General features: G+C 36.1%; 2 protein-coding genes, 1 long non-coding RNA gene and 1 other non-coding gene across 7 annotated transcripts; 1 reads left to right on the forward strand and 3 right to left on the reverse strand.

Moving 5' to 3' along the window:
* Positions 1–1,106: 1,106 nt before the first annotated feature.
* Positions 1,107–185,590, reverse strand: LOC123544517 (uncharacterized). 4 transcript variants are annotated; one of them, XM_053526081.1, is made up of 7 exons: positions 63,670–63,767; positions 63,195–63,258; positions 51,436–52,248; positions 50,541–50,699; positions 33,340–34,354; positions 8,094–10,697; positions 1,107–4,280 (listed from the first exon to the last, which is right to left on the reverse strand). In XM_053526081.1, the coding sequence occupies exons 3-6, from the start codon at positions 52,006–52,008 to the stop codon at positions 8,296–8,298; spliced, it is 4,149 nt and encodes a 1,382-aa protein (XP_053382056.1). In that variant the 5' UTR covers positions 52,009–52,248; positions 63,195–63,258; positions 63,670–63,767; the 3' UTR covers positions 1,107–4,280; positions 8,094–8,295. The 4 variants fall into 4 exon arrangements, with proteins under 4 accessions (XP_053382056.1, XP_053382054.1, XP_053382055.1 ...); XM_053526082.1 differs by lacking the exons at positions 33,340–34,354; positions 50,541–50,699; positions 51,436–52,248; positions 63,195–63,258; positions 63,670–63,767 and adding exons at positions 167,884–167,938; positions 168,702–169,283; positions 170,630–170,788; positions 179,941–180,508; positions 185,450–185,590 and having other exon boundaries at positions 1,108–4,280; XM_053526079.1 differs by lacking the exon at positions 63,195–63,258 and having other exon boundaries at positions 63,670–63,804.
* On the reverse strand, positions 65,578–65,650 carry Trnat-ugu (transfer RNA threonine (anticodon UGU)). Its single transcript has one exon. It is a non-coding gene; the product is annotated as a tRNA-Thr (tRNA).
* Positions 70,991–82,324, forward strand: LOC123544071 (uncharacterized). The gene is made up of 6 exons (XR_008367630.1): positions 70,991–72,207; positions 75,110–75,377; positions 77,472–77,618; positions 80,278–80,362; positions 81,104–81,257; positions 82,178–82,324. It is a non-coding gene; the product is annotated as an uncharacterized LOC123544071 (long non-coding RNA).
* On the reverse strand, positions 142,760–147,951 carry LOC123557437 (uncharacterized). The gene is made up of 2 exons (XM_053526083.1): positions 147,736–147,951; positions 142,760–147,580 (listed from the first exon to the last, which is right to left on the reverse strand). The coding sequence occupies exons 1-2, from the start codon at positions 147,917–147,919 to the stop codon at positions 144,864–144,866; spliced, it is 2,901 nt and encodes a 966-aa protein (XP_053382058.1). The 5' UTR covers positions 147,920–147,951; the 3' UTR covers positions 142,760–144,863.
* Positions 185,591–274,644: the final 89,054 nt, after the last annotated feature.

Raw genomic sequence — 274,644 nt, forward strand, 5'->3', positions numbered from 1 at the left:
GTAGGTCACTAGGTCAAAATCAAAGTCAAATTTTAATGTGGAACAAAAAACTATGTATATGGTCCAAATTTGAAGCCTATACCTTCAAAAATGTAAAAGAAGGTCACTAGGTCAATAACAAGGTCAATTTTTTTTTTGGTACACGAACCAATGCATGTGGTCCAAATTTGAAGGCTGTAGCTACAGAAATGTGAAGGTAAGTCACTAGGTCAAGATCAAGATCAACCCATGTCAAGATTCATCTTGCCACTCAAAACTATACATGTGGTCCAAATTTGAATGATGTAAGTTATGGACATGAAGGTTCTATGTTTTTCCCTGTTTAAGTCTATATTAATCATATGACCCCTGGGGCGGGGCCATATTTGACCCTAGAGGGATAATTTGAACAAACTTGGTAGAGAAGCACTAAATGATGCTACATTACAAAATATCGAAGCCATAGTCTTTGTGGTTTGGACAAGAAGATTTTCAAAGTTTTTCCCTATATAAGTCTATGTAAACCATGTGACCCCAGGGCGGAGCCATATTTAACCCTAGGGGAATAATTTGAACAATCTTAGTAGAGGACCACTAGATGATGTCATATATAAAATATCAAAGCCCCAGGCCCTGTGGTTTTGGACAAGAGGTTTTTCAAAGTTTTTTCCTATATAAGTCTACATAAACCATGTGACCCCCCCCCCCGGGGTGTGGTCATATTTGACCCCAGGGAAATAATTTGAACAATCTTAGTAGAGGACCACTAGATTTTGCTACATACCATATTTGACCCCAGGGAAATAATCTGAACAATCTTAGTAGAGGAACAATAGATTTTGCTACATACCAAATATCAAAGCCCTAGGCCCTATGGTTTTGGACAAAAAGATCAGAAAAAGTTTTTAACTGTTCCTGGCCAACGTGACCTTGACATTTGACCTAATGACCTCGAAATCAAAAGGGCCATCTGCTCTTCATGACAACCTAACTATCAATTTTCCTGACACTAGGCCCAACCGTTCTAGAGTTATTGCCTGGAAACCATTTTACTGTTCCTGGTCACAAGGTTGACATACTGACCTCAAAATCAATAGAGATTATCTGCTGATCAAAGCCAACCTCCCTATCCACTTTCATGACCCTAGGCCTAAGCGTTCTCGAGTTATCATCCGGGAACCGTTTTACCTTTAACATACTGACCTCAAAATCAACAGGGGTCATCTTAGTTTAGTTTATACTAATTAGTTTTATTTGTGATGAAAGCTTCAAGCTTATTGGAATACTCTCGAGTCCGCTTCCTGGAAAACCAGTACTGGTGTCATATGAGAAGTCATGGTCCTGACCCCAGTGGGGCTCGAACCCACGACCCTGGGATTGAGCGGCCGACACCTTATCCACTAGACCATCGCTCCCCTTAAGCTTAAGGGGTCATCTGCTGGATATTACCAACCTCCCTATCAACTTTCATGATCCTAGGCCCAAGTGTTCTTGATTTATCACCCGGAAACCGTTTTACTATTCAGGGTCACTGTGACCTTGACCTTTGACATACAGACCTCAAAATCAATAGGGGTCATCTGCTGGTGATGACCAACCTCCCTATCAACATTCATGATCCTAGGCCCAAGCGTTCTTGAGTTATCATCCGGAAACGGATTTGTCTACATTGCGACCGACATCTGCAAAACAATATACCCCTCCATCTTCGAAGAGGGGGGAATGATTTTACAGTCTCTATGAGATACACAAGGTTTTTCTTTGATTTGACCTACTGACCTAGTTTTTTACCTCAGATTTTCGAAGTTAACCTTAATTGTATCAAGCGTATCATTCTGACAAAATTTCATGAAGATCAGTTGAAAAATACTGCCTCTATCGCATACACAATCTAAATGTTGACAGACAATAGACAGGCGCCGGATATCGAGCGATCACAATAACTCACCTGGCCATTGCTCAGGTGAGCTAAAAAGTGCATTCCATCAGAATTAAACCTATATCTAATGTATATTTCGCCATCATCATCATCGTCATCAACATCATCATCTTCATCACTATCTACATTTACAATGGATTCACACTTTAACAATTTAGGAGCCATTTTCAATTAAGCGTGTGACATGCAATTATCGAGCATACAATGATTTATCTAAATACAATAATAAAATAAAAATGTAATTAACATTTTCTATGTACAGTAACTTAAGTGTCTTTCATTGAAAGCTTCCTTGACAGTAAAACATGTTCTAAGGATAGGCTATTGAAAAAGTTTGGTTTGTGTCCAGTTATTTCTTAGATTAAAATCGTTTTTATATTACAATCTGTATGATTTCTAGATTAGAAGAGGAAGAAAAAACGTTAAAGAATTTTTAGTGTGTGTCGGAGGCGGAATAAACTGTGGCGGGGAAGGGGCGGGGCTGTAGTGTTTTGTGTGGCAGAGGTTGTAGAATATTAAGGCAAAAAATAAGCGATTTTGGGGGTTAGAATAAAGGGGATAATGTGCGTTTGAGATACGGGGAGAGTAATATGAACTTGATTTGTAACCTCGAACTTTGACCTACTGGCCCAGTCAAAAAAGTAACCTTTTAGAATTTATATTTGACTCTTCACTATGACCTTGACCTTTGATATCAGGAATTGGCTTTGCACGTGACATGCTGTTGCATAATGAGCAGCAATGAAGTCAAGTAATTTTAAAATCCCTTGATGAATGGACCGGAAACCAAATAGACCTTAACTTTGGAGCTAGGAATCTTGAAACTGATGATCTAAACCTGTGTGAACTCTAAATGTGACCTAGTCCTTTGAGATAGGGGTCTGCGTATAACCTGTCGTCTCATTATCTGGAACATTTGTGTGGAGTATTCAGAACATGCTAAATAACAGAGTTATCGACCGGACACCAAACCAATCTTTCTAACTTTTAGCCGAAGGGATCTAGGTTTTGCGCATGACACGTCGTCGCATTTTGTGAATTATTTGTGCCAAGCAAGGTCGAAATCCCTTGATGAATGGAGTTGTGAACCGGACACAAAAAAGACCTTGTTAACAGTTTAATGTGACTTTGACCTTGGAGCTATGGGACAATAAGACTCATCGTGAAAATCACCACAAAAGCCGATAAGTTTGGCCAGATAAATCGGCTGTCAAGACTGTTCGGCAAGTTTCGGTCAACTCCGTTATTTGCGGCCGGTGGTAAACAGTTATATTAATATTTTGATCATATGAACTAAACAAATATAATTAAAAAATAATTTATAGCAAAACAGTGCTTTATCACTATTTATACACGATGGGCGGTTATACGTCGGGCGTAATAATTTCACGAGGCGCAGCACTGATTTGCTATAAATTATTTCGATTCTAATATGTTCTTTACTGTAAAATTTATATCAAATATGATGGAACTGTTTCTTCGCGCAAGCATGGCGCCAATAGTAGGTATTTGTTAAAACACAGCAGGACCGGAAAAGGTAATACGTCTTGCGGCAGAATTGAGTTCGAACGAAAATTATTGCGAATTAAAGCGGATAACTAATTCAGTATGTGTATAAATTAATCAAAACAGTTGTGCAATGTGACATTTCGATAAAAACATGTTATTAAGTAAAATATTTCATAAAACTTGAGAGCGCTATTTCTTGATGCGTACATGGCGCTAAATATCACGTTGACGTGCCGTCAACATAACATCGTTGTGATGATTAAAGCATTGTTAGCCATATTAGAATAAAGTTTAATTTACAGTGCTTGCAAAGATGATTGCGACCATAAATTGGTCAAACTATCGGAAATAGATATTATTTGGTAGATTAATCTGAATGTACCTATAAAGGTATTTTCAACAAATACATTACTGCAACAACGGTATATCACTTTGCAAAAATATTTTTTACTATTTGAGGATCAGACAGAAGCTTGCTATTACAATAATTTGTTTGATAATCTCGATTGTGAAAAAAGGTTCAGTCTTTACCGCCAGGGAACTAAAATTCCGTAAGAATTGGCGGAAATATACGAACATGTTCGAGTCTTTTCGTTAACGATAAAGAGCTATACTCATATCAGGTTATCAACGTAAGGTAGTTCTGTCAATAAGTTGTGCTCAAAGGTTATCAACGGTAGGTAGTTCTGTCCTTAAGTTGTGCTCAATCGTCATCAACGGAAGGTAGTTCTGTCCTTAAGTTCAAAGGTTATCAACGGAAGGTAGTTCTGTCCTTAAGTTGTGCTCAAAGGTATTTGCGACAATCTTCAATAAATGTGGAGAGAAAAAAGCTTCTTCATCTATGAAGGTGGACCTGAAAAAGATATACATGCGTTGTTTCATGAAAGCTTATATAAGACCAGCAAATACATATTTATTGTCTAGCCAACATTCAAGTTTGTGAACACTTTTTAATGTTATTCGAGTGTTGATATTCCAAACAGCGCATATGTATTATGTCAATAAATCTTGACAATTAACAAAATACACAATTACTTGAATGTCGAATGTTGTATGCTGTGTTTGTTTGGTATTCAAAAAGGAAGTCAAATGGTGTTTGTAAAAATATTTGAATATAGAGTATGGTATCTGCCTGAGAAAAGTTTTTCGCTTTTGAAAGACTTGAATGTCTTATGATAAGCGGAATGTCAAGACAACCAACATTTTGTTATACAACAATTATGGAAGTAAAAACTTGGAAAACAAGAGCTGTCGGAGGACAGCAACGCTCGACTATTCAACAGCCTTGTCAATTGAATGAATATAAAAGTCGAAAAAGGGGCATAATTTTGTAAAAATGGGAAAAAGAGTTAAGGAACCTTCACAGTGCTTATCAGCTCATGACAGTTAACAAGTGTGAAAAGTTTCAATCCAGTCCCATCAGTGGATACTGAGATACCAGCTTACATACAAAAACTTAACCAAAAGCTGCTAAGTCAGAAAAAGGGGCATAATTTTGAAAAAATGCAAAGCAGAGTTATGGGACCTGCACATTGCATGTCAAATTATGACAGTGAACAAGTGTGTGAAGTTTCAATCCATTCCCATTTGTGTGTACTGAGATACCAGCTTACATACAAAACCTTAACCAAGAATTTCTAAGTCGAAAAAGGGGCATAATTTTGTAAAAAGGAAAAACAGAGTTATGGAACCTGTGCAATGTAGGTCAGTTTATCACAGTGAATAAGTGTGTGAAGTTTCAATCTATTCCCACAAGTGGTTACTGAGATACCAGCTTACATACAAAACCTTAACCAAGAATTTCTAAGTCGAAAAAGGGGCATAATTTTAAAAAAAAAGCAAAATAGAGTTATGGAACCTGTGCAGTGTAGGTCAGTTTATCACTGTGAATAAGTGTGTGAAGTTTCAATCCATTCCCACAAGTGGTTACTGAGATACCAGCTTACATACAAAACCTTAACCAAATCGGGACGCGGACGCCGACGCGGACGCCGACGCATGGGTGAGTCCAATAGCTCACTATTCTTTGAATAGTCGAGCTAAAAATTAAATTAACAAAATGTTCGAAAATAAACAAAATGTTTGTTTTCAAAGTACTTCATTAGTGAACACCATATCTTTGATTTTTAAACAAACAAGAGCTGTCACCATAGGATGACACATGCCCCCGATGGCACTTTGAATGAATAGTTATGGCCGATGTTAGAGTTTAGGACCTTTGACCTACGGACCTGGGTCTTGCGCGCGACACGTCGTCTTACTGTGGTACACATTCATGCCCAATAATTTTAAAATCCATGCATGAAATATGACTTTTAACGTCTAAGTGTGACCTTGACCTTTGAGCTACGGACCTGGGTCTTGCGCGCGACACGTCATCTTACTGTGGTACACATTCATGCCAAGTTATTTGAAAATCCATCCATCGATGACAAAGATATGGACCGGACACGAAAATTGCGGACAGACCGACAGACGGTTCAAAAACTATATGTCTCCCTTCGGGGGCGTAAAAAGTATCTCTGTACGGCCAATAATTCAGAAATACCAAATTTCATCAAAATCTTAACAACTTCATACAAGTATACATGTATTTCAGGCCAACACACTGACCTTCTCCAGGCAACACGCTTAAGTACGAAGGTAGTGGTTCGGTTCCCAGCCTGAACAGGAAGGTCATAGCCTAGTTTGATTAGGTACTATAGTATATTACAGCCGGTTGTAGGACACAAAATAATTTATAAGCAAAAATAGCCTAAAGTGCAATCCTAGTGCAACTTGTCCCGTATATTATCCAGATATCTGACCTAAGCATGAGACAAGACGTAAACAGGGCTGAAAATGAAAGTATCTCATAAAAGTTTACGTTCTACTCAAATTTGAACTTAGCTAGATAGGTGGATAACCGTTTGAACTGGGCCGTCTTTACATACCTTTTTTTTTATTTTCGGTTTTAAATCAAAGTTGACATTTTTATTACCAGAAATTGTGTATTAAAGACCTGATTGACGGTTACGTCGAGTACGAAATTGACATAATGTCAACATCACTTTCATGTTTAAACAACAGGGGTCATCTTCTGACCACTGGCAATCATCCTATAAAATTTGTTGCATGTAGGTTAAAATCTCTCAGTTATTAATCAGGATACGTTTTCAGTCCATGTTTACTGCGACCTATACCTTTGACCTATTGACCCTTAAATCCACAGGGGTCATCTACTGACGAGAGGCACTCATCCTATAGTTCGGCGCATTTAGGGTAAAATCTTTTTTAGTTATTCATTAGGATACGTTTTCAGTCTCAAGATGTCTGTGACCTTGACCTTTGACCTATTGACCGGTAAAACCATAGGGGCCATCTTCTGACCAAAGGCAATCATCCTATAAAGTTTGTCGCATGTAGGTTAAAATCTTTTTCAGTTATTAATCAGGATACGTTTTCAGTCCTAAGGTCACTGCCATCTTGACCTTTGACCTATTGACCTATAAAACAACAGGGGTCATCATCTGACCACAGGCACTCATCCTATAAAGTTTGTCGCATGTAGGTTAACATCTTTTTCAGTTATTAATCCGGATACGTTTTCAGTCTCAAGATGACTGCGACCTTGATCTTTGACCTATCGACCCTTAAAACTACAGGGGTCATCTTTTGAACATAGGCAATCATCCTATAATGTTTGGCGCATGAAGGTTCAATTCTATTTCAGTTATTAGCCAGGATACGTTCTCAGTCTCAAGATGAATGTGACCTTGACCTTTGACCTACTGATCTTAAAACTACAGGGGTCATCTTCTGACCACAGGCAATCATCCTATAAAGTTTGGTGCATGTAGGTTAAAAAAATTTTCGGCTATTAATCGTGATACTTTTTCAGTCTATGGGTCACTACAACCTTGACCTTTGACCTATTGAACGGTAAAACAACAGGGGTCATCTTCTGACCACAAGCAATTATCCTTGGAAGTTTGACGCCTTTACGTTAAAATATTTTTTCAGACTCAACTGAGACTAAGAATGTTTTGTAAACATCGGGTCAGTTATCAATGGGAAACCATGTTCAGACTCAAGGTCACTGCGACCTTGACCTTTGACCTATTGACCTTTAACACAATAGGGGTTATTTACTGACCGCAAGCAATCATCCTATTAAGTCTGACTTCTGTAGGTCAAAGTGTTTTTCAGTTATCGATCTAAAACCGTCTTCAGTCTCCAGGTCATTGTGACCTTTGACCTTTTGACCCTTAAAATGACGGGAGTCATTAACTGACCATAGACAATCATCCTATGAAGTCTGACGTCTGTTGACCAAAGTGTTTTTAGTTATCCATGGTAAAAAGCGTGTAGTTTTCTTTTGTTCTCAAATAGGAAAGGGACGGACAGACAGACGGACGGACAGACTAGTAGATGCAGGCCCGAAGTGGTACGGGAGTGGAGTGGGTTGGGGGCTTATAAAACTTTTAATATACTGCATTTTTCAAAATGTAAAAAAATAACTATGGTCAATTTGATGGCATAGCTCGATGAAGGAATTCTGTTCTCAAAGAAACATTTTTCACAAAAATGGCCCCTTTTTACATGACGGGGCTCAATTCTATAAAACTGTTAAAACTATTAAATTAACTTTAGAATATAATAAATAAAAGCAAATAAAATAACTTACCTGTGTATTAATCCTTGTATATAGGAACATCCATTTTTTTCCTCCATTTCCAAAAATTTTGTTGTCACTATTTTAACACGCGTGTATTTATATACACAAATATATGTCATATGTCATATGTCTAACTGTGTGTAATATATTTTAAATGGAATGTTTATGTTTACAAAATGTTTACACTATCGGTCTGAGTTTATTTAGTAAGTTAACTTTCAACTTTTGTTTCAAACACAAACATCCAGTCTTCATCATCCGCCGGTTGATCCGGTATAACTCGGAAATTCTGAGATGAGTGTATATATTGTATAACGTGTACAAACTCTGTTTCCGGTTCTATCTCACACTCCCATATTGTTACTGTGACTTTGTGTGAAAGTTTCTCCACTACCTTAACGAGATCACGCAATGCTGAAGCAGACATGTTTACACTAAACAAAACAACACTTTCAATATTCGCCATTTCAGGAGGCAGCGACATTTCACCTAGATTGATACCCACCAACTCCACGTGTTTCACTTGACTATTAACTTTCAATTGTGACACTTCAGGTATCGCGACCAATACTAACTTCCTTAGATCTGAATGCTGACTAAAATCTAAACTGAAAGTACACGAACGCGGCCACTCGTGCTCGGTACAGTCTAAGCTCCACAATCTAATCTCCGTCATTGTTTTTCTGTTTATAATATAATTCAGAAAGTCATTCAGTACATCGTGGCTCATCTTGAAATCGTCGATATGAATTGCTTGTAACAGAGAATTATTCTGTAATGTTTCCAACATTTCACGGCTCCAAGAACCACGTAGATCAGGCAATATAACAGTGACACATTTCGGCGACTTGTCCAGCAGTACAGGAAGCTGTGCGGTTTCTTCTTCACCGCAGTAGACTATTTTATTGATCTGGAACAGTTCGTGCAATTCACAACAATCAATAATTTCACGTAAACTACGACCACTGTCGTCTGTGCCGATATTTATTGACGCCATGTTGTTTTTATTGTGACCCGCGAGACGTGCTAAATATGAAAAGTATTTTTCTTCTTTACAATCTTCACTAAAGAAAAAATCTTGACAGAAAAGTTTGAGTTCCTTATCGCTCGTGTTTTCTTTCATACAAGAAATGTACATGTCTTGTATGTCTTTCAGAGGTTTACAGTACCGGTCAGTCGTGGATCTGTATTCGCTCGTTATCTTATCTTCACTGATAACAGAAAGAAATTCCTGTGATATTGAAGAAATGATTTCTGTATTCACCATTCCGCTGATGAAAACAAGCACTGTCGACATGTCAAGAATACTTTGCAAACTTTTGCATTTGTTCAGAACAATGTTTTTGACATCATTTTCATTTTGACAGCTAATGTACAATGCACAAAAAAATTCGTGGATGGTTTTGTGCGAAAATGAAAATTTCGAAATTTGCTTTGTAAGTGTCTTTTCTGTACTTTGTGTTAATATTCCTGAGTCAAGACTTAATTTCAAATACTCTGAGGTTAGATGTTTCTCTGTCACTGACTGGCTAAACACAAGGGTGCTTTCTTTGTCTTCATTGAATAACGTTTCATATGCTAATTGTCCTAAAGCTTGCAGAAATGTGTAGTGTTCCTTACAATGTTCATGTTCACTGAAACACTGTGGGATATCACTCTGGGACTGTTCGCGCGACTGTTGCATGTCGGGATATTTTTCAAACGTTCGTTTAAGAAGCAGTTCAATAGTCTGACAATATAACTCAGTTCTAGATGCTCCTAGCTCTATTCCATCACACCATAAACACAAAAGATACATCAGTAAGAGCGGAATAGTTTCCAAATCCGAAATACCCCTATCACTGATAGCGCGATCAAACTCTTGAATATGTTTTTCTATATCAGTTTTGCCACATAACAGTGAGATCACAGTCCTTTTTAAACTTTTAGCAGACGTTTTACTAAGTCCAATAAGTTCCAACTTTCGTTCTATTTCACTTGCACGTATCTTACTAACGCCCAACTTCCACGGTCTAGTTGTTGTGAGAATTGTACATTTCCTCCTAGCTTTCCTGTGTGGAATGTCACTTTTTGCGTGTGTGAATTCGTCCAATCCATCCAATATTATCAGGCACCTTTCCTTAGAAAGAATGTTTTCAAAATCACTATTTGAAATAATGTGTGCTAGATCATTAGTTATTTGTTTTTTGATCATCTCATCAATGTCCCATTCTTCGGAACAATCACGTAAAGACAACAAAAACACAAAGTCAAAATTCGACATTGTACTTATGTCTTTCTTCTTAAAATGTTCATCTTCGTTTGGGATACAGTTTTTTGCTTGACACCACGTTAAAACGAGCCGTTTACTTAATGCTGTTTTCCCAAACCCAGCATCCGCAGCAAGGTAAATTTTGCGACATGGTTCTTTTTCCTTGTAGAAAACATCGTGCAAGGACGTAACCTTTGATCTAATTTCTTTGCCACCTCCACGCGCCCTCTGAATTTCCACTGACTCTATGTCTGGCATGACGTAAAACTTAAGGAGAGGCGTGTCATTTTCTTCCATTAAAGGTGACATCGGTAGGGTATGGTGCCTTTCCCTGTAGAGATCTATCAAATCGTCCTTCAGTTCTGAAATATAAAGAACGTTGTTTGTTACTCCAAATACTTATTTAACAAATCCATTTTCTAGAAGAGCACATATACAGCCAGTACACATAGTATTTCTGTGTAAATGGTGAAACATAATAGGGTTATTATAACAGTAGCTTGATCTGGGATGCAGTATTCGGCTCGAGTGGATTTTGCCAGATCGGATCTCACGAGGCGCGCAAGCGCCGTGTGTGATCCGACCTTGCAAAATCCACGAGAGCCGAATACAAAGTCCCAGATCTAGCTACTGTTATAATGACCCTTTTATTATATACCTTTACCATTTTGATTCTTGTTTTGTTCTCGAACGAAGTCTTCAATGTTTATCGATATTAAATGGAACATAGTGAAGTTTTAATGTGCGGTTTTTATAGAAATGTATATTTATCATGCATATTTATGAAAATAGTCCGGCAGCATACAATACGTAAGGTACAATACGGAATTTAAAAGGTACAATACGGAATTTTTGTCTGTTCATATCTAATTGTGAAATACAAGACTGATTTTTACAGAATTTATATAGGTATATAATAGGGTTATTATAACAGTAGATTGATCTGGGATGCAGTATTCGGCTCGAGTGGATTTTGCCAGATCGGATCTCACGAGGCGCGCAAGCGCCGAGTGTGATCCGACCTTGCAAAATCCACGAGAGCCGAATACAAAGTCCCAGATCTAGCTACTGTTATAATGACCCTTTTATTATATACCTTTACCATTTTGATTCTTGTCTGGTTCTTGAACGAAATCTTCAATGTTTTATCGATATTAAATGGAATTTAGTGAAGTTTTTATGTGCGCTATTTATAGAAATGTGTCGGGTCATGCATATTTATGAAAATAGTCCGGCAGCATACAATACGGAAGGTACAATACGGAATTTAAAAGGTACAATACGGAATTTTTGTCTGTCTGTTCATATTTAATTGTGAAATACAAGCCATTTTTTTTACAGAATTTATATAGGTATATAATAAAATAAAAGAAACTATTGTTGTGATACATTCATGTTTTCCCCCAACAACAAAATAATATTTGCCTGTCGGAAGTTCATGTAAACATGTTATTATATACTGTCATTATGTTTAATCCCCGTATTGTATAATTACTTGGGTGTAATAAAGATCATGTTCTGTTCTGTTCTGTTCTGTTGATGTTTGTATGGACTGCAGTTTTTCTTGTCCTTGTCAATATCAAGCTTATGTTTGTTTGCCTAAAATAATTATACATTGCATTACACAATGGGCTATTAGAGATCAGATTCAGTCATTTGAACACAATTACAGACAGATTAAAGATAATTACATCTTGCCGAAGTTGGCGACCTAGCGACCTAAAATTAGCGGTTTGGTGATAGAGCAGCCTAATATGATGTTATCGACTAGCGACTGACTAAATATCTAAAAGTTAAAGATCAATAAAACGACTCTGAAAATGATAATTTTAGGCCACCACAAGGCCTAAGAAGTTCTATCAGCTTGGCGCACTTAACTTAGTTCAAATAAAAAATGAATGGAATCTTGACTAAAACGTTCTGACCTAGTGGGTGCAAGTTACAACTAAATGTTGAAAATTCAAAGTTCATTTACACTTCAAATGATTTCGCAAGGCCACATTACCAGGCGGCCTTGATGAAAAATAAAAATGTTTCAATTCAGGAGAATTAGGAAACAAAATGTTATTATTCTGAAAGTTTTAAATCCAGTGGCTTGGCGACCTAGAGACCCAGCAGACTTGTGCATTTAGGTTTAAGTGTTTCTGTGAACTTATAAAAAGCACAAGCATGACTGGTTTTTACTTTCTTTGTATTTAATCTACTCTGACAGTCTGTGTCGCAACTTTTAAATGTTCATTAACATTCTTTTTTTTATGTTCCATGTTCTATGTTGTGCTTAGCCACCCCACCGCCAGAGTTATGAACATTTGGTTTTATGTGTTTCATTTAACATAAATAATCCGTGAAAATAAAGTCAATAAAGTATTTTTGTTTTGTTAATCTAGCTGATAAACTGTTAGTTTTCATTTTATAAACTGGAAATATAGTAAATTTGGGCTCTGTTGTACAGCAAAAGTCTATATGGCTACTTACAGGTAATTGTCTTACCGATGGGTCTCTAATTTGTTGTGAATGAATTGTTCTTCTAGTTCTTAATTTGACTCCGGTTTGACCTATGTTATATTCATGGCAGCCAGTTTAACTAGCTCGTTTATCAGCTAGATTAACAAAAGAAAAATAATTTATTGACTGTTTTAAACCGAAAATAAACATGCGGAATATTTCACATGATATGGATTGATAATTTAAAATAATATTATAACGTCATTAACTCCCCTGTCTGACGTCAAAATTACGTCCCTTGTTTTCTTGACGTCAACGTCAAAACTATTGAATTAATTCCCTTTATCTTATTGTTATATCTTTAAACACACTGATGAGCCATTCACGGCGAAACTAGTGTGTGACTTTTATATTAAAATTTAAGAAAATCTAAGCGAGCGTGTGAAGTCATGTTATAATTTTACGATTACTTATATTTACTTAACCTAACACAGATGTACATGTTAAAGTAAACTGTAGGCCTACCATTTAAAAAATGAGAATATCTGTTTCAAATCATTTTCTTTTTTATTGTAACATATGAAAAACACTGCTTTTTACCACATGCAATCCCCACCCCCCTCCCCTATTTTAGTGTTTACGACGCAGTCACCTCCTTATGGGCCTCGCCACCATTCCCCCAAAGCTCAAAAACACAGTGGTGAATAGAAAATTTTCTACAGTGTAGATTTTAATGAAACTTTATACAATTGAGATCAACATTATTTATTTTATAGGTCAGGTAAGATACATCTGTCCGTATACCTATGTGAGGAGCCGCATATTTCAAGCGGATTTGTTTCAACTTTGAAAAAAAGTTCGGTTCTTTTTAGTAAAAATAATTTTCTAAATGTACAAGTAGGCTGATTTTCCTTTCGAATGTCAGGTCCATGGGCTTTATTCTATGTTACCTGGATAAATGAATTTATTTTTAACGCCTCAGCTATGTTGGACAATATCTTTCGCAAATCCTACACTACACTTTCTGGACTTGGGATGAATAGCAGCTTGCACTAAATCACATTTCTCACTCGAGTTTCTGTGTGTAATTTGTAATAAAGATTGTACCTAAACAGGGAACTGATTCCTATTATTTTATATCGAAAATCATATGCAAAAGGGGTAACTAATTTTTGAAAAAAGTATTATAAATTAAAAATGTTTAGAAATACTCATTTTAAAACATGGATATTTAATGATAAATCATGGGTGGTTGCCTTTGTAAATATTACTATATTGTTTTGCTCAAGCGACCTTAAAGTACATATTCGTAACCAAATTCCAAACAAGAGCTGTCACTGATGGTGTTAAATGCCCCCGCAGCGCCTTGACCTTTGACCTGGTGAACTTGACCTATGACCTGGTGACCCCAGTCAGTAGGGGTCGTGTATTCAATAAGTACTATCAGCATGTGAAGTTTGAAGGCCCTGGGTGCAGTGGTTCGCGAGTAAAGTGCCTTCATGCAAAAAGTTAACGTTGTGACGAACGAACGAACGAACGAACGAACTAACAAACGAACGGACGGACAGTTGAAAACTAATATGCCTCCTTTCGTGGTCATAAAAATTGATTTTTTTCTCTGTATCAAAACTTTGCATAATATGCGATTCCCAACTGCTATAAAATGTCGTTAGTACGATTTATCTCTTCACCTTTATTTACAGTTTGAGTAAATTAAGTAAATTTTGTTTCATTTTTGTCCCAGTCTTGCAGCAGACATTTCAATGACACTGTTTCAATCCAAATTTCGTGTCCTTTCCCTACGCAAATTAGTTAGAAAGATAAAAATATCTTGCTACGTCGCTCCTCCCGTAAAATAAACATACCTTTACTCCAAATTTATTGCTTGAATAACAAAAATCCTTTTATAAATGTTTTTTGCTCTGGATCTCCTGCCTGATCACGCCACAATCAGCGTCCCAAATGAAATAAACATCAGGTTTATAAATAGTGACGCGTGTAAGGTGTCAAAATCTATGGAAGCATACTACAGACAAGGAAAACAGAAATTACTCTTCAAGTCATGAGTACTATGTTGAAAGAACATTTTATATATCAATCATTTTTTATACTTTTCATTTATTTTGTACATTGGCTTCCAAAATCGCTTGCGTAATTATTATCTTATTAGTATGACTTACAACCACGTATGGAGAAGATTTTAGCTTGTCACTTAGTCGCTTCCGTAATTTCGTAGTTGTGTATATGTCTTGCATGCCGGACAGGACTCCATTGCTGATAAAAAACAGTTATTATAAGAGTACCTAAATCTGCAGTGTTTGGATTTTGCCAGGCATGAGTCCCACTTGTGCCGAGTGTGATCAGGTCTGGCTAAATCAACGAGAGCCGAATGCATTACTGCAGATCAAGGCACTGCTTTAACCCTTACCCCGCTAAATTTCTATAATGAACGTATCCATCATGCAATTTGGATAACACCATTGACTGTTAAAATAGGAATACTTAGTCTAACAGAATGGCGAACAGTGCAGATCTTGATCTGACTGCACGAATGTGCAAGGTGATCAAATTCTACACTGGCCGCTGAGGCAGAATCAATCGTGTCCAGCATAATAAAGGTTAATGGCCCATTTTACATACATATATCATTTTCATTCAAAATAGACTATAATTTTTAACAAATACGACTGAAACTTTTTTTTTCCATATTTTTTGACACGCACATTGAACGTCGCAACTAAAACAAGTAGTGCAACCTTTGAATATTTTCAGCATCCGACGGGAGTTGAATGCAGTATGTTGGTACGATACTGTTCCACCATTGAGAGGAAAACCCATAAAAAAATAAACAATAATCCTGTGAAAATTAGGACTGAGATCATAACTGCATCATAAAAAACATCAAAATTAAACATAGGCATATTACTTTTAGAGGTTCAAGTGATGCAAATGTACAGTTTTTGCAAATCATTGTCTTCAAAGCTACCTGAAGAATGAACCTCTGAAAACTAATAGGTAAATGAAAGCAATCTGATTTCTTTCAAATAAAACATGCACATAGCACATATGCATCATTTTTAGGGTAGCAGACCACCATTAGCTGTTATTGACCCCAATCCCCTATACTTTCTATTTTTTTTTGTGTGTAAATTTATGATAGAACTTTTAAGAAAAGTATGTGTAGCAAAACATGATGTCTTATAAAGGTACGTAAATAAGACCTGAAGTTGTCGGGTTTAATAAAACAAGGAAGGATTTCATTGCAATTTCGGAAACTACAAAATGGCGACCAACATGGTGGCGCATAACTGCTGGTAATTCAGTCTTTGAACAAAACATAATTTAAGACCTCTTTGTCGCGATACCAGAAAAGTAAATAGGAATGCCGTTTATATTTCCGCACGTCTGTCTGCCTTTAACACAGCTAATAGGCTATTTTGTCTCCGCCCCTTGTAATCTTGATCTAAATAATTTGACACTGACATAATAATTATGTTCATACTACTGCTTTGTATATTTGTTTTATATCAAACTTTAAAACTAATTCGTTATTTCGATCATATGGTCATTTTTTAGTTTTCAAATAGTGCCGGAAAGACCCGAGGTACATCTCCGATCATAATTCAATCCACGTGCACCTGATTTGATAGAACCACTAGACTTCAGAAGACAGCTTTTTGATATTTTTATGAAATAATTCTACAAGTTCAAAAGGAATTTCGAATTAATAACAGCGAGGGACAATATTCTTTATGTCAATGACATTTTAACATTGACAAAAATGTGTATTAACTGATCACTTTCAGACTTGCTGTCAAAACTGTGTTTAGTTCACTAAATGTGATGTGAACTTGTTATTTAGTATAATGCAAATTAGTGTAAGTGATTAGGATACACTATTATGGAGTAGATTTACATGAAAACAAACTATACACTTAATTGCTACTTGCATCCGTTACGGTGTGTTGAAACACTTATATCGCGTAAATAAGTCATTAACCACACACATGACGATGAGACGTGACAAACGGTATTCCAACGGACAATGCGACATGACACACGATATGTCTTACGACAATGCGACATGACACTCGATATGCCACAGCACAATTCGACTTGACACACGATACGTCACACGACAATGCGCGACATGACACACGATATGCCATAGGACCAAGCGACACGACATATGATATGCCTCATAACAATGCGACGTGACTGACACACGATATGCCACACGACAATGCGATTTGACAAACGATATGCCACAGGACCAAGCGACGCGACATATGATATGCCACAGGAAAATGCGACTTGACACATGGTTTGCCATAAGACAATGCGAGGTGACAAACGATATGCCACACAACAATGCGATTTGACAAACGATATACCGCAGGACAATACGACTTGACAGACGATGTGCCACACGACAGTGCGACGTGACAGACGATATGTCACACGACAATGCGACTTGACACACGATATCCCACACGACAATGCGACGTGACACACGATATGCCACAGAACAATACGACGTGACAGATGATGTGCAACACGACAATGCGACGCGACGAACGATATGCCTCACGACAATGCGACGTGACACAAGATATGCCGCACGACAATTTGACTTGACGCACAATATGACACTCGACAGTGCAACGCGACAAATGGTATTAACATAAAAAAATTGACATTTCTGTGTATAAATTAATATAGCATGTCGCGTCGAAATATCGGCTATAGTAACGAGTGCCGTGTTATATTGTCGTGTCGAGTGTCGTATGTAGCGCTCTGGTAGTGAAACAAGACATCTAATATGGCTCTAACATGATTCCATACAAATGAGGTTGTAAAAAATATCGATGAATCTTTTTCTCTGATGTATTAGTGTTATAATTAGCTGGGAAATACTTTTTTGTCTACACTTTTGCTGGTTCGCCAGTATCAAGTATCAAGAGAGGATTTAACTACTTAAACTAATTATTTAATTTGTAAAAATCCGAACATTCACAATTCCTGGCTTGTAGGACCACATTCGTAACAGATCGCATTTGTAACAGGTGTTACAAATGCGATCATGTTACAAATGAGATCGCATATGTAACAGAAACCAAGCACATATGTAACCATTTTTGAGACAAATGTGATCGATGCCGATTTTTGATGTGACATCTGATCACATTTGTCACATGTCATTTTCGATCGAAAACAAATTAACAAAAAAGTGCGTTTTTACATCTGAAACACATTTGTAACATGTTTTAGCTCAATTGTACGAAGTGACAAAGTAAGCTGTTGTGGTCATCCTTTGTACGTCGTCCGTTGTCCGACCGTCCGTCCGTTCACATTTTTTCTAGTGAATACGATAGAGGCAGCATTTATAAAGTGATTTACACAAAACTTGCACAGAACTTATATATATCTATGATATGGTTCCTTTCAAAAACCAGCCATATCACATTCGTCTTGGAGTAATGGCACCTGATATTGCAATAATTATTATTTTAGCCTTGTAAACGCGATAGAGACCACATTTTTTGTTTATTTTGACTAAACTTGCACACAACTTAAATATCTATAAGATCTCGGTTCCTTTCAAAAACAACTGTATTGCTACATTTTGACATGGAGTTACGGCCCCTGAATTACCAAAAAATGCTGATTTTTACCTTGTCAACACAATAGAGACTACATTTATTTTCGATTTTTATTAAACTTATATAGGATCTCACTTCCTTTTAAAACAGCTATATCTCAGAGTTATGGCGGAAATGGCAAAACTTGCTTATTTTATTCTAGTGAACGCAATGGAGACCATATTTATTATTTCATTCTGACCAAACTTATATCGAAGTTATATATCTATACCATCTCGGTTCCTTGCGAAAACCAGCTATATAGCAGCATTAGTCCTGGAGTTATGGCCCATAAAATGACAAAATTTGCTGATTTTAGCATTGTGAACATGACAGAAATCACATTTATCCTTTGATTTTGACCAAACTTGCACTGAAGTTACATATCATTAAGATCTTGTTTTTTTTCTTCGAAACGTAGCCATATCACGCTATTTATCCTAGAGTTATGGCCCCTAAAATGGCAAAAATCGCAGATTTAATAACATATAGTGTAATATTACTCATGTAAGCGATATTAGGCCATGACGGCCCTCTTGTTAATTAGAGGAATATTTTTTTTTGTTGAGGCCCCATGTGGGTAACCCCGTTTATTATCTCCGTAACTGGTATAATAGGGGTCGGAGAACCATCCGCCTATTAACCTTACAAATATGATAAAAGTTGCTACATTCATACACACTGTACCATACATAATACACAATTGATGTTATTCACTAAATGTATCTTTTTCTGGCATATAAAAAACAATTTTGTGATGAATGTATGGTGCTTTTGATGTAAAAAGGAAATTAATTATAAAAAAAACAGTTGATGATATTTCTAATTTAAGATAATAAACGGACCTCAAGAAAGACAAAGGAAGAAAAAAAACTGACAGAAATACAAGCGAAAAAAAAACTGAAAAAAGTGCTGCCCTTCTCCTACTATCACTGGATTTTTAATTTGACTTTTTGTCAATAATAGATATAATATTATCTTTCTCTTTATCAGGGTAATGATTAGTAATCATATATCAAGTTTTTGTAGCAAAATTGACCAGTTTTCGTCAAAATTATGAAGATTGTTGTTTATCTTGGCGGTATACTTCATTGTTATGAATTTTTGTTTTAAGTATATAAAACAAACGATGGAGTATTTAGAAGTTGCATACAATTTTCTTTAAATTTTGATTTAAAGATGTAATAATTGAGCAGTAAAGAAATAAAGCTTCCTTTAGAGTTATCGTTAACAAATGAGAAAAGAAATTGTTTTTCTTGTATATTCAGATTTATTTCACACTCACTTCTCATCCACTGTTTGATGCTTACTATAAAATTATAAATAATTGGACATGAAAAAAAGATATGTTCTATTGTTTCCCGCTCGTTTTTGCAGTAGGAGCATAAATTATTATCTATTTTATGTATGAGATGTAAAAATGTGTTTGTAGTAAGAAAATGATGATTTATCTTAAATTGAAAATCTTTTAACTTTATTTCTTTTATTGTCTTTAAGTTTTTGCAATAGTCTTTAAATTCGTCATCGGAAATCCCCATTGATTGTACCCATTTGTTTGGTACCACGACACTCTTTGTATCTGTAATTATATCGTAGAAAGTACTACTACCTTTTTTATCTTTTATTACAATTTTTAAATACGGATTCAAAAACATGTTTGTCTTATATTTAATAACCTCATTTGCGTTTTGCCTTATTATATTTTTCCATTCAATTGGTATGTTTAAAAGAACACGGTGCAAATCTATAAAAGTTCCTCTTACCGAGTAAATAAGCTGTAAAAATTCCCATTATTGTCGAGTAAATCTAAATAGAGGAATATTTCCGGTCAGGTTAATATCTTGGTACTGGTTTGTTAATTGTCAATTAAACTAGCAAGAATACCGTTATCATGACTGGTCTATTCATAGTAGTATGATACTACATGTATATGTCACTCATATTGGTTTTGGTTTGTAAGATTTCGTTTTTACAAGATGCATGAATATATAAATATGTACGATTAATTGGGAAGATGCGACACCACATGCAATCCCTGTTCAACTGTTATAATCGGCAATTCTCCGGTTTTATCGCTTCATCAACATTTAAAATGCACTAAAATCAAGATCAAGGCAGTCCCATACGTCAAAATAGTGACTAGTTTGAGTATTCGAAGACTGCTTATACTACTGTTCCGATCCTGATGTCGCCGGCGTCCGCGGGTTCGCTGCAAGATAGGATTTTCGTTTTCGTTTTGTTTATCTTTGTCTGTTCACATTGCTTTAAACATTATTCTAGCATAGAACTACTGTTCTTGTCACTTTTCTGGGATGTTTTAACAGAAGAGAAAACTTGTGTTAACAGAGAGATTCTCGCGCTCGCGTGCTGTTATAATAACACCTTTTTATATAAGCGCGTTCCGTGATAAAGCGTAAAAGTCATTCGGCCCCAAAACGGATAATTCAAAACGAAGTGTCATCAACGTAAAAAACAACTCAGACATTCCCGCGCATTTCGCGGAAAATTAATGACGTTGAGAGACATTGTATCTATTTATCAGTTTTTAGGTGTTTTATGCTAGAATAGCGTTAGCGCATGTTCATTTCGTGTTATAACATTTGCAGAATCCCTCGGGATACGTTGGTACCCTCGCCCTAACGGACTCGGACACCAACAAGTCCCTCGGGATTCATGCGTTATACCTATACAAAAAACAACAACAACATACTGACGACAACAGATACATCAAATGAAATATGTCCCATTTAAAACCCTGACGGAACTTTATTTGGCAAGTTATCTCATGGACAAGAACCTTAATAACTACACGAACGCACAAACTCCTCTATTCCGCGGGATTATAAATTAATTAGAAGGCCTATTACCTCACAGGCGGGCTCAGTGGGGTGACGGTTATTAAAAAATAAGGTGTAATCTCATAGACATCAGTTCACCGCACAAGGTCGGGTACTCCTAGACTTGAGGCTAACGACTCCGTCCATGACAAGTTGTACATGTTGTATATAATTTGTCTCAGGCAATGGCAACTTCCTGTTTGTCACCCAGTTTAAAACAGCTTTGGATGACGAAAGATAGCTAAAAATGTATGTCGCCACCGGGTTCGAACCAGTGACCTGAGCTTGTGGGTCTACATTTCAGCTATTCGAGGTAACAGTAGAAGTAGCTGCATTCGTAATCATTATATAGTGGTACATGTAGTTGAAATGGATGCGAAAATGATAGTAAAAATTGAACCACGTCACGGGAAAATTGGCATTCGGACATTTTTGTGAATTTCAGGAAGTTGTATATTTAGGCTGACCTGTGCATCTATGCGCCTGAATTAGTGTAAGAAAATTTTATATTTAGGCAGAATAAGTCTCCTTTGAAATAATAGAGAACGGTGTGGGCCCTGATCAGACTGATCTGGACCCACGCTGGTCGCAAAACCACGAAGATTCCCGAAGACCCATTTTCTCATGATGCGGCTCAAAGTCTCTATATAATTAACGCGTTCTAAACTACATGTGTGTCCATAGGACACAGGTGCCCCACCCCTCCACCCCCCGCCACTGTAACATGGTTTTATGACTCCGGTTAAATAATTTTTAAGATGTTTGCAACATAGACTTTTAAGAACCTTATGTGTATTTTGCACTTAGTTAGCCATAACTATGGCCTAGCTGAGTAAAATCCTAAAGAGAACACTCACAGGCTATAAAACAATCCTCTAATGTTTAACATACATGTTTCACAAACTTTTTTTTTTGGGTCTGGATTCGTGAAATGAAAAAACTTGAAAAACAAAGTAACTCAGGGGCCATAACTCCTGCACGACTGTATGAATCTGGACGCGAAACCCCAGATGCACAACTGCACATGCTGACCAACATTCCTGTAAACTTTGGTGACTCTACGTCAAATACTTTTCGAGCTATGCGCGACACAACATTAAAAAAGACCAATTTTACAAAGTCCGGGGCCATAACTCTTAACGACTAAATGAATCCGACGCGAAACCCAGGTGCACAACTACACATGCTGACTAACATTCCTGTAAAGTTTTGTGACTCTACGTCAAATACTTTTGGAGCTATACGCGACACAACGTTCTCGGAAGGACGGACGGACGGAAGGACGGACAACAGCAAATCTATATGCCCCCACCACTCATGGGGGGCACAAAAAGCCAAGCTCATACTTCTATAAGATGAAACTGCTTTTTCTATTTAAATATTTAAAAATACTCTGCTGGTCACGCAAATTTAGCTATGCTGGAATGGATATAAATGATAAGATATACGCACAAGAGTGTGGTTATCTCAGTCCGGGTATAATTAAATCCACAATTAACACACTATGTACTTTGTTTATATTAAATGTATCCTACACACTTTAAACTATCCGCAATAATGCACAACGTCGGCTTATTTTGTACAGGAACCACTTAAGATATATGTCAACGATAAAAACTGAGAGCACGCGAAGGAAAATTGAACCAATCAGCGATCTTTACGAACAGTTAATTTGCTGTAAACTCACCAAAATTGGTTCTGGCACTGTCAATCAAATTTTTCTCATTTACATATCAATAATGATTTTAAGTGCAAAATCATCTCGTTTAATTGTTACTTAATAGGAAGACATCATGATGTCCTGTGACTATTGTATGTCATTTATCACTGATGACTATATCAGAATGGATTCTGCAGATGTTATAACACGAAAAAAAAAAAAAAAAAAAAAAAAGACGTATGTTATTTCTATATTTCAACCTGACTGAAAAATATAAGCATTTGCTTTTATTGTTGCTGTCCAACTCAGCTGTAGCTGACTCGTTCAAATATTGATTTACATGTATATAACAATGCACATTAAACACACAATGTAAGTTAAGTATGACATTAAACAGTTACAGTAGTTATAATCGAACAAAATGTCATTGAACCAGTTCAGTTCAAGTACGGTTACCCTAAAACAAAATGACAAAATTAGTGCATCTTGGAGCAGAGTCTAATGAGCCAAGTAGCGCCATCTGCGTGATTAAGGTAATAGACACGTGATGACACTCGGCAATTTTCGTTCGATTCCGTATTCTCCGAATGCTATTTCGGCAATATTCGGCTGCTAATGAAGTTTATACGAACAGACAGTCTGAGAACGCCGAAATCTATTACGGAATATCGTCACGGGTCTAATTTGCCAGTAAGTAACTTTACATTCGTCATCTACAAGAAGAATTAAGTTAAGAATCAAATTAAGAACAGTTCAGTTCATGTAAAGAAACATAATCAGTACGTACGCAAACGTAATATGCCTTTCCTTGTGCTTCCAGAATACACCTGTATTGCAGGAAAGAAATATAACTGACATAAAAGATTTGCGAGAATATTTTCCTCACAACCGTATGTTGCGAAAGATATTTGCATAAAAAGAAACTGGTGTTGAAACGTCTCGGATACATACAACGAACGTTTAAATGAATATCTTTATCTTGTCCTTTTACAAGCTGCAAGACGAGCGGTGGTCTAGTGGTAAAGGTGTCGGCTGCTCAACCCAGGGGTCGTGGGTTCGAGCCCCATTGGGGTCACGACCATGATTTCTTATAAGGTATCAGTACTGGTTTTTCCAGGATGTGGACTCGAGAGTGGTTCTAATATTTAAAGCATTCATCACACTCGAGCTAAAATAAATTAGTATATACTAACAAGCTGCAAGCTTTCGCCAAATATTATAACATATCCATTGAGTTTACGTTTTAAGTTTCAACAAGCAGTCGGTTATATTGTTACTTTTTTCAGAGTATTTGGGGGTTGAAGTGTTTTAAATTGTTGGAAATCTGATACTTACTTTTCACAAAATCCTAGAAAGTTAGATTAATTTAAAATCTTTCGTATTTATCTATTTACATTTTCAGTGAAATACTGAAATTTACCAGGAAATTTTAAGGTGTTTCGCGCAGTGCTGTTAAATACCCAAATTGATTCTCCACCGTTTCCAAAAATTGTCAAGAATCGTGGATCGTAATTTGCCCGCTTGTGACCGAAGAATGTTCGTCAAATAAGGATGGATTTTCAGAGTCTGAGGCTACGGTGTTATACGGAAGTGACGTCAGTATCTGGCCGTAGAGTAGATGTGGCGGCGTCAATAGGTCCACGTCATCAACGCTTGATGATACCTAGCTAGCTGTCTGTTGTTCAGCATAATTTCGCTCTCCGTGATGACCGTCTGAATTGTTTCCATGGTAATGAGGGAGCATCATGGAACTTTTTGTCGGCGCTATTTTTGTGAGATTGATTAGTCGCTCTTACCATCCTCTATGCAGTGGTGCTCGTTTGGGAATGGAATGTCATTCTGTACCTTTTCCGGTTTATGTTTCTCTGACTTGTGTTGACTAGAAAATAATTTTCAAGCTCTCTGACATACAAGTCAACGTCGTAGCACTGTTTGACATCATAACTTTCAGAACTGATCATAGGCTTAAGAAACGCTTAAACCCTTACTAAGTGGGACTCAGTGCCTTCGATTTCTACATTTACATATATAGATCACGATGTTCGTTCCCATGTTAACATAAATTTACTTCAAAATATTACTCATGTCTACAGAAACATGAACCGTTATAGGTTGCAGTGCTAGTGTATAATAACCAAGTTGAACTTATCAACTGAAACGGAAAAATAGGTATTACAAATCAAACTTCCACTTTTTATTTGAAAGTTACACTGAACCAAACTACATGTATATTCTAATAATCACCAGTTAGCATGATACATTTTCTTACATAACGCTTACATTTCAATACGAGTACAAAAAAGCCGAAAATATGGCTATTGGTACTTTGCGAAACGAAACGAAACGAAACGAAACGGAACGAGGGGCACTATATGGGGGGAATTAAAAAATCAAATTTAAATAATAAAAATCAATATATAATATTAAATTACATGAACCTTGTATAAACATCAGTTTTGGAATGATGTATAATATCAAATGAAACTCCTGATACGCAAAACATTAAGTATTAAACAGGTTTTGTCTTGTTTCGTTCCGTTACGCAAAATACCATTACCCACACAGGTATTGGTACTTTGCGAAATGGAACGAAACGAGAAAATTTTAATCTACTTGCATGAAATATTTCAGGAATTCATATCTAATAATCGTTTATTTGTGTATGTATGTATAAATGTCGATCCTGGATCTGCAAGTTATCCTTTTATGTATGAAGATTACAGGAGAATTTGTATGTTCGAGAAGGGAATATTTTTTGCATATTGTCTTGCAAGTATCTGCTTGTAATGAAATTTGGTTCCCATTAGCGACAACTTAACAAAGCAATAATCGGAAATTACTGCATCACACTGTAACTATGTACATACCTACACACACATATATACATGAACTTTCGTGAAGTACATAGGCATGCAATATAGCCGGACATACCGAATAATCATTTATGTTTGTATGTTTATATAATTGCCGAGTCTGGATCTGCAAGTCGCCTTTTTATGTTTTGAGATTGTACGAGTATTTGTATGTTTGTGAAGGAAATACTTTATGCATATTGTCTTGCATGTAACTGCGTGTAATAAAATTTGATTCTCCTTTTATCTTTCAGTTGTAGTTGTCAACATCTTTATAAAATAAATTATATAAGTTATAACAAACTTTATCTTTTTATTTGTTACAGTAGTTATCAGCATCTTTAATTACATAAATTATACATGTCTATAACAAACTTAGCCTTTCCTCTCTCGTTTCGTTCCGTTTCGCAAAGTACCAATACCCACACAGGTATTGGTACTTTGCGAAACGAAACGAAACGAGAAAAATTTAATTCATTTACATAAAGTATTTCAGAAATATCGGTAGACTCTTCCAAGGATAATCATGTATGTGTATGTTGAACTGTCCAGCCTTGATTTGCAAATTAGCCTTTTACTTGTGAAAAATTACAGGATTTGTTTGTTTGTGAAGAGAATACCTTTTGCATATTCGATCCATGCATGTAACTGCTTGTAATGAAATTTGGTTCTCCTATTTATTTTTTCAATTCTTACTTGTCCGCATCTTGAATTACATAATGCATATATAACCAAATTAACTTTTCCGATCTCGTTTCGTTCCGTTTTGCAAAGTACCAATACCCACACAGTTATTGGTACTTTGCGAAACGAAACGGAACGAGAAATATTTGATATATTTACATGAAATATTTCAGGAATTCATATCTATATATCGTTTATTGCTTGCATGTACAATAATGGTTGAGCCTGGATTTGTAAGTCGTTGTTTTTCAAATAATTGGCGACGACTTAACAAAGCTATAATCTGAAATTACTGGTTTCATGCAACACACTGTAACTATGTACATACCTACACATATACCTTCATAAAATACATGGACATGCAATATAGCCGGACATACCGAATAATTATTCATATTTGTATGTATGTATAATTGCCGAGTCTGGATCTGCAAGTCGCCTTTTTATGTTTTGAGATTTGATATACGAGAATTTGTATGTTTGTGAAAGAAATACTTTTTGCATTTTGTCTTGCATGTAACTGCGTGTAATAAAATTTCTTTCTCCTTTTATCTTTTTAGTTTTTACAGTAGTTGTAAGCATCTTTCATTACATAAATTATACATGTCTATAACAAACTTAGCCTTTCCTCTCTCGTTTCGTTCCGTTTCGCAAAGTACCAATACCCACACAGGTATTGGTACTTTGCGAAACGGAACGAAACGAATATTTCAGAACTTTCGGATAATCATTTATGTGTGTATGTATGTTTAACTGTCGAGCCTTGATCTGCAAATTATCCTTTTACTTGTGAAAATTACAGAATTTGTTTGTTCGTGAAGGGAATACCTTTTGCACATTTCCTTGCATGTAACTGCTTGTAATGAAATTTGCTTCTCCTTCTATTTATTTTTTTTAATTCTTACTTGTCCGCATCTTAGATTACATAATGCATATAAAACCAAATTAGCTTTTCCGATCTCGTTTCGTTCCGTTTCGCAAAATACCAATACCCACACAGGTATTGGTACTTTGCGAAACGAAACGGAACGAGAAATTTTTAATATATTTACATGAAATATTTCAGGAGTTCATATCTATTTTTCGTTGATTGTTTGAATGTACAATAATGGTTGAGCCTGGATTTAAAAGTCGTTGTTATTCAATTAATTGGAGACAACAAAACCTTAATCGGAACTTACTGGTTTTATGTATCACACTGTAACTATGTACATACCTACATATGAACCTTCTTAAAATGCCTGGACATGCAATATACCTGAACTTACCAAATAATCATTTATGTTTGAATAATTTCCGAGTCTGGATCGCCAAAAAAGAAGGAAGAATATCCAACAGCGAAAGCTACGTTCCAAAAACGGAGCCTACTCCCCAAAGGCACACACGATCAACACACACACACACACAACAACAACAACAACAACAACAAAACAAACATACAAGGACAAAACAAACAAAAACAGGAACACAGTGGGGCACCGCCATGGAACGGTCAAGTCGCCTTTTTATGTTTTGAGATTATACGCGAATTTGTATGTTTGTGAAGGGAATACTTTTTGCATATTTTCTTGCATGTAACTGCGTGTAATAAAATTTGATTCTCCTTTTATCTTTTTATTGGTAGTTGTCAGCATCAATAATTACATAATACATGTATATAACACACTTAGCCTTTCCTTTCTCGTTTCGTTCCGAAGAACAAGCTAAACAAATTAAAATTTTCTCGTTTCGTTCCGTTTCGCAAAGTACCAATACCCGTGTGGGTATTGGTACTTTGCGAAACGGAACGAAACGAGATAGAAAAAGCTAATTTGGTTAGATACGATTATGTAATTCAAGATGCTGACAACTAAGAATTAAAAAATAAATAGTTAGAAGGAGAATCAAATTTCATTACACGCAGTAGATGCAAGGAAATATGCGAAAAGTATTCCCTTCACGAACATACAAATTCTCCTGTAATCTTCACACATAAAAAGATGCTGACAACTAAGAACTAAAAAATAAAGGATGCAAAGAAATATACGAAAAGTATTCCCTTCACGAACATACAAGTCTGTAATTTCCACACATAAAAAGATAACTTGCAGATAACTTGCAGATCCAAGCTCGACAGTTATACAAACTTACACACGTAAATGATTATCCGATATTGCTGAAATATATCATGTAAATAAATAAAAAATGTCTTGTTTCGTTCCGTTTCGCAAAGTACCAATACCTGTGTGGGTATTGGTACTTTGCGAAACGGAACGAAACGAGACAGAAAAAGCTAATTTGGTTAGATACGATTATGTAATTCAAGATGCTCACAACTAAGAATTAAAAAATAAATAGTTAGAAGGAGAATCAAATTTCATTACACGCTGTTACATGCAAGGAAATATACGAAAAGTATTCCTTTCATTAACATGAAAATTCTCCTGTAATCTTCACACATAAAAAAATAACTTGCAGATCCAAGTTCGACAGTTATACAAACATACAAATGTAAACAAATTATCCAATATTCCTGAAATAGTTCGTGTAAATAAATTTCTCTCGTTTCGTTCCGTTTCGCAAAGTACCAATACCTGTGTGGGTATAGGTACTTTGCGAAACGGAACGAAACGAGAGAGGAGAGGCTAATTTGGTTATATATATGTATTATGTAATTAAAGATGCTGACAACTACAAATCAAAAAAAAAAAGTTTGAAGGAGAATCAGATTTTATAACACGCAGTTACGTGCAAGGAAATATGCAAAAAGTATTTCCTTTACAAACATACAAACTGTCCTATTATCTCTAAACATAAAAAGGCGACTTGCAGATCCAGGCTCGGCAATTATACATGCATACAACCATAAGTGAGTATTTCATATGTCCGGCTATATTGCATGTCAATGTATCTTTTAATGGTACATGTATCTATGAAGGTACATAGGTTATGTACATAGTTATAGTTGGTTGCATGGTACCAGTGATTTCTGGATATGGCTTTGTTAAGCAGTCGCCAATTACTTGAAAATAATGACTTGCAGATCCAGGCTAGACCATTATTGTACACGCAAACATAAACGGTTATTAGACATGAATTCCTGAAATATTTCATGTAAATAAATTAAAATTTTCTCGTTTCGTTCCGTTTCGCAAAGTACCAATACCTGTGTGGGTATTGGTACTTTGCGAAACGGAACGAAACAAGACAAAATCTATTTCATTTCTTTATGTTTTGCGTATCATGAGTTTCATCGGACATTATACATCATTCGACAGTTTATGTTTACAAGACTTTATATATATCCGGTACATCATATAGGGTTGCTCTAGTTCAAATACTATTGCGCTTGTTAACAGATGTATGCATTCATAATCATTCAGTGTTATGCTTTTAACTACTATGAATGTATATCAAAGAAAAGATAGGGTTTTATTCCTTTTCACCGATATATCTAACCCCTTTTAATGTTTGTTTCGTTCCGTTTCGCAAAATACCAATACCTGTGTGGGTAATGGTACTTTGCGTAACGGAACGAAACAAGACAAAACATGTTTCATACTTGATGTTTTGCATATCATTAGTTTCATCGGACATTATACATCATTCAACAACTGATGTTTATACAGGGTTCATGTAATTTACTATAATATTTTGATTTTTAAAATTTAAATTTGATTTTTTATTTCCCCCCATATGGTGCCCCTCGTTCCGTTTCGTTTCGTTCCGTTCCGTTTCGCAAAGTACCAATAGCCGAAAATATCAAAATACTCAGAATTACGTACTCTCAAGATGAAAGTTGTGAAGTTTGCATGGAAAATGATTCTCTGTGGTATAATTTATTCATTATTTTAGCACATGTTAAAGAATGAATATACAAACATATTTAGTTTGTCGTAAACATTTCCATTAATTCTCTCGTTAGCTTCCGGTGGGGATGTTGAGGTATATTACCTCTTTTATTGCAAGGTGATACATAAGGGGAAGCTATAACTACCATTTAAATAACTCTGAACCAAACAGACTTATTCCCCTTAAGTTGGATTTGTAGTTTAGTGCTCAGCCGGTATTATCTTATAATTTAGAGCTGTCAATGCAATGTTTTAAGTTTTAAATAGATCACTGTTTTCTATTGCTTTTTCTGTTATTACAAATAAGCCTATTTAATTTATTTTCATGCAGGTACTGTTTCCTACTGTCTTGTTCTATTATTACAAATAGGTATATTTAATCAAAATAATGTATAGCATACAAAAATAATCTGAAGCGTGTATAGGAAAACAATCATGGTCTACTTAAATCAAAACATTCAAAATTGGTTTTGCGTGGCCAGAATAATTCGCCCTGCGTCCTCGTGAAATGTTAACACGTAAATATATTCTCTTTTTTTTGTGCAACAGTATTAATAATGTTGAGACACAATTTTTCATTACAATACTTGTCATCACATTTATATTAGGAGTGTTGAATACATAATCAATTTATATAATTATAAAGACAGTAACTGTAAAGTTAAGTTTCTTCGACGGATAATTCTACATTTAAAGCAAATAGCTGAAAATGAAATATTTATTTCATGTATATTATATACCTATATCTGAACAAGTGTGTGAAGTTGGCGAGAAGTTCGACATTCGACATTGAACATTGGATAAGAGAACAACATTGAACATTTGAAGCGTGAAGTTGGCAATAAGTTTAACTTTCGACATTGAACATTCGATCTCAGAACGACATTGGGCATTGGAACTGAAAAAGACATTGGACATTCAATTTCAAAACGACATTGGACATTCGATACCAGAACGACATTGGACATTCAATTTAAGAACGACATTGGTCATTCGATACCAGAACGACATTGGACATTGGATACCAGGCCGACATTCGATTTTGGAACGACATTGGACATTCAATTTACGAACGACATTAGACATTCGAATCCAGAACGACATTGGACATTCGAATCCGGAACGACATTGGACATTCGATACCAGAAGGACATTGGACATTCGATTTCAGAACGACATTGGACATTTGATACTAGAACGACATAGGACATTCGATTTTTCAGAACGACATTGGACAATGGATGCCAGAACGACATGGGACATTTGATACCAGAACGACATTGGACATTCGATTTCAGAACGGCATTGGACATTCGATACCAGAACGACATTGGACATTCAATTTCAGAACGACATTGGACAATGGATGCCAGAAAGACATTGGACATTCGATTTAAGAACGACATTGGACATCCGAATCCAGAACAACATTGGATACCAGAACGACACTGGACATTCGAATCCAGAACAACATTGGATACCAATACGACATTGGACATTTGATTTCAGAACGACATTGCACATTCAATTTCAGAACAACATTGGACATTCGATACCAGAACGACATTGGACATTCGTTTTCAGAACGACATTCGATATTCGCATCCAAAACGACATTGAACATTTGATACCAGAACGACATTGGACATTAGATTTCAGAATGACATTCGACATTCAATACCAGAACGACATTGGACGTTCGATTTCAGAATGACATTGGACATTAGATTTCAGAACGACATTGTATATTCGATACCAGAACGACATTGGACATTCGATTTCAAAACGACATTGTACATTGGATGCCAGAACGACATTGGACATTTTATCGAATCCATAACAACATTGGACATTCGATTTCAGAACGACATTGGACATTCGATACCAGAACGACATTGGACATTCGATTTCAGAACGACATTGGACATTCGATACCAGATTGACATCGAATGTCCAATGTCGTTCTGGCATTCAATGTCCAATGTCGTTCTGAAATCAAATGTCCAATGTCGTTCTGGTATCCAATGTCCAATGTTGTTCTGGATTTGATCGAATGTCCAATGTCGTTCTGAAATCGAATGTCCAATGTCGTTCTGGATTCGAATGTCTAATGTCGTTCTAAAATTAAATGTCCAATGTCGCTCCAAAATCGAATGTCGTTCTTATATTATATACCTATATCAGAACTAGATATGTTAAAAAGTAGATGTACCTGTACCCGGCATTGAAGAAAGGCCGATATTTCTGTAAATTTATAAATATTAAAGGAACCTGTTCATTGGCGGTAGTGGAAGTGCAAGCTACCGTCCTCGCCCTCTAACCCCGGGTTTAGCAGAACACAACATTAACATATGTTACAAGTACCAGAATGTAATTTAGAGACATCCTCAGATGTGTCAAGTACCAGAATGTAATTTAGAGCCATCCTCAGATGTGTTTATGTGGTGGTGCACGTGGAAACTTCGACGATACACAGAATGCAATTCCGCGAAAAGCGGCGTACGGTCCCCAGATAAAATAATGACTGCTCTAATCAAGAAAACAATGGGCAGAACTAAACAAACAGGAATTTAGATAGGGTATCCATGGTTATTGAGCCTGCATATCACAGAAGCTGCCAAAAGACAAAATTAAAAAGCAGGCGCCATATCAAAGAGGTGATGAAACAATACCCAAAGTTTTTAAAGCCTGGGTATTGGAACTACCCAGGCCGAAATGATCGAGCTAAAACTAAACAGTACAGTAACCATGCTAACACAACATAAATGTCGTGCTTAACGATCTGAAGAGATCGGGATACAACAGCTCTGTTCGAAGGTACGGGGAGACATTTTACGGCCGCCACGTGACACAAACAACGCTGCTGTGATAGTCATAAGAACTAAAAATGTATACACTTTATCAATATATATATAAACTTCTATTGTCTAGAGCCAGTAATTGATCTGGCTAAGTAAGATTGAACCGGCTTACTGAAATATCAGATTATGTATATAATGGCATATCCCATGCCTCATGTTTAAGTACTGGAGGTTATAAAGAAATTACACTTACCCTTTTTTAATTTGTTGTATGTATCTTCTTTGCTTTCTGCTTTTGATTTCTCAATCTGCTTTAATGCTTCATCAGTTTCTAAATTAATCTTTGTTACTCCAGCTTTGGCTTCAACTTCTAACTTGTTAACCCCTTCCTCAGCATATTCTTTTAGGTGTTCCATTCGAGTAAGTGCCTCTGTTCTCATTCCTTTCACCCCTTCGTCTCTGGCTCCCGCTATTTGTTTTATAGATTTACCAGCTTCTGATGCAATTGTTTTCACCCGAGTATTGGCTTCCGTTTTCATCGTATTAATTCCAGCAGTGGCCTCTGTTTTCAACCTTTTTACTTCTTGATCAGTCACATCTACTAACTGTCTCTTTACAGTATGTCCTTCTGCAACTATATCTTCTTTTTGTTTTTCTCCTTCTGATGCTATTGTTTTCACCTGAGTATTGGCTTCCGTTTTCATCGTATTAATTTCAGCAGTGGCCTCTGTTTTCAACCTTTTTACTTCTTGATCAGCCACATCTACTAACTGTCTCTTCACAGCATGTCCTTCTGTCGCTATATATTCTTTTTGTTTTTCTCCTTCTGATACAATTGTTTTCACCTGAGTAGTGGCTTCCGCTTCAATCGTGTTAATTCCAGCCGTGATCTCTCTAGTCAACCTTTTTACTTCTTTATCAGTCGCATCTTCTAAATTTCTCTGAACAGTATGTCCTTCTGAAGAAATATATTCTTTTTGTTTTTCTCCTTCAGCTTGTATGTCTTGAATCAATTCCTTTGCTTGCTTTTCTATTTCATCCATTGCAGATTTATATGCTGTATCTAATTGAGACAACGACGCTTTTCCATGTCTGTCAATTGCGCTGACATATGTTTTTGTGAGTTTAATAATTTGTAATGTTTTCCTTTTAGCATTCTTTATGTAATCTTCTTTTGCAGTTCTTATTTCATCTTGAACTGCTTTACCAATATCATCAAGCACTTTCCGGACATCGTCTTTACAAATGACTAAGGTATCATTTTGAAGCTAAAATATATTCAAAAAGATTGTAGCCAGATATCGAAAGATGATGATTTTTATTTAACTTTATTACAATTTTTGATAGATACATTTGCAGATAAATATTTATAACAATACGCTATGTAAAAATATATAGTGGATGATAAAATGTTTGAAAATTTATTTTAAGTATTTGTAACTACATATAAACATAAATAATGCAAAACACTAGGTTGAAGATTTTCTTTAGAAAAGCGTATGTTTCCAATACTACTTCATCTATATAGATGATGAAAAGATATACAATTTCTGTCAACAGCAGAAATACAATTTGCTAGCGACAGACGCTAGTCCTGTCAAATTCAAATAAAGCAAACTCGACGGGATATTAGAAGTTTGACTCTAACAAAAGGACTATATGGCTCTTAATCGCATACTTGAGTTTCAGAGCTGAAAAAGTTTTAAGGGTGTGCAACTCTGAAAGACGACTACAATATGCTTCAAGTGGCAACACAATATATCCGGAAAAGGAATAAAAAAGCGGAGAATGGGGAGGGGTATTACCTAGTAAGGGTACAAAACTTTACAGGCTGATGATAGAACTTAATGGAAAATTAAACATTAACAAAGAGCTGCGTTTAATAAACGCTTGATGTCCCCTGTCGATACAAAGCAACCTAAGTCCAAAACGAGGTCAAGGTCAAACTGAGGCCAGGTGATGTTTGAAGATGAGGAATGGTCACAAGTTACATCTGTATTAGTATAAATTCATTCCTCCAAGCTGTATTGATGCTAGACGAAACTGCCCTATTTGGTTAACCAAGAGATGGCTCATATAAAGCAATCTAAGTCCAAAATGAGGTCAATGTGAAACTGAGGTCAGGTAATATTTGAAGATGAGGAATGGCCACAGGTTACATCTGCATTAGTATCAAGTCATTCTAGTAAGGGGTATTGATGCTAGACGAAACGGTCCCATTTGGTTAACCTCGTACCGAAGGACGGATGGAGAAACGGACAGGACGATCACTATATGCCTCCCGCATCAGTAGATGCCAGGGGCATAAAAATAAATGTTTAGTGAAGAGAATTTTGATTTAAACAATATTGGAAGAGAACCACTAGAGCATGTAATATACTAAATATCTAAGCTCTGGTCCTTAGGGCTTAAAAAATATATTTTTCAAGTTAGTTTTCCCCCTACCCAAGTCTACTCAAACCATGAGCCTCCCGGGTACAGCCTGTTTTAATCCCAGGGGATAATTTTAGAACTCTTTGTTAAGGACTACCACACAATATTACCTTATATCAAAGCTCTAGGTCATGTGGTTTTGTACAAGATTTTCAAGGTTAACGTTACATACAAACGAACGTGTTATTTCCAACGCAGGACGGGACCATATTTGATACTAGCTATATATAGAGAGATAATCTGAAAATCTTGGTAGAGAACCACTGGATAACGCTACGTTGCAAATATCAGCCATTTGACCCGTGATTTTGGACGAAAAGATTTAACGACATTCCTTCCGATTGCCATGGCGACCACAATTCTGCATCGAATAAAAGTCTTTGACCTTGTTATGAAGAAGACCATCCAAGGATCATCCCAGACCTGTGAAGTTTCGCGTTATTTTTTACAGGAAACTGTGCACGGACGGAAACTGTTTACTAGTAACTATTTCGAGTCAATGTGACCTTGACCTCTAACCTACTGATCTCAAGTCGAACTTGACCTACACTTCATGATGATACACCTGTGTACAAAAAATCATGATCCTAGACCCACGCGTTCTAAAGTAATCACCCTGAAACCATTTAAGTGTTCCGAGTCACTGTGACCTTTGACCTACTGACCCCAATGTCGAACTTGACCCGCATTTTATGATGATACACCTGTGTACAAAATGTATGATCCTAAACCAAAGCGTTCTCAAGTTATCATCCGGAAACTTTTTAACTGTTCAGGGTCAATGAGATCTTGACCTTTGACCTAATAATCTTAAAGTCAACCTTGACCTGCATTTCACGATGATACCCCTGTGTACACAAAGTCATGATCATCGACCCAAAATTTCTCAAGTTATCATCCGGAAATCGTTTAACACTATGACATTGACCTTTGACCTACTGACCCCATAGTCAAACTTGACCTGCATTTTCTGATGTGACGAGTTAAACCCGCTACCTTTAAGGAATCAAAGTACAGAAAAACCTGTCAGTTTAATAAATTCACAAGTCGCCTTCCAAAACAAAACAAAAAACAACAAAAAACGCAGTTTGATTTGTTTGTTTGTTTGTTTTGGGTTTAACGCCGTTTTTCAACAGTATTTCAGTCATATAACGGCGGGCAGTTAACCTAACCAGTGTTCCTGGATTCTGTACCAGTACAAACCTGTTCTCCGCAAGTAACTGCCAATTTCCCCACATGAATTATCAGAGGTGGAGGACTAATGATTTCAGACACAATGTCGTTTATCAAATAGTCACGGAGAACATACGCCCCGCCCGAGGATCGAACTCGCGATCCCGCGATCCGTAGACCAACGCTCTTACCTACTGAGCTAAGCGGGCGTGCTAAATGCAGTTTGAAACAAATATTTTAAATAACTCAATTTTACTTTAACATGTGGTTAACATGTGATTAATCTTTCAATGAATAAAATTTAAAGTTATACTAAGATCTTATTCTGTGATTGTTTTTAAAAAAGGACTTGAGGTATTAGAATAAATAAGATTACAAACATGTATATGATTGCATGATTCGACTTAATTGTTATTTTGATCTATTTTTACAATTCATAATTGTGTATACAAATACACATGTGTATGATAAAGTGTGTTTAAGATATCCGGCCCACAAATAAGCAAGTTTTAATATGAAATAAGGCACTGCCTCAATCGGGAATCGATCAGACTTCAACTCATCCCTTTAACATTTAAAACAAGAGCTGTCTCCAAAGGATGACACATGCCCCCGATGGCACTTTGAATGAATAGTTATGGCCGATGTTAGAGTTTAGGACCTTTGACCTACGGACCTGGGTCTTGCGCGCGACACGTCGTCTTACTGTGGTACACATTCATCCCCAATAATTTTAAAATCCCATGCATAAAAGACAAAGATATGGACCGGACACGCCCATCAATGCACTATCATAAAAATATGACCTTTAACGTCTAAGTGGGGACCTTGACCTTTGAGCTACGGACCGGGGTCTTGCGCATGACACGTCGTCTTTCTGGGGAAAACACATTCATGCCAAGTTATTTGAAAATCCATCCATGGATGCCCAAAGAAAATGGACCGGCCCACGAATCACAATCATGAAAACTGACATTTAACGTCTAAGTGTGACCTTGACCTTTGAGCTACGGACCTGTGTCTTGCGCGCGACACGTCGTCTTACTGTGGTACACATTCATGCCAAATAATTTGACAATCCATCCATGGATGACAAAGATATGGACCGGACACGAATGCACTATCATGAAAAATGACCTTTAACGTTTAAGTGTGACATTGACCTTTGAGCTACGGACCTGGGTCTTGCGCGCGACACGTCGTCTTACTGTGGTACACATTCATGCCAAGTTATTTGAAAAACCAAATCCATCGATGACAAAGATATGGACCGGACACGAAAATTGCGGACGGGACTGACAGACCGACAGACGGTTAAAAAACAATATGCCTCCCTTGGGGGCATTAAAAACTGCCTACTACGGTGTTAACAGAAAAATTGGTTGAGAAGCACAATGACAGACTTAAGGTGATCACTCAGCTCACACTGTGCTCAGGGAGCTAAAAATCAAAACAACCTGAAAAGTTACTAGATGCAACTCACTGTTAACAAGACTTAACAGAAAACCCACACACCAAAAAATCTATTTGCAACCACAGCAGGTTAAGAGCTCAATCTAGGGAGACATATTAGCCTCTTGTGCAGCTGATTTTTTTCTATTTGTGTTAAGTGTAATTCTGAAATTACTCGTAAAACAAATCCTAATATTTGCTTTTATATACACATTACAAAGATTTGCATTACACTTTATTTATTGAATAAAATGTTCACATGTTTAAGGTTTATCTGTATACACATTTAAAATGATCACAGATCACAAAATTTTTGTTTTATCCATACAAGAAATAGAGCTGAACTGTGAATAACAACTTTTAATAACAGTACTGGATACTTTTGTCGGGTTTTTTTGAAATAAGTATTGTCAAAATAAAGAAAATGTGACTGCTCTAATCTGAATTCTAAAATGTACAATTTCTCTTACAACAAAACAAATAAACAAGAGGGCCATGATGGCCCTGTATCGCTCACCTGACATATTGGACCTAAAGATCATCAAGATAACATTCTGACCAAGTTACTTAAGATGATCATAAATGTAGCCTCTAAAGAGTTAACAGCTTTTCCTTTGATTTGACTGATGACCTAGTTTTTGACCCCACATGACCCAGATTCAAACTTGAGTTAAAGATCATCAAGATTAACATTCTTTTTAAGTTTCATGAAGATGCAGTCATAAATGTGGCCTCTAGAGTGTAAACAAGCTTTCCTTGTTTTGACCTAGGACCTAGTTTTTAATCCCACCTGACCCAGATTTAACTTGGCCTATAGATCACAAGATTAAAATTTCTGACCAAGTTCTTTAAAAGATATGGTCATAAATGTGGCCACTACGTTTTTAACAAGCTTTTCCTTTGATTTGGCCTGGTGACCTAGTTTTTGACCCTAGATGACCCAATTTCAAACTCCTCCAATATTTTATTGAGAGTAACATTCGACCAAGTTTCATTAAGATTGGGCCAAAATTGTGACCTCTAGAGTGTTAACAAGCTATTCCCTGATTTAACCTGGTGACCTAGTTTTTGACCCCACTTAAGCCAGTTTTAATTTGATCAAAGGATCATTAAGATTAACATTTTGACCAAGTTTCATTAAGATATGGTCATAAATGTGGCTTTTTCCCAGTGTTAACTAGTTTTTCTTTGATTTGACCTAGTGACCTAGTTTTTGACCCTACATAACCCAGATTCAGACTAGACCTTGAAATCATCATGATAAACATTCTGCCCAAGTTTCCATGAAGATATAGTCTTAATTGTGACCTCTACAGTGTTAAGCAGCTTTCCTTTGATTTGACTTTGGTGACCTAGTTTTTGATCCCAATGACCCAATATCAAATGTGTCCAATATTTTATTAAGGTTAACATTCTGACCAAGTTTCATAAAGATTTGTCAAAATTGTGACCTCTAGAGTGCCCAACAGTCAAATTGTTGACGACGGACTGAACGGACATCGGACACGGGGCGATCACAAAAGCTCACCTTGTTGTATGGAAAAGGTTAAATTTTTCCCCTTCATCCTGCCCTTTTGGAACTCTAAATCAATACAGGTAATCTGCTGGTCAAGACCAACCTTGTACAAAATTTTTGTGTTTCTCACCCCAAGCATCCTGAAGTTATTGTCCAAAACTGTTTTAAAAAAACCGTTATTTTGTTGAATTTAACATCACACGACACAAGATAGTCATATGGCGACTTTCCAGTTTTAATGGGGGAGGAAGACCCCAGGTGCCCCTCCGTGCATTATTTTAAAGAACAAGGTCAGTGTGACCTTGACCTGTGACCTACTGACCTCAACATCATTAGGGGTCACCTGCTGGTCATAATCAACCTCCCTAACAATTTTTATGATCCTAGGCTCAAGCATTCTCAAGTTATAATCTGAAAAACATTTCACTGTTTTGCCTTATTGTGACCTGTGACCTACTGACCTCAACATCATTAGTGGTCACCTGCTGGTCATAATCAACCTCCCTAACAATTTTTATGATCCTAGGCTCAAGCATTCTCAAGTTATAATCTGAAAAACATTTCACTGTTTTGCCTTATTGTGACCTTGACCTACTGACCTCAAAGTAAAACTTGACCTGTATTTCATGATGTACACCTGTGTACCAAACTTTAATCACCCTAGGCTCAAGGCCAATTTAAATCACCGGAAAGGGTTCAACTAATTCAAGGTCACTGTGACCTTGCCCTTTGATCTATTGACCTCAAATCAAACAACCTGTATTTTATCATGTTCCCACCTGTGTTGCAAAAGCTAAAGATCCCAGGCCAAAGCGTTTGCAAGTTATCTTGACCTTTTGACCTACGACCCCAAAGTCGTCTTGACCTGTAACTATGTACCAAAAATATTTAAATCGGTCAAGCTTTTCATGAGTTATCATCGGGGAAGCCATGAAAACCTACTAACTGAAAGACAGACAAGCTTACTACCGGGGGGTATAACAGAACATTCTCTTTAAAATCTCATGAAAAATATTATTTTACTGTAACTAAGTTAATTAAAATTTGTAGTAGACATTTTACAAAATAAACCGGAAAACAATTATCTGAAATAAGATTAATGAAACTTTAGTATTTTTTATGAGAACTAGATGCCCATGGGCATATATCGAGCCCCGCCCCCAGCTGTCAAAAGGACTGGGAGTTGTACATGACACTCCTTGTCTCACTGAGGCAAACATTTATGCCAATAAAAGAGATTGTAAAAAGTTACAATATAAATTATTTTACATTTAAAAAAGGAAATAAATTTAAAAAAAAAAAAAAAAAAAAAAAAATTCTAAGTCCACAACAAAAATCCGCATCACCAGAGATAGGTCAAAATACACCTAAAAAATTGGATGTAACATGCATGTTGTACTACAGAAAAGTGGTCTTGAGTTTCCCTATGACCAGTACAAATAAAGTTACAAATGAAGCTATTTATATAACAAAAAAGGGGAAGTAAATCTAGGATCTTATGAAATGACCCTCAGTCCGCATGATGATGAACAATTGTGCCAAGTTACATCAAAATCCCTCTATGCACCAAAAAGAAATGCTCCAGACAAATCATTCTTGTATCTGACTTTTGACCTCTAAGGTGGCCTTAATCTAGACCTAGGGAACTGGTTCTTCCGCATGACACTCCGTCTCAGGGTGGTAAACAATTGTGCCAAGTTACTAAAAATCCCTCCATGCATGAAGAAGAAATACTCCGGACAAAGTTGTCATTCTTGTATCCTTGACCTCTAAGTGTGACCTTGACCTTAGACCTAGGGACCTGGATCTTGCGCATCACACCCCAATCTCATGATGGTGAACCAATTTGTCCCAAGTTACATCAAAACCCCTCCATGCATGAAGAAGAAATGCTCCAGACAAAGTCATTTTTGAATTTGACCTTTGACCTGTAAGTGTGACCTTGGCCTTGAGATAGGAACCTGGGGTTTGTGCATGACACTCCGTCTTACTGAGGTTAACATTCATCCCCAAATATAAACAAGTTTGCTCCATGCATGCCCAAAAGTTAGGGTCTGGAAAAAACAAATCCGGACGGACGCATGCACGCACATACACCGAACAGACATTTGGACAACTATGTCCTTCGCTTCCGCAAGCGGGCTCGACAATAACAAAACCAATGTGATAAACATTATCTCTTAAAGTAACAGGCTTAGTCAATCACTGCTGCTCCCAAAAAAAATTTTAGTTTTCCAAGTAAATCCTGAATTCCTACCTTAAAAGTTTTTTTTTATTCAATTTTCCCTTGTATTTCTGTCTTTTCATATTTTCTGGTGTTTCTTTCTTGCTTTTCAAGTATACTGGATTTGTTGACCTTCCATTTTGTAGCTGCCTGCTCTCAAGAAATAAACCTGTAAAACACAAATCAAACATTGTAAATTGATAAAAAAAGACCCCAACCAACTTTCATAAAAAATCCCATGAAAAATGTACCGCTAGAGTGGTCACAAGCAAAAGTTTACGGACGCACGCACAGTTTGACGGACGCAGCGCGATCACAAAAGCTCACTAAAAAATCAATATCTGAGAACCGCTTCCTCCGGTAATACTAAGCTGTAAACAAAATTAAACCATTTGTTGATGTGATTTTTGGAAAATGTTACCTTGCATTTTGGGATGCTTGGAAAAAAATGCAATATTTTTGGATTGGGAAGTGGCCGAATATGGGCCCTCTGTCATATAAGGATGAAAAGCCCCTGCCGGCTAACAATTTCTGACAAAAAAATCATTTTCAAAGTTTTCTTTTCGGTGAGTTCTATATGGAATAAATTCTTTGGGTAATTTTGAAAGAGGACCACCCCATGATCATTCTGTGAAATTTGGTGAAAATCTGCCCAAGGGTTCTGAAGAAGATTTTTACAAATTGTTGACACATGACGAACATCAACTCATGTTGTCACCCTGTGACATTGATCGAGCTAATCATTGTTTAAATTTGCATACATGTATTATTTTTTATGGTTTTGTCCAGAAATGTTTTTTCATCAAGAAAATGAAATGGGAGTCTTTACTAAGGCCTAAAAAAAATTCTTGTTTCCGGTAACATGCTAAAAAATTAAGGGTAGGTGGGGCCCGGGAAAAAATTTTTCTTTGGATTTTTTAAAATTATTTTTAGGGAGACTTTTGGAAATTATTTTTGTGTCAAAAAATAAATACAAATAGGGGTGTTATGCCTCTAAGCATTAGAAAGTTGATTATAACATCACTGTCCATGTTTAAAGCATAAAAAGTGCAGTTTTGCAACTTTTTGTCAAAAAGTTGAAAAAAAATGTTTTTCAAAGGCCATAAAAACATTTAGGTCTGGCCCAAAAATTTATGTAGGTCAAGATACAGGAAACATTACGCCTAAAAGTTCCTTGGTATTGATTCTGTGCACTGAATAATCGCAAAATCTGTCCACACAAATACTAATTGTATATAGTAATTATCATGCTTTTTGAATGATTGAAACGCTGCCCACAGCTGCAGCTATAATAAAGAAACAGAAAGATAGAAATACCTTATGAGCTGCAAGCAAGTGGTTTCAGTCTGTCAACAAGCACTTTGGAGCAGTAAAAACAATACTCTGTTATAATAGACCAAGATGCTGAAAAATAGTGAAAAAGTGAGCAAATTAAGAAAACATGGACAACCGCAGTTTTGAAATTTCAAAGGTCTAAGGGCAAAAATCGTTTTTTGCAGTTATTCAATTTTCATGCCATAAATGACCCCAATTATATTAAATTGGCCTGGCGGGAGGGAAAATTTTGGAAAAAAAAACTTTTTAATGAAAATAAAACAGGGAGCAAATTTGTACAAAATGTACAATGAAAAAAAGTAAATGCGGTTTAAAAATTTCAGTTTTGAAAAAGAAAAGTCACGTAATGAGTATAGGTTGTTTACAAAAGAGTGACCAGCCAGAACAGCAAAACATTACTTTAACCCAGTGAATTCCATGTACTTTTTGACTTGGTGGCTAATGACCTTCACTTTGCTCGACATCATTAAAAGGCAAAAACAGACTTGTAAAGCAGCTAGAAGAATCTGTTTCCCGCCTTCCTCAGTTAGTATGAACACAGGAGCCGACAAAATGCTACATTGTTTATTGGATGTGACGGTCATGATTCATAATGTATAAAATAAACTTTAAACATATTTGAGTATGTGTGCAGTGTACAAAAATTTAGATTTCCAACTAACCCATTCTGGCAACCAGAAAAGAAAATTTTTCCCAAACCTGACACCCCAAATATTATTTCACCCTGCCTGAACTTAAAGCTGAATTTGAACCATTAAACCCAAAAGGTCTAGCTCATACCCTCCAAAAAACTTCATCATATTGTTTGGGACATGATCGACTGGGGATTCCAGAAGAACAGAATTGAATGCATCGGAACAACAAGTAATGTGACGGCTTCAGTTTGCATTTTGCAGAGCTCAAATTTAACTTTTTTGACCAACGTACTGCAAATTTTAGCAACGTAGCTTTTTTTCTTGTTGCTCTTGCAAATTTAGACTTTCAATTAAAAATGTTAGAATATCCTAAAAAATCATGGGAGAACATCAATATTGTTTGCACGGTTTTCCTTGGCATACAATTTTTGCGTTATAAACTCAAAATGACCCTCAAAGTAATTCGGAACGCATCATTGATGGGGAACTTTAACTACTGGCTGAAACTACGGGAAGGCAAATTTCGTACTTTAAAATTAAAAATACCGATTCAACTGTATACATGTTTAAAATTTGTAAGATAGCCTGCGTTCTAGATTTAATTATAAGATAGACCTCTACATTTCTTTTAATAATATCAGTAATCCCCTTCAAAAAAATTGGCTAACCCAAAAAAGATGTAGACTGGCTACCGTCCCAGTTTTTTCTTATCTACATATTTAAAATCAGTTTTCTTCATTAAGAGGAAAGTAACTCCCGAAGTTTTTTTCTACATTAAGGTTTTTCTGCCCCTGGCTCCGAACATAGGTTCAGCCATCAGATAAAATTGGTGCTTTTTAGAGGCGTAAAAATTTTCTTATAAAATGTTTCCAGTATTTATATAAAAATAACCATGCAGCCAGGGAGCCGGCTAAAAAAGATGTTGTGTTTTTTTGTTATCCTCAAATGAAAGCGAAAACTACATACATTAACCCAAAACCGCAACAATTTTGACTATTTTTGTATTTGCAAAATAAATTGTGTGAAATTTTTATCTTAACTCCATTCCATGAAACTGACTTGCATTTAGCGAGTCCAAAATTTGAGCCCATTTGTGAAAGTAATTACATCTTCTGCATGATTATGGTTCTGACTAACTCTTTAAAATCTTGCATTTATGGAACAGTTTGAATTCAATTTCCCTTTATAATTCTGACCAAATAATCGAGCATGCTTCAGAGCTCCAGATAAGGGGCTGTTTTTTTTTGTAAAATTTCGAATTTGTTAGGGATCAGAATGACTTAATCTTAAAATGTGGCCATATCAATACGGATTTATTTAAAATGTGTTGTATCAGTACGACTGAAAACAGTAAATTTCATATTCCAAAGAAAGATCAAGCGAATTGCATTCCCGCACCAAGTTGCGCTTTTCAACGCTATACCGACTGTTGACAATTTTTCACGGTGTCAAATGAGGTGGTATATTACGAAACAAACGCCAATAGCATAATGAAAAAAAGATTAATGTAATGCATTAACACTTAATTTTCTTGGGCTTCAAAAATTATGCGTCATAAAAATCTGAAAAGGGGAAATAATTCTACCAAAACTGAGGGCAACCAAGTTCTTTTATTTTAATTTGGTCATATGAACCAAGTTTGAAATAAATATCTTTACTATTTTTAAAAAAATGTTAGTTTTATGTCGAAAGCCAGATCGGGCAATGTTACCAGCCTGTTTAAAATCATATTTTTTTCTATAAGCCAATCCGATTTCCCCCATATTTTGGCTGAGCACAGCTTATTGGCAGAATCATAAGCTCAACTTGCAGCACGGTGTCAAATGAGTGTGGAAAATACGAAACAAACGCAAATAGCATAATGTAAAATTGTAATGCAATACACAATTTTTTTGGACTTCAAAAATTATGCGTCAAAAAATCTGAAAAGGGAAATAATTCTACCAAAACGAAGGCAACCAAGTTATTTTTATTTAATTTGTGTCATAATGAACCAAGTTGAAAGAAATATCTTTACTATTTTTCAAAAAATGTTAGTTTTTATGTCGAAAGCCCGATCGAGCAAAGTTACCCGCCTGTTTAAAATCTCAATTTTTTCTATAAGCCGATCCGATTCCCTTTATTTAGGCTGAGCACAGCTTATCGGCAGAATCATAAGCTCAACTTCACGGTGTCAAATGAGTGTGGAAAATACAAAAAAAACGCAAATAGCATAATGTAATGCATTAACACATAAATTTTTGGAATTCAAAAAATAATGCGTCATAAAAAACTAAAAGGGGAAATAATTCTACCAAAACTGAAGGCAACCAAGTTATTTTTATTTTAATTTGTGTCAATGAAAACCCAAATTTGAAAGAAATATCGTTACTATTTTCAAAAAATGTTATTTTTATGCCGAAAGCCCGACGGGCAATGTTACCAAACCTGTTTAAAAAACTATATTTTTTTCTATAAGCCGGCCCGATTCCCTATATTCTAAGGCTGAGCAAAAGGAATTTCTATGCTTTTTATGGGTGGGGGTTTTTTTTACATTATTATTATACAATGGAAAGTTAGTTAAGATTCTACTCACGTTTTTTAAAAAAAGTCAACAGGTCCAACCCTGCACATGCTGTACTGGAGTGCCGTCCATATTCTATATAAAAGTAAAATAAATTCCATTTATCAGTCATGCCTGCACGTAAAACACGGATTTCTTAATTTTAAAAATTCAATACTGTTTGCTTAGTGAGTAACAGAGACGTTCAAAGAAACTAAAGTAACGGAAAGGAATTAAAATACGATCTGAAAAGCGACACAAAGGTGAATCGATTTATTCTCTCATTCCCCGAGCTGAAGAACTCGTTGGAGAATGTTTTTGTTTTCTCAAATTTTCAAAATGTCGGCGCCAGTTAACAGTACTGTATCCACTCTCACTCTAAATATAAAAATATTCAAAATATCGCCGTTTAAAAATGCTACTCTGTATTGAATAAAGCATGTTTGTATCACAAATTATACAGTGTAGTCACGTTAAACCCGGCTGATTAGCTTCTAACACAACAAAATTAAAAAGCTTACTTTGAATATTTTTTTGGGTCGCAGACATCTTATTGTGGGATATTGCGTTTCGCCTCCCGATCTGACGGACCATTTTAACATTAACGAAACCGTGATATCCCGAAATTTCATCGGGTCGTCGCACGCCCATGGTCTAAACCGGAACCCATATTTTTTTATTTGGGTAGTATGTGTTTTTTTGGATACCCCGTATGTTACCGGTGTGGGCTTATATCAATGCTATTAAAATATATCAATTATTGATGTATGTTAAGCTCATATAAACTTGATATCATTTGAAAGTGTACTGTGTACTGAAAATAAGTATAAAGTACATGACAAAATATGTTTTTGAACTCATACTTGTATTGTTTTACTTTATAGTTTTCAATGATACATCAACAGAAATCTAGTAATTACAGTGTACCATTTACCATTTTGCAGTAAAAAAAGCCTGTAGCGATTCGTGCATATTACTACGGTCTGGTAATTACAGTGTACCATTTACCATTTTGCAGTAAAAAAAAGCCTGTAGTGATTCGTGCATATTACTACGGTCTGGTAATTACAGTGTACCATTTTACCATTTTGCAGTAAAAAGCCTGTATTGATTCGTGCATATTACTATGGTCTGGTATTACAGTGTACCATTTTAAACCCTTTTGCAGTAAAAAAAAGCCTGCAGTGATTCGTGCATATTACTAAGGTTTTGGTAATTTCAGTTTTACCATTTACCATTTTGCAGTAAAAAAAGCCTGTAGTGATTCGTGCATATTACTATGGTCTGGTAATTACAGTGTACCATTTACCATTTTGCAGTAAAAAAAGCCTGCAGTGATTCGTGCATATTACTATGGTCTGGTAATTACAGTGTACCATTTACCATTTTGCAGTAAAAAAAGCCTGCAGTGATTCGTGCATATTACTATGGTCTGGTAATTACAGTGTAGCATTTACCATTTTGCAGTAAAAAAAAAAAGCCTGCAGTGATTCGTGCATATTACTATGATCATCTTATTTACTAATTCTTGTTTAGCAGGCACAACTCTTTCAAAACGAAAAAGTCATAGGATCGTCGGGCGTTGAAATGTTACCTATTTGTGGATCGGATACCTTAAAATTTCAAAAGTATTAATCACTGTACGTAATTTCTAAAGTATGGCAGAATGTGTTGCGTTACAAGAGTTATCATATAACATGTATGCATGCTTGGTACACAATCATGTTGCATATAAGAGGTATATATACATAGTCAATACAGTTACTGATCTAGCATCGTCTTTAATAATCAATGCACCAGAAAAAAAATCTAAAGATAAGCAAAAGTACTCTCAGCTGGTATAATGTTTACGCTGTTCTCATCATATCTATACGGCTTCCAGAAGATCAAACAATTAGCTCTTGAAGAGTAACAAGCAAATTCGATGAATTGGTATCTCCCGCCGAAAGGGTTTGTGGTGAGGAATGGCAAAAAGATATATCCGGCAAAAAGTTAAGGATGTTAATAACAAGCAAATAATTTCATTAGTCAAAATCAATTTAACAGAAAACAAATGTTTAATTAAAGAGTACACAATAAATGTATGATACTCTGATCCGGACTAAAGAATTTATTTTGAATGGGATATGCTTACTGTAATAAGCTTAGCTTTTAAAATTAAATTCAGTTAATTGAAATGTGAGCTTGAAGTTTAACTGGAATGAAATATTGTCTTTGAGTGGTTTGGCACCAGGTGTTGCTGTTTTACATGTACATTTGAACTTAAAAGATCAGATGTCCTTAAGAGAACACAGATAAGATATCTTGAACATGGCTGAGGGCAAGGTTTGTGCAGTCACAACTTAACATGTTTAAGGTTTGAACATTTAAAAAAAAAAAAAAAAAGGATGGAAATATATATATCTATATATAGATATATGTATATATTTATTTCTTTAGGGGGTGGGGGTGCAGGGGAACGGGAGAGGTGGGGGGGGCAGAGGATGTATGATCAGTGGTGGGCATGACTGGGTGGAGAAGTGAGGTGGGGGAATAGTACAACTTGGAAGGTTTGAAAAAAATCTAAAATAAATGAAAAAAAAAACAAAAATTGGGAGGGGGGGGGTGGGGTTAGGAGGGGGAGGGGGTGTGACCAAGGCAAGTGGGTGACCAGGTGTGGGTGCGCAACTTCACATGTTTATAATAAATGTTCACAGAAAAGAATGAAAGAAATTTAATGAAATTCTGCCAAATGGTAAGTTTGTTATGTACAAATATGTGGATTTTTAGACAATTAAGGGCAATAACTCTGAAGTTACAAAAAGAAATCCGTACAAAATTGTCTGTGCACAACCACATTATAGTGCTCTAAATTCTGTTAAAGTTTCATAGTTCTAGGTCAAATATATCAAAAGTTATGATGCAGAAATTGGCATATCTATAGATCTATAGTACCCTATATAGTTAACTCTAGAAACTTCTAAGGGCCATAACCCTGGTGTTACTTGGGCAATCTGTCTGAAACTTGATGGGCCCCATAACCTCATAGTGGTGAACATGTATATGAAGTTTGTTTTAAAAAAATCTAAAATAAGGAATGATTTTTTTTTTTTTTTGGGGGGGGGGGTGTCGGGGGATGGGGGGGAGGTGTGTGATCAAGGTAAGGGGGCGACCAGGTGTGGGTACACAACTTCACATGTTTACAATAAATGTTCATGGAAAAGAATGAAAGAAATTTTATGAAATTCTACAAAATGGTTTGTTATGTACAAATATGTGGATTTTTATACAATTAAAGGGCAATAACTCTTAATTTACAAATAAATCCAAATGAAATTGTGTGTACACAACCACATTATGGTGATCTAAATTCTGTTTAAGTTTCATAGTTCTAGGTCAAATATATCAAAAGTTATGATGCAGAAATTGCCATATTTATAGTACCCTATATAGTTAACACTAGAAACTTCTAAGGGCCATAACTCTAGTGTTACTTGGGTAATCTGACTGAAACTTGACGGGCCGCAAGAACTCATTGTGGTGAACAGGTATATGAAGTTTTAAATAAATATTCCCAACCATTTCCTAGATATGGCTCCGGACGGACGGACGGACGGAAAGACGGAAGGACGGACGGACGGACGGAAAGACGGACGGAAGGACGGACGGACGGACGGACAACGCCAAAACTATATCCCTCCGACTTTCGTCGGGGGATAATAAGAACATTTTCTGTTTTTTTTTGTTTTGGGTTTATCTCCGTTGTTCAACAGTATTTCAGCCATGTAACGGCGGGAACTTAACCAAACCAGTGTTTCTGGATTCTGTACCAGTAACTGCCAACTTCTCCACATGAATAAGAGGCGGAGGACAAATGATTTGGGACACAATGTCGTTTATCAAATAGTCACGGAGAACATTCGCCCCACCCGAAGATCGAACTCCAGATCCAACTATCCGTAGACAAAAGCTCTACCTGCTGAGCTAAGCGGGCGGGCCCTTTTTTGTGACGGAAAGAAAATCAGGCATGTGTACCAGCTACATAACATCTTATCCCATACGAAGATGCAATAATGATTGTGTTCTTTTGTTTCTATACAACTACTAGTGAAACTTATAGTTTTGAAAGGTTCTTCGGAATCCAAACAATTACAATAACACCAACCTGTAATAATTTCGTTTTAGCATTATGTGCATCGGTATTAGCAGACAGATATGCAGGATCTGACAGCAAATTCTGTAAGACACTAAAACAGTGTTGCAGATCTGTATCTTCCATCTCTAACTGTGGGCAATGTCGAACTGCTTTGCCTACCTCTCTACCCTGTAAACAAATGTACAAAATAATTGTTTCAGAAACAAAATACAACATTTATAAAAATAATTCAACTCGCAAGTATTTATTTAAAGGATGCATTTTTTTCCATATGTTTCTGTCGTGTTTTTGTTGTTTTTATGAAGACTGCAGCAAAATGTTTTTTTCTTAAAAAATCGATAATACGATAAGTGACAAGCCTATTGCAAATAATCGTTAACGCTCGGTTTTCCATTCCATATTTCAAGGAAATTAATGTAAATCCTTAAAATATCTTTATAGTTTCTTTTGGGAATTAAGACAGAGTACGAAATGGTAGTGGATATGTTGCGTATTTGAAAATCAAACGATCTTGATCGTTTCACCTTAAGTGTGAACCTTGAGCTTTGAGTTTGTGGTCTTGGTCGTAATAAAGAACATACATTTATAGTCCTTTTATGGCGTTTTATGTAGCACGTAATTTAATTATCGATCTATGCATGGACAAATAATTGACTGGATTAAAAAAGACGAAGAAATATTTGATCTTGACACCTTCGCGCCAAGGCCATGGATTTAGGAACACATCATTTTGTTATGAGGAGCATTTATGCTTGATTGATGGCAGTGTTACCGACCCGGTTAATACAAGAATGAGCGTAGGAATTACTGACTAACGGATGGATAATGCGCGCACAAATGACTTCTGAATACAGGAACAAAAATAGTTCTGAAATTTAGTCTTATCAAACTCATGATGAGTTACCTGTTCAAAGATATTGTTCTTGTTGGAAAGGTCGTCGTAAATTTTCGACTGAAATGCTCCATAGTTCAGGATAACACTGATGGTCCCATTGAAGTCCGTCTCTTCAGATTTCGTCGCATCCTTGTATCCGTCTGGTGGCATAAAACATTTAGCAACCTCCCATGGGTTGCTACACCATTGGGTAGCATCAGTGTTTTTATAGGACGGACCATAATATCGATGTGCATGCTTGATCTCGTTTTTAAAATTATGACATATCTTGTTAGGGCAGCCAGACGGGAGATATTGCGTAGCGGAATTTCTATGGAAGTTACATATTCCACGTCTTGCATTACAAATCCTATTCGTGGGGCAAACAACAACATTTTCTGTGCAACAACTAGAACAGGTGGTACCAGCAGGTAGTCCATTTTTGTTGCAAATGTCGCTCAAACATTTCTGTTGAAACTGTTTTATTTCATCATAAACAAAAGGCTCAATACCTTCTTTGGTAAATAACACACCTAATCCAGCCTTAATCCAATTCTTGAATTTGGCTCCTGATAGTTTAGGATCATACAATGGAGTGGCCATGATTTTTACAGAAAATTATACAACCATCGTAATCCAAAACGTTAAGTCCACGTGCGGTTGCACATGTCACATCAGTTTACTTCATTTATTCCTGTTTTACACATCTTTAAACTTGGCAATTTTAATTCAGTTTAAGTTTAAATTGCGCGAGGGGTCATCTTACTCTGTCATTATCTTTAGGTACGACAGCCAGAAATACATTTCTCTTTTTAAATGCAATACTTCTTTGTGTTCAGCAGGCTGAAAAAGATCAACAAAAATGTTACATTTATACCAGAAATATTGTGTCGTAAATTCAGGATGTTTTAATCTAAACTGTTCCGATATGTAATCAGGCAATCTAAAATAACTTATGAGACGGGCAGGGTTATAGGTCATTAGATTTGTATCGAGAAATATGACTAAGCTCTGCAGCGGAAATATTGCTCGACTTAATCTTTTTATTACATACCCATACAGGATACAATGATAATTATATGTAAAATGATATATAATCTTAATAATATTTAAATTAAATAATTATATTCTTTTACTGGAGTAAAATTGAACATGTCAATGTTAAGGATTTACATGTATTCAAGTGAATAAAGGGTTTCCGCTACCCTCAGGTATGACTACAACACTAAGTATTTACGATGCCCTCAGAAAATAACTTGTGATACCTGAGGATAACGGTAATAATGCAACACATATTCAAGTGTATAAGGGGTTTCCGCTTCCCTCAGGTATTACAACAAAAAATGATGAAGCCCACAGATAATAACGCAGCCACAATTCAAGTGTATAAGGGGTTTCCGCTTCCCTCCGGTATTACAACAAAATATGTTGAAGTCCTCAGATAATAACGCAGCAACAATTCAAGTGTATAAGAGGTTTCCGCTACTCTCAGGTATTACAACAAACAAGAGGGCTATGATGGCCCTGTGTCGCTCACCAGAGTACTATTGCTCAAAATGATATGATCATTATAAACCAATCTCATTAGAAGCTGTTAAGGTGTATTCATTTAGATAAATAATAAAGGAGGTAATCTGTCATAAATTCAGTCAATATGTATCTTCACTGATTGTCCAAGTCCATCTGTTGACATAAATGAAATTTTAGATCAGTATCTTCATTAGTTAACTTACTGAGATATACCCATTCTAATTTGAAATAAAGGGAGGTAATTTGACATAAAATCAGTCCATAGTTATCTACTCTGATTGTCTCAGTCCAACTAATGGCAATAATGAAATTTCAAATAAGTCCTATAAGTACTTACTGATATAAATCCATTTTGATTACAATCAGGGGAGGTAATAAGATATAAAATAACTCTGGAACCTACGATTGGATCTGACAGGTTCGTCATGGAATCCAAGATTTATTGTTGTTGAAGATATTTTGGAAGTTTGTATCAAATCAAACCATAAATGAAGTCTCTTTATGGCTGCAAAGCCAAAAATAGCCAATTTTAGACATTTAAGGGGCTATTACTCTGGAATCCATGATGGAATCTGGTCACTCAAAGAAAGGAACAAAGATCTTGTGGTGATACAAGTTGTGTGCAAGTTTGGTTAAAATCAAATCATAAACAAGAGCTCGTCGAACACGAAATGCCCCCCTTGATGCATTCAGTAATTGCACAAGGAACAGAAATTATATGTTCACTGTAAACAAAAGTTCTACCATTCTGGTTTAATCTGACCTTGACCACTAACCTATTAACCTAACAAGAGATTACAGAGTGATCTTGGCGCCATCCACTGAGCCATTTTTGAATGTTCCAAATTTCAAGACTAGTTCAAGGTCAAAATCAAGGTCAAATTTCATTTCGGTACAAAACACTGTGTATGTGGTCCAAATTTGAAAGCTGTAGTTTAAGAAATGTGAAAGTAGGTCACTAGGTTAATCTCAAGATCAAAGTTCATTTCGGTACACAAAACTATGCATGTGGTTCAAATTTGAAGGTTGTAGCTTGAGAAATGTGAAAGTAGGTCACTAGGCCAAAATCAATGTCAAATTTTATTTCGGAACACAAAATTATGCAAGTGGTCCAAATTTGAAGCCTGTACCTTCAGAAATGTGAAATTAGGTCACTAGGTCAATCTCAAGGTCAAAGTTCATTTCAGTACACAAAACTATGCTTGTGATTCAAATTTGAATGCTGTAGCTTGAGAAATGTGAAAGTAGGTCACTAGGTCAAAATCAAGGTCAAATTTTATTTTGGAACAAAAAAACTATGCATGTGGTCCAAATTTTAGGCATGTACCTTTAAAAATGTGAAAGTAGGTCACTAGGTCAATAAGAAGGCCAAAGTTTTTTTTCGGTACACAAACCTATGCATGTGGTCCAAATTTGAAGGCTGTAGCTACAGAAATGTGAAAGTAGGTCACTAAGTCAAGATCAAGGTCAACTCATGTCAAGGTTCATCTTGCCCCTCAAAAGTATACATGTGGTCCAAATTTGAATGATGTAAGTTATGGACATGAAGATTCTAAGTTTTTCCCTATATAAGTCTATATGAACCATGTGACCCCTGGGGCGGGGCCATATTTGACCCTAGAGGGATAATTTGAACAAACTTGGTAGAGAACCACTAGATGATGCTACATTACAAAATATCAAAGCCATAGTCTTTGTGGTTTGGACAAGAAGATTTTCAAAGTTTTTCCCTATATAAGTCTATGTAAACCATGTGACCCCCAGGGCGGAGCCATATTTGACCCTAGGGGAATAATTTGAACAATCTTAGTAGAGGACCACTAGATGATGTCATATACAAAATATCAAAGCCCTAGGCCCTGTGGTTTTGGACAAGAGGTTTTTCAAAGTTTTTTCATATATAAGTCTATATAAATCATGTGACCCCCGGGGTGGGGCCATATTTGACCCCAGGGAAATAATCTGAACAATCTTGGTAGAGGACCTCTAGATTGTGCTACATACCAAATATCAAAGCCCTAGGCCCTATGGTTTTGGGCAAGAAGATCAGAAACCGTTTAACTGTTACTGGCCAATATGACCTTGACCTTTGATCTAATGACCTCAAAATCAATAGGGGTCATCTGCTGGTCATGGCCAACCTAACTATCAATTTTCCTGACACTAGGCCTAAGCGTTCTTGAGTTATTGCCCGGAAACAATTTTACTGTTCCTGGCCACTGTGACCTTGACCTTTGACATACTGACCTCAAAATCAATAGGGTTCATCTGCTGGTCATGGCCAATCTCCCTGTCAACTTTTAAGACCCTAGGCCTAAGCATTCTTGAGTTATCATCCGGAAACCGTTTAACTGTTCAGGGTCACTGTGACCTTGACCTTTAACATACTGACCTCAAAATCAATAGGGGTCATCTGCTGGTCATGACCAACCTCCCTATTAATTTTCGTGATCCTAGGCCCAAGAGTTCTTGAGTTATCATCCGGAAACCGTTTTACTATTCAGGGTCACTGTGACCTTGACCTTTGACATACAGACCTCAAAATCAATAGGGGTCATCTGCTGGTGATGACCAACCTCCTTATCAACTTTCATGATCCTAGGCCCAAGAGTTCTTGAGTTATCATCCGGAAACCGATTGGTCTACATTCCGACCGACCGACAGACCGACCGACCGACCTACCGACCGACATCTGCAAAACAATATACCCCTCCTTCTCCGAAGGGGGGCATTATAAAGCTGCTATTATGCAAACAAGGTCAAAATAGCTAATTTTGGCCCTTTCAGGGGTCATAACTCTGTAACCCATAATGGGATCTGGCCAGTTCAAGAAAGGAATCAGGATCTTATGGTGAAACAAGTTTTGTGCAAGTTTGGTTAATAAATTCAAATCATAAGTGAAGCTGCTATTGTGCAGACAAGGTCAAAATAGCTAATCCTGGCCCTTACAGGGGCCATAACTCTGGAACCCATAATAAAATCTGGCCAGTTCACGAAAGGATCCAAGATCTTATGGTGATACAAGTTGTGTTCATGTTTGGTTAATATAAAATCATAAATGAAGCTGCTATTGTGCAGACAAGGTCAAAATAGCTTATTTTGGCCCTTTCAGGGGCCATAACTCTGGAACCAATAACGGGATCTGGCCAGTGCAGGAAAGGAGCCAAGATCTTATGGTGACACAAGTTTTGCGCAAGTTTGATCAAATTCAAGTCATAAATGAAGCTGCTATTGCGCAGACAATGTCAAAATAGCTAATTCTGGCCCTTTCGGGGGCCATAACTCTGGAACCCATAATGGGATCTGGCCAGTTCAAAAAAGAAATCGAGATCTTATGGTGATACAAGTTGTGTGCAAGTTTGGTAAAAATAAAATCATAAATGAAACCACTATCGTGCAGACAAGAAATTGTTGATGCACGCACGCACGCAAAGACGACGGACGAAGGGTGATCACAAAAGCTCACCTTGTCAATATGATGAAGCCCCCAGATAATAACGCAGCAACAATTCAAGTGTATAAGGGGTTTTCGCTACCCTCAGGTATTACAACAAAAAATGGTGAAGCCCCCAGATAATAACGCAGCAACAATCCAAATGTATAAGGGGCTTCCGCTACCCTCAGGTATTACAACAAAAAATGGTGAAGCCCCCAGATAATAACGCAGCAACAATCCAAATGTATAAGGGGCTTCCGCTACCCTCAGGTATTACAACAAAAAATGATTAAACCCTCAGATAATTACGCAGCAACAATTCAAGTGTATAAGGGGTTTCCGCAACCCTAAGGTTTTACAACAAAAAATGACGAAACCCTCAGTCAATAACCCAGCAATAATTCAAGTGTATAAGGGGTTTCCGCTACCCTCAGGTATTACAACAAAAATTGATGAAGCCCTCAGATAATTACGCAGCAATAATTCAAGTGAATAACGGGTTTCCGCTACCCGCAGGTATTACAACAAAAAATGATGAAACCCTCAGATAATAACGCAGCAATAATTCAAGTGAATAACGGGTTTCCGCTACCCGCAGGTATTACAACAAAAAATGATGAAACCTTCAGATAATAACGCAGCAGCAATTCAAGTATGTCAGGGCAGGGTTTTTTTCGGCCGTTTTTATAGCCGTTATTCGGCCATAACCCTTATGCCAAAAAGTATGTATTTTTCCAAAAATTAACGCAAAAATTCCCAATCTACATTCTGAAAAAAATTCATCAAAATTGCACAAAAAATTACCAAGTTTAGGACAATTTCGTAATTGAAGGAAGTATGTTAAAGATGTTCTACAATGAGAAACAAGTGTATGAGAAAGTGCTTACACACATCCTTACTATATCCTATAGGATTAAATATTTCCCAATTTGGAACATTTACGAGACAAAGTTCCCAATTCTGGGGGTATAGGCTATGTTCCCAAATTAACTAGAAAAAACCCTGCAAGGGTTTCCGCTACCTTCAGGTATTACAACATAAATTGATGAAGCCCTCAGTTAATAACGCAGCAACAATTATAGTGCTAAGGGGTTTCCGCTACCATCCGGTATTACAACAAAATATGATAAAAACCTCAGATAACAATGCAGCAACAATTATAGTGTTACGGGGTTTCCGCAACCCTTAGGTATTACAAAAAAATAATGATGAAACCCTCAGATAATAACGCAGCAACAATTCAAGTGTATAAGGGGTTCCGCTACCCTCAGTTATTACAACAAAAATGATGAAGCCCTCAGATAATAACGCAGCAACAATGCAATTGTATAAGGGATTTCCGCTACCCTCAGGTATTAGAACAAAAATTGATGAAGCCCTCGGATAATCACGCAGCAACAGTTCAAGTGTATATGAGGGGTTTCCTCTACCTCAGGTATTACTACAAAAATTTATGAAGCCCTCAGATAATAACGCAGCAACAATTCAAGTGTATAAGGGGTTTCCGCTACCCTCAGGTATTAAAACAAAAATTGATGAAGCCCTCAGATAATAACGCAGCATTAATTCAAGTGTATAAGGCTTTTCCGCTACCCTCAGGTATTACAACAAAAATTGACGAAGCCCTCAGATAATAACGCAGCAACAATTCAAGTGTATAAGTGTTTTTTCCGCTAACCCTCAGGTATTACAACAAAAATTGATGAGGCCCTCAGATAATAACGCAGCAACAATTCAAGTGTATAAGGGGTTTCCGCTACGCTCAGGTATTACAAAAAAAAATGATGAAGTCTCCAGATAATTACAAAGCAACAATTCAAGTGTATAAGGGTTTTCGATACCCGCAGGTATTACAACAAAAACTGATGAAGCCCTCAGATAATAACGCAGCAACAATTCAAGTGTATAAGGGGTTTCCGCTACCCTCAGATATTACAACAAAAATGATGAAGCCCTAGGATAGTAACGCAGCAACAATTCAAGTGTATAAGGGGTTTCCGCTACCCTCAGGTATTACAACAAAAAATGATAAAGCCCTCAGATAATAACGCAGCAACAGTTCAAGTGTATAAGGTGTTTCCGCTACCCTCAGGTATTACAACAAAAATGATGAAGCCCTCAGATAATAACGCAGCAACAATTCAAGTGTATAAGGGATTTCCGCTACCCTCAGGTATTAGAACAAAAATTGATGAAGCCCTCGGATAATCACGCAGCAACAGTTCAAGTGTATGAGGGGTTTCCTTTACCTCAGGTATTACAACAAAAAAAATATGAAGCCCGCAGATAATGATGCAGCAACAATTCAAGTGTATAAGGGGTTTCCGCTATCCTCAGGTATTAAAACAAAAATTGATGAGACCTGAGATAATAACGCAGCAACAATTCAAGTGTATAAGCCTTTTCGCTACCCTCAGGTATTACAACAAAAATTGACGAAGCCCTCAGATAATAACGCAGCAACAGTTCAAGTGTATCAGTGTTTTCCGCTAACCCTCAGGTATTACAACAAAAATTGATGAAGCCCTCAGATAATAAATTAGCCACAATTCAAGTGTATAAGGGTTTTCAGCTAACCCCAGGTATTACAACAAAAAATGATGAAACCCTCCGATAATAACGCAGCAACACTTCAAGTGTATAAGGGTTTTCCGTTACCCCCAGGTATTACAACAAAAAAATAATGAAGCCCTCAGATAATAACGCAGCAACACTTCAAGTGTATAAGGGGTTACCGCTACCCTCAGGTATTACAACAAAAAAATGAGGAAGCACTCAGATAATAACGAAGCAACAATTCAAGTGCATAAGGGGTTCCGCTATCCCAGTTTTACAACAAAAATTGATGAAGCCCTCAGATAATAACTCATCAACAATTTAAGTGGTGTATAAGGGGTTTCCGCTACCCCTAGGTATTACAACAAAAATGATGAAGACCTCAGATAATAACGCAGCAACACTTCAAGTGTATAAGCGATTTCCACTACCCCCAGGTATTACAACAAATAATGATGAAGCCCTCAGATAACGCAGCAACAATTCAAGTGTATAAGCGGTTTCCGCTACCTTCAGGTATTACAACAAAAATGATGAAGCCTCCAGATAATAACGCAGCAACAATTCAAGTGTATAAGGGTTTTCCGCTACCCTCAGGTATTACAACAAAAAATGATGAAGCCCTCAGATAATAACGCAGCAACAATTCAAGTGTATAAGGGGTTTCCGCTACCCTCAGGTATTACAACAAAAATGATGAAGCCCTCAGATAATAACGCAGCAACAATTCAAGTGTATAAGGGTTTTTTGCTACCCTCAGGTATTACAATAAAATGATGAAGCCCTCAGATAATAGCGCAGCAACAATTCAAGTGTATAAGGGATTTTCGCTACCCTCGTGTATTCCAACAAAAAAATGATGAAGCCCCCATATAATAACGCAGCAACAATTCAAGTGTATAACGGGTTCCCGCTACCTTCAGGTATTAGAACAAAAAATGATGAAGCCCTTAGATAATAACGCAGCAACAATTCAAGTGTATTAGGGGTTCCCGCTACCCCCAGGTATTACAACAAAAAAAGATGAAGCCCTCAGATAATAACGCAGCAACAGTTCAAGTGTATAAGGGTTTTCCTCTACCCTCAGGTATTACAACAAAAATTGATGAAGCCCTCAGATAATAACGCATTAACTATTGAAGAGAATTAGGGGTTTCCGCTACCCTCAGGTATTACAACAAAAATTGATGAAGCCCTCAGATAATAACGCAGCAACAATTCAAGTGTATAAGGGGTTTCCGCTACTCTTAGGTATTACAACAAAAAATGATGAAGCCCTCAGATAACAACGCAGCAACAATTCAATTGTATAAGGGTTTTCCTTTACCCTCAGGTATTACAACAAAAAATGATGAAACCCTCGGATAATAACGCAGCAACAATTCAAGTGTGTAAGGGTTTTCCGCTACCCTCAGGTATTACAACAAAAAATGATGAAACCCTCGGATAATAACGCAGCAACAATTCAGGTGAATAAGTGTTTTCCGCTACCCTCAGGTATTACAACAAAAAATGATGAAGCCCTCAGATAATAACGCAGCAACAATTCAAGTGTATAAGGGTTTTCCGCTACCCTCAGGTATTACAACAAAAAAAATAATGAAACCCTCGGATAATAACGCAGCAACAATTCAAGTGAATAAGTGTTTTCCGCTTCCCTCAGGTATTACAACAAAAAAATGATGAAACCCTCAGATAATAACGCAGCAACAATTCAAGTGTATAAGAGGTTTCCGCTACTCTTAAGTATTACAACAAAAAATGATGAAACCCTCGGATAATAACGCAGCAACAATTCAAGTGTCTGAATAAGTGTTTTCCGCTACCCTCAGGTATTACAACAAAAAAATGATGAAACCCTCAGATAATAACGCAGCAACTATTCAAGTGTATAAGGGGCTTCCTCTACCCTCAAGTATTACAACAAAAATTGATGAAGCTCTCAGATAATAAGCAGCAACAATTCAAGTGTATAAGGAGTTTCCGCTACCCCCTGGTATTACAACAAAAAATGATGAAGCCCTCAGATAATAACGCAGCAACAATTCAAGTGTATAAGGGGTTTTCCGCTACCCTCAGGTATTGCAACAAAAATGATGTAGCCCTTAGATTCCTTTTACCACGCACTATTTAAATTTATAGAGTGAAAACTCCTTAATTTTATGGTTTGTCCATATATTATTTGCAGAATGTGTGTAAAAATGACCTGACACAGCAATTATTCAAGTGAATAAGGTGTTTCCGCTGTAATGGGTAAGACTACAGTAATAGGCATTTGCAATGCCCTTAGGGCAATAACGAAACAACTATTCAAGTGAACAAGGGGTTTCTGTTACCCTTAGGTATTACATAAAAAATGAAGAAGCCCTCAGATAACAACACAGCAAATATTCAAGTGAATAAGGGGTTTCCGCTATTATGGGTAATACTACAACAATAGGCATTTAGAATGCCCCTTAGATAATACCGCTACCTATAAGGGAAGTTTATGCGTTTTAGAACAGAATTTTTTTTATGCGTGATTGAAAAAGTTGTGCATTTTCCCGTTCATGATCATGGTTCTCATTGTTCCGTCGTTTTTACAGACATTATGTAAACATGGACAATCAATTTTAACGATTTTTCGGTCTATAAATTTACAGACTGGGTTTATGAAATATGTTAGAATTAAACTTAAATCAAAATCACATGTTAAAATAAAATGTTTTTCTTGTGACATGCACACATAAAACCAAATGACTGATTTTTATTTTATTTTATTTTTTTTGTCACATTTTTGAAAAATTCAAAAACATCAGTATATCAATATTGACAGGAAATCACATATAACCTTCATTTATGCATGCTGTCTGAAATCTTTAATGGAATTTAAACATATTCCTTATACCACACAGTATGTAAATTTATAGAGTGAAAACTCTTTAATTTTATGGTTTGTCCATATATTATTTGCAGAATGTGTGTGCAAAAATGACCCGTTTCGGGTATATTACACAGGCAATCGGCGTGTGACTTTGACCCCTTATGAATGATGGACCCCCACCTAGCTGTTCTCTACAACCCAGATCCCCAACATAATAACAGAAAAACACATTTCCAAAAAAAAAAAAATGCTATATATATAAAAAAAAAAGGTATGGTACTTTACGGCCAAACATTAAGGAAAAATGGAATGGCCTCAGTAACGATCTCACTGCGTACACAATTTTCGGTCGAGTTTGAAAATCTGGTCTTAATCAACGCATAAAGCATAAATCTTAACGGTAAACATGCACTTTGGTCTCAAGGCTGCATCATTTTGATGCAGCGAGACGCTATTCTTTGACAAAATCATCTCGTACACGATGTGACCTAACCCGTATATTTCTCGGACCAATAGACAAGTCAATGGCAGCCACCTATTCCATTCGTTATTTCCAAGCACAATCGTGGCCAGCCTTTAGAAACATAAATAATTAGTCGCTTACCTATAATTAAATTCGTCCAGTTTCCGTCAATAACGATGCATCCAGTCAATTTCCCAACGCTGTATTTCTCTCAAAAAAATCAGCTGCCATGTTTATACCAGCTCACGTGGAGAACACACCTCCAGAATCGACCAATCGCAAAAAGGCTACGTAGTAAAAACCAGTTCCGGGTCGCCGTATAAACATGGCAGCTGATGTTTTGAGAGAAATTTCCCAACGCTGGATGCATCGTTATTGACGGAAACTGGACGAAGTATTATAGGTAAGCGACTAATTATTTATGTTTCTAAAGGATGGCCACGACTGTGCTTGAAAATAACGAAGGGAATAGGTGGCTGCCATTGACTTGTCTATTGGCCCGAGAAATATACGGGTTAGGTCACATCGTGTACGAGATGATTTTGTCAAAGAATAGCGTCTCGCTGCATCAAAATGATGCAGCCTTGAGACCAAAGTGCATGTTTACCGTTAAGATTTATGCTTTATGCGTTGATTAAGACCAGATTTTCAAAACTCGACCGAAAATTGTGTACGCAGTGAGATCGTTACTGAGGCCATTCAATTTTTTCCTTAATGTTTGGCCGTAAAGTACCATACCTTTATTTTTTTATATACAGTATAGCATTTTTTTTTTTTTTTTGGAAATGTGTTTTTCTGTTATTATGTTGGGGATCTGGGTTGTAGAGAACAGCTAGGTTGGGGGTCCATCATTCATAAGGGGTCAAAGTCACACGCCGATTGCCTGTGGTATATTATACTTTCTAGTCTTGCGTAGAAATGATATCTAATATGCCTCTTACCTTGTTTTATTGTTCTAAATCCGACATTATATGAAGTCTTCTAGCTAATCTTCATACACGTTATCTTAAAGTTAATTGAGATGTAGCCTAAATGCACATTATGTTATCTCCGTTCGTTTTACGTATAATCTAAATTAAGTAACAACTTTGAAAATCCATTTCTATTTTTAGGTTAAACAAATGGGGAAAACCAATTTGTGGCTATAAAATGTCAGTCTACTTTCGTTTTCGGCTTTAAACCGTAATTTATAACACATTGATCTCCTTGAATTCCATAACACTTTGCTGTTTACAAGTCCGAAAACATTTCTTTACTTTGTGTGACAGTGATCAGCTGGACTAGATACATGACGCTATTTTCAACCACTTTCATTTTCATTACGTGTAGGCCTATGTCACAGTAGATCATCATACTAAGATTTATGAATCGAGACATTCTATGTTAGACAGTGTAATTAACATTAAATACTCTTACCTTACTTGTCACCTATACCGTTTTTTCTCCAGAAATCAATTATATAGGTTTTTTCCAGTTTAAATATAGTATCCCATTTTGAATATAGTACACCGGAATAGATTCGGTTATTTCCACGATTTATACTTGGAGAGAAATACAATAATCGATTGTAATACCGAATACGGGTTACTTTCCGTTCTATGTCCAATCAGGGGCGGTACTAGGATTTCGTTATAGAGGAGATATAAACTTTAGGTAATTTTGATGTTTATTTTGCGTGTTATACAAGTATAAGGAACAACTTGTACCCCTTATTGTTGAGTAACAGCAAATTTCACGAGACCATAATGTTGTGTATATTCCTGCACAATCTACTTTCAAGATGTTTTTCTTTTTTTATCTTCAATTAAAGGGGTCCGTGCAAAAAGGTACCTAATCCATGTAGTAAAAATGTTGAAAAAAAAACCCGCATTTTTGTAAAATTTCAGTGAAATGTGATATTTTCCAAAATAATTACAGCTATAGATTGTATACTATTTAAACAGTCATATTACAAAGTTTTGTGTACGTTGCACTATTTATACTATTTTTGTAACCAAAAAAAATCTTGTTTTTGCCGATAATGTTTATGCAACAAGGGTTCTAAATACATCGAGTTATGCAACAAAGGTTCTAAATCCATGGAGTTAGGACCATTGTTGCATTTAAACCATGATTTGTGAATCATTTCTGCATAAATATATCAATGAAATATTTTAATTTCACATACCCGGTGACATTTAAAATGATTGATATAGTCTATCTGCATTGGACTTGTGTTCTTTTTATTATCCGAAACAGCCATCAAAGCCCTAAACTCTTTGATGTCAACTCATTGTTAGAATGTTGCATACGTGCAGTACCATTTTTCACTTTTAAACAGAAGAATACGCTGCTGGGGGAGTTAGTCAGGTGCGGAATGTTCTTTTTAATGCCACAAATGCCTTAACTCAATTTTGATAAAAAATGGAGATAGGTACCTTTTTGCGCGGACCCCTTCAATTGTTACGTATTATAAAACACTGTGTAGGATTTACTTCCTATTTAGAACTTCATTTATGACATTTTTGTTTAGTATCGTCCACAAAAGCTATACTTCATTACGAAATTAAGGCTTCAATAATTTTTACTCCAGACTTAAATGTAAGGTACATCGGTAACAGTCATTTGTTTAAACAACTTTCACCTTTTATGCATAAATTTATGTAGGGGCAAATAACATTGCTACGATCCGTATGTTGTCAGCATGTCCCGAAATGCTTTGAACTTTCTTTGTGACTATTTTTACTGTAGTTATATAGCCCTTTGATAATTTGTGCTGTATGTAAAATAGTGAAAAATCTTGTATCTAACTCCTAACTTGATTTGCTTCAAACTTTCACAAATGTAGATCTACAAGCTTGGTGTACAGATGAACATATTTAAGGGCGGACTCTTTTCTGTGATGATTTTACTGCAGTTCTGACCCTTTGATAGCTTTTGCTCTGTAGAGAATGACACAGTTTAGGGGGAATCCGCGTGCCATGGACATAATTTTAGTTGTTTTTATTGATTTGGTAGAATACATTTATTCTGTAATGTGTATGCGAGTTTCAACTGTAGTCATGTTTTTCAGCTGAACAGGATTCGGCCTAATCAATATTACACAGAATAGGCCCCAACAATGTGAAACATCGGAAAGAAGATGAAACGATGGAAAGAATGTGAAACGCCGGAAAGAAGATGAAAATTGCGACATCTTGTAACGTTTATCTCCCTTAAGAAATCAAACCAGCAAAGTATTATACATTTCACTCATGTCACGGTACTGACTGCACATTTTTCTCACCCTGTGACATTTGGCGCCCAACATGGGACCGTGGCATGTCACAGGGTGAAAAAAATGTGCAGCCAATCCGGGGCTCGAACCCGGGACCCCTCGCTTACAGGGCGAGTGCTCTACCGACTGAGCTAACCGGCTGCCTGACACATCTTCTCCCCTAACGTGACCAAGTCCGTACCGTGACACTCATTTATATACTAAGAAAGTTTAAAAACATGAAAGTGAATTATAGTTTTTAGTATACTATACATATTTGGCATTATTTCGTTAGGGAGAGCGTGATTCTACGGGTCGCGGGGACATTGGGTGTGCAATAATTCATCCATTATCTCTGTTTCGTGTAGGGAGGTTGGCATTTACTTGAGGAGAACAGGTTTATCTGGTACAAATTCCAGGAACACTGGTTAGATAAACTGCTCGCCTTGAAATACCTGAAATACTGTTAAAAACCGGCGTTAAACCCAAAACAAATGTATCTGTTAATTAGATTTTACTGTTTGTCGGTCTATTATTCAACACATGTCCGCTACTGACTGAATAGCGAATTCGAACAGTACAGATTATGATCAGACTTCACTCGGGTCGCAATGCAGATTCAATCGTGTCAAGCATGATAAAAGTTAAACATTATGCGTTAGAGGTACGTGTAGAATTTAATTCAAAATCAGTTCCACATTATTCTAGCTTTTGAACTATTTTCAGCAGATATTATATGTGATTTTCACTAAAGTTCCTAATGTTTCTCTATATAACTGCGGTAAAAACAATGGAATAATAGTATCCTCTGCTTGAGCATGACAAAGAAGAGACTATACGATTCTTCCACTTGTTGTAGGTGCAGATGGGAATTTCCGGCCTCGAGGGTTACTGTTAAGAGGAAAACTCGTTACCGCCTAAACAGTTACCCGAGAGCCGGATATTCCCATCTGCACCGACAACCATTGACAGAATCTCTTTCTTGCATACCGATATCAAGAAATAATATTAAAAATAAAATCAAACGAACGGCTTTCTTTTTAGAATATTTCTTATAGCAGCGTAATACTATAGGCGCGGGAAAGCAACGTCCGTAAACAGAAAAGATATAATGAAGTTTCAAAGACAAATAACAATGTTTAGTCACGGTTTTGTTTGATCATTTGCAGCGTAATGTTGTGAATTTTTGATAAAATAACGTGTTTTGAATCGAGAAATATACTGTCAGGAAGAAAGATAAACTGTCAGGGTATCGGATTTTCATTCTGTTTCTTTTTCTTTTCTTTTTTGTTTGAAATAAAATATAAATAACTACATATATCTTCCACAGATATATAGTTCGTAATACGTCATTTAAAGCATGAGAGTCATCTTACACCCTGGGGTGTAAGATGGACTTTTCCGGCACCAGTTAAATACCGGAAATCCCCGTCGGGTATGCAAGAAATGCTCGCTGTTACAACTTTTATCACAGTATTCTAATGTTGAAATAAAGATTGATGTCTCAAGATTATAAAGCAGAATCGGAGGACCAACCTCAGTGTCACGTGATCGGTTAATACATCAAGCTCGAGTCAATATGCGACAATTTTGGCTTTTAATGAGGTTGATATGTGGATTTGTTGACCTGATAAAAGCGATACCGACCGAGGTCTGTAGAAGAAAAATAGAAAATAAATGTAATAGCTTTATATCCTCGGACCCAGTTCATGGAACTGATAATTTTCAGGTATGATTCATGCTGATATATGACATTCTCCATGTAGTGCATTTATATCTTCAAATGTTTTAGACAACAGGAAACGTTAAAAAACAGTGGCTCGTGTGCAAAAGTTTCAGACCTGGACAGGAAACGAGCAGAAGTTCGAACATCCTCGCCCGGAAGTGCAGTCGGCCAGTTTGTGTGATGTAGACCAAATCTCATTCATGGTTATTGTTTTAAACTCATGCAGAAAAAATTGATGACAGTTTGCGTTTGATTTCAAAAGACGCATGTTCGAACCGTTCATATACCACAGGTACAAAATATCAATTTGAACGTGTTGAACTCATGTGCACAACAAATATTTCTAGTAAGTATCATGGGACATAAAGGATTTGTAAACCCTAATTTTGCTATATAAAGCCATGTTTATGTTCTGTGAGTAATTTAATTATTTCGTTGGATGATTTACAGCAGACGTCGGGATATATAGCACGTGCATGTATTGTCCGTAACTATTTACCTGGCACTCGTGAATATTCCGTATGTTTCCGCAAATTAGTTTTCGGTGTCGGGTCATAAATAACAAAACAAGTATTGAAAAAAAACTATTAAAACATTGCTGAAGGTTTTGGAGTGTATCTTCAAAACACAGAAATATTTGATAAACAAACAACACATCTATACCACCAATTTATCTCACTGTTTCATGTTCTCTCGTAGTGTCCAGTAGGCCTACGATGGATACTTAAAATATTTTCAAAAAGTTGTCCCCCTTTAGAAATTAATACCATTTGTATAAATAAAAATAAACAATTGCAGAAAACTACCTTCAACTATTTTATTTGAAATTCCAGCACTGGGACATTGCATTTACACAATGATAGATAGATCTATACTTAACAGTTCTTTGAAAATGGTGAGTTTTTAAAGACGCTGAACTTGTCTGAGGGTGTGGCCCCTTATGTAGCCCTTGCCCCTGTCGCATGTACAGCTATACTGACAAAGTGTGCGGCTACTTATCTAAGGGTTGTAGGTTCGTGTTCTCTGTCTGACCATATTTATTTTTATTTTTTTTATCTTTGAACTTAATAGTTATGAGAATTGTCGCTTTTATCATAATTTATTGTTATTATACAATGTACTGTATTGGAAGAAATACTCAGCCTAATTCTAAGCCTTAACATTCTTCCATTTACCGCCTCGATAGCCTAGTGGTAGAGCGTCCGCTTCGAGTGCGGGAGATCGTGGGTTCGATCCCCGGCCGCGTCATACCAAAGACGTGAAAAATGGTACCAATAGCTCCTTTGCTTGGCGCTCAGCATTAAAAGGGAAACTGGCCTCTTCTCTCATACCCTCGTGGCGATGGATTCCATCAGGAATGAGGTGTCGAGAGTGATTAATAGAGAGTTTGAGATTTCAAACTTCGCCTTCCCCTTCAACGTCTCTCATATACATTTTGGGTAAAACGTCACCAATATGCGTGTATTTTATTTAAAACACACGTTGCTACTAAAGTTTTCCATGTAATATCACGTAAGCCTAAGACTTCGCTTTATTACTATTCGAAATAAAAAGCTTAGTTTCAGGATTTCTGCTTATTAAGTTATTTGATTATCCATATATATAATTAGACTAAATTTGATGCGAAACACTATCAATAGGTATAAGAATAATGAAGTTTTGTATGGCTAATGATTTTAACTAAACACATTGAATTGAGCCTGGAAGTATGAAGTTATCAACTGATTTTGAGAAACTTTGAGATTTTGTTCAAACTTTAACTTCTACGGCATATTTGTGTCTCCAGGCGGTATCGATTATACCAGATGGGCCTTTTTGTCGTATGAAGTGAAGTTTTGAACGTCCGAAGATGTGATATCACGAAAGTCGAAACTTCATTCTTTTTACATCTACTCTATCCACATACTCGACATCAAAGACTGAAATCTGGATGGAGGCACATGGAATGACAGTCATTTTACTTGAAAACTAAATAATTACGCACGATCATCATTTGGTGAAACATTTTATATTTTCACGTCCAAATAAAATCAATCTGTTTCTGTCGGACACTTAATACGACAGTTGCGTTTTAATTATAAACATAAAATGGTACTAGTAAGACGGAAAATTCTTTTGAAGTATCAGATAATTTCAGATTTATGATATCATGATGAGAGACTTTTCCTGTTAGCCGTATGGGATAACTCCATTTTTTAAATGCACCGAACCAGAGCCTGGCAGAGAGACATTGTGGGTTAATTCCCACTTTGATTCTTACATTTTACAAAGAAAGTCAGTCTTGAAACTCGGTGTGACCCTACCCTACCCCTACCCTATCAAAGTGTAACAGTAAACAAAATGTTGCATAAATTACAAATTAAACAAATACACGATAGCAACAAAAATCTAAAGAAACGAGATTCGCAATGGACGGACCTCAGGGGAGGTAACTAGAGTCACGGATTGGGACTAGTCCGATATGAAAGAGTTCAACGTCATGATATGGAAAAATATTGCACGATCGCGGTCCATTGAAACCCAATGGAAAATAATTTTAGGTATGTAATAATCATTTTTATTTCCTCTCGTGTATGATTTACAATCGTGCATTGTATACTGACTATACTGACATAATTTTATATAAAACCTAAATGTTTGGAGCAACACTAACGAGTTTTTACATTGTTCACATTGTTTTATCGTGTTTTTTTTTTTTTTTTTTTTTTAATCGCTCTAATATCCATGCGATGATTATATTAATTGAAATGGGTTTTTTTTTTTCATTTAATTTTCATTCGCTCTAATATCCATGCGATGATTATATTAATTGAAATGGGTTTTTTTCATTTAATTTTCATTCTTTTCACTTTTAAAACCTCTTGTAAAATTCCTGCCCTTTCGGACAATTGGTATCAAAATGCACGAAAAAAAAACGATCATAATTACGGATAAATTGAATGGGCGGATTAAAAGAAGTAAGGTTCATTCTAATGTTTGAAATCTCAAAGAATTTTAATCGAACTTCAACTTCATACGTTAACTTCGCAAGAGACGTTGAAGGGGAAGGCGAAGGTTGAAATCTCAAACTCTATTAATATAAGTTGTACAACTTCCTTCACAATCGACCTGAAACAAATTATGTATAAACTAAATACTCAGGTACAGTGTGTCAAGGTATTCCGAATCTAAAGTAGTTCCAAATCACTTCATTTCTTTCTTCACATATTTACAATAAAATGTAAAACTTTTTCTCGACTGATACTTAAAATATTCGGAAAAAGTTGTCTCCCTTTGAAAATAAATGCCACTTGTAAAGAAATAAAGATAAACAATTGCTGAAAACTGTGTTCCACCCCGTTATGTGAAATTTCACCACTCGCACGCTATTGCAAATGCATCAAAACGAACATGTGTAACAGTTCTTTGTAAATGGTGAGTTTTTAAAGGCGTTTGACTGTCCGGAAGTTGGACCCCTTTAGGCAGTCCTTTTCCGGAATTTAATGTTTATATCAGTATACTGGCACTTGTTTCGTAAAGTAATATACATGTTTTACATGCTGTTCAATTTTCATGTCAAACAACTCTTTCTTTCTATGATTTGGTGTTGTTTGATTTTTGTTCCTGAAAGCCTAATTCTAAGCCTTAATTTAACATTCTTCCATGTGCATCTCAGTAAACTGTTTTGTTTCAGGAGGGGTCCAGATGAGGGTAGGTGCTGGTGGGTGTACAGGGACTTCCCCCGAAAAAATGTTTGTTTCTCGGGGTCAACGGAGAACCAATAGTAACGTGCATATACACTATCTTTAAGTTGGTCAACCATATCGGATTTCGGTTATTTATACTAAGTAATATGCATGGAGGGTATAAATATCGCGCGAATAAACGAAAACGACTGAAAATATTGTCGGAGATTAATGAGTGCCAGACAGCAGAAGATATAATTATGATCTAGCACGTGCATGTACATCTTACGTTATTAAAACAAAAGTTAAATTAGAGTATTTCGTAGCTAGCTTTATTCTTTTTACAGAATTGCAATTCGCTTCAGAAAAAAAGTGGTTACTCGTATACCATTTTCAAAGTCTTTTTGCAAACTGTTATGTTGAAACTGATTCAAATAGTCACGGGAAGTGGGTATTGAATGAAGGTACATGTACTGTCACATAAAATACCACGAATGAAATAACGCAGTGTGCACGTATTGGAAGTACGTGCGATTCAGACACAACGGTTAAGTAGGCCTATCCTACCATATTAAACATTCCTTGAAACAAAATTTACCAGACAAATTCCTTCCACCCCATACCACATCATTGTGTTTGTAGTTAAAATTGCTATATTTTTTTTTCAAATGTAAGGATGGAATCAGTAAGAATTACTGCTGATTATTCAGAATACTGGAGATCGAACACGCTACCAGTTGCCTCGCAGTTTGGTATTCACGAGCTTGTGTTCTATTGAACTCTGTTTAAAGACATGCATGAAGTGCTACGAAACTGTTCCGATATACGCAACGTTGTTATAATGTTAATCAGTTTTCAAAGAGATGTTTAGAAGAATGTTACGATTTTCAAGTTATTTCTTCCAGTGAAAATAACAGTAACTCAATACGAAGCACGGTTCAAACATGGTCGAGCAGTGAATACCCTACCATGTAATTATTTAATAATGTTTTTTAGATCATAACAATCTGATTCATAAAAAGCAAAGTTTGTAACAATGCGGGATACTTCAGATTTTATGTTTCTTCCAAATCTTGGTAGGAACATTGTTTACTGGTTTCAAATGTAAAATTTGTACACAGTGTTAGGCCGATTATGGGAAAAAATGCGCATACTGCAATTTTCAAAAGAGTGAAACAAGCGTATTTCTTGTTATAGACTTGTTATAGACTTAAGGAAAAACTGGTCACAAAGCTGGAGTTAGATAAAGCGGTAACTTTACACAAAGACGCGGAGAACGCCGGATTGAGGTATGCTGACGTCATTGAGGATGAAGTAGAAAGTATCAGGTAAAGAGTAAAAACAAACGTAATTATAATTTCGAATTTGAAATATAGAAATTGGAAACAAAACCATTTTATTGTCAAAGTCCGTGAAAGTTTTTCTTTTGCCTTGCAGTAAAGTTAAATCGAACCAGAAATGAGCTGCGGTCCCACAGCTGTACAGAAAACTTACAACAGGTTTTACACGCCCTTTTTGAGACTTTTTGCTTGCAGAAAAAGGTGTCATTTCATGTGGGTATGCCTAATTAAAAATGCTAATGGTTTTTTCTTCAACTGTGTACATCTATAGACTATGCATTGGCATATATATATATATAATGTCTACATTTTTCCATTTAATGGAGAAAATCGTTGATCTGTCGGTCCGTTTGTCCGAGGTGTACTGGTCAGGAACCCAGGCAATCCTTGCGTGTATCAGCGCTATGCACTGGGCACGTTAAAGAATCAGGCTGTCTATTCGAAACGAGCTAGGCTAAGTTAGCCGGATAAGCCTGTATCTGATTTCTGATCTCTCTGTCGTGGGGGTTTTGTCTCACTCTGTCCCTCTGGTCAGATCGCTCTGTGTCTGTACTAGTAGAGGATGAATTATGCGCCCTGTGTGGCTGCATTTGAACTATGTAAAGCGCCTTGGGCGCTATATAAATCTGGTATAATTAAATGTACAACGCCAGTGAATATACTATGTGTAAAATTAGGCGTTTAATCAAATAAAGCAGTTTCAGTTTGTCCGTTCCTTCATATTTTCATAAACAAAAGTTTCAACATCACCTGAGAAAAATTAAGGAACGTTGCACTGGAGTACCAGAGCTAAACAGCATAAAATGAACAATATCTTTTCAATCGATGGGACACTCATAGTTCGAGTCACAGAGTGATACTTATCTTTATACATGTTAATTAAGCAAACGTTATTTTTATTTCACGCTTTAACGAAATTTTATCCATTTGATAGTTCCTTTACAGTGAGACATTAAGTAGAATTAAAATCTTTCACTATGAAATTACCAGATATATTTCACTTATTCAGAGGGTATGAAATAAATATCACTAAATAAAAAAACAACAACTTAAAACATAGAGTCATATTATATATAAACATAGGTTTGTTTCACACACGGTACAGGTCCTACTCATTGTGTAATTTTGAATATTTCCTCCATCAAAATTTAGAGTCCTGAAACCGATAGTTTACTAAGATCTACCGCAAAAATAAACACAATGAAAAAGTAAAGAAAGAAATTGGCAGACTGAAAATGCCACAGGATCAAGTTCCAACTATACATACGAAAAACACTCGCTCTATCTTACCCTGGCATTTCAAAAAGTTTTATTTCTAGGACCTTTCTTTCATTGAAATCAACGAAATTTCTGCCCCCACAAACAGTTTTGTTCAGTGTAAAAATACCTTCAATTAATGACTTCTCCAGACTATCAACTGTATGCACGTTATATCTGTTTTAATTACAGATTTCTTCATAGGACAAGACCTATTTAACGACCTCACGAATCTGTTACAAACAAAAGAAAAATCGGGCAGCAGACGAATAAATAAACAAACTAACTGTCTGTAGAATAAGATAAAACCTTGCCTGTTTGGGCGACAGATGTTTGGAGGATCGAACCGGTGATCTCCGGTCTTTATTCCGAGTATCAAAACACTTTTTTCCTTATTTCGTTTAGATATAGTTCGTCTGCGTACATGCTCATGATACTGTGAAATCATTATGAGAGGAGGACGAAATATCGTGGATTTTGTTATTGAAGAAACCAATGAAATTAAATCCTCACAAACAAGTTTTTTGCCATTCATTTTATGTCCAAAATATGAGATACCACCTAATGAATGACCGTTGATTTCGAGCAGGTGGGAAATTGTTGTATACATACATGCACTTACATTCCAACATGCATTAAAGATGACGAGCGATATTCAATCTATACATATTGTCGTCTGCTAATTGTCGAGAACATTTTATAGCTCCACTATTCGGAGAATAAGATGGGGGCGCTATTCTACTCACCCTGGCGTTGGCGTCGGCGTCGGCCTCGGCGTCGGCCTGAGCTTTCTTGTTTAAAGTTTTTCATCAATCTTTGTGTTTCTGTCACTTTGTTACTATTGTTTATATCTTACTTTAAGTTCATATAAATATTGTCTAGCTTACAAACAAAGTATCTGCAGGGACTGGGCCCATTATACCCAAGGTTAAGGTCAGAAAGTTGTTAAACTTTGAATTATTTTCATGTTAGATTTTGTGAAAGCTTTGTTTATAGACATATCTTTGGCTCTTTGAAAAATAATGACTTTAAATTAAAAGTATTTCCTTATAATGCGTTACAATCCCCATAACTCTAATTGTATTTTGACAGAGTTATACCCCTTTGTTCTTAATTTGTTTTTGGCAATCTTCACTTTCTTGATGTTACTTTAGCAAAATATAAGATAAAGACTCAAAACCTGAAACGTATCTTTATCATCATCATCTGCATGAGTGGTAGCAATCCCCATAACTCTGATTTGTATTGGCTTTTTTACCAAATAATGCCCCTGTTTTGTTGTTGACAATCTTTGTTTTCTGGACATAACTTTGATACTGTGTCAGGTGATGACTTGTAACTCAAAATATGTTTTTTCCATCATTTTGTGCATGTGTGGTAACAATCCCAATAACTCTACTTTGTGTTCTTGTCAGAATTATGCCCCTTGGTGATTCTCCTTTTAAAGTAGGGGTCTCTTATTCAGACAGATATTCATTTTACTATCTAATCGCCGAGTAGTGGAGCGCGCTGTCTTAATGACAGCTCTAGTTCTACAAGTCACCAGATCGAACTTGTTTACATTAACACTATTTTAGGAATACACAAAACATTTTATTTTATTTTAAAGATTTATTTCTGTCTTCTTTTTCAGCTGAACAAACGTATTATCTTTCCAATAGGAAGGTTAAATACGCTCAATAAAATAGTTCGCCACGCTTGAACATGAGAAAGAAACTCGGCGAACAAGGCGTGAGTTCTAGAATCAGAAACATATAAAAGCAGCAGACGACAGAGAAGGCTCGTCGTATCAAACGGAACACGGAGAATTACTGTATTCCAGCTCCGAAATTTGAGACGCTATTTCGAAAGTCGCCACATTTATCCTTAAAGTTGTTTTGATATTGGAAAGACTGACTTTGGTAAGGTTATGTTTTTGTTTGATATGTGAGGGAATAAATTAAAGGAAATAAATATATAATAGTATACATTTCATTGATAGTGGCACAAAAGAGTGACGTTTAAAACAATATTTGCAATTACTTGACAATTCTGGGGTTTTTTTTCGTTTTTTTTTTCAAAAGTGCATGGGAATTCACCAGATGCACCAGATGTTTAAAGCACTGGTATTGGCAATAGGGGTAAAACGACCTCAAGGGTGGGGGTGCGGTCATGGCTGTTTGTTACAATAAGGCTGTAAATATTATCATTGTCCATTTATGATATTGTTGTAAAAACTATTATTTTTATTATTATGTACAACGCCATTGAATATATCATTTATATAAAAGGCGTTTAATCAAATTGTTCAGTTTCAGTGTTGTGATTGCATATGTCATGTTTTGTTACTTTCCTACATATCTGCGATGTGTCACATGTTTAATTATAAAGCGCCTTTGGAAGTATTTTCCATATGAAAAGGGCGCTTAACAAATCTGATATAATAATAATAATAATAATAATAATTCAAATTAATCATTATATGCACTGATGCTTTGTGTTGTGTTAGGCCTATTTCGGTTTTTATGTTAGGCCTAGTAGGAAACTGATTTTAATTTAGTAAAACAAGTTTTGACATTTGAATACGGGCTTTGTGTTAGCTTAGTACCAATACCCTTTTTTCTATACTTCCGTTGCCGCCCACCGAGCTCAGTAGGAAGAGCGCAGATCTATGGATCGCGGTGTTGCGGGATCTATCTCCGAGCGGGGCGTATTTCTCGATGACGATTTGACAAAAGACATTGTGTCTGAAGTAATTTGTCCTCCACCTCTGATTCCTATGGGGAAGTTGTCAGTTACTTGCGGAGAACATGTTTGTACTGGTACAGAATTCAGGAACACCGGTTAGGTTTACTGCCCATCGTTAATAACTGAAATTCTGTTGAAAAATAAAAAATGACGTTAAACAAAAAGCAAAGAGTTTCAATACTTTCAGGAGCCAGTATATAGCTTTCAATCTTCATTTTCTTCTTATTATTATTCCTGCACTTCTGTATAACTTTGGACATTATTTTCAGGCGGTGTCTCATTGCGTGTGAGCTTCTATACTTGCAGGGACCAGTAAATAGCTTTCAATCTTCATTTTCTTTTTATTATTATTCCTGCACTTCTGTATAACTTTGGACATTATTTTCAGGCGGTGTCTCATTGCGTGTGAGCTTCTATACTTGCAGGGACCAGTATATAGTTTTCAATTTTCATTTTCTTCTTATTATTATTCCTGCACTTCTGTATAACTTTGAACATTATTTTCAGGCGGCGTCTCATTGCGTGTGAGCTTCTATACTTGCAGGAACCAGTATATAGCTTTCAATCTTCTTTTTCTTCTTATTATTATTCCTGCACTTCTGTATAACTTTGGACATTATTTTCAGGCGGTGTCTCATTGCGTGTGAGCTTCTATACTTGCAGGAACCAGTATATAGTTTTCAATCTTCATTTTCTTCTAATTACTACACTCGTTCATAACTTTGAAGATTATGTTAAGGCAATGTCTCATTGCGTGTGATTTGTATGCACCGCAGCTAAAAGGAAAATTGACAAGAATGGATGTCAAGAGAAAAGGCATCGTTGACATGTACTTAAAGTGAAAAGGTGGTCACCCACTTAAATTCCGTTGCGTATTACTGTTGTGAGTCGCATTTCGTTCGTGGAGTTGACACTTGGGATTTTCCTTCAGCATCAGTATCTAGAACGTCGTCATAGTACAAATTGTTGTGTCCGTGTGACGTTCAAACAGTTTTAATATAACCATGTAATAAAACTACCAAAAAGTCAAATATACAGGAAAATCCTGTTTTACAATAATTATCCTAAACAGGTAACATCACTTTTACTGGCGGAGTAATAATGATACGTGCAATGACTCCACTGATACCGAGTGGATTTATAGTAATACGCGGCATGTTTTCATTATCTCAGCTAATGATGTAAGTTAAATACATTACATCCTATAGTCATTTTGTAATAAGCGGACTATTTTAAGAGTTAATATGTTTGTCTAATATATTTTACAGCGCAGCTAAGTGTCGACGGTGAGAGTGTATCAAGGGACAGATGAGTTACACGAGAAAATGAAGAGTATTAAAGAAACCAAAACATTCATCATCTTTAGAAGAATCCTGCAGACTTGGCCGTACACTAACGGAATTAACATGAACACGGTACAGTACTATACAGAATTTCTATGAATCAAGAGCGTTCTCTCTCAGTTTTAAATTAATCAAGAGTTTAACTGAGGGTCGTTGCCGGTATTGACATTCGGCAATTTCCGTGTGTTTACGTAATTCTCCGTGTGTGATTTCGGAATCCTTCGAATTCTGTCATGATAGGTAATTCCTTTTTATAGGCTGAACACCTTTAAATCCAGCTGTTCTTTATTTCATATAAAATGCACTTAATTCATAACGGCTTTTCGACATTTTCTAGCATATCAGATTTTCAGAGATTTATATTCCCATAAAGAGCTAGATCGTTACTTTAAAAAAAAAAAAAAAAAAAGGAGGTTACTACAGTTCGTTAAATACAACCCGCTGGATTTACTTCTTTTCGCTTCTTTCAATTTCTCTTTTTCGAGACATTAAATTCTTACGCCGCCATTTTTACCTAGCATGCGATAGAATGCAAAGTGATACATATTAAAACGCAGTTGTGTCATAGTAAGCACTATGCTGTCGAGAAAATGCACTAGGAAAGGAAAAAAAGATTAGTACTATTTATATTTGGACTACTTGTGACTACATTCTATCTGGTAGTGACCAGCCTTATAAGGACTGGAGAGCGCTGAAATCCCATACTGATAATACATCGGTGAACGGAAAATATCGAAATCCATTTTTATAATTCACCGAGGTTCAGAAAATATTTTATGTGTAAAGCCCAAATTTTTCACTCCATAAAGAGTCGAGTTTTGGTTTCTTTTGTCATTGATCATACTCTATAAAGAAATATTTTAAATGGGAAACACAAGAAATAGTATACAAGAAAATTGGTAACATTTTAAGCAGTGTATGACATAAATGTGTAACACTTTATTATAATAAGCAATGTTTAACATAAATGAGTAACACTGATCAAAATATTCTTCAAACAAAAGTAAAAGTTTACGAATAACAGGGGATAATATTGAAGCTAGTTTTTCTGTAAATCTAATATACAATGATATATAGCCAATCATTTGGTAATTTAGATGTAATCTGAAACTGCATGTTTTTCATCACTATCACCTTCTGACTGAGGCACGACAGTGATAGCCGAATTCTGAGCTCTATGTATATATCGAGTGGTGAGTGAGCTTAACCACCCGGCAAAGGACAACCACACTCCCCACTCCCTCCCTCCCCACTTACCCCCCCCCCCCCCCCCTCCCTCTCTCTCTCCGGACTGAACAAAAGCACTTTTTTCAAGATGAATGAAAAACATCTCTGAATCTGAATTCTGTGTGTCCTTATCTTTTTGTGATTTTTTTATACGCCCGTTTGAAAAACGGGACGTATTATGGGAACGCCCCTGGCGGGCGGATGGGCGGGCGGGCGGCGTCCACAGACCTTGTCCGGAGCATATCTTCTACATGCCTGGAGGGATTTTGATGAAACTTGGCACAGTTGTTCACCATCATGAGACGGAGTGTCATGCGCAAGAACCAGGTCCCTAGGTCTAAGGTCAAGGTCACACTTAGAGGTTAAAGGTCAAATTGAAGAATGACTTTGTCCGGAGCATATCTTCTACATGCATGGAGGGATTTTCATGAAACTTGGCACAGTTGTTCACCATCATGAGACGGAGTGTCATGCGCAAGAACCAGGTCCCTAGGTCTATAAGGTCAAGGTCACACTTAGAGGTCAAAGGATACAAGAATGAAAACTTTGTCCGGAGCATTCTTTCTTCATGCATAGAGGGATTTTGATATAACTTGTCACAAATGTTCACCATCATGAGGCGGAGTGTCATGCGCAAGAACCAGGTCCCTAGGTCTAAGGTCAAGGTCACACTTAGAGGTCAAAGGATACAAGAATGAAAACCTTGTCCGGAGCATTTCTTCTTCATGCATAGAGGGATTTTGATATAACTTGGCACAAATGTTCACCACCACGAGACGAAGTGTCATGCGCAAGAACCAGGTCCCTAGGTCTAAGGTCAAGGTCACACTTAGAGGCCAAAGGTCAGATACAAGAATGACTTTGTCCAAAGCATTTCTTCTTCATGCATGGAGGGATTTTGATGTAACTTTGCACAATTATACACCATCATGAGAGGAAGTGTCATGCACAGTTCCTTTCTTTAGAATTACTTCCCTTTGTTGTTACTATAAATAGCTTATATTGTAACTTCTTCATAACTAGTCGTAGGGAAAAATCGAGACCACTTTTCTGTAGTACAACATGCATGCTACATCCAATTTTGAGGTGTATTTTGACCAATCTCCACCTGGTAAAGATTTTTGTATGGACTTACAATTTTTTTTTTTGATATTTTTTTTTTTTTTTTTTTTTTTTTTTTTAAAGATTAACTTCCCTTAGTTGTTACTATAAATAACTTATATTGTAACTTTTTTATAATTGACCATAGGAAAAACCAAGACCACTTTTCTGTGGTACATCATAGATGTTACTTTCAAATTTTAGGTGTATTTTAAGGTCTCTCTACCTGGTAAGGAATTTTTTTGTGGACTTAGGAAAACAAATGACTTACAATGATTACTAAACAACCACAAAATTAAAATTCATTTGCAATACAGCAGCTAGAGTAAAGAAATTTGCTGTGACGGGCGTATATTGTGACATTCTGGATTTCTTGTTCTTGTTATATGTGTTCTCGTTGTAGGTTTTAAAGAGTTTCCGGGAAGGTCTAAAAGCAGGTTTATGCCTTAGATTGAACATATGTCGAGCCGTCCAGAAGACATCTACAGGTATGTAAATATATTTTAGCATAGACTGATGTAAATTACAGAAGCACTAAAAAGGCACGTTTATGTTATTTTTATTTAACTATATAATTAATTTTTCAAGCATTATTTAGCTCGCAATGTAGCTTTATTTCTTTATGTTAGTTGTAACATCACACCGACAAAAAGTATAGGTCATTTGGTGGCTTTCCATCTCCAAGTAAGACCCCAGCTGGCCCCTTATGACATTATTTCGGGTATACATGAGCACTTTGATAGAACCACAAACATCCAACAGGTCAATTGGATTGCTTAAACACATCGGAGATTTCTACTTGAGACAAGACAGTGAGCGAAGCCGTCCAGCCACGGATGTCTCTTCATGCTCTTGTAGCATTTAGTAAACATTGATTCTGTGACTGAGATTATAAGTTTATGTTAACCGCTATTTAAAGTAGCCTTCATAACACTTATAGGATTATCTAAATTACATAATAAATTCTTAGAAAATAAACAAAATAAATTAATGACAAATATAAGGCCAAGATTTCATACTAAATATTGCATGCTAAGCAAGGACAGAACTACAAAATAAAAGCGGCTTTGCCGTGTTCTATGTATAAAGAACAAATTGTACTTGAATTACTTTACTGTAAATTGCTATTTGTGAAGTCTTTTCCTTTGTAACATATGAACGGCTAAGCTTTTCTATTTATAACTTTTATGAAATCGAATACCACTGAAAATAAAAACTTGTACTTTCAGGATGCCTCCATGCCTTTTATCTAAGCAATTTAAAACAACACGTGCGCCCCCTGGTGACACATTGTTACATCCGGGTGATATATTGATAGCTCTGTATTCTATTGCACCGAATCCATGGAGATTGTGACTGAAAATAATGTAATGATGATACAGTGTAAGTTTTAAACTTTATCCGGCAAGATTTAAATGCTCAATGGTTTTTTACGTTATATTGAAATGAATGATAAAATATGTAAATGATCTCTTGGAAGCATATATCGTAACCAAAAAAGAATAAGAACAGACTCGGTTTGATTGAGTCTGTTTGTGAGAGGTAATGAAATGTGCACACCTCTCATGGACTCTATGATCCCAAAGAACCACAGAATACAACAACAAGGACGTCAAATAAATATGAACCAGTCCATTTCCAAACTGTATGTTGTTCAGAACGATACATTTTGAACTGTATGAATGAATATGTTGTACTTGATCTGTTATGGACATGTATAATTTCGGACAATTATATGACAAGATCATGTCATGTCATTAACTTCAGAAGGTGAAACTATGTTTTGATTTCACACAAAATGAGGCCGAATGCAAACATTTTTGAGTTTCGGGTTTTAAAGCGTTTCTATTTCAAGTGTTTTCTTCTTTTTTTTCGCGTCAGTAAATGTGGACATATTTTTACAGCTTTGATTTGCCGCTCATTAAGAAACACATACCTTCAACTCCGCACATTTTAGTGTTTATGTCGGGAACCAGTCATTATCATATTCTCATTACAGTGCGTTTCCAAGGAAGTCAACCAATATTTGGACCCCGTATTGTTATATTGTGTGTCCTTTTGAACAATGGAACACATTTAATGTATATGAAACACAGTGCAATAACTAGAATTTCTCCAGAGCCGATGCTAGGGTAATAATAATAATAATAATAATAATAATAATAATGATAATAAGCGGTTTTCAAGATTCAAAGAATCTATTAAGATTTCCGATCCGAGTTATTATGTTAAACACTGTGAAATATTTTTTTTTTCATTTATACAAGATGTTGCAAATTGATTGTGATCTGTTTTGACAACAGCTCGACGAAGCGAGCGCTTTTACTGGCGCTGAAGGATGACCAACACTGGACCGCAGATGGAAGAAGATGAGCCGACATCTAAGGCATTCCAAATGTCTCTGCAGCAAGCCTACAGACATAGATACAGCGTTCAAAGAAGGATCATTGAAACGTATAGACTTTCTTTTACAAACAATTACATAGTTCAAAACAATTTCCTGATTTTAATGATGTGTTTAAGAGCTAATTGTTAACACAACGTATAGAATCTTTTAAAATGGATATCAAAATCTTTCTAAAATTTAAATATGACATTAAAACATCTGACAACTTAAATAATTCAAAATAATGTCGAAAAATTAGTATGTATGTGTATTTGCAATTAAAAATAAATTATCTAGCCATACTACTTGTTGACTAGCAGTTCGCGTTTTGAAAGCTAATGTTTGAATTTCTCTATCAAATTTCAGCCAGTACGTCAATGGCACAGTCTGTTTCCGGCGAAACTAACAGGTCACCCAGGGAAACATCAGAAAGTCGAGCGCCCTCTAGTAATCGTCCGCATTCCTGGGAAGATGGTGATACAGCGCCACCTGTAAGAGTGAGACAGACGTCGCAGTTGAACCTCGTGGAAATCGTCTGCAGGCTTAACTTTTTAGCAAAGTACACAAATGCTAATGCAAACATGCATTTTTAAGATCTATAAGTTCCCTTTGCTTTACAAAACGAAGATTCTATGTTTATGTATAGGGCGGCTTGACACATAAAGTATGATTACATAATTTTCCGATTTTAATTACTGTTCATTTACGGCTTGTGAGATCAAGGTTTAGTTCGCACAAGGTGACAGTTGGTGGGCACTGCGTAAGGTTAAGTGCGGGTGCGCACAGACTGATTTAAACTCTCCAGAATTGGTTCTACCTCGTCTGTTCCATAACGACGTCGCATTGTGCTACTTTGTATATTTGTTTTAACTTTGTAATTTATGTTTTTGCTTGGTATTTGTTTTTTTGTGTTAATGTCAGTATTATGATAAAGAAGGGTTAAGTTTTCTGTTGGAACATAGTTTCTTTATTTCTAATCGAAATCTTTTCGCTTAATGAGTTTATGAAATGTTGTTTGATATTTAGATTTTGACAGTTAATAGAAGTTATCAAATCTAAATTGGTTTTCAGGTACAAATGCTCAAAGCTTTCGGGTCTTCACCTGCCCCTGGACACATTCGAACAATGTCCACCGATACAAGTAAGTAATGTCGTCTGCTTTTGAATACAACGGCAAAAATGTGTTCAAAATATGTATACAACCATTTCAGTACTGAGATATATCTACGGATACTGGTTATATTTATAGGAGATAACTCCAGAGGCTGTTAGAATTTGGTATAATGTTGTCCCTTTCCTTCTCAGCTAAGAAATATTGGAAATATAAAAAAAAGATAAGCTTGTTTGTAGACAGACAATTAGGAGACGATCAATTGCCGTTCAGACACTTAATGTTTCAATTTCTTCATCAAATTCCAGCTATGCCACAGTCTGTTTCCGACAAAAACTAACAGGTCTTTCTGGGAAAACATCAAACCGTGGAGCGCCCTCTAGTCACAAGTAGTCGCCTGCGATCCTGGGAAGATGGTGATACAGCGCCACCTATAAGAGTGAGACAAACATTACAGTCAAACCTCGAGGAAATCGACTGCAAGCTCAACTATTTAACAAAGTATACAAATATAACATGTTGTTTTAAGATCTTTTTTTGTTTTTGTTTGGGTTTAACGTCGCACCGACACATTATAGGTCATATGGCGACTTTCCAGCTTTGATGGTGGAGGAAGACCCCAGGTGCCCCTCCGTGCATTATTTCATCTCGAGCGGGCACCTGGGTAGAACCACCGACCTTCCGTAAGCCAGCTGGATGGCTTCCTCACATGAAGAACTCAGCGCCCCAAGTTAGGCTCGAACCCACATCGATAAGGGGCAAGTGATTTGAAGTCAGCGACCTTAACCACTCGGCCACGGAGGCCCCTGTTTTAAGATCTGTGTGTTCTCTTCCGCTTCATACTGTTGAAGAGATTCGTGTAACATACTTTTATTTTCCTAACGCATGTAAAAAATATAGTGAATTTAGTATTTTGTATTTTCACATCCTAAATGAAATTTAGTTAAGTTATCTTTGTTAAGTTATCTTTGAAATAACTAAAGTGGCCATGCTGAAAACAGAATGTTAAGAAATTGAAAGTGTATTCTCTCTGCAACATACAAAATGCATGGTCTTTTATATACTGCTGTCACTTCTATCAAACGTTATATATTACGACTGAACGTGAATTCTACTTTTTCAGCGGAATGCAAAATTTTGGATATCAACTCTATGACTCAGGCTTTGTTTGGAGAGAAATCAACCATGCTTAGAGAACCGGTTCGCCCTCTTGCAACGTAACCCATAAGGCGAGGTCCTCGACTTATCAAATCTATATGTGATCTTGCTAGACTTTTCGATAATTTGCGACTTCAAACAAAATTCTGCAAGATTTTTCTGACTGACTGCAGAAAACATCTTTATTTTTATGAAATGTACAACGTGCAGTTTTTAATCTTCATATGATCAAAGCTCGATATTCAACTCTCTAAATCTTCTCACATTTCAATGCTATCATTAGTATGAATGTGCAAAAAGAGTTTGAATTGACTGTCGGCAATATTTTATCTATCCAGCATTTATTGCTCCGAACTAAAAAGTAGAACATGTCACAAGACTTCTCATGTTCAAACTCGTGTCTTCTGTCATTTTACCATGTTGTGACATATTCTGGCGTATTGTTTTTTTGTAGTTGTATTTGTAGATTATTATGAAATGACCTCGAAAAGATCAAAGTTTTTGTTTGTCGGTTCTGATATGTATATAGTCTGATATTTACCAGGGAACTCTGAATGAAAGAAGGAAGAGACGAGAAGAAAAGGTTTTAGAAGAGGCCGTATATGCTATAAAGAGGACGGAAAACTGATACAGAGTCCCTGAGGGTTCCGGTCAATTGTGCAATATTAAATTTCAAGATCTCTCTTACCGTGCATTTCCATCTGCCGCGAATAAGTTAGGCGGATTTGTGTCAGCAGAAGTTTCAAAACGTTCTTAAGAAATATAGCATTAATTTCCAGATCCAAATGTTTGTTGTTGTTGTCGAACGATCTGTAGACCAGTGCCTTTAATGTCTGAGTATTCTTTTAATTATTCATTTGAAAAGTGCGTTATGCACAAAGTTACATTGGATATTGTCAAATGTTTAATCACCCTTTAAATTTCGGTGTGTATTACAATATTGCCTGGCGATAAGCAATATCTGGTCAGTGTTGTTTCAAGCTGGGTCATAAAAAATATGTTACCCCACTTACTGAAAGTGAATTTTTTATGGTTTCATGGGTTTTGCGTTGTCATATATATTTCACTTACATCTGTCTTTACATCGTCTTTTTCTTTCTCTTGAGGGTTTAGTTTTTTATGATTTTTAATTAATCTCATGTCAGTAGGAAGAATCGCTACAAACTATTACCCAGTTTAAAAATTAACAATAATATTAAGTTATTGTAATGGACTGTCCATCTATGACGTTAGATTATAAAATTAAATGTTAACAGAGTTGTTCCGTAAATATTTCCTGAGAGAATAACGAACAGTAAAGATCCTGGCCAATATTTGACAAAAAACTTAAGGAATTTCCATAAACTTGGGATAGGGGAAACGCAATGAGAATTAGAGCAAACTCTAAAACGGTCTTTTTCTTTTCCGGAACCGATAGCGATTGCAGATTGAAATTATGTACGTTTGTTCAATATTATTGAAAATTATCATTAAAAAAACATAATAAAATTATCGGGCAGTTTGTTAGTTTGTTAAACATACATATTAGGTCTTTAAGCGAAATTTTGCTTCAGTTTCAGTCAGTTTTATGCATTTTGCGTTGAACTTTATAAATCGTTTGCCTCCGATAATCTAGACAAACTTTATATCATTTTAGGTAATTTAAACACAAACTTAAAAATAAAGAACTTCTGCCGTATTTTTGTAGTATAAATTATACAAATGCTACTTAGAAAACCTGATCAGTACGTCATTTTACGCTCTGTTGAAATTAATGAATACTGTATATGTAGTCATGTTTGAAGATTTACAACTGAAAAATGGAGAGTAACAGAGATCTGAAAAAAAAAACCCAGTTTATCGGAAATATCGTCAACATTAACAGTTACTTCTGAAAGTCGATGAAAAAGAAAAAGAAATTCGCCGTATATTTTTGTTGTACAGCCGTATTTTTATTGTATATAGAAACGCTACTTAAAAAACCTGTCAAGTACGTCATCTTGCGCTCTGCTGGAAAAATGAAGTTTGTGGTCATATATAAGAGAGCTGAAAAAAAAACAGTCTATGTGAAAATTTCATAATAGTCTGTTGAAAATCGGTAGGTGGAGCATGATTGAAATAACAGACTTTGCTAAGCAATAACTCTTTTTTTGGACATAGGAAAGTAAAGTTATGTGTTAGATGTATAATAGGTAAGGCTTTCTGAATATTTGAGACAACATAGCTCTATTCATATTCTTAAATGCTATTTTTGATAAAAAATGATAAACATATTCGACTTGTTCCGCTTTTCGCTTTAATATCTATTAACAAGTATTACTAGTATATACTTATTCTATATACTTAAAACGACATACTAGTACAAACAGTGTATGAGAAAAATAGTAACTACTCTCGACCGTTTACGCACCTCCAATGACGTCACTGCACGCACATGGTTTATCGCAAAATAACCATTTGCTGATGTTCTTTTATGTGTGTATAGGTTATTTGCTGGTCGTGATAGACTTGTTCATTTAGTTGCTGCGCTCACGTTTACCTAACATTGCTGCGGTAATTCCTGGCGGAGATGGGCCTTTGTTTAAAATGTGCTGGCCACATTTTCCATCATAAACATAAAATACGTTTAATATTTTGTGAAATCCTATTTATGATAATTCATTTCTTTAACAATTGTCAAAGGTTTCAATATTGCTGATTATACCTAAATGTTTTATTAAGTCTATTGCTTTTCTTATTACTTCCCTTTATTGCTCTAAATACAACAGTTCATGTGTAGTTCATGTACAATATTATTAGTAGTCATTTTCTAACCACGTTAGTACGCATAACATCTATTTAGAAACTTTCTCATTTTTTAAATAAATGATTAAAACATTATGGGCCTTTAAACTTTGATATAATCTTTCTGTAATCACTCTGTACATAGGAAGTTCTTTGTGGAAGTAAAGGACGCACCTAATCAAATTATGAGTCAGCTCAGTTTGATTGTGCCTTTTCCATGAGACATAAATGAAATATGTGACATACGTCCACTCAAAACAGTTTCGTTGTCATGATAGCTGTAGTTAATAACTTAGAGGGTGGATACCGTATTTAAGTATATGATAGCATGTTTCCACCTCTACAGCAAGGTATGCCGATATGACAGAGTACAAACCATGTTGCAAGTTATGATCCTTCTTCAAATAATTTCTCTTTTGGTTTGATGTCTGGTACATGTAAAAATAACCCCATTCCAATTCCAACCGTGGTGTTCAGTGCTGGCAGCTTGCATCAGTTGTTAAAGCCAGGTATCGGTATGTCATCATTAGCAAACTTTGCATTCCATTTCATATGTTAACATTTTTACAACTGAGACGTGTCCCAGAAACCATCCAGGCATGACCTATGTAGTTGTTTAACTTGCAAACTGTTCAAAACTCCTCCGGTATTTTAGCTATGTCTGTGAAAAGCTAATATCAACAATTAGATGTGCCTTACATAAAATGGCTACACTGTCATTCATTTTTTCTGAATTTTCAAAAGAGGTAACCCAATGTAATTCAAGGCCGTAGGAAGTAGGGACGGTGGAGGGCGAGCAATAATTTGACCGATTATTGTAATTATCTTAGCAAGTTTTTGACAGCGAATTTATTTTAGCTGATTTTCATAATGTGTACCCCACCCCCACAAAAGCTGAAAATGCTTCCTACGGTCCTGTAATTTCCCCGTCATAACCAAGGAAAGGGTCGGAGATTTAGCATTTTCTCCATGTATTGCAAAATAACTTGCTTCATTGTATTTTACCTGCTTAGCACGAAAACGCCATGTTACAAATCATTCCTAAGAGAGATAATTCCCTGTGATTCAATACATTTCAGTTGTAGGTATTGCTTCCCCGTAACTGAATATAGTCCTGGGCATACGTTGGTAGGGCTGGGATGATTTCAAAATTATGAAACCGGTTAATCATTTGAATGAAATCAAATCGAACCGGTAAATCGGCCGCCATGTTGAAAATGCTGTTTTATTTCCTGACGGCCGTATCAATGTACTTCCAGCAATTGACTTCATTATGAACCTACGGACTTCATCGTTTGCAAGCAGTGTGATAATTTATAAGTCACATTTTGGTGTATCTTATAGATCTATTAATCATATCACGACAGGCAAATCCGAGACTATTGATTTTGTTGATGTCCTAGTGCATAGCATCTCTTTTTTATATGAATATTGCCCTTGTACATAGAGAATATTAGGTTACTGTCTGATAAATTTAAATTTATTAGGCGAGTTGAAGAAAAATATATTAGGCGAGGCTGTGCCGAGCCTTATATTTTTTCGTAGACGATCCTAATAAATTTAAATTTTTCAGACAGTAATCTAATATTCTATTTATCCTACCTGTTCAGATAATAGAGAAAAGTCGTTGAAAAGAGCAACAGCGTGCAGACTTGACGTCATATACGACGTTTGCATGTGCAATTCTATTTGTGGATAAAATTGAAAAATCGCAATAACTTTTTTGTTTCTGGATAAAAACCTTTGATATTACAACTTATTTTCTTAGTTAGAACATTTCCAATACAATGATAACGGTTTCTATGAAAAATTCGGAAAAAAGTTGTTTTCAAATTTTCCGACTGAAGTGCTGTAAAAATGAAAAATAGCAATAACATTTTTGTTTCTGGATAAAAACCTATAATTTGACCACTCATTTTCTAAGTTCAAGCATTTTCAATACAATGGTGACGGTTTCAATGCAAAATTTGATAAAATATGTGATTTCAAAAATTCCCGCAAAAGTGATATCTTGACACTGACTAGATAAAGCAAAGTTTATTAGGCAGGCCGATTTTATGCTATATCTTGTATGAGGGTAGGATAAAAATGAATATTGCCCTTGTCCAGACGGATATTACCCTTGCTGGATATTTGTGGAAACAATAAGTAGTAACCAAATCCTTGGAAAGTGTTTAGTAATAACACAACTCAAAACTCGGTGACATATTTTTTTTTTCAATGTATTTATACTATTTCAATAAATTGCACAATTCTGATTTATATTATTTATCAAAATATGTGTTAACTGAGAACCTACACTAGCTCATGTATTAAAATATTGATGACATAAAAATAAAATAAAATACTCAAGTATGGGGATACACTTCATGAACTATAATTAAAGGTTATTAGCTTTGTATCGGGGGAATATGCACGGATTCTTCAGTACTCTAGGAGCGCAATATTCTTCCGCTGAAGAACGAGTGCATAATTCCAGTTGCAAAGATAGTAACATTTTAATTACATATACACCTACACGTACAAATATCATGTAAATATCATAAATGTGTTCAATAGCCTGAATAGTATTGACAATACTTGACTAAACAGAAAATTATAGTGCAACAACACACACGCACCCGATATGAAATTCAGGCGTCAGTGTATGGAAAAATATTGGAGTTTCCGGTACCAATGTAACTTAACGTAGTTCTGCACTTCTGGATCGAAATTTTTTTCTACAATGTAGAATTTGATTAAACTCTGATTTTTTTAAAACTTCGGAGTATATTAAGAAAATTCAGCAAATAACAAAGATAGGATCGTGTGCTTGATGTTTTGCTAGACTGTTTTGAAATATTTGGACCTCACGATTTTTTTCATAATGGAAGTCTATGGGAAAATCACAACTTTTGTAACATTTTCGCAAATAGATTTTTTTCTGAAATACATTGTATAAATTTTAATAAAACTTTTCATAACGGTAAATAAACATATGACCTATAATATGGTGAAATAAAATGTATAGGCCCGTGTGCTTACTTTTGAGATATTTGGCCATGATTAATGTGAACTGCATATGATATTTTAACTTTAGAAAGATAGTAAAGCCCTCTACAGACATGAAATTATTCTCGTTACGATAATAACAGTCTTTACAGTATCGCTAATTTAACAGTCTCTACAGTAATTCAGGTTGGCGGGAATAGTCTCGTGCTTATCGTGCATTTGTGTATTGGGTATATATATACCTTTACAACGTAATTTTGATTCATCTCGAGGTTAAATATTTGGCAGTGAGGCTTAAAATAGTGAATGCTCTACCCACCCTCCCCATATGCTCCCCATATGCTTAAGTGGTCTGAAGCATTCTTATCAATCGATCTATAATAGTTCAGATTTTTATAAAAGATTGTTGTCTGCATATTTATGGACACTAAGCGAGAAAGAAAATATGCTTATTCAAGTATTATTGAATTTTCTTTTTATTTTCACATACAGTTATTTCACAGGCGGAGTTACTCAGGAGGATATGACGCTGATGGTTTTACATTTAATTGTCTCTAAAAATAGTTCTTTTTTAGTTAAAGCGGAGCAAGGCTTCATGTTACTTTTCTTTTAGTTTAATTTGAAATTTTGTTCAATTCTAAGTTAGTTTCGTTTCAGTTTTCCATTCCAATCCAACGACACTACGACAACCGGAACACCACAACCGGAACACCACTACGACATTCGGAACAGATGAACACTTAATTAAACGTGCATTGTGTTGATATATCTTGTAAATCGATACTTACTGCCAAAATATTAGCCTTATTCCTACTTTCTGTGTTTGTTTTCTTACTGTTATGAAAGTTTAGAGAATAATTAATTTACTCTCGAATTTTATAGAGAGTAAGGTAGGTACAACACTAATTATCTCAAAGATGTACAATTTTGAAATTGTACATTTTTCACATACAGACAGTATTCCATTCTCATATAAATCACAGAGATTTTCCTAGTAAACATAGTGCATCAGGTACTGAAAAGAATGTAACCATTAATAATAAAAATGATATTCACCTTTTTATGTCCCATGAATTTGATTACGCATGACACAAATAAACCGCGCCATGAGAAAACCAACATAGTGGCTTTGCGACCAGCATGGATGCAGACCAGCCTGTGCATCAGCGCAGTCTGGTCAGGATCAATGATGTTTGCTTTCAAAGTCTATTGCAATTAGAGAAACCGTTAGCGAACAGCATGGACCAGACTGCGCAGATGCTGGTCGGAAACGCACTATGTTGGTTTTCCCATGGCGCGGCTCAAATCATTTATTTTTTCAGTGTCATCCTTTTTCTATTATGCATTAGAAGCCATTTTGTATTCAGATTTGTGTTTATTTTTTGGACAATTGTTTCTGGAATTTCATTCACTTGCCTCTTATCAATTAATTATTTACCAATTTGTTGCTTGTCGACGTGGGTGGTACGTAAGGCAAAACTTACGAAATAGAACATGTCCTAATCTGTAAGTCAAGACTTAAGATTTACGAAATCAAGGAATAGCATCGTACACACGATACTATTTGGCTGTATATCTTAAATTTAATTGGTGTTGTACAACAAAAACCTACCGTCTGTAGAGGGCTTTACAAAAGCAAAATATCACTGGTATTTATTTCAAGATAGCTCTGATTCTGCTTAATAAATACATTCATGTGCAGCATATACATTTAAATCTATGTAGATTATATTGAACATTGATGTGTATACATGTATTTATACAGCAACTTTTGACGAAAGAACACAAAACTGCTACCGCAGATTTTGTCTCGTAGGTTTCATGTATTTATTTTAAATTGATGTACATGTATCCAGTCTTCGAAAAATGTCCACGAATGTCGGTCCTGGAAAATATCGCATACTCGATGTTGTCTTTACACATTGAACTATAACTATAAGTAATATTCATCCATTTATTTATTTAAAACTACATGCAGTATCTTGTCGAATCAAACTGGAAGATTTGTCCCTAGACTCGTGAACGTTTGGTAATATCTATAGCACATGTATTAGTCAAAATAATTCGACGTTCAGATTGTTTTTTATTTGTGAAAGGCAATCTATGCGTCAAACTTTGAAGGACCAAAATAATGAAGGATAAATCACAGAATACAGTCATTTAAAGTTTTTGGTTTTATCGTTTGTGCATATTAGTGCATTAGTGTCAGCACAGTAAACGTTAATCATGTACAGTACATACATAGGTTTAAATCACCAGAAAATTCGTAATGTTGGATATTCTTTAATAATTTTTACACAAGTCAAAGAGGAATTGAATCCGTTTTCAATGCATGTAAGTTATGTTTGAATTTATGGCCATTTCGTGAAATAATCGGCATTTAAATCGTCAGGCAGCGATGAAAATTTCATCGGAAACTGTTCAATTAGTTTGGTATTTCGAGTGTTTGACGCAAGTAGGGATATTGCCCATTTGAAAAACAAATATCTCAGTATCTCCTAGGATCGCTTCAAATTTTAGTTGGACTAATATGTGTAGTGCCCTTCTGTTTTAAAAGGCACATAGTTCTGTTGCAGCTTGTTGCAAATAATAGAACATTTGGCTCTTGTTTCATAGCGAATGGAAATCTATGACCATGCACACGATTTTGTAATAAAAGTTTACTGCACAGGCGCCACTCGATGCACTGCTATTTTAACTGAATATACTTTCAGGTTACTACAATACAATAGCACTAAGTGTTGTTCACACATGTGTATCGGACCACAACGAACGCTGAGTGCGGTCAGGTAAATCGCGTGCAGTCTTAGCACTTTTTATTTTTAGACTGCTTCAAAAACTGCTAAATGGTGCAGATAAACACGCAGCCAAGTTTCATTAAACATATACGCATTTCCTCTCCTGGGTATGAATTTACGCAACAATCGTCAGTAAAAAAAATACAAAGTGATGCGATCATTATAACTCTACGTCCATCTGAGTCTGATTACTACTTCCGGTCTTCCATTTCTACCGATATTTTCTCTCAAACTGCAGAATACCAAACCAAAGAATAACATCGATAAGAAAAGATTCCATATGAAAAGATATACATTATTTCATAGAAATCCGTCAAATAATTACTGCCTACTGAAAACATGTGGTATGCGATGTCATGAAAACTTATGTCAAACAAAAAAGTAGAGATAAAAATAAGCTGTTAGTCGAACCCATCGACATAAATCTATTTGGAAGTTCTATGTCGACTTCAGTCTGGCATTACTGCAACTATGTACCCATGTTGTTTCTAGATTCCGAACTGTAGTAACCATCCATCGTGTGATCTCCCTTGTACTCGAGTGGTTAGTCGCTGACTTGAAATCACTGTATCCTGTCGGGGATGGGTTCGAGCCATGCTACCGGCCATATCTCTTTATATATGTAAGAACGGTTGGCAGATTCTTACGGAAGACGGGAGCCTTGTACTGGTTCTTCCAAGGAGCGACGGTTAGGTGAACTGCCCACCCGACATATAGGAAGAACTGTTGAAAACGGGCATTAAACCCAAGAAAAAAAAAATTTCCGTCTTGAGCAAGTTTCTTGGCAAGGAAACTTACTTAGTCATGAATCCCGAACCAAGTTTTAATTCCCTATTATATAAAGTTAAATGAAGGAGTCCAGCACTTATTTTTGTTTGGGTTTTACGTTGCATCGTCATATTTATAGGTTATAATTATGGCGGCTTTCCAGCTTTGATGGTTGGAAGACCCAAGGTGCCCCGCCATGCATTATTTCGTCACGAGCGGACACCTGGGTAGAACCACCGACAATCCATACGTAAGCCAGCTGAATGACTTCCTCACATGAAGATTCAATGCCGCGAGTGAGACTCAAACCCACTTCGATAAAGGTGTGGGGGGGGGGGGGGGGGGAGCGATTTGAAGCCACTCGGCGTTTGATTTCATGTACAACGGCTACAGGACCGAAAGTTGAATCGATGATTTGGTGTAAATACATGTTCAGTGTACAAAAATAAATGATTGCAATTGAATTCAATCACATGCTTACTAGATTCTCAAACACATAAAACTTTATTACCTTTATAAACAGCGCATTTATGTTTAAATCAAATACTGTATTTTCAACATGAGAAGTCCATGACCCAGCGACAGAAATACACATGTTGTTTAGGACATGTTTGATTTTACATGTTTAAAGACATCTTTTGATCTTAAAACTTAATTATTTTCTCGTTCGTATACCACCGCTCCGCAAAATATCGCCCTGCAACTTTGTTAATGTCGGAAAATCACTTAAACTAGAATTTGTATAATTTGATTTGATACAAAGAGGGACTATTTATGTATGGGGGCATTTCAGCGGCACATCGGTACCATAACAAATATAGGAACCCCCGACCGCCCGGACACACATTTAAGTCTGCATTATTGTGCAACTTTTAAAAAATATGAATACAATCTCATAATTTTAACACTGAAGTTAAATTGAGAGGGCGCCGGTGCCGATAGAAAATTGTGTCAGAGAGGGTTCCCGTGCCGGGTGCAGGTATTCAAGAGAGATCGTGTGAGGCAAAGTGGCAAAATTTCGCCGACTGAGAGGGATCCTGCGCATTAGCGAAATCGAAAGTAGGGCGTTTTTAAGGAAACATGAAAAAAACACAAAGTGTATTTACAAATAAGATGGGATCAACGGCTTCACATCTAAGGTACTAGATCGCGACTTGCTATATTCAAGGAAAGTCGCATTTAAGTTTCATAAACATCCCATGATGTTCATCCGAGCTATTTCTCTCCATCTACATTCCATCTTCATTTGAACTTATGATAAAAAAGCAAAGGTATATAGCTACGTCTTCCTGTGGTTCATATTTTTTATGCACAAACTTTTGTTCAGGACGAAAATTTAGATTTTCTGAGCTCCCTGACAAAGCAGCGACGTTGGGAGTTTATTGTTTACCACATAGAAGGTCCTGTACGCAAACAGAGAGAGATCTAATATGCATACACACTGTGTAGGTGGTTCCCCTATGTATTTATATATATGTAACGACCATTAGAATAATAATATCATGTTTAAAACTGGTACTATGTGATGAAATTAACGGCGAAAAGGCGTCAGTCTGGTCAATGGATTAAAGCTAAAATTTATAGACCAGGGATGTCACATTTTAACGGTAAATTACCTCTTTGTAAATGCTGTCAGAAAATAAAATTAATATTTGGTCAGTCATACTTTCTATTACAAACTGAATTTTGATTGTTTCTTGTGTTTTATTGACCTGAACAGCTCCGCTTAGCATCGGTTTTAATCCTCCAGAAAGTCCCAGAATGCACCACAGACACTCTAATTTTTCAAAACTTTCTGGGGGAGGATACCCCCATACCCCCCTACAAAACTCGCCCCTTCGGCACTCGATCTATTGGGCCTGCAACTTATAGAAAGCCAGCTACGCCCCTGATATATATTATCATTTAGAAAATTTCGGGGAAATGAACGACAAAATAAGATATTAGCAATTCTTGACCAGCAAGCGGGGATAATATAAATATGCCTGAACTCTCCCGTCTTTCCCTAGGGGAAATTCTTGTCTAACATAGCGTGCTGTAGGTGACGTCACATAATATTGGCTCCAAATCTATAGATCTATGTGACCATGATCTATTTTGAGCCTGATGGGCAAGAAGTATGATATTACACGCCCGCCTGTATAAAACAGTTTTTTTCCTAACCCTCGGGACATCTTGGATAAAGACACATCGCTAACGCTCATTTTGTCTTTCCAAACTGACTCTCGGGTAGTGAAAAACACATGCATGTTGCACTGGCAGATATGTAAGATCCTTATAATCTGTAAACCGCCCTAGCAATTCATTACTAATTTGCAGATCCATTTTATTTTGCTTGAACTTAAACAAAAAAAAATCTTATTTCATATTTAATTCCGTTTGTAAACAGGATTATATTATAATTTTCGCATATTTTGTTGCATTTAACTTTGAAATCAGCTACGTGACTTTAATATATGGAACAATTGTAACGTCATTTAGGAAATGTTCTCCCTGACTACATGAGGACGTCGTTAAAACAGCGGCCCGTTTAAAGGAATAAGGTCAGTCATATGGTCGAAAATGTTCTTCCGTGGTAAATCGAAAGAAGTCCAAAGCGCAATTCGTGTATTCAATCACACGCTTTCACTGCTAGAATACAATCTGCATGTTTTTTATGTGTATACCCCATATGGTCAGTTTTGTACATCACTACGACCTCTTCAGTCGTCTATTCTCTTTTCATTTTTTTTGTGTGTATTTTAATATGATAGAACTTGTATGCGAAATTGATGTAGAAAGAAACGTATTCAATAAAGATACATTAAGACGACATGAAGTTGTCGCTTTAATATGAAACAATGAAGGATTTGAATTACCGACCTTCAACCTTACAGATCAGATATTTTGAAAAATTAACTCAAAGATGATTTAAATCGCGCAAAGATGTACGATAAGCAATTTTAGTTAAGTTGGTCTGCAGTTCGCAGTTCGCAGTTCGCGTTTCGAATCGCGAACTGCAAACTGGTCTGCAGTTCGCAGTTCGCAGTTCGCGATTCGAATTGCGAACTGCAAACTGGTCTGCAGTTCGCGATTCGAATTGCGAACTGTAAACTGGTCTGCACTTTACGATTCAAATGTCAACGTGCAGTCTGATCAACACTGTCCTGCGCATTGCAGACAAGAATGCATTTCACAGTTGGTCTGCAGTTCGCGTTTCGAATTGCGGACTGCAAACTGGTCTGCAATTCGCGATTCGAATTCGAACTGCAAACTGGTCTGCAGTTTGAGATTCATATTGCGAACTGTAAACAGGGCTGCAGTTTACAATTCAAATTTCAAAGTGCAGTCTGATCAGCACTGTCCAGCGCATTGCGGACAAGAATGCATTTCATAGTTAGTCTTCAGTTTGCATTTCGCGTTTCCAACTGCGAACTGCAAACTGGTCCGCAGTTCGCGTTCCGAATTGAAAACTGCAATCTTGTCTGCTGATTACACTAAAAATTTCAAAGTGCAGTCTGATCAGCACTTTCTTGCGCATTGCAGACAATAATGCATTTCACAGTTGGTCTATAGTTCGCAGGTTGTGTTTCCAATTGCGAACTGCAAACTGGTCTGCAGTTCGCAGTTCGCGATTTCAAACTGTAAACTGGGCTACAATTTACGATTCAAATTTCAAAGTGCAGTCTGATCAGCTAACTAATACAGATGAATAACTCTAGTTACCCTAAACGGTGTTATTTTATGCTAAAATCTTAAGATAACGTAGGTAGAATCATCTGGGCTACTCAGGTCAAACACTTGTTATTTTTGTATGGTTTGGTTATGTTTGGGTTTCACATGATGTTGGAAATATTGACTGCTTCGTTAGTATTTTTCGTCAAAGACTCATAGATTGTCATAAACAAAACTGGAAAGAGTCTATCGAAGATTCAAGTAGATGTCACAATTATAAACATTTTAAAACTTTATTAAATACAGAACGTTACCTTACAATAAATTTGCCATTTAAATACAGACTAGCAATGTCAAAATTTCGTTGTTCAAGCCATAAGCTGCATGTTGAAACTGGTAGGCACAACAATACACCTTTTGAATCTCGTATCTGCCAATTTTGTTATAATAGAAGTAACACTAGTATTGTTGATGTGAATATCATGCTTTTTTTCAATGTGAAAATTTAGTGAGATCCGTAATCAGTATCTTCTTAATTGGTATTCATCTGACAGAAGTATACAAAGTTTTTATAACATACTTAGCTCTGATAATGAAAAGGTGTTATCTCTAACAGCATTGTATCTTGAGAAACTCTTAAATAATGTTTGACCTGTTAAATATGATATTCAGCAGCCTATGTTTACTAGTCGACTGTGTGCTGAACCTATGAATATGTATTTTAACTTATCCGACTGTATATGTATACATTTTGTAGGATCACAACTGTTTATATATTTACTTACTATATATTATGTAGTGTATTTTGGGCCGGAGGCCTTTGTTACATTTCATAAACTTTGATTGACTGACTTGACTGGCCAGCGCATTGCGGACAAGAATGCATTTCATAATTTAGTCTGCAGTTCGCATTTCGCGTTTCCAACTGCGAACTGCAAACTGGTCCGCAGTTCGCGTTCCGAATTGCAAACTGCAATCTTGTCGGCTGATTACAATAAAATTTCAAAGTGCAGTCTGATCAGCACTTTCTTGCGCATTTCACAGTTGGTCTATAGTTCGCAGTTGTGTTTCGAATTGTGAACTGCAAACTGGTCTGCATTCGCAGTTCGCGTTTCGAATTGCGAACTGCAAACTGGTCTGCAGTTCGCAGTTCGCAGTTCGCGATTCGAATTGCGAACTGCAAACTGGTCTGCAGTTCGCGATTCGAATTCGAACTGCAAACTGGTCTGCAGTTCGGGATTCGTATTGTAAACTGGGCTACAATTTACGATTCAAATTTCAAAGTGCAGTCTGATCAGCACTGTCCAGCGCATTGCGGACAAGAATGCTTTTCATAATTAGTCTGCAGTTCGCATTTCGCGTTTCCAACTGCGAACTGCAAACTGGTCCGCAGTTCGCGTTCCAAATTGCAAACTGCAATCTTGTCTGCTGATTACAATAAAAATTTCAAAGTGCAGTCTGATCAGCACTTTCTTGCGCATTGCAGACAAGAATGCATTTCACAGTTGGTCTATAGTTCTCAGTTTGTGTTTCAAATTGCGAACTGCAAACTGGTCTGCAGATCGCGTTTCGAATTGCGAACTGCAAACTGGTCTGCAGTTCGCAGTTCGTGATTCGAACTGCGAACTGCAAACTGGTCTGCGGTTCAAGATTCAAAATAAAAATATATTTGAACGTTACTCTTATACTTTTAAGTAATAGGTCAGTATTTGCTAAATATAAAATTTTGAGCTGTGCCATGAGAAAATCAACATAGTGGGTTTGCGACCAGCATGGATCCAGATAAGCTTGCGCATCCGCTCAGTCTGGTCAGGATCCGTGCTGTTCGCTAATGGTTTCTCTAATTGCAGTAGGCTTTAAAAGTGAACAGCATGGATCCTGACCAGACTGCGCGGATGCGCAAGCTGGTCTGGATCAATGCTGGTCGCAAACCCACTATGTTGATTTTCTCATGGCACGGCTCATTAATGTTAATGGTCTGCACTTCCTCCCTCTTCAGTAGAACTGCAAAGTGCCGGCAAGTCTGCGGCTCCTAGTTTTCGATTCGAACTACGAACTGCAAACTGGTCTGCAGTTCTCAGTTCGCGTTTCGAATTGTGAACTGCAAACTGGTTCGCAGTTCGCCTTTCGAACTGCAAACTGCAAACTGGCCTGCAGTTCGCAGTTCGCGATTCGAATTGCGAACTGCAAACTGGTCCGCTGTTCGCAGTTCGCCTTTCGAATTGCGAACTGCAAACTGGCCTGCAGTTCGCAGTTCGCAGTTCGCGATTCGAATTGCGAACTGTAAAATGGTCTGCAGTTCGCGATTCAAATTCGAACTGAAAACTGGTCTGCAGTTCGAGATTCGTATTGTGAACTGTACACTGTGCTGCAGTTTACGATTCAAATTTCAAAGTGCAGTCTGATCAGCACTGTCCAGCAAAATGTAAAAAAGAATGCATTTCACAGTTGGTCTGCAGTTTGCAGTTCTCAGTTCACGTTTTCAAATGCGATCTGCAAACTGGAAAAGTAAAGAAAAAATGAAAAATCTTGAAATGGAGCTTCTCTATCTTGCAGGATTTTTCCAATGAATTTAGTAACATTTTTTATGGAGGAGCCGCCCATATCAATTACCGGTGACGAATATAGATAAGCTTAAATATAAACAATGAAACATGTAGAAGTTATAGCATGTTTGTCAGGGATGTAACATTTCATGTTCTTTAAACTTAATAGTGACGTGCGCCGCGCATAGCGGAGAAACTAATACTTTTCCCTGGCGGTATCGTCTGCTGTTTAATTGAATTGGATATCCTCGGCAATGAACGTGTTATTACGAATATTAACGGAGATGTCCGAGGCACTTCATCCTTGCCCGTACAGTCTTTTGTGAATTCTTGTCATGTAGGTTTACATTCTACCAATTCAATTCCTCATTTATTTCATATTAATAACAAAACATTTAGACCTCATTTTCAGCACTTTAGAGCATTTCAATGATATGAAAACCATATATGGTCATTTAGTATAACATGTTTTCTTATCAAAAATAGAAAAATATTGACATGTTTTATGTTGTATATAAGAAAAATAATCTGTTCTGAGAAACATCACTCTCTAAAAATGCCCCCATGAAAACAGCCGTTTAGCAATCACGCGTAGGTAGACATTTTTCGCAAAGAATAAAACTTATTCCAGGAAATTTACAATGAAAATGGTCTAGATCTATTCTCAATACAATAAGCAATAGTCCTTTTCATGATAAGCCCGTTTAAAGGGGTTTTACATAGCACAAACGCAGCCACTCTGGTCGCGAAGTAATCTGACAACCTAACGATCTCACCAGATGAAGAGCGAGATCCCTCAGAGCAGATGGAGAGAATCGTGTATTTAGATACAGACTCTTTTTGGAAAGACAGACTGGTGCTTTGATATACCTTGTGCATAGCAATGACACTTTAGAAGCCTTCTTTTAGGAGAAGAACCGGTACAGGTCGCTTAGTCAGACCAGCTTACAGTTTACAATTTCGATTCGGATAAAGTGACTGCAGCTGAGGGACCATAACCTCTTTTAAGCAAAAACTTACTAAGTACGAAATTCTAGGCCTAAGAGTAATGTTCCAATATACTTTTATTTTAAATATTGAACTGCAGACGAGTTTGCAGTTCGCAATTCGAATTATGAACTACGAATTGCGAACTGCGAACTGCAGACCAGTTTGCAGTTCGTAGTTTGAATCGAAAACTAGGAGCCGCAGACTTGCCGGCACTTTGCAGTTCTAATGAAGAGGGAGGAAGTGCAGACCATTAACATTAATGAGCAGTGCCATGAGAAAACCAACATAGTGGGTGTGCGACCAGCATGGATCCAGACCAGCCTGCGCATCCGCGCAGTCTGGTCAGGATCCATGCTGTTCGCTTTTAAAGCCTACTGCAATTAGAGAAACCATTAGCGAACAGCATGGATCCTGACCTGATTGCGCGGATGCGCATTCTGGTCTGGATCCATGCTGGTCGCAAACCCACTATGTTGATTTTTTCATGGCACGGCTCAAAATTTTATATTTAGCAAACACTGACCTATTACTTTAAAATATAAGAGTAACCTTCAAATTCACTTTCATTTTGAATCTTGAACTGCAAACCAGTTTCAGTTCGAATTCGAATCGCGAACTGCAGACCAGTTTGCAGTTCGCAATTCAAAACGCGAACTGCGAACTGCAGACTAGTTTGCAGTTCGCAATTCGAATCGCGAACTGCAGACCAGTTTGCAGTTCGCAATTCGAATCGCGAACTGCGAACTGCAGACCAGTTTGCAGTTCGCAATTCGAAACGCAAACTGCGAAAATGCACACCAGTCTGCAGTTCGCAATTCGAAACACAAACTGCGAACTATAGACGAACTGTGAAATGCGCAAGAAAGTGCTGATCAGACTGCACTTTGAAATTTTTATTGTAATCAGCCGACAAGATTGCAGTTTGCAATTCGGAACGCGAACTGTGAAATGCAGACCAGTTTGCAGTTCTTAATGGAAACACAAACGGCGAACTATAGACCAACTGTGAAATGCATTCTTGTCTGCAATGCGCAAGAAAGTGCTGAATAGATCGGCACTTTGAAATTTTTATTGTAATCAGCAGACAAGATTACAGTTTGCAATTTGAAACGCGAACTGTGGACCAGTTTGCAGTTCGCAGTTGGAAACGCGAAATGCGAACTACAGACTAATTATGAAAAGCATTCTTGTCCGCAATGCGCTGGACAGTGCTGATCAGACTGCACTTTGAAATTTGAATCGTAAATTGTGTCCCAGTTTATTGTTCGAAATACGAATCCCGAACTGCAGACCAGTTTGCAGTTCGCAATTCGAATCGCGAACTGCAGACCAGTTTGCAGTTCGCAATTCAGATCGCGAACTGCGAACTGCAGACCAGTTTGCAGTTCGCAATTCGAAACGCGAACTGCGAATACAGACCAGTTTGCAGTTCACAATTGGAAACACAAACTGCAAACTATAGACAACTGTGAAATGCATTCTTGTCTGCAATGCGCAAGAAAGTGCTGATCTGACTGCACTTTGAAATTTTTATTGTAATCAGCAGACAAGATTGCAGTTTGCAATTTGGAACGCGAACCGCGGACCAGTTCGCAGTTGGAAACGCGAAATGAGAACTGCAGACTAATTATTAAATGCATTCTTGTCCGCAATGCGCTGGACAGTGCTGATCAGACTGCACTTTGAAATTAGAATCGTATACTGCAGATTAGTTTGCAGTTCGCAACACGAATCGCGAACTGCAGACCAGTTTGCAGTTCGCAGTTCGAAACGCGAACTGCAGACCAACTGTGAATGCATTCTTGTCTGCAATGCGCAGGACAGTGTTGATCAGACTGCACGTTGAAATTTGAATCGTAAACTGCAGACTAGTTTGCAGTTCGCAACACGAATCGCGAACTGCAGACCAGTTTGCAGTTCGCAATTCGAAACGCGAACTGCAGACCAACCGTGAAATGTATTCTTGTCTGCAATGTGCAGGACAGTGTAGATCAGACTGCACGTTGACATTTGAATCGTAAAGTGCAGACCAGTTTACAGTTTGCAATTCGAATCGCGAACTCCCAGACCAGTTTGCAGTTCGCAATTCGAATCGCGAACTGCGAACTGCGAACTGCAGACCAGTTTGCAGTTCGCAATTGGGAAACGCGAACTGCGAACTGCAAAACTCAGACAACTTAACTGATACGATAAGCAGCAAGGGCTATCTGAAAAGCATAGACAATTAAAATTGATTATTTTTTCAAGGAAGGCATGTACCTACTAACAATCAGTTCTCTGTGGTCGAATCGATGCCGCCGACTTACTCGATCACCGGCACAATCGGAAACCTCTGATAGATAGTACAGAGCAGTGAGGGAGAAGCCAGAGAAAAGTGATAACATCTGAGGTACTAGCAGGTCTGTAATACAATCTTGAGATATTTACTAAATGAATAGAACCTTCATTGCGAACTCCTTTTTTTTTCTTGAAATGGAAGGACTAATTAATGCTTGGTGAAATTTTTCAATCAATGATCAACTCCTTGGAACGACAGTATGGACATAGGTTATTTTAAAAAGCGTCTTCTCATTAGTAGTCTGCCTAAAGCTTAACGCACCAGGTCAGCGAATGTGCTTTTCAATAACTCAGAAACGAGACAAAACGATATGTTACGTAAATTGTCTTCTGCAAACACCCAAGAAATGGCGGGAAAATGTAAAAAACAAGCCAAACGTATCATACTAACATCTGTTACAGTAATTTGAAATTTTGAATTGTAGCTCCTGGGAAAATATTTGATATTATTTTTAGCCGTTAAAAGGTCATTAAGGCTGACGAGGGTTTGCAGTGTGCATCAATCGCCGTAATCATAAAAGTCCCAAATGTTAGGAGCGTTGACGTTGACGTCTTGTTGTAACATCATTATGGCCGTTGAAAGGTTGCTATTTGTTTTTTTTAGATCAATACTAAATTATGTTTACACTGTTGATAAAAAAGAAAATCCCAAAGGATACCAGATTTTGGAAATTTTGAAACCACAAAGATAAATATGAAGAAAAGGGGTTTAAAATTTGAAAAAGTCAATAAACGTACTGGCGTGATGGCAGACTTTTAAAATGACTTTTAGAGCAATTATTAACTTGATGTGTCATTATGGCATGAAGAAATTATCTAGACGTATATGAACCCCTTAATTATGCGAGGGTCTTTTCATCTTGCTTTTTAGATGAGTTGAAATAATAATAATTATAATTCGCGGTTCTGTCCATTATAATATATGAAATTAAGAACAAAGACACGAATATTCATTTTTTACCACACATGAACTCTTTGCAGAAAACTTTCAACTTAGAGTTTCTTTTTATAGACACACACGTCGACCAACGTCTTCTAAAACTGAAAATGAGGCCCAGCTTAAAAATATTTCCGTGTCGCAGAAGTCAAAATAGATTCCGCCAATGGAGTGATTTATTTTATATAATTTTGTATAGGAAAAAATCGTTTTTTTTATAACACCTGGGGAGCAAGAGCTCAGCGATGTGACATATACAATCCTGTAAAGTTCCTCTATCTGTTTCTGATTGTTTGTTTTTGGGTTCAAGGCCGTTTTTCAACAGAATTTCGGTCATGTAACGGCGGGCATTAACCTAACCAGTGTTCCTAGATTCTGTACCAGTCCACGCCGTAAAATCCGCAAGTAACTGCCAACTTCCCCCAGACACAATGGCTTTTTCAAATCGTCACGGGGGCACACCCCCCCGCCCCGGGAAATTTAACTCACGACACCGCAATCGTAACCGACGCCTCTCTACTGAGACAACCCCCCCCCCCCCCCACCCCCTAGATCTTTGTTTTGAGAAGATGTATGAGTCAAATGTTTAAAGTTGCAGGAATGACGACAGACGTCGAACACCACATGACAAGTTTTTAGGTGAGCTTAAAAAAGAATCGAATTGTCATGAAAAAAATTCTGTTTTTATTTAAAGTTGCAACAAAGATAAACGTTTTTGGCATTTGATATTGTCAAAACACCACGTGTTCTCAACAGAAGCTAAGAACCGTACAAGACTAAGTATCATGTTGAAAAATAATGCCGATCGCCGGACCCTAAATTTGTGTGACTGACGGATCTTGGAAAAAACAGAAGCCCCGTCCTCCGGTGAAACACATTAAAAGGGATACAAGAGATCACAGAGTGATCTTGGCGCCCACCAATGTGCCATTTTTGAGTGTTCCAAATTTCAAGACTTATTGACTACCTCAGGGTCAAATTTTATTTCCGTACACAACCTGTGCATGTGGTCCAATTCAAAAGCTGTAGTTGAGAAATGTGAAAGTAGGTCATTTGGGCAATGTCAAGGTCAAGTTTGTTTCAGTACACAACCTATGCATGTGGTCTAAATTGAAGCATGTAGCTTCAGAAATGTGAAAGTAGGTCACTAGGTCAAACTTAAGGTCAAAGTTCATTTCGGTACACAAAACTATGCAAGTGGTCCAAATTTGAAGGCTGTAGCTTGAGAAATGTAAAAGTAGGTCACTAGGTCAAAAATCGAGGTCGAATCAATTTCGGAATACAAAACTATGCATGTGGTCCAAGTTTGAAGCCTGTACCTTCAAAAATGTGAAAGTAGGTCACAGGGCAATGTAAGGGCAAAGTTCATTTCGGTACACAAAACTATGCCCAAATGGCCCAAATTTGAAGGCTGTAGCTGGAGAAATGTAAAAGTAGGTCCTAGGTCAAAATAAAGGTCAAATTTTATTTCAGAATACAAAACTAAGCATGTGGTCCAAATTTGAAGCCCTGTACCTTAAAAATGTGAAAGTAGGTCATAGGTTCAAGTAAAGGTCATAGTTCATTTCGGTACACCAAAACCATGCAAGTGGTCCAAATTTGAAGACTGTAGCTTGAGAAATGTAAAAGTAGGTCACTAGGTCAAAATCATGGTCAAATTTTATTTCGGAATACAAAACTATGCATGTGGTCCAAATTGAAGCCTGTACCTTAAAAATGTGAAAGTAGGTCACTAGGTCAATGTGAAGGTCAAAGTTTTTTTCTCGCACACAAAACTATGCATGTGGTCCAAATTTGAAGGCTGTAGCTTGAGAAAATGTGAAAGTAGGTCACTAGGGCAAAATCAATGTCAAATTTCATTTTGAAACACGGAACTATGCATATGGTCCAAATTTGACGCCTGTACCTTCAAAAATGTGAAGTAGGTCACTAGGTCAAAATCAAGGTCAAAGTTTTTTCCAGTGCACAAAACTATGCAGTGGTCCAAATTTGAAGGCTGTAGCTACAGAAATGTGAAAGTAGGTCACTAGGTCAAAATCAAGGTCAACTCATGTCAAGGTTCATCTTGCCACTCAAAAATATACAAGTGGTCCAAATTTGAAGGCTGTAGCTACAGAAATGTGAAAGTAGGTCACTAGGTCAAAATCAAGGTCAACTCGTGTCAAGGTTCATCTTGCCACTCAAAAATATACATGTGGTCCAAATTTGAATGTTTTAGTTATTGACAAGAACATTTTAAAAGCTTTTCCCTATATAAGTCTATATGAACCATGTGACCCCCGGGGCGGGGCCATTTTAACCCTAGGGCGATAATTTGAACAAAACTTGGTAGAGAACCACTAGATGATGCTACATTACAAGTATCAAGGCCTTAGACTTTGTGGTTTGGACAAGAAGATTTTCAAAGTTTTTCCTTATGTAAGTCTATGTAAACCATATGACCCCCAGGGCCGGCCATATTTGACCCTAGGGGTATAATATGAACAATCTTAGTTGAAGACCACTAGATGATGTCACATACAAAATATCAAAGCCCTAGGCCCTGTGGTTTTGGACAAGGGGTTATTCAAAGTTTTTCCCTATATAAGTCATTATAAACTATGTGACCCGCAGGGCGGGGCCATATTTGACCCCAGAGAAATAATTTGAATCATCTTGGTAGAGGACCACTAGATGATGCTCAAACCAAATATCAAAGCCCTAGGTTCTGTGGTTTTTGATAAGAAGGTTTTCAAAGTTTTTCCCTATATAAATCTATGTAAAAATATAGAAATAAACAAAGGGCCATAACTCACTCATAAATTGTTGAACCAGTCTGATTTTCAGGGGGACACAACTAGGGTACCAATACATCATTCTGACAAAGTTTGGTTCAAATCCCCCCAGTAGTTTCTGAGGAGATGCGATAACGAGAAATTGTTAACGGAAGGACGGACGGACGGACGGACCACGGACGCAGAGTGATTTTAATAGCCCACCATCTGATGATGGTGGGCTAAAAATCACGTTGCAAAGAACGCAGCTCCTTAAACAGAGACCCTCTACCACTGCAAGAATACAGTGTCCTTGCTGGATATATACAGATACACTCTACCACTGCAAGAATACAGTGTCCTTGCTGGATATATACAGGTACAATAAAGTAATAACGCAAGTCAAAACTCATTAACATCTATTTATTACTTCTATGTTTTTTATAGATTTGGAATAAAATACTTAAAAAATTTTGATATTTCATTTGGCAACATATAACCTTTACAAGGTCATGCATTAAAATAGTCATGAAAAGAAATATACAAGCACATCGATGTGAAATCAAAACTGTGATTGTGTAAAATCATTATACGTTTCATGAAATATTATCACTACACTGATACAGCACGGCCGTGCATATATCATGCTTATGATCTGAAACATAGTAATTGTGTTCATACACGGTCGACAAAAATGGAGATGAGATGATTTATGATAAAGATAATGTATATTCATTAAATGTATCAATAATTGCATTATTCTTAAGCTGCGAATTCAACTCGTTCAAAACCTCCAGTACTGAACCCGCGCTGATTTGTTATCCTCTATTTAAACACGTTCATCATAAATGTAGACATCAGATAAATGTTGTGATAGCATTGTTACAACCACATTTGTAATAAAAACCAGATTTGTAATAATTATAACATTTCTCGTTTTTATTACAAAAGTGGTTGCAAAGGTTCAACCACATTTGTAATAACCAGATTTGTAATAAAAATCGCAAACTTTTTTTTTCGAGAGATGTGTTTTTCCACGTGATATTCAAGCTAATGCATGCGTGTTTAAGCACGTGCAGGTCGAATTGAACTGTCCTGGGTCAATTAAGACTCCAAATGTTTTACCTGAAATCCTTGTTCATGGACATATTTTACTTAAGAAAATTATTACATTTCTCGTTTTTATTACAAAAGTGGTTGCAAAGGTTCAACCACATTTGTAATAACCAGATTTTGTAAAAAAATCGAAAACTTTTTTTTCGGGGGGTATTTTTTCCCCACGTGATTTTCAAGCTTAGCAGCTTAAAAGCACGTAGGTCAAATTTAAACTGTCCGGGGGTCTTTTAAGACTCCAAAGTTTTATTTGAAATCCTTGTTATGGACATTTTTATTTTTAAAACATTATTACATTTTCTTTTTTTATTAAAAAAGTGGTTGCAAAGGTTCAACCACATTTGTAAAACAGTTTTGTAATAAAATTCGCAAAACTTTTTTCGAGAGATGTGTTTCCCACGGAATTAAAAGCTTATACAGCGTTTTTTAAGCCGTGTAGGTCGAATTAAACTTCCGGGGTCATTTTAAAACCCCCAAATGTTTTACCTAAAATCCTTGTTCATGGACTAATTACTTTATTTTTAAAAAATTTTTACATTTCTCGTTTTTATTAAAAAAGTGGTTCAAGGTTCACCCACTTGGGTAAAAACCCAAATTTGAATAAAAACGAAAACATTTTTTTCGGGGGGTTTTCCCCACGTGTATCAAGCTGTGCATCGGTTTTAAGCACGTCAGGTCGAACAAAAACTGTCATGGGTCATTTAAGACTCCAAATGTTTTCCCCCCGAAACCCTTTGTTCAGGACTTTTTTTATTTCAGAAATTATTACATTTCTCGTTTTTTTTACAAAAGTGGTTGCAAAGGTTAAACCCACTTTTGTAATAACCAGTTTTAAAATAAAAATCCAAACTTTTTTTTTCGGGGATGTTTTTCCCACGTGACATTCAAGTTATGCAGGTTATTAAGCACGTGCAGGAAAAATTTAAATGCCCTGGGTCATTTAAGACTCCAAATTTTTTCCCCAAAAACCTTGTTCATGGCATTTTTATTTCAGAAAATTATTACATTTCCTTTTTATTAAAAAAATTGGTTGCAAAGGTTCAACCCTTTTGTAATAACCTTTTGTAAAAAAAAACGAAAATTTTTTTTTTTGGGGGAAGTGTTTTCCCAGTGATATTCAAGCTTTTTTCATTTTTTTTTTAAGCCTCGGGTCGAACAAAACTGAAAGGGTTTTTAAAGACTCCAAATGTTTTACCCAAATCCTTGTTCGGGACATATTTTTTTTCAAAATTTTTATTACATTTCTGTTTTTTATTACTAAGGGGTTGCAAAGGTTCAACCCTTTTGAAATAACCTTTTTGTAAAAAAATCGCAAACTTTTTTTTTTTGGGGAGATGTGTTTTCCCAGGGATATTCAAGCTTATGCTGGTTAAAAAGCACGAGCGGGTCGAATTAAACTGTCCGGGTTTTTTAAAGACCCAAATGTTTACCTAAACCCCTTTCATGGAATTTTTTATTTTAAAAAAAATTATTACATTTCTCGTTTTTTTTACAAAAGGGTTGAAAAAGGTTAAACCACTTTTGTAAAAACCCAGTTTTGAAAAAAAAATTTCGCAAACATTTTTTTTCGAGAGATTTTTTTTTCCCCACGTGATTTCAAGCAAAGCATGCGTTTATTAAGCACGGCAGGTCAATTAAACTGTCCTGGTCTTTAAACCCCAAATGTTTTACTTGAAATCCTTGTTCATGGCATATTTTTTTTTAAAACAATTACATTTCCGTTGTTTTTACAAAAGGGGTTTGCAAAGGTTCAACCACATTTGTAATAACAGATTTTAAAAAAAATCGCAAACATTTTTTTTCGGAGATAGTTTTCCCCACGGATATTCAAGTTTATGCATCGTTTTTTAAGCACGTGCAGGTCAACTAACTGTCTGAGTGTTTTAAACCCCAAATGTTTTACCTAAAACCCTTGTTCAGGGAATTTTTTACTTAAAAAATTATTACTTTCTTTTTTTTATTAAACAAAGGGGTTGCAAAGGTTAAACCACTTTTGAAATAACCAATTTTAAAAAAAAATGCGAAAAACACTTTTTTTCGAAGATTTTTTCCCCAGTATTTCAATTATGATACTTTTTAAGCAGTGCAGGTCAAAACTATATGTCATTGGTCATTTAAACCCAAATGTTTTACCCGAAATCCTTGTTCAGGACATATTTTTTTCAGAAAATTATTACATTTCTCTTTTTTATTACAAAAGGGGTTCCCAAAGGTTAAACCCAAATTTGGTAAAACCAGTTTGTAAAAAAAATAAACTTTTTTTTCCGGAGATTTTTTTCCCCCAGTGATATTCAAGCTTATGCATCTTTTTAAAGCCGTGCAGGTTTAAATTGAACCTTTTTGGGTCTTTAAAAAAACTCGAAATGTTTACTTGAAATCTCGTAAAAATTTTTTGCCAAGCACTACCTGGCTTTTTTAAAAGGTTTCTAGCTTGAGGGAAGTGTGGGAAAATAGTTAGAATCAAACCCCGAAATTCTTACTTATTATTTTTTCAAAAAATTTTTCCCCTGCCAAAAGGGCCCTGTTAAAAAAAAGCCATTTCACCGCAGTTTTATGGATTTTTTATGTAAGCTAATTCGTGCTATACGGGGGCATTTAAAAGTAATGAAAATGATTATCGTGCGGCCTCGCCTTGCACGGGATTTTCTTAAAAATTTGTACGTATGCGGACATCCTTTTAACGATATACTAAATTTTCAGGTGACACGCGTTTTAATCGCTAATACAGGAAAAAACGCAACATATAGCTTGTACTATAGTAAAATGGTTGGCAAAGAATTTAAAAGGCAGCTAAAATTTCGGGGTATATAAAGACTCGATGCCAGTTTAGCGTATCGGGGAAGGAGATTTTTGACAATTGTGTTTGTTCAGGGAAAAAAGAGTGTCGTATGCCCCGCACGAGGTTTTAAGAAGTTTAAAAGGGGTTGTGATCTATTAATGTGCACCAAAAGGGGGGACGTCCTTTAGTGCTATTTTCAACACATGATTAACAAAGTATGGTTTGGGGTTTAAGTCTGACGCCAGACAACTGTTAAATCAATAGCTAGTAATTGGTGTTTCAGCCGCAAGGTATCCGCTTCAAAAACGTAATTTAAAAATGGACGTATTACAGCTAGTGGATCCCTATTTGTTGTCAACAAGCAAAAGCATGTCCCACTTGAAAACCCCCGGAAAAAATCTTAAAATGTTTCAAAAAAAACAAAGAAAAACAGTTTTCTGAATTATTACTGGGGAGAGAAGGTTCACTTTTTCGAGCTACCAGAAAAATAAACAACAAAAAATGGGCTTACCAAAAATTTGCCGCCCCCCAATTCCAAAAAATTGGTAGTGCAAAAATAGCAAGTTTGTTATTTTCTTTTTATATACGTGGCCCTATTTGCAACTGGTTTTACCCAAAAAGAAAATCTGGCTGGATACTTTAAAGAAAAAGTGTTTTAAAAAAACTTTAAAAAAAAATGTTTCAAAGTCGTCCCACACTGGCTTTAAACACCTATCCTTGTTGCATGACAAGCCCCCCGCGCATGAGTCGCTTTTTACCCGTTTTTTAACAAGGGAAAGGGGGTTTGAGTTCTTCCACATGCACCATATTCCCCCGACCCGCCCCGGGGACTATTTTTTGTTTCCCCAAATTTAAAAAAAAAAACATTTAGCTGGTAACGGTAAGGGCCCCACAGGCCCTTTGGGGTTCGTGTTTATCAATCATGTTGGGGATACCTAAAATAAGTAGAAGATGCCTTTTAAAAACTGGATTAAATTTGAAAATTTTTTGTACTAACAAAGGGGGATTACTTTGACGGGGTGACGCGTAAAAATTAAAAATTTATAAACGTGGCTTTTTAAACACCCCATTGCATTTCTTTTGAAAGCCCCTCATATCACACTCGCAAAAATTTTGTACGGATTAATCCTCAAAATTTTATAATACCATTACTTTTAATTTTAAATGACCATAACCCCCTTTAAACAGTTTTTCATCTTGGGGTATTCAAGAATCTTTTGTGAAAGGGGGTTTTTGCATTAAGCCTATCCCCTTTCAGCTTACCTGACACATGGGCATAGACACGAACACCAAGGCAATATTGGACTTCAGCAAAAAATTTTATATAGGAAATAATCAAAAAAACAACTTATTAAATTTGCTAAATTTATTAGGGCCCATATCCTTTAACCTTTAAAAAAACATGCTCACAAATAAAGCAAAATTTCACAATAAATATCGTAGTATCGAAGCAGGATGAAATAAGGGACAACTACAAAATCAGGGTTCAACTAGCCTTTGTTCAGTCATGCAGTGTCTTTGACTTAAAAGACCCCAACCCTAAAGTCTTTTCCCCCCGGGTTCACATGCTGGGATTCAATGTATCAAAGCAGGCGCAGATCAAATAGTTACGACACACACACACGAAATTTACACAACCCACCGAAGCGCACACGCACACGCACAACCCGGGTGTAAAATATACAAAGAGTTTTAAAAAAATACTTTAAAAATGTAACAAAATCTAACTTAAAAATGGGATAAAAAGTTTAAAAAGAAAAAAAAAACTCATAACAGATTGTGGGGGAAACATTACTATGTAAAGTTTTTAAAATAGAGATCCAATTTTAGTTTCCAGTCAATGCCTTTGAAAGTTACTATAAATTGAACTTTAATAAAACTGTCCATAAAGGGGGTCGGTGCAAACGAACATAACTTTCTTTTTATTAGGGGTTTGGGAATTGTTTCACTTGTAACTTTGATATTAAAGAAAAATTTTTTAATTTCAAACATAGTTCAAAGAAAAAAGATGCCATAAACAATAACTTTAAAACTAAAAATTTAAAGTATAACACTTTACCTAGTAATGATTTCCCCCCACAACTTGATATAATTTTTTTTTATATTTATTTCCCAGGTTGTGCGGGTTTCGCGTTCGTGTGCGTGTTGTAAAGTTCGGTCTTAATATTTTCATCTTGCCCGCTTTGACCGCCGTAATCTGGGAAAAGTTAGGTGTTTGGGTCATTGAGTCAAAGACCTGACTTTACTGAATAAAAGCAGTTGTAAACCCCTGATTTTTAGCATTGTCCCCACTTCATGCTGCTTACGAACACAAAACTTTTTGTGAATTTGCTTATTTGTGACATGTGTTTAAAAAGGGGTAAAGGGTATAGACCTATAAATTTAGCTAAATCTTAAAAAAGTTGTTATTGTTTTTTTCCTATACAAATGATTTGCTGAAGTCCAATTTTGCCATTTGGGGTTGTGTCTATGCCCGTGTAGGTAAGCTGTAAGAGATAGGGTTAAGCAAAAAAAAAACCCCTTTTACAAAAATATCTTGAAAACCCCAAGACGAAACTGTTTACAACGGGATTTGGGTCATTAAAAATTAAAAGTTGGTTTTTATGAAATTTTTAGGAATTTGTACCTACAGAAATTTTTTTGCGCATTGGGGGTAAAGGTACGAATTCCTTACATAAAGAATCCCCCAAAACCTGCGTAAAAAGGATTTTTTTACAGGCCTTTTTGGGATGTAAAAATTTTTTTAAAAGCAAATATACATCAGAATTTCGGACCGATCAAACATTTTTCCCAATCGTCAAGCTAAACCCTTTAAAAATGCCATTTCATGTCTTTGGGCAAATATTTTATACAGAAATTCGGTAAAACATTTTGGGTACTAAAAGACCCAAAAAGTTCAATTCAACCTGCACTCTTTAAAACGCATCAAAGCTTTTAATTCAGTGGGAAAACACACTCCCGAAAAAAAGTTTGCGATTTTTTTAAAAAAATCTGGGTTTTTTCAAAAGTGGGTTTAACCCCTTTTTAACCTTTTTTGTAAAAAAAACGAGAAATGTAATTTTTCAAAATAAAATATTCCATAAACAAGGAATTAGGGAAAACATTTGGGGTCTTAAATGCCCTGACAGTTTAAATTCGACCCGCACTGCTTAATAACGCAGCATAAACTTGAATATCCGGGAAAAAACCTCTCTCGAAAAAAAGTGTTTGCGATTTTTATTAAAATCTGGTATTACAACTGTGGTTGAAACTTTGCAACCACTTTTGTAATAAAAACAAGAAATGTTATAATTATTACAAATCTGGTTTTTATTACAAATGTGGTTGTAACATAGCATTTTGCATGGAAATAGTGTAATAGGCATAAGACACAAATTCAACATAAATTCCTTTAAAAATATATGAAGATATGGAACAAAACTATGTACAAGTACTTACATAACATACAGATGCATGGATCATATAACTTAGTACTTAATAATCAGAAGAATATATCAGCTATGGAAGGTAATATCCGCCATAATATAAATTGCTAAAATACACAGTCATTGGAGACTGGTGATTACAATTTCCTGACCCTGAATAGAAACTTCTAACTTCTATCTGGTTAAATTGAATGTTGCAATATCTGACATCTACAATGAAGAGATATTACCTAAATTTTCAAATAGGTATTAAGTTCAAACGCTTTGGAATGAAGGTAAATGTATTTATTTCGCAGGAAAAAAAATAGATGTATTGACAATATTTTATGCAGTAGCGTTAAGTTGTGTCCATTTAACATTTTTAATAAAGGAATATTTTGTGATGAAGGAAAAGTAACTCTTCTTGAACATGGAGAACATAAACATAGAAGGTACATAATATTTATAGGTTATATATCAAATTTGTACTGGATGTATGCACAAGTTCTGCAGCGGTAATATTGCGCGATTTTAGGAGCGCAATATCTTCCGCGAAAGGACGTGAAAATACACCTTATTTTTAATTACTCTCACCTGACTGAGTCCGTCTGTGATTATTATTAGCAATTATCATAAACGGGAATAATAAACAGGCATTTGAAAATATGCAAACTTTTTTTTTAAGTTGCAACATTCAAGTTAACAAGAGGGTCAAGATGGCCCTAGGTCGCTCACCTGAGAAACACACCATAATACACCATAACAGTGAAAACATGTTTGACCTAGTGATTTCATGGAAAAAAATGTTCTGACCAATTATCATTAAAATTGGAGCAAAAACAAGTATTTTCCTTGATTTGACCTAGTGACCTAGTTTTTAATCCCAGATGACTCATAGTCGAACTTGACCTAGATTTTATCAAGGCTACCATTCTGACAAAATTTCATGAAGATCAGTTGAAAAATACAGCCTCTATCATATACACGAGGTTTTTCTTTGATTTAACCTAGTGACCTACTTTTTAACTACAGATGACCCATATTCAAATTCAACCTAGATTTTATCAAGGCAATCATTCTGACTTACTTTCAGGAAGATCAATTGAAAAAAAAAACAGCCTCTGTCGCATACACAAGGTTTTCTTTTGATTTGACATAATGACCTTCTTTTTGAACCCAGATAGCCCATATTTGAACATGACCTAGAATTCATCAAGGCAATCATTCTGACCAAATTTCATGAAGATAAATTGAACAAGAGATCACAGAGTGATCTTGGCGCCCACCAATGTGCCATTTTTGAGTGTTCCAAATTTCAAGACTTATTGACAAACTCAAGGTCAAATTTCATTTCCGTTCACCACACTGTGCATGTGGTTCAAATTCGAAAGCTGTAGCTTGAGAAATGTGAAAGTAGGTCACTAGATCAATTTCAAGGTCAAAGTTCTTTGTACACAAAACTATGCATGTGCATCAAGTTTGAAGGCTGTAGCTTGAGAAATTTGAAAGTAGGTCACTAGGTCAATCTTAAGGTCAAAGTTTAATTTGGTACACAAAACTATGCAAGTGGTGCAAATTTGAAGCCTGTACCTTCAAAAATGTGAAAGTAGGTCACTAGGTCAATGTCAAGGTCAAAGTTTGTTTCAGTACACAATCCTATGCATGTGGTCCAAATTTGAAGCCTGTAGCTACAGAAATGTGAAAGTAGGTCACTAGGTCAATCTTAAGGTCAAAGTTCATTTCGGTACACAAAACTATGCATGTGGTCCAAATTTGAAGGCTGTAGCTTGAGAAAAGTGAAAGTAGGTCACTAGGTCAAAATCAAGGTCAAATTTTATTTCAGAATACAGAACTATGCATGTGGTCCAAATTTGAAGCTTGTACCTTCAAAAATGTGAAAGTAGGTCACTAGGTCAATCTTAAGGTCAAAGTTCATTTCGGTACACAAAACTATGCATGTGGTCCAAATTTGAAGGCTGTAGCTTGAGAAATGTGAAAGTAGGTCACTAGGTCAAAATCAAGGTCAAATTTTATTTCAGAATACAGAACTATGCATGTGGTCCAAATTTGAAGCCTGTACCTTCAAAAATGTGAAAGTAGGTCAAGGTCAAAGTTTTTTCGATACACAAAACTATGCATGTGGTCAAAATTTGAAGGCTGTAGATTGAGAAATGTGGAAGTAGGTCATTAGGTCAAAATCAAGGTCAAATTTCAATTCCGAACACGAAACTATGCATGTGGTCCAAATCTGAAGCCTGTACCTACAAAAAATGTGAAAGTAGGTCACTTGGTCAATGTCAAGGTCAAAGCGTCTTCTGGTGCACAAAACTATGCATGTGGTCCAAATTAGAAGGCTGTATAGCTTGAGAAAATGTGAAAGTAGGTCACTAGGTCAAAATCAAGGTCAAATTTCATTTCGAAACCAAAATTATGCATGTGGTCCAAATTTGAAGACTGTACCTTCAAAAATGTGAAAGTAGGTCACCAGGTCAAGGTCAAGGTCAAAGTTTTTTTTCGGTACACAAAACTATGCAGGTGATCCAAATTTGAAGGCACTAGCTTGAGAAATGTGAAAGTAGGTCACTAGGTCAAAATCAATGTCAAATTTCATTTTGAAACACGGAACTATGCATATGGTCCAAATTTGACGCCTGTACCTTCAAAAATGTGAAAGTAGGTCACTAGGTCAAAATCAAGGTCAAAGTTTTTTCCGGTGCACAAAACTATGCATGTGGTCCAAATTTGAAGGCTGTAGCTACAGAAATATGAAAGTAGGTCACTAGGTCAAAATCAAGGTCAACTCATGTCAAGGTTCATCTGCCACTCAAAAATATACATGTGGTCCAAGTTTGAATGTTGTACTTATTGACAAGAAGATTTTAAAAGCTTTTCCCTATATAAGTCTATATGAAGCATGTGACCCCTGGGGCGGGGCCATATTTGACCCTAGGGGGATAATTTGAACAAACTTGGTAGAGAACCACTAGATGATGCTACATTACAAATATCAAAGCCCTAGGCTTTGTGGTTTGGACAAGAAGATTTTCAAAGTTTTTCCCTATATAAGTCTATGTAAACCATATGACCCCCTTGGCGGGGCCATATTTGACCCTAGGGGTATAATTTGAACAATCTTAGTCGAAGACCACTAGATGATGTCACATACAAAATATCAAAGCCCTAGGCCCTGTTGTTTTGGACAAGAGGTTTTTCAAAGTTTTTCCCTATATAAGTCTATATAAACCATGTGACCCCCAGGGCGGGGCCATATTTGACCCCAGAGAAATAATTTGAATCATCTTGGTAGAGGACCACTAGATGATGCTTCATACCAAATATCAAAGCCCTGGGCCCTGTGGACAAGAAGGTTTTCAAAGTTTTTCCCTATATAAATCTAGGTAAATTATAGAAATAAACAAAGGGCCATAACTCACTCATAAATTGTTGAACCAGTCTGATTTTCAGGGGGACACAACTAGGGTACCAATACATCATTCTGACAAAGTTTGGTCAAAATCCCCCCAGTAGTTTCTGAGGAGATGCGATAACGAGAAATTGTTAACGGAAGGACGGACGGACGGAATGACGGACGGACGGACCACGGACGCAGAGTGATTTTAATAGCCCACCATCTGATGATGGTGGGCTAAAAATACAGCCTCTATTGCATACACAAGGTTTTTCTTTGATTTGACCTAGTGACCTACTTTTCGAACCCAGATGACCAATAATCAAACTCAACCTAGATTTTATCAAGACAATCATTCTGACCAAATTTCATAAAAAATCAATTGAATAATACAGCCTCTATCGCATACACAAGGTTTTTCTTTGACTTGACCTAGTGACCTACTTTTTTACCCCAGATGACCCATTTTCGAACTCGGCCCAGATTTCATCAAGGTTATTATTTCTGGCCAAAATTCATGAAGATTAATTGAAAAATACAGCCTCTATCGCATACATAAGGTTTTTCTTTGATTTAATCTAGTGACCTAGTTTTTGACCCCAGATAACTCATTTTCGAACTCAGCCTAGATTTCATCAGGATGATCATTCTGACCATAATTCATGATGATTAATTGAAAAATACAGCCTCTATCGCATACACAAGGTTTTTCTTTGATTTGACCTAGTGACCTAGTTTTAACCCCAGATGACCCCTTTTCAAACTCGGCCTAGATTTAATCAAGGTAATCATTCTGACTAAATTTCATAAAGATCAGTTGAAAAATACAGCCTCTATTGCATACACAAGCTAAATGTTGACAGACAGACGACAGACAGACGACGGACGACGGACATCGAGTGATCAGAAAAACTCACCTGAGCAGAGCAATGCTAACAACATGGAAAGTCGAGGTTGTCATTCGTGTGCATTCGATTTGTATTTACCAATATTATATAGCAATTTGTACCATGGCCCGAAAAAAAAAACCCCAATTAATCATCTATAGTACAGAATAAGTGTCCCCCAATATGGCATTTAAGGTATTTTGTGCACCTTTGGAAAAACCAGACCGTCCCTGAGTAAAGGCCACATAAAATTCAAGGTATCGAAAAATTATAGGGTGTTTCATGCAAAATTACAACGTTTGAGAGTTTGCCCGAAAGACCATTAGAAAAAGATCAAAATTTTCCTCCCCCCGAACACTTAGTACTTAAAAAAAAAAGGGCAGTCTAAAAGACAGCAAAAATCCCCCGCCACTGTATGGATGTGAAAGGGAAAAACCTTTTGATTTTAGCTGTGACCTTGACCTTAAAACGGGACTTTGGCTGACTCATGAATCTGCAAAACCCCGTTTTGGATGAGGGAAATCTTTTGACCCAAGTATCATAAAAAATCCAAAAAGGGGGTTTGGGATTACAGAGTTTTAAAACCCCTTTGACCTTCAGTTGGCCCTTTGCCCTTTGGGTTTGACATGGCCGGGAACCATGGGGTTTTTTGATGAGGTGATCATTTGACCCAAGTTTCATAAAAATCCTTCAAGGGGTTTTGGGGATATAGAGGGGAACCAAAGGGAAAGGGTAAAAACCTTGCCCCTTTGTTGTAAACCTTTGGAAACCTTGTGCTGGCATGGTTGACTCAAAATTTTTCTGCAAAACCCGTTTCTGAGGGAGGTAAAAATTTGGGCCCCAAGTTTTAAAAAATTTTAAAGGGGTTTTTTTAGGAGATATAGAGCGGACACTAAAGGAAGGTTTAAAAAACCTTTTGACCTTCAGTTTTTGTACCTCCCCCTTGAGCCGACAGGACTGACTCAAAAAGTTCTGCAATTGCCTTGTTTGGGTGATCTTTTTTAAACCAAAAGTTGTTTGAAAAACCCTTTTCCAAGGGGTTTAGGAGTTTTAAAAGAAGGACAAAAAAGGGGAAGGCTCAAACCTTTGACTCTACGTTGTGCCCTTGCCCTTGACCCGGGCCCATGATTTGCCCAAGGGGTTTTGACATGTTTGTTTGAGGGATTTTTTGGGCCCCAAAATTTTTTTAAAAAAATTCCTTCAAAGGGTTTTAAGGGATCCAGAGGGCCACAAAAAAGGGAAGGGCCCTTAAATTTTTGGGAACCTTTGGTTGTGACCTTGCCCCTTGAGCTGGCATGGCTGACTCAGGGGTTCTGAACATCTTTCTTGAAAAAAGGGTGATCTTTTGGCCCCCCAATTTTTTTAAAATTCCTTAAAAGGGTTTTTTAGGGGAGATATAGAGCGGACAAAAAAAAGGGCGGGCTAAAAATTTTGGGACCTTGGGTTTTTTGACCTTAAACCTTAAAACGACAGGGCTGACTCTGGGTTTCTCCCCACATCGTCTTTGATGAGGTGATCTTTGACCAATTTCTGAAAATCCTTTAAAGGGGGTTTTTAAGAGATATGGCCCGGACCCGATTTTTTTACGGCGGAAGGACATACGGAAGGGAGGGACGGACGAAAGACCTTTCCTTTTAATCCCCCCGGGCCCACGGCGGGGGATTAAAAACATGCCCCAAAAAGTTTTCTTTTTGCCAAAATTAAAATTTGTTTTTTGAAATCTGTTCCCAAAATAATTTTTTTTTAATAAAAAGGGAAAAAAACCAAACGCCCAACGACTACCGAAAAAAACCAAAAGTGCTTCCATCAAAAAAGAAAACCCTATTTTTAAACGTATTTTTAATATGATTGCTTTTGGGTATAATCACATCATCATCATCTCAACACGGGCAACAACATTTTCAACGGAATCCTTTTTTAAAAAACCGGGTGGATTCAATTATTGAACAAAAAAATTTCAATTATATACAGTAATAAAAAAAAAAATAAAATTAATATTTTTTATTTTAAAGAAAATTTTAAGTATCTTTAAATGAAAGTTTTAATACTTCTTCTTTTCCCTAAAAATCCATCATTCAATTAAAACCTCCCCCCCAAAATCAAAATTTACTGATGCTGCAATTTTCATGTTTCCTCTCCTAAAAAATGTTCATATATATTATATAGACATAAATACTGTATAAAAAAGGTTACAACGTAAAAAAAAGCAATTTACAAAAGTCAAAAATAAACCCTCATATTATATAAAAAAAAACTATTTTAAAAAGACTTAAAAACATTGCAAACCCGGGCATATTTCCCTATTTAAATTTATAGGGGTTTCTTTGTAACTTTGAACTGGGGACAGACAGTAGAAAAATAGAAAATAGTCCCTATGTAAAATATTGGGTATGAACGTTTTTAATAGGACTTTTCATTTTGTTCTGGGGCCTATGTATTAAAAGAAAAAATTGCCGGCATATGACTTTTTTTTCCAAAAAATATTGTATGAATGTAATTAAATAGGGCCCATTTCTGCATTTTGGCTCCTATAAATTTCCCCCAGGACTATCCCCCGACTTTATGACATCATAAAATTTGTTGAACTGAAATAAATATAAACCACATGCAGTTCGTCCTATGTTTAAACCAGATATTTTTTCCCCCCGAATATCCCATCATAAAATTTGTTTTGAAACGGTTTTTTAAAGGGGCTTTTCCTGAAAAACCCCGTTGCTATGATGACCCAGACCATTTACCCGGTCCGGATACGTCATAAAAAAATATACATAAAAAACCCAATACGCGGGAAAAAACAAAAAAATTTTTATTTTTTCTCTTGACAAAAAGTATAACAAAAATGCAAAACCACTGCCTTACAAAAGTTTAAGTTTAGATAAACGTTTGGTTAAAAAAAAATTTCCCTCTGGGATTTAGATAAACGGTTGTTAAAGTTTTAAAATTTCCCTTTTGTGATTTAGATAAACGGTTGTTAATATAAAATTCCTCTGTGATTTAGTAAAGGGTTTTTTTTTAAGTATAAATTTCCCTCTGTGATTTAGATAAACGGTTGTTAAAGTAGGGAATTTTCCCGGTGTTTTGGGAAAAACGGTTTTTAAGTTTTGAATTCCTCTGTAAAGAATTAAGGGAAAACCGGGAAGGGCAAGTTTTTTGCTTTTATGAACAAGGAAACTGGGTTCAAAATTTCCCGGGGGACTCAAAAAAGGGTTTTACATTTTTCCCCAATTTTCATTTATTCTTTATTTCATAAAAACCTTTAAAATATTAAGATTTCATTTTAAGATCTTTAGAGCATTTCAGCGATAAAAAAACCAAATTGTCTTTTTAGTATGACATGTCTTCTTATAAAAAATAGAAAAATACTGATTTTTTTGTTACAAAAAAGGAAAAAAAATACATTTCCCTTGAAAAATACCCCCCCAAAACCCTTTAAAATTGCCCCATGAAAAAACCCCTTTTAGAATTGCCGTTTAAAACTTTTTTCTAAAAAGAAAAAAAAAACATTTTCCGGGGAAATTACATTGAAATTGTCCTTTAAAAAAAGCAAAAAAAAGAAACCCAAAAAAATTAATTGTCACACCCTCTTTGACCCCATTACCCAAATTTCAAAAAACAGTAAAAACTATTTTTGGGGATATGTAACACTGAGTAAAACTTCCGGTTTGGTGAAATTTTCCCTTTTTTCCCCAAAAAGGGAAAAACTTTCAAATACGAAAAAAAGGTTTACTTTCACTAACATTTTTCCAGTCCCTTTAAAGCATAAAAAAAAATACCGGTTTTTTTTTGATACAATAAAGGTTCGGGGGTTTTTACCCCTTTTTCAGTAAAGTTGCCTTAGTCTCCCCCAAAATTTTCCCCCTTAAAAAAACCTTTTTGCAAAAAAATTTTTTCACCACTTTATCCTTGCTGGGGATTTTATTTTTGCCTTTTTATCATTTGTTTTACAGAAAAAACTGCACTCAGTAAACACACTTTTACTGTGAAATATCCCTGAATTTAACCCTTTGACCCCAAAAAAATTTTGGGCATTTTTTGGGTCAGAAAAATGCATTTTTAGAAAAAAAACCCACCAAAAAAACATTTGAAATTGAAATTTTTTTAGTTTTTTTTTACACTTTCTCTAAAAAAATTTTGCATAAAATTTTTTCATTTTTATAAAATTATGGCCAAAAGCCCATTAAAGCCATACCTAAACACGTTTCACTTTTTTATCCTGCTCATTTTTTGGGTTAAACCTTCTCCCAAATTTCCCAAGTTCATTTTAAACCCTATATAAAAAAATTTTCAAAACCTTTTTTTTCAACTTGAGGCTTTAAATAATAGGGACAAAAATATATACTCAAAAGTACAAATACATTTCTTTTTAAAGATAGAAAAATTATCAAATGTTTTGTTATAACAAAAAAAAATTTAATCTTTTTAAAAAAAACATCCCCCCTTAAAATTGCCCCTTTAAAAAACCAGCTGTTTAGCAAAAACGTGTATGTAGACATTTTGTCAAAAAATTAAAATTTAAGTTAAAGGGAAATTCAAAATTTAAAAAATGTTTGGGAAATTTTTTTGAAACCCAAAATAAGCAATAAAAACAAAAAAAATATAAAATATCACATCCTCATATGACTCTTTGTACCAGTTTCCCAAAAAACAGAAAGGGAAACCCTACATTTTGGATTTTTCCCCTTTTACACTGAGTACCCCATTTGGGGTTTTAAGTCATAAAGCCCTCATGCTTTTTCTTTTGAATTAAGTTTTTTAAAAAATAGTGGGAGAAAAAAGAAAAAAATAAAAATTTCCCAAAACCCAAAATATAAAAAAAATGGGTTTTTTAAAATATTTATAATACGACCCAAAACATTTTTTTTAAATAAGTCCAGTTTTTTAAAAAGGGAAGTAAATCTGCGGGAAATATATATATTTAAAAAGTCAAGGACGAGAAAAAAGGGAGATAAAAAACAAAAATTTTATAAACCTTTTAAACCGGAAAAAGTAAATGTATGTTTTTAAATTTTAAGCAAGGCTCTGCAAAATTGATCAAGAAAAAGTCATTTCTTAAGGGTTTAGGTTTTAACTTTAATAAAAAATTTTTTTAAAAAAAAAAATTTCTTAAAATGCTTAAATTTTTTTGTCTTTTAAGAAAAAATTTTAAATCGGCCTTCCGTTTTTTTAAATGCCCTTTTTAAAATCCCAAAAACAGAAAAAACCCTAAAGCGGGGAAATCGTGAAACATTAAAAACTTTTTGGTCACTATAGGGAAATTTTAAATTTTTAAAACAAATTATAAATGGGCAGTGACTAGGGAGGGGGTTTCCGGGCCCCACCAAAACCCCCTTTTTTAACCCACGCCCATAAAAAAAATAAAAAAATTGTCCTCTTCAAGGGGGGTTCTCGGATAAAAGAAAATTGAGATAACAAAAAGGTTTTTATATTTTCCCCTTTTCAAAAACGAAAAAGATTTCCGGGAAATTAGTCAGGTCCCGAAACCCTTTGACCTTTGAGTCACGATCCTGAAACCAATCCCCCAATTTCCCCCCAGATTAAAATATTCGTTTGAAATTTTGAAAACCCAAAAAGGTAGCTTTTCCCAATTTATAAACTTACGTTTTTCTTACAGTCTCTGAGCCCAATTGTGCCCTTTCCCTTTAAAAATTTTTAAACCCCAAAATATTCCAAATTTCACGCACAATGATCCCAAAATGGGTAAAAAACCCCCCCTTTAAGAAATTTTCTTCCCGAAAAATAACATTAATTTCCCAAAAAATATGTAGGAAATTTTTCCGCTAATTATTGTGTTCTTTTGGTTTCTTTACTAGGGAAAAAAACCCAAGTGTTGGGCCCAAATATGTTTTAAAAATAGCCCAATAAAAATTTTTTTGAAAAAAAAAATTGTTTTGTTTGGGGCAGAAAAAACTTGATTTACAAGTTTAAGAAAGCCTGATTAAATTGCATAAATGATCTAAAAACTGGAAAAGGGAAAATATTCAAGCGAGAAGGGAGGTTTAATGGCCTTTACACTTTTGCACAAGTAAAATCTTAGGGGGGTTTCCCTTTTTTTTAAATAAAAGGGCAAAATTAAAAACCTAGGAGACGGGACCAAAAAAAGTTATATTCCAAAGGGCTAAAGGTTTTGGGGAATTTAAAAAATTTTTTAAGAATGTTCTTGCTTTGGTTACGTAAAAAACGGGGGGAAAAAAAAAGTGGAAAAAGGGCCTCTCCCAGCTAGTTTTTGAAAAATCTTAAAATTTGGAAAAAAAAAGGGTTTTTTATTAGGTCCCCAAAAAAGGAAACTTTTTTTCCCAAAGGGTCTTTGGATATGTTTTTTTAAAAAAAAGTTGGCGTCCAAAGGATGGTGAGTGATCATAAAAAGCTCCTTGTGTGTCCAGGTGAGTTTTAAAAGGGGAAATAACCCTAAAGGTGAGAAAAAGGAAAAAAAGTAGGGTTTTTTAAAATTTTTTTAAAAATTTACTCTAACTTCCTTAGAGGTGCTTTAAAAAAAAACTGTTTTCTTTTTAAATTTGACCAAAAGTCTATTTTTGGGGCCCTTCGGTTTTGGTTTATAAAAACCAAGAAACCCCAAATTTCTAAAAATTTCCCAAAATTTTTCAGACACAGAGAGACCTTGACAAAGGAAAAATTTTATGTTATTTAAAAAAATTTTTTGCCCCGGTTTCACAATTAAAAGGTTTCAAAAATATGTTTATGTGTCCATTTTTTCATTCTGACCCCCTATTATGTCTATTTCTTTTTTAAAACCCTGTTTCAAAAAATGTTTTTTATTTGTCAAAGTTTGTTATAAATTTTAACTTTCGGGAAAAATTGTGTTTTTAACCTTTTTTGTATTGCCCCACCCCCCCCCAACCCCCCCTTTTGTCCAACTGTGAAAATGCATGTGAAATATTAAAAGAGGAGCCTTTTTCTAACCATTTAATTAGGGGGGGCAAAAATATTTTTAAAAATTAAACAGTGCTTTTATTTTTAAAAATTAAAAAGAGGGCCAGAGGGTCCTTGGTCGCTCACTGGGGAAAAAACATTTCATAACATTTTTGTAAACAGGGTTTGCCGTATTTTTTAATGGAAAAAATTATTCTGGCCAATTTTAAAAAGGACGGGCCCAAAAAATGTGGTCTCCGGGTTTTAAAAAAAGTATTTCCTTGGGTTTATGACCTAGGGGGACCAAATTTTTGCCCCTCACTTTCCCCCATATTAAACCTTGCCCAAATTTTCATGCAGTTCAGTTAAAAAAATATAGCCTCTTTTCTACACAAGGGTTTTCTTTGATTGACATGGGGGCCCTTTTTTTTAACCCCAGTGACCCATATTCAACTAAAATAGATTTCAGGGGAAGGGGTAAATATGACCAAAATTTTATGAAGACAATTGAAAATAAAACTTTTTATCGCATTCACGAAAGTTTTTTTTTAAATTTTGGGCCCTAGGACCTATTTAAATTGACACAAAAGCCCCCTTTTTTAAATTTGGGAATTGTTTTCTTTCAAGGAAAATCTTCCGATTTAAATTTAAGAAGATCAGTTTAAAAATACAGCCTCTATCGCAAAAATTTTAAGGTTTTTTTTTGTTTTTAAACTGTGACCTTTTTTTAAACCCCGATGACCCTTTTTCGAGCCCCGACCTAGATTTTAAAAGGCAATTATTCTGATTTAAATTTCATGAAGGCCCAACAAAAAAATACAGCCTCTAAGCATCCCACAAGCTAAGTTTTGGACAGACAGGAAAGACGAAAAGACAGACAGAAAGACGCCGTACATCAAGCGATCAGAAAAAAAAGCTCAAATGAGCATTTTTCGGGTTGAGTTTAAAAACCTTAGGGAACTTTAAGACTTTGGGGAACCCAAATTTTGGGAAGAAAATAAATTACATAGAAACAAAATTTCTCGCAAAAGTGCTATGAAAATCCGGTAAAAAAAAGTTTTAAATTTTGGGTTTATAATTTTTAGTTTTCTGACCTAGTGAAAAGTTTTTTTGGGACTAAAAGGGCCGGTTTAAAAGACCTAAATATTGTAGATGAAAACTTTTGGGGGAAAAGGGAAAATAAATTTGAAAAATAGAAAAGGGGAAGCTTTTGGGGAAATTTGGGTTATTTTTTTCAATTATTTCTACTATTTTTTTGAGTTTTTTAAAAATAGGGGGGAACTCTTGTCTGAAAATTTCCCTTAAGGCCCAAATTTTGGGGCGTTTCTTTAAAAAAATTTCCCTTTAATTTTGTTGACACCAGACGAGAAGGGAAAATTTGGGGACGCTGGGAATAGCCCCCCTTTTAAAAGTTTTTATCCCTTCTCAGATGTGCAAAAAATAAAAAAGTTTAGATAAAAACCACATTTAAATTTTACTTTTAATATGTTTTTAATAAAACCCCAAAAACAAAAAAACATAACTGGGTTAAAATTCAAAAAAGTTCATATAAAAAACAAAATAGTTTAAAACTTCAGACAATTATCTACCATTTGGGTTAAAATAAAACTGATTTTTACACAAGGCAATTGTAAAATTCCATAGCAAACAAATATCTCCCTTAAAAAAAAAAACCCCTTGTCCCTATGTTACAAAAATATAGGGTATGCGGTAATTTTACCCAAGTCCTGTTTTATTTTAAGTCCGTAACCCTTTTTCTAGAAAACCCAACTTTTGGGGGTTGAAAATATATTTTTTTTTGAACATCTTTTTCTTTTTAAATGAGAAATAATGTACTAAGTAAAACAAAAAACAATTTTAATTAGAGATATAAATTAGCATTCCATTCAGTAAAAACCCCAAAAATTTTAAAACCCTTTACAAATTATTTTTCACGAAAGGGAAGTTTTTTCTATTGTTTAATCAAAGACTTTTTTCGCAATCATATAAACTTTAAAGGGAGCTGGTTCAAAAAAACGCTTGATGCCCCCGGTGGACCTTTTGGTCGAAAAAAAACCCAAACCCAAAGTCCAAAACGGGGAAAAAGGGTTTAACCCTGAGGTCAGGAAAAGTTTGAAGATGGGGAATGATACAGGTTTAATTTTGTACCAGTATAAAATTCATTTTTGGGGAAAGGGGGTTTTAATAAGCTAGTTTAAAACGGCCCCTTTTGGGTTAACCAACAGAGGGCCCATAAAAAGAAACCCCTAAGCCCAAAAATGAGGTCAAGGGGGGGGTTTCAAATTTGGGTCAGGTTATATTCAAAGATGGGAAGGGTCACGGGTTTTAAATCTGTATTTGTATCAATTCATTGGTGTAAAGGGGGCTTTTGATGCTAGCCCGAAACGGTCTTTTTTGGGTTTAAAACCAAAAAGAGGACCCAATAAGCAATTTAAATTTCAAAAATGGGGTTTAAAGGGTAAAGGGTTTTAAAAATGGGGGCGGGGGTTTTGTTAAAAAATGGAGTTTTCCCAAAAGGTTACATCTGCAAAAATATAAGCCCTTCTAGTAAGGGGCATTGGGCTACACAAAAAGGGCCCCATTTGTAACCCCCCCCCTTTTAGGGAGGGGAAAAACGGGACGAAGGGGACAGGACGATCACTATATGCCTCCGCATAAAATAGATGCCGGGGGCATAAAAAAAAATTTCCTTTGTTCTTTTTTTTTAGAAAAATTTATAAAAAAAGTCCGCTACTTTCTCAAAAAAGGGTTTCGTTTATAAATAATTGATACGGGTAACGGCCCAATTGTTTTCTTACTTGTGAAATTATGAATGCCGTCCCCCTGAAAACAATTTAATTTTCCTAAAAAGAGTACAATAATACCCTTTTAGAGGATTTCCAAAAAACCTTGAAAATATTAGAGGGTTTTTTTTTAGGGGCTAGGGACTATGCAAACAAAAAATGTTTTAAAAACCCGCCCTAAAAAAAATCCCCTCACAATATTTTTGGTTTTTAGAAAAAAAATTTCCTTTAAAAATTTAAAAAATTAAAAACAAAGTCCTTTTTCCTGCCGCGGTATGTAAAAAACAAAACAAGTAGAAAAATTTTTTTACATTGTGTATTTCAAAAAAAAGGGCCCATTCCCAGACTTTTTTAAAACAAAATTTCCCCTAAAAAAATTTTTAAAAACATTTTGTTAGAAATTTAAATTAAGCTTTTTTTAAAAAAAAAAGCTGAATTTCTGGGGACAGGGCGCGTGGGGCTTTTGGGAAAATCTTTCACATTTAAAACTAACTAACGACATAATTTGTACAAAAAATTTAAAACCAAAAAAACGATTTTTCGACAAGTAAAAATTAAGGGCCCTTTCTTTTCCAACTAATTTAAGTAAAACAATATGATTTGTCTCGGGTTTAAAGGGAAAAATAATAACTGAAAACAGTTTTTCTCACGACTTCTTTGGATTTCTACGATTATCTCATTTCCGTTTTTGTTGTCCAAAGGCCCCGGAAAAAAAGGGGGTCATGCCAAGTATTAATGGGGGGGGTAGGCCAAAACCCCCGGAAGTTTTAGAAGCATTTCGGCAAATTTTTAAAAACATAAAAAATATGGCGATGTTTTACGTTTGCCCCTTATACAGGAAATTTTCGGGCTTGGTTTTGAGGGGGTTGGGCCCTCGATTTTTTTAAAAGGTATAGAGGAAAAAATCAAACCCGGAAAAAAAAACATTGAAAAATTTTTATTTTTAACGTTTTTGATACCAATAAGTCTTGTTGGTATATGTAACAAAGTAAAGATATAAAAAAATCTCAAAAAAATTGCTTTCATTGCCCCACAAAAAGGGATTAGAAAAAGGGTTTAAACTAGGGCCCCCATAAGACATTCAAACCCAGAACATGTTTTAAAAACGTTTAAAATTTTAAAATTTCAAAAACGTTAAAATGTCGGCCCAAAATTTTAAAAAACCCACCCTTTATAAAACGGCTTAAAGATATTTAAATCCACGGAATGTTTTAAAAACGTTGAAATATTACATTTAAAAAAAAACCGTATATGTTTGGGCCCAAACTTTTGTCGACAAAAACGAATAAGATATTCAAAACCACGGACATTTTTTAAGACCCTTGAAAATAACTTTCAAAATCCGTAATGGGGCAAACTTTCGTCGACATAAATCGGCCCTAAGATATTCAAAACGGACATGTATAAAGGGCGTTTAAAAAGGGTAACATAAAATCCGTATATGGGGCAAACTTTCGTCGAAATTTAAAACGAATAAAATATTTTTAAAAACCAAAGGGCGGTTTTAAAACGTTTGAAATTTTAACTACAATATATGGGGGAAATTACGTCGACATAGATGAAATACGAAAACATTTTAAAATTTTTCTGGGATATTTTTTTAAAATTTTGAGCCAGAATGAACGTTTTGAAATTCGACTTAAAACTTCGCGGGAAAAATAAAGTATCCCGACATTTGACGTTCAAAAATTCATTTTTTACGTTTTCAAAAGGTCCAAAAATGTTGTTTTTTTTTTTTTTTTTTTTTTTTTTTTAAAAATTTGGGGAGCCACAGTAAACATTTGAAATTTTAAAAAAATCAATTTATTGGGTTAAAACCTTTTTTCCTTTAAAGGGTTTTTTCCAAAATTTGTCAAGGTCTGGGAAAATTAAGAAAAAAACCCGAAATTTTTTTCATTCCATTTTTTTTTTTTACCCCCCCTTTAATTTTCTTTACTGTTTTAAAACCCCCTGGCAAAAATTCAAAGTAACATTTTTCTAAACCCCTATAATTATGTATACTTTTATTGTTTCAAACTGTTTCTCTGATATCAAATGAAATTTAAAACCTTTTAGAACTTTAAAAATTAGCACTAAATTTTTGTTTAAAATCTCGGTAGTCTACAAAATTTTTAAAGAGGCCCCACCCAAAATAACTGTACAACTGTATTCTTTGTTGTATTATACTTTTTATTTGCATAAAAAAATATAAAATATGCAAAAAATTTTTGTTTAAATTTTCATGAGATATATTAGGTTTAAGGGCGATTTGTTTAAGCCTTAAAAATTTTTATTTGAATTTATTTTAAAAAAAATAATTTAAAAGTTTCATTAATCAGTTTAACCCTTTACCCTTTTATCTTTGGAAACCCTTTAAATGTTAAACAAGGGGAATTTATCCCCTTTTTGACCCCAGGGCCCAATTTACCTTTGAAATTTGGGGCGCCTAAAAGGTTATAGTGTTTAAGACCAGCTGAGGTGAGAATGTTTGGAAAACCCCCAGCTCGTTTTTTTTCAGGGGTCAAGGGCGCGCTACCTTGGCCCCTTTTATTTTTTTATTTTAAAACGGACTGGGGGCAATTTTTCTGACCACAGGGAATCTTCTATGAAGTTTGAATTCTGTTTGGCCCAAAGGGGAATTTTTTAGTTATCGATGTGAAAACCCTTTTAAATCTCAAGGTCACTGTGACCTTGAAATTGGGTCTTTGACCTTAAAACAACAGGGGGCATTTAATGTATTTCATGCCATCCCCCCCCATGAAGTCTGATGTCTGGAGTTGTCTTTCTGCAGTTACAAAGGTTTAAAAACCCCCTTTTTTATTTTATGGTCATGCGACCTTGACCTTTTTTACCATTGGACCTTTTAAAAAAAAAAGGGTCTTTTTCATGCATTTTCCCATCAAATTGGGCGCCCGATAGGCCAAAAAAAATTTTTAGTAACCAAAGTGAAACTGTTACCATTTTTAGTCTCCCAGGGCATTGCGATTATGATAATTTGGGCCAATTTAAAAAAAACCTGTATCAAAAGGGGTTAAATTCTGACCCAAAAGGCAAAACCTTTTATAAAATCTGTCGCCTGTAGATTTAAAAAAACTTTCCCCAGGGTTTTTGATCAGGATACGTTTTCAGCTAAAATTTACTCGACTATACCTTTTAAAAAATTTACCCTTAAATAAAAAAGGGTTTAAAACTACTGACCCGAGGAAATCATCCTTTAAGGGTTTTGGCCCATTTTAGGGTTTAAAAAAATTTTTTTTAGTTATTAATTAGGATTTCGTTTTCAGTTCAAATTTTCTGCGGGCCCCTTGGGCCTTGACCTATTGACCGGTAAAAAACCAAAAGGGGGGCATCTTTGACCAAAGGGCCCCAATTTTCAAAAGTTTTGTCGCATACAGGTTAAAAAAAATTTCAGTTTTAATAAAGGGTCGTTTTCAGCTTAAGGTCACTGCGATTTTACCCCTTTTACCTTTTTTCCCATAAAACTACAAAGGGGCATTCCTTGAAACCCCAAATCATCATTCCCATTAAAATTTTGGGGAAAAGTAGGGGTTTAAAAATCTTTTTTAGTTTTTAAACAGGATACGTTTTTTAGTCTAAAGGGTGACTGGACCTTGGGCCTTTTTACCTATTTAACCCCTTTAAAACTCAGGGGTCATTTTTGAAACCCAAGGTAATCATCCTTAAAATTTGGCACAATTACTATTAAAGGTTGAATTTTTTTTCAGTTTTTAGTTTAGGATACGTTCTCAGTCTTTAAGGTGACTGTGACCTTGGGCCTTTTACCCACTGATTCCCCTTAAAAAAATTTTCAGGGGTTTATCTTTGACCAAATGCAATCATCCATAAAGTTGGGGGATGGGGTTAAAATTTTTTTTCGGCTGTTGATCATTATACTTTTTTCAGTCTTAAAGGGCACTGTGCCTTGACCTTTGACCTATTGCCCGGAAAACAAAAGGGGGTCCTTCTGCCACAAGCATTTTCCTTAGAAGTTTGACGGGTTTTTAGGTTAAATTTTTTTTCAGAACCCCAAAATGAGACTAAAAATTTTTTTGTAAATTTGGGTTTAGTTATCAATGGGAACCCTGTTTCCTTTTTCAAGGTCACTGTGGGCCTTTACCTTTGACCTATTGGACTTTTAATTTTAAAAAAGGGGTTTTTTACTGACCACAAAGCAATCATCCTATTAAGTATGATTTGTTGGCCAAAAATATTTTTTTAGTTATCATCTAAAAACCGTCTTCAGCCCAGGGTTTATTTTGGGGGGGTCTTGGGCCTTTGACCTTTTGGCCCTTTAAATGACGGGGGCATTTAAATGGGCCAAAAGGGCAAACATCCTATGACATCTGGGGCGTATTTTGGGGATCCAAAGGGGGTTTTAATCCCCGGTAAAGAGCGTGTAGTTTTCTTTTTTTTAATCGGAAAGAGGGCGGACATACAGACGGACGGACGTTCCCCACATAGATATTATTGGCTATTTTTGTTTCTCTATTTTTTTTTAGCCATGTAAAAGAAAAAAAGCCAATAAAAAAACCTTCGGAATGAATGACATCAAAGAAAAAGTACAGTTTTCCTATTTTTCCCTTTGCCACCCAAGTAAAGCCAAAAAAATGAGCTCGGACGGAAAAGGGCCCCGACGGACGGGCCCTCTTCGTCTCCAGGTCATTGGGACCCTTTTAAAAATTTTCCCCCTTTTACCCTTTAAAAAGTTTGGGGTCATTAACTGACCAAGACAAAACATGACGTCTGGGCATGTTGCCAAAGTTTTTTCAGTTATCCTTTGGGAAAGAGTTTTTTTTTGTTTTTAAAACGGAAAAGGGGGGGACAGACAGACGGAAAGGACAGAGGAGGTCCGACTAGAGATGCAGGCCGGTGTGGGTGGGAGTGGAGTGGGTTGGGGGTTATAAAACTTTAAAATTAACCATTTCTCAAGATTTTTAAAATAAATTTAAATATCGTCATTTTGGGAAAAAGAGATCAATGAACGATTTCTGTTTCAAGGAAAACCCCTTTTTCACAAAGATGGGCCCCTTTTTTCATGACGGGGCCCCCAATTCTAAAAAACCCGGTTAAAAATATATAAATTTTTTTTAGAAATTTTAATTAAAAAAAACCCAAATTTAAAAAAACGAATTGTTTTTAATCCTGTTAAAAAAAAACCATCCTTTCCTACGGGAAATTGGTTCCCAAAAAAATTTTTCCCCCACGCGACTGGGCACTATTTTTAATTAAACTACACTTTTTGTTTTGTCACAAAAAAAATTTAAAATTTCTGGTGTAAAGGTTTTAAATGTGTTTTTTTTAATAATGTTTATATTTCATTTACACTATATGTTTTGAGTTTTTAAGTAACTTAACCCTTTTAACCCTTTGTTTCAAAAAACAAAAATCCCAAACTATAATCCTGCGGTTTTAAATCGGGGAAAATTTTGGATGAGTGTATTTTATTGTTTTAAAAAGTTCAAACTTGTTTCCGGTTTTATCCCTTTCACAGCCTTTGTTTCTGGACTTTTTGGGGAAAGTTTTTTCCATCCTTAAAAGAGATCACGCAATGTTGAAGCAGGGCGGTTTTTCCTTTCCCCAAGTTAAAAAACTTTCAATATTCCCCCATTTCAGGAGGGGGGGCCCCCCATTTACCCCAGATTGATACTCCCCGACAAAAACCCCCCGGGTTTTATTTACTATTTAACCTTTTTAATTGGGGAAAAATTCAGGTATCCCCTCCCCAAATTTTAACTCCCCTTTGATCGAATGGTGGGCTAAAAACTAAACTGGAAAAATACACCCAATGCCGTGTCGGTACAGTCTAAGCCCCACAATATAATTCCCTCATTTGGGTTTTTTGTTTTTTAAAAATAATCAGAAGTCTTTAGATTTATCGGGTTTATCTTGAAAACCTTTGGGTTTCCAATTGGGTTGTAAAAGAGAAAATTTTTCTGTAAAAGTTTTCCAAAATTTTACGGGTCCAAGAACCCGGAGATCCCTAAGTCGAAAATAAACAGGCCCCATTTTTGGCGGGCTTTTCCAACAGTTTTTTTTTTTTTTTTTTTTTTTTTTTTTTTCGGAAGTGTTTTCGTTTTTTCTGTTTCCGCAGTAGTTTTAATTTTTTTGATCTGGAAAAGTTTTGGGGGCAAATTTACAACAATCAATAAATTTTACGTAAACTAGACCACCAAACACTGTGTTGAATTTTGACGCCAATGTTGTTTTTTTTGTAAAGCAGCCGTGCTAAAGATGTAAAAGTATTTTTTTTCTTTAAAATTTCAATAAAAGAAAAAATCTTGGGAGAAAAGTTTTTTGAGTTCCTTTTCGTCGTGTTTTTTTAAAAAGGAAAAGAAATGTCTTGTATGTCTTTTTAGAGGTTTACAGTCCCCTTGTCGTGGGTCGATTCTCTCGTTGTCTTAAACTTCACTGATAAAACAGAAAAAAAATTTTTTGTTTTTGAAAAAAATGATTTCTGCTTCACCATTTCCCTGGGTGAAAATAAGCCCCGGTCGACAGGGCCAGAATTTCTCTGCAAACTTTTTAATTTGTTTAGAACAATGTTTTTGATTTTCACTTTCATTTTGACAGGGGAATGGGACAGTGCACAAAAAAATTGTGCACTGTTTTTTGCGAAAAAGAAAATTTCGGATTTGTTTTTTAGTGTCTTTTCTGTACTTTGTGTTAACATTCCCGAGTTTAAAACTTAAAATTTTAAATACTTTGGGGGTTTGATGTTTTTCTGTCAATGGGTGGCTAAAAAACCCCAAAGGGGGCTTTTCTTTGTTTTCACTGAATTTAAAGTTTCGGGAATTTCTAATTTTCCCTAAAGCTTTTCGGGAAAAGTGTAGTGTTCCTTACAATGTTTTATGTTCACTGAAAAAAAATGTGGGATAAACTCTGGGGGCTGGTTTGCGGCGACTGTTTCATTTTTCGGGGTATTTTTTAAACGTTCGTTTAAAAAGAAATTCAAAGTCTGCAATATAACCAAATTTTTTGATTTCTCCTAGCTCTTTTTCCATCCACCCCTAAACACCCCAAAAAATACATCAGGGGGCGGAATAGTTTTCCCAAAACCCAAATACCCCCATCCTGATAGCGCGATCAAAAATCTTTTAATATGTTTTTTTTTAAGTCGTTTTACCCCATAACATGAGACCCCCAGTCCTTTTTAAAAATTTTTGCAAAACTTTTACTAAGTCCAATTTAAATTCCAAAATTTCGCTCCCATTTCACTTGCACATTTTAACGCCCAATTCACGGTCTAGTTTGTTTTGGGGAAATTTTACATTTTCCCCCTTTGCTTTCCTGTGTGGAAAATTTTCACTTTTTTGGGGTTTTGAATTCGTCCAACCCATCCAATATTATCAGGAAACCCTTTTCCCTTTGGGAAAAAAGGGTTTTTAAAAAAACCCAGTTTGGGAAAAAAATGGTGCTAGATCATTAGTTATTTGTTTTTTGATCATCTAAACAATGTCCCATTCTTCGGGAAAAAATCACGTAAAAACAAAAAAAAACACAAAGTCAAAATTCGACATTGTACTAATGGTTTTTCCTTTTTAAAATGTTCATCTTCGTTTGGGATAAAAATTTTTTTGGGATGACCCCAAAAGTTTAAAACGAGCCGTTTTTCTAAAAGGGTGGGTTTTTCCCAAAAAAAGATTTCCCCCCAAAAAAAAAACAAGGTAAATTTTGCGACATGGTTCTTTTTCCTTGGGAGAAAAAATAGCAAAGAGTAACCTTTGAATTTTAATTTTTTTGCCACCTCCACGCGGCCCCCCTGAATTTCCCCTGACTTATGGGCTGGGTTTGGGCGTAAAAAATTAAAGGAAAAAAGGGCGGTCCCTTTATTTCCCTTTAAAAGGTTTACATCGGGAAAGGGGGGGGTGCCTTCCCGTAAGGATCTTTCAAAAAAGTCCTTCAGTTCGAAATATAAAGAAAAAATCGTTTGTTACTCCAAAAATTATTTAAAAATTCCATTTTTTAGAAAAAGACATATTCAGCCAAATGTGCATTTGTATTTTTGTGCAAAATGTTTAAAAAATTTTGGGAAATTTTTGTTGTTGATGGTTTTTTTTGGGGCTGCAGTTTTATTTATCCTTGTTTAAAAACAAGGGTTATTACACCCCAAATGACAAAAAGGGTGTCCGGGTCGTAATTTTTTTACTGTTTATCTTTTTTTTGTTTAAAAAGGGGGCCCTGATTAAGTCCCGAGCGGGAAATAACACTTTAAAACCCCCCCCGCATGGGCCCAAATTTCGATTTGTGTGTTTAGGGGGTTTTTTTTATGTTTTTATCGTCCCGCTATTTTTTTGAAACGGGGGTTCCGGTTTTTGTACTTTTTATCAGGATATTAACGGAAGGGTTTCCCAAGGGGGGGGGGGGGAATTCATCCCTTTTTGTTTGGGCCGTGCAGTTTTGGGGAAAAAATTTTCATGTTTGGGCCAATCGTCTTGTTTGTCTTACCCGTTTTAATGAGAGTAAAGAATGAGAGAAAGATATACATTGGTCTGTCCTTTTTTTTCCTCTTTGCACTTTTCACCCCCAAAAAACCTTCGGCCCTCAGTGCAAATCTTTCTTCTCTTACGAGTAAGATGGAAACCCCCCTTAAATTTTGAATTTTAAAACATTTTGAATTTTTTTTAAAAAAATTCCCCAGAAAAATTTACGCTTTTTGGTAAGAAAATATTTAGATCTATTTGTTCATTAATTTGGGAAAATTTTTTATTTTTTTACCCGAGGGGTGAATTTTAAAGTTTGTGCAAATTTTTTATTATTTTTTCTTTATTTTATCATGATTGTTTTAATTTTTTGGTTTTTATATGTTTTTTGGCTTTTTAACGGAATTTAAAAGAAGGTAGAACCAGCCGGGACTGCTAATATATTTAGTCCGTGAAAATTTGTTTGCGACAAAAAATTAAATTGCATTTCACAATGGGGGGAAAAAAGGTTTTGCGCGCCTTAAAATTTATGTTAGCGACTAAAAGACGATAATTTGATATAATAAAGGTTTTAAAAACTGTATCTATCAACAAAACGATTTTGAAAAAAAAATTTTAGGCCCCCGCAAGGCCAAAAAAAGGGTTTTATTGGGTTGGGGCACTAAACTTTATTCAAATTTAAAAAGAAATGAAATCTTTTATAAATGTTTCGACCCTTTGAGAAGGGAAAATTACATTAAAACAACCCAAAAAATTGAAAAAATTTAAAAGTTCATTTACACTTTTAAATACTTTTCCCAGGCCCCTTTTCCAGGCCCGGCCCCCAAAGAAAAAATTTAAAAAATTTTTAAACAAAGGGGAATTATTAAAAAAATGGTTATTTTTCTTGGAAAAATTTTTTAACCCGGGTCTTTGGGAGCCTTTAGGGACCCAAAAAAGACTTGTGCATTTTTTGGTTTTTTTTATTTTTTGTGTTTTTTTAAAAGTCGCACCACAAAAATTTTTGGTCCCAAAGGGAACTTTCCGCTTTAATGGTGGAGGAAGACCCCAGGTGCCCCTCCCTGCACTATTTCATCTAAGCCCCCAATTTAGGTTTCGGGAAACCCACATCGATGAGGGGGAAAGGTTTTAAGTTTAACGCTCAACCCCCTCGGCCCCCGGAGGGGCCCCCATTAAAGGGTTTTAAAGGGTTTTAGTGAAATTTTTCAACATTTTTTTTTTTGTTCTAGGGGTTTTATAACCTGCTTGGGCCCGTCCCCAACCCCCAGATTTTAATTTTCAGAGTCAACAATTTGGGGTTTTTTTGTTTAAATTTTAAAATAAATAATCCTAAAAGGAAAAAAAAAGTCTTTTAAAATGTTTGTTTTTGGGTTTGGGTTTCATAAAAGGGGGGTTGTTTAACCCATCGGGCTTTTAATTTTTTGAAGGGAAAGAATTGTTTTCTAGGTTTTTAATTTGTCCCCGGTTTTTACCTAGGGAAATTATTTCGGGAAATTTAAACTAGCTTTGTTTTTCAGCTAGATTTTTCAAAAAAAAAAATAAATTTACTTTTTGGGTGTTTTTTTGAACCCCAAAAATTTAAAAATGGGAAATTTCACATGCACGGATTGATAAATAACATAATTTAAAATATTTACCCCCCCTGTTTGACCCTTTGAAATTTTCGCACCTTGTTCCTTACGTTAAAGTCAAACCTATTGAATTAATTCCATTTTTTGTAGTAAGAAATTAAAAATTTCCCGGGTAGCCTTTTGGGAAAATATTTTTTTGCAAAATCTTTATGAAGTTTTTTTCTTGGGCATTTTTTCATATCATTTGTTTTTTGTTTGGATTCCCCCCAGGCCCTTTTTGGGGGGGCCATGAGATCCCAAAAAAACTTTGAAAATTTTTGTTTTTTATATATATAACAAGTTTATTTGGGGATGTCCATTTATGTTTGAGTTTTTGTTTCCAAGGGCGTTTTAAAAAAACTGAAAGTGTAGAAATCAAGACACAAACTGTAATATTCCAAAAGTTAAAAAAAAGCCATAACTCTAAAAAAACATTTGGGCATGAATGTTCGAAAAGGGACATGTCCAAACTGATGTTTTCTGTTTTATCGATTTTAACCAAATTTTTAGTCAAGTTTTTACGGGAAAAAAAAACGAATTTTACATATTATTTTGTTTTTACTGCAAAATTTCATAAAGTATAAGTAAATAAAATCTTGGAAAAAAAAAATTTAAAATAAAAAAATCCCTTTGGGAAAAAAAAATCGACATAACAAATAAAAAAATGTGTGCATTTCCCTTGCAGCTTTATATGTTTACCAAGTTGCATTTCAATTGGATGGAAAACTGTAAATTTTTGTTGGATTTTAAACGTCGAAAGACAAATGAAAAGGTTATTGGAAATTTCAGCTTTTTAAAGGGGAGGGGAAAACCCCAGGGGCCCCCCCCGTGCACCTTTTTATAACGAGCGGGAAACCCGGGGGAACCAAACCCACCTTCCGTAAGCCAGCGGGGGGGTGCCTAAAATGGAAAAAATTCAAAGGTCTGAGTGGCCTCAACCCCCATCGATTTTAGGGGCCAAAATTTATTTGGGGTCGCACCCCTTTAAACCCCCGGCCCGGAAATCCCCCAAACTTAATTTAGTTTTATTACGGGCGGAAAGAAAATGTAAAACCCGGGGGAAAGAGGGACGAACAGATAAACAAAACCCCTGTTTCCCCGTGTCTTCGATTTTAAAATTTGGGAGAAGGAACCCAAAAAGCGGGGAAACAAATATCCCCAAAGGGGTTTTTTCGTTTTTATCTATTTTGTTTGCAAGGGAAAACCCCACGGGCTATTTAAAACGCCCTTATTCCAAGGGAAAAAACCTTGGGAAATTTTTTATACTGACCAAAGCGAAAGAAAAACATAAATATAAAAGAAATGTAAAAAAAACCTTTTTTTTATTTACTACGCTTTGCAATTGGTTTGCCCTTTCCGAATAATTTTTAAATCGATTTTTTTACGGGGGTTGGGCAAGGGGTTTTGTTTACAAAAATAGCCGGGCCCCCTTCCACAAAGAATTCGTTTTTCCTTTTAAAAGATCAGGTTTAAACTTGGCGCTAAATCAAAAAAATTCGATGTTTTAGCTTGTTTTTTTATTTGTTTACGTCAAAAAATTTGAAAATACCCAAAAAAAATTTCAAAATTAAAAAAACCGTACAAAAGTTTTGTTTAAAATTTTTGGTTTTTCGCTTTCGCATATTGGCGGACACACGGTAAAAAATTTTTAAACCCTGCATTACAGTTAAATACTTTGGTTTTTTAAACCCCAGAAAAAAAAATCGTAATTTGAGGGAAATTTTTTGATTTAAATTTTTTCAAAATCAAATGAGGAATTGAATGCCCTTTTGATACAAGTTTTATTTGTGGGCAAAACTTGAATATATTTATACCTATAGCATGTAAGCGTCGGCAGCGATGAAAATTCCATGGGAAATTGCTTCAACTATTTTGGTCTTTCGAGTTTTTGAAGTGAGTGGGGATATTGCCCATATGAAAATATTATCTCAATATTTCCTAGGATCGCGTCAAAATTACTTTGACTAAAACGTATCCATTATCTTTAATCTTTTTCACAATTATTTGACTAACATCATTGCTGTAATTTTTACCTCGCGGCATGATTACATAAATGGCTCTATAACGTATTTCGGTGCGTTTCGTCACTAAATCTTGGCTGTTTAACTGAAGGGCGGAGTCAGAATTTCAATCGAGATAAATATAAATGTGACAGGCGAGTACAGTAACTGACTATTGGCTTTTCGATGAGACATTATATCTGTAAAGGGCAAACTCAATTGCAAAGCGTAGTATATACATCAAAATTTACTATTTTATTGATATTTCTCTCGACTACGGCTAAAAAGACACGCCAGCCTACGCTGTTACCAGCGTCTAATGAAAAATACAGCAGTTCTATTAATAGCGTGGAGTTCAAAGTGTCAAAAAGTTATCGACACGATACAGGTAAACTGATCTGAAGTCGGACGCGATCGAGAGTCGGACGATTTTGACGGTCATTTTCATCTTAATATCGCTATAAGACCGCAAATAGCTTTTCAACAGCCAAAAAATAAACATCTCATTTGTTATGAGTTGCTTTTCTTTGTTACATGACACACTTCTGCTCTTTGCCTCAATGCAGAACGTAAACAGTACAAATCGCGGGATTTTTAAAAATCAATTCAGATGAAAATCAAGTTTCATTTTACTTTAAGGTATTAGATCACTAATAGAGAACCTCCTATTTGAAGAGTATTTAATTCCTACCATAAACCTACTTTTACTGCAATTCTTAGGGGTGCGTAGGTTCAAGCCCTACTGGGACCAAATTTTTTTTCTTTATTTTCCTTTTTTACTAGTAAGTTTTTACTTCTTTCAAGACTTATTATTGATGTTTTGTACAAAAATGAAAAAAGATGAATCTTATAAGCGATTTTTTGGTGTTCAAAGAGAATTTAATACTTAAACAGAAGGGGTAGAGTTACACATCTTTAAAAATACTGAGTTACGCAAGGTGAAAGTTCTCTATTTTGCTTTCACTCTTCGATTATATATTGTGGAAGAAATTTAGGTAGGTTTTACGTCTTCTCTAAGGTTATTTTTAAATGGAGTAAGCAAAATTCAAAACAGAAACACATCATTTGACCTTATTTTTTCAATGTTGAAGTATGAATTCTGCCTCATTAAATCTGTTTACTTGAGACACCATTGAAAAAATGATATTAACATTTTTATTTTGTGTTTTATAATTGGTTACCAATAGTTTAATGTTTCTTCTATTGAAATTAATGGTAAAATGAGTTCTCTGCAAAAGTTTTAAATAGTGGCTATCACTTTGAAATTTGTCTCTACTTGACCTTGAGGAGATACCGTAAGTTATTCAAAATTTATAAAAAACGGCACGGTAAAAGTTGTTTAAAATTTGCAAAATAGTGCAAAACACGGTTACCTTTCAGAATATACCAAGCAAAGGCCATTTTGTAAACATTACTATTAGTGACCTAATACCTTAACCTTGATTATTTTCTGCCAGGAACTATAACAGACACCTAACATGCAACAAATAGACAGACATGGCATCAATACAAAGGAATAAATAATTCTTTCATCATCCTACCTTGTTTTTCACAGGCTGTAGGCCCTAAAATGAAAGCTAGCAAATCGATTTAGACTCGGACAGAGAAAATATGCAATTTGATATAGAGACGGACAGTGTTTGACTCATTATCAACATCATATTCAAATCACATCTTTCTTTTGTAGTTATTTTATGTAGATAACTTTCATAATTAGCACTATTTTTCTAATTTGCAAACACGAATAGGTGAATAAAAAATAAATTACAGATCTACGTATATGTTACCATTTGCTTAAGTTTAGATATTTATATGTCTTTTTGTATTTAAACGTGGCATTGCTTTAACAAAAGGGTGCATAGAGTTTAAATCAAACTGTTGCTTAATTAGACACATTATTAACGCTTTAATGTTTATATTGTTTTGATAAACAGTGTTGAGCTGTTAATGTTAATTGCAGTTTATTACAACATTTCAAACAGTTTTGTTTGTTTGCAGCAACTACCCTGAAAATTATCATTGCGCATCATGATATTTTCAAAACTTTTCATTTTTTATGGACGCATTAATTAAACTTTTATATGCAAATAATACAAAGACCTATGGTAAATGAAATGACCTGCGTATCAGGCGTCAGACCGAAATAAAAAAAAAAGGTCCGTTTGGAAATGTCTCCCGACCTACCCGCTCAAAAAGCGCGCGCAGATTTTTTATTCCACTCAGCGGATTTTTTATAAGTTCTGATCAGTGGGTGAACATTAACCCAAACTGCATTCACGTGACACAGCAGCTCTTTCAATTAAGCCCCGAGTTTCTATCACAGACCGACAATTACATTATTCTTTGTTTGCATCACAATGTGTGAAAAATATTGCTGCCTAGACAAGATTACAAAATAAGGGTCTTAACATAACTACGCACAAAACACAAACTCTGTTTTGCAATGGGCAAGACTTGCGATTGTTTTAATTTGAGCATTTTATGTACAAGTACATGAATATATGATCATATTCTTTATAAACAAAATCAAATAGCATACAATATGCATATCAGCTTCATACAAATAACATTGTCAGATAATTATCTTGTGTACACACTGACTGTACAGTACAGCCGTCAACCTAGATACAATAGGCCAGATTAAAAACCAGAGATTAAAAAATCATTCCCGAACTGGGAATGTAAAAAACTCTGGAAAACTGTACCTACTGTATCTTGGTAGTATAAAATAATAAAAAGTAATAGCCTTTCTTAAAACTAGACAACTTATTCATTATGTCTTGAGAATTGTTCAACTTTCTACAAAAAGTATATCAACTTTATCAAACCAGATTATAAACAACATAGAGTTTATAAAATCAAAGTTTTCATTATAATCTAACAAAAATTCGAATTTGAATAAAGTAGAAGTGAAACAATCGAAGCCAAGCGTAGAACTGACAAACAACCGCGTTACCCGTACTAATTCCCGCCACGTACCACTTGACCAATCACTGATCACGTGATCCAACACATCAGTGATTCGCACAAATAGTTGTGCTACACAACGTTAAGACATATGTTCTGCGGCTATACTCCGTAACGCGCAGAACTTTAAAGTCTTAACATAACTACGCACAAAACACAAACTCTGTTTTGCAATGGGCAAGACTTGCGATAGAACTAATACAAATGTTAGAGCCTATGTCATTCAAATTCGAATTTTCCTTAAACAATATATGTACTCATAACTTTAACTGTTTTGTAATAAAAAGCTTTTTCTCTAATGAATCATCTATGTAACCATCTTTGGCCAAATCAGACTTCCAGCGACCGTGTCGCTTTAGACATCTATCTGAAACGCCTTCAGCATTGGCGGCAGTGGTGGCACCACTAGCTCTCAACGAATGTGTTCCTAAACGCAAATTAGGCGCAACTAGCTTTAACTTAGACACAATACATTCTTTTGATCGAGTGTAACTAAGTTTTTATCTTTATCAATTAAAAACATTTGTGGCCGGACCTGCATGCAGGTCTAAAAAGATACGAGTCTGATTTTAAATGCATACTTGAACAATGTAAATATCTTTGCAACATAGCAACTGGACAAGCCGACGTTTCACCGCTAGAAATAAGTACTTCTTTACCACCCCTGTATATGTCAGTTTTACTTTTCTTAATAAACAAAGATATGTATCTGTCCTTGATATCAATATCACTACAACGTAATTCACTAACTTCATCAAAACGCAAAAAGCCTGCGTAACTTAACAAAATCATTGTCAGATCGCGGAGTACGATAACATCCGTAGATTCTGAAAACATATTACAAAGCTCTATTAAATGTTCTGTAGTAATTACATCCTTTTTCGTTGTGGGTTTAGAGTTCAACCGTTTCGCACATTCTAGCATAGATTTCACCACTACGTTCTCCGTTGGATCCTGGAAGTCGTTAATACTATGGTACCATTTAATTCCATAAAAAGCTGCCATAATTACGCTGTCCGATTTTCCACTGTCTATTAAGTTCGATAAATACATGGCGACGTGAATGGAATGTGCTGGATCACAGGGAAATCCCTTCGAAATACAGAAATCTTTAAAAGTTTTCACTTGATGAGCATATTTTATTTACAGTGCTATCAGCTCTAGAGCTCAAAATATGTGTAGCCATTCTGTCTATACATTGTTCTTCGTTATTTATCTGAACGCCAGCCTCGTCAAACTTTCTTTTTAGTGTTTGCCTCAAGCCAGTACCTGAAAGACATACATGAGGTCAAAATTCGATCGTACATGTTCAATAAATCTCATATTGTTGAAGATTTTTACCAGCTGCACTTCAATGCTAGCATTCTGAAACTAAAAGGTTCTATATTAAACACTCCGTTGTTCCCTTTTCCCCTTGTGACAGCACCTGTAGAAGGAAAAACATAACTTTCTTTCACAATGCAACTGAAATTACCCTTTTCATCAATTAACAATGGCCAAAATGGCGCCGATTTCCATTCAGGAATAACCAAAGTTCCTAAGCATTTATCGTGTTTTAACTTATTCAAACACTGAACGATTAAATTTGGTGGCGGTACCAACCAATTATTCTCCCCGGTCCATATTTGTGTAAAACAATCAACTGCTTCTGTACCAGGTACCCACCATCTTGAATTAATCTGTCACATTTGTTATTATAATGTGTGGCAAACCTGTCGACTGTAAAAGGTCCCCACTTCTTATTCAAGTGTTTAAATATGACCTCATTTACAGACCAATCGTCACAATCAAGACACCTACTCAGATAATCTGCTTCTGCGTTCCTACACCTTGGTATCCAAATTACAACAAACTGTATGCTATTTATGTCGCACACTTCGTGAATTTTAAGACAAATTTCATGCAAATCGTCAACATAGCTGCCGGAATTCAAAATAAATTTCACATTCTTATTGTCTGTAAGGAAAATGACATGATTATTCACTAATATATTAATGTTACTTCTTAAAACTCGATGAAGAGCCTCAAGTTCGCGCCATGTTGAACTTCTTTCTCTTTCTACTTCTGTCCAAGACCCATGTACCTCTGTACTGCTAAAAGTAAAAGACATGTGTTTACTGTACAATGCGCTCACTTCCGGGAGCACCAGACCACTAGACCCACTTCCGGGAGTCTTATTCATAGAACCTTGTTCATCATTTATCAAAATATTTTGCTTACACCCGGGAGCAAAACCGGTGAGATATTCCACTTCCGGTGGAAACTTGCTACCTTTACACATACCTTGAAACATTTCCCCGTGGTTCACTTCCGGGAACCCGGTTTCGTAATACGTTATCTTTTCATGTAACGGAACAAGTGAGTACTGATCAAAAATTGACATTTCCTCAGACAAACTACCACAGTTCTCCTTTGTAGAACCTTGTTCTATGTTTGTCGAAACATTTTGCTCACATCCGGGAGCAAAAACTGTGTAATATTCTACTTCCGGTGGAAACTTGCTACACATACCTTGGAACATTTCCTCATGGTTCACTTCCGGGAACTCAGTCACCTTTTCATTTATTTCAACACCTGAGGACTGGTTAATAAATGTCTTTTCCTTGGACAAACTACTATAATATGCATATGACTTTTCGTCTTTTCTCACGTATCCACCGTATCCAACGGCGCTAGCGTCCGTTGCCATACTTAAACTTGCAGAAAATAACTGCTTCAATCGCTTACCTTTTTTGTTCAATTTTCTTGCATTTTCTAGCCAAAACTGTAGCTCAGCCTGAGCCTTTTCGCTTACCTTAACAGGTGCGTTCCAGCTTGCACGCCCTATAATACATTTGTATAAATCTCTGGTCTTCCGGCAGACTATTCTACCTACCACACTTTGTAGGGAAATTATTTGGCCTACAACTGCTGCTAAACATTTTACATGTATCAAGTCTAACTTGTCTTTTGACAATTGAAACAGAACTGACTTTAGTGACATTTCTAATCGAAGAATTCTTTCTTCCGAAATAAACATACAGTTAGATCTGTAATTCAAAATATGGCCTAACCAGCATACTATTTGTGAAGGGTTCCAACAACATTTTTCTTCCGCAAGTAAAAACCCCAGATCTATCAAAGAATTGTGTATAAAATTACTAGACGACATGGCCTTTTTAAATTCAGCATGTCCCCCTACTCCATCATCCAAAAACATAATTACCCTGTGTCCTAATGATCTCCAGTGTTTAATCAACACTCTTAGAGTTTTCGTAAAGATATGCCCTGCGGAAGCAATCCCAAACGGTAATGAATTATACACATAATATCTTACAACTCCGTCATCAATCCAGGAAAATCCCAAATACGTAGTATGTTCAGGAAAAATATCTATGTGGTGATAAGCACTCTTTAAGTCGAAAGTATAAACAAACGTATTAAGTTCAAACAAACTCTCTGCTGTGTTTATGTCTTCAAATTTTATCTTAAACATATGTAAACAAGGATTTACATGCCTACAATCTAACACCAGTCTGGGCTTTCCAGCCTTGTTATAAGCAACTGTGAGTGGATTTACCACAATTGGTTTTTCTAATACTTCCGATATTACCCTCTTTTCTAACAAAGACTTTATCTCCGTTCTAACAAACGTTTTGTTTTCAAGTGCGGATCTATTGTTTTTCAAGTGCGCACTTTCTGGTATGTTCTTAAACGGCAATTTATATCCGTTTTCAACAACGTCTAAAATATATTGATTATTGGACACCCTGCACCATTTGTCTTTATTCTGCCTTAATCGGCCTACAGGTGAAATAGAATTTACTTTACCTTTATCCGACATCTGGTCACTGCCTTTTTTCTCGGCCTTAAATAATGTTTCATTTTTACTCAGATAAGCCTTATCTTGGCACACAGTACCCTTGGTAAAGTCAGTGACTTTTACTGAGTCTAAAATCTCAAAATAACTACTTAACTTATTGTTCTGGTAAGAACTGTTCTGTGTACATTCATTTTTCCAGTGACCCGCCTTTCCACGGGAAAAACACAATCCGGGACGCTGTCTGATGCCCTGTGACGCCTGCGCAGATCCCGATGCCTCTGGACGCTTGTATGGCCAGTTGTTTTTTCTGGGTTTTTTGGTCTTGTCTGCCTTAGCCTTCCTACTGGCACGAGCCTCCGCCTTATAAATACGTTTTTCGTCGTCGCTATCGCTAGCGATGGGATTTGCCTCGTATTCGCTGACCAATCTCCAACCCAAATCCGACGTATCGGCCAGAAGCACTAATTTTTGTCGGTGCTTCAACATGTCTCTGGCTGAAAAAATAACACTTTTTGTCAATTTTTACCATATTGATGTAAACAGACGTAAACATTATCCGTTTTCTTAATGTATATCCTGTGAAAACATGAACCGTTATGACCTACATACATCAGGTTATCACGGATAAGTGCATATCGTAAAAATTTACCTTGAATAATAGCCTCTTTAGCAGACGATAAATCCTCTGATTCCACGGCTGAATGCGCACCTTCTATCTTCTGTATAACTTTGGCATTTAATTTAAATTGTTCCTCATTACTTTTACGTTTAAATTTTGGAACATCTAAAACAGAAATAGCAGAAGAAGACTTGTCACTTATCTTAGCTATCATGTTGCTGATACTGCTCAGAAGCTCCCTGTTATTCGACTGTATAACATCTTTCACTTTTCCTTCGACGAAATTTGACATTTCTTCCCTATCCATCGTAAGGTTGACCGCTGCTCAAAAGTAGAAGTGAAACAATCGAAGCCAAGCGTAGAACTGACAAACAACCGCGTTACCCGTACTAATTCCCGCCACGTACCACTTGACCAATCACTGATCACGTGATCCAACACATCAGTGATTCGCACAAATAGTTGTGCTACACAACGTTAAGACATATGTTCTGCGGCTATACTCCGTAACGCGCAGAACTTTAAATTCATGTTGCCGACGAGTGCAAAAATTTTCAAAACACAAAAATCATACTTACGTCAGACCATTTTTATATGTTCCTAGATGTAAATGTTATTTTTGCTCGTAAGCTTCGATAATTATGTTGCAAATACATGTGTAAGAACCAATATTTGATAGAACGTGTCGTAAATAAAAACAAACAAAAAATTCATCTGCTGCAATATTGCTTCCGTTCTAAAGAAAGGAAAGAAAAAAGAAGAAAAAAAAGACGCATTGAATCTCACAAACACGCACAAAATGACTATAAACAAAACGTTAAGAACCTCAAGTTTAACATCTGAGAAAACTGTATTGAGATCGATTGTGCCACTTGCTAAAAAAAAATACGCTGTGGACACATTATAATTTTGGCGGGAAAGAATCACGTGCGTTTCGTGACGGATATTGTGTTTGCGGAAGGGCTACTCCCTTTTCAGATCAATATGGATCAAAAGAGAAATTATAGCAGAAACTAATATTTTTTGTCCATTTCTGGTCCTGAGAAGGATTACCTTTCTTATTCGTTCATTATACCTCCCCAGTTATATTCGTACGTGTAGGCGCTACCACCGAAAAAGCCGTTACGGATGCCGCCATTTAAAATTTTTTATATGATGTCGCCAAGTTATCTGATGTTAATATGAAAATAGCTCAGAATCTCAAGTTTCACGACTTGAAATACAGAAACAATAAACAAAATCCTGAACTCTGAGCACAAAAAGAATTTATTGCTGATGCTCTGCATTATATTTTGGCGGGAAATCAATACACATGTGTTTCATGCCCCGAGAAAGCAATATGAACTGGGCTAATACATATTATTCAAATTAATGATAAAAGGATTATAAACAACTGTTGAACATGTTTCTGTAGGTTTACTTTAATTCAAAATTCTCTGAAATTAGGCTACAATTCGAAACAATGTGCCCTAAGTGTATTGATCCCCTTAGAAAGACAAGATGTTGTGCATGTTGTCGAGTTTGTTTGAGTTAATTTCAGAAACAAAGTTTGTTGTTTTTTTCTTCTTCTTTTTTTTGTAGCCCACCAACGGATATTTAGATTGAATTACCTTTGTCCGTTCACGTGTGTCCGTTCGCCCATCCGAAACTATACTTGCATGTAGCTTACAAATAAACTCGAGGTCTTGAAACTGTATAGGATTGTTACTCAGCATGAAGAGTTGTGCACCTGGGTTATAAGTTACCATTGATCCTAATATTAATAAAGTAATGAGAAATTTTGACCCTTTATTGAGATAAATAACACGATCTTAACCATTAAATAACCGAGTAACTTTTTCCAGATTGTTTCAATGCGTTGGATCGAAATTGTTGATATAACACAACGTATCGTCAATGTCAATTAAAGGTATACTTAAATTAGCGTCATTATAAGTCTTTTAACTGTTTAAAGTAGATAATATAATGCTCTGAAGCAGTTTTTACAAGTTTGTAGCATCTGTCCGAGTCAAGATCACTTTCGTCCGACTCACGATCGAATTTGACCTATTGTCTTCTAGACGCTTTTTCTGTTAGTTATAACGTATTTACCAATAGAAAAACGTCAGAAAAGCGTCTGAGAGATATTATAAAGGGTACCAACAATATGCGCGGGAGCATGGCTTCAGCAAGTAACACAGGAACGAGCCGAGACTCAATCATGTGTCCGACTCACGATCAGTTTACCCCATGTATACAAAAAAAGAAATAAATCTCTTCATTACGTTTTTAAGTATCTCAGTCATGCATGCAAAGTTTTGACTCCTATGAATGTTTAATGATTTCTTTATTCTTGTTTATTCAATTATTTTGCTGGGTTTAACGTCGCAGCGACACAATTTATAGGTCATATGGCAACTTCCAGCTTTAAAGGTGGAGGAAGCCCCCAGGTTCCCCTCCGTGCATTATTTCATCACGAGCGAGAACCAGGGTAGAATCAGCGGCCTTCCGTAATCCGGCTGGATGGCTTCATCACTTGAAGAATCCAACGCCCCGATTTAGGCTCGAACCCACATCGAAGAGAGGCAAGTGAGTGATTTGAAGTCAGCGGTGATTTATCACTCGGCTAAGGAGGCTTAAATACACACATCTAACGATATGAAACAGTTAGACTCTGAGGATTTTCACTTGTCGCTAGAACGCTTCCCTTATGGCATTTTCTATAACTAGCATGTTTAGGCTAACCATTCAAATTAGCTCGGAATTAGTAAACCGCCCATACAAAATCTTAGCAATATTAACTGGAGGAACCGTGGCTTGAACTCATGACCTCTGGTTTCGCCGTCAGACAATGTTACCACTATAGGACTGCGTCCGCTCTAGTCAATTGTTTAGAAATTTAACCCTTACAGTATACATTTACATTACAACTGTTACTCTCGCATGAGATGTCAATGTATTTGTTGGTGATTACACTTAATATGAAAATAAAGACACCGCTTTTTAAGTATGTGTATATGTGCGGAAGCGCGTCCAGTTTTATGCCACATAATGGGTATTTTCTGAGCGAAATAAAAACTCACGTGAATTTTCTTAAAAACCGAAAGAAGAAAACCGTTACATCTGCACTTAATTTTCGGGTGTTTTTTTTTTTTCTTCTTATTCTTTCAATTTCGTATTGGGAGATGTCGTTGAAAATGTTTCTTATTTAATCGTGTTAAAAAGAAGGAGGTTTTAGTTTTCTATTTCGGTATTTATGTACATTTGTAAATCAGAAATAATTACATAACGTCATTTATCCGGATAACATATCTAATAAAACCTGAACACGGAACACGGACAGAAAAATCACCCAATACGTTTAAACTTCAACACGAGTGAATAGTTAACGTAACACCAACACTATAATAGAAATGTTGTCATGTGAAATTGTTGCTTCCAATCCGCGCCTGAAAGTTGTGGTTCATTTCTGACCGAACTTCTAAACAGGCCTGGTAACGGACCTACATGTTCCTTCGTGACGGCTTAAAAGTCAAATTTAAATTTACGACAATTTTTATAAAAATGTACACACTAAAGGCTTATGTCCATATTTGCACAGTCAAAAATAAACCGTCTTTCAACATAATCAAAAATGGAAAGTCATCACTAGGATTATACGTAGCAATCAACGGACTTTGTCCAGTAAAACTTGAGATGTTGCAAATATGATTCATTTAAAGATGCCAGGTTTCTAACCTACCGCGACCTAGTGACCTACTTTTTAACTCACAAAAACTTCATGAAAATCGTTCTTGAAATACAGGTAATATACAGTTAAACTACAAGTTTTCAGGTGGACAATTTAGGCCATTTCTGAATAAATGTGTGTTTACAACTTCATCAGCAAACGTATTCAGACAACTCTTTTTAGCATAGTTTCAAAAAACATGAATGAATAATTAGTACCTTACACTGTAGAAACAAACTTTGATTGAAATTTCGCTAAATACACTGATATTTGTATATTATATTGCTACGGTTATTCAATAAAATATTAAGACCTTAAACACATTGTCTTGGCCTCATAAATGTCAATTTGTAACTACAAACTCGTTATTTTTCATTTTCTTCATGCAAAGCATGTATGGTTACCATCATGTTTGTATTTTGCTACTGTTAACAAAATCAATCTTTCCTCTACCCGAGTGTCAACATCTCTATAAGTAACGCATTCAAACAGGCCATAGTTATAATTCTAATAATGATTAACGCATTGTAACAAGCTGTAATCATAATTCTATGATTAACGCATTCTAACAGGCCATAATCATAAATCTATGATTTACGCAATTTAACAGACCATAATCATAATTCTATGATTAACGCATTTTAACAAGCCATAGTTATAATTCTATGATTTACACATTCTAACAGGCCATAGTTATAATTCTATGATAAACGAATTCTAACAGGGTATAATCATATTTCTATGATTAACACATTCTAAAAGACAATAATCTAATTCTATGAATAACGCATTCTAACTACAACCCATAATCATAATTCTATGGTTAACGCATCCTAACAGACAATAATCATAATTCTATGATCAACGCATCCTTACAGAAAATAATCATAATTTTATAGTTAATGCATTCTAATAAGCAAAAATCATAATTCTATAATTTACACTTTCTAACAGACACTGATGATAATCATAATTCTATGAGTAACACATTCTAACAAGCAATAATCATAATTCTATAATTCACACGTTATAACATACAATAATCATAATTCTATAATTAACGCGTTCTAACAGGCCACTATCATAATTCTAGGATTCACGCATTCTAACAGACAATAATCATAATTCTATGATTAACGCATTCTAACAGGCCATAATCATAAGATTAACACATTCTAATAGGCCATATTTATAACTCTATGATTAACGCATTCTAACAGACAATAATCATAATTCTATTATTAACGCATTCTAACAGTCCATAATTATAATTCTGTGATTAACGCATTCTAACAGGTGATAATCATAATTCTATGAATAACGCATTTTAACGGACAGTAGTTATAATTCTGTGATTAACGCATTCTAACAGGCTGTAATCATAATTCTATGATTAACGCATTCTAATAGGCCACAATTATCATTTTATGATCAACGCATTCTAAAAGACAATAATCATGATTCTACGATGATGAAATTCACAAAAATATGACAAATGCATCTTCGAAGTTTACAAAATCAAGTTTATATCTGTTTTGATTCAAGTATACAGAATTATTTGAAAGCCGGGTCAAAAGAAACGACCAAAGTCTTGTTCATCATTAAATCCCAAATATCACAATGTCGTTTTATATTAAATTATTATTATTATACCAGATTTATATAGCGCCCTTTTCATGATAAACACGTTCAAAGGCGCTTTACAGCAACTGCAGCCACACAGGGCGCGAAATCATCCTCTACTAGTACAGACACAGAGCAATCTGACCAGAGGGACAGAGTGAGACAAAGCCCCCACAGAGAGATCAGAAATCAGATACAGGCTTGTCCGGCTAACTTAGCCTAGCTCGTTGCGAATAGACAGCCTGGTTCTTTAACGTGCCCAGTGTATAGCACTGATACACGCAAGGATTGCCTGGGTTCCTGACCAGTACACCTCTAGCTGGGTGGGAAACACTGAAAAGCGTTTCTGAAAATTCCCGAGTAGCTGCCGGGGATCGAACCCCGACCTCAGGATTGGAAGGCCAGTGTGCAAACCACTGAGTAAATGAAAGCTGCACACTTCATACTATCCCCTATAATACGCACCTTCGGCTTATTTGGTTTCTATGCAGTCAAAGATATTTTCCAACGATAAAATCTCGAGGTCAGGCGACAGAAAACAAATAAACCAATCTGCGATCTCTACGAACAGATCAATTTTTGTAAACTCACAAAAAAATGAATTTTGCGCTGTCTATCAAATCTGTGAAATTTACATATCAATAGATCATGGTTTTAAGCGCGAATCATGTTGTGAAATTGTTACTTAGGAAGATAACTATCATTATTTAATTTCATTTTCAAGGGCGACCTTATGAGCATTTATTCCCCGGGTAAAAGTGAGTATGTACTATTTGTTCATAAATCTATCAACTGTTTGTTTCTCTACGACGTTTCTTTGACATTTGACATTGAAGTTGTACCTTCTCGTTCTCGCATTTTTCGTGGTAATCCTAATTAGGAGGTGCTGTGAAATATAGATCCAAAAACGCCACCAGATTCTTTATTAGATCTACATTTAATAACATTTCCGCAACTGTAACGTAATTAATCGTAATTAGCGTCTTATGGCCCCTTTATGCTTCCGTATACATACATATTGACGGGATGACCCCTGACTATCGACCAATTCATAGACGAGTTTCGTTTTGAAGTTTGGCGTGTCTACTTCCATTTTCTTTACTTCCGGAAATAGCTGAAGGTCGAGTGATGCAAACCATACATATGCCTGGAGAGATTGCATAAAATTGTGAGGCTATCCTAAGAATATCTTGTTGTCCTCTGATTATTTTATGACATGTGTCATCGATGACTATGTTGGAATGAATTATTTGTATAAAATATTGTTTATATATTTGCAGTATACACAATGAGTGTTTTTTAAAAAAACCCATCTCAATATCAATCTTATACACAGCAGCAAACAAAGAAAATGAATAAGATTAAAGTATCTTCATAATTAAAATTAATATTGACTGGCACTAATAAATTTTCTCAAATTTTTCTTAAATTAATTTTCGGGTGTTTTCGTTTGTTTACGCAATATTCATATTCTAAAAATTATAGCCGCGCCGTGAGAAAACAAACATTGTGGCTTTGCGACCAGCATGGATCCAAAACATCCGCGCAGTCTGGTCAGGATCAATGCTGTTCCCCTTTAAAGCGTATTGCAAAATCGTAAGCGAACAGCATGGATCATGACCAGACTGCGCGGATGCAAAGCCATTATGTTGGTTTTCTCATGCCGCGGCTCAAATACATATGATTCTTTTTCTAATAAAACCTGTTAAGTAAGCCAATGACACAGTGCTGAAGTAGAAAGTTTTCACACACGTTATACCACTCCAGACCATTTTTTTTTCAAAATTCTATAAAATGTGATTTCATCGACATTACTTTTATTCTTACATTATTTCATATAACATATTTCACGAATTTGAAATGTTTTCTCTTGTAGAATTTATTTTCTGGAAACGCTGGTAACAACAGATTTGTCAGTTTTCAAAGATTTATCGGGTCCCTCGGCAGATGTTATAACAGGAAAAACATGCGTCATCTCTTTATTATAACCTCGCCGACAAAATGAATGCATTTGTCGTTATTTTTGCTGTGAACCTCAACTGCTGTCAATTATTGACGACTGAACACACACTATATCATAAAAATAAAATAAAAAATAACGGTAGTTATAATAAGACAATGAATCATTGGACCATGTTAGTTTAAGAAACGTAACCCTAAAATAAAATGGCAAAATGAGTGTATCTTGTTGCAAAGTAATTCTCTAGCAAGTAGTAGTTAAGGTAATATACAAGTGATGACATTCGGCACTTGCCGTTCGATTCCATATTCTCCGAATGCTATTTCGATATTATTCGGCTGTTTACGTAGTTTATACGAACAACGATCAGCAAAATGCTGAAATCTCTTTCGGAAAATACGTTACTGTACGGAAATTACCGAGTGTCAGTACGGATCTAATACTACGCACGACACAACATTAAAATGACCAATTTTTACTACGTCAGGGGCCATAACTCCTACATGAGTGGATGAATCCGGACGCGAAACCCCAGGTGCACAACTGCACATGCTGACCAACATTCCTGTAAACAACAGTGACTCTAGGTCAAATACTTTTGGAGCTATGCGCGACACAACATTAAAATGACCAATTTTTTACTAAGTCAGGGGCCATAACTCCTACATGAGTGGATGAATCCGGACGCGAAACCCCAGGTGCACAATTACACATGCTGACCAACATGCCTGTAAAGTTTTGTGACTCTAGGTCATATACTTTTGGAGCTAGGCGCGACACAACACTAAACTGACCATTTTTTAAAAAGTCAGGGGCCATAACTTCTACATGGCTGAATGAATCCTGACGCAAAACTTCTGGTGCACAACTACACATGCTGACCAACATTCCTGTAAAGTTTTGTGACTCTACGTCAAATACTTTCAAACTACGCGCGACACAACATTTTCGGAAGGACGGACGGACCCAAAAATGGGGACATAAAAAGGCACTGATGTAGAAATATCTTTGATGCATACAACGAACGTTTTAACAAACATTTTGATCACACCATTCAAAGGCTACACGTTTTTAAATTCATGTTTTTAATTTCTACAAGCAATCAGTAAATACATGTATATCATTTCGTTGTTGTTGTTTTTAGAGCATTATTTGGGTTTGCAGTGTTAAAATTGAGGGAAATCTACTACAATGTACTAACTCTTCGTTATTACACAGACATCCTTGTAACTTAGATTATTTTAGAATTTTCTGTTTTTATTCATTCTTTTCAGTGAAATACTGAAATTTATCAGTGAAATTTAAATTTCACGCAGTACTGTTAGATACACTTTCCTCCACCATTTCCAGAAATGGTCAAGAAGCGCGGATCGTAATTGCTGCAGAATATTCGTCAAATCTGGAAATGTTTCAAAGTGGAAGGCAATGGTGTTATATACGGATGTGACGTCAGTATCTGGCCGCAGAGGAGAGATGACGGGGCCAATGGGTCCACGTCTTCAACGCTTAATGACACCTAAATTAGCGGTATGTTGCTGAGCATAGTTCAGCTCTCCGTGACGACCGTCTAAGTTGTTTCCATGGTAATGAGGGAGCATCTTAGAACTTTATTCAGTGCTATTTTTGTGAGACTTATTAGTCGCTCCTACCATCTTCCATGCAGTGGTGCTCGGTTGGGAATGGAATTTCATTCTGTTCCTTTCTGCTTAATGTTTCTCTGACTTGAGTTAACTAGAAAATAATTTTCAAGTTCTCTGACATACAAGTAAACGTTTCAGCACTTTTTGACATCTTAAGGTGTGACTCAGTGCCCACGATGTTCGTTCCAAAGGTAACATTAATTTAGTTCAAAATGACACTATTGTCTACTGAAACATGAACCGTTTTATATTTTAGTGTTTGTGTATAATAACCAAGTTGAACTTATCAACAGAAACGGAAAAATAGGTATTACAAATTAAACTTTCACTTTCTATTTGAAAATTACCTTGAATCCAGCTATATTCTAAAAATTATCAGTTACCATGATCCGCGGTAACTGAGTCTCTGTGGTAATTTATCCATCATCTTAGCATTATTAAAACAAGGAAGACTAAAAATTGCTTTTGTAAAAAAGTGCATGTCTCCCCCAATGCGAAGTCCTATAGGTAAGAAGTCAATAGGGGTCAGGAGCGAAAGTCAAAGAGACACTAATGGTTGGCTGCAATAGGGATCATCTATTGGCATGTCCAATCATCCCGCTAAGTTTCAACACTCTTGGCCTAGTGGTTCTCAAGTCACTGTTCAGGCCCCTGTGACCTTGACCTTTGATCAAGTGACCCCAAAATAAACAGAGGTCATCTACTTTGCATGTCCAATCATCCTATATAATTTCAACATTGTAGGTCAAGTGGTTCTCAAGTTATTTTCCGGAAATGATTTTACATGACCAGGCCCCTGTGACCTTGACCTTTAATAGACTGACCCAAAAATCAATAGGGGTCATCTACTCTGCATGTTCAATCATCCTAAGAAGTTTCAACATTCTGGGTCAAATGGTTCTCAAGTTATTGACCGGAAATTGTTTTCCATGTTCAGGCCCCTGTGAGCTTGACCTTTAACAGAGTGACCCCAAAATCGATAAGGGTCATCTACTCTGCATATTCAATAATCCTATGAAGTTTCAACATTCTGGATCAAGAGGTTCTCAAGTGATTGATCGGAAATGTTTATCAATGTTCAGGTCCCTGTGACCTTGACATTTAACAGAGTGACCAAAAAAAAAATAAAAAAATAGGGGTCATTTACTCTGCAGGAACAATCATCCTATGATTTTTCAACATTCTTGGTCGAGAGGTTCTCAAGTTATTGACTGGAAACGGTTTTCGATGTTCAGGCTCCTGTGACCTTGACCTTTAACAGAAACAGAAACAGAATTTATATGCTCACTGTAAACAAAAGTTCTACCATTCTGGTTTAATCTGACCTCGACCTATTAACCTAACAAGAGATTACAGAGTGATCTTGACGCCATCCACTGAGCCATATTTGAATGTTCCGAATTTCAAGACTAGGTCAAGGTCAAAATCAAGGTCAAATTTCATTTTGGTACAAAACAATGTGTATGTGGTCCAAATTTGAAAGCTGTGGCTTGAGAAATGTGAAAGCAGGTCACTAGATCAATTTCAAGGTCAAAGTTCATTTCGGTATACAGAACTATGCATGTGCTTCAAATTTGGAGGCAGTAGCTTGAGAAATGTGAAAGTAGGTAATAGGTAAAAATCAATGTCAAATTTCAATTCAGAACACAAAAATATGCATGCGGTCCAAATTTGAAGCCTGTAGCTTCAGAAATGTGAAAGTAGGTCACTAGGTCAATCTCAAGATCAAAGTTCATTTCAGTACACAAAACTATGCTTGTGGTTCAAATTTGAAGGCTGTAGCTTGAGAAATGTGGAAGTAGGTCACTAGGTCAAAATCAAGGTCAGGTTTTGTTTTTGAACAAAACATTATGCATGTGGTCCAAATTTGAAGCCTGTACCTTCAAAAATATGAAAGTAGGTCACTAGGTCAATAACAAGGTCAACTTTTTTTCGGTACACTAACCTATGCATGTGGTCCAAATTTGAAGGCTGTAGCTACAGAAATTTGAAAGTAGATCACAAGGTCAAGATCAAGGTCAGCTCATGTCAAGGTTCATCTTGCCATTCAAAACTATACATGTGGTCCAAATTTGAATGATGTAAGTTATGACATGAAGATTCTAAGTTTTTCACTATATAAGTCTATATGAACCATATGACCCCTGGGGCGGGGCCATATTTGACCCTAGAGGGATAATTTGAACAAACCACTAAATGATGCTACATTACAAAATATCAAAGCCATAGCCTTTGTGGTTTGGACAAGAAGATTTTCAAAGTTTTGCCCTATATAAGTCTATGTAAACCATGTGACCCCCAGGTCGAAGCCATATTTGACCCTTGGGGAATGATTTGAACAATCTTAGTAGAGGACCACTAGATGATGTCATATACAAAATATCAAAGCCCTAGGCCCTGTGGTTTTGGACAAGAGGTTTTTCAAAGTTTTTTCCTATATAAGTCTATATAAACCATGTGCCCCTGGGGTAGGGCCATATTTGACCCCAGGGAAATAATCTGAAAATCTAGTAGAGGACCACTAGATTTTGCTACTTACCAAATATCAAAGCCCTAGGCCCTATGGTTTTGGACAAGAAGATCAGAAATCGTTTAACTGTTCCTGGCCAATGTGACCTTGACCTTTGACCTAATGACCTCAGAATCAGTAGGGGCCATCTGCTGGTCATGGCCAACCTAACTATCAATTTTCTTGAAACTAGACCCAAGCGTTCTTGAGTTATTGCCTGGAAACCATTTTACTGTTCCTGGTCACTGTGACCTTGACCTTTGACATACTGATCTCAAAATCAATAGGAGTCATCTGCTGGTCATGACCAACCTCCCTATCAGCTTCCGTGACCCTAGGCCTAAGCGTTCTTGAGTTATCATCCGGAAACCGTTTTACTGTTCAGGGTCACTGTGACCTTGACCTTTAACATACTGACCTCAAAATCAATAGGGGTCATCTGCTGGTCATTACCAACCTCTCTATCAACTTTCATGTTCCTAGGCCCAAGCATTCTTGAGTTATCATCCGGAAACGGATTGGTCTACATTCCGACCGACCGACCGACCGACATCTGCAAAACAATATACCCCTCCTTCTTCGAAGGGGGGCATAATAAAAGTTATCCCCGTCAGGTGAAACCCTTACATACGTAAAGGCAACAGAAGGCATGTATTGTGCTATTTTTTTTAACCTGTCAAATGTGCATACATTATACGCTATGTGCGTTCGATATTATAACATTCAGCCCAACTTCGGTGCTATCAGTACATTTATTTTGTTGGATTTAACGTTGCACCGACACAATTATATGTCATATGGGGACTTTCCAGCTTTGATGGTGGAGGAAGACCCCAGGAGCCCCTCCATGCATTATTTCATCACGAGCGGGCACCTGGATAGAACCACCGACCTTCAGTAAGCCAGCTGGATGGCTTCCTCACATGAATAATGCAACGCCCCGAGTGAGGCTCGAACCAATATCGATGAGGGACAAGTGATTTGAAGTCAGCAACCTTAACCACTCGGCCACGATGTAAATTTTGGTTAAGTGTCTAAATGTCAATATTAGTATTGTAAGTGAAACCCCTACTCGTTGTTCGTATCGATGGCTCAGTGGTTACAACACATGACTTTTATGCGGGAAATTGCTGGTTCGAGCCCATAAGTGAGAACATTTTCTTTTTATTTTCATTTTTATTTGTTTACTGGTTTATATGTTTTAAATTACAAAGGGACACGTGAAAATCAAAATTCACGGTCTTCACGATAACATGTGTTTCGTACTGAAATTATAGCGATCGAAACTGAATCATGAATAAAACTTGTTTTAATTAATATCTATGAAATTGTAATACATGTATACTGAAATAAACCGTGAATAAAAATGATATTAAAGAAAAGAAATTTAAAAAAGAGATAAAAATGAAAAAAAAATAATTGTAAATATACACTGGAGGAAATGTTAGATTACCTTAGATTCGAAAATTTTGGGCATGGACAGTCTTACTTGTAGCGAGTCGCAATTTTGCACTTCCCTTATGAGCAGAATCAGGGCGGCTATTTTATAAATTGCGTGCATGTTTTGTGTTTTAAATTAATGGCAAGATCAGGATTCTCATACAAGAATAAAGAAAGTTATCAAAACGAAAGTTTTACACCATCCATTAAAAATAACATGCCAAAATCATCAATTTTGCACCGTTTGAACAGCCTGCAATGATCCCGCTGCAAGAACAATGCCAAATTATTGACTTTCTCAATTTACGTGTATAAAAAAATAAAAAATAGTAGTCGCAACTTGACCGCGATGGTTGACCTTCAGCTGATTATTCATATCGATTATTTCATTGTAGAAATAAAGGGAGATTAGGGTAGCCATGTATACTTATATGGAATTAGTTTCATACAGTGCACTATCGAAGTATGTATACTTAATTTTGATCCGTTAAAACTTTCCAATACACCAATTTATAATTACACAAATTTATATTTCCACTTTCTCATGCAGTTTGTGTTTTACGTACACTCCTTTTCAAAAATAGGTTGTGCTTCATTGTGTATTATAATACAAAGGTCAACCATCGGGGTCAAGTTGCGTCCGCTAATACGCTATAATAGTCTTTACTGAACTTCAGGATATAAACGGAATGGGGGCCCATCCAGCTAGTTTTTTTTCTCACAAAATAGTGGATATGTTCTGAGTACCAATCAACAAGCACAGATACCTTCCGTGATTTGAATTTTTCCGCGAAAATGTGTCTCATTAATTCATACAAAGCTAGCAGCAGTTAGTTTTACAATTGACATCAGAATTTTACATATAACGGCTGTATAATTTTTCTAAAGAATTAACAGTCATTACCTCTCACCATATTTTACAAACATCCGAAATCACGAAGTTCTAATTATTACAAATATTAGCGGGGGCCAAAATTCGAAGTGACCTCGGCTCATAAGAGCAAGCTACATAACTATAGCGGACGCAACTTGACCCCGATGGTTGACTTTAAGTTTGTATTATAATACATAATAAGGCACAGCCTATTATTGAAAAGGAGTGTACGTGAAAATATAAAATTGTGTAAATATGAATTAGTATATAAGAAAGTTTTTAGATCAAATTGAGTATACATACTTTGATACTGCACTGCATACATATTAATTCCATACATTGCTACCATAATCACCCTTTATTTCTTCAATGAAATAATCGATATGAATAATCAGCTGAAGGTCAACTATTGCGGTCAAGTTGCAACTACTATAGATATACGTTGTGCATTCGGGCGTAAATGTACTTTTAATATTGAACTAATTCAAGTAAAGGGCTGCTATAGTTTACTGAATACATATTTTATACATAAAAGGCACCAACCAATCGGACGTACTAAACTTGTCACGTTGGCGCAGTAGGTTAGAGAGAACGTCGCATACAATATATTAGGTGTAGGTGTGGGTTCGAATCCCGGAAAAGTAAGTAAGATTATTCTTTTTGATAACTATGTCCAACTTTTTTTCACGAAAGTCGTTTTTAACGTTGATGATTCAATGAACGAATCAAAAACAGACATTGCCGGCGAATCTGAGGATTAACCTTGTTTATTTGTGAATTGAAATAATACTTTTTTTTCTGATATGAAATGAATTTCGTTAGAGAAAAAAAAGTAACAGAAAACGAATGGGAAAACTGATTTGTTTGTTTTGGGTTTAACGTAGTTTTTCAACAGTATTTTAGTCATGTAACGGCGGGCAGTTAACCTACTAGTAGCCAGTATTCCAGGATTCTATACCAGTAAAAACCTGTTCTCCGCAAGTAACTGCCAACTTCCCCACATGAGTTATCAGAGGTGGAGGACGAGTAATCAGACACAACGTCTTTTATCAAATCGTCACGGAGAACATACACCCGACCCCGCGATCCGTAGACAAACGCTCTCCCTACTGAGCTAAGCGGGCGGGCACGAATGGGAAAAAATGAAGAAAAATAATTTAAAACAGTAAATATCGAAGTCCAGGCAATATGTTACGTACTTTTTGAATTCTGATTCATAATACAATAAAAAGAAATTCTGTTGGGGTTCGAACCCACAGGTTGCGTGCATGCCATGTATCAGGGGCAGTCGCACTTACCAATACGCTGTGCAGTCTTTGATCGCAACTCGGTTCATTTCTTACATTACATACCTACTTCTTACGTAAATCATCAGCCGACATTATCCGAAAACCAGATCCACCTTAGTCAATGAACTCGCCCAAATGTCATTTTTGAAGGTCAAAGTATATCTATAGACCATTCAAGTAACTGTAAACCAAACAGACTTATTCCCCTTATATTGCATTTTGCAGGTCCTGTTTAGCTTTGTCGATATTGTCTTTATCAACTATTTATCTCTATAATACTTTAGAAACATTTACCTTATCCGAGCGATATCAACAACCTATTATTTCGTGATGAACATGTTACTGTGAGTGAGAACACATTTGTTTTTGCAGCAAAACTTTGTTAACCTTGGATGATACTCCGCTAGCTAGGTGCGCCACGGGCGTGGGTGAACGTTGGCGCGAAATGGTTGCATACATGAGCCTGAACATAGAACTATGTTATTCTTTTGTTTGTTTTGGGTTTAACGCCGTATTTCAACAGTATTACAGTCATGTAACGGCTGACAGTTATTCTAACTAGTGTTCCTGGATTATGTACCAGTACAAATCTGTTCTCCGCAAGTAACTGCAAACTTCCCCACATGAATCGGAGGTTGAAGACTAATGATTTCAGACACAATGTTGTTTATCAAATAGTCACGGAGAACATACGTCCCGCCCGAGGATCGAACTTACGACCCCGCGATCCGTAGAACGACGCTCTACCTACTGAGATATGCGGGCGGGCTACCAACTACGTTAATCTATGAACACGGTGTAAGTTGCTAATTTTCTTTTTAATCTTGTTTTAATTATTGATGTTAATGAGGAAATATGATATACTGTTCTGCGATTACGCCTAAAACCATTTTGTTCATCAACCAATTTTTCACATAGGCCCCATCTAACGATATCCTTATGGTATAGCATTATATAGTCTTACTATATAAAATGCTATACCATAAGGATCCGTTAGATGGAGCCTGTGATTTTTCAGTAGCAAATTGGATTTCTAGGGTCTGTCGTTGAGAATTGGGTTTAAAATCCCTTTACCCCTGCCAGTTGGAACTTTGCCAGTTGTAAAACAAATGTTTAAAATAATATGTAAAAAATGAGATTAAGGAACAAGCCTAAGAAACGATTGAGGTATCTGCCACACAACAATATAACGTAATGCACGATAAGCCGCACAACAATGTGATGTGACACACGGTATGCCACACGAAAAAAAATATGTGACGTAAGATACGTCACGCGAAAATGCAACGTGACACACGATATGCCACACAACAATTTGACGAGACACGATAAGACACACGACAATGCGACGTGACACACGATATAACATAACAACACGGCAACGGGACACCCGAAATGCCACGAGACAATGTTATGTGATACAAGGTATGTCTCGCGACAATGCAACATGACAAATGACACGACACACTACAATGCGACATGCAACAACGCGACATTCCCGCGTACAAATTCGTACGAATTTAGTATGTCACGTCGCAATATCGACTATTGAAACGGGTGTCGCGTTGCATTTTCATGTGCCATGTCGAGTGTCGTATTTAGCTTAACATGGCTCAAACCGGATTCCGTAAAATGAGGTTGTGAAACCCACAAAGAGATAATAATAGTAAAAATAACAATAACTTCTTTATTTTACGAAGGTAAACTCATTATGCAATCACGTAAGCAGATCCAAATGAAATCACATATTTACAATGAGGCCTTCAACAAGGTACAAAGTATTTTAAAAAATGCATATTAAAACAATACAATATCAAAAAAAAAAGCAACAAAATGTAAAATCGCATTTGATCTGAGCTCCTGTAGCATAATGATTATGCAGTGCAGACTTCATCAAAAACGTTTTTCTTTTTGTAACTGTATTTGAAAGAGTTCACATTCGCTGCATTTCGGATAATAACTGGTATAGTCAAGTCAAGTCAAAAACCTTTTATTTCACTCATTTCAAGAATACATGGATAAATGAGGTATAGAATTCCACACTTTCATTGATAACAATTTGAAAGATTGTTTCATATAATCTGAATTGAGTCTGAAATGAGTAATTAAACCTTGGGAATTAGATCTTAGGTTGTAAAACCGAGTCTGCAATTTTCACTGTTTGCCCTGTTTTCGGTGAGGGATCTACTTTTCAGATTTTATTGTTTTCGGTGCTTCCGAGGGATCTACTTTTCAGATTTCATTGTTTTCGGTGCTTACGAGGGATCTACTTTTCAGATTTTGTTGTTTTCGGTGCTTACGAGGGATCTACTTTTCAGATTTTATTGTTTTCGGTGCTTCCGGGGAATCTATTTTTCAAATTTGATTATTTTCGGTGCTTCCGGGGAATCTACTTTTCAGATTTTCTTGTTTTCGGAAACAGTAATCAACTGATTAATATATTCTGGGGTGGAACTATGCAGAGCCTTAAAAGTCATTACAGCTATAAGTAATTTATGTCTGTTTTCGATCATGCAGAGCCTTAAAAGTCATTACAGCATTAAGTAATTTATGTCTGTTTTCGACCATGCAGAGCCTTCAACGTCGTTATAGCTGTAAGTAATATATGTCTGCTTTCGACCATGTAGAGCCTTAAACGTCATTACAGCTATAAGTAATTTATGTCTGTTTTCGACCGTGCAAAGCTTTAAACGTCATTACAGCTATAAGTAATTTATGTGTTTTCGACCATGCAGAGCCTTAAACGTCATTACAGCTATAAACAATTTATGTCTGTTTTCGACCATGCAGAGCCTTAAACGTCATAACAGCTATAAGTAATTTATGTCTGTTTTCGACCATGCAAAGCTTTAAACGTCATTACAGCTATAAGTAATTTATGTCTGTTTTCGACCGTGCAAAGCTTTAAACGTCATTACAGCTATAAGTAATTTATGTGTTTTCGACCATGCAGAGCCTTAAACGTCATTACAGCTTTAAACAATTTATGTCTGTTTTCGACCATGCAGAGCCTTAAACGTCATTACAGCTATAAGTAATTTATGTCTGTTTTCGACCATGCAAAGCTTTAAACGTCATTACAGCTATAAGTAATTTATAGTGATGAAACGATGATCGAGTTAAATCGAATAATCGTCGCCGGCAGCCGCAGGTCGCCGACTATCGATGTTGGAATTCTGAAATCGATGTCGCTAGCGCTTTTCGCGCAATTGATCCCTTTCCGTTCATTCCATATATCCGTAATTTTCATACATTTCGTTAATTAAACCGCAAGGGACGTCACTCTCACACGTAAAATGGCAGAAAAAAGTGTCCATGAAAAGTTCGGTCGACTGTGTGGGCTTATTTTGGCTTCGAAAAAACAAAACAAGGACCACCTATTAAAGAAAACCTCAACATGCAATCTGTTATTTGCAAACTCTGCCGAAAATCATATGTGAACAAAGGTATGTTTTCGTACCCAAACTATTCGAACTCTTCGTAATTCGTATGGACTTGTGAATTATTTAACAATGATCCCGATGTACCTCTCTGTGTTTGTCAATTTGTCAACCTTATTTTGAAAAAGTCTTGAACTGTCTTGTATTATATTTATCTTATCAAGCCAACGAGACTGAGATTAAATTAATCAATTTTATACTTATAGAAATTTATAGTTAAAAGTAAAAATGCATTCCCTAAATACATTAAATGTATTCACCATGATCACTTGACACTTGTTATTGGTTTAATTTACTTATCAAGAAAAGTATTTACGAGTACAATTTTAATAAACATCCCTAGTCCCAAGTAATGATAAAAGCATAGTATATTTTTGTTTTATGAAATTATCTGAAATGTATTGCCTAAGTGGAATCTATAATAAGAGTATAATTATAGGTAAGTCTGAATGCTTTTACTTTCGATTATATAATCGATTGTGAATCGAAATAGCTGTTCAGATTCGATTCGATTATCGATTTTGTTTTGAAACCGATTTTACAACACTAGTAATTTATGTCTGTTTTCGACCACGCAGAGCCGTAAACGTCATTACAGCTATAAGTAATTTATGTCTGTTTTCGACCACGCAGAGACTTAAACGGCATTACAGCTATAAGTAATTTATGTCTGTTTTCGACCACGCAGAGCCTTAAACGCCATTACAGCTATAAGTAATTTATGTCTGTTTTCAACCATGCAGAGCTTTAAACGTCATTACAGCTATAAGTAATTTATGTCTGTTTTCGAGCATGCAGAGCCTTAAGCGTCATTACAGCTATAAGTAATTTATGACTGTTTTCGACCATGCAAAGCCTTAAGCGGCATTACAGCTATAAGTAATTTATGTCTGTTTTCGACCATGCAGAGCCTTAAACGTCATTACAGCTATAAGTAATTTATGACTGTTTTCGACCATGCAGAGCCTTAAACGTCATTACAGCTATAAGTAATTTATGTCTGTTTTCGACCACGCAGAGCCGTAAACGTCATTACAGCTATAAGTAATTTATGTCTGTTTTCGACCACGCAGAGCCTTAAACGGCATTACAGCTATAAGTAATTTATGTCTGTTTTCAACCATGCAAAGCTTTAAACGTCATTACAGCTATAAGTAATTTATGTCTGTTTTCGACCATGCAGAGCCTTAAACGTCATTACAGCTATAAGTAATTTATGTCTGTTTTCGACTATGCAGAGCCTTAAACGTCATTACAGCTATAAGTAATTTATGTCTGTTTTGGACAGAAAGCCATTTCAGTTCTTTAAGCATATTAACAGAAGAAGATAACAAAGGTTTTGCTAATATCCATCTAGCAATCTTTTTCTGAAACACCGATACTTTTGAAAAGCATGTTTTGGGAGCATTACACCAAAATATCGCACCGTAGGGAATGATCGGAATGATGTATTTGTTTCACTTCTAGTGTAAGAAATTTTGAGATCATTTTTAGAAGTGTAAATTTGTTAGATAATTTTTTGGCAGACATCTGCTTCAAAGAGGCAGAATGTCTTATTATTTTTTCTCGTTTTTTCAAGGAAAAATAAAACAAATATAAGTTAAACATACCTATAACTTTCATAAGTTGTAACAAAACTAATAATATAATGATATCAAATGTTTTATTACATGTTGAGTAAAGGTAGGAATTACCTGCTCTCATTCTTTCATAATTAGATCTGGACTGCATTAAATCGTCTGCTGCTGCCTGTATCAAAGAAATGTTTACATTTATTTTTTCCATGATCAAGCGCTTATATAAATCAAGTGAGTGCTTTTCAAATTTGGTGATTCCATTTTAAACAAAATGCTCAATAGTATCACGATAGTAAATAAGAACGATAGATTTCAGCTGTTACGCAACACTGACTTTAAAAAAACATAACTAAATACAATGTAAATATTATGTACTTATTATATGTCATTTTAAATCCCAATCCAAATTCCGTCTTTTTACAATTTATAATAATATCATAATCCTCAGTATTTTAATATCACCTGTTCAAAAGCGCTAATTTGGTTTTATACATGATTATATTTCACTACGTTCGCATTTAGATTGCAACAATGAACTTTGGCTGTGTTCTTAATTTAATTCCCTTGTAAAACGTCCGACTGATGAGACACAAAACGATAAAATATATGTCTTACAAAAATTGCTACAATTGGAGGATGATTCCTCTCTAGTCTTTACAAAAAATCCAAATATATTTATGTCTGTATTTCATTTGTGTTGATATTTTATATTTCATATTATTTAAACAAACTTATCTAGCCAAATATGTTGAACTTTTCAATAAATACTAAGAACTGTTACATGTTTTTTTGTATAAATGTCTTGCATCCCGTACAGGATATAAAAAACCCTCGAAATATGGATATCAATCAAGTCTAATGACTCAGTCTTTATTCATTTTTTCTCGAAATGGAAATTTTCATATCACCCTCTCAAGAATGCAATAAAATTTTACCTTACTAATGTTGCCACTACGCCTGGCCTCGATCTGAATCTGAGCCGACTGTTTTCTTTCCAGCTGATAAAGTATATCTTCTCCTTTACGTTCTAAATGTTTTTCAATTTCTTTTCCTTTCTGATTTAGTCTCCCTTTTGATTCCAATTCTACCACTCTTAAAGTCTTTTTAATTTCTATCTCTTTATGCTTAAGTCCCTCTTTTAAGTTGACTTCTGTCACTCTCAAATTCTCTTTGCTTTCTCTCTCTTTCTGATCGATCTTCTTTGCAGATTCGTTTTCTTTCATCCTAAGCGCTTCCTTGATTTCTTTCTCTTTCTTCTCCAGTCTTCCCATTGAGTTGATTTCAGTCTTTCCCAAATCATCTTTCATTTCAACCCCTTTCTGCGCAAGTTCATCTTTTATAGTTGAACCTATCACCTTTATCTGTTTTTCACTTTCATCAGTTTTAACTTCAATTTCAGTCGCAGCATCAACTAGTCTCTGTTCAAGATTCTTTTCCTTCTCTTCGATTGCATCCATTGCAATACGACGGACTTCCATTTCATCTGTAGTTGTTATTACAAACATTTCCTGCTTTAGCTGTAAATTTAATATAAATTATCTGGAACAATTTATCTTTATTATAGCACTCAGAGCTACAATGATACTTACCAAGACAGTCTGAAAGACCACTAAATCCCAAGCCACTGTTATGGAGAGTGAAAGGTAAACCTTTGACCTTATGCAGTGACCTTGACCTTGAACTGACATAGTTGACTTATAATTTCTTGAGATCAATTGACCTAAGTTACATGAAAATCTTTCATGGGATTTAGGAGATAGAGAGCTCAAACCTTTGACCTTGAGTTGACATGGCTGACTCTTGACTTCTTTATTAGGTGATCATTTGACCGAAGTTTGATGACAATCCTTCAAGGGATTAAGACAAGAGATACAGAGTGGACACAAAATGGAAGGCTTAAACATTTGATCAAAGATTGCGACCTTGACCTTGAGCCGGCATGGCTGACTCATAAGTTCTGCACGTCGTCTTGATAAGGTGATACTTTGACCCAAGTTTTATAAAATACTTTCAAACGTTAAGGAGATATAGATCGAAGACAAAATGGAAGGCTAAAATCTTTGACCTCGAGTTATGAACTTGATCTTGACTGACTCACGGCTGACTCACGAGTTCTGCACATGGCTTGTATAGGTGATCATTTGACTCAGAATTCATATGAATCCTTAAAGGGGATTAGGAGACACAGAACGGAAACAGAGTATCTTTGACCCCGAGTTGTGACCTTGACCTTGAGCCGACATGGCTGACTCATAAGTTCTACATATATCATTGATGAGGTCATCTTTTTATCCAAGTTTGATGAAAATCCTTCAAGGGGTTTAGGAGATACAGAGTGGACACAAAATGGAAGGCTCAAAAGTTTGACCCTAAATTGTGTCACTGACCTTGTATGACCCGGCATGGTTGACTCACAAGTTCTGAACATCGTCTTAATGATGCGATCGTTTGACCCAAGTTTTATAAAATTTATAGAACGGACATAAAATGGATGGCTAAGACATTTTACCTTGAGTTGTGACCTTGACCTTGAGGCGGAATGGCCGACTCATAAATTCTGCACATTGTCTTGATAAGGTGATGATTTGAACCAAGTCACATGAAAATCCTTCAAGGTGTTTAGGAGATATAGAGAGGACACAAAAGTGTAACGGACGGACGAAGGACGGACGGGCAGAGACCCCCTAGAACCCCTATCACTCGTGGCGGAGACTTAAAAATAGCTGAACTTAGCGCGGAATTTAAAACAACAAAAATATATATGCATGCGGAAAGAATATTATATACTTAGTCTAAATAACATATTCATTATAAAACTCCAGTTATTTGAACTCAGGAACTCAAGTTGCGTAGTGAATATTACCTCAAGCAGTTTCTTGACCGCATTTTTAGATTCTTGTCTATCTTTGATTTCTTTATCATCTTGTAGCATTTCTATCATATCATTTATATAAATTGCAATGTCTGTGTCCTCTACTTCCATATTGTTACAATGAAATATGGCGTTTCTGTGTTGAAGTACCTGCAATACATTAACAAATCAACAAGGCTTAGAAACATTATTTACGCAAAACGTTTTCTATCACAAATGTTGAAGTCATGAACATTGCATTTAGTATGTGTATGTAAAACAGAACAGGACAGAACTGAACAAAAAGAAAACTTTACTAAGTCTAGCAGTAGTACATCGCCTATTATTCACGAAAAAAAAAACAGTACTAATTTACCAGTCATAAATGACCTCCATATCAAATGTGATCTTAGTAGAAAGCATTCTCTAGTCATTTACATTGGTGAAAGTTAGAAAACTGAAAATACTGAAGGTCCAAAATACGGAATTCCGTCATAATACGGAAAACTTTCACCCATGCATTTAGTAAAAAGTTCTACTGTTCTGGGTCAATATGACCTTGACTTTTGACCTACAAATCTCAAAATCATTAGGAGCTGTCTGCTCGTGATGATCAGCCGCCGTATAAAGTTTCGTGATCCTAGTACCAAGCGTTCTCAAGTTATTGTCAAACAAGAGCTGTCACTAATGGTGACAAATGCCCCCGCAGCACCTTGACCTTTGACCTGGTGACCCCAAAGTCAGTAGGTGTGGTGTACTCAATAAGTACTATCAGCATGTGAAGCTTGAAGGTCCTGAGTGAAGTGGTTCGCATGTAAAGTGCCTTCATGCAAAAAGTTAATGTTGGCCCCTGTGACCTTGACCTTTGACCTGGTGACCCCAAAGTCAGAAGGGTTGGTGTACTCAATAAGTACTATCAGCACGTGAAGTTTGAAGGTCCTGGGTGCAGTGGTTCGCGAGTAAAGTGCCTTCATGCAAAAAGTTAACGTTGGCCCCTGTGACCTTTGACCTGGTGACCCCAAAGTCAGTAGGGGTGGTGTACTCAATAAGTACTATCAGCACGTGAAGTTTGAAGGTCCTGGGTGCAGTGGTTCGCGAGTAAAGTGCCTTCATGCAAAAAGTTAACGTTGGCCCCTGTGACCTTGACCTTTGACCTGGTGACCCCAAAGTCAGTAGGGGTGGTATACTCAATAAGTACTATCAGCACGTGAAGTTTGAAGGTCCTGGGTGCAGTGGTTCGCGAGTAAAGTGCCTTCATGCAAAAAGTTAACGTTGTGACGAACGAACGAACGAAAGAACGAACTAACGAACGAACGAACGAACGGACGGACAGTTGAAAACTAATATGCCTCCCTTCGGGGGCATAAAAATGGTTTTACCGGGTTACTGTGATCTTGACCTTTGACCTACTGAACTCAAAATCAAAAGAAGTCATCAGATGGTCATGATCAACCTTTCTATTAAGTTTTCTCCGGAAAAGGTTTAATTATTCCCGGTCACTTCGACCTTGGTTTTTAATCCACTAACCTCAACATAAAAAGGGGTCATTTGCTGGTCATGGCCAACCTCCCTATCAAGATCCTAGGCCCAAGAATTCTTGAGTTATCATACGGACACAGATTAACTATTCCGTGTCACTGTACCATTGACCTTTGACCCACTGACCTTAAAATCAATTTGGGTCACCACTGGTCATGATCCTTGACCCAATCGTTTTTGAGTTATCACCCGAAAACCGATTGGTGTGCGGACCGACCGACCAACCGACCGACATCTGCAAAACAATATACCCCTCCTTCTTCGTAGCGGGGAGAGGGCATTATAAAGAATATGATACAAAAAATCATTTTCAATGAGATAACTTTAACACTGTGGGTGACTTTACGTCGGGCGTAAAAATTTCACGTGGGCGCAGCCAGAGTAAAATTATGTGGTGCGATGTTTAATCTCAGGAGTGCATAAAAGTATTCAAATACAGATTTACTCTAAATTATTTCGATTCTAACAGCACTGCAAGATGAAATATCATGAAAGTGTTGAGCCGTATATATCACGAGTGAAAACTTCGACCGGAAAGATCACACGTGTGATTATGTGTGATATATGTGCGATATATTCGATCGTAAACAGTACACACTTATACGTATACGATGGACTTTCAGAGGCAAACTAAAACAAATATCTCACATGCAGAAATAGGCAAAAGAAAAAGAAATCTCCAATGAATACATCAAATTATCATAAATTTAGAAAGAAAGTTATTTTTAAAACAATCAAATGTTAATGACACATCTCAGTTATGTCACATAGAATCTGCTAATGCTAGATTCACAAGGCCGACCAAGCTGATCGTTTCCAAATCATTGTTCAAGAACTGAACTATCCTGCTCGGGAGTGTGCTCGGGATGATCAGTCTTATTTCTTCAATTTGCATGTATGTTTGATCAATTAAAGATCGAAGGGTTCAGAAAGTTCTCGGCTGCGTTCGTGTGGCGGTCGGTTGGCTGTCGAGTTAACACTGACAAGACATTGGGGGATAGTCAGTAAGGCTAACAATAAGAACAAAACCTATGCCCAAACAAGAGTGCCAGAAAGTCACAATATACGCCCTTCACATCAAATTTCTTTACACTAGCACCTGTATTTGCAAAAATGGATTTTTCATTTTCTGGTTAATTGCAATTCTTCTTTTTTTAAGTAAAAAAAACAAAACAACTCCTTACCACGTATACCTTAAGATATATATACAAAAAATGAAAATAACATCAAAGGGAAGTAATTCTAAAGAAGGGACATCCCTTACAGAAGCAAGCCTCTGTGGCGTACATGCTGCGTATTTGCTGTGTATATGCCGCGAACACAGTAGTACGGCAGATGAGTACATTTTACATACACCGCATGCCGCGTACATGCCGCGTACTATTTCGAAGAGTACACAGCATGTACGCAGGAGGTCACTAGTACACTTCAAGTACGCAGCACAGACTCTGAAAATTTAAGGAGTACACTGCATGTACGCAGGAGGGACTTGTACAAGAAAATAGTACACTGCATGTACACCGCAGATACTTTGAAATTTGTGCAGTGCACTTCATATACGCGGGAAAGTCTTGTACAATTTCTTTTGGAATTTATACTTAGTTTTTTTTTATAAGTTAAAGTCTGAAGTAAACTTCATATAAGCAGGAAGGACTTGTTCATTTTCTTTTGGTGTTTATACTTTGAATTTTTTTAGATAAAAGTCTGAAGTACACTTCATGCAGGAAGGATTTGTACATTATTTTTTTTTTTGGAAGCAAGAACTTGATTTCCGAGTAACTTTTATCTTAATAGCATAGAATAGTTCAGATTATTCTGAACAATGAAAATTTGCCAAACTATTTGCAATGTTCATTTGTGAAGCTTACATCTAAGTGATTTCTGAGCTGCACCTTGGATGCAGTGTAAAAATATATTCTTTTTCATTTTGAATTAATCCTAGAGCTTTCTAACTTGGTTAATTAAAAAGCCTTATTTGAACTTTGTTGCATTACATTTTGTAATACATGAAATAATTACCAAGATAATGCCTCAACAGCGCCCGAATGAGAATAATTAATAGCTCTCACTGTTATTTGAATACTCTTAAGCAAAACACAATTCTACCATGTTTTATAAAGGCTTTAATGCTCATAATGTTAACTCATTAAGGCCTCACCAAATTAAAAAGTTGTTCATCGCATTTGCCGCTCGTATATTTTCAGAATGTTTTTGGCTTGCGCTAGCCCAATTGGAAAAAAATCAATCCAAAAATTTTTGATGCGCTACTTTTTACGGACGTAAAAGTGTTTAATGCTTATATAATTCCAGTCCTAGATTGTTCTCAGATGGATTTTAATCAAAATAAATACATACTACGCACACATCGTCTATAATAAATCATAACACTTATATTTAGTTGCATTAAAGTTGTTTCCCCTTGATGCAGTTACGCCATTTTCTTCAAATGTTTACCAAATTACATGCTACAAAAATCGATTTATTTCATTGAAAACTGGATAAAGAAAAGCATACTAATTTATTTGATAGCATCAATCTACATTATTTTGGTAAGGGTAAATACTTATTGATGCATGTCACTTATCTGTTTTCTGTTTTTCCTGTCCAAATGATCAGCATTTGCATACAAAAGTTGGTGGGGTAAGGAATTTACATTATGAGTTGTTTTCAGAACAGTTTCGATTTTCAAATTTTCCAATCATTTAGTAGACTAATGTAAATGCACGTTAATCTCCATTTCAGACTTTAATTGAGACTTTGTTTGAACAAATTTAATATATTATGAAAGTTTAAAGTAAGAAAAAGAGCTGTACATATGACATCATGCTCGACTTTTCTGAATCAGAGCTTTGCCAGTAAAAGGGGCATAATAGTCAGAAGTTTTGAAAGTACAGAGCTATTGGCCATTATATAAAACTTAATAAAAAATATTCTATGTTAAAAAGGGGCATAACTCTGTCTAGATGCAGAGTATTGTTTCTCCAGGTGTAGACTTCGACAGTAAATAACTGTTCAAAGTTTCAAATCAGAAGCTTTAACAGATCTAGTAACACTCACACAGATATTTGATGTATCAAAAACTTCGTAAAGTCAGCTAAGAATGCTACATTTTCATAGCAGTAAATATTCAAATCACATATGTATGTGATAAGTATGGTGTAAGGTTATGCATTGTTGTTTATTACATATTTTCTAACAGCATTTTCAAAAGCATGCATTTTTTATTACAGTGTACTGTAGGACAATGCTATTACTTTTTTCACGAGTTCGCTTTGTTGTGCGTCTGCAGGTTAGATTTTCCCACCACTACCACTACCACCGCAACTGCTACCAGTACCACCACCACTACCACCAACACTAGTACCAGTACCACCACCACTACCACTACCACCAACACTAGTACCAGTACCACCACCACTACCAACAACACTAGTACCAGTACCACCACCACTACCACCAACACTAGTACCAGTACCACCACCACTACCACCAACACTAGTACCAGTACCACCACCACTAGTACCAGTACAACCACCACTACCACCAACATTACTACCAGTATCACCACCACTACCACTACCACCGCAACTACTACCAGTACCACCACCACTACCACCAACACTACTACCAGTACCACCACCACTACCACTTCCATGGCACTAATACCAGTACCGCCACCACTACCTGTAACCACCGCAACTACTACCAGTACCACCACCACTACCACCACCACTACTACCAGTACCACCACTACTACCACCAACACTACTACCAGTATCACCACCACTACCACTACCACCACAACTACTACCAGTACCACCACCACTACCACCAACACTACTAACAGTACCACCACCACTACCACTTCCACCGCCACTAATACCAGTACCGCCACCACTACCTGTAACCACCGCAACTACTACCAGTACCACCACCACTACCACCAACACTACTACCAGTATCACCACCACTACCACCGCCACTACTACCAGTACCACCACCACTACCACCAATACTACTACAAGTACCGCTACCACTACTACCAACACTAGTACCAGTACCACCACCACTACCACCAACACTAGTACCAGTACCACCACCACTACCACCGCCACTACTACCAGTACCACCACCACTACTACCAGTACCACCACCACTACCACTACCACCAACACTAGTACCAGTACCACCACCACTACCACTACCACCAACACTAGTACCAGTACCACCACTACCACTACCACCAACACTAGTACCAGTACCATCACCACTACCACCAGCACTAGTACCAGCACCACTACCACTACCACCAACACTGCTACCAGTACCACCAACACTACCACCAACACTAGTACCAGTACCAACACCACTACCACTACCACCAACACCACTACCAGTACCCCCACCACTACCATTAACACTTGTACCAGTACCACCAACACTAGTACCAGTACCACCACTACTACCAGTACCACCACCACTACCACCAACACTACTACCAATACCACCACCACTACCATTACCACCGCCATTCATACCAGTACCACTACCACTACCACTACTACCGCAACTATTACCAGTACCACCACCACTACCACCAACACTACTACCAGTACCACCACCACTACCACCGCCACTACTACCAGTACCACCACCACTACCACCAACACTACTACCAGTACCACCAACACTAGTACCAGTACCACCAGCACCACTACCACCGCCACTACTACCAGTACCACCCGCCCGCTTAGCTCAGTAGGTAGAGCGTTTGTCTACGGATCGCGGGGTCGTGAGTTCGATCCTCGGGCGGGGCGTATGTTCTCCGTGACTATTTGATAAACGACATTGTGTCCGAAATCATTAGTCCTCCACCTCTGATTCATGTGGGGAAGTTGGCAGTTACTTGCAGAGAACAGGTTAGTACTGGTACAGAATCCAGTACCACTGGTTAGGTTAACTGCCCGCCGTTACATGACTGAAATACTGTTGAAAAACGGCGTTAAACCCAAAACAAACAAACAAATACTACCAGTACCACCACCACTACCACCAACACTAGTACCAGTACCACCACCACTACCACTACCACCACCACCACCACTACCACTACCACCGCCACTACCACCACCACCACCACTACCAACGCCACTACTACCAGTACCACCACAACTACCACCAACACTAGTACCGTACAGTACCACCACCACTACCACTACCACTAGTACCAGTACCACTACCACCGCCACAACTACCAATACCACCACCTCTAGCACTAACACTAGTACCAGTACCACCACCTCTAGCACTAATACTAGTACCAGTACCACCACCACTACCACTACCACCGCCACTACCACCACCACCACTACCACTACCACCGCCACTACCACCACCACTACCACTACCACCGCCACTACCACCACCACCACCACTACCACCGCCACTACTACCAGTACCACCACAACTACCACCAACACTAGTACCGTACAGTACCACCACCACTACCACTACCACTAGTACCAGTACCACTACCACCGCCACTACTACCAGTACCACCACCTCTAGCACTAACACTAGTACCAGTACCACCACCTCTAGCACTAACACTAGTACCAGTACCACCACCACTACCACCAACACTACAACCAGTACCACCACCACTACCACCAACACTAGTACCAGTACCACCACCACTACCACTACCACCGTCACTACTACCAGTACCACCACCACTACCACCACCACTAGTACCAGTACCACCACCACTACCATCAACACTAGTACCAGTACCACCACCACTACCACCAGCACTACAACCAGTACTACCACCACTACCACTACCACCGCCACTATACCAGTACCACCACCACTACCACCAACACTAGTACCAGTACTGCCACCACTACCACCGCTACTACTACCAGTACCACCACCACTACAGCCAACACAAGTACCAGAACCACCACCACTACCACTACCACCGCCACTACTACCAGTACCGCCACCACTACCACCACCACTAGAACCAGTACCACCACCACTACCACCGCCACTACTACCAGTACCGCCACCACTACCACCACCACTAGATCCAGTACCACTACCACTACCACCGCTACAACTACCAGTACCACCACCACTACCACCAACACTAGTACCAGTACCACCAGCACTACTACCAGTACCACCAGCACCACTACCACCGCCACTACTACCAGAAGATCAAAGTCCCATTTTGGTACACAAAGCTATACATGTGGTCCAAATTTAACGGCTGTAGCTTGAGAAATGTGAAAGTAGGTCACTAGCTCAAAATTAAGGTCAAATTTCATTTCAAAACACAAAACTATGCGTTTGGTCCAAATTTAAAGCCTGTACCTTCAAAAATGTGAAAGTAGGTCACGAGGTCAATAACAAGGTCAAAGTTTGTTTCGGTACACAAACCTATGTACGTGGTCCAAATTTGAAGGCTGTAGCTACAGAAATGTGAAAGAAGGACACTAGGTCAAGATCAAGGTCAACTCATGTCAAAGTTCACCTTGCCACTTAAAACAATACATGTGGTCCAAATTTGAATGAAGATTCTAAGTTTTCCCTATTTAAGTCTATAAGAACCATGTGACCCCCAGGGTGGGGGCCATATTTGACCCAAGAGGGATAATTTGAATAAACTTGGTAGAGAACCACTAGATGATGCTACATTACAAATATCAAAGCCCTAGTCTTTGTGGTTTGGACAAGAAGATTTTCAAAGTTTTTCCCTATATAAGTCTATATAAACCATGTGACCCCCAGGGCGGGGCCATATTTGACCCTAAGGGAAGAATTTGGACAATCTTGGTAGAGGACCACTAGATGATGTCATATACAAAATATTAAAGCCCTAGGACCTGTGGTTTTGGACAAGAGGTTTTTCAAAGTTTTTTCCCTATATAAGTCTATATAAACCATGTGACCCCCGGGGTGGGGCCATATTTGACCCCAGAGAAATAATCTGAAAAATCTTGGTAGAGGACCACTAGATTTTGCTTCATACCAAATATCAAAGCCCTAGGCTCTGTGGGTTTTGTACAAGAAGATCAGAAACCGTTTAACTCTTCCTGGCAAATGTGACCTTGACCTTTGACCTAATGATCTCAAAATCAATAGGGGTCATCTACTGGTCATGACCAACCTCACTATCAATTTTCTTGACAATAGGCCTAAGCGTTCTTGAGTTATTGCCCGAGAACCATTTTACTGTTCCTGGCCACTGTGACCTTGACCTTTGACAAACTGACCTCAAAATCAGTAGGGGTCATCTGCTGGTCATGACCAACCTCCGTATCAACATTCATGATCCTAGGCCCAAGCGTTCTTGAGTTATCATCCGGAAACCGTTTTACTGTTTAGGATCACTGTGACCTTGACCTTTGACATACTAACCTCAAAATCAATATGGGTCATCTGCTGGTAATGACCAACCTCCCTATCAACTTTCATGATCCTAGACCCAAGCGTTCTTAAGTTATCATCCGGAAACCGTTTTACTAATCAGGGTCACTGTGACCTTTGACATACAGATCTCAAAATCAATAGGGGTCATCTGCTGGTGATGACCAACCTCCCTATCGATTTTCATGATTCTAGGCCAAAGCGTTCTTAAGTCCGAAAATGGATTGGTCTACATACCGGCCGACCGACAGACCGACCGACCGACATCTGCAAAACAATATACCCCTCCTTCTTCGAAGCGGGACATAAAAAACATTAAACGTAATGTATAATTATATGCTACTTACCCTTGAAAAAGCATCATTGCCATCAATTCTACACTGGATATATTGATGGAATTCTATGTTATTAATCAACAGATGCAACAAGCCAGGGCAGTCAAACTCAGTTGCTCTTGTCTTGTGTTCATATCCTGGAGCATTTATGAAACATTTTGCAACAGCCCAAGGTTCAGTACACCACTGATGTGCATCTGTGTTTCTCCAGCATGGAGCAGGAGGTGTGGAAGCATGACGCCTAATTATTTCGTCGTATATGGCACCACATACGTTGTTGGGACAAGACGTTTTCCCGCGAGGATGTAGACAGTTACAATGAGTTTGACCGAGAGGACACTGTCTATTTTTGCTTTGAACATGGTCCGGCTGGAGTGTGCGTACATCACAAAGTCCACAGGCTACTGCCGAAAGATTGTGTTTCTGTTTAACTTTATCTAAGATATCAGCATGCTGCTGGTTAACAAGATGGTCGCAGAATGGTTCCAAGCCGTCTTTTACATATTTAATACCAAGCCCGGCTCTCACCCAGTTCCTGTATTTCTTGTTCTCAAGCTGCGTCCTGTGGTCCATTGTTTATCTGTAAGAAAGAACGGTATCAATAACGCCTGGATTATACGATACTACGATGGAATACAGTACACATTAATATTCAATGTTGAAATGATATTCAAAATGAGCTATAGTATTTGTAGTCACAAGCTGTCTAGCGGTCACTAAATCGCGAAATTCGTGTGAGAATATAAAATCGAGTAGGAAATCATGGCACTCGAGTAGTTAGCGATAATCACGTAACCGCTTCCAGAGGCTTGTCGCTTTATGGCATACGTCATACGACACGAAACTATATCTCACTGAGAAAAATATTGTGCCAAATAAAAAAAAATTGTGCAAGGTTATTTTATAATCCTACATTCAATGACGAAGTTATTAACCGGACAAGGTCAATTATAGCCACATTTGACATTTAAACTCCAAGTATGACCTTAACCTTTAAGATATTGACACGGGTGTTGCGCGCAACACGCTGTCTCATGGTAGTAAACAATTTTGCAAAGTTATTTTAAAATCCCACAGTAAACATGGTAAATGACAAAGTTCAAGTATTGTCTGGACAGCGTCAATTATAGCAATATTTAACCGTTAAACTCCAAGTGTGAACTTGAAGATATTGACGCCGGTGCTGCACGCGACACACCATCTCATGGTGGTAAACAATTGTTCAAAGTTATTTTATAATCCCACATTTAATGACGAAGTTATTGTCCGGACATGGTCAATAATAGCAATATTTGACCTTTAACTCCAAGTTTGACCTTGACCTTTAACATATTGAAATGAGTGTTGCGCGCGACACGCTTTCTCATGGTAATGAAAAATTGTGCCAAGTTATTTTAAATCCCACAATCAATGACAAACGTATGGTCCAGGCAAAGAAATCTGGAGGGACGCACTGACGCACGCACATACACCGAACGGCCATTTGGATAACTAAATATTCGCTCCCTTACGGCCATAGTGACAGGGTGAGGTTTTGTTATCGCCCTTCGTCCGTCCGTCCGTCCACAATTTCTTGTGAACAAGATAGAGACAACATTTTGCAAGCAATTTTGATCAAACTTGTACAAAACTTGTATTGGCATGATATCTCAGTTCCTTTCAAAAACTGGCCAGATCCCATCATGGGTTCTAGAGTTATTGCCCCTTAAAGGGCCAGAATTTGCTATTTTTGTGCATCAACAATTTCTTGTCTGCACGATAGTGGTTTCATTTATGTAGATGGTTTCGAAATTTTGTTCTCGTATTTTTCTTGTTTTAAAAATGGCAAGTCGCAGAAAGCAGAAGTAAAAAAAAATATTTCTTTAATCCCGGAATAAATATGAATTGCAAATTTGACAAATAGATAATAGTAATTTGTACACCAGTCAGAAGCTTTTTATTGTTTTTTTTTCCACGGGACTGATGAATTGAGTTAACAAACTTTTTTTGCTTTAGCATTCAACACATGGACTTTGCTCATGAATTTTTGAAATTGTTTACTGCTTGAGTAAATTTAGATAATGACAAATATTAGAAATTGTTGTTAGAATTTCATATTTAATATGTATAAAACCGAAGGCGCCTTCGTGGCCGAGTGGTTAGAGTCGTTGACTTCAAACCATTTGCCCCTCATCGATGTGGGTTCGAAACCTCATTTGGGGCGTAGAATTCTTTAACGTGATGAAATTGTGCACACCATTAAAGCTGGAAAGTCGCCATATGGCCTAAAATTGTGGGCGGTGCGACAATAAACCCCAACAAAATAATAAATAAAAATAAAACCGGAAAAACAACGAAAAAATACGAAAACAACTTTTTGAATTCCCTTCCCATTCTTAAAGATACATGAATAATAGAGTCTTGTTGCTCTTTGTAAATACTGTTCTCAGTATTCATATTGATAACTGTTAGTGGACCTCTAGCCTGTCCTGTAAGGGTTGTCTGGAGGTTAAGTAGCCAGACCCCTGGCCACTTCCATTTTGTTAACTGTAAGCAATGTGATTTTTAGAATGTATAAGAATCTTCTATTACTTTTCAGAGTTGGCCAGTATTAGCCACAGCAAGCGTGGCAAGATCAATTGTCCAACTTACACACTTTACCCAGAGCCAATACAGGGTTCACACAGGCCTGGAAAAGTACTTGAAAATGAGCTGCATCTTGAAAAGTGCTTGAAACGAAGGACAGTCTTGAAAAGTACTTACAAAGTCCTTGAATTTGGAAAAAAGCCTTGAAAATGGCACATTCATTGGACATTGTTGTCACAACATTTTGCAATCAAAATAACAGATCAGACCAAAATAGTGGGAAAAAGACCAACAAATGGCAGATCTATCTTGGACAGGACTTACTGATATGTACTAAGTAAATGATAGTACGGTCCAGTACCAGAACAGGCTTTAGTACTCTGAAAACATTATCATGCAAAATTTCATCGGTGTGAATTGAAGTTCCTTTCCAGGTTAATGTTGCAGTGTTATTATAGAAAATCGACAGAATCCGTCATGAGTAAAGAAATAAATGAACATGTGATTTTTAGCCCTTGAAAATGGAGAAAATCCTTGAAAAGTACATGTACCTGAATTTTGTTTTGAAGGTTCTGTATGAACTGCAATAGGGACAAAAGGAGTCTCCACATTTTACATATAATCAAATAAAGCAAGTCTTTAAGAAAACAGACAAACATGTATGTCAAAAAAAATCAGATGAGCCGCGCCATGAGAAAACCAACATAGTGGCTTTGCGACCAGCATGGATCCAGACCAGCCTGCGCATCCGCGCAGTCTGGTCAGGATCCATGCTGTTCGCTGACAGTTTCTCCAATTCCAATAGGCTTTAAAAGCGAACAGCATGGAGCCTGACCAGACTGCGCAGATGCGCAGGCTGGTCTGGATCCATGCTGGTCGCAAACCCACTATGTTGGTTTTGTCATGGCACGGCTCAGATTTCACCATCCCTGCAGGGACAGGGATTAAATGTGTTTCCCAGTAATTTGTTTCCTTTAATGCACTCTTATATTTGCAAAAACGAAAAATAGTTAGAATAACTGTTCAAATGACACAAATTCAAAAGATCTGGCTGTTTAATATGTGGAAACATCAAAATTTGATATTAATTGAGTGATAATTTTGAATGCACACATGTATATGGGACAAAACTGCAAATATACAGCACATATTATGTAACTGTAGAGGAAGAGAATTTATATTTCTGGGTTAATTTCAAGATTCTCATTTTTGCCCCTCGAAGAAGGTGGGGTATACTGTTTAGCAGGTGTTGGTGGATCGGACGGTTTGTCCATTTGTCTATGATAGATTAATCCATTTCTGGATGATAACTCTAGAACACTTGGGCCTAGGATCATGAAAGTTGATAGGGAAGGTTGGTCATGGCAAGCAGATGGTCCATATTTATTTTGAGGTCAGTATGACAAAGGTCAAGGTCACAGTGACTCAGAACAGTTAAATGGTTTCCGGCGGATGATAACTTGTGAAGATCTGAGCCTAGGAAAATTAAAGTTGATATGGAGGTTTGTCATGACCAACGGAAGACCCCATATTGATTGCTAGGTCAGAAGGGCAAAGTTCAAGGTCTATGTGACCGGGAACAATTAAATGGTTTTTGGATGTTAACTTGAGAATGCTTGGGTCTAGGATCATGGCTATTGATAGCGAGGTTGGTCATGACCAGCAAATGACTCCTGTTGTTTTTAAGGTTAAAGGTCAAGGTCACAATGACCTGGATTGGTTACACAATTTCTGGACGATGACTTGAAAAACACGTGTTCCTATGGAACACGGAAGTTGATAGGGAGGCTGGTCATGACCAGCATATGACCCTAATGATATTGAGGTCAAAGGTCAAGGTCGTAGTGACCTGGAACAATCCAACCTTTTCTGGACGATAACTGGAGAGCACTTGGGCCTAGGATCGTGAAACTTTAAAGGGTTGTTCACCATGACCAGCAGATGTCCCCTTTTGATTTTGAGGTGAAGGTCGCAGTGATCCGGAACAGTTGAACAATTTCCGGATGGTAACTCTAAAATCATGAAACTTAATAGGTTGACCCTGATCAGCAGATGACCCCTATGATTTTGAGGTCAGTAGGTCAAAGGCCAAGGTCACGTTAACCCAGAACAGTATCTAGAGCGGTGCTCAGTGACCAAAAAATTTCTGTTCATGTTCAAGTATTGAATGCATCAAGGGGGTAGTGGAGAGTATTTTACTATAAAAAAAGTTGTAGACTGGAAAAGACATACCTGCTCAGCAAAAAAGTTACAACAAATTGAATGTAAGATTTATAATCTTATCCAGAGATAACTAAAGGCTATCACTTAAATAGTTTTCCGGAAACAAAAGAAATTAAAGACTTCAATATACCTATTTGGCTGCAACCATGGTGATGTGTAGATGGGGTTAACACTTTATTCTCACACTTTATTTCCACAACAGCTTTTACATATTTCCACTTAAATATGTTAAACATCCACTGTTTAGAAACTACAAATCGGAATCACACCAAACTTGTTTTGTTTGTAGAATCCTCATGTTAATACTGATTAGATATATCAAATTTCACCAAAAAATACAATGTACTACTAGTATTTTCATTTAAGTGGAAATACACGGTGTCTTTATACATGTACAGTGATATTGTAGTGCATTGCAAATTTATTGTTTAATTACCAGAAGAAATAGCAGATCTTAAGCTTATTCTTAGACATCGTCCATAATAACAGATGTTCTGTTATTTTTTTCTTGTTCAAATAAAACTCTATATAGATTTCTGTGTTGATATATATCGTAACAGTTTTGTAAAATATCAGCACAGATTTTGTAGTATTAATGTGTGTTACCAGTGTTACCATGTTTAATATACTGCAAAGATCAAAGAAAAAATGCCGCACTATGCGATAAAGTGAATTAATTAACTGCATTCCATTCATACTATTTTAAGATATGTCTCTATATATATAAGCTTACCTTATTTTATCGTTATAAATCCGACATTATATGAATTCTTCTAGCTTATCTTCATACACGTTATGTTGAAATTAATGGAAATGCACATTATATTATCTCCGTTCGTTTTACATATAATCTAAATTAAGTAACAACTTTGAAAATCCATTTCTATTTTTATTTTAAACAAATGGGAAACCAAAGTAAAACGTGTATACATATCAATTTAACGCTATATTTATACTACACTAAATACACATCTCAGTACGACTGCAGATAGGTTAATAAAGGGTTTATAATTATAATCTTTGTGATTTTGTTACGGAAAATATATAAAATATTCATCCCCAGACTTTAAATTACAAATAGAAACACGTCTATAATTCGACACGGACTGATGCAGTCAAATGTGTAACTGTGTTGTAAACTGTACAGCGAGTTTACGGTCACATTGCTATCCAGATATATTCAACATCGATGCCTGGTATTTTCGAATTGTATACCTAACAACAATCTTCAGCCTACTCGGTTTGCTTCTTGAGGGTATGTACCAATACAAGAAATTGTTCTTTGTTTCATAAAAAATTTAGCTATTTTAGAACAATTTTGTTACCGTTTCTAGATTTTCACTCCGTCGTAGACCTATTTTCCACATTCAACATATCCATACATTAGCTTCAAGAAAACGAAAAGAAAAATGGGTGTTGAATAACATGCAATGAAATGCAAGTCAACTGAAGTCAGGTACCCTCATATTGCCGCATTTCCGAAAGCGGTCCGCAGAAGAAACACGCTACTTTCGTTTTCAAGTAAACAACTCGAAAACATGCGAATATTGGCATGAAAAGTGTCCCATTGTGTTTAAAATTCATTCAACGAGTGTAATAATGCCCATTTGGCCCCCGATGTACGCGCAAATGCGCGGAAAATGAAAAAGAATGCCAACCTTCAACCAATATAGTTTCGCTTTTTAAGTCAAACTGAGCACATGTCTCGATCATACAACAACTTCTGTTACCATTTCAATATGTTTAAAAAATCTCCCATATGCTATCAATGCTCAGAAAAACTAAAGACAGAGTTGTTGTATGATCGAGACATGTGCTCAGTTTGACTTAAAAAGCGAAATTATATTGGTTGGGCCTGGCAGGGGCGTATAGGGAGGGGGTGGGGCAGGTTCTGACCCCCAAGTGTCTGTGATTTTGACCGAATTACTGCAATATAATTGATTGAGGATTGAGCACCGGCAGCTTTTTACCTAACGTTTCAATGTTGAATCTGGCGATTTTACAGAAGGTTGGATGTATCTATCAACTAACCTGATGAGAAATAAATCTAACATAAGTTTACATGAACTGCATATGAAATCAAATTTTACAGCTGTGCCTTTTCCTTTCAGTATATTTTTTTAATTGTAGATATACTGTAAGAAAAATACAGTGTCATGCTAGTACAGCTGCTAAAACAGAAAATTTATTTTGTGTTGCGTTATTTCTTTTCTTTCTATAGCTGATACCTAATTCACATTAAACCGGGCGGTGCGCGATAATTCCTTGCGGATTTTTGGGCATCGTAGATGGGTATGGGCTACGGCGTATGTGTTCTCATTATATACAAGCATCGTGCCATTTTTGTACTGGTTCTATGTATGGAAATCGTACGAAGCCCGTACTGCTTCCGTGCATGAAGAGGCTGCGCGGAGAAGATATACAAGGTAAAAGCCTGGACGGCAGTCTACGTGCTTAGAAATTCTGGGGGTCAGTCTGTCAACCATCTCCCGAAACATGGTAGGCTCGATTATGAGGTACGCTTAGAAGTCCCCATAGGATTCCGGCATCAACTCCTGCATCAGGGTGTCCAAGTGTCCGAGGGTGGCCCGTCTCAATAGCAAGGGTTTCACGCATACCGTCCTCTTCCTGTGCCTCTGTCGGGCCTGCTGCTCATCAAGAACGACCAGTCTTGTAATCATCTGCTCTTCTCCTGACCTGCCTCAACTGCAACCGCAGGTATGCCGCTCTGAGTCTTAGGAAAACTATCATTTCTCCGACAAATAATGAAAACATGTTGGAGATGGCCATTTATATATAACCATCTGAAAAATGTGGATGATGTGACCGCTGTAGGGTTGCCGAACGATGATTGCTTAGTATTCGTGCGTTTTCATGGGTACCGCACGGACAGCAAGCGACAACCTTGCGGCTATGCGAGGGCCGTGCAAAGGTCCCACGAGTCTACAATCTCCGTACGATTTCGTTTGGGCAACATATCCACGAAAAATCGCGCGTTGGCTGCACGATCAGCGCAAGGCCTCCTAAAGATGCCCGTGCAGGGATTTGCAATGACATCTGCAACACGTCTACGAGTTACGGGCTTTCGAATTCTCTAATTTGTATAACTTTTCACTAAGCAAAATCGTAGAGGCTGCGGAGCCCGTGAACAAAAATTGTTCTGCCACCTCCTGCACGGAAAAGAGGATACGGGCAGTCTACGGGCTCCGAAGACACATCGCAGGCCAAATGTAAACTAGGCATTACTTGCCAAATATTCTCAGCTGTGTACATATACATGTAATTATTCTTTGTATCTTATTATATGATTTTTAGAAAACCCAGAGGATTACTTTTATGCAAAAATGATTATGTATAGCTTTATACATTTTCACAATAGTGGAATGAAATATATAAAAATAACAGTTTAAGTTTACATTAATTTCTAATAGATGGTACGATGTAAACTTTGTTTCATAAACAACAATGACCTTATTCTATGCACATCACATCTGTCAAATATTTTTTTTTTAAATAGTGTGTCTTTCTTGATATTACTTTTGTATTATTATCATTATCTTAACTTACTGATCTGAAATTAAAAGACATTATGTACTATTCACAGAAAAAAAGCGAAAAAATAAGTCACATATCTACCCATCAGTAAGCTTTCAAATACACGCCAAATCGCACGAAATGACTTCTTAATTTAAAAATTTTCTGGGGGAGGCCCCTCATACCCCCACCTGCGGGAACTTAAAAGACATTATGTACTATTCACAGAAAAAAACCGAAAAAATGAGTCACATATCTACCCATCAATAAGCTTTCAAATACATCCAAATCGCACGAAATTACTTCTAAATTTAAAAATTTTCTGGGGGCCGCCCCCATACCTCCACCTGCGTGAACTTAAAAGACAGTATGTACTATTCACAGAAAAAAAGCGCAAAATGAGTCACATATCTACCCATCAGTAAACTTTCAAATACACGACAAATCGCACGAAATGACTTCTTAATTTAAAAATTTTCTGGGGGAGGCCCCCCATACCCCCACCTGCGGGAGGGGGTTACCCCCTCCCACACCTACCCCCCTTGTCAACTCGCACCCCCCTCCGAAAAATCCTGGTTACGCCTATGATTGTGTTGAGTATATTTTAACATTACTTTGCCTAAAAATATTACTCGGGGTATATAAGACATGTTCTTTTTTTTTCTCATAAAATTATGTAACTATGGGGGTCGCTGTGGGGGCTAAGTGTGTGTGTGTGGTGGGGGGGGGAGGGGGGGGGGGGAGGGTCCAAGCCACACGCCGATTGCCTGTTGTATAAGGATCTTACATGCCTGCATGTGTACGCGAGTTTATTTATCCGTGCTGTCCCTCGGGAAAACAGCTATCTTGTGAACATAGGCAGACGTGTTAGATCATTTTTCTTGCCTATCTGTATCATGTTCAAAATAGATCGTGGAGACAAATAGGTTTGGGTATTTCCTGACATTATTTATAAAGTTTATTACGTCACAATGGTACTGGTCGGCGCGGTACTATGTGACGTCACCTTAAAGTATTTTTGACAAGGTTTTTCTCTAGGGAAAGACAGGAATATCTATCCCCGGCGCGAGCTCGGATAAATGTATACTTTCCACGCTGGATAGGCAAGAAAAAATTATCCTCCATTATTTTGGTCCTTCAAAGTTTTGACGTTTAGATTGCCCAGTCACAATTATGAAACAATCTCATTACTGAAAGTTGAATTATTTTGACTACACCCTAGGTGTCATGTCAGCCTACTTTCGTTTTCGGTTTTAAACCGTAAATAAAAGATTAATCTCCCTGAATTCCATTACACTGACTTTGCTCGTATGTCCGTTACCAAGGCTCGTCCGAAAACATTTCTTTATTTGTGTGACAGTTCAGCGTAGCAACCAATCAATTGTGTAAAATCATCTATCAGGGGACATAACTCTTGAACGCATGATGGAATCTCGCCAGTTCAAAAAGGGAACCAAGATCTTTAGTGGTACAAGTAAATAAAACTGCTACTGTGCAGACAAGGTCAAAATAGCTAATGTTGGCCCTTTCAGGGGCCATACCCGGCTGTCGAAATTCCAGAAGTTTCCATGGAATGTCTTTGAATTTCCATGGAAGTCCGGACTCTGGAGTATTCGGACAAACTTTCCGGAGCTTGATATGGAATACTGCAGAGAACTGCGGAAAAATGTCCAGGGATTTCTGAAGAACTTTGCATGGACAATTTTCCCGAGTGATTCCACTGCCGTCCGTGAACAATTTTCCAGAGTTATTCCGCAGTCGTCCAGGAAGTTCTGTTGACAGTATTATACAATAGCAATAAATGTGATTTATAGATTTCTTTTTGCAGTACATGTATAGTGAGCAATAACACTTCAGTACAAGCAATATGATTTTATTGCATGTGATCACTTTTGCAGTTTCAAAAACTATAATTATGATATATATGAACAAGGAAAAGGTATCATTGCCAGTTAAAAGTGACTGATCAGAATATTGTTTAAGCATATACATAGTTTCGAAAAAAGATTAGTTACACTTAAATAATAATGAAAGCATTCAAAGAAAGTTCCTAAAGTCATATCTGTTTTCATATATGCATATTATTTATAAAATCTTTTTGAAGCCTTTGTTTATACTTTAGCATTCATTGTTTTATATTATATAATGACTGATGTACAAATATACATGCATGTGTTAATTAGCATAATTACAAATGTATATATTGTTTCATTGGTCATTTATGTAAACAAGCTTACTTGAGCAATTTCTAGAATCCTCAATATTAACTTTGAACTTAAGTACTTCATATAATAAAGTTTCACTAATTTTTACACAACTTGTTAACATCAGATTGCCAATTACCCATTTTGAAAATTCCTCTTTAAGATCAGTTGATCTAATTGGCTGAGCTTGATCACATAGTATTCCCAGTCTGATGCTAATTGTTTTCTGATGTGTTTAAAATCCCTTAGAAAATGTTAGAGTTATTTTCCAGAGTTAAATGACCAGAATTTTTTCAAAGTGCTACTGTAACATTTCCGCAGTGTCGATGAATATTCCATGAACATTTTGATAGATGTCCAGATTAATTTCGAGAGATGTCCGTGGAAAACATTTGCAATCACTCTGGACATGTTATATAACGGGTGACTTTTCCGGACTATTCCATGGAAAGTAGGTACTTTCCATGGAAGTTTTGCATTCGTCCGCAATTTTTGCATAGTTTCTCTGGAATATGTACAGCCGGGTATTGCAGCCAACCATTAGTGTCTCTTTGACTTCCGCTTCTGACCCGTATTGACTTTTTACCTATTGGGGGAGACATGCACTTTTTTACAAAATCAATTTTTAGTCTTCCTTATTTTAATAATGCTAAGATGATGGATAAATTGCCACAGAGACTCAGTTACCGCGGATCATGGTAACTGATCATTTTTAAAATATAGCTGGATTCAAGGTAATTTTCAAATAGAAAGTGAAAGTTTAATGGGATCTGGCCAGTTCAAGAAAGGAACCGAGATCTTATGAAACCACTATCGCGCAGACAAGAAATTGTTGACGTACGGACGCACGCACGCACGCACAGACGACGGACGAAGGGTGGTCACAAAAGCTCACCTTGTCATATAATTTATCATGCGCTAATAGATTTAGAATTGACCTGTGAATATGTTTTACTTATTCACTGTTGGTGCATGACGGTGAAAAAATGCGCCAACAGTGACGTTATAAAGCTGTGACATCACCAAAGGAAAAGAAATTGAAAATATAGGTCAGCAGGTGACTTATCCCATGTACTGTGTAGCGTTCATGACATGACATACAGCCGCTAGCGTATTTCACAGAAACAAGCATAAGAATAAATTTCCTATTCAGAATTTTTTCTTCTGTCATTAAAGCATCACTAAGCTAGTAATCTTATATGAAAGACTAAATTACCTCAATTATGCGTAGTTCTAAATTTAAAGTCGTTCTTGTGACTCTGTTGACGAACCGTCGTGGGAGGTAACTAGAATCACGGACTGTGACTAGTATGTTGAAATCTGCCCCCCCCGCTCCCTCCCACCCCCGGGTAAACTAACATGTAAATAAAGTGACAGCCCATGTCTATGAATAACTTTTCAGCTATGAACTATGAATGAAAGTACATGAATATGTTACGACCGGAAATAGCATCGTAATAAGGCAGTAAGATAATACTAGTAGTACACATCGTCAGTTCATTAAAAGCAAGTTATTTTATTATGGTCGACAACCATCACCCACATCAACACACAAACTCCACCCAAGGAATGACAGTAACTCCAGTTAAAAGTTGATAAAAACATCCTTAGCTCGGAAGCACTTTCGTACCTTGGATCTTTCGAGCTATAATCTCTAAAGCACATCTTCAACGTATAGTAATAAATATTTCTTGTAATGTAATTCATTTTCAAACTGATGACGCAGCACTCGATGTGTTTCCATTATTAGAAATTTGAGTGTCCCGCACCCCGCACCAGCTAATCTTTATCGCATGTTATTTTCACACGGGTTTGTCTTCGAAATATGTATAAATAAATTCTACATTGTACGTATGTAGATTTTTTTTCAAATAAAATTCATTATTCTTCATCGGAATTATTGCAAGGCGACTTCCGATTGTAATAATAGTAATTATAACTGTTACGGTCGCTTTAATACGTAAAGCCTAACGTTAAAAAGCAACAAGAGGGCCATGATGGCCCTGTATCGCTCACCTGAGTACCATTGCTCAAAATGATATGATCAAGTTTTGACATAGAGCACATAGGCATACACATTTTAACAAGATTTGAACAAATTTTGTAGAGGTCCACTAGGCAATGCTACATGTCAAATATCTAAGATCTAGGTCTTCTGGTTTATTTTTAGAAAATTTGGAAGATTTTTCTATCTACAATCAAGTAACCCCATGGGGCGGGGTCATAATTTGAATAAATTTTGTAGAAGTCTACTAGGCAATGCTACATGTCAAATATCTAAGCTCTAGGCCTTCTGGTTTATTTTTAGAAAATTTTTGAAGATTTTCCTATGTAAAATCAAGTGACCCCTGGTGCGGGGTCAATTTTGACCCTGAGATCATGATTTGAACAAACTTGGTAGAGGTCCACTTGGCAATGCTTCACACCAAATATCTAAGCTCTATGTCTTCTGGTTTTTGAGGAGAAGATTTTTTAAGATTTTCCTATGGAAAATCAAGTGACCCCTGGGGCGGGGTCAATTTTGACCCCGAGGTCATGACTTGAACAAATTTGGTAGAGGTCCACTAGGCAATGCTTCACACCAAGTATCTAAGCTCTAGGGCTTCTGGTTTTTGAGAAGAAGATTTTTAAAAATTTTCCTTTTGGTTCTTTTGGTTGCCATGGCAACCAGAGTTCTGCATGCAATTCAATTCTTTGAACAATTTTGAAAGGGGGCCACCCAAAGATCACTGTGGAGATTGGTGTAATTCTGCCTAGTGGTTTTCAAGTAGAAGATTTTTTTAGAATTTAGAAATTGTTGACGGACGACGGACGACGCACGACGGACATCAAGCGGTCACAATAGCTCACCACTTCGTGACAGGTGAGCTAAAAAGGCTTTGATATTTGCGTCCGGGAGTCGACACTGGCATTGGACCTCCACCCGTGAGACTCTGGTTCGAATCCCAGCAGAGGCAATTGGAACTTTTATTATAAATTATCTCCTCTTTCAACAGTAATGATAATAAAGTAAAAGACGAACAAGTTCCTACTCTAAACAACATTATGTCAGCAATAATAAACTTCAGAGTTAAAGGCTCAAGCGACCTATAAATGAAGTTATGAAGAATTTAAAACATGTCAAACTTTTCAAAATTTAAGGAAAGCCGGTGTCATGGTGACGTCATTTCCTATTCGTCGCGTTCTCAATATGTTCTGTTTGTGGCACCGTTAAATGTCGCAACACCGCTAAATGTCGCAATCACTGTTAAATGTCGCAAGGTTGACGTTAAATGTCGGTACCACCGCTAAATGACGCAAAATCATATGCCGCTAAATGTCGCACCTTTAACGTTAAAAGCCGCAAAAATTTGCCTACCGTTAAATGTCGCAACACCAACTCTAAATGTCGCACTTCTAATTTGACACTATGACATACATTAACAATCCCTTGTCTATATTTCAAAGGTCTTCGGACACTATCATATGCTTCTAGCCTACATTTTGAATGCTAAATTCTCATTAAGTACTTAAACAATACCAAAATCGTTTCAAGTCATTGATAAACCGATGTGTTAGTTAACTTATTACAGCAGAAACTGGTTTTTATCTGTTCCTATCAAGATGTTTTTTTTCTTATTTCATCTGGGCCAGGTTATGTTTTCTTGAAAAAATAAAATGTCTAATTTCCGAAAAAATATAATGTCATCACTTTACGGAAGTTTTAAATATTATATGAATTCTAGTAAAAAAAATGATAAAATCTGTTTATTTAAGGAAAAAACATTTTAAGATTAAAATCCTATAAATAAATAAAAAAGAGAACGATATTTTTGCAAACAACCTGTACTTGATTTATCTATACACTGTTCGTAATGTAAAGCTATTGATGTATTACATGTGTGAAAAGGTATACATGTATAATGACCGGTCAGTTTTATTACAGTGGTTCAGGTAGTTATTTAAATACATGTACATGTCTTTATAGCTCTGTTATAAGCGATGGCAGATATTTGTGAGCTGTATAACATTAATACTAAGAAAAGGCAGTAATCTTATCAAGGCCATAGGTGGGTTCTGGCTTGGGATAAGTACCAGTGGCACAGATAATATTTGAGCCGCGCCTTGGGAAAACCAACATAGTGCAATTGCGACCAGCATGGATCCAGACCAGCCTGCGCATCTACGCAGTCTAGTCAGGATCCATGTTGTTCGCTAACGGTTTGTCTAATTCCAATAGGCTTTGAAAGTGAACAGCATGGATCCTGACCAGACTGCGCAGATGTGCGTTGTTTCTATTGGATAGACTATAGTCAGGATCAGATTAACTGCTGTGCACATATTGCCTCTTTTTGTGGTGTTTAGGCCTTGTCCACCGCAAACAAAAATCTTCAATTCAGTTTTCACAGAAGGAAGAACATGAAGTAATGAATGCATGTGACATTTAGTATGTGTCTAAAAGAAATAAATATAAACGCAATGAAGAAGATAAAGAAATAAAGAAATGAAAAATATATATAAAATGCAAAAAAAACTAAAATCCAAAAAATAATAAAAACAAAATGGAAAACAAAGTGCATCCTCACCGCTAGCGGCGTTCGCGTCGCGAGGAGGGCATGCAAATATTACCTGGTGTGTTGCTAGTATTTTACAGCACACATTTGCCAATCTACTGCAACAAACAACCAGGATAAGCCAATGAAAATTTAACCCAACGAATAATGATGAATTCCCAGTATTTGCTTCTCTCACTACTATACATGTATAACATGCCTATGTGCACCCTTTTAAACATTTGTATAGTATTTGAGTTACAAACAGATGTAAAAATATGTGGCTATCAAATTATTAAAAATGAATATAAAAAGTATTGGTTACTTTACATTTGGGAACAATCTGTAGTTATATTTTTGTATAAAAGTATTGTTCCACCCCTTTGCAATGCATCAACACAATAGTCACAAAAAATGTGTATTATTATTAATATCTACATATGCTGGCCAAATATGGTTTTGATGCACGAGGGTGGGGAACAATGTTGTATAAAGCAAAATAGCTTTTATATATAACAGGGTACGCAATTCTAATTGGAGCAAAAATCACCGTTTTATGAAACAAATATTGAAAATTTGACTTTAAGAAATAATCTCAAATATGTATTTTGATGGCATATGTAATTAAATACTTATTTCTTAGTGGTTTATTTTTCACTCTTGGAGTAGGCAAATTCATATAGATGTAGAAATTGTCCGAAGTCCATTTAATTTGACCTAATTAACGTGAATCTTCAATAATAAGATAATGTCGGTTAAGCCCGACGGAAGTCCTATTCATACATTCTTGTATACCTTTTCAAGAAGAGAAGAATTAACAAGTTTATGTTATACAAATAATTATCGTAATAATAAGTGCTGTTATCACGAGGGCCTTGGTGGACCTAGACTGCTCACCTGAGTTCCACACCTTGCTTGAATAGTCACGCAAGAAAAAAATCTGTGAAATTATTTTGTTTAAGAACAGAAATATTTTGAAGTTTCTACTAACTAAATACAATTTGGTAATGGCGTTGTGTGTTTGTCGGGTTTGGGTATGGATGGGGAACGGGATGAATGATGACCACAAATACCAAGACAATTAATAAATCAAAACCTTGAAATGTCTGATGGTTCCGGTGTTTTTGGCAGATTTATTTTCTGTTTAAATGCCAGTCTATGAAAATACATGAATGAGAAACAAATACAAATTTAATGCGCCTCATATCTAAGATGAACTCTGCCTGACCTAGCTTGTGATAAAACAATGGGCTGGAATATCTTATCACTGATAGATCTTATATAATCTAAATGGTCAGTGTGAGTGTGATGTCGTGTCAGCTCTGTAACTTTTGAACCACTTGAAGGATTTCAAAGAAACTTGACACAAATGTTCACCACATCAAGACAACATGCAGAGCGCATGTTTTGGATGACTCGCTTCGAGGTAAAGTTCAGACTTAGGAGTCAAATGTCATACGACTCTAATTGTTTCGTGTCCGATCCGTAACTCTTGAACAGCTTGGCGGATTTTAAAGAAACTTGGCACAAATGCTCACGACATCGAGTTGACGTGCAGAGCTTATGTTTTGGGTGGCTCGCTTCAAGTTCACGATCAAACATAGGGGTAAAAGGTCATAGCCTCGGACGTATATTGCTCCGCATTGGGGTACTCTTGTTATTTTTCGTTATATTTGATATCGTGAAGCTAAGTTGTCGGCAACTGTCTTAAAAGAAATGTTATATTTAAGTAAAGTAAGGTTGTATGTATAGGACGCACAATTAAGTTTTTTTTTTTTTGGCACTTATCACGAAATAAGATGACGTGCGATCAAAAAAACAAGAAACGCGGCAATGCCACGAAACCTAGTTTTCAACACTTTTCATAAGAATAAACAAGAGTGCCAGAATGTCACAATATACGCCCGTCGCAGCAAATTTCTTTACTCTAGCACCTGTATTTGCAGATGTAATTTTAATTTTGTGGTTGTTTAGTAATCATTGTAATTCTTTTGTTTTTCTAAGTCCACAAAAAAACTCCTTACCAGGTAGAGATACCTTAAAATACACCTAAAATTAGAAAGTAACAACTATGTTGTACCACAGAAAAGTGGTCTTGGTTTTTCCCTACGGTCAATTATAAAAAAGTTACAATATAAGTTATTTATAGTAACAACTAAGGGAAGTTAATCTTAAAAAAAAAAAAAAAATACAAAAAAAAAAATTGTAAGTCCACACAGAAATCCTTACCAGGTAGAGATTGGTCAAAATACACCTCAAAATTGGATGTAACATGCATGTTGTACTACAGAAAAGTGGTCTCGATTTTTCCCTACGTCTAGTAATGAAAAAGTTACAATATAAGCTATTTATAGTAACAACAAAGGGAAGTAATTCTAAAGAAGGGAACTGCGCAAGACACTTCGTCTCATGATGGTGTATAATTGTGCCAAGTTACATCAAAATCCCTCTATGCATGAAGAAGATATGCTCCGGACAAAGTTTTCATTCTTGTATCCTTTGACCTCTAATTGTGACCTTGACCTTAGACCTAGGGACCTGGTTCTTGCACACGACACTCCGTCTTATGATGGTGAACAATTGTGCCAACTTTCATCAAAATCCCTCCATGCATGTAGAAGATATGCTAACCCTAACCCTAACCTTAACCCTATTTTTAGTAACAATGACCTTGACCTTGATCCCAGAAACCCCAAAATCAATCCCAAGCTACAACTTTATATAAGTTTTCTATACACCAAATTTCATCATGATAGCTCATTCCTAAGTTAAGTTATTGACCGGAAACCCTTTTCCTATTTTAAGTAACAGTGACCTTGACCTTGATCTCAGAAACCCCAAAATCAATCCCAGCCTTTGTCTTGATATAAGCTACAAACATACCAAGTTTTATTCAAATATCTTTACCGAAACAAAAGTTATTGACCGGAAACCCTTTTTCTATTTTAAGCAACAGTGACCTTGACCTTGACCCCAGAAACCCCAAAATCAATCCCAGCCTTTGTCTTGATATAAGCTACATACATACCAAGTTTTATTCAAATATCTTAACCGAAACAAAAGTTATTGCCCGGAAACACCAGTCTGACGCCGCCGCCGCCGCAGCCGCCGCCCGCCCGCCCGACCGACATCTACCCCAATCTAATAACTCAGGTTTTCGTTTAAAACCTGGTTAAAAAGAGTCGCGAGCTCGAGATAAGATTACGTGTAATCGAGATAAGAAGTCGTGAACTCGAGATAAGAAATCGTGCTGTCACACTGTTGAGAATCACAACAGGCCCGGATCGTGACCCAGGTTGAGTCCCCACTCCCACAGTTGGCTGAAAAGTGACCTATACTCATCAAGGCTGCACTCAACTATTCTAAAATAATATTTTCTCAAAAATTAGATCCAAAACGCACCAGAGGTCAACAATTTTTACCTCAACTTTAAAATTTCCCAGGAGGAGAACCCCATGAACCCCCTAAAATGAGAAGAGTACCCTTCCATTACCTTAACATTAAGACAATAATGCATCAGAGGCCACCATTTCATACCTTTATTTCAAACTTTTCCAGGGGAAGAGCCCCCTGACACATCCCCCACCCCTGCTTTAAAATCACAGAAGTACTCCCTCCCACACATATCAAAATTTATAACAGAAAAATGCACCAGAGCCAAGCATTTCATACCTGTATTTCAAAATGTTCCTGGGGGAGAGCCCCCTAACCTCCCTAAAATAAGGAAGAGTACCCCCCCAATACCTCAAAAATGAGACCAAGAATGCACCACAGGGCAACGTTTCATACCTGTACATAGACAACTACCCCTCCCCTCCCACCTCTGACCACCACCAATACAGACCCGTACCTACCGCACCTCGCCGGTGATGCCTTTGTTCAAAACTGGTGCTTCCACCCGGGCCTGTTGTGTAATGAAATTCTTCCAGGTCGACGCAAAACACTCAATGTAATGAGCTAAACATAGAATTACGTAGTCCTGAAATAATTTTAGTACTGTGGCGAGTACCGCGTTAGTGCTCAAACCTTTAAATATTAATAACGTATGTATGGCGCGGGACCGTTGAAAAGCAAACGTGCAGTTCAGAGCGGCATGTCATTTCAGCCCTCATTGCATACTCGTGCATTCAAGCTGCACCCACCCGATCTTATCTCTAAGTTGTAAAGACTGTTGAACTTACCTTTTTTGCTGAGCGACATTTAGCGTTGGTGTTGCGACATAAAACGGTGGGAAAATGTTTGCAACATTTAACGTTAAAGGTGGTTGCGACATTTAGCGGTGTTGCGACATTTAACGTTGCCACACCGTTGTCTGTCCAATGTCTTTATCTTTTAAAATAAGATAATCATTTATTTCTCTCAAATAACTAGAAATATTTCAGTGAAAAGAAACATGTTAGCACGGTTTACAAATTTCTGTAACTGATTTTGGGTGCTTTGTTATTCATGCAAACAACCCGTCTGCGGACTACCGAAAAACATAAAACATTCCCCCGTATTATGCAGGTTACAAAGACGAATAACTACAAACGGACGTTACCGTCTCGAGGATTTTCATACCCTATCATACACATGAAACATAAACATCAAACTTGAATCTTAGAAAATATCTAATTTTGATATTACGGATTGATTATCTTTCCGGATTGGTCTGAAAAAAGATTAGCCTAGTTTTAACATGTTTTAAAGACAGCAAGCTTTTAAGTTGTGCGAATGGTATTGGGCTTTAACAAAGTACATTCCTAGTTTTCTAAAAGTGATGTCAATGATTTTGTATAAAAATACCAATCAGAATGCCTTTTAAAAAAATTATCCTAGATCTCAAATGTTTTTGAAATTTCATATGCCAGTAACTCTGATCAGCTTCAGGCAGTATGAATTTAGTACAACAATCGCTACTTGCAAGTATGCAAAAAGCTGTACACTGCGTTTATTGATAATTCAAGTGAAAACAAAAATAAGTTTATATGCCACTTATTACTTTTTTTTAGGTTTGCAGCGATCAGTGCCGCATACTTTTAAACTATACATTATGACCTTTGCAAAATATCTATTTAAATGCCGATTTTTGTCTCAGGTACATTTCCATTCATGTCATGTTTTGCCTATTCCTTGAAATATTCATATCTCACAAAGTTGGCGAGATAGTGTGAACATTTACATTTTCCGAATAAAGATTCATCGGAACTTACAGTATTTTTGTGTTGTTCTTAAGTCAACCCTGTTACCTCTATCCGGGTATATGATATATCTCGATAGAGATAATACAATCCGATAGAGAGATGTACTTGACCTGTTAATTTTTTATGACAAAAACAATATGTACAATACAAAGATATGCATGATACCTCCATCACTATATGCATGATACAAAGATATGCATGATACCTCCATCACTATATGCATGATACAAAGATATGCATGATACCTCCATCACTCTATGCATGATACCTCCATCACTCTATGCATGGAACAAAGATATGCATGATACCTCCATCACTATATGCATGATACAAAGTTATGCATGATACCTCCATCACTATATGTATGATACAAAGTTATGCATGATACCTCCATCACTATATGCATGATACAAAGATATGCGTGATACAAAGATAAAACACTGTTCTTTTGGTTGTTAACATTTTTTACCGTTTGCCCCTGTTGCTTAACTTGTAAACAGAGACTGTAAAATAGTACTTTGGAATGCAACTGCATTTTATAAGATCCATATCAGAATGCATTTATTATAAAAGGTATTTTGTAGATTTTAATGACAATAGCTCAATATCTTTAACATAATAATTGACACAGGAACGATACACGCATGTCAATAGCTATTTTCATCTGTTTGTGCTTACTTGGTTTGCTCTTCTTTTCGCAAACCAAACCACAAAACCATGTTCATTACATTTATATCTTACTACAGATAGAGGCTGATCTGTTCATTACAATCAACTACCCTGTAAAATCAAGAGAAAATATCTGAAGTATATTTCTTCGTCAATCATTATTGCTTACGTGAGGAAATCATATTCTATGCACATCTCCTACAATGTGGGTATTAAAGTGTTATGTTTGTACCTAGCTGCTCTGACCCAATTCAAATTCTCTATATAAGTAACGCGTTCAAAAAAGCCATGATCATACTTCTATAAAAGGAAATTGCTTTTTTATTCAAATTTTCAAAATTACTTTGGTCACGAAAATTTAGCTATGCTAGAATGGATATAAATGATAAGAAATACTCACAAGAATGTGGTTAACTCAGTCCGAGTATAATTAAATCCACAATTTACACACTATATGTACTTTGTTTATATTACATGAATGCTGCACACTTTAAACTATCCCCAATAATGTACAACGTCGGCTTATATTTGGTATACGAACCACTTAAGATATATTTCAACGAAAAATACTGGAGAGCACGCGAAGGAAAATTGAACCAATCAGCGACTTCTAAACAGTTAAATTGCTGTAAACAGTAAACTCATCAAAATTGGTTCTGGCACTGTCAATCAAATTTGTCTTATTTACATATCAATAATGATTTTAAGTGCGAATCATCTCGAATAGGAAGACATCGTGATGCCCTGTGGCTATTGCTGACTATGTCAGAATGAGTTATATAAATGATATTGCTAATGTCTTTGTACATGTAAAAAGAATCATTAACTTTATCTTATACAAAGCAACAAACTAAGAAAAATGAAGAATAAACTTGTTACATTTTCAGAAATGGTAAAAACCTGATAAACTTATTTCCGTATCCTGACAAATTCATATTATGGAAGGAAGTGTTTCAACAATGGAAAATATTAAAAGAATGTTCATTGTTTCCACAAAATTGCTATCCGAGCAGTGATACAATTTATTTCTCGCATACCATATCCTTCAATAGTAGAATGAAATAAAACGATTTACTTTTGTTTAAAGCACTATTTTATCACAGAATTTACGCATTTGTTCAATTTTAACAGTACGAGAGTCATCTTACACATCTACAACATGCAAATAAATCATCTTAGTGCCTGCCTAATGTGAACGTATTTTTATGCCATACAAATGTCAAGAAATAATTGATGAAAAAATTATGAACAGTTAGGCAGTTTGTTACATAGATATATATTTATATTGTCCGTATGTTTCGACCTGGCACAAATAAATTTTCGCCAATATTTTCGGGCGTTTTCTTAGTTTATGCAATTTTTGTATTATGAAAAATTACAAATATAAATTTATCATTAGCCGACGACACGGCGGCAAAGTAGAAAGTTTCTGACTTCCGCACACATTACCACGGGTTCGATATCATTTTAGAACATTTCTAAAAACAATTATGTAATGCAATTTTATCGATATTTCTATTTTATATAACATATTTTCGAATATAAAGTATTTTCTCTTGCAGAATTCTTCTCGAAGCATTAGTTATAAGTTATTTTTCTGTTTGAAAAATTTACGGGCTTGTGCACCAACCATGCAATCCGTCGGGATTCTGCAGATGTTATAACACGAAAAAAAAAAGAAGACGTATGTTATTTCTATATTGAAACCTGACTGAAAAGAATAACTTTAATAAGCATTTGCTTTTATTGTTGCTGTCCAACCCAGCTGTAGTTGACTCGTTCAAATATTGATACACATGTATATAACAATGCGCATTAAACACACAATATAAGTTAAGTATGACATTAAACACACAATGTAAGTTAAGTATGACATTAAACAGTTACAGTAGTTATAATCAAAAAATTTTTCATTGGACCAGTTCAGTTCAAGTAGGGTTACCCTAAAACAAGATGACAAAATTAGTGCATCTTGGAGCAGTGTCTTGTGGGGAAAGTAGCGCCATCTGCGTGATTAAGGTAATAGACACGTGATGACACTCGGCAATTTTCGTTCGATTCCGTATTCTCCGAATGCTATTTCAGCATTTTTCGGCTGCTTATGTACAGTACAACCTGTCCAGAGGGACCCTCTCTTAAGCAAAAACCTCTGTATAACAACATCATTAAAATTTCCCTAAGCTGAAAAATAGTATCGAATTTCCCTCTCCAGAACAACAACATTTACATAACAGTCAAAATATGTATCTCCCAAATGGTGTTGATCTACAGAGGTTGCACTGTAGTTTATTCAAACAACCAGCCAGAGAACGCCGAAATCTCTTACGGAATATACATTAGTGTACGGAAATAAATATAAAAAATACAAACGTCGATACCCACAAGCGTGTATTTAGGGATATGTGATATTGATTGCTATGCTAGGTATTTTTCTTTTTGAAATTTTAATTTTAATCATTTCCAATCCATACATCTTATACTAAACATAAACATTAACAGTTTTTTTTTTTTTGCAATAAACTTTCAAATTTATATGAGAATATCGTCATACATTCGGTCAGTGAAAGATATTTTTGAATGCTTGATTGGTTGACAAGGTCATGTGAAAACATTGTGACTCATTTCACTAATAATTGCTAAATGGCCTGTTTGTAAGTGATAGTTTTGGGTAAAGTGATACAACAAAGATAATTTCTAACATACTTAACATGCACTGAATAACAAACTTCAGTAATGGTCAAAAGTTGATTACAAATTAAAGTGTTTCTGCATGAAAAGTCATCTCCTTTATACTGACATCTCTCTAAAAAGTGTTTTCACAGGTAAGGGAGTTGCATGTAAAACTTAGCGGTTTAATGATAAACCAAACACTGGTTAATATTAATGATTCTATTTTGTATGTCCTCATATAATTCTACGTTATTCAATACAAACATTTATGAGGGTACAAGAAATATTGGAGTGAACATATCAACATTGTTACTTACGAGTTTTTCGTTCTTCATAGCCTTGCTCTGCCTGTGACCTGGGGTGTTTACCTGAAAAAAAAAGAATAAATAAAAAAATAAAGCAGTCGTCTGCAATCAAGGTCTGTAAAAAATCCAATCAATTTATATAACTAGCAAATATTGTCTTATAACATCGTGGAAAATAATAGTACAAAAAGGTTTGTCCTACAGTTTCACTCGTTACATTAACGACCCATTTTTTTTTTCAATTTATAACTTTAGACTCTTATTTTTCAAGGTCCACAGATATTAGCGCCAATACATCCAAGTCCTGCATATGTTCATACTTTAACTGCCTCTTTTGACTAATTGTTAAGACATTTCAAGGGCATTTTCATAATTTTTACTAATCTTGTTTGGCAAGAGTTTATGTCTACATAGCGAATTTATGTTCATTTTAAAAAAGCACCAAACTTATGAAATATCTCCGTAGAGTTTGATTGCGTGCTTTGAGCCGAGAAGGAATGATACACCTTTTCAATTAGGTTAATTCGATATTTGGTCCATACCGGTTAAAAAATCTCAACAGAGTACTAAGTTGATATGTATTTTTGTTTACCGTGAAGTAAGGTTACCCTAAAACAAGATGACAAAATTAGTGCACCTTGGAGCAGTGTCTTATTAGGACAGTAGCGCCATCTGCGTCATTAAGGTAATAGACACGTGATGACACTCGGCAATTGTCGTTCGATTCCGTATTTTCCGAATGCTATTTCGGCAATATTCGGCTGCTAATAAAGTTTATACGAACAAGCACTCTAAGAACGCCAAAATCTATTATGGAATATCGTCACGGGTCTAATTTGCCAGTACTAAATAACTTTACATTCGTCACCTATAAGAAGTCTCTTTTCTGGACATCGGATACCGTGCCTGCATCGGATTTACGGCACTATTACATACAGTGCGGATAATCCCGTGACAGGGAACAGTTCAGTTCATGTGAAGAAACACAATCAGTACACAAACGTAATATGACTTTCACTGTGCTTCCAGAATATACCTGTATTACAGGAAAGAAATGTAACGGACATAAAAGATTTGCGAGAATATTTTCCTCACAACCGTTTGAACGAACATCTTAACCTTGTCCTTCGCAAGAGGAGCGGTGGTCTATTGGTAAAGGTTTCGGCTGCTCAACCCGGGGATCGTGGGTTCGAGCCCCACTGGGGTCAATACCATGTCAGACTTCTCATAAGGCATCAGTACTGGTTTTTCCAGGAAGTGGACTTCAGAGTGGTTCAGATAAGCTTAAAGCTCTCATCACAATCGAGCTAAAATAAATTAGTATAAACTAACAAGCTGCAAGCCAGATATTATAAAATATCCATCGAGTTTATGTTTTAAGTTTCAACAAGCAGTCGTTTATATTGTTACTTTTTTTCAGAGAATTTGGAGGATGAAGTGTTTTAAATTGTTGGGAATCTGATACTTACTTACAAAAGCCTAGAAATTTAGATTAATTTTAAATCTTTCGTATTTATCTATTTTCATTTTCAGTGAAACACTGAAATTTACCAAGGAATTTTAAGGTGTTTCGCGCAGTGCTGTTAAATACCCAAATTGATTCTCCACCGTTTCCAAAAATTGTCAAGAATCGTGGATCGTAATTTGCCCGCTTGTGACTGCAGAATGTCAAATAAGGATGGATTTTCAGAGTCTGAGGCTACGGTGTGATACGAAAGTGACGTCAGTATCTGGCCATAGAGGAGATGTGGCGACGTCAATAGGGCCACGTCATCAACGCCTGATGATACCTAGCTAGCTGTCAGTTGTTCAGCATAGTTTCGCTCTCTTTCCTGACGACCGTCTGAATTGTTTTTATGGTAATGAGGGAGCATCATAGAACTTTTTGTCGGCGCTATTTTTATGAGATTGATTATTCGCTCTTACCATCTTCCATGCAGTGGTGCTCGTTTGGGAATGGAATGTCATTCTCTTCCTTTTCCGGTTTATGTTTCTCTGACTTGTGTTGACTAGAAAATAATTTTCAAGCACTCTGACATAGAAGTAAATGTCGTAGCACTGTTTGACATCATAACTCCCAGAACTGATCTTAAGCTTAAGAAACGCTTAAACCCTTACTAAGTGGGACTCATTACATATATAGATCACGATGTTCGTTCCCATGCTAACATAAATTACTTCAAAATATCACTATTGTCTACTGAAACATGAGCCGTTTTAGATTGTAGTTAGTGTATAATATCCAAGTTGTACTTATCAATCAAACTTGCACTTTTTATTTGAAAGTTACCTTGAACCCAGATATATTTTAAAAATCATCAGTTACCATGGTCCATTTTCTTACATTACGCATGACATTTCAGAACAAGCACTGAAAATCCGAAAGCATCAAAATACTCTGAATTACGTACTTTCAAGACAAAAGTTATGAAATTTGCATGGAAAATGAGTCTCTGTGGTAATTTAGCACATGTTAAAGAATGAATATACAAACATATTCAGTTTTGTCGTAAAGTGGCAGGGGCAAGTTTCGTATTAATGGCCCGGTCGATTTTTTAAATGAAATAGACATATTATGTACTTTACAGGCATATATATTCAACTGGTTATTTATGATGTTTATAGATCCGAGGATTCCTGCGTACAAGTGATTATTGTGTAAAATGATTATGTGCATGTATCGAATTTCCTAGCTCCATGTAGACGGCCGGGTCTAAAACTTTACCTGAGGTAACGGAAGTCAGACGAATTGGAAACGGTCATCCATCCATCCATCCATCTTCAGCTCAAATTTGCGGAAAAAGTAAACGGTTATGAGACACTTTTCTTCCCACCATTATTTTTGTCTGGCCACATGCTTTAAAAATATGCATGTGTTTTAGGTCAGTCATTTGCAGATAATACGGTACAGGTCGCGCAAGGTGTGCATTTTGGGCCATTCTTGTCTAAAAATTTAGTGTCCTGAAACCTGCGTTTTACTCGTTTTTATCACAGAAGCAACAGAATCGGCAGACTGGAAATGTCACATAATGAAGTGCTATGTTTATGCAAGACATTCACTTAAAATTTGCCTTGAATTTATCGAAATTGGATTTTTTATGATTTTTTTTCGCACTGGTATCAGCGCAGAGTTGTGGAGTTTTCAAATTTACTGTCCCTTGCCTCCTAAACATTGCCGTTAATCCTCTCGTTAGCTTACGGTGGAGACGTTAAGGTATACGACCTCTTTCATTGTAAGGTGATACATAAGGGGAAGCTATAACTACCAATCAAATTACTCTGAACCAAACAGACTTATTCCCCTTACAGTGCCTTTGCAGGTAAGGATGTTCCGCCTTATAGCTTTGCCAGTCTTGTCTTACAATTAGAGGAGTAAGTGTCAATGCAATGTTTAATTTTTATGCAGATTACTGTTTTCTGTTGCCTTGTTCTATTATTACAGGTCTTTTTATTTTATTTTCATGCGGATACAACAAAAAAATCCTTACCCTTTACTTTCTTTATTTTCCTAATGTAAAAGTCTGTAAGGTTTTATGGGAACCATATAGCCAATTATCGTTTAATAGAAATATTCTTTATCATTTTTATTCTCTTTATATCTATTCCTTATCTTTAATTCAAGCTGTCATATTTTTGGACTGTCGGAAAAATAGGAACAGTCGCTACAAAGGGTATCCCGAGTTTAGACCACGAACATTCATGTAAAACTACATATACTTTGACCTTTAAAAATGACCTTTGGGCGAGTTCATCAACTAAGGTGAATCTGATATTCGGATCATCTCGGCTGATGATTTATGTAAGAAATAGGTATGTAATGTTAGAAATTAAACGAGTTGCGATCAAAGACACAGTGTATTGGTAAGTGTGATTGCCACTGAAACTTGGCATGCACGCAACCTGTGGGTTCGAAACCCAAACGATTTTTTATTGTATTATGAATTATAATTCAAAAAGTACGTATCATATTTTATTGACTGGATTTTAATATTTACTGTTTTGAATTATTTTTTCTTCATTTTTTTCCCATTTCTTTTCTTTTATATTTTTTTTCTCTCAAAATTTATTTCATATCAGAAAAAATATTATTTCAATTCACAAACAAAGTTAATCCTTCGATTCGCTGGCAGTGTCAGTTTCTGAATCGTCCATTGAATCATGAACGTTGATAACGACTGGTTCAGGAATCTCATCACGCGCAACTTGAACGTTCGCCAACGTTGGAAGAACTTTCTTCTGTTCGTACGTCCCTGCAACAGTTCCTCGCACCACACCCTGGTTGAAGTTATCGAAGATAATGTTATTCTTTGTCTTCTCATTCTGTTGTTTGGCATCTTTCTCAGTAACAATCTTCTGTCTCGTATATCTGCTGACGACGGTGAGTGCAGAGATTCTCTCCCAGGCACGAGCAAGTGGAAGTTTCAAACCAGATTCCTTCTCTTCCATACAAAATTTGTTTACGTTTCTAGTAAGTTCTCTAGCATCATCATTATATCTATACACCGGTTTCGACATTGTTACTGTGACATATTTTACATAAAGTATATTCACAAACTTGCTTTTACAAAATCGCACATTTATTTCGTGAAAAAAGCTGGAAAAAGTGAAAAGTGAAAAAAATGTAGTTATAAAAAAATAAAAAAAGAGTCTTACCACTCCAGGATTCGAACCCACACCTACACCTCATACATTGTATGCGACGTTCATTCTAACCTACCTACTGCGCCAACGAGACAAGTTTAGTACGTACGATTGGTTGGTGTCTTTTATGTATAATATATATATTCAGTAAACTATAACACCCCTTTACTTGGATTAGTTCAATATTAAAAGTACATTTACCCGAATGCACAACGTATATCTATACAACTCTCAAAATGTACTCAGTATTTAAAATTAAAGCACAAATAAGAGCTGGCACTATTAGTGACTAACGCCTCCGAAGTCACGAAAGGTGACCAAAAATGCTACAGTTGTCTGTGCAAAATATGCCAGCATAGTTTAGGTATGACTCATTTTGCGACCAGATTAAACAAGTTCTCCGAAGGTAATCTTGACCTTGGAGCTAGGGTCTGGGTTTTGAGCATGACACACCAGCTCATCATAGGGAGGAATTGTGACAAGTAATTTCTGATGAATGGCAGAATTATTAACCGCACAAGAAAGGTTCAGTGTTAAGTCTAAGTGTGACTTTGACCTTGAAGCTAGGGGTCTTGGGCTTGTGTCTGACACGTCATTGTAATATAGGGAACGTTTATGCCATGTAAATTTAAAATCTCTTAATCGATGGAAGAGTTATGGAACGGACAAGAAAAACACCATGTAAACTGTCAACCTCTGAATGTGACCTTGACCTTAGAGCTAGTGGTCTGTTTGTTATGCATGACACGTTTTCTCGTTATGTGGAATATTTATGCCAATTCTTTGATGAATGACATAGTAACGAACCGGACATGAAACAAACCCTATTAAACTTTGACTTGACTTCTAAATGTAAACTTGATCTTGGAGCTAGGGGTCTGGTTCTTGAGCATTACACATTGCCTCATTATGGTAAACATTTATGCCAAGTTGTTTCAAAATCCCTTAATGGATAACAGAGTTATATAACGGACACGAAAAAGATCCTATTAACCTATGATGTCTAAGTATGACCTTGACCTTGGAGGAAGGGATCTGGATCTTGCGCATGACGCTGATTATGGTTACCATTTATGCTATGGTATTTCAAAATCCCATCATCGATGGCAGAAATATGGACCAGACACAAAAACAGATCCTGTTAACATTTGAACTCTAAGACTGATTTTGACCTATCTTGACATTGGAGCTAGGGCTCTGAGTCTTGCCCATGACACGTCGTCTCATAAAGATAAACATTTATGCTAAATAATTTCAAAACCTCTTGATGAATGGCAAAGTTACGAACCAGACATGAAACCAACCCTATTAACGTTTGACTTCTAAGTGTGACCTTGACCTTAAAGCTAGGGGTCTGAGTATTACACATGAAACGTCGTCTCATTAAGGTTAATGTTTATGCCAAACTATTTCAAAATTCCTTCATGGATGGCAGATTTACAGCCCGGACAAGAACTTACAAAATTTACAGTCGGACGGACGGACAAACAAGGCGAATTTAATATGCCCACCTTCGAGGAATAAAATTCAAAGAACATACTGTAGTGTAAATAAGAAGTTATTTGCTGAAACATCGTAAAATATATAAGGATATTTTTGATTATTATAATAAAACCTAAAATTATCAACTGCTTTTGTAAAATTCTTGAAACAGATATATACTTATTAATTTAATAATAACATAATATATTAACAAAATCTGAAAAGTGAATCCCTCGGAAGCACTACTGACAAGGCTAATAGAGAATATTGCATACTCAATTTGATTGAGACCGCAGTATTTTAATAACTGTAGTTGGTTTATTTTGTACACTAGTCAGCACTATGTATACATGTATCTAGATAATTTGCAATCATGCTTTGCACGGAATGTCACGGATCAGAGGGATAGACTGGCTATATTCATCACTACAACCCGGCAAACTGTACAAAAAATCTAAAGTGGTAGTATATTCATGGCATTAATAGTATTTGAGCTTGGCGTGTTACGAACTTTACGGACGAACGCACGCACGACCGGACTCACCGTCAAGACCAAATCTGCCACCACTTATGGGGGTGGGGGTGGGGGGGGGGGGGGGCACAAAAATACCAGGAAAAATAGAGACACATTTTAAAGTAACTTTCATTCTTAAATCTCTTCATATTATATCACAGAAGAACATTTTTTTATTTTGACGGTAGACTCTAGGTCTAGAAAAAGGGCACATCAATGGGTACGCTCCAACTTACGCAACATTAGTACTTGGATACTTAGAAGAACCACTTTACAACAATATTAAACAGAAATACTGCTCTGAATTTTCCAGTTACTTACGCCTTTACTGGAAGCAATTTCTAGATGGCTGTTTCATAATTCTGAACAGGAAAAATAACGCATTAGAATTCTTACAAGAATTGAATAAGTTACATCCAAGTATACAGTTCACATGCAATGAGGATGATGTTTGTATGTCGTTTTTAGATATTCTTGTTAAAAAATCTTGAAGTCATATAACGACGGACTTGTACTGTATATCTACTGACACATATAACTACTTGAACATTAATTCCTACCACCCAAAACACACTAATGTTAATATATCGTTTAACTTAGCTTCAAGAATAGTTACTATAGTGAAAGATTAACAGTTACAGGAAAGACAATTTTCAGAATCAAAGTTACAACTAGAGATGCTTTTGAGAAAAGCGATTGTCTCCCACAACTGCCTAATCATCTAAATAGTAAGTCAGTCTGCGCTCTCTTGGACCCAAAATGTAGTACAGGTTACGGTTTGGGTGCACGAAGGCGCTCCAAGGATTTTTCGGTAATTCTCGGGCCATGATTCTGACGTGCCTGGGCCAATTGGAGTAAATCAATATGTCTCCCACATCACTTTGAAAAGTGAATTAAATATACCATGATGAACTTTCATTTTCACATTTTTTTCCCCAACAAAATCACACTTTTAACTTGTCATAACTTACTAAATATAAGTTACTTTTAAAACTTACTGAATATAGGTTACTTTTAAATGGGAAGCACATGGTATGTACTTCGTTCATGCTGCTTTTTACTAAAATAAAAAAAAAGATATATTTTGCACCAGCCGATTCTTGGATGGAGAATACTTACCCCAATGCAGATACCGGCAAAAATATCGGTGAACTGTTTTGTCCGCCACAAACTGTTTTGCTCACAGCCGGTTAACGGGTGTGATTCTGATTGTTTAAAGTACTAAAAGTTATTCAACATGGTTTAGAAGCTGTACCATTTGCACTACACAATTTGCATATGGGACAAATTTTTTACTTTGAAAATCCCTAAACAATGTGCACATTTAGATTCTGAGAATATTGTTGATGGATTTAACGTCGCACCTACACATGAAAGGTCATATGGCGACTTTCCAGCTTTAATGGTAGAGGAAGACCACAGGTGACCATCCGTGCATTATTTCACTACGAGCGGGTAGAACCACCGACCTTCCGTAAGCCAGCTGGATGGCTTCCTCACATAGAGAATTCAACGCCCCGACTGAGGCTCGAACCGCATCGATGAGGGGCAAGTGATTTGAAGTCAGCAACCTGAGAATGAGTTTGGCGATTCAAAGCGTTGTCAACCCTAATTATTGGACTTTCGGTAATGAATATTATTTTGTATTTTTCAGTTATTATATAAACAATGATATAAGCATGTTCAGAAGTTTTTGATTTTTGATCAAATAACCAACATTGACAAATATATAAGCATATGTAGCAGTCAATGGATACTGACCAAAGTGTTCATAAAAGTTTCGAAGATAAAGCCCGAAATGTTATGTGGATATTAGCCAATCTCGTATTTTGAAATTTTGCATATGCAGTCCTAAACGTACCGATTGTTGTATATTGAAAAGTATACTCATACAATGTGGTAACTAATTGCTGAAGCATTCTCAAGGTAATACGCTTCATAGGTATCGCGAATCGCAAAATAAGAATTCATTTTGCAATTCGAACTGCAAAATGCAAAATGTTTTGCAGTTTGCAATTCATATTACAATGTACAAATTAGATTGAATTGTTAAAGTTTCAATCATAAAAAGCCAAAAACAATAACAGCTTTCTCGGAAAGCAACGTGGTTCATACAAATCTTGAATTGCAAAGTAAAAACGCATTTTGCAATTTGAATCGCAAACTGCAAAACAGTTTGTGGTTTTCAATTCGAATCGCAATCTGCTAAACAGTTTGCAATTCGAACTGCAAAATGCAAAACAGTTTGCTGTTTGCAATTCGAACTGCAAAATGCAAAACAGTTTGCGGTTTGCAATTCGAATTGCGAACTGCAAACTGCAAACTGCAGACCAACTTAACGCCTATGGATGTACCCCCTCCCCCTGTGGAATCTGCACATTTAGATTCATGCATTAAATTTACCTGTTCTTGCTTGTTTAAATTTTTACCAAATTCTAACAGCTTTAGAACCTTCAGACAGCGGACTTGATTTTTAAAACAGAAATTTACAAAGACATATACATTTGCATTTTTATAAGATATTTCGAGAACATCTGGTACTATGTGTATAATACATGTTATAGCCCGAGTTGCTCAAAATATTAACATTTTTCATGGAAAGCGAATTGCGGATTATATATATCTCTCGAACTGCAAAATAAAAGTTCATTTTGCAATTCGAACTGCAAAGTGCAAAATGCAAAATATTTTGCAGTTTGCAATTCAAATTACAAAGTGCAAATTAGATTGAAATCTTCAATAATAAGGCCTGAAAGACAAAACATGATAGATTATGTCTTAGAAAGAGAATTGCCGTCCATATATAACTTGAACCACAAAATAAAAATGCATTTTGCAATTCGAACTGTAAAATGCGAAATGTTTTGCTGTTTGCAATTCAAATTACAAAGTGCAAATTAGAGTAAAATGTTAAATTTCAAAGCCTAAAAAAATATTTCAGTCACATCGTTTTTCTTTTCTGCGATTTGCGATTCGAATGGCAAAATGAAGTTTTACTTATTATTCATTATATATATATGAATTGTGATGTTTTGAGCTTTTCAGTATTTAAAAATGAATATATTTCAGGCTTTAAAATTGAACTTTTCAGTCACTTTTGCGCTTTGTATTTTTAATTGCTAACTGCAAAATATTTTGCACTTTGCTATTCAAATTGAAAAATGATTTTTTTTTCGCCGTTTAAGATATAATTTAATCGCATTTCGCTTTCCGAGAAAGATGTTAATGTTTTGAACTTTTCAGAATTTTTAATTCAACATTTCATTCTCATTTACGCTTTGCATTATTAGTTTTCAAAATGAACGCATGGATAACGCACGTTTTTTTCTCTTGACTGTTATAACATCTGCAGAATCCCGAGGGATCGGTTGGTGCCCAAGCTCGGTAGGGCGAGGGCGAGAGTAGCAACGTATACCGAGGGATAGCTGATGATGTTATAACACGAAAATATAATGAACATGCGTTAACACAATTCTAGCATAAAACGCGCATATAAAAAAAGAGTTTTTAACAGCACGTGAACACGAGAACACGTTTACTCTACTGTTAAAACATCCTCGAAACGTATCAAGAACAGCAGTTTTATGCTAGATTTTAATTTTTCGGTTCAAGAAATTTATACCGCGATTTGCTTTCCGAGAAAATGATTTTCGGGCTTTAAAATGATTCCTGTACTTGTAATTTCAATTGCAAACCGCGAAAATTTTTCCATTTTGCAGTTCGAATTTCAAATGCGTTTTTTCCAATTCCGGTTAAGATTCAAAAGAATATGGGCTGAGTACACTGACCGCAGATCACAATCAAGGCCAGTAGGTAAGGCTAGTTTAGTTTACTCGGCAAAGAGAAGTATGAACGGAAAAATTGTGAAAAATGTATTTCCACACTGGGACTATATTATGTGCAGGAACACAAGCATCAAGAGTTTCTAATAATAATGTACCCCAGTATGCTGGAAACCGTATAAATGAATCAGTTGCACAAAGCTATGCCATTTCTGACTCCCCTTAAATACCAAGGCAACAGAAATCAAGATCCCCGCCATCAAACCGTGGTTAGAGCCAATGAGCTCCCACTTGGTACGATCAAAAAAGAATGTCTGTATACGAAATCAAGCGTCCGAGGTCTCAAGAAAAACAATCTTTGTCGACGTAGCAGACTTTAGTAAAACCCCAATAGGACAAAAGGGATGGGGATGTCTAAAGTATTACGAATGACTGTAATTTGACATTTGCCTCACTGAATGCTAGTTACTTGAAACAGAATTTCTTTTTTCTGTATCAAAAACAAATATAAATATGTATGATATTTTAGATATTGAAGGTTATTTGCGATAATTTGCGTATATTTTGAAATATTTTGCAGTTTGCAATTCAAATTACGAAGCGAAAATAAGATTGAAAACCTGAAAAGCCCCAAACAATACCATGTTTCTGAGAAATTTCATCGCAGTTCAATACATATATTGAATCTAATTTAAAAAATCATTTTGCAATTCGAACTGTAAAATGCAAAATATTTTGCAGTTTGCAATTCAAATTACAATGCGCAATTGACATTGAAATCTTGAATTCTGAAACGCAAAACAAAAATTCATTTTGCAATTTGAACTGCAAAATGCAAAATATTTTGCAGTTTGCAATTTAAAATTATAAAACGCAAATAAGATTGAAACGTTAAATTTTCAATTTTGAAAACCCCAAACAATACCGTCTTTCTGAGCAACTTCATCGCAGTTCAATACATATTGAATCATTTTGCAATTCGAACTGCAAAATGCAAATTGCAAAATATTTTGCAGTTTGCAATTCAAATTACAAAGCTCAACTGATATTGAAATCTTGAACTCTGAAACGCAAAATACAAATTCATTTTGCAATTCCAACTGCAAAATGCAAAATATTTTGAAGTTTGCAGTTCAAATTACGAAACGCAACCTAAATTGAAACTTTAAAATTTCAAGCCAGATTAGCTTTCCCCCCCCCCCCCCCCCCCCCCCCACCAAAAAAAAAATACCATGCTTCCGAGAACTTTCATCGTAGTTCGATACATAGGCCTATATTGAATCGAAAATAAAATTGCATTTTGCAATTCAAAATGCAAAATATTTTGCAGTTTGCAATTCAAATTACAAAGCGCAGTTGACATTGAAATCTTTAATTCTGAAACGCAAAATAAAAATTCATTTTGCAATTCGAACAGGAAAATGCAAAATATTTTGCAGTTTGCAATTCAAATTACAAAGCGCAATTGACATTGACATCTTGAATTCTGAAACGCAAAACAAAAATTCATTTTGCAATTCGAACTGCAAAATGCAAAATATTATGCAGCTTGCATTTCAAATTACGAAATATTAAAATTTCAAACAAGATTTAAAAATTAAGTCTTGAAATCCTAAAGCCTAAAAATTATACCATCTTTTGAGAAACCTCACCACGGTTCAGTAAATAAATAAATATAAATGCTTTTTGCAGTTCACACTGCACAATGCGATCACTTAGACCAACAATGTCTTTATTTACAGAATGCTATTGAACATATTCCGAGTCACCATCTAGTATTTAAACCTACATAAAAATTGTAACGTGTTATTTTATATAAATACTGATTTCATTTTTATCGTCCGTAAGTATTGACCCGACAGTCAATACTCCGTATGTTTAGCGTAAATTAATTGTCGATGTCCGAACCTAAACAACGATATAACTATTGAAAGTTTATTATCAAAGCTGTTCAGCTACCAATTTCGTGATTGTGTGTTCGACTCTCTGTCCGTCAATATCATTAAACTTAAAAGACGAAAAAATTGCCACACTTATCATGATTTTTTGTTCATCTATAAAAGAATACTGTACTATTCAACGCAAACGTACATGTCAGTAAACCATTCTTCAATATGTCGACTGAAATCTTTAACAAGTGTGTGGTTCATCTAACTTACAATTCACGAAACTCGCGTCAGTACCCTAGAAAAATGAAAAGTTTAATAAGATATTGTGAAATAAAAAGTCATGTAGTACGGAAACATTATTATATGTTATAGTTCAAAAATCTTTTTTAACCAATGACAAGCGAAGGATTTTCAAAAAGTAACCAACTTATTTTCATATAATTTCACAGCGGAAAAAATGAGTCACTTAACGTCACGACACGTCTGACGTCAAATTCGTAATACGCGCGCCTGTTCCCCGCGCTAAGATTAAAATTTGTTGCAAAATGCATATCTCAACATAATTAAGCATACAATAAAAAGAAAATTTGTTTGTTTTTCGTGAATATGGAATATATCTCACCTCAAAGTGAGAAAATGTTCACATTTTCACTGGCGCTACGCGCTCGGGAAAATATTTGAGATTTTCTCACTTCTAAGTGAGATATAGGCCTATTCCATATTCACGAAAAACAAACAAATATATATAACGTGAACCGCAAAATAACAGTTCATTTTGCTATTCGAACTGCAAATTCGATATGTTTTGCAGTTTGCAATTCAAATTACGAAGTGCAAATTAGATGGAAATGTTAAATAATAAAGCATGAAAGGCAAATAATTATAGAATCTTTATTTATAAAGCGAATCGCCGTCCAAATATATATCTTGAACCGCAAAATAGCATTCATTTTGCAATTCGAACTGCAAAATGCATAATGTTTTGCAGTTTGCAATTCAAATTTAAAAGTGCAAATTGGGTTGAAATGTTTAAGTTAAAAGCCTGAAAGTAAAATACAATAACATCTTTCTCGGAAAGCGAATCGCAGTTCATCTACTTATATATAACTCGAACCACAAAATAATTCATTTTGCAATTCGAACTGCAAAATGCAAAACTGCAAAATGGAAATCAGTTTGGGGTTTCATTTCGAACTGCAAAATGCAAACTGCAAAATACAAATCAGTTTGCGGTTTGCAATTCGAATTGCGAACTGCAAAATGCAAAACAGTTTGCAATTCGAATTGCGAACTGCAAAATGCAAACTGCAGACCAACTTAACGCCTATGGTACATCCATGCATGTTAAAAAATTAAGTATGCTAGGGGTCTATTAGCATTTTAAGAGTGTGAAAATAATGGCACCTTAACAGGTCAGTTTGCTGTGAATTCACAGAAGAAGTATATTCCCTTAGTAGTAGTTTGATACTTTATTCCATGGTTTAGTACATTTGTTAACATTTCCATACAAAGTTGTCGCCCTAAAAATGTTTACCCCACCAAAATTTCATCTGCAATACAAGGCATACATTTCTATACTGAAATATAAAGAGTTGGTCCCAGCGATGTAAGGGAAGATCTTCTTTCATTAACTTAATATTTGTTAAATATCCCCTTCTTCTGTGAGTTCAATACATTAAGTTTGTGTTATGAATTGTACTTGAGATCTTTTTTTTTTGCTTTGTTTCTTGAACTATAATAACCATGCCTTTTTTCTTTTTTTTTTCTTTGACTGCTGTTTAAAATCTATGGTATTGTAGTGTTGCTGAAAATAATGGGTATCTAGCAGATCTCGGTAGGTTGAAGAAAACCTCCAGCAAAACTCCAAAAATCATTTCGAAAGGAGCCAAAGATCTGTACAGGTCGACTGCCGGGTACTCCAATCGCCCCCCTCCCAACCCCGCCCGCACCAACACTGATACAAGCGCAAATATATGACCATATCTTTTCAGTATTCTTTATTGAGTTCACCAAAACGTCTCCAAACAAACAAACTGGTTAATGTGTAATATAATGTAAATGAAAAAAATCAATGACGGCTATTATCCACTTTCAAAGGCAACGCATGTAGGGCATTATCCAAAACAAACAAATAAAACAAAACAAAACTCTAATATAATATCTAAGCATAAAACACAACTCTAAATATTTTTTGTGAAGGACATCAGACATTATGCTGGGGATTTTGCCCAAATTTCAATGCCATTTAATGACTTAAGTATCTGAGAATTTTATATAATGGCTTCAAATACTCATAAATAAGTTGTATACCTATTAAACTGTCACAAAAATAAGTTTATTTCATATTCGTTGTCCTGAAATTCAAACAGTTTGTGACTGATTGTCAAATTTTATGAAAAATGTAAAATGTGTATGTTTAGTGAAATAAGATTAATTATGCATTTAAGGTAAGCCTATTATAAATTGTTTAAAAACAATAAATAAATTCTTACCCTGCAGATAATAAGTTTTCTTAACATTTTAAAAATAACTTAAATGCAAAAACTAAAAGTGGGACGAAACTTTTGGTGACACAGCTGTACTTTAGTTCTTTCCTCCTGAGCGCCCATGATAACTGATGCATTGATCATAGCCTATTGTTTGTTTTCTATACATCTATTACTATACAAACAAATGTACTGTATTGATGCATGCAGTTCACATGAACAAAAGTGACCGGTCATTATAGGGAGGATTATACATTAAATACATGCAGTGGTGTAGCTTGCCTCAAAATGTTTTACATACATTTGGGTAGCTGGCCTTTTTTAGTTGTAGCGGAATTGTCTAGGCAACTGTAGGGTTAGGGGTGCCTGCGTTTTGCCATTTAATGACACATTTGGGCACGTTCTAATATTCATTGTTTGTTCTTTTCAAGGTCCCTTTATATTAATTTTGGTGTGTTTGGTTCTTCAGTTTTCGAAATTATGTGTAAGCACAGTCCTGCTGTGCTTAAATAATAGCTGCTACGCCTCAGAGTCATTCACATTTAATATCTAGCAAACATTTAAATGTACTTTCTGTTACACCAATGCAAAAAGAATAAAACAACATAAAGATACAATGTAGTGATAAAATTCCGACTGGTCCAATTGAACAAAACTTAATTAGCTAGTATCGACATCTATATAGATATTCTTGGAGTGTCAGTGTTAGTTCCTTAAAGGTCGTTAATAGTATTTCGGGTGGCTTTGGAATAAGTTTCAGATTTGTAGATGAATTGGTGTTAATCCTGGGTGTGTCAGTGTTAAGTCTTGGGGGCGTTAGTGTTAGTTCAGGAGTGTCAGTGTTAGCTCTGAAGGCAGCAGGGTCAGTTCAGGAGTTGGTGTCTAGTGTAGTTCTGTTTGGGTTGAAAATGTTGGATACAGTAGTTCTTTGGTTTGAATTAAAGCAAATGTTGTTCTTAAAATGCATTCTAGGTGTGCCATTAATGTGTCTTACAAAGGGTAAAATTGCATTTGCACCATAGTGGCACTATTCCTATAGAAGCTGGTCTATATCTCATTGACATGTTTAGGTTGAAGACACGTACATGTAGTTGCATAAGTCTAAGCAACTTTCTTGGTCCAGGACTTGCGACTGACACAGTTGTCTCAATCCTGATGGCACTCAATCGACGGACTTAGGTTGTCAAAAGACAGCAGACCAGACTAAAGATTGAAAAATTCATAAGATATACTTATCTAAATCAGTCTGCTTTCAAGCATAACTTTCTATGTCCATTATCTATTTTTATAGTGTTTTCTATGTTTCAAATATATACAAAAACGAATAAATCTGTAGATATGAATCACAAGCAATAAGTGTCAAATATTATATGCAAAATGAATTTGCTGACATCCTGTTTGTAGTTTTTCCCCAGTTGTTATCAATTTCCATCCCTCGACCCCCTCTGGCCAAGTACCATTCTTGGAACATACATATATAATAACTATTTACAAAGGTATGTGAAACATTTTGTTGCGTCACTAGAGTGTGTGTGTGGGGGAGGGAGGGGGGGTGTCTGAAGATGTTTAAAACGTAAAAATGTTTAATGTTCATATTTCAAATGAGAAGAGCATGAGAAATATTTATAAAGTTATCTTTTTTGTTATAAAACTTTTAAAATTTGGAAGTATGCTATTTCAGAAGTCAAGCCCTTGGCCAGTTTTTACTTAATTGGGAAGGCAATCTGAATAGAAAAATGTCCGCGGTCCTTTTCAAACTAGGACCGGGACGATTACTCGGTTAATCGGATCCGATTCGATTACTATGTGAAACCGATTTCTATTTTGCAAAACCGGTAATCGTTCTCAAACAATAAACATCACCAGTCGTACTTTATATTTATACATTTCTTTGACCAGCACATAGATCCGCAATATATTTCTGCTAAAACAAATGAAAATTTTGAAATCGTCCCAGCTCTATTTCAAACTAAACTTGCATGGATTTTGTAAACTAGTTAACATATTGTGCATTTTATTCACAAAAATACAGTAAAACAGTTTGAATGCCACGGAAACAAATCACCATTCGTTCTTTCTGCAACATCTGGTGGTTAAAATCTCTTTTCAAGCCGCAGCAACTTACCGGAAAACCTGAAATTTTCGGAAGCGTTCGTCTGCCATTTGTAGCATTTTGGAATTATCATAGCATTTCGTATTATCTGGATAAAAAGGATGAATTAGGTACGGTGTTCCGTTTGGAAAATCGTGACATTTTATTTATTACTAAACCCCGATGCACGATGGTACGATGACGAAAATGCGATGGCGCGATAGCACGATGATGAAACAACGATGGCACGATGGTAAAAAAGCGATGGCACGATGATAAAATCGCGATGGTGCGATGGCACGATGGTAAACTGTCGATGTAATATCGTGTTTTCATTACCGTACCATCGTATTTTCACCATCGCACCATCGTGCTATCGCGTTTTCTGCATCGTACCATCTCGTTCCATCGCGTTTTCACCATCGTACTATCGCGTTTTCACCATCGTGCCATCGCGTTATCATCATCGTACCATCGCGTTTTCACCATCGTACCATCGCCTTTCGGTTAGAAATGCGTAGTCCCGTACACTTGTATTTTTGTCAACAATAGATGAATGTATCTCAATGTGATAAGAAATTTACCATTTAGATTCTGCTATTTTGCAAAATGTTTTACAAAATGATCAAAACTGTAAAATCTTCAAGGCCCCGTCCTAATAATTTTATGTATGCATGAATGTAAATAAAAAGTTGGGTGTAATATTCACATGGAATAATTCAAACTAAGCTTATTCTTGTTAGGATTGTAGAATGTATAGAATGCAATGTGAAAATGAGATTGTTTCAAGCCTGTATTTTACTGACACATTATATACTGTACCACTGCGCGTGACCACAGGAATGCGATGGTACAATGGTGAAAATGTGATGGTATGATGTCGATAACGCGATGGTACGATGGTGAAAATGCAATGGTACGATGATGAAAACGCGATGACACGATGGTAAAAACGCGGTGTTACGATAATGAAAACGCGATGGTACGATACTGAAAACGCGATGGTACAATGATGAAAACGCGATGATGAAAACGCGATGACACGATGGTAAAAACGCGGTGTTACGATAATGAAAACGCGATGGTACGATACTGAAAACGCGATGGTACAATGATGAAAACGCGATATTACATCGACATTTCACCATTGCGTTTTCACCATTGTACCATCGTTGTTTCATCATCGTGCCATCGCGTCGCGTTTTCGTCATCGTAACATCATGCATCGCGTTTCAGTATTAAATAAAAGGTCACGACCGTCCAAACGGAACACCGTAATTAGGTTAATAGAGCCTTTTTTACGAGTTACAAACTTAACTTTAACTTAACATTAGCAGTTCTTTCCGTGAAAAGCTTTTATGTTTTCGCGAATACTTTTCTGTTTTCAGTGAAAACTCGATACATTTCCTCGAAACGTACCTGGTTTTAGTATGAAGAAATATGCCACCATAGATACAAGAGATGAAAAACCTATTTTACGATCCTACACATAAGTCAGTATTTTATCATATTTATGTTTTGAAATGTAATAGCCAAACATTTTTATCGTAGATTCATATATTAGCGATCTCTGTATGTTTATTAAGCAGTTGCTGCAGATCATGTTAGAATGACTCATATACCACATGATAGCATTTGTTATCCATAGGGTAGGGCAAAATGGTGGAAGACTGAGGATTATGTGTACTTGATTAAGATTGTTTTTGCATTAATATTTCTGATAGGTGTATCCGAAAACCATTGAACTAATTAACTAATTAATTTGGATGAAAAACATTTTGCAAATAGATAGTATAAAAAGCTACATCCAATTTTCAAGAAAATAAAATAACGTTATATCTAATCAAAGACAATTACCTATTGAACTTAAAATATTGAGGTCGTATATTCAATAAAATCTGGAAAGTAGAACCCTCGGAAGCACAGTGAAAATTAAGTCTGTTCATGAGCAGTTATGAAAAATGCAACACTGCCCACGCCCCCTAGCACCAGCTTAATTCAATCTTCAAATCCAAATAAAGTGAAATCAATGATATTGTTAGAGATCCACTAGACAATGCTACATACCAAATATCTGAGGTCTAGGCCTTGAACTTAAAGACAAGAAGATTTGTATGTTTCCCCTATATAATTCTATGTTAAATTTGGGACCCCCAGAGCTGGGTCTCAATTTATTCCAGGGGCATAATTTGAACAATTTTGGTAGAAGACCACAAGACAATGCAAAATACCAAATATCAAAAGCCTAGGCCTTCCACTTTCAGGCGAGAAGATTTTTAAAATTTTCTTATATAAGTCTATGTAAAACTTGAGACCCCCGGGGCACTGTAAATTTCCTAAAGAAATATGTTTAAGAAATTTTTTTTTTTGGGGGGTGGGGGGGGGGGGGAGGGGGGGGGGGGGGGTGGTTAACGCCGTTTTTCAACAGTAACGGCGGGCGGTTAACCTAACCAGTATTCCTGGATTCTGTACCAGTACAAAACTGTTCTCCGCAAGTAATGCCAACTTCCCCACAAGAATCAGAGGTGTAAGACTAATGATTTCAGACACAATGTCGTTTATCAAATAGTCACGGAGAACAAGAATTTTTATGGTTACTGATTAGCTCATGTTTAACTTTTTCTAGTAACATTAACGTCCTTCAAAATGTTTTTTCTAGATATTTTCATTATTATGGACAATATAACAGATGTTTATATTTCACTAAAACTGTTTTTTGAAATCGCTAGGCAAGACTTTATGAAACCATAAAAAAGTACTTTTTTCAAAACAGGATAAAAATTGGTGCATAAGTTTGCAACTTCTACCTTCATCGTCTCATAAAAATTAATCCTATTTACGGTTTGTAGTTGCACAATGTAATACTAACGATATGTTTTATTTATTTACAAGATCAAAATTTAATTTACATACACAGATTTGTGATAATGGCATAATCTTTGTAGTTAGACATTCTCTGCAATTGAAAAACTCAAACAATTATTAGAGAGAAAAATACTGATTAGTTCAGTTTAAACATCCAAATATTTTTGCGAACCTAAAATGTATTTGATGAAAATAATAGTAAAGGTGATATTACAGAATCAACAATAAACAGAACATGTCTAATTTCATTTTAATTTTAATATCATCAAAGTAAAGTATACTGACACCTTTCTTATTTATCTGGTATTAAAACGTACTTATTGATAAGCCCTTCATTACACACTGTAAAGGTCATTAAGATTCTATGATCCATGGCACTGGAGTCAACTAGGTCTTATGTTACATAAGGAACAAATTTGCAACGATCTCTAATGAGATGGTGATTATTTGCTGGGATGGAAACCGACCAGATCAGATCACATCTGTCGAGTCGCCAGTGGCAGAGATGAGAGAAATTGATTTTATTAATTATGAAGATTGAATGGCCGAAATATTTATTTTTTAAGAACAGAACGACTGATACCAGTCTAGAAAGACCGGTGCCGAGACAATTTTTGTTAGCGCTTATTTGTATTCATCGACTCTATATGCACAGAACATAAATGTAGTTTAATACAACTTGTTATGTATTATGTAAATCGAAGCAGGGGTATAAAAAATTAAAACGAAATATTTGCGTTAAATATTGTATGTCACGATTACATAAAATATTACGAGGAAACAGAGACATCATTTTTTATTACGAATTTGTGGAATTAGTTGACCTTAATGTGAAAAGCCATGTTGATTCCGTCATTTTCTATATTGATATGTCATTAGTTTTAATTTATTTAGTCAGAATCTTGTAGTCTGGATATCGTTATTTCCTTTTGCGCCAAATTTTATTTGCGGGTGTGGGAGTGGGGGGTGGCGGAAACTTGTGTTTATTTGGGAGGTTTCTTAAAGGCAAAGCAGTTTCATGTGAGCTTCGGATAACTTAGCAGTATTAATTTAGCAGTATCAAACATGATAACAGCTCAGAGTGTTCTCCATTGTTTCTTCTACAAGAGCCAGATTGTGTGTCTTTCTTCACTGAAATGACGGATGATGTCATAAATCTCTTATTTTTGAACCTATTTTGTCCATTACATTAATCCCCATTAACACCTGTGCATACATTCTTGTCACTAACATCATAAATGAAATAAAAATAAGTCGAAATTCAACGAAAACCAGGTTTTTAATTGCATCATGCCAACAGGCTCTTTAACAAATGGTCATATTCTATTAAACATATAATTTTTATTATAACTATGACCATATTGTTCTACTTTTAGTTACCCAATGTCATTAAAAGGACCTTTCTGTCACCAAAAGAAAAAAAGAAGAAAAAAATTGGATCTCATTGAGATTTGTACCGACACTCTTCCATTCAAAAGCACAAAAATCTATTTTTTCTTTCAAGTACAAGAGTGCCAGAATGTCACAATATACGCCCGTCACAGGAGATTTCTATACACTAAAACCTGTATTGGCAAATGGAATTTTAGTTTTGTGGTTGTTTAGTAATTATTGTAATTATTTTGTTTTTCTATGTCCACAAAAAACTCCTTACCAGGTACAGATACCTTGAAATACAACTTAAATTCGAAAGTAACATCTATCTTGTACCACAGAAAAGTGGTCTTGGTTTTTCTCTACGTTCAATTACAAAAAAAAAAGTTATTGATAGTAACAACTAACGGAAGTTAATCTTAAAAAAATCCAAAACAAATTGCAAGTTCAAACAAAATCCTTACTGTGTAGAGATAAATTGGATGTAACATGCATGTTGTACTACAGAAAAGTGGTATCGATTTTTCCTTATGACTATTAATGAAAAAGTTACAACATAAGCTATTTATAGTGACAACAAAGGGAAGTAATTCTAAAGAAGGGACCTGTGCATGACACTCCATCATATGATGGGGTACAATTGTGTTCAATTACATCAAAATCCCTCCTTTCATGAAGAAGAAATGCTCCAGACAAAGTCATTCTTGTATCTGACCCTTGGCCTCTAAGTGTGACTTGACTTAAACCTAGGGACATGGCTCTTGTGAATGACACTCCGTCTCGAGGTGCTGAACATTTTTGCCAAATTATATCAAAATCCATACATGCATGTTGACAAAATGCTCCGGACAAAGTTTTCATTTTTGTATCCGTTGATGTTTTTAATCCCTTAAAGCATGATACTGGTTAGAAATATTATATTTGTGCGTACTTAACGTATGTAGTTAATTCATACATAAAATACAGTTAGAGGCATTTTTTACTTATGCCTGCGATGCATATATTCCTAACAGACATGGTGAAAAAAGTTTATTGTATATATGTGTCTTTCTTTCTCATTATGCTGCACTAATGTTTTGCTGAAATTTTCTTCTCTTTATCATTTCTTACTTCAGCAATTGTTGACTCAGTGAAATCTAGTCATCATTACACGTATAAATCGGTAAAAGATAATTTACACAAAATAAATATATAAAAAGATGACCACGACAAAAGAAACAAAATAAAAACGACAGTGACACAACAGTCGCATGGAAAGAAGTTTACACCAAATATTGGCACTCATTTCCCCCGACATGTTTCAAAGTTATAGGACAATATCAATGAATCTTATTACTGACAGACGAAAACAGAAGACTGAAAAAATTGAACATCATAGCAATGAATTATTCATGAACTAAACTGAATGACATTGAATGAAAGAGTGCAATATACCGTTGGAAAAAAACATGGGTACATGGCAAATTTTACCAACCAAACAGTTTCACCCAGAGGTAATGTTATATCAAGAGAAATATAAAATCGAACTAACGAACGACATAAAGTGAGTGGTCCGTCACATCGATAAAGTAGTGATTGGGAAGCTGTAAAATACTGCGTTCCCGACCTCTTCAAAGTGGATTCTATATAGTTTAATACTTATTGAAGTTACATTACCTTTCTTTCGTTTCGGGTATGTAAACCATCCATATATTCTTTGAAATAAATTTGGCGTCTCATCTACTGCTTTTGGCGTTTCTGGAAGAAAAGTTCCGTATTATAGGAAAGTGCCATACCAGTACGTGATGATTTTGCGTTAATCAAGAGGTATATATTGTTATCAATCCGCGATCTATTAATTATACTTGAAACCACTATAATTGGGGCCAATGCCCCCAGATTTAACAAACCGTCTTTCAATTTTCTTGTCGAGGTTATGACCAAACTGACAACACACAGGAAACAAGTTCCAAAGTATTTACCAAACAAAACTTTCATATTGCATTTTGCAATTATATTTTCGATCCAGATATGATTAAATAGATCTACACATTTTCTATCAACAACAGTATGTGAAGAAAACTAAACTGCATTATAAATATAAATTATAATAGATTTTCTTAAGCGTAAGGATAATAAAGACGCTTGATTTGATCACGTGATCGATTATGAAACCGACACTTGTTTTGATCATGTGACCTATTCTGAAATCCAATAACTAGTTTCAATACGCTGAAAAAATGTGTTCTTGATTCTGCGTGAAATAGCAACTACTAAGGAATTGCAACGCCACTGATAAGCCGATAGATTACTGATTTTTTCATCACCGTGCCTCGACACTGTAGTGAATGTGTATTACGGAGAAACTTTATCAGTTTGCGGCGATTTCTACCGTTTATCAGTAGGCGAATCTATAAATATGCGGCAACATCCTATAGATCCCCGATTCGCAATCTGTTAAAATATATATCTTTTTTGTGCAGTTGTTATTTCTAAAATATTATTTCAGAAAATAGAGTGCTGAAATGAAATACCGGTACTTTTCGCATGTCTAAGGAAATATTTTCAAGAGATATGTTATTTATAAACAAGAAATGCGGCAATGCCACGAAACCAGGTTTTCAACACTTTTCATAAGAATAAAAGAGTATACTGAATCACAGTGCACCACTTTAAAGCACAACCCTAACCCTAACCCTAACCTAACCCTAACCCTAACCTAACCCTAACCCCATTTTTAGTAACAACGACCTTGACCTTGATCCCAGAAATCCCAAAATCAATCCCAAGCTACAACTTTATATAAGTTTTCTATACACCAAGTTTCATCATGATAGCTCATTCCTAAGTTAAGTTATTGACCGGAAACCGTTTTTCTATTTTAAGTAACAGTGACCTTGATCTTGACCCCAGAAACCCCAAAATCAATCCCAGCCTTTGTCTTGATATAAGCTACATACATACCAAGTTTTATTCAAATATCTTTACCGAAACAAAAGTTATTGACCGGAAACACCAGTTTGACGCCGCCCGCCCATCCGCCCGCCCGACCAACGACATACCCCAATCTAATAACTCAGGTTTTCGTTGAAAACCTGGTTAAAAATTAATACTATATAAAAGATAATAATAATAAAAACTAGAAATTGCTTTTGTAAAAAAGCATAATTATGTCTCCCCCAATGCAAAGTCCTATAGGCATGAAGTCAAGGGGTAAGGAGCGAAAGTCAAAGAGACCCTGATGGTTTGCTGCAATAGGGATCATCTACTTGGCATGTCCAGTCATCCCGCTAAATTTCAACACTCTTAGTCTAGTGGTTCTCAAGTCACTGTTCAGGCTCCTGTGACCTTGACCTTTGATCAAGTGACCCCAAAATCGTTAGGGGTCATCTACTCTGCATGTCCAATCATCCTATTAAGTTTCAACATTCTAGGTCAAGTGGTTTTCAAGTTATTTTCCAGAAATGATTTTACATAACCAGGCCCCTGTGACCTTGACCTTTAATAGCCTGACCCCAAAATCAATAGAGGTCATCTACTCTGCATGTTCAATCATCCTATGAAGTTTCAACATTCTGGATCAAGTGGTTCTCAAGTTATTGATCGGAAATTTTTTTCCATGTTCTGGCTCCTGAGACCTTGACCTTTAACAGAGTGACCCCAAAATCGATAGGAGTCATCTACTCTGCATGTTTAATCATCCTATAAAGTTTCAACATTCTGGATCAAGACGTTCTCAAGTTATTGATCGGAAATGGTTATCAATGTTCAGGCCCCTGTGACCTTGACCTTTAATGGAGTGGCCCCAAAAATAACAGGGTTCATCCACTCTTCATGACCAATCATCCTATGAAGTTTCAACATTCTGGGTCGAGAGGTTTTCAAGTTATTGATTGGAAAGGGTTTTCAATGTTCAGGCCCCTGTGACCTTGACCTTTAACAGAGTGACCCCAAAATCGTTAGGGGTCATTTACTCTGCTCGACCAATCATCCTATTAAGTTTCAACATTCTGGGTTAAGTGGTTCTCAAGTTACTCACCGGAAATAGTGTTCAATGTTCAGGCCCCTGTGACCTTGACCTGTAACGGAATGACCCCAAAATCAATAGGGGTCATTTGCTTTGCATGTACAATCATTCTATGAAGTTTCAACATTCTGGGTCAAGTGATTCTCTAGTTATTGATCGGAAATGGTTTTCAATGTTCAGGCCCCTGTGACCTTGACCTTTGACGGAGTAACCCCAAAATCAATAGGGTTCATCCACTCTTCACGACCAATCATCCTATGAAGTTTCAACATTCTGGGTCAAGTGGTTAACTAGTTATTGATCGGAAATGGTTTTCAATGTTCAGGCCCCTGTGACCTTGACCTTTCACGGAGTAACCCCAAAGTCAATAAAGGTCATCTACTCTTCATGACCAATCATCCTATGAAGTTTAAATATTCTGGGTCAAGTGGTTCAATAGTTATTGATCGGAAATGGTTTTCAATGTTCAGGCCCCTGTGACCTTGACCTTTCACGGAGTGACCCCAAAAACAATAGGAGTTGTCTACTCCAGCAGCCCTACAACCCTATGAAGTTTGAAGGTTCTAGGTCAAACGGTTCTCCAGTTATTGCTCGGAAATGAAGTGTGACGTACGGGGCGGGGGGCGGGGGGGGGGGCGGGGGGGGGGGTGGAGGGAGACATAATAAAATAAACAAGAGGGCCAAGATGGCCCTATATGGCTCACCTGAGTACCATTGCTTTAACAGAAAGAAAGAATTCTTACAAGGTACAGATATGTCAAAATACACCTACAAATTGGAGGTACCATCCATGTTGTTCCACAGAAAAGTGGTCTCAGTTTTTCCCTACGGCCAATTATAAAAAAGTTACTAAATAAGCTATTTATAGTAACATAAAAGGGAAGTAATAAAAAAGAAATATTGTAAGCAAACAAAAGGATCTGCCAAATAAAAACAAGAGCACTGCAATGCAACGCAAATGCAGAGCAATATTCACATAAAACAAAGTCATATGACCTTTGACCCCTAAGTGTGACCTTGACATTGAATTCAGCCATCCGAAACATGCACTCTGCACCTCCTTTCAATGAGTGAACATTTGTGTCAGGTTTCTCTGAAATCCATCAAGGGGTTCAAGAGTTACAGAGCAGAAGGGAAATTGCTAACCAACACACAGACAGACAGACAGACTCCGAGGCGATAACATAATACGTCCCTGCGGGCGTATAAAAAAGAATCGAGATCTTATGGTGATACAAGTTGTGTGCAAGTTTGGTTAAAATCAAATCATAAATGAAGCTGCTATTGTGCAGACAAGGTCAAAATAGCTAATTTTGGCCATTTCAGGGGCCATAACTCTGAAACCCATTATGGGATCTGGTCGGTTCGAGAATGGAACCAAGATCTTTTGGTGACACAAGTTTTGTGCAAGTTTGATTAAATTCAAATCATAAATGAAGCTGCTATTGTGCAGACAAGGTCAAAATAGCTAATTCCGGCCCTATCAGGGGCCATAACTCTGGAACCCATTAAGGATCTGGCCGGTTCAAGAAAGGAAACAAGATCTTATGGTGACAAAATTTTTGTGCAAGTTTGATTAAATTCAAATCATAAATGAAGCTGCTATTGTGCAGACAAGGTCAAAATAGCTAATTCCGGCCCTATCAGGGGCCATAACTCTGGAACCCATTACAGGATCTGGCCGGTTCAAGAAAGGAAACAAGATCTTATGGTGACAAAAGTTTTGTGCAAGTTTGATTAAAATCAAATCATAAATGAAGCTGCTATTGTGCAGACAATGTCAAAATATCTAATTTTGACCCCTTCAGGGGCCATAACTCTGGAACCCATAATGGAATCTTGCCAGTTCCGGAGCACCAAGATCTTATAGTGATACAAGTTGTGTGCAAGTTTGGTAAAAATCAAATCATAAATAAAGCTGCTATTGTGCAGAAAAGGTCAAAATAGCTAATTTTGGGCCTTTCAGGGGCCATAACTCTGGAACCCATAATGGAATCTGGCCAGTTCCAGAAAGGAACCAAGATCTTATGGTGATACAAGTTGTGTGCCAGTTTGGTAAAAATCAAATCATAAATAAAGCTGCTATTGTACAGACAAGCTCAAAATAGCTAATTTTGACCCTTTCAGGGGACATAACTCTGGAACCCATAATTGGATCTGGCCAGTTCAAGAAAGGAACCGAGACCTAATGGTGATACAAGTTGTGTGCAAGTTTGGTTAAAATAAAATCATGAATGAAACCACTATCGTGCAGACAAGAAATTGTTGACGGACGGACGCACGCACGGACGCACGGACTGACGACGGACGAAGGGTGATCACAAAAGCTCACCTTGTCACTATGTGACAGGTGAGCTAAAAAGCAGTGAATTACTTGAAATAGAATAGGTAGAAAAAAAAATTACTTATTCGTCAGTTTGAATTTATGACTTATTTGGTTCGTAGGGGGAGGGGGGGGGGGGGGGAAATTAATTGGACAGCTTGATTTTTGTAATTATTATCTAATCTAATAATCGTCAGTAGATTTTTTCTCTCATTGTTCGAATTTGTAAAATCAACTATGAACAGATTACTTCTGTTTTACACCAACTATTAAGAACATTTTAAAGCTTAAAGGCATATTTATGTACTTGGTCGGACCGTCCTTATTCGTGATTGTATATTATGTATAATTATAAATTTTGATCTCGAAATCAACTGTAAATCGTTAATCAAATGTCTTCTTCACAGAAGTTGCATAAACATGAATTGAAATTCAAATAGTTACTTAAATTTAATACACAATTGCACGGTGCATATCCATATCGGCGGACTCTTTGCGAAATATGCTTTATCGGCGGTTTCTTGCATCGGCACCGGCGATTCTTTGCTATGAACAGGTTGGCAGTTACAAAAAGTCAGATATACACACCAAATTAATTAAGCTATAATGTTTCCAGATAGTCATTAGCCTAGAGCCTCTCTGTGCGTAATGCAGAGAGCCTGCCTGTGCATCAAAAAAAAAAAAAAAAAAAAAAAAAAAAAACCTGGTATGCAGAGAGACCGCCGTTGCCACGACGAAACCGAAAGTAAGTAGTTTTGAAAAACTCCATTTACATTTCGGCCTATTTATCTTTATTATTTGGAAGAATATTGATAAATGAATACGAATAGTGAGCTTGATATGTATGATATCAAAGCAAAAACTGGTTAAAGACTAAAAGTCGGGCTAGTGTTCCATGTCAGTACACCATCAACAAATTTCATCGAGTTGCGAGCAAATCGCTGATAATTAAAAAGTATAAAATATAGAAAAGACATTCTAATGTTCCGTGTTCTACTTATTTTGAGCAGCATACCTATGATCATGGATGGCAGCTCGATTTTTCGCCTCCCATACCAACCTGGGCACTGTTTAAAGCAAAAAATAGCCGGTGCCGACGCAAAGAAATCGCCGATATAGCTGATTTCGCAAAGAGTGCGTCGATATGGATATGTACTGTGAACTGGAGAGAGATTCCTGAATATACATGTCGTCTAGGGAAGGTTTGAATCCATGGAGATGTTGTCAAAAGTTATGGCATCAGAATTTTGCGGGCATGCAGTAATTTCAGTTGGAACCACCACGCCACCGCAAATCAGGAGAGATATTTTTTTTTTACTTTTTTCTGAAATCCGACCTCACAATAGGGCCAATAGAAATGCACTTATTCTGGAAAAGTACAGCATTTCCCAAATTGAACATGTGCTCGATTCTTTAGTCTAAAGATCAGAACATTATGTATATAACTTGTATAATTATAATGTTCGGGAAATCCTTGAAAAAGGACCGAAGAAAACATTCATTCTCAGATTTTGATTTTTAAAAAAAGCGCCATATACGCTGATCAAACTGGTATTTATCTGCAGGAAAATAATCGTTTAACGTAAAAAGTGCGCTAAATACTGTTATAATTGCGCGTACATATACGTATTTAAGTGTGTGAAGTTCGACATTCGACATTAAACATTGGATAAGAGAACAACATTGAACATTTGAAGCGTGAAGTTGGAAATAAGTTAAACTTTCGACATTGAACATTCGATCTCAGAACGACATTGGACATTGGAACTGAAAAGGACATTAGACATTCAATTTCAAAACGACATTGGACATTCGATATCAGAAGGACATTGCACATTTAAATTAAGAACAACATTGGACATTTAATACCGGAAAGACATTGGACATTTGATACAAGAACGACATTAGATATTCGATTTCAGAACGACATTCGACATTCGTTTTCAGAAAGACATTCGACATTTAATTTCAGAACGACATTGGACAATCAATACCAGAACGACATTGGACATTCGATTTCAGAACGACATTGGACATTCGTTTTCAGAATGGCATTCGACATTCAATTTCAGAACGACATTGGACATTCGTTTTCAGAATGGCATTCGACATTCAATTTCAGAACGACATTGGACATTTGATACCAGAACGACATTGGACATTTGATACAAGAACGACATTGGACATTCGATTTCAGAACGACATTTGACATTCGATACCAGAACGACATTGGACCTTCGATACCAGAACGACATTGGACATTCGATTTCAGAACGACATTGGACATTCGATTTCAGAACGACATTGGACATTCGATCTCAAAACGACATTGGACATTCGATACCAGAACGACATTGGACATTCGATGTCGTTCTGGTATCGAATGTCCAATGTCGTTCTGGTATCGTGTTTCCAATTTCGTTCTGGTATCAAATGTCCAATGTCGTTTTAAAATTGAATGTTTAATGTCGTTCTAGTGTCGAATGTCCAATGTCGTTCTGAAATCGAATGTCCAATGTCGTTCTGAAATCGAATGTGCAATGTCGTTCTGGATTAGAATGTCCAAAGTCGAATGTCCAATGTTGATCTGGTATCAAATGTCCAATGTCGTTCTGAAATCGAATGTCCAATGTCGTTCTGGATTAGAATGTCCAAAGTCGAATGTCCAATGTTGATCTGGTATCAAATGTCCAATGTCGTTCTGAAATCGAATGTCCAATGTCGTTCTGATATCAAATGTCCAATGTCGTTCTGACATCCAATTTCTAATGTCGTTCTGAAATCGAATGTCCAATGTCGTTCAGGTATCGAATGTCCAATGTCATTCTGAAATGGAATGTCCAATGTCGTTCTAAAATCGAATGTCCAATGTCGTTCTGGTATCAAATGTCCAATGTCGTTCTGGTATCGAATGTCCAATGTCGTTCTGAAATCGAATGTCCAATGTCGTTCTGAAATCGAATGTCCAATGTCATTCTGGTATCAAATGTCCAATGTCGTTCTGAAATCGAATGTCCAATGTCATTCTGGTATCAAATGCCCAATGTCGTTCTGGATTCGAATGTCCAATGTCGTTCTGGATACGAATGTCTAATGTCGTTCTAAAACTGAATGTCCAATGTCTTTATAAAATCGAATGTCCAATGTCGTACTGGTATCGAATGTCCAATGTCGTTCTGGTATTGAATGTCCAATGTCGTTCTTAAATGGAATGTCCAATTTCGACATTAGACATTCGATTTCAGAACGACATTGGACATTCGTTTTCAGAAAGACATTCGACATTTAATTTCAGAACGACATTGGACATTCGATTTCAGAACGACACTGGACATTCGTTTTCAGAATGGCATTCGACATTCAATTTCAGAACGACATTGGACATTTGATACCAGAACGAAATTGGACACTTGATACAAGAACGCCATTGGACATTCGATTTCAGAACGACATTGGACATTCGATACCAGAACGACATTGGACCTTCGATACCAGACGACATTGGACATTCGATACCAGAACGACATTGGACATTCGATGTCGTTCTGGTATCGAATGTCCAATGTCGTTCTGGTATCGTGTTTCCAGTTTCGTTCTGGTATCAAATGTCCAATGTCTTTTTAAAATTGAATGTCTAATGTCGTTCTAGTGTCGAATGTCCAATGTCGTTCTGAAATTGAATGTCCAATGTCGTTCTGGTATCAAATGTCCAATGTCGTTCTGGTATCGAATGTCCAATGTCGTTCTGGTATCGAATGTCCAATGTCGTTCTGAAATCGAATGTCCAATGTCGTTCTGAAATTGAATGTCCAATGTCGTTCTGGTATCAAATGTCCAATGTCGTTCTGAAATCGAATGTCCAATGTCGTTCTTGATTCGAATGTCCAATGTCATTCTGAAATCGAATGTCCAATGTCGTTCTGGTATCGAATGTCCAATGTCGTTCTGAAATCGAATTTCAAATGTCGTTCTGGTATCAAATGTCCAATGTCGTTCTGGATTCGAATGTCCAATGTCGTTCTTGATTCCAATGTCTAATGTCATTGTTAAATTTTAATGTCCAATGTCGTTCTTAAATTGAATGTCCAATGTCCTTCTGGTATCGAATGTCCAATGCCATTTTGAAATTGAATGTCCAATGTCTTTTTCAGTTCCAATGTCCAATGTCGTTCTGAGATCGAATGTTCAATGTCGAAAGTTTAACTTATTGCCAACTTCACGCTTCAAATGTTCAATGTTGTTTTCATATCCAATGTTCAATGTCGAATGTTGAACTTCTCGCCAACTTCACACACTTTACGTATTTCATCATTTTTCAGATCGAGTAATTTTTGCTATGGGAGGTAATCTACCATTCCGTGATGATAACTTGCCACAGGTGTCCGCTATATTTTGGCCTCATTTTCTTTGTAATTATCTCTTCAGATATACATTTATGCTACCAGTTTAATGTATTTCGTCTATCTGAGGGTGCAAACGGTTTCTGATGGTGATATTCGAAGGCAGAACCACCAGAAATCTTGTTCTTTTTCCACGGGCGTTTCGTATTCTAATTTACTCGAATCTAACTGTATTCGCCAGTTCAGTAGGTTCATTGATATGACGAATCACGGATTTTATAGTGTTTAATGTAATTCTTATATTATGATATTGATAGCTTGAAATACAGGTGTAAAATTGAAAAAGACAAATGTTATTTTGATCAACAGACATAACAAACAATATAACTGTGATTAAACAGTAACTGTTTTAATACTTTACTACAGCCTAATTATTTCTGTATATTTTGATACTTTTTTCAAGAAAATAGGATGAATAGTCATTAAAAACCTTACATTTATTTATATCACTTCAAAGAATTTTAGCATGGGTCGACATTTTTCACATTAAGCCTACGTCATTGTAAGTACGTTTCTTGAACATAATATGTAAAACATGCTAATTTCTTTCATTATAGCTGGAAAAAATAGAGAATATATTTTACAGAAATAAGTAGATACAGTTCAAATATGCGTCTAGAAATTTAAGAAATCACGTCATGTAATTGTCCGTAACTATTTACCTGGCACTCGTGAATATTCCGTACATGTGTGTTTCTATAAATTAGTTTCCGGTGTCCGGACATAAATAACAACACAACAATTGAACAAAAAATTATTAAAAACATTGCTGAAGGTTTTGGAGTGTATCTTCGAAACACAGAAATATTTGATAAACAAACAACACATCTATACCACCAATTTATCTCACTGTTACATGTTCTGCCGTAGTGTCCAGTAGGCCTACTATGGATACTTAAAATATTTTCAAAAAGTTGTCCCCCTTTAGAAATGAATAACATTTGTATCAATAAAGATAAACAATTGCTGAAAACTACCTCCAACTATTTCATTTGAAATTTCAGCACTGGGACATTGCAAATACATTTACACAATGATAGATCTACATAACAGTTCTTTGAAATGGTGAGATTTTAAAGACGTTGAACTTGTATTGTTAGGCCGATTAGAAAACAAATGCGCAAAGTGCACTTTTCAAAAGGATTAAAAAAGTATATTTCTTGTTATAGTCTGAAGGAAAAATTGGTCACAAAGCTGGAGTTGGATAAAGCACGAAGACGCAAAGAACTCCGGATTGAGGTATTTTGCCGTCTTGAAGGATGAAGATTCAAGTCAGACATACATAATTGTAATTTCGGATTTGGTACATTTGAAATGTATAAATTGGAAACAAAACCCTTTTAGTGACAAAGTCCGTGAAAGGCTGTTATGAAAACCTTTTCTTTGACCATGCAACACAGTCAATTCGAACAAGAAACGAGCTTTGGTCCCACAGCTGTACGGAAACCACACACTGACAGGTTTTATACGCCTTTTTTGAAATATGTTGACTTTACTGCATGTTGACAATGAAAACATATTCAGCATGTTTAGGCCTAAAAAAATCCTTGCTGCCGGTAAGATGCTCAAAAAATAGGGTAGGCAGGTCGGATATTTTTATTTCTTTTTATTTTCTTATATTTTTCTATTAGGGGAAACTTTTCGGAAATTATTTTTGTGTCAAAAACTGAATATAAAAAGGGTTTTTTATCTGTAGAGCATTAGTAAGTTGATTTCTAACATCACTGGCCATGTTTAAAGCATAAAAAATTGAAGTACTGCAGCTTTTTGTTAAAAAAGTTGAAATAAAATCTCCATGGCCATAATTGTAAACATTTAGGATCGTGCCAAAAATTTAGGGTAGGTCGGGATACCAGAGCTAGAAACAGTTTTTAAACCTTAGCTTGGCTGTAATGGCAAGTTTGACAGTAAACATAATTATGTCTTTCAAAGCGACTTCGTTTTCCGGATATTTCTGTCATTTCCAACGAGGACTGTTGACCAAGTTTGTGTATTTGCCGTGGCATATATGTATAGACTAATGGCTTCATTTTCTTTTTGATGGAGCAATAGTAGACCTGTCAGTCCATTAGTTCGTTCCTGCATATTTTCTTAAAATGACTCTTTCTGCGTCACGTAAAAAAAGTTAATCACATTTAACTCATTGAAAAGGTACAATGTATAAATTAAATATATCACAAAATCATAAACACATAAAGCTGGGAGTGAGGGTTTTTTCACACTTGCGACAGGTAATACAGTACATATTATAGGTAAAATGGGATAGGTTCATCAGTATCCATCTCGGCTATATATATTTGCATCAAAATTTAGTTTTTTGAAAACTATTTTACTAATGATAATTGGCAGACGATGAATATATTCTAAGTATATGTACAATATTTGCTCTACTTTTCCCTGAAATTTCACATGATTCCTATTATTTTTCTCGCACTGGTAAACGGATTTTTGCCGCCCTAATCAATTTTGTTTAGTGTTAAAATACATGTACCTTATGATTTCTTTATTCGCATTATATTATATCGTTATGATTGCAGTCTCTTCCATACGGTAAATCGCTCCGAGAACATGACTTATCTTATGACGTCACAAACCTGTTTCAAAAAAAGAAAAAATCAGAATATTCGTCACATCCAGAAAGTTTCCGTGGAATAAATAGTACCAAAGAATATTGGAAGTAAAGATTTAGTAGAGGTAACAAAACACAAAATATCAAGCTTATAATGTACTGATTTATTTGTTTGAAACAAAATGAAATCTAGTAAATCTAGAAGAAGTTTCGCGCTATTTCTAAGTTACAAATAACATGTTTGAGGCAAATAGTTGTAAAGGTTCATGATTTTGTATCAGTTATATTTCATTCTCTCAATTAAATAAGGTATGGGCAGCAGATTGATAAATAACCGGATTGACCGTCTATAAAATAAAAAAAAAAGACTTTGCCTCTTTGGGCGTAGAGGTTTGGAGGATCGAACTGGTGACCTCTAGTCTTTAGCCTAAGCATCCAGTGAAGTTATTCCTTCGTAGAATGTTTTGTTGAAATATAGTTCTTCCGCGCGTTTATCTGGTAGGCATTACTATACAATCATTTATATTCGTGTTTGACGACATTTCGTGCATTTTGTGATAGAGAAACCAACAGTATTAAATCCTAACAAACAAGCGATGTTCCTATTTATTTTATGTCCAAATTTGGGATCCATCAATGAATTGGTACTCTTTTGAAAAAGCCGTTTAGGCCAAAAAAAAGAGTTAAACTTTTCAGCCCCGTGGAAATAAGGTATAGGTTCATGTTTCGGAGAAAAAAGTTCGAACGTCTTCATATCTTAGAAAGAAAGCATTGTTTTACATGAAAATATAGCAGCATATAATTATAAAACATTTATATTACTGTACAAAACCATTGTCAATGTATTCATATATGTATTGAATTCTGGAAAGGTACTACATGAAGGGGCACATTTCTGGACAGTCCAGCGCCTATAAAAACTCACCATTTTTAAAAAGCTGTTACATGTCTTCGTTTTGATGCATTTGCAACATCGTGCGAGTGTTTAAACTTTACATAACTAGGTATAACATCGTTTTGACAATTGTTTACTGTACATTTATTTCTTTACAAATGGCATTCTTATTTAAAGGGGGACAACTCATTTAGAATATTTTAGGTATCCAACTCCATGGGACAGAACAGTATAACATGCATTGGGCAGATAAGCTGTGTGTCAAGATGCTGTTCATTCGCTAAAAGAAATCTGTTGTTTTGTGATATACTGCTAAACCTTAAATGATTTCACTGCATGTAAAGGGTAAATAAAAAATAGAATAAAGCGGAGTAGCCTTACTTATGACCGTTGATTGTAGGTTGTTGTATCTGCACATACATGTACCAACTTTCCAACTTGCATTGAAGGTGACGAGCGTTTATTTGATATATACATATTGTCGTCTGTTATAATATCAAGGATAATTTTAGTTTATACATAATTTAATTTAGGTGGATTGTGAAACAAGTTCTACATCTTATATTAATCACTCTCGACATCTCATTCCTAATGGAATTCATCGCCACGAGGATGCGAGAGGGGAGACCAGTTTCCCTTTTAACGCTGAGCACCAAGCAAGGAAGGCACTTATACAATTTTTCACTTTTATGACGTTGCCAGGGATCGAACCCACGACATCCCTCACTCGAAGCGGACGCTCTACCACGCGGCTATCGAGGCAGTTTGAGGACATTTTCCTACCAGTCCGCAGATCGAGCTTGCAGACATTACCAATCTTTTGTTTGCATGATATAATAAATAGAAAGAATACTCCTTAGGAATACAGTACGTTTTATTGTAAAGATTTATTTCTGTCATCTTTTACAGATGAACAAACGTATTTTCTTCTCGCAAGGAAAGTTTACGCTCAATACAACAGCATGTCTAACTGAAAAGCGAACACTTGAACAGGACAAGGAAACAGAGCGAAAAGTGTTTGTGTTCTAGAAATAGAAATATTCAAAAGCACCAGAAGTCACAGAAGGCTGGTCTTACCTAACGGAAGTTGGAGAATCATTGTATTCGGGCTCCGAAATCTGAGACGCCCAGAAAGTTGTTTTGATATTGGAACTACTGACTTCGGTATGTTTTTGTTTGATTTATGATATATGTGATGAAATGGAATACATCTATATTTATTATATAGATACTGGAACAAAAGACTAACACTTGAACCAATACACACTTCATTAATTCGAAGATCATGTTTAGGAGATGTCTCATGGCGTTTGATTTGTATGTACCACAGCTACAATTTAAGAAATGTGACAAGGATAGATGATATGTTCCACTGCGAGATTATAAGATATATTCCACTGCGAGATTATAAGATATATTCCACTGCGAGATTGTGTTTCAAGAAAAAGGCACTGATGAAGGCGCTGAGTCTGTTTAACGTAATCGCGACGACTGCTGTGTACCTATTTATGTTGTGCGGAAATGTTTTATCATTTTATTGGTATTCTAGGATTGGCAGATAGTGTAGCCACAAGCTTCAATGAAGCTTACGTTGCCACCGTTACAAATAGTGATCCCAACATAGAAACGTATTACATCGTACCATTTTACGTTTACGTTGCTGACGTCAACATGATTAGGATAATACCCGTAAATGTAAATTAAACTTAAAATAGCGCCAAGAATTGAAAAAAATATTGAAAAAAAACAACTTGGAATGTAGCCTTACTACTGAATAAGACTAGGAATGTAGCCAACAAGGCCATAGTTCCTTGACTTTTCTGAACCATTTTCTTAAAACTTCTATAGAAGTTTTCTATTTGTTTTCAAAGGAATGAATGTGAGTCCATTTTTAGCTCGACTATTCAAAGAATAGTCTAGCTATTCTACTCACCCTGGCGTCGGCGTCACACCTTGATTAAGTTTTTGCATGCAAGAACATACAGCTATCATTTAAAGGCATATAACTTTGAAACTTATTTTTCTTTTTCTAGGTCAATTACTTACCTCACTGGATCAACTTCCATAACTCTGACATGTATTTTGAGCAAATTATGCCCCCTTTTGGACTTAGAATCTTTTATATGCAAGTAACTATCTCCAGAACTGATGCAGATATTGAATTGAAACTTCACATGTGTCTTCGGGGTTATAAAACTAGTTGATAGCACCAAGTCCCATAAGTCTGACCTGCATTTTGGCTAAATTATGCCTCCTTTTGGACTTAGAAAATCCTGGTTAAAGTTTTGTGTGCAAGTACATACAGCTATTACTAAAAGGCATACAGATTTGAAACTTATCTTTTCTTTTTCTAGATCAATTGCAAACCTCACTGGGTCAAGTCCCATAAATCTGACTTGTATTTTGGGCAAATTATGCCCCCTTTTGGACTTAGAAAATTCTGGTTAAAGTTTTACAAGTAAGCTACTATCTCCAAAACTAATGCAGATATTGAATTGAAACTTCAGCTGTGCCTTCGGGGTATAAAACTAGTTGATAGCAACAAGTCCCATAACTCTGATATGCATTTTGGTCAAATTATGTCCCCTTTTGAACTTAAAACTCTTTTGATATTTAACCTTTTTGGGTAATATTTTCCTGCTTCTGAGACAATATTTCGAATTGTCGAGCTTGGCTGTCTTACAGACAGCTCTTGTATTTTATATTATCCATAGTGGCTTGCTTCGTTTTCGTAAATATTTACACCGGGTAGTCTACACACGTTCTAATCATTTCGAAACACTACTTTTTTCACTGCAATTATTTAGAGTTGGTGCAGATTGTGTCGTAGTCGAGAAAATATGCGGCATGTTTCATAAGATGATTTGAATTATTTTCTACAGTTCTCATTATCTCAGTCTAAAATATAAGATGTCATGTTTAAATGAATAGATAGCATCATTGTCATTTTCTAATTAGCGGAGTGAAATAAAATTATTTGGAAAGCGTTGATATGTTTGTCTGAATATATTTTATAGGGCTACTGAGTGCTGCAGTCTTCGGTAACGTCTCTTCTATAATGATGCGGATGTACCAGGGAACAGATGAGTACAACGGGAAAATACAGAGTAACAAACAATAATTTAAAAAAAACTTTCATCGTCTTCCGAAGAACCCTGCACACTGATTGCAAGAGTCCTTCCAACACACCTTGCTGTACACTAGTGGAACACGGTATAGTAGAGTTTCTCAAGTTAGTTGAGTCTTACAATCGGCAATTTCCGTGTGTTTCCGTAATTCCAGGGCCGTCGCCGGCTTCGTAAAAGTGGTCCGGCTTTCGGCGTCCCGTGAGTGCTGAAGACAGGAGAGGGGGAAATCACGAGAGAGGGATTTCCCCTTCCCTATCCTCTCTCTCTCTCTTAACGGGGGTTCGGGGTTCTCCCTCAAGAAAATTTTAAGATTTGGGATGCAAATAAGTGCGTTTTTCTTGCATCTCGAAAGCATGTTCTGTTAAAATGTTCAATCAATTTCATGATATTTTTCAAGGATAACTTTCCAACATTGACCAATTTTAGCAAATCGCTATAAATGTTGATGTATTGTTTAATAGTTGAGATGTATGTCGGCATTTCGTTTGATTAAAAACAATTTTTTAAGATAAATAATCATATTTTGAAATATTACCAAATAGCGTCCCGCGAGTGCCGAAGGAAGGAGAGGGTGGTGGGGCACGAGAGGTGGATCCCCACCCAAACCCTATCATTATTTTAAGGGGGGTTCGGGGGTTCTCCCCCGAGAAATTTTTTTACATTTGGGATGCCAGTAAGTGCGTTTTTCTTGCATCTCGAAAGCAGTTTCTGTTAAGATTTTTAGTCAATTTATGTTATTTTTCAAGGATAACTTTCCAACATTTGGCCAATTTTAGCAGATTGCTATAAATGTTGATTTATTTATTATAGTTGATATGTATGTCGTCATTATTTAAGATAGATAATCGTATCTGAAAGTAATAATTAGAAGAAATTAGCTTTCGATAAGTTTTGTTTTAAACACAATTGATTTCCATTTTTTAAACATATAGCATGTTTTTTTTTTTAATTTAAACAATTATTATAGATTATAAAAGAAATCGTCCTTTATATCATACTGGATGAAAGATCCATCAGGAAATTGTTTAGTTATGATTAATCCAGTCAAGCAGGGTTGATAAATTAGACACGGAAAGTGTCAAATTTGTTTTCACACCTTCGGACATTCATGACCGATACCACTCTTGGTGGATAGTTACATTAACAAGGCAATATTTTGACACTTTTAAAAAGCAAAAGATGAAAGTTAATGCAAAAATCTGGTCCGGACGATTACAGCCGATATCATGCTTGGCCAAAAAAGTGGTCCGGCCATGGCCGGATCGGCCGGACCGTCCGCGACGGCTTTGAATTCTCCGTGTGTGATTTCGGCATCCTTCTGACATGATGGGAAATTCCTTGATAACGCTGCAACTGTATACTGAACATAAATCAGCGAATGACATCTTCTATCAGCAGTTTATGTTTTATCACTGTTTTCAGCACATATTTTATTTCTATTGTTGTAGTTCGACATATCTTCTTTTTAAAAATGTAATTCAGTTTAAATAAAAATGTCGAGTTTTGGCTTCTTTTTTTCATTGATCGAACTTCTTAACAATATGTTTTTAGCTCGACTATTCGAAGAATAGTCTAGCTATTCTACTCACCCTGGCGTCGGCGTCGACGTCGGCGTCACACCTTGGTTAAGTTTTTGCATGCAAGTACATACAGCCAACAATTAAAGGCATATAGCTTTGAAACTTATTTTTTCTTTTTCTAGGTCAATTACCAACCTCTCTGGGTCAAGTCCCATAACTCTGACATGTATTTTGAGCAAATTATGCCCCCTTTTAGACTTAGAAAATTTTGGTTAAAGTTTTACATGCAAGTTACTATCTCCAAAACTAATGCAGATATTGATTTGAAACTTCACATGTGTCTTCGGGGTTATAAAACTAGTTGATAGCAGCAAGTCCCATAACTCTGACGTTCATTTTGGCCAAATTATGCCCCCTTTTGGACTTAGAAAATTCTGGTTAAAGTTTTGCGTGCAAGTACATACAGCTATTTCTAAAAGGCATATAGATTTGAAACTTATTTTTTCTTTTTCTAGATCAATTACCAACCTCACTGGGTCAAGACCCATAACTCTGACATGTATTTTGAGCAAATTATGCCCTCTTTTAGACTTAGAAAATTTTGGTTAAAGTTTGACATGCAAGTTATTATCTCCAAAACTAATGCAGATATTGATTTGAAACTTCACATGTGTCTTCGGGGTTATAAAACTAGTTGATAGCAGCAAGTCCGATAACTCTGATCTTCATTTTGGCCAAATTATGCCCCCATTTGGACTTAGCAAATTCTGGTTAAAGTTTTTCGTGCAAGTACATACAGCTATTTCTAAAAGGCATATAGATTTGAAACTTATTTTTTCTTTTTCTAGATCAATTACCAGCCTCACTGGGTCAAGTCCCATAACTCTGGCATGTATTTTGGGCAAATTATGCCCCCTTTTGGACTTTGAAAATTCTGGTTAAAGTTTTACATGCAAGTTTCTATCTCCAAAACTAATGCAGAATTTGAATTGAAACTTCACATGTGCCTTCGAGGTTATAAAACTAGTTAAGAGCAGCAAGTCCCATAACTGATATGACCACCTCGGTGGCCTAGTGGTAGAGCGTCCGCTTCGAGTGCGGGAGGTCGTGGGTTCGATCCCCGGCCGCGTCATACCAAAGACGTAAAAAATGGTACTAGTAGCTTCCTCGCTTGGCGCTCAGCATTAAGAGGGTAGTGCTAGGACTGGTCAGCCCGGTGTCAGTATAATGTGACTGGGTGGGGTATCATGTCACGTGTCTACGGTGTGATATTCCAGTGAGGCAGCACTATAAAGTTGGGCATTGTGCTCACTGCTACAAGTAGACACCGTTGTTTATATGACTGAAAAATTGTTGAAAAAGACGTTAAACCCGAACACACACACACACACACACACACATAACTGATATGCATTTTGGTCAAATTATTCCCCCTTTTGAACTTAAAACTCTTTTGATATTTAACCTTTTTGGGTAATATTTTCCTGCTTCTGGGACAATATTTCGAATAATCGAGCTTGGCTGTCTTACGGACAGCTCTTGTTAAATGGGGAATACAAGAAAAGAATTCGAAAAAAAGTTAGCACTTTTTCTTATTTCGAAGTTATACAAGCATTATTTTGTACATGAGTGGTGACCTTGTTAGAACCTGGCACATCCAGCAAGTCAACTTAATGCCCACCTCACATGAAAGAATTCTACTCCACACCGAGGTTTAGAACCTATATCGTCGAGAGGGAAGTAAAGTCACCGACCGTAGCCACTCGGGCATGTAGGCCCGTCCTAGCATTTATAAAACTCTGATCGTGTGGCGAAATATTCGAACTGCTGTCAATAACAAATAAAGTGACGATTAAACAGAATAAAACACATACCCTTTGCTTTTTTATCTCAAAAACAAATAAGGTATTTACACAAAACTGTATACAGGCAATTGTAACGGAAATTGAACTAAAAATAAATTGAAAGCTGTTTTGCCATTTTCTGTTTGCAAAGAAAAATCAATATCTAATTTGCTATAAATTGCTATAAATGAATTATTTTCCTTTATAACATATGAACAGCTTAGCTTTTATATTTGTAACTTTAAAATATGAAATGGAATGCAATTCAGATTTTTTTTTCAGGATATCTTAACTATGCAGTGCGCCCTCTGGTGATACATTGATACATCTGGGTGGTATACTGACAACTCTCTACTTAATTGCATGCGATTCATTGGAGATTGTGACAGAAAAATAATGTTATAGCGATATAAGGTAAGTTTTAATACTTATAATTATAATTTGGATTCAAATAATCGTGGGTATTTAATATAATGCTCAGATATTAACTGTATATAAACATTTTGTTTTGAAAATTAAAGGAATTATACCAAATATTTCCGGTAAAAATTCTCAGTACATACGCATATTCTTGCATAAAAACTACTTTTTTCACTGGATCCGCCCATGTATAAACGGGAGAAAAATCGTGTGCAAACAATGCAATTCACGTGCTGTTAAAACATGATTTTTATTTTTGAAATGCTTTGCCAGGGGCGTATGTATGTATTTCTGCGCAGACTGATATTTGGCATCTGCATCTTGTTTCTTCCATAATAACCTCTTCTTGTAGCATTACAGATACAATGCAATCCATAGTATGTTTAGCTGTATCAGTTTCCAACCCCAAACGTACTGCCCCCATCAATGTACGCACTAGCTTCTCTTAGAGTTTACTCCCTTTACAAAGCGTCTGTTCAGTTATTGTAAATAACTGTGAATAAATAAGTATCGCGTGTAACTTGTGCTATTGCCCGTTTTTAGGTATTATATTAATGATTTTTGTTAGTATCAGTCGATTTGTTTTTACCTGATTGTTCGCAGAATTCATATAATAAACCTCGAAAGCTAGTCACTAGCTTCGTACTCAGCCGTACTATGTTTGTTCGTACTCAAAATAATTCGAATGTAAAGTTGTTACTCTTAAAATAATTGTGTTCCTGTTTATCAAATTTTTAAGTTATATGCAAAATTATGTATAGTGTAACGTTTGTAGTAACTAAAAATAAAAATAAGATGCTCAAAAACCTTCAAAACACGCTTTTAGTAGTGTTGTTGTTATGTGTGCCCCGGTTATGGATATTTAAAACATGTTTACCGTTTCCAAGACCAACAAGAATGGTAAATAAAAAATGTACCGGAATCGTCAACTCATCACATACGAAAACAATGCATTTAGTCGTCGTGTAATGTTTTTTATGCAAGAATAGCGACAATACACGTTTGTTTTGTGTATTAACGCCTGCAGAAGCCCTTCGGATATGTTTGTGACCTCGACCTTCGGTCTCGGTCACAAACAATCCCGCGGGCTTCTGCATACGTTAATACACAAAAAAAAACGTGTATTATCCCTACATTATAGATCTTATATTCTTGCACACCAGACTGTCGTTTCCGGTGATTTTGCCCATGCCGGCAAAACCCATCTGGCACCCCCCATGCCAGATGACTCTCGTGCTGTCAATGACAACTAGTGGTTCATGCACTGATAATTTATTTTTTATGTAAAAATACGAAAAAAAGCAGGTACCTTGATAATTTCTCTCCATTCCCTATAGTACATTTCTCGATTCAAAATACGTTAGTTTACCACAAGAACATAACTTTACGCTACAAACGATAAAACTAAAGTGGAACTTTGTTATTGTGCGTAACGCAAAATATCATGACGTCACTTCTGCTTACGGACGTTAATTTCCCGCGCTCTACTGTAAGAAAGAGTTCTACTGTATTTCTACCTGTAATTTGTAAAATACGGTATGCAAGAAAAATAATCTGCCAGAATAAAATGCTAACATGTATACAATATGCAAGAAAAAATATCAGTCATGTGTTTACGAATCGGATGGAAATATCCGTCCCTCGGCCACCTGCGCATGGGCGGTAATTCGGCAAGCCTCATTACCGCCCAATGCGCAGGTGCCCTCGGGACGGATATTTCTATCCGATTCGTAAACACATGACAGATATTATTAGTCATATATTCCACATACACTTGCTTTGGGCGGATTTGAATATATTGATTTACTATGAAACTAACATAATAAATTATTTTTGTAAAAACGATGGGGAATTATAACCTTACAATGAAATTAAACTTAAAACAGTTAATTCAAAGAATTCTTAAGAAGAAAATATTGAGCCATAATATATGAAATACAGTACATGTATGTTTAAAGCATTTTGTAGGATCAAAATGAAATATTGATTTCTCTATATTGTGGTGTGGGGTTAACGGAAACTTCTTTGGTTCTCCCGGAAGAAAATCTGAAGTTCTAATCACACATGCATCTACTTTGTTTATTTCAGGTAAAGATGATATAACTGGTCGTGATCTCAATGACCTAGAATGCTCGAGAAAATCGTGCAACTTTGGATGTACACTTAGTTACTGTGATAGAGTTACACTTATTTAAAGAAACTTTGAATACATATCCAGAAGAATTTTCAAAAGAATTCAAGGATAAAACACAAGTGACATTAAATCTTAAGCGGGTAAGTATAAAATTTAACCAAGCCAATTTATCCAACCGTGTCTTCTATTATTTTTTTTTTTTGCTTATTTACATCTTAGTTTTTTTTTTAAAATAATCCCTTAATCTCTCTACATCATAGATATCATAAAAGACACTGTCTACATCTGGAATCAATCAGCTATCAACTTATTCTTAATAAATTTGATCCTTTTATAATATTGGCGAATAGCATTTTAAGTCAGTTTCTCCTAGAATGTTTAGTTGTAATAGTGTGATTTTCCTGCCAAACCTGATAAAAACAACAACAAACACCACACAAAATAACTATGTAACCCCTGATTCTGATTATCTGAGATTTTTGCAGTAAACCATATATATATATATACTCTTTATTTCCCCATTGGCTGCGATTTTTTAACAAACAAATAAAGTGAGCCAAAATGACATATAAAATGCGTGGCATTCAAATTGAGAAACGTTTAACATATTTTACAATTGTGTATCATGAAACAAACATAATTAAAGTTTTCAGAAAAGTATGCAACATATAATACAAGACTTTAGTATAAACAATGAAAAAGCGGAGAAGTACAAAATCAGGTAGCAATACACAACAATAACATATATTTTGATATTATTCACACTGCCTGGAAAAAGTAGATAAAATAATAGAGGGATAATGGTAACATTTATATTACATCGCCTTGTCAAAATTAATTGCAAGAGGTATCAAGAATTGTATTTGGTAGTAATATATATAGAATTACACAGATTCAAATAAGAATTATAAATATAATTCATGTACAAAAAGTTATATGATACATTATTTAAAATCACGCGTTTTTTTATATTGGATCAAAACTAGTAAACTTATAGAACACATACATATACACCAAATCAATAAATGTTAAAGACTTCGAAGAAATGCAAGGCAGAATTTTGTCGTCATGTTTAAATTTAATACATCAGTGATTCATCAAATTAGAATGCGCTAATAAATCTTATGGGGTAAACACGTTTTGCTTTCCCCCCTCCCTTTTAAAATTTCACATCTTTAGTAGCTTTCTCCTGCACGTTGTTTACAAGAGCCGCGCCATGACAAAACCAACATAGTGCGTTTGCGACCAGAATGATCCAGACGAGCAAGCCATCCGACTACTGTCATTAAAGAATGCTGTTAGCGAACAACATGATCCAGACCAACTGCATGGATGCCCCAGGCCTGGTCTGGATCACTGATGGTCGCAAAGCCCAGTGTTGGTTTTCTCACTGGTGCAGCCAAAAGTCCAGTAGTTAAATTCTACATATTATTCTGTTTACAAAAACCTCTGCACTCTGAAGTTTGCCGTATCCTGTAATAAGATGTCATAATCAATCTACACCTTTCGGTTGGTCAGATTGTTACTATCTAAAATTATGTAATTGATGACACTAAATATCTTTATACGACAAGAGGTCGCAAATGCAATCACAAGGACAGAACCATTAATTCAAAGGGTTTATACAGTGTAATCATTGAAATTTCCAAGTAACTCCAGACACTAATCCCCGCCAACCGCCCCAGCCCCACCGCCACCCCCCCTCGATTTTTGTAGCAATTACAGCCCACTTCTTAACACATTAACCTTTTTTTTGGGGGGGGGGGGAGTTCTTCAAGATCCCCCCTTTGAAGTGTATCTTTCGTTTGACACCATCTCGACAAGTGGGCGACCTAACCTGCTAGCACACGGGACCGCAGTAAGGTGAAGTGAGCCGACATCTATGACATTCGAAATTGCTCTGTAGCAAGCCAGGTGACACAAATACAACGTTCAAAGACTGAACTGTGAAAAGTAAAGACTTTATAAATTTATCATATTCGAAGTCATCCCATGATTTTGAAATACACCCAGAAATAGTTGTAATACAGAAGTTTAAAATTTTATATGATTTTTTTTTCAAATAGTCACTGTATACAGCAGTATGTTAATATCAAGCTATCTGCGAAACATTTTTCCTCGGTTCTTATAAGGCGGGTCCAAGTATTTCCTAAAAAGGAGAAAGCAGAAAACAACAACTGAGCATGCAATAATTTTCTGAAGTACATGACGGGTTAGATATTCTGTGAGCTGTGAGATTTGATGCAAACTGGCGAGGTTTATGTGCGCGCCGTATATGGTCTTGCGCGAACTAATGCGGATTTAGTGCGGCACTCTGGCGCGGTAAAATGCGTAACTGTGTAGGACTGATGTGCACTAAGTGTGTTTTTTTTAATTACAAAAATAACATCTAGCCTCTACCCGCCTAGTAGCTGACGAAACAAATGATTATGAAGACCTAATTATATTATTCGCATCAGATATTATTTTAAAAATCTTTTTTTTTTATGGATACCACTCTTTTTTCCTCTCATTGTTTCGCTCCTTGGTGATACGTCACACCGACATAAATTATAGTCCATGCGGCAACTTATTAAAGAAGAAGTCTGGATATTTCGCTTTTTGAATGTCAGATATGCTTTAAATATATACCAGTAACATTTTTATTCTGTGTTAATGATTATCGATATGGCAAATGTGTTTCAATATGAATTTGCTACAAAAAGTACACTCTTCAAGCACTTAATGTTTTAAATGTAATCGGACGTCCTTATTTGTATATATTCATGTTTTTGTATGGAAAGGTTTTTTATCGTATTTCTGGTATCTAGGATGGTTAGATACTGCAGCCATGAGAATCATGAAGCATACGTTGCCAACGCTACAGATAGTTGACCCAGCATAAAGACGGTAAATCACAGCGTTATATTTTACGTATTAACGTCACTGACGTCAATAGGATACGGAACGTGTCACCAAGTACTAATGAGGCGCAATGACATGCCGTAAGTTAAACAGATTTTTCTATGAATCAAGGAGTTAACTATAGGTATGTACCGTGATGACAATCGGGAATTTCCGTGAGAATACGTAATTCTCCGTGTGTGAGTTCGAAACCTTCTGCCATGATAGGTAATTCACAGTGAGATGCGCGCCCGGATGTTGCCCATTTAGTAATAAGACATCATAGCTCACGCTGAGGCGGAAGAGTCCATGGTGAGGTTGTGACCCTCCGTCGTGTGACGTGTTTGGAGTTCATGTACGTGGTCGAGTGACGTCCGTCCTCAAAATTTCAAAAAAAAACTTCTTCTTGAAAACCACAGGGCAGAATTACACCTAACTTCACTGGAAATGATCATTGGGTGCCCCCCTTCACATTGTTTCAAAAAATTGAATTCTTGCAGAACTCTGGTAGCCAAGGTAACCGAAAAGTAAAAAAAAAAATGACATGTACAAAACCACAGGCCTCGGCTTTGATTATCTGGTATGTAGCATCATTTTCCAGCAAGAGCAAGACACCTAGACTCCAAGGACAAGGTCACACTTAGAAGTCAAAGGTTAACAGTGTCTTTTTGTGTCCGATCATAACTCCTGCCATTCACAAATGGATTTTGTAATTACTTAGAACAAGTGTTTACCATAATGAGACAACGTGCATGCGAATCTCCTAGCCCTAGCTCACACCTAGCCTCTTATCCAAGGCCACACTAGAGGCCCAAAATGTCAGTAACAAGATTGACATTGTCCGGAATCATTTCTTCTTAATGCATGGACGGATTTGATGTTACTTGGCACAATTGGTTCACATCATGCGAACGGAGAGTTGCGCGCAAGAACCCAGGTCCGTAATTTAGAATAACTCCGTTTGTTGTTACTAAATAATGTTGATCATTTGTAACATAAAAAGGACTGACTGTAAGGGATAAATCGAGACAAAGCTTTTCAGTAGTATAACAGCAGGTTACTCACATTATGAGTTTTTGTGTGGGGGGGGGGGGGGGGGGGGCTGTATTTGACTTATCGCCACATGTTAAGGATTTTTGCGTAGGACTTAGATTTTGTTTTTAAATAACTTCTCTTCTGTGAAAAATTGTATGTTATTATAAAAATATTGCATTCCTGAGAGGGTGAATAATGAAAATGAGTCATTCACCCGCGACCGATATATGAATATTGACCGAGGGCTCCACGAGGTCTATATTCATATTCCGGGGGGTGAACATTTCTCATATCAACCCTCTCAGGAATGCAATATTTTATTTTATTATACCGAAAGATTATAAGGGTCAAGGCAATTTACTGGAAAATCTAACATTAAAAAGTAACTACTAACCAATTAATGAAGACAGAATAAAAGAGTCCTTTACTTGTTTAGGGACTATAAATGTGGCGAAATCGCCGTGGAATAAGACTTTTTTGATAGATTTTAATGGAGACGTGTTTCTAGGCTGACCCCAGGGTGATTTTTCTAATTATTTTAACATTGCATAAGTCCAGTAGCGTTCGAAAAACGGCGATAACTTTTTTTTTTTCTAATCGAAACATATAAGTGTGAGCTCTCATTTTTCTAGTAAGGATTCATTCCAAACTATTGTGGTAGTTACATTCCAATAAAATTTTGATGAAAAATTGTTTCGAAATATTTGGCACGTAGCATAAAAAAGAAAATTCGCCGTGTTCGCACATGCAAGAGCAACAAAAAGGTAATTTAATCCTAAAGTATAATTATATAAAGCGCCTCGTTTGAAAATTAATCGACTCACTCTTTAATCAATGCAAAAGTAATCAATCTCGCACGGGTGATATGAAAAAATAATATCACAAGCGCAAAAAACAAAATAACACTGTTGCGCATGGGATATAAATTATGGATCTTATCACCCTGCGCAGAAATTGAAAATTACGAATTTGCGCATGTGATCTAAAAATCACTGGGAATATGATATATTATTCAAGTTAACTAATGGGAAATTTGCTTTGGCATTTATGTGAGGTAACTAATCTTAACATTGACCACAAGGAAAAGTCAAGAACCACTTTTCTTTGCCGGTTACGACACAGATTTCTTGTGGACTTTCAACATGTTCATATCAATAAATACGATATAACAGCTTTTGAAAGAATTCAGATCAGTGGTAGATCTTTCAGACATTTCAAACTTAATAATGTCTTCTGAAATGCTATATAGATGGTAACATACATACGTCTGTTAGTATGCTATATAGATGTAACTTACATACGTTCTGTTAGTAAGCTATATAAGATGTAACTTACATACGTTCTGTTATATGTTATATAGAAGTAACTTACATACGTTCTGTTTAGTATGGTTGTCTCGCAATTTAAAGATGCTGTGTTGACAGCAGTAAAGTTTTGTGAAAAAGTTCTTAGGCAGGAGAACGGTGGTAACTCTGTTACATGCAGTATGTTTTTGAAAATGTTCCTAACTGTAGACGGTGGTAACTCTGTACATGCAGTATGTTTTGTGAAGAATGTTTCCTAGACATTAGACGGTGTAACTCTGTTACATCAGATGTTTTGTGAAAATGTTCCTAACTGTAGACGATGGTAACCTCTGTTACATGCATATGTTTTTGTTGAAAATGTTCCTAGACAATAGACGGGTGGTAACCTCTGTTACATTCAGTATTTTTGTGAAAATGTTCCAAGACAGTAGAAACCGGTGGTAACTCTGTAACATGCAGTATGTTTGGTAAAAGTGCCGAACAGTAGACGTGTAACTCTGTTACAGCAGTCTGTTTTGTGAAAAATGATCCAAGACTGTAGTACGGTGGTAACTCTGTTTACATGCAGTGTAACTCTGTTACATGCAGTATGATTTGTGAAAATTGTTCATAGACAGTAACGGAGGTAATTCTGTTACTAGCAGTATGTTTTGAGAAAATGTTTCCTCGACAGTAGACGGTGTAACTCTGTTACATGCAGTATGTTTTTGGAAAATTTTTCCTAGACTGTAGACGGTGGTAACTCTGTTTACATGCAAGTAATGTTTGGGAAAATGTCCCTAGACGTAGACGTGGTAACTCTGTTACATGCAGTAATGATTTGTGAAATGATTTTCCTAGACTGTAGACGGTGTAACCTGTTACAATTGCGGTATGTTTTTGTGAAAATGTTCCTAGACCGAAGACGGTGTACTCTGTACATGCGGTAATGTTTTGTGAAAATGTTCCTAGACTGTAAGAACGGTGGTAACTCGCTGTTACAAAGTCCTTGTTTCATATTAGTAAAGATGATATATTTGGTGGTGACTTCAAGTGACGTGAATGCTCGGAAAATCGTTCTATTATGTACGTGCCATTAGTTAATGTGATATTGATAAGATAGAGTATAACGTGCTGAAAGAAACAATGGAAATATATAACCAGAAATTATCAAATACATTAATGGGTAAAATACAAGTGACATTCAATCTTAAGGTAAGTAAAAGTAATATATAATGGGTAAAATACAGTGACATCAATCTAATGTAAGGCATGAAGTTAATATATAAGGGGTAAAATACAAGTGACATTCAATCTTAAGGTACGCAAAGTAATATATAAGTGCGTAAAATACAAGTGACATTCAAATCTAAGGTCAGCATAGAGTAATATATAAGGGTAAAATACAAGGTGAGGCGACATTCAATCTTAAGGTAAGCCTAAATATAAATATAAGGGGTAAACTACAGTGACATTTCAATCTTAGGTAAGCATAAAGTAAATATATAACGGGAAAATACAAGCGACATTCAATCTTAGGTAAGCATAAAGTAATATATAACGGGTAAAATACAAGCGACATCAATCTAAGGTAAGCATACAGGAATATAGACTGGTAAAAATACAAGCGACATTCAATCTTAAGGTAAGCATAAAGTTAATATATAACGGGTAAAAATACAAGCGACTTTAATCTAAGGTAAGCATAAATTAATATATAACGGTAAAATACACGACATTCATCTAAGGTAAGCATAAAGTAATATAGTAACGGTCAAATACAACGCATTCAATCTTAAGTAAGCATAAGTAATATATAATGGGTAAAATACAAGGTGACATTCAATCTAAGGTAAGCATAAAGTAATATAATCCATCCTAGCAATGAAAAAGTCTCAATTTCAAAATTGTTTCCGAAACTTTAAGAAAAGTTTTACAATCTTTGTTTTACATTCAGAAATTAATTATAAATTAGGTACACAGATGTAACAAACGCACAGGACTATCAGCATTATCTCTATCAAAGATATATTTTGTTTAAAAGAATTTTTGGAACTGGGGCCCTTATTGATATATTGCACTGAAACCTTTTCTAGACAATTTTCTGACAACTTTTCAAACGATAAGGTCATTGACGTAAAAGGTGAACTATGCCGAATGAACATAAACTTCGCGTTTTTAGTTGAATTAAGAGACAACGAGTGCTTCGCCTAATTACATTAGCATTTTCAAACTGATTATTAAAAACCATAAGATTACTTTCATTCATTCAAGATCTAAATTGTGATCTCTTTTGACAAAAAAGCGCGACGATGGACCACATATCGGAGAAGATGAGCCGAACATCTAGGGCATTCGAATTTTTCTTCCGCTACCAGCAAGGTAGTGGTATAGAGACTACGGCGTTCAAAGACAGATCACGTGAAAGTATAGACTTTTTTACAATCATTTACATTAATCAAAGTCTTCATAATATTAATGATTATTTCAGCGTTGTTACTTACAAAACGTCGGATTTTTCATACATTTTCTCAGTCGAAACAACTGTGAACGATATACCCACTATTGTTTATGTTTTCGAATTGTTTTTTAATTAGGGACATAGATCCAAACTGATTATTTCTGTTTAATAGAGTACCGTTATTAATGTAGGACAATTAAAAAGATTTTGCCTCCCTTACATTAACTGTCTTTAAAGTACAAACAAGGTCTCAAGAATTATCCTCCCTTGTAAAGTACTGTTTTTTCTCTTCTATTTAGTTTTGTGCTGTTAGACTGAATAAGGCTTGAAATCATTTTAATGTTCTAATAATAGAATTACTGATAGTAGTATAAGGGAACGATGCCATATCCGTATATAAAATGGCGATGTTTCGTCATTGACATTCTATTAGCACTTTAAATCACAGAGAAGTTATCTTGTAATGTTTCTATGACAAATATCATAGGCTTTAACTTTTAACCTTGTTACACAGACATGTTACAAAAGATTTTTGTCCAAGTTTTAAATATAAATTGTGAGCTTCAAAATAACGGGGTTACACATTACGGGCTCAAACTAAAAAAAAAAGTTATAATTATGTCCTTCCTTCTCAAAAATGTAGACGCGAGAAAGTAGAATATTGGACACTTTTTTCAATTTGACTAAATAAATAAGAATCTTTTGCTTTCAGCAGGACGAACAGTTTGACGGAAGTTTCATTTCTTCATCAAATTTCCCGCCAGTACGTCAAGGCTACAGTGTGTTTTCGGTGTATCTATAAGGTCATTCTTAGAAACATCAACAGTTGATCGCCTCTGTAGTCGGGGCGCATTTCCAGCTTAGAGCGCCCTCTAGTGTCGGTGCATTTCCGGGAAAGGCGTGGTGATACAGCGCCTCAGGAAAAAATGAGACAGAGTCACTGACTAACCTCGAGGAAAATCGACTGGCAGTGAAACTATTTAGCAAAGTAATACGAATATAACATGTGATATTTATAAAGATCTGCATGTTCCTTTTTGAAGAAATTTCATGTAACATGGTCTGCCTTCCCACCATTGAAATGATAAAAATGAGATTAATATTTTGTATTTTCACAGGCGAAATGAAATTCAGCAGCGTTAAAGACACGCCTCAAAATAACTGTCTTCTTTCGTATTTCAGTGATGGTAATCATACATAATGCCTAAAAATATTAGGTATACAAGCATTTAGTTTCAAATTGACAGTGACATATATTAAATGTCTTAATATTTTATTGTATGGATGACAAAGATATGGACCGGAAATGTGATTGAAATTTAACTATATGACAAAGATATGGACCGGAAATGTGATTGAAATTTAACTATATACTGTTAAATTTCAATCACATTTCCGGTCCATATCTTTGTCATCCATGGATGGATTTTTAAGTAACTACGCATAAATGTGTGGCACAGTAAGGCGACGTGTCGCGCACAAGACCCAGGTCCGTACATCAAGTTAAGGTCACACTTAGACTTTAAAAATAGGTCCATATTTCATGATAGTGCATTGATGGGCGTGTCCGTCCCATATCTTTGTCATTCAGCATGGATTACTAAATAATTGACATGAATGTGTACCACAGAAAGACGACGTGTCGTCCTAAACTCTAACATCGGCCATAACTATTCATACAAAGTGCCAACGGGGGCATGTTCATCCTATGGAGAACAGCTTCTTGTTGTGTTAATTAACATCTCTGCAAGAAGCCCGCGGGATTGTTGTGACCGAGACCGAAGGTCGAGGTCACAAACATATCACAAGGGCTTCTGCAGACGTTAATACACAAAACAAACGTGTATTGTTCGCTATTCTTTTGCATAAACAAATATTTCACGACGATTTATTGTAATATGTTTTACATATTAAACAAAAAACTTGCTTCACAACCGACCTAAAAACAAATTCTGTATAAACTAAATAAAGCCATGAATAACAAGGAAAAGAATAAAGTGAATGTAAATATAATAATTTTATTTGTTTTTCCCCGGTGAATGATAAAGAGATTTCGTCATTGAATTAAAAGTGATAAAGCCCACAGTTTTTGAACAGTAGATTATCATTTTTTTAATGTTCACTGTTTTTGCCGAACTATTTCCGGTCCTACGGGTCGCGAATGAGTCAAATTGTATACTTTAGCGTTATGAATACTTGGGACCGATAATGACGAGGACGTCGTTAAAATGACGTCATAAATTTAGTGTTTATTCTTTCTGTTGACCTTTCCCGCGATTTTCGACATTTATAGTTTTACATATGAAATAAAAAGAAAATTTGTATGTGTCAGTGAATATCATTTCACACGTGAGCATCCAAAAAATGTATTTTTTAACTCTGCTACGCCACTCGTGAAAAATATCATTTTTTGATGCCTCACAATGTGAAATAAAATTGATATTTTCACTGAAACAAACAAATATTCCTCTATGCCTTTGTTTCAGTGTGGTGGTTTTTTTTTCTTCTGATGCGGTTTTTTTATGACGTTTGACTTTGTGACGTATTGTTATCCACAATTCACTGTTCTGACGTCACATTATTAACGTCTATAGCGTCAAAACGGCATGGCGGCACGCAGGAAAAGAAACCGATTAAAACGGGCACATATTTAATGAATGCCGTCAAGATGTATTTCATTTCTTTAGTTACATGTTAGAATCGAAATAATATATTTCATTTAGTGATTTGCACTTGAAAAAAATCATTGTCGTTCAGATGCGTATTATTATAGGCTGTGACTAAATACAGAGTTGGTGCGCCTGTGATATATTACAGACTCCGGTATATACCGGATTAACTAAATTTGAACAAAAATATCTTAAATGTAAAGTATTTTTGTAACCGCATAGTGAATTCTAACCCCAACCTTTAGTCATATATTATGCATATTATACACTAATGCGCGCGGACTTGCAAAAAAAATGATTATTTTTGCCATGGCATCCATTTGAATAATAATCCGCGCTTGCGCCAGAATCGCTGCACCAACTCTGCAATGAGAAACATTCCATTATTATACACTCGGGTGCGAGCTCGTGATATAAGTCCTCGCGATATAAATGCCGTCATACGTCGTACATGTCAATCTCGTCACCCCAACAACCTAAAATTCTTTAGTGCGGCAACTGCCTGCCAATTCGATTTTTTGCGTTGGGTTTGTGCTGTTACAATCCTGTTGTCTTGCTATCACATCGTGTTATAGTGCTGTAACATCGTGTTATCGCGCGATAACATCGTGCTATCCGCTGTAACATCAACTTATCGCGTTGTAAATCCTCCTATCGCGCTTGTTACAATTCGTACTAAACGCGCTGTATAACATCGTGTTATCGTGCTGTAACATCGTCCTATCGCGCTGTACATCGTTCTTTTCGCTCTGTAACATCGTATCGTTATCGCGCAATTGCATCGTCTAGTTGTGATGTCCGCATCCCCTTGTCGGTGGAATCCGGACAACGATATCACCCGGCATGAAGAACCTGGAACCCTGGCTTCGTGGTTTATTTATCATAAATACTGCAAACATTTAATGAGAAAGTTCAAGCTTCTAAAATAACACATTTTATCTGATGGCTTTGGTTCAGGAGCCAGGGCAATCTTACTGTCGGTATAGTAAGAACCAACTCTGTAATAAAACATATTTCTTATACAGTTATAAGACAGGAGCCCGGTCTAGTCCGGTGATATTCATGTCAATTATCTCACCTTGATGGAATTCAAATAGCAGAAATGCATGTGCAAAATAATCTCCTGCATGTCTATGGAAATCTTACATCGGGTATGAACTTTAACATGAGACATAATAAATAAAAATTTAAAACACGATTTGTTTATAATTCAATGTTCATCAGACGCTAAATACTTAGCTAGATGTACCTTTAACCCACCTCCGACCGGCGTTAACGTTATACCAACATATTACGTTTCCGCTATTTCGTACATGGTACACATACTACAGCTGTGTATGCCGGGATCCAGTTAAATACTTTCAAAATATCCTACTCGAGTTTGTTGTGTTGAGCGCCTTTCCAGTCTAGAGTCATTAGTAAGTTGGCGGATGCTAAACGCACCAGCCACATGCAGCCACATTTGCTCTTCTCAATAACTCAGAAACAAGACAAAAGAGACCATGTTACGTAAATTGCCGTCTGCAACAACCCAAGAAATGGCGGGAAGCGTAACAAACAGGTCAAACGTATTATACTAACATCTGCTACAGTAATCTGTGTACGAATATGAAAGCTCCTGGGGAAAATATTTGATAATCATTATAGCCGATAAAATGGTCATTAAGTTGCCGTTGACTGGACCAGTAATGGTGGAGTGCGCATCAATCACCGTTATCAAAAGGTTCCGGATTTCCGGAGCGTATCCGAAGTTGATGTCTGTAGTAACCTCATTATGGCTGGTGAAAGGTTTCTAAATTATTTTTTTTTTTCAGATCAATTCTAAAAGAATGATAGCATTGTTCATGAAAAGGCAATAACAAATGAAACATTTTTTGGAAAGTAAGAAAACAGCAAGAAAAACATTAGGAAGGTATATAAGAAAAGGTCAATAAACGCACTAGCCCGTGACACATCTACTTTTAAAAATGACCCTTTAGAGCAATTATTACTCTGGAGTGTTTCACTATGGGTACGAAGAAATTATCAAGACATATAAACCCCTAATTATGCGAGAGTCTTTTCATCTGCATTTATTAAGATGAGTTGAAATTTGTAAAATAATTCGAGGATCTGTCCATCATATATATGAATCAATAAACACAGACACGAATATACCATTTTTTTATCACACGTGATCTTTTCTGCTGACACATCAAATTTTGTGTTTCTTTGTTATAGACAACATCACGTCGAACTCAACGTTTTCTAATACCCGAAATGAGGCCCGCTTAAAAATTTTTTTCCGTGCCACAGAAGTCAAAATAGATCCCGCCAATGGATTGGTTTGATTTATATAACTTTGTATAGTAAAATCGATTTTCCTAACACCTGATGGAAGCAAGAGCCTCAGCGATGTGACATCTACCAATCCTGTAAAGTTCCTCTATCTGGTTTCTGATTGTTTTGGGTTCAAGGCCGTTTTTTTCACAGTATTCAGTCATTAACGCCGGCAGTTAACCTAACCTGTGTTCCCCATATTCTTGTACCAGTCCACGCCTGTAATCTGCAAGTAACTGCCAACTTCCCCACATGAATAAGAGGTGAGGAAAATGATTTTAGAGACATTGTCTTTTATCCAATCGTCACGGAGAACATACTCCCCGCCCGAGAATTGAAACTTTCGACTCCGCGATTCGTAACCAACGCTCTCCTATTGATCGAACCCGGGTGGGGGGGTGGGTCTTCTGTTTCTGAGATAAGATTGTTCGAGTCAATGTTTTAAAGTTTGCAACATGAATGCCGACCAGACGTAAGATAAACGCCGAACAATCCACATATAACACAGTTTAGGTGAATTATAAAGAATGCGGATTGTCACGAAATTAATAGTCTCTCTTTATCATAGTTACACAATGAGGAACGTTTAGCATATGTCTTGTCACAACACCACATGTGTTCTCAACAGAAACTTAAGTACGTTGAAAGACTAACTGCCTGGATAAAAATCCAACCTATTTGCCGGATCTCAATTTTTTTACAACTGACGATTCTGGACAAACAAGATTCCACTTGGTAAAAACCATTAAAATGGTGTCCTCGCTGGATATATACAGATACAATAAAGTAATAACACAAGTTAAAACTCAATGAAATCTATTTTTTTTTTCTATATATAAATTCCATGATTTCGAATCAAGAACTTAGACACTTTTGATATATAATTTTGGCAAAATATTAAATTTTATGTCTGCATAGAACCTTTACAAGGTCCATGCATAAAAATAGCCATAACAATGGAAACAAAATAAGTTAGCACATCACCATGTGTCAGAAATCAAAACTGAATGTGTAAAAATCATTATACATTCAAACAATATTCTCACAACACTGATACAGCAACGGCGGCCGTGCCTAATATCATGCTCTATAGCTGTAACATAGCCAATTGTGTTCATACACGGTCTGCAAAGAAAGGCAAAGAAATGATTTGTCATGATAAAGATAATGTATATTCATTAAGTGTATGAAAAATGGCATATTTTCTTCAGCTGAAAATTCAACTCGTTCAAAACCTAAAGTAAATGAACCCGCCGCTGATTTGATATCCACTTTTTAAACACGTTTGTCATAAATGTATTGATAACATTTTGCATGGAAATATTGTAAAGGCATAAGAACACTATTTCAACATAAATTCCTTTACATATATATAGAACAAAACCTTTGTACAATAGTACTTTATATAACATACACATGCATGGATCATATAAATTAGTACTCATAATCAGAAGAATATATCAGGCTATGAAGGTAATATCCGCCATAATAAATAAATTGCAAAATTACACAGTCATTGGGACTGGTGATTACACTTCCTGACCCTGAATAGAACTTCTAACTTTCTCGGTTAAATTGAATGTTGCAATATCTGACACCTACAATAAGAGAGATATTACCTAATTTTTCAAATAGGTATTTGAGTTCAAACGCTTTGAAATGAAGGTAAATGTATTTATTTCTCAAGAAAACAATAGAATGTATGACTATATTTTATGGCAGTAGCGGTTGGGAGGGTGTGCCATTTAACATTTTTTAAATAAAGGAGATATTTTGTGGATGAAGGAAAAGTAGCTCTTCTTGAACATGGAGAAACATAAACACGAGGTACATAAAATTTATAGTTATTCTTAACTTTTTACTGGATATATCACAAGTTCTGCAGCGGTAATATTGCGCACTTTAGGAGCGCAATATCTCCGCGAAGCACGTGAAAATAACTTATTTTTAATTATCCCAACCTGACTGAGTCCGTCGTGATTAGTATTAGCAATTATCATAAACGGAATAATAAACAGGCATTTGAAAATATGCAAAATTTTTTTTTAGTTGCAACATACCCCCCAAAGGGTTTTTAATTTGATTTTTTAAAAAAAAAAAAAACAAGAGGTCAAGATGGCCCTAGTCGCTCACACTGAGAAACGACACATAATACACCATAACAGTGAAAACATGATTGACCTAGTGATTTCATGAAAAAAAATGGGGTCTGACCAATGTATCATTAAAATTGGCGCAAAAACAAGTATTTTCCTTGATTTTTACCTATGTGACCTAGTTTTTTTGATCCCAGATGACTCAAGTCGAACTTGACCTAGATTTTATCAAGCTATCATTCTGACAAAATTTCAAATAAGGTCAGTTGAAAAATAACAGCCTCTAACATATACACGAGGTGTTTCTTGATTTAACCTAGTGACTACTACTTTTAAACTACAGTTGACCCATATTCAAATTCAATCTAGATATTCATCAAAGCAATCATTCCTGACTTACTTCAGAAGATCAATTGAAAACAACAGCCTCTATCGCATAACACACGGTTTCCATCTTGATTTGACATAATGACCTCTTTTGACTCGATAGCCCATATTTGAACATGACCTAGAATTCATCAAGGCAATCATTCTGACCAACTTTAAAGAAAGAATGATCAATAGAAAAATACAGCCCTATGCGCATACACAAGGTTTTTTCTTTTGATTGACCTATGAACTACTTTCTGACCCAGATTGACCAATATTTACAAACACAACCTAGATTTTATATGACAATCATTCTGACCAAATTTCATTAAAATCAATTGAAAAATACAGCCTCTAATCCATACACAAAGGTTTTTTCTTTGATTTAGACTACTAGTGAGCAACTTTTAAAACTAACCCAGAGAGCCGCCATATTTGAACATGACCTAGAATACATCACGGCAATCCTTCAGACACAATATTCATGAAGACAATTGAAAAATACAGCCACTATTGCATACACAAGGTTTTTCTTGATTTGAACCTAGTGACCTACTTTTGAACACAGATGACCAATAATCAAACTCAACCTAGAATTTTTATCAAGACAATCATTCTGACCAAATTTTCAGAAAAAAATCAATTGAAAATACAGCATCTATCGCATACACAGCGGATTTTCTTTGATTTGACCTAGTACCTAGTTTGGACCCAGATAGCCCATTTTCGAACTCGACCTAGATTTTCATCCAAGGTTATCATTCTGAGTAAATTCATGAAGATAATTTAAAAAAAAACAGCCTCTATCGCATAGATAAGGTTTTTCTTTTGACTTGACCTAGTGACCTAGTTTTTATAAACCCCTATGACCATTTTCGTAACTCGCCCCAGATTTCATCAAGGTAATCATTCTCACCATAATTCCTGACTGATTATAGAAAAATACAGCCTCTATCGCATACACAAGGTTTTTTCTTTGATTTGACCTAGTGACCTAGTTTTTGACTCCAGATGGACCCAATTTTCAACTCGGACCTAGATTTTCATCAAAGTTATCAATCGACCAAAATTCATGTAGAATAATTGAAAAAAAAAAAACAACAGCCTCGATCGCATACACAAGGATTCTTTGACTTGACCTACTGACCTAGTTTTTTATCCCAGATGACCCATTTTCGACCTCGGTCCAGATTCAATCAGGTTATTAATTTCTGACCGAAATCATGAAGAGTAATTGAGAAAGAATACAGCCTCTATCGCATACACAAGGTTTTTTTCCTTGATTTAATCTAGTGACCGAGTTTTTGACGCCCAGATAACCCATTTTCGAACTCGTCCTAGTATTTCATCAGGATAATCATTCTGACCATATTCATGACGATAACTTGAAAAATACAGCCTCTATCGCCTACACAAGGTTTTTCTTTGGTTTGACCTAGTGACCCTAGTATTTTAACCCACTTGTCCCAGGGGCTTACTCGGCCTAGATTTTAATCAAGGTTATCAATTCTGAATAAAATTTCATGAAGTTCAGTTGAAAAAATACAGCCCCTCTATTGCATAACAAGCTAAATGTTGAACAGACAGACGACAGACAGACGACGGACCTCGAGGATAGCAAAAAACTCACATGAGCATGCTCAGGTGACTAACAACATGGAAAGTCGAGTTGTCATCCGTGTGGCATTCGATTTGTATTACCACTTTTATATAGCAATATTGTATCCTAGCAGATAAAACCCCCACAATTCCTCTCCCCGAACACTTAGTACTTAAATAAACAAGGCAGTCTGAAAGAACAGTTAAATCCCCGCCACTGCTACATGGATAGTGAAAGGTAAACCATTGATTTTAGCTGTGACCTGACCCTTTAACTGACATGGCTGACCATGACGTCTAGATGAAGGTGGATTATTTGACCCAAGTTTCATGAAATCCTTCAATTGGGGTTTAGAGAAACAGAGCTTAAACCTTTTGACCTTCAGTTGTGACCTTGACAATGAGTTGACCATGGCTGACATCATGATTCTTGCTGAGGCGATCATTTGATCCAAGTTTCATGAAAATCCTTCAAGGGGTTTAGTGAACGATGGACACCAAAAGGAAGGCTCAAACCTTCTACCCTTAGTTGTGACCTTGAACCTTGAGCTGCAATGGTTTGCACTCATAATTTCTGCAACAACGTTCGTGAGGATAATCAATTGACCGCCAGTTTCATGAAAATCCTTCAAGGGGTTTGGAGATATAGAGGCGGACACGAAATGTGGGAAGGATCAAACTATTACCTCAGTTGTGACCTAGACCCTTTGAGCCGACATGACTGACTCATACGTTCTGCACATCGCCTTGATGAGGTGATCGTTGACCCAAGTTTGATGAAAATCCTTCAAGGGTTTAGGAGAAACAGAGCTTAAAAATCCTTTTGACCTTCAGTTGTGACCTTGACCATTGAGTTGACACTTGCCTAACTCCAAGAGTTCTTGATGAGGTGATCATTTGAACCCAGGTTTCATGAAAATCCTTCAAGGGGTTTAGGAATAAAGAGTGGACACCAAAAGGAAGAGCTCAAACCTTTGACCCCTAAGTTGTGACCTTGACCTGACCGGCATGACTGACTCAAGGGTTTCCTGCACATCGGCTTGATGAGGTGAAGATTTTACACACAGTTTTATAAAATTCCTTCAAGGTTGTAAGAGATAAGAGCGGGACACAAAATGAAAGGCATCAAAATAACCTTTGACCTTGCGGTTTGTTGACCTTGACCTTGACCGGCAGGCTGTACTCATGGGATCTGCACACATCGTCTTGATGAGGTGATCATTTGACCCAAGTTTTATAAAATTCCTTCAAAGGTTTTAGGAGATACTAGCGGACACAAAATGGCAGGCTCAAACTTTGACCTTGAGTTGTGACCTTGACTTGAACCGACAAGGCTGGCTTATGGGTCTGCACAACGTCTGATGAGGTGAATCAATGACCCCAAGTTTCATAAAAATCCTTCAAGGGATCGACACGATTTTGTTACGGACAGAAGGACCGACGGACGCAGACCATTCCTATAATCCCTCCGCGCCACGCGGGGATTAAATACATGGACCCAACAGTTTTCTATTTGCCGAAATTACAATGCTTTTTTGTATGTGAATCAAAATAAGTTTTTAATCCAAAATGAATATACCCAATACGCACACAACTACCTTAAAAAAACAACAATGCATTCCATCAGAAGTTAACCTATATTTAACGTATAATTTAGATATGACTACATATTTCATCATCATCATCAACAACAACAACAACAACAACAACAACAACGCAAACTACATTTTCAATGGAATCCATTGGGAGGTTAGAAAGCGTGTGGCATTCCAATTATTGAACAAATTTCATCTATATACAGTAATAACAAATAAAAATGAAATTTACAAATTAAAGTGAATCGTAAGTAACTTCGCTGAAAAGCTTATACATCTTCTTTTCCCTAACACTCCTCATCATACAATTTCACACACCCAATTATCTAACTACTGATGCTGCATTTGTCATGATATCCTCTTTTATAAAAATGTTCATGCTATATTATATAGACATAAAAATACTGATAAACAGTTTACAACGTAAATAAAGCAATTTACATAATCATTACGATCAACTCATATTATTAACAAAACTATGTACAAGACATATGCAAATACGCATATTTCCACTACTTAATATAAGATTTCACGTAACTTTGTACTCCACTGACATAGCAATAGACACAACATAAAATATTGTATGAACTGTATTTAATATAGCATCTCATGCAGGTCTGCGCCTATGATAAACCAGACGGCCTGCCCGCATAATAATGTCATCCTAAATTATGTATTTACTGTATATATATGACATTTCATGTAGTTCCTGCGCCTATACTAACAAGACGGCTGCCCGATGTCATGTTTAATATGACATTTCATGCAGTTCTGCGCCTATAATAACCAAACGGCTGCCCGGCATAAATTAATGTCAACTTAAATTATTGTAGTTACTGCATGTTATATGACATTTCAAGTAGTTCTGCTCCTATAATAACCAGACGGCTGCCCGACATATGTCACCATAAAATATTGTATATGTCAGTTTTATATGAAATATCCTGCAGTTCTGCGCCTATAATAACCAGGACTACTGCCCGACGTATGTCCCCAAAAAATATTGTATGTCTGTATTATATGACATTTCATGCAAGTTCTGCGCTACGGTAACCAGAACTACTACTCGGGCCCAGCATACATTAGACTAGCTCCCTAACTATATGTATTGTGGTTTTACATTTTTTATGATTTAAAGTAGGAACTGAGGACTAGTCCTATATCCTATGTCCAAATATCATGATAATTTCTATATCCATGTCCAATATCATGCTAATTTTTCAACATCAGTCCTCTGTGATATTTTCTAGAATAGACTTGGCTTTTTGTCCTCTAATGAAATTCAATATTCGTCAAAAAAGGAAAAAATGTAGAAAATTCGTCAAAAAAGTCCAAAATGTAGAAATATATTTATTATCCGTCTAGTGGCTAGTCTACTCTAACAGTTTTAACTGTATTATTTTGATGACGAATGATTATAAGTCCTATACAATCATGTTTAAGGCTCGATTCAAGACTTTAACATCATTCTAAAATAACTGGCTTTGGTCTCTATGAATTTAATACGTCAAAAAAGGAAAAATAATGTAGAAATATATTTAAATTTACGCCCTATGGCTATCTAGGCATGATTTCATCAAAATTGTACATAACAAAGCAGGGGGGGGGTGGGGGGGGGGGGGGGGGGTCCCATAATACGACCGCTAACGACAACTTTTGCTATTTCCTCAACATAAGATAACAAAAAAGTTATATAACCACTGCACTACAAAATATATTATTAAACTTTAGATAAAAGGAAGTTATTTTTTTTTTTTGCTTTTTATGACAAGGCAACTCATACTAATTCCGATTCATTCCAGTTACATTTTAACAATTCTTCAATTCTTTATTTCATATATATAATAAAAAATATCCAGACCTCATTTTTTGCACTTAAGAGCATTTCAACGATATGAAACCATATATGGTGATGTAGTAGAATAATCTTTTTTCAAAAATAGAAAAATCTTGACACGTTATGTTACATATAAGAAAAATAATCAGCTCTAGAGAAATAATCATCACCCTTTAAAATAGCCGCACAATGGAAAAGCACCAAATATTTTCCCTTAGAAAATAAGCAATAAAAGCTAAGGCCAAAATATCACTGTACACATCCTGTCACTTATGACTCATTATACCAGATTTCAAAACAACAAGGAAAACATTTTGGACAACGTCCAAAGAATTAATCTGCTTGAAATATACTATAGCAGTACAGAACATCACAGACTTGACGAGAAAAAAAGCATATCACAAAATTGATGACTATAAACCTATGACCTGCACAGTTAATGCTCCATTGGCTAAATGAGGCAGGACAAGTCAAACTCATAGGTAGCGTTTCACACTTAATGAAAATTTATTCAGATACAAATTCTAACAAAGCTGCATATACCTTTTGTCATTTAAGAAATAATATAATTCAAGATATTATTTTAATGTTTTTTAAAAATCCCGGACAGATAAAACAAAAAACTACTGACATTGTTGGCAAACATGCACAAAATATTTAGGTCGCCTATATGGAATACAAAATTTAACAAATTATCAATAGGCAGTGACTAGTAGACGGTCTTCCGACAACAATGACCCTGAACCTACTAACCTACACACCAAACAAACAATAGAAAACTTGCCTCGAGAACAAGAAAAAATGAGCAAACTAAAGCGTTACATTTTCTTTGTTCAAAACCACAAAATTACCAGAAATTATATCAGGTCCCTGCAACCTTGATATTCGAGGGCACTGATCCCAAAATCACTGGGCGGAAATCTCAGACTTTACCATATCATTATGTAATTTCTGAAGCAAGTAGCTGTTACGCTTTATAACTTCCAAAAACATTTTCCATTTCTGACAAGTCCATGCGATATGAACCTTACCATAAACACAAAAAATCCTAAACACGGCGCAATATACAAAATGGGTGATACACCGCTAATTCAGCACCCAAGTTCCTAAACATGAAATCAAAAATATGTAGGCACTTATTTCCTGCTTTAATTATCGTCGAATGGCACTAAGTGGTTTCTGCAGAGAACAACATCCAATTACTTTGGAAAGGGTTATTTCTATACAACGGGCCAAGTTCACCAATGAACTTCCGCCAAATTGTCATCAGAAAATAGAACGGGATTACACCAAAACCGGAAGTGACTACTCAGATGTTACATGTGAAGAAAGTCCAAAATGAAGTTCCATGCAATGGAGAAATCTGGTAAAAATGATGACAAGAGGATGTGACAGTTAAACCATTTGGCTTATGTTATTGCTTATAGTATTGAGAATAGATCTAGACCATTTTTCAATTGTAAATTTCTTGGAATAAGTTTTTATTCTTGCGCAAAATGTCTAACCTAACCGGAACTGCTAAACGGCTGGTTTCATGGGCATTTTAGAGGTGATGTTTCTCAGAACAGATTATTTTTCTATATTCAACATAACAATGTCAATATTTTCTATTTTTGATAAGAAGACATGTTATAACTATATGACCATATATGGTTTTCATATCATTGAAATGCTCTAAAGTGCTGAAAATGAGGTCTGAATGTTTTGTTATTAATATGAAATAAATAAGGAATTGAATTGGTAGAATGTAACCAATATGTCTTTTGAAGAAAAGTTAAGACGGAAGGCAAATTACGGGTGGCGAGTGATCACAAAAGCTCATTCCGAACACTGTATGTCCAGGTGAGCTTAAAATGGAGATAATCCAAAAAGGTAGCAAGGCAAGATTATGGTTCTTACAATACACTGCAATTCCTAAAGAGCGGAAGTTCTAGTTCTAGACCTAAGGTTTAGTTTAAAACAATAAATAACCAAGTTTTTGAAACTGATCTAGATTTTTCACACACAACGACAGACAAAGATTTATCATGTTCATGTAGAAAACATTGTTTGACTTAGTGACACAGTTTAAAGGCCCATAATGCCTTTGTTCAAAATATGGCTGCCGCATTTTTTGTTCTGACCATCAAATACCTCTATTTCCTAATAAATCCTGTTTTCAATAATTGCTTCCTTATATATTTGCCAAAGGTTTGAATATCAATTAACATCGTAGAAGATATCATTCAATCAATCACCTAAGATTGTCTCCCTTTATGGTCCTAACTGTGTAAAGTCCATTACTGTGTAAGGACCGTTTAATTATGCATAAGAGATAAGTTGACAGCTGCTTTATCTATAAACTTAAAAGCCTTATAATGTAACTTTAAGAACTCGGTTAACCCAATTTGAAAATGACCTACATTACAGAGTGCAAACATTCTCGCAAAGTGTTACAGAACGTTGTCATTACTGTGCTAATTTGATTTATCTATAATTTGACCTAGTGACCTAATTTTTGAACTGAAATAATCAGGTTTCAAATTTGACCTAAATTTTATAGATGTAAACATTTTGGAAATGGTTTATGAAGATAAAATAGATAATGCAGCGTCTGGAGATTTAATTAAGAAATAATTTATAGCAAAACAGTGCTTTATCACTATTTATACACAATGGGCGGTTATACGTCGGGCGTAATAATTTCACGAGGGCGCGGCCCGAGTGAAATTATTTCGGACGACGTATAACCACCAGAGTGTATAAATAGTAATAAAGCATTGTTTTGCTATGAGTTATTTCGATTCTAATATGTTCTTTATTGTAAAATTTATATCAAATATGATGGAACTGTTTCTTTGCGCAAGCATGGCGCCAATAGTATGTATTTGTTAAAACACGCCAGGACCGGAAACGGTCTTGCGGCAGAATTCAGTTCGAGCGAAGTTTATTGCGAATTATTCAGCAAAGCGAACAACTTATTTAGTATGTGTATAAATTGATCAAAACATTTGTGCAATGTGACATTTCGTTTAAACATGTTATGAAGTAAAATATTTCATGAAATTTGAAAGCGCTATTTCTTGATGCGTACATGGCGCTATATATCACGTTGACGTGACGTCAACATAACATCGTTGAGATGATTAAAGCATTGTTAGCCATATAAAAATTATGTTTCCAATTTATTGACCAAATTCTTATGATTTATGTAACAAATTAACAATCTTGACCAAGATTTTATCAAGGGTAACATTTCGATCAAGTTTTATTAAAATCGTGCCAAAATTGTTGACCACAGACGAGGACAGAAACAGGACGATCACAATAGCTCACTTTGAGCATTTTATGCTCTCAGGTGAGCAAATAACGTGTCATTAGTAACAATGTTTAGATTAAATCAGCATTTATATATTATCATGTATTCTTCTCATAAGCAAACAATAAACATAGCTCGTAAAACTCAAAACAGTTCATATATAATACAAATTATCTAAGGGGTACTGACAATATAACTACAATAGTCTATCAACTGTATATACACAAGGTAACTGCTATAATTCAGAAAGGAAACGACTTTCTTCCTTTAGAAAAAGAAGACCTGCATAAAATGTTATATTACATACACTTCTCAAATGCGCCCATTTGATTGGTCAAAAGGGATGATGCATGCGCGGGTCCGCAAAGGCGATATTGACCCGCAAACTTTGCGATAATACCGATTATTGGAACAATTGAAAGTTTGATATGAATGACGACTCTTCTGATATCACTTTTTCCTACATGTATATGTATACAGGCCAATTAAATGAGTGCTTTTGGTTTAAACTTTATTTCAGAAAGTTTGACATACATGGTATACAACAATAAATACATGAAATTAATGGATCGGAAAACAAGTTATTTAAAACTTATATAAATTCCTTTCCATATATGAAATAACTACAAATCATCAAATACCATATTGTCAGGAATCATGGCTAGTGATAACTAATTTTATATGACAAATAAGAATTATATAACATGGTTGTAATGCTATCTGTTTCTACTAAATTTTGTAAAATAAAAAGGAGTGTTGCTTGAATCAAGTATATACTCACGGTACCGGGGTGCAAATCGACAGAGCAGGGCCGAATTAGGTAGTAAACCTTTTTGTTGCGAGAATGTAACGCTGAACATCAACGATTAGAGATTTATTCTGCTCGAAAGAAAGCCTATCGTTGCCATTGAGAAGATTGTTTACTGACAATGGACATGGAGTATTTAAGAAAAACCTTTCACGAATTGTTTGATATTTACGACAACGAAGCAGGTAGTGATCGACAGTCTCAGTGTTTCCACAGGTACAAAGAGCGGATTCAGTTAAAGATCTTCTTTGGATGTCATAATTCAGAGAACTGCACCCAAGACGCAATCGAGTATGTAGAATTTGTCCCTTTCTAGAGCCTCAGTTAAACAGAGGAGAAGATTTAGATAAGTTTTTGTTTAGCGCTGATTTGAAAGCTGTTAGGGTAGCTGCTTCTTTTGTCGTTTGTGGTAATGCATTCCAGTCACGGATTGTTTTGGGCAAAAATGAAGAATTGTAAGACTGTGTCCTGGCGTTTACACTTCTTATGTTTCTTAGATTGTAGCCTTCGTCGTTAATTTGATCACGACCTGGAATGAGATCAGACATGTAAGATGGAGATAGACCATAAAGCTTTTGTAGAATAAGATGAGACGATGTTTTTTCCTCCGCTCTGCGAGGGTCTCCCACTTCAAATCATGTAACAGTTTCTGGATATTGCATAATTTTGTTGCACCGGTTACTATACGAGCTGCTTCGTTATGGACTGCCTCAATATCATTTTTCAGAGCTTCACTACTGTTTTCAGTTTCTATTTTATGATGAAGGCCATGAAGTACACCATCGACAATATTACTGACAAGACCAGAGAGCTGAGCTTCAAACGAACCCTTTAAAATGTTACTGATCTTGACTAAGTCTTCGTCTTGCAGACTAAGATGCATGACGTTTTCTGTGGTATCGGATCCCTCCATATCTGACGTATTAGACGTAAAAGATAGTGCCCTTGCTTTCTTGAGATCGTTCGGATCGAAAGGAGATGATAATTGTCTTTTGTTACTTTCGGCGGACACTGGTGTTTCAACAGTCTCGATTAGTGATTTACTCATGTCACGCTACTTTTTTCGCTTAGTATACTCTAAAATCTTCAGCGGCGTAGGTATAGGTCATTGAACTCTTGAGACAGGAATAAGGTACAACGATGATCACCAATGCGTGACACAGGTGAAATTACAGGTGCATTTTCAGTTATAGAAAATAATGTCAATAGATATTCACCTCTGCATTTCTATAGTCCAAAAATCCAATAGAACACTTAATACAAACACATACTGTCACTTTCAAAATCACTTCTTGCAGTATTCACTAATAATTTTACAAAACAAAAGTCCGGAAAAAACAAGAGATTCTACTCCGCCATGACACCGGAAGCCTCTCTCAAATGAGTGCATTTGAGAAGGGCTAATAATATAACAATGATACACATGTGTCGGCCAGTATGTGTTTTTACGGACCTATAGAAACACATATTGACCTCAACATAAGTCAGTAACTGTACAACATTTGTAAGCTAACAATACTCGCACCCTGTTAATCATAATCATAGTCCGTAAGACCCCTTTTCGTAGTTTAACTTTTGTTGACTCTAGCAAAATCTTTTCGCTTAATAAGTACAAATATTAAAAGTGAAGTTTTATAAAAATTTCATGTAGAGATAAAAATGGCTGTGACTAAATACAGAGTTGGTGCGCCCGTGATATATTACAGACTCTGGTATATACCGGATTAACTAAATTTGAACAAAAATACCCGTTAAGTGTATATATTTTGTAACCATGGTGATTCTAACCCTAACCTTTAGTCAGTATATTATGCACATTATACACTAAATGCGTGCGGACATGCAAAAAAAGAGTATTTTTGCCATGCGTTCCATTTCACAATTCCGCGCATGCGCAGAACGGCTGCACCAACTCTGCAATGATATCGATAAAAATAGTTTTCCGTTCATTAAGTGATTTAACAATACAAGTAGTCTCTGTTCACATTGGAAAGCTTTCATCTATTGTTTTATCAAATACTTTTTACAATAATATGAAACAACAAAAGCTGTCGGAGGACAGCGACGCTCGACTATTCAACAGCCTTGTCGATTGAATGAATACGGAAGTCGGAAAAGGGGCATAATTTATTAAAAAGGCAAAATAGGGTTATGGAACCTGCACAGTGCTTAACAGCTCATGACAGTGGACAAGTGTGTGAAGTTTCAACCA

This window comes from Mercenaria mercenaria, chromosome 16 (genome assembly GCF_021730395.1).
Source record: "Mercenaria mercenaria strain notata chromosome 16, MADL_Memer_1, whole genome shotgun sequence".
NCBI lineage: Eukaryota > Metazoa > Mollusca > Bivalvia > Venerida > Veneridae > Mercenaria > Mercenaria mercenaria.

What these genes read in the sequence shown, in the direction of transcription:
- LOC123544517 (XM_053526079.1), bottom strand. Translation starts at nt 52,008, where the DNA reads ATGGCCACTCCATTGTATGATCCTAAACTATCAGGAGCCAAATTCAAG. An exon ending in AGAACAATATCTTTGAACAG is followed by an intron (nt 50,700 to 51,435) that starts GTAACTCATCAT and finishes ATTTGTTTACAG; the next exon opens with GGTAGAGAGGTAGGCAAAGC. An exon ending in ATACAACAAATTAAAAAAGG is followed by an intron (nt 10,698 to 33,339) that starts GTAAGTGTAATT and finishes TTTATATTTCAG; the next exon opens with AACTGAAGGACGATTTGATA.
- LOC123557437 (XM_053526083.1), bottom strand. Translation starts at nt 147,919, where the DNA reads ATGATAGCTAAGATAAGTGACAAGTCTTCTTCTGCTATTTCTGTTTTA. An exon ending in TAAAGAGGCTATTATTCAAG is followed by an intron (nt 147,581 to 147,735) that starts GTAAATTTTTAC and finishes TTATTTTTTCAG; the next exon opens with CCAGAGACATGTTGAAGCAC.